At 43.0% G+C, this 288,358-nt stretch overlaps 3 protein-coding genes across 11 annotated transcripts; all 3 read left to right on the top strand.

Moving 5' to 3' along the window:
• Positions 1 to 65,898: 65,898 nt before the first annotated feature.
• LOC106590027 (neuropilin-1a) lies at positions 65,899 to 198,066 on the top strand. Of its 6 annotated transcripts, none has more exons than XM_014180515.2 (19): positions 65,899 to 66,183; positions 68,425 to 68,876; positions 71,120 to 71,294; positions 108,763 to 108,944; positions 122,937 to 123,164; positions 127,881 to 128,036; positions 131,851 to 132,017; positions 168,540 to 168,695; positions 171,680 to 171,824; positions 181,883 to 182,058; positions 182,374 to 182,529; positions 183,858 to 184,002; positions 190,892 to 190,999; positions 192,027 to 192,074; positions 193,561 to 193,704; positions 193,837 to 194,114; positions 194,336 to 194,432; positions 194,744 to 194,797; positions 195,103 to 198,066. In XM_014180515.2, exons 2-19 carry the CDS (start codon positions 68,810 to 68,812, stop codon positions 195,402 to 195,404), a joined length of 2,784 nt encoding a protein of 927 aa, XP_014035990.1. In that variant the 5' UTR covers positions 65,899 to 66,183; positions 68,425 to 68,809; the 3' UTR covers positions 195,405 to 198,066. The 6 variants fall into 6 exon arrangements, with proteins under 6 accessions (XP_014035990.1, XP_014035992.1, XP_014035991.1 ...); XM_014180517.2 differs by having other exon boundaries at positions 65,949 to 66,183; positions 68,464 to 68,876; XM_014180516.2 differs by lacking the exon at positions 65,899 to 66,183 and adding an exon at positions 66,468 to 67,054 and having other exon boundaries at positions 68,464 to 68,876.
• A 20,520-nt stretch (positions 198,067 to 218,586) lies between these two features.
• Positions 218,587 to 269,401, top strand: LOC106590025 (integrin beta-1). 4 transcript variants are annotated; one of them, XM_014180506.2, is made up of 17 exons: positions 218,587 to 218,942; positions 240,184 to 240,250; positions 240,727 to 240,812; positions 242,657 to 242,876; positions 243,329 to 243,499; positions 243,769 to 244,007; positions 248,730 to 248,885; positions 251,805 to 251,900; positions 257,300 to 257,389; positions 257,614 to 257,754; positions 257,965 to 258,167; positions 258,424 to 258,662; positions 258,997 to 259,219; positions 259,945 to 260,177; positions 260,472 to 260,638; positions 265,941 to 266,018; positions 268,268 to 269,401. In XM_014180506.2, exons 2-16 carry the CDS (start codon positions 240,184 to 240,186, stop codon positions 266,016 to 266,018), a joined length of 2,409 nt encoding a protein of 802 aa, XP_014035981.1. In that variant the 5' UTR covers positions 218,587 to 218,942; the 3' UTR covers positions 268,268 to 269,401. The 4 variants fall into 4 exon arrangements, with proteins under 4 accessions (XP_014035981.1, XP_014035984.1, XP_014035982.1 ...); XM_014180507.2 differs by having other exon boundaries at positions 218,644 to 218,664; XM_014180508.2 differs by lacking the exon at positions 218,587 to 218,942 and adding an exon at positions 219,197 to 219,473.
• A 251-nt stretch (positions 269,402 to 269,652) lies between these two features.
• On the top strand, positions 269,653 to 287,513 carry LOC106590026 (ras-related protein Rab-18). Its single transcript, XM_014180512.2, has 7 exons — positions 269,653 to 269,866; positions 273,165 to 273,220; positions 277,679 to 277,740; positions 278,168 to 278,240; positions 279,018 to 279,136; positions 283,802 to 283,868; positions 284,805 to 287,513. The coding sequence occupies exons 1-7, from the start codon at positions 269,799 to 269,801 to the stop codon at positions 284,975 to 284,977; spliced, it is 618 nt and encodes a 205-aa protein (XP_014035987.1). The 5' UTR covers positions 269,653 to 269,798; the 3' UTR covers positions 284,978 to 287,513.
• Positions 287,514 to 288,358: the final 845 nt, after the last annotated feature.

The raw sequence follows: 288,358 nt of genomic DNA, 5'->3' as shown, positions 1-288,358 counted from the left end.
TACAGACCAGTATCCCTTCTTTCCTTTCTCTCCAAAACTCTTGAACGTGCCGTCCTTGGCCAGCTCTCTTGCTATCTCTCCCAGAATGACCTTCTTGATCCTAATCAGTCAGGTTTCAAGACTGGGCATTCAACTGAGACTGCTCTTCTCTGTGTCACGGAGGCTCTCCGCACTGCTAAAACTAACTCTCTCTCCTCTGCTCTCATCCTTCTAGACCTATCTGCTGCCTTTGATACCGTGAACCATCAGATCCTCCTCTCCACCCTCTCCGAGCTGGGCATCTCCGGCGCCGCCCACGCTTGGATTGCGTCCTACCTGACAGGCCGCTCCTACCAGGTGGCGTGGCGAGAATCTGTCTCCGCACCACGTGCTCTCACCACTGGTGTCCCCCAGGGCTCTGTTCTTGGCCCACTCCTATTCTCGCTATACACCAAGTCACTTGGCTCTGTCATATCCTCACATGGTCTCTCATATCATTGCTATGCAGATGACACACAAGTAATCTTCTCCTTTCCCCCTTCTGACAACCAGGTGGCGAATCGCATCTCTGCATGTCTGGCAGACATATCAGTGTGGATGACGGATCACCACCTCAAGCTGAACCTCGGCAAGACGGAGCTGCTCTTCCTCCCGGGGAAGGACTGCCCGTTCCATGATCTCGCCATCACGGTTGACAACTCCCTTGTGTCCTCCTCCCAGAGTGCTAAGAGCCTTGGCGTGACCCTGGACAACACCCTGTCGTTCTCCACCAACATCAAGGCGGTGACCCGATCCTGTAGGTTCATGCTCTACAACATTCGCAGAGTACGACCCTGCCTCACACAGGAAGCGGCGCAGGTCCTAATCCAGGCACTTGTCATCTCCCGTCTGGATTATTGCAACTCGCTGTTGGCTGGGCTCCCTGCCTGTGCCATTAAACCCCTACAACTCATCCAGAACGCCGCAGCCCGTCTGGTGTTCAACCTTCCCAAGTTCTCTCACGTCACCCCGCTCCTCCGCTCTCTCCACTGGCTTCCAGTCGAAGCTCGCATCCGCTACAAGACCATGGTGCTTGCCTACGGAGCTGTGAGGGGAACGGCACCCCCGTACCTTCAGGCTCTGATCAGGCCCTACACCCAAACAAGGGCACTCCGTTCATCCACCTCTGGCCTGCTCGCCTCCCTACCTCTGAGGAAGCACAGTTCCCGCTCAGCCCAGTCAAAACTGTTCGCTGCTCTGGCACCCCAATGGTGGAACAAGCTCCCTCACGACGCCAGGACAGCGGAGTCAATCACCACCTTCCGGAGACACCTGAAACCCCACCTCTTTAAGGAATACCTGGGATAGGATAAAGTAATCCTTCTAACCCCCCCCTTAAAAGATTTAGATGCACTTTTGTAAAGTGGTTGTTCCACTGGATATTATAAGGTGAATGCACCAATTTGTAAGTCGCTCTGGATAAGAGCGTCTGCTAAATGACTTAAATGTAAATGAAAAAATGCTACTTCAATAACAAATGTTGGTTTGGTCCAAAATAATCCATCATTATATTCGAATAGCGGCGTTTTGTTTGTGCGTTCCAGACACTATCCGAATGGTAAATAAGAGTCGTGCGCATGGCGCAATTCGTGACAAAAAAAATCTAAATATTCCGTACTTCGAAGCATGTCAACCGCTGTTTAAAATCCATTTTCATGCAGCTCTTGGCTGTGCTTCCCTTTGTAGTCTGTAATAGTTTGCAAGCCCTGCCACATCCGACGAGCATCCGAGCCGGTGTAGTATGATTTGATCTTTGTCCTGTATTGAAGCTTTGCTTGTTTAATGGTTCGTCAGAGGGCGTAGTGGGATTTCTTATAAGCGTCCGGGTTAGAGTCCCGCTCCTTGAAAGCGGCAGCTCTACCCTTTAGCTTAGTGCTAATGTTGCCTGTAATTCATGGCTTCTGGTTGGGGTATGCACGTACAGTCACTGTGGGGATGATGTCCTCGATGCACTTATTGATAAAGTCAGTGACTGATGTGGTGTACTCCTCAATCCCATCAGAAGAATCCCGGAACATATTCCAGTCCGTGCTGGCAAAACAGTCCTGTAGTTTTGCATTTGCTTCATCTGACCACTGTTTTATAGACCGAGTCACTGGTGCTTCCTGCTTGAATTGTTGCTTGTATGGAGGAATCAGGAGGCTAGTTATGGTCAGATTTGCCAAATGGAGGGCGAGGGAGAGCTTACCTCTGGTTGCACATTTAACATGTTGATAGAAATTCGGTAAAACTGATATAAGTTTCCCTGCATTAAAGTCACCGGCCACTAGGAACGCTGCCTCTGGATGAGCGTTTTCCTGTTTGATTATGGCAGAATAAAGCTCATTTAGTGCAGTTTTAGTTTCAACCTCGCTCTGTGGTGGTATATAGACAGCTACGAAAAAAATAGATAAACTCTCTGGGTAAATAGTCAGATCTGCAGCTTATCATAAGATACTACACCTCAGACGAGCAGACGAGCAAAACTTTGAGACTTCCTTAGATATCATGCAGATATCATGCACCAACTGTTGTTTACATAAATGCATAGGCCCCGCCCAGTGTCTTACCAGAGGCTGCTGTTCTGTCTTGCCGATAGAGTGTATAAGCTGCCAGCTCTATGTTCTTAATGTCGTCATTCATTCACGACTCGGTATAGCATAAAATATTACAGTTTTTAATGTCCCATTGGTAGGACATACGTGCTTTCAGTCTGTCCCATTTATTTTCTAGCGATTGGACGTTCGCTTGCAGAACAGAGGGCAAGGGCAGATTAACCACTCGTCGCCTGGTCCTCACAAGGTACCCTGATCTTTTGCCTTGAAATCTACATTTCCTTCTCCAGCGAATCACAGGGGATCAGGGCCTGTTTGGGTGTCAACAGTATATCCCTCGCGTCCGACTTATTGAAGAAAGACTCTCAGTCCAGTTGAGGTGAGCAATCCCAGTTCTGATGTTTAGAAGCTTTTTCGGTCATAGGAGACAGTAACAGCAACATTATGTACAAAAGAAAGTTACAAACAAGGCAAAAAAAAAAAAATAGCATGATTGGTTGAGGGCTAATAAGACGGCAGCCCTATCCACCGGCGCGAACATGCAGTTTCGCCATCCGAATGGCAGAATGGCCAACGCTACCGATAATGTTGTGGACTTTGTTGAATAACCCCTTTCATTCTCTGGAGTACATGGAAAAGGTGTGAATTAAAACCAAGGGTCGGCCTCTGCCTGAGATTAGTTTTATGACGAAGGATGAAAAGGTGATGGTGTTCAATATCAATTGGTATCAAAAGTATAGCTGGTTAACAGGGATTCTTTCATCAACCCATCTGATTTGATGGCTTTGCCTGCTTTTTGTAAAGTCTGAATCTTGGGTAACCTGAAGAGCATCGATTGTTCAGCTAAACTATCAAACCTCAGGATAAAACCCAGATGCAGACAGTTCAAAGTAACAAAAGTTTTACAAAAACAAGGGGCAGGCAAACGACAGGTCAAGGGCGGGCAGAGGTCAGTAATCCAGGGCAGTGTCACAAGGTACAGAACGGCAGGCAGGCTCAGGGGCAGGGCAGGCAGAATGGTCAATCCCGGGAAAAGTAGAAAACAGGGACGAGAGAAAAAAATCAGGAGTACCGGAAAAGCGCTGGTAGGCTTGATGAGACAAGAGAACTGGCAACAGAAAACACAGGTATGAATACACAGAGGATGGGGAAAATGGGAAACACCTGAAGGGGGTGGAGACAAGCACTAGACAGGTGAAACAGATCAGGGTGTGACAGTACCCCCTCTAGGGACACCACCTGTCGTCCTACCCGGGCACATACCTGGTTGACCGGGGTGCCGGCGGTGGAACTCAGCGATGAGGGCTGGGGCCAGGATGTTCTTATCGGGGACCTAGCACCTCTCCTCTGGACCATAACCCTCCCAGTCAACCAGGTACTAGAAACCCCTGCCCCGAGGTCGATCACTCAGGAGACACCTCACCGTGTATGCCGGATGGCTGTCGATGAAACGGGGGGTTGGCCTGGAAAGAGGAGACAGAGGGCTGTGAGACAAACTAGCTCTGCTTAGTTTCATTGGCTCCGAAAAAGGCGAGTTGGCAGACCTTGGAGACTCATGGGGGAACTCAGGTAAGCTCGGATCCTCTCAGGGACGTAGACGCTGGGGACTTCCGGAGTTCCTCAGAGGCAAGGTGGGATCCTTGGTCAAGTGATTGGGACCGGAATCAGCCCTCCTTTCCCCCCAACGTTCCCATAGCCGCCCATTGATCCGGATGGTAAAGGCGATGAGCGAATCGAGATCCATAGGAAGCTCCCGGGCTGCAAGCTCATCCTTAAGCACCTCTGATAATCCATGAAGGAATGTATCGAACAGGGATTCCGGGTTCCAGGCACTCTCGGCAGCCAACGTGCGGAAATCAACCGCGTAGTCCGCCACGCTGCGGGAGTCTTGGCGAAGCTGAAGTAACTTCATGGCAGCCTCTCTCCAGGACAACGGACAATCAACAACCTTTTTCACCTCAGCCACAAACTCCTCCAGTCTGACACACACAGCAGATTGTTGTTGCCACAACGCAGTAGCCCAGGCCAGAGCCCTCCCGGACATTAGCATTATGAGATACGCTGTCTTCGAGCGGTCCGAGGGGGAAGGACGACAGCTGTAGCTCGAAGATGAGGGAAACTAGGAGAGAAACGCCTGACAGTTTCCTGAACCTCCAGCGAAGCGTTCCAGAGGTGGTAAGCGGGGTTCAAAGGAAGCCGGGGTGGCCTGGAGAGACACACTGCTGACAGTGGTGTTACTGGGGGGCTGGGAGGCTACTGTCGTGACCGGTCGCCTCACAAATAATCCACTGAATTTCTCCAGCAATGTATTCAATGCACAGTCATGGCATTCTGCCAAGGTCTGGAATCCGTCCATAAGACCTCGGAGTAACTCCTTGTGTCTTCCATTGGTGGCTCCTTGGGAGGAGATGGCGTTGCGGAGCTGGTCCGTGTCTGCTGGGTCAGTCATGGCCAGTTCGTACTATCAGACCTCAGGATAAGACCCAGATACAGACAGTTCAAAGTAACAGAAATGTATTGCAAAAACAATGGACAGGCAAACGGCAGGCAGAGGTCAGTAATCCAGAGCAAAGTCCGAAAGGTACAGAATGGCAGGCAAGCTCAAGGTCGGGGCAGGCAGAGCTCAGTAACCCAGGACAGCGTCACAAGGTACAGAATGGCAGGCAGGCTCAGAGCAGGCAGAATGATCAAAACTGGGAAAACTAGAAAACAGGGACTAGAGCGCAAAACAGGAGTACGGGAAAACTGCTGGTAGGCCTGACAAGACAAACTGGCAACAGACAAACAGAAAACACAGGTATAATTGCACAGGGGAAAATGGGTGATATCTGGAGGGGGGTGAAGACAAGCACAAGACAGGTGAAACAGATCAGGGTGTGACATAAACGGCATAACAAAAGCAGGGAGCATATAAATGCCCACATAATATTCAAACTTCTGGGAAAAAGCCATATTGATCATGTAATGGACGAAGGTCTGCGCATTCAAACTGCGAAGCACAACGAGAAGGTAAGAAGAAACATGGATATTCTGAAGCGGTTTATTGACACCGCTGCATGCAAGAATTGGCTTTTAAAGGACATGACGATGAGATGGAAAGTTCTTCAAACAAGGGCAGCTACAAGGAGCTTGCAGAAGTAACTGCACGTTATGATGCTTTACTTGCTGAACATATGGAACTTTCGACTTTTCTGGGCTGTCAGTCAGTTCCGAATTATTTGATAGCTTCCATCCCATTGCCCATTGCCACTTACAGCTTACCATGTAAAGTAGGCTAGAGTAAAAATATATTTCTCCACAGTGTCATAGAAATTACGATCTTGCGTTCGGGGCTTTCAGCAGTCTTCGTGGATTTTGTATGGGGGGAGCATAAATTGTACAATTGAAAACTAACAAAGGATGTACCATGTTTGTGCTGATATCATGTTGTGCTGCTGCCATGTGGTGTTGTCTTAGGTCTCTCCTTATGTAGTGTTGTGATGTGTGTTTTGTCCTTTAATTTTATGTTTAATCCAAGCCCCCGCAGGTGGCCTTTTACCTCTTGGTATGCCGTTAAGAACAAATTCTTATTTACAATAACTGACTTGCCTAGATAAATAAATGTTAAATACAAATACAAAATTAAAAAACCTGTATATTAGTTTATATACAGCACCAACTACATACATTTCTGTTAAGATCCATTATCTGCTTCCTGGACTTTAACTCAACTATTCATAATGAATGCGTAAAGTCCTATTACTCCAGATCTGAAGGTCGCATGTTCAATCCCAGTGGTAGACACCATGTTTTTAATATATTTTTTTTAACAATATCCCAAAATGCTTAAAGAGATACTTTGGGATTTTGGCAATAAATCCATTTCTTTATCTAATTGAACTCGTGGATACCATTTTCATGTCTTTGCAAACAGTTTGAAGGAAGTTGCTAATTAGTATTAGCACAGTTGCTGTAACGGCCGTCGTAGGAAGTCGACCAAGGCGCAGCGGGTTGAGTGCTCATTTGAACTTTATTTGAGACACGTAACAAAAACAAGAAAACGGAACAGACGACAAACAGTCTTGCAGGCTACACACACAGCTATGCAAAAACAACTTCCCACAAGGGACAGGTGAAAACAGGGCTACCTAAGTATGACTCTCAATCAGCAACAACAATGTACAGCGGTTCCTGATTGAGAGCCATACCAGGCCAACACAAAGAAATACACAACATAGATAGAGCATAGAAATACACAACATAGAACATAACCAAAACCCCGGAATACTCTAAACAAACACCCCTCTACATAAACACATATATCAACAAACCCCAAACCACATAAAACAAACAGCCCCCTGCCATGTCCTGACCAAACTACAATAACAAATAACCCCTTTACTGGTCAGGACGTGACAGTTGCTAACAAGCATTAGCATGCTATTAGATACCATAGACTTCCAGTCATTGCACTAACACTAGTTAGATTTGGCTCACGAAACTACCAATAACTTCCTTCATACTGGATGCAAAGATATAAAAATGGTATCCACGAGTTCATCTGACTTTGGGGAAGTAGATAAGGGACCTCCTTGCCAAAATCACAAAGTCTCCCCTTAACCTTGAAATTTGAAGTTGGGAGCAACTTTAACGTTTGATGTTTGGTGAAACGGAATGATGCAGAGAAGCAACCCAGGGTGTAAAACACACTTCAAAATGTAATGTTTGGAGCAACTTCGTCATTTGACGTTTGGAGAAACATGGATAAACATCAGAATCTGAAGCCAAATTGGTAAAACCGTGAGATTTTGTTACTATTCCCCCTGTTTGTGTGTGTGTGTGGGCGCAGGCACACGTGTGTGTGTGTGCGGAGTGCGTGCATGAGTGTGTGTGTGTCTATGACTAACAGATTAGCTGTATGGCTAGAAGGTGGCTGGGGGTAGGTCTGGTCATGAGGACTTTCTTATTGGAGGAGGGCCTTTTCCTCGACACATTCTGACATATTTTGGCCCAGTGTGGTGCAGGTCTCATGCTATTCTCCCAAATAATTGCTCTGCGCAAATATTTCAGCCCATTAAAAGGTATGACACCCCTCTCTCTGCCTCTCCACTTCCCTCTCACCCCCTCCACACCCCACCACCCTGTGACCAGATGGTGTGGCAAGCCATTAAGATGCTGTTTAGCTAATTACCAGGGCTTTCTCCATCCTGAACAGGGCATCATTGCCCCGCTCCTCCACCCCAGACACCCTCACCCCTATCTGGGCGCCTGAGGGTGAAAGGTGAGGGTGACGGGGCTGGATGCTGAGCCAAGGCAGGGAATACATAAAATATCAACAGGGCACCAAGGTCCATACAGAAACGGTTTGTCGAGATCGGTGCAGAAGAACTTGACTGGCCTCCACAGAGCCCTGCCCTCAACCCCATCGAACACCTTTGGGCTGAATTGGAACGCCGACTCCAAGCCAGGCCTAATCACCCAACCTCAGTGCCCGACCTCACCAATGCTCTTGTGGCTGAATGGAAGCAAGTCCCTGCAGCAATGTTCCGACATCTAGTGGAGGCTGTTATAGCAGCAAAGGGGGGACCATCTCCATATTAATGCCCATGATTTTGGATTGAGATGTCCACATACTTTTGGTCATGTAGTATAGATAATTCCCAGATCAGTGGAGAGACAAGCTGTGCTTAGAGTTGAAGAGACAGACACACACACACACACACACTCACTCTCTCGCACGCACACATGCACAAACGCACGCATGTACACACACACACACACATACACACCATCATGTGCTCAGTGATGGGGAACTCCACACAGGGCTGTCAAAATGATGATACTAGACACAGTGACGCCAACAATGCTGACATTTCGCACTGTAGTCAACAATAAAGTCACTGTTCATTAACTGTATTGAGCTCTGGCTGGTGGTGGAAACACACACACACACACACACACACAAGACACACACACACACACATATACATATACACATACACACAAAGACCCCCCCCACCCCCAACCCCACACACACACACACACACACACACACACATACTTGCTCCCAGCTATATTCACTGAGGACATGACCCCGTCTTGGGGACAGACACCCCCCCAACCCACCCCTCACCCTCATGAGAGACCTCTCTCATTTAAAACCAGGCCAAGAGGGTTGCACTGATTTGAAGCCAAAGTGAAAAAGGAGGAGAGGGGGTAACAAACCCAAATTTTTGCATGCCCTAATGAACGTGACATTTAGCTGATATTTACATGTTAGGCATGATGCTGAATTAGCATGCAGAACACTAAGTTTAGATTAAATTACACACAATCAATCATGTAAAGATATATTGCAGGTGACCTATGCAGCTTAGACAAGAAAAACCCTTATCTAGAATGCTCTCAACGTTCATTAAAACGTTACACACTCCTGTTATTTGCATACTGGTGGAGCAGAGCAGCGCACATCACTGTTGCAGTGTACATCACTATAGGTTATCTTTCTGTGAGAAACTTAAAAATGGGTCTGTGGTTTTAGTTCGAAATTTCTCGCTGGCAAGATGTTAAATATCTATCCGGGGCTATTTTCAATTTCCCATCTAACACTGTCAAAGGCAGCTCACCACGTTGACCTTCTGCCATAACATATTTGTTTATTGTACATCAGTCCGCGTTCGCCGTTGCTGCCTGAGATGGGGAAACACATAAAAGATCCACACACCTGTGTGTGTGTGCGTGTGTGTGTGTGTGTGTGTGTGTGTGTGTTTCATGTGCGTGCATGCATGTGTGTATGCGTACGTGGTGAGTGTATTCCCCCAAATTAATTCCCTGGAGAGCATGGTACTTGTAGACACCTGATGAGATTGTCAGCACCGCTAAGCCGATGCGATCATCATTACCAGCCCGAATGGAGACATCACCTGACTGAGTGACAGGCAGACAGGTGCAGGCCATAAAAACATGTACTTCTGCAGGTTACAATACAGACTGTGTGGCACAATACTGTCCTTTAAGAGGACTGCTCCACCTATCTGTCAAGCCCTTACTGATGGGAATCACTGGCTCAATAGCACTGAGTGACGTGAATCAGGATGAATCAGAATTACACAGCCTTATGTGAATAAACCAATGTTTATTCATGTAGACATGTATAGTAGCTATATAGAGTTTGTCTCAGGTTCATAAACAGTCAATAGACTATCCAGGTGCCATAGTTGATATGAGCTCCATTTAATTCACCGGAGTGGACTGTGTGAGTGAATTTGCATGTTGCTGCTACGATTGAAATGTCAGGTCACTAATTGCCAGTGTCTGGGCTGTTTTATGTGGTCATACCTGCAGCACAACGAGTCATGGTTAGACTTAATTGAATTTCTCCCCTAGCTCAGCTCAAAAAAGGAGAAAGATTACTGTTGGTTATAGGGCTCGTTGACGTCATTGACATTTTAAATGGAAAAATCAAACGTGGGTGTACTCTGTAACTCTAGAGTGTTGTAGTGTGTTGCTAAAACTCATGTTATTCAGCCAGGAGTTCCGTCTGGCATTAAAGATAATATGGAGTATGTAGTAAACAACTGCCAAGCTTTAATAAGACTTTTGTTAACAGTGAACAGTGGCAAAATACATCCAGCTATTACAAAACGCTTACACTACACGCATTCATTCAGCCATTCATCAATTAGTCAATACCAGATGAGGCAACAATTAGGGAAAGTGACAAATGGGGCTTCACTAATTTCCTACCAAAACCATGCTGCCCCCACCCACTCCATTCTCTCCTCATCTCTTTATTCTACTTTGCTCTCCTCCTGTATACACTCCCCCTTGTTAGCGCTCTTTGTATCCAGCACCCCAGCCCATGTCTCCCAGGTGTCTGGAGTGTGTGTGTGTGTGTGTGTGTGTGTGTGTGTGTGTGTGTGTGTGTGTGTGTGTGTGTGTGTGTGTGTGTGTGTGTGTGTGTATCCCTGTATAAGGTGGTGTGAAGCTGAGTTGAGGGCCCATCTGTAGCAGCCTCCTGAGCCTCTGGAGTGAGCCCACAAAGGCTTCTAATTATCCCTGACCTTCTGGCTCCTCTCTCTGCCTCTCACACTCAGGCCCCCGCTGCTCCACTACTCAGGTCCCCTTCCTTTGCCTGACTGTGCCTGGCTGTTTGTCCCCGATCACCTTGTAAAAATAACCCCACGCTTGGCTCCATCCCTTAATTGGTGACATTTCACAGAAACAAAGCCTCTATGTTTGGCACATGACGTTTCCTTCAAGGTCAGTCAAGGAGAAGGGCTGTTCTGGCTGGATGAATGCACCTGTATGGCAGACAGGGTGGGGTGTGGACCAGGAAGTCTGTGTCCCAAATGGTGTCCTATTCCCTATATAGTGCACTACTTTTGACCAGAACCCTATGGTCCCTGGTCAACCCTGGTTAAAAGTAGTGCACGGGAATAGGGTTTAATTTGGGATTCAGGAGGGGTGTTTTGTATCAAATTCTTTTGATGGCAGCTCATTGTTTCATCATGCTGTTTCTTTAGAGGACAAGGGTGAAGCTTAGCCTGTCATTAAGACCCAGCAGAGAGATAATTACTGTTGATTTATACACTTCTTTTTCTGGATTGTGAAGATGATTGAAATGGGTTTTGAAAAGCATGAGGGGGCCCCTACAGTGTTACTGTAGGATAATATATATATCAAACAACAATTCCATCAGTGATTGCTTTGAGAATGATTTTTCAATAAAATATATGAATATCTGAATTCAAATTTATTGAAATATGTATTTGTAAATTGCATATTAAAATGTTCACTGTTTCTCAGTTTAGTAATACTGTATAAAATATTAGCTTATCAAATACAATAGACCTACTGGGGAAACAGCTAATAACTCCACCTGTGTGGTGTTGTGTTGATGGTCTTAGCAGCTTCCTCCATGTCAAATGGTTACAGAGCCAGAAATGTGTCTTTGTTTTCTGGATCAGTTGGGAGAGAGTTAGACACACACACACACACACACACACACACACACACACACACACACACACACACACACACACACACACACACATGTACACGCAGCACACTAATTCTTCCATTGTTCTTTGTATCACATCACTCCACCTACAGTAAGTGAGCCAAAGTGTTAGGATACAAGTGAGTGCCGGGCCAAACATGGTTTTACCTGAATGGACGCTGGAGGTATTGATGCTGAATGAAGGTATTTTGTTATCTCAAGTGGAAACCATTATTCTCATGACAGATTTTAACACACCACAGCTGCTGCTGTTACATATTCAGCCAGCATATTCATCAAAGGATTTAAAGATCAGCTCTCACTTTTTTTACAGAAACAGACATCTCTTCAGATGGCGTAAGGCTTGGTTACATTAGTTACATGTTTGCTTATTACAGCAAACCTTTGAAAAATCGTGTTTGCCAACATTCCATGGAGCAATCACGTGCTTCCCACATATACAAACATATGCCATAAACAATATTACAGCTTGTTAATGATCTGAATAGCTCAAAAATGCATTATAATGATTATAAAATAATCTCGTTCTCTCTCTTCTTGTCAGTGAGTTGATTTATGGTCTTTATGGGAACCACAAGGTGAACCACATTCCTTCTCTACGCCCTACCGCTGCCATTTTCTCTGTGGGTGTTTTTGTTTTGTTTTGTGGTCACGGTTGAATGGGAACTGAACAGGAGTGGTGATTAAGATTCAGGCTTATTGAATTTCACACTTCTCAAATGTATATTTATTGCCCCTTAAGAGGTGGCCTGGCTGTCTGGCTGCTTTGTTTCTTTACTGAGGACGTTGAACCAACAAATAATGATTAGCAGGTATTATAACTCTCCTAATTATCCTTCAAAAGTACCCTAGGAAGTCATATAGGAGGAGAAGCTTGTAGGTTGCCTATATATTCACTGCCTTAGACCAGTGTATCCCAACCCTGGTACTCATGTACCCCTAACAGTACATATTTTTATTGTTACTCTGGACAAGCACCCCTGATTCATCTTGTCAACTAATCATCAAAACCTCAATTAGTTAAATGAGGTGTGTTTGTCAAGAGCTACAATGAAACTGTGTACTGTTGGGGGTACTCGGGGACCAGGGCTGGGATACACTGCTTAGACTATTTATTAGACCTGCTGCTGTCAGTGTGCTCAAGGAAGCAGGAGGGTCGAAGTCAGGCGCAGGAGACACAAGTCCGTGAACACACGTAATTTAATAAATAATCCACACGTTGCCAAGAAAACAGGTAAGACAGGGCAAAGCAACACAAATGCCCAAATAACAGCCTGCACGCATCGTAGGGACGCAGCCCAAAACACGCTGCCACAAAACCCACAGGCAGAGGGAAAAAACACCTGCACCTCAGAACAAACACATGACGAAAATGAATCACGCACAAAAAACAAACCTACACAGAACGACTAAATAACCCTCCCCCAGTAATGAACTAATACTAAACAGGTGCCAACTAAACTAGACCTGACCAACAGAAAATAAAAGAGGATCAGTGGCAGCTAGTAGGCCGGCAACAACGACCGCCGAGCGCCGCCCGGGCGAGGAGGGGCGCCACCTTCCGTCGATGTTGTGACAGCTGCAGCTATTTACTTTTCCTAAGCGGAAAATAACATCACCTACCACAGATGCACTGTGATTTGCTTGTGCCATGTGCAACAAACTATGAATTAGATAGGGGTGGGCAGTGTCTATCAATGATAATCATCCTATCTGTAATGAGGTCTGTGTGTAGCTTGTGTAGAGGAGTGTAGAGGAGGAGCAGGACAGCAGATATGAGTAAATAAACGTAATTTACTCAAAATAGGAAAAAACAATACAATAGAGGCAAGCCCACATAACGGACCGTAATACATACAAACAATCACTGACAAAAAACATGGTTTTGACGTGCGGCTCCAGCAGCGCGCCGACACCAACTTCGGGGATGACCCGGAGGACGAGGCGGAGGGCGATCCGGGTGGAGACGGTGGAACTCCCGCAGCAACGAAGGGTTCAGGACGTCCTCCACCGGCACAAAGCATCTCTCCATCGGACCGTACCCCTCCTACTCCACGAGGTACTGAAGACCCCTCGCCCGACGCCTCGAGTCCAGGATGGCTCGAACAAGTCGGTCCCTGTCCTTGTTCGGGCGGCGTTCGGCGGTCGACGTCACCGGCCTTCTAGCCATTGCCGATCCACTTTTCATTTTCCATTTGTTTTGTCTTTGTCTTACACACCTGGTTTCAATCCCCCAATTACTTGTTCATTATTTAACCCTCTGTTCCCCCATGTTTGTTTGTGAGTAATTGTTTGTCTTGTATATGGTCCGTTATTGTGGGCTAGGTATATTGTGTTGTATTTTGTGAATACTTGAGTAAATTTACGTTGATTACTCATATCTGCTGTCCTGCACCTGACTCTCTACACCAGCTACACACAGGCCGATTACACTTCAATGGCTGTGCAAAGTTACTGGATATTGACAGGAACTGAATCAAGCTATCGTAGACATCAATCCAAAGCATCCCAAACATGCTCAATAGGTGATATGTCTAGTGAGCATGCATGCCATAGAAGAACTGGGATATGTTCAGCTTCCAGGAATTTTGTACAGATCCTTACGACATGGGGTCGTGCATTATCATGCTGAAACATGAGGTGATGGCGGAAGATGAATGGCACAACAATGGGCATCAAGATCTCATCATGGCATTCCAATAGCTTTAGATAAAATGCATTGTTATCGTTGTCCGTAGCTTTTGACTGCCCATACCATAGCCCCACCGCCACCATTGCGCACGCTGTTCACAACGTCTATATCAGCAAACCACTCACCCACACGACGCCATCCACGCTGTCTGCCATCTGCCCGATAAAGTTGAAAACGGAATTCATCTGTGAAGATCACTCTTCTTCAGCGTGCCAGTAGCCAACGAAGGTGAGCAAATTTGCCCACTGAAGTCAGTTACGATGCCAAACTGCAGTTAGTTCAAGACCCTGGTCAGCTTCCCTGAGACAGATTCTGACCGTTTGTGCAGAAATTATTTGGTTGTGCAAACCCACAGTTTCATCAGCTGTCTGGGTGGCTGGTCTCAGACGATCCCGCAAGTGAAGAAGCTGGATGTGGAGGTCCTGGGCTAGTGTAGTTACACGTGGTCTGCGGTTGTGAGGCCGGTTGGACTTACTGCCAAATTCTCTAAAACGATGTTGTCATGGTAGAGAACCGCCCTTGCTGTCTCTGCCTGGCCGATTGATTCCCCTCTCTCCACTGGGATTCTCTGCTTCTAACCCTATTATGGGGGCTGAGTCACTAGCTTACTGTTGCTCTTCCATGCCGTCCCTAGGAGGGGTGCGTCACTTTGAGTTGGTTGAGTCACTGACGTGATCAACCTGTCCGGGTTGACGCCCCCCTCGGGTTCGTGCCGAGGGGGAGGTCTTTGTGGGCTATACTCTGCCTTGTCTCAGGGTAGTAGGTTGGTGGTTGAGGATATCCCTCTAGTGGTGTGGGGGTTGCGCTTTGGCAAAGTGGGTGGGGTTATATCCTACCTGTCTGGCCCTGTCCGTGGGTATTGTCGGACAGGGCCACAGTGTTTCCGACCCCTCCTGTCTCAGCCTCCAGTATTTATGCTGCAATAGTTTGTGTCGGGGGGCAAGAGTCTGTCTGTTATATCTGGAGAATTTCTCATGTCTTGTCCGGTGTCCTGTGTGAATTTAAGTATGCTCCCTCTAATTCTCTCTCTCTGTTCTCTCTCTTTCTCTCTCTTTCTCTTTCTTTCTCTTTCTCTTCTCTCGGAGGACCTGAGCCCTAGGACCATGCCTCAGGACTACCTGACCTGATGAGTCCTTGCTGTCCCCAGTCCACCTGGTCATGCTGCTGTTCCAGTTCCAATTGTTCTGCCTGCGGCTATGGATCCCTAACCTGTTCACTGGACGTGCTACCTTGTCCCGGACCTGCTGTTTTGGACTCTCTCTCTACCGCACCTGCTGTCTCTAACTCTGAATGATCGGCTATGAAAAGCCAACTGACATTTACTCCTGAGGTGCTGACCTGTTGCACCCTCTACAACCACTGTGATTATTATTATCTGACCCTGCTGGTCATCTATGAACGTTTGAACATCTTGGTCATGTTCTGTTATAATCTCCACCTGGCACAGCCAGAAGAGGACTGGCCACCCCTTAGAGCCTGGTTCCTCTCTAGGTTTCTTCCTAGGTTCTGGGCTTTCTAGGGAGTTTTTCCTAGCCACTGTGCTTCTACATCTGCATTGCTTGTTGTTTGGGGTTTTAGGATGGGTTTCTGTACAGCACTTTATGACATCGGCTGATGTAAAAAGGGCTTTATAAATTAATGTGATTGATTGATTGAACATTAAATTCTTTGGCAACAGCTCTGGTGGACATTCCTGCAGTCATCATGCCAATTGTACACTCCCTCAAAACTTGAGACATCTGTGGCTTTGTGTTGTGTGACAAAACTGCACATTTTAGAGTGTCCTTTTATTGTCCCCTGTGTAATTGTCATGCTGTTTAATCAGCTTCTTGACATGCCACACCTGTGGATCAATTATCATGTTATTTTTAATTATTTGTTTGGCCACCCCCCCATCTTTTGATGTTTCATGCACATTCCACACATATTTTACATACATGGCTCTTTTTTTTCACAGTAGTTACATAAAGTAATTTGACATACACCTGGATAGATAGCAATTATACATTGTGTTTTCAGTCATAAATATTATAGAATATGAGTTTTGAAACCCACCCCTCAGCTACTCTCAGTCCATCCCACCTATTTCCGTAAAATGCCCTCTTATGATTTCCATGTGCCATATATTTTTCAACTGTGCTGTGATGTTTCACATAAATTCTGAACATTTCTAATCACATGGTATCAACAGATTTTAAGTGAAAGACCATTGTTTTATTAAAGAATTATTATATTGTTGATAGATTGACTATGGCTTTCCAAATCTCCCAACAGTGCTATTGTTAGGGTTAATTTTAGATAAATGTTCTAGCAGATTCGTGCTCGACAACATCCATAGAGTATGACCCTACCTCCCACAGGAAGCAGCACAGGTCCTAATCCAGGCACTTGTCCTCTACCGTCTGGACTACTGCAACTCGCTGTTGGCTTGGTTCCACACGTGTGTCATCAAACCCCTGCAACTTATTCAAAAAGCTGAAGCCCGCCTGGTTTTCAACCTTCCCAAGTTCTCTCATGTCACCCCGCTCCTCTGCACACTCCACTGGCTTCCAATCGAAGCTCGCATCCACTACGAGACCATGGTGCTACCTACAGAACAGCAAGCGGAACTGCCCCTCCCTACATTCAGGCTATGCTCAAACCCTACATCCCAACCCAAGCACACCGTTCTGTCACCTCAGGTCTCTTGGCCCTCCCACCCCTATGGGAGGGCAGCTCCCGCTCAGCCCAGTCCATGCTCTTCTCTGTCCTGGCACCCCAATGGTGGAACCAGCTTTCCCCTGAAGCTAGGACAGCAGAGTCCTTGCCCATCTTCCCGAAAACATCTGAAACTCTACCTCTTCAAACAGTATCTTAAATAATCAACCTCCTCACTTCGACCCCCCTCCAAAAAAACCTGCAGTGTATGTGCTGCCATCTAGTGGGGCGGCAGGTACCCTAGTGGTTAGAGCATTGGGCCAATAACCGAACGGTTACTGGATCGAATCCCCGAGTTGACAAGGTAAAAATATGTCGCCCATGAACAAGGCAGTTAACCCACTCTCCCCCGGTAGGCTGACATTGTAAATAAGAATTTGTTCTTAACTGAATTGCCTAGTTAAATAAAGGTTAAAAAAAAAATCAAAAATAGACTGATTCAATGAACCATTGCACTTCTGTTCAAAATGTTGTATTAAGACTGCCCAAAGGCGCCTAATTGGTTTATTTATACATTTTCAAGTTCATAACTGTGCACTTTCCTCAAACAATAGCATGGTATTCTTTCACTGTAATTGCTACTGTGAATTGAACAGTGCATTTAGATTAACAAGAATTTAAGCTTTCTGCCCACATCAGATATGTCTATGTCCTGGGAAATTGTCATGTTACTTACAACCTCATGCTAATCACATTAGCCTACATTAGCTAAACCGTCCTGTGGGGGACACTGACTCCATAGAGATTCATTTTACACTATTATTAGGAAAAACATCTTGACAATTAGTGGAAATGGAGGAGACTGAAACAAGAATATGTGACTCACCACCTGGATTCGGTTTACATTGGATAAAAGTAGAGACTCAGAGCTACAAAATGGTATATCATACACTGCATTTGAGGAAACAATGGGAAAGTAATTCTGCTTTGAAAGTTGATCAACTTGTAAACTCACTTTTGAGAAAACCGTCTTTCAATGTTTTGGTACTACTATTGGAGCCCTTCTTTGTCTACACCCATTCTGCATTGTTCACACCCTCTTAAGCCTTAGCCCCACCCATCTCTTTAAGGGTTGAACCGAGAGTTCTGTACTAACTTGCCACCTACTTCCAGACATCTAAGAGAGAGAGAGAGAACAGTTCACTGAACATTACTCGCCCTAGCCGAGCTGGTTAGGCTGTTATGTTATCTAGAGTGTTGGTGCCTGCAACTGTCCTGTCAGATTGTCCGTTTGTAAATTCAGAGCGTTTCGTGTTCAGATCGCAACACTGGACGCTCTGGCCAATAAGTAGGGTTGTTTCGAAAGCTCTGACCTCACAATGACAGTCAAACACAAAAGCTAACTGGCTAACATTGGGTAGCTACTTCCAGACACATAATGAGAGAACACCCCACTCTGACCATTTTACTCCCCCTAGCAGAGCTGGTTAGGCAGTTTTCATGTTATCCATAGCATTGGTGACTGTAACTGTGCTGCTGGCAACAATTGAATTATGCTGACACCGGACATATTCAACGGGTGTTGAGCGTTCAAAAATTTGTTGAGCGTTCAGTTATTCTGCACTCTGGCACACTAAGACGAGAGTCTTTTGTTAAGAAATGTAGCTAGATAGCAAGCTATGTAATCAATGAATCCCAACACATGACGTAACATAAATTAGTGAGCCAGCCATCTAATGTTAGCTAGCTAGCTAACAGTACACTAACTTGAAATGAAATACTTTGTCAAAATTAAAGTGGAGTCTTGTTGAGATGTAGCTAGCTTAACAATGGACCATAATCACAACTCCACAATGACGTTACTACCCTGCATGAATCTGCAGGTAGATAACCAACCAAGTTCTATGGCTATAACTAGTCCAGCAAATGTGTCTGAGATGTGAAGAATAAGATCATACACATAACGTTAGCTAGCGACCCAGCCAGGTAATGTTAGCATGCTAACAGTATACTTGAAAGGAAACCACTTTCTGTCAAAATTAGAAACGTGTAACATCTGAAAATTTAGCTAGCTAGACTATCTTACCATCGTGGTTGAACACGTCTCCTGTCTGATGCCATGCATGGTTGCCCTTAGTTTGACGGTGTTTTCTCCATCTCCTTAGCTATCATACTCGGATTCCACTGATTTCAAAACTTGGTCCTCCAGAAAGTGGAGAGCATACACATAACGTTAGCTAGCGAGCCAGCCAGCTAACGTTAGCTAGCTAATAGAACATTGACATTAGGTTTATGCAGTTTTACTACGAGATACATTTTTTTAAATGTCGCGTTTGACACAATTACCTAGACAAACTGACCAGCTCCAATAGACTATATGTGCTATATGGCTGACGAATCCAAACTCATCTCTCATCATGTCATGCCCACTCATTATCTCAGCCAATCATGGCCTTTGGGAAGGTTGCTCACTTTTTCTGTGGCTAAACCAACTAGGCTCATAATTTAACAATTTTACTAATTTACAGATGGCTGTAGCGGCCGTCGTTAAAATGAGACCAAGGTGCAGCGGAGGATGTGTTCATCTTGTAAGGTTTTTAATGACCGAAAGAACACTATACAAAAAGGAACCAAAAAGATCGACCAGCAACAGTTCTGTCAGGATACAAACTCTAAACAGAAAACATTCACCCACAAACCCCAAAGGAAAAACAGGCTGCCTATGTATGACTCTCAATCAGCAACAACGATCTACACCTGTTCCTGATTGAGAGCCAAACACGGCCGAAACAAAGAAAACCACCAACATAGAAAAAGTAACCTAGAACGCCCACCCATGTCACACCCTGGCCTAACAAAAAATAGAGAACAAAAAACCCTCTCTATGGCCAGGGCGTTACAATGGCATACAAGTTTGATATTAAGGCACATGATAGTTCACATGTTCGAAAAGGCATTTCTGCCCAAAAAAAATGCATTTTGATAAAAAATATATTTTTACATTCAAACAGCTCTCTTGTGAAGACATGAATTATGCCTAGTTTCCTGAATCGGGTCAAATATACAGTTGAAGTCGGAAGTTTACAAACACCTTAGTCGATTACATTTAAACTCAGTTTTTCACAATTCCTGACATTTAATCCGAGAAACAATTCCCTGTTTTAGGTCAGTTAGGATCACCACTTTATTTTAAGAATGTGAAATGTCAGAATAATAGTGGCGAGAATGATTTACTTCAGCTTTTATTTCTTTTATCACATTCCCAGTGGATCAGAAGTTCACATACACTCAATTAGTATTTGGTAGCATTGCCTTTAAATTGTTTAACTTGGGTCAAACATTTCAGGTAGTCTTCCACAAGCTTCCCACAATAAGTTGGGTGAATTTTGGCCCATTCCTCCTGACAGAGCTGGTGTAACTGAATCAGGTTTGTAGGCCTCCTTGCTCGCAGATTGAACCTGAGTCTGTAGTGAGACCTCAAGCACTGCAATTCAGTGCCTTAGACTGCCGTGCCACTCGTGAGGACCTTCTGGAGAATACCCCTTTAGACCAAAAACAAAACTCAAAGAGAACACCTAAATTTGGCCTATTATCAGCTATGTTAAATTCCATCAAAATAAAAGAAATCACAGCAAAACTATACTGAACAAAAATATAAACGCAACATGCAACAATTTCAAATATTTTACTGAGTTACAGTTTATATAAGGAAGTCAGTCAATTCATTAGACCCAAATCGATGTATTTCACATCACTGGGCAGGGGTGCAGCGAGAGGCCCACCTACTTGGCAGCCAGGTCCACCCACTGGGAAGCCAGGCCCAGCCAATCAGAAGTAGTTTTTCCCTAAAAAAAGGGCTTTATTACAGACAGAAATACTCCTTAGCAACCCCCCAGAGACGATCCCGCAGTTGAGGAAGCCAGATGACCGTACGTACATACGTACATATCCCAACCATAAGCCATGGATTACATGCAACTTCGGCACAGAGCTAAAGGCTAGAGCTTGCACTTTCAAGTAGCGTGACACTAATGCATAAGTTTATAAGCAATCCCGCTATGCCCGCAGATGAACCATCAAACAAGGAAAGCATCAATACAGGACTAAGATTGAGTACTACTACTCTTGCTCTGACAGTCGTCGGATGTGGCAGGGCTTGCAAACTATTACGGAATACAAAGGGAAACCAAGCCGTGAGCTGCCCAGTGACGTGAGCCTACCAGATGGGCTAAATACCTTTTATGATCACTTTGAGGCAAGCAACACTGAAGCCTACATGAGAGCACCAGCTGTTCCAGACAATTGTGTGATTATGCTCTTCGTAGGCAATGTAAGCAACACCTTTAAACAGGTCAACATTCACAAGGTCACAGGGCCAGATGGATTAGCAGGACATGTGCGGACCAACTGGCAAGTGTCTTCACTGACATTTTCAACCTCACCCTGACCGAGTCTGTAATACCTACATGTTTCAAGCAGACACCATAGTCACTGTGCCCAAGACAGCGAAGGTAACCTTCCTAAATGACTACCGCCCCGTAGCACTCACGTCAGTAAGTGTTACATTCAACACCGCAGTGCATACGAAGCTCATCAATAACATAAGGACCCTGGGACTAAACACCTCCCTCTGCAACTGGACCTGGACTTCCTGACGGGTGGCCCCCAGGTGGTAAGTGTAGGCAACAACACATCTGCCATGCTGATCCTCAACACCGGGGCCCTTCAGGGGTGCGTGCTTAGTCCCCTCCTGTACTCCTTGTTCACTCACGACTGCGTGGCCATGCACAACTCCAACACCATCATTAAGTTTGCTGATGACACAACAGTAGTTGGCCTGATCACCGACAACAGTGAGACAGCCTATAGGGAAGAGGTCAGAGACGACAACAACCTCTCCCTCAATGTGAGCAAAACAATAGAGCAGATCGTGGACTACAGGAAAAGGAGGGCCCGAACACGCGCCCATTCACATCGATGGGGCTGTAGTGGAGCTGCTTGAGAGTTTCAAGTTCCTTTGTGTCCACATCAACAGCAAACTATCATGGTCCAAACACACCAAAACAGTGGTGAAGAGGGCATGACAAAGCCTTCTCCCCCTCAGGAGACTGAAAAGATTTGGTATGAGTCCCCAGATCCTCAAAAAGTTCTACATCTGCACCATCAAGAGCATCCTGGCCGGTTGCATAACCTCCTGGTATGGAACTGCTCGGCATCCGACCATAAGGCGCTACAGAGGGTAGTGTTTATTCCCCAGTACATCACTGGGGCCAAGCTTACTGCCTTCCAGGACCTGTATACTAGGCGGTGTCAGAGGAAGGCCGAAAAAATTGTCAAAGACTCCAGTCACCCAAGTCATAGACTGTTCTCTCTGCTACGGAGTGCCAAGTCTAAGTCCAAAAGGCTCCTTAACAGCTTTCAGCCCCAAGCCATAAGACTGCTGAACAATTAATTAAATGGCAACCTTTATTATATGCATTGACCCCCCCCCTTGTTTTTACACTGCTGCTACTCTCTGTTTATTATCTATGCATAGTCACTTTACCCCAACCTACTAATCTGTTCCACCACATATTGACTTGGTACCACCTGTATATAGCCTCGTTATTGTTATGTTATTGTGTTCCTTTTTTTTTTTTTTTTTACTTTAGTTTATTTAGTAAATGTTTTCTTAACTCTCTTTTCTTAAAACTGCATTGTTGGTTAAGGGCTTGTAAGTAAGCATTTCAGTTGTTGTTGGTGCATGTGAAAAATTATATTTTATTTAATTTTATTTGATGTGGTCTGCGGTCATGAGGCTGGTTGGACGTACTGTCAAATTCTCTAAAACGACATTGGAGGCAGCTTATGATAGAGAAATGAACATTAAATTCTCTGGCAACAGCTCTGGTGGACATGTCAATTACACGCTCCCTCAAAACTTGAGACATCTGTGGCATTGTCTTGTGACGCAAAACGGCACATTTTAAAATGGCCTTTTATCGTCCCCAACACAAGGTATACCTGTGTAATGATCATGCTGTTTAATCAGCTTCTTGATATGCCACACCTGTCAAAGGAGAAATGCTCACTAACAGGAATGTAAACAAATTTGTGCACAAATCCAAAACTTTAGAGTGGAAGAAGTAGTCTCTCTTTTTGAGTCAGACTTCACAACATGATCAAACATACCATTCCCTTCGTCCAGCCTTCAGCACAAAGGCACTTATAGTGGATCACATTTCTAATGTGTAAAGTGGTGTGGAGATGGGTGGGGAGTTATTTAATTCACACATAATTTCAAAGTCCACAGTTTAGCCAACATGTCTTGTGTAGTTGTTCTGCCTGCCATAACACTTTGAATGATCAGAGGCAAGCCCCTTCTCTTTTCACCTCTCTCTCTTTCTCTCTCTCTCTCTCTTCTCTCTTTCTAAAATAAAATACAGGGGACAACATCCATCAATATTTTCTAATTTCAGGAGAACAGAGGTGCGGCTTATCTTGCTGTGCCTCTAATGATGTTGATTTTGTGTGAAGGCCGTACCCAAAGATGAAAGAGAGAAAGAGCGAATGGAGGGAGAGAGGAGGCAGAACAGTACAGTGAATTATTATCTCAGATAATCTCAGTGTCTGTGTATGTTCGAGCCTGTGTTTGTGTGTTTGGATTACCAATTGATCTATAATGTATCAAGGCGAGCGCTGGTAAAACAACACCTCTCTGACCATCCCTCAAAGAAACTGCTAACCTGGCACTTGTCTTGGTGTTGGCTGGATCCAGAGAGGAACAGGGACCCTGTGACACCAATGGGGAACAACAGGCAACACGGCTGCACAAATATTGATCACCTGGCTGGCTGTCTTCGTGTTGGATATTCTACAGTTCTCTGGAAAGGCCACACGAGAGAGTGCGAGAGAGAGAGAGAGAGAGAGAGAGAGAGAGAGAGAGAGAGAGAGAGAGAGAGAAAGAGAAAGAGAGCAGTATCAGGATAAAGGTAAGACCCAGGCTTCCTGCTAGTAGCCTCTCGTCTCACATCCATCTCTAAGGATAGTGACCTGATTTGAAGGTTGATCATTGATCAGTAGGTTAACCATGACTCTGGCTTTGATATCATCCTGCCAGTGTAGGCTATGTAGCCTTCATACAAACAGCAGAGTATATCCTATTCTTGAAGGAAAACGGATAACACCTAATTTCAAAGTGTAGATGAGAAAGTAGTGTAGCAAAATGGTACAGTTCAATAGCAAAGTATGACTCATGTTCAGCAGAACTTCTGGAGATACCAGATTACTGTAACCCAGCCCTCACTACTTCCTTATTCGGGTTGGCATTATGCTAGCCAATTCTCTAACTAACCCCTGCCCATTCCCTCACATCCTATTTGAAGCGTTGCCAAAGACGTCCTACTGCCGCCAGCACAGCATCAGGTGCTTGACCGTAATGTTGATAGCAGCGACTCATCTGTTGCCCAAGATTGGTCCCCATGATGATGGGGAGGTTTTTGTGACAGCTAGACGTCTGGCCGACCATGCTGTCCCTGCCAGGGTTTAGACATGAGCTACAGACGCACACAGTAGCACAGTGACACAGGGTCACTCACCGTGACTGGTGTGGATCGACGCCTAGCCATCTGGTGATGGTGGCCCCGGAGCAGCTGCCAGTCACTTGGTCTCAGCCGCCTCAGATGCATGCCCTTCCTGCCATGGCCGCCTGCCTGCAAGACATGGTTCTCCACTGGGGCATTCAGACCAGCGGAGAGACTAACACACACACAGGCCTACGTACAGGCACCTGCACAAGCATGCATGCATGCACACACACACACAAACAAGTTATCTCGTGCCCAGGACCAGGCCCATGGGAGGCCACAAAGCCAACTCTCTCTGTGTTATTTTCACTCACTTCACATGTAGCTGGCCGGCTGGTCACTTTGCTGTTCACAAGATAAATGTTTGTTTGAAAGGATGAATAGATGTGTTGTTACTGCAGACAAGCCTGTGTACACAGCCTCATCAATCCTTTACCTGTCAATCAATCTTCCTCTGAAAGAAATCCCTGATTTGACTGATGACATTTCACTTTAGCTGCCTTTCGATAAACCACATCAACCTGCCTGCTGCCTTGCCTTCTTCATATGGACAGACAGAGAGCTAGCGCTTTAGCAGGCTATTTGTTTTGTCTTTCATTTTATTTAATTTTAAGTCAAACCTTAGTCACAGCAGAGAAGAGAGGCTTTTACATTACATTCAATCATCTAGCAGACACTCCCATCTAGAGCGACCCACAGGAGCAACCAGGGTCAAGCACCCCGCCCAAGGGCATGTCGACAGATCTCCCACCAAGTCAAATCGGGGACCCGAATCAGTGACCTATTGGCCACCGGCCCAAGCTCCCAACTGCCAGACACCCAACCATCCAAGATCCCTCCACAGTTCCCTGAGAGCTGCCCCTCATTCATCCGAGACCCCCCCCCCCCCCCCCCACAGTCCCCCGCCGAGGAAAAAAAGGAAAAACTAAGGAAAACAACAACAGAAAACGACAATGCAAAAACAAAAGACATCAAGGACAACAAAAATCTACACAGCAAGGCCAACTGTATATGTTTGAGTGCATGTGTGGTATTGTTTACGTGTGTGTGTGTGTGTGTGTGTGTGTGTGTGTGTGTGTGTGTGTGTGTGTGTGTGTGTGTGTGTGTGTGTGTAGTACACGTGTACAAGCACCTGTGCGGCATCAGCCTTTGGCAAACAAACAATTTCTATCTAATCAAATATAATCCACAGATATTAAGAGTATTAGTATATTAGTAATTGACTGACCAGGTCTCTCCAAATCTCCCAACAATGCTATTTCTAGGGTATATTTTAAATTAATGTTATGCTTTTTCATCCATTCCTGAACCTGAGACCAGAAATGGGCTACCTGAACAACACAAAAAATGGTCTATTGATTCTGTGTCTTTGGAACAAAATCTGCAATCCTGCAACAAGCTGCAATGATTGTATGCCACAAATATTCAAAGTTTTGAATCTTGCTTTGTTTTATATATCAACTCATATCCCGATGTCCAAGATGGTGAAGCAGTGCAGACGTTGTTTGTTTTTCTCCCGTGTACATTTTGTATTTTTTGTATTTTTTGTATATATTTCAATTTATTTTATTTTTCAATTTATCTCTTTTTCCATTTTTAAATATACCTTCCGGCCACCCGCCTCACCCAATGTGATACGGATCGGCTATTTTTAGACCTTATAGCCAAAACCTCCATTAGGAGCTAGCCATCAGAAGCTAACCAGCTACTAGCTAATTAGAGGCCTTTACCTTTTGCACAGACACCTGCCGCTATACCCTGAATAATACTTGCAGAGATAGCCTGCAAAGTTCTGCCATACTTTCCAGACCTATACCCAAACAGTTCGAGCTTCTAATTTTTAAATTAATCTCTCCAGAAATAAGTCTCTCAATGTTGCCGCCTGTTATAGACCCACCTCAGCTCCCAGCTGTGCCCTGGACACCATATGTGAATTGATTGCCCCCCATCTATCTTCAGAGTTTGTTCTGTTAGGTGACCTAAACTGGAATATGCTTAACACCCCGGCAGTCCTACAATCTAAGCTAGATAACCTCAATCTCACACAAATTATCAAGGAACCCACTAGGTACAACCCTAAATCCGTAAACATGGGCACCCTCATAGATATTATCCTGACCAACTTGCCCTCCAAATACACCTCTGCTGTTTTCAATCAGGATCTCAGCGATCACTGCCTCATTGCCTGCATCCGCTATGGGTCTGCGGTCAAACGACCACCCCTCATCACTGTCAAATGCTTCCTAAAACACTTCTGCAAGCAGGCCTTTCTAATCGACCTGGACCAGGTATCCTGGAAGGATATTGACCTCATCTCGTCAGTAGATGATGCCTGGTGATGCCTCATTCTTTAGAAGTAATTTCCTCACCATCTTAAATAAGCATGCCCCTTTCAAAAAAATGTAGAACTAAGAACAGATATAGCCCTTGGTTCACTCCAGACCTGACTGCCCTCGACCAGCACAAAAACATCCTGTGGCGGACTGCACTAGCATCGAATAGTCCCTGCGATATGCAACTTTTCAGGGAAGTCAGGAACCAATACAGGCAGTCAGTCAGGAAAGCAATGGCTAGCTTTTTCAAACAGAAATGTGCAATAAGCATATCTCTACGGCTGGCAATGCTATCCTCCTGGCTACCCCAACCCCGGCCATCAGCTCCACACCCCAACTTGCCAGCAACTTGCCCAAGCCTCCACAGCTTCTCCTTCACCAAAATCCAGATAGCAGATGTTCTGTTCTGATCTGTTCTACAGATCAGCAGGGCGAGACAATCTGGACCCTCTCTTTTTAAAATTGTCCACCGCCATTGTTGCAACCCCTATTACCAGTCTGTTCAACCTCTCTTTCTTATTGTCCGAGATCCCTAAAGATTGGAAAGCTGCCGCGGTCATCCCCCTCTTCAAAGGGGGTGACACTCTAGACCCAAACTGTTACAGACCTATATCCATCCTGCCCTGCCTTTCTAAAGTCTTCGAAAGCCAAGTTAACTTCTTTGGGATAGGGGGCGGTATTTTGTCATCCGGATGAAAAGCGTGCCCAGAGTAAACTGCCTGCCACTCAGGCACAGAAGCTAGGATATGCATATAATTGGTAGATTTGGATAAAAAACACTCTCTAAAGTTTCTAAACTGTTAAAATAATATCTGAAAGTATAACAGAACTGAAATGGCAGGCGAAACCCTGAGGACAAACCATCAACAACAAAAAATATTCAGCATACCACTGATTTCAATGGCTGGCACTTTTATAATAGGGCGAAATTGTCCCCGATTGCAGTTCCTAGGGCTTCCACTAGATGTCAACAGTCTTTAGAAAGAGTTTCAGGCTGGTGTTTGGGAAAATGAGGGAGAAGTTGTAGTTTTTCTAAGTGGCTCCCGTGATCGGGAGTCCTGTAATGCGGCGCACAATTGGCCCAGCGTTGTCCGGGTTTGGCCAGGTTTTTTTTACTTGGCTCTTCGCACTCTAGCGACTCCTTGTGGCAGGCCCTGGTACCTTCAGACTGACCTCTGTCGTCAGGTGAACGGTGTTTCCTCTGACACAATGGTGCGGCTGGCTTCTGGGTTAAGCATTGCGTTTGGCAGGTCAAGTTTCGGAGGACACATGACTCGACCTTTACCTCCCGAGCCCGTTGGGGAGTTCCAGTGATGAGACAAGGCCAAAATTGGGGAGAAAAATAAGATAAAGATACAAATAAAAAAATATTTAAAGTATCATTCAGAGAATCATGGATGACTCTGTCTTTAGTAACGAGTTTCTGCAAATTATTTTGGTAGCGTTCCTGTGCTGAAGATTTAGGAAGAATTTGGTAAATCTTTCTCCATATTCCATCCAGTTTGCTTTATTTTTGTAATATATTACATTAGATCCTTCTTGAATAAGTTCCTCCATTTCATTTTGTTTTTCCTCTAAGTTGTTTTGTAATTTTGTTGTACCGTTTTTATTGCTATCTACCTGTACTATTAGTTCCTGTATTTCCCTTGTTAGAATTCTCTTTAAACTGCTTCTTTTTTACTGATGAATATTGAATTGAATGACCTCTGAAGGTACATTTAAAGCTGTCCCAAACAATAAGGGGATACGGGAAAAATGCAGTTGTAAATAATTTTTTCTGAATTAAGAACAAATTGTCTTCCAGTAGACTGTGATACATTTTCCAATATCCTCATCCAAGAGGAAATTCTGTAAGAGCTTTTGTGAAGACCAATTAGATGATGGTCCGATCTCATTCTGTCTCCTTTCAATACTTTTTTAACCTTTGACGCAACACAGAAAGAGAAAAGAAAGTAGTCAAGACGACTAGCTTAATTAAGTCTCCTCCATGTACTGTATATCTCACTAAGTCAGGGTTTTTTAGTCTCTAAATATCCACTATTTCTAATGTGTCCATAGTATTTGTGATCTCCTTAAGGGCATGGTGATGATAGTTTGTAGATAGATTTTTTGAGGTACCTAACACTGTGTAATAGTCTCCAGAGCCAGGCGGCTCTATACACTCACTATGCAAGTTGCGTAGGGCTCAGCAAATTACGCAAGTGCCCCACCTCCCTCTCGTGTCAAAGCAGATATCAATGTTTACAACTTCAATGAGAGGATGAAGCGGATCTATCCTTCTGGTCATGAAAAGAGAAAAACTAAACACCATAACAGCGAATTGCGGGAACAGTAATCAGGTAAACTTGTGTTCTTTCCTCTCCAAGTTTGATGTCAGTAAATAACAGTAACGTTAAGTTGCAGTGCATCTCTCTCTAGTTTGTCTGTCTGTCTTGCTAACCTAGCTGGGCAGTGCATCTCTTGGTCTGTCTGTTTCTTGCTTGTTTGCCTGCCACTTCCAGGGCTGTGTTCTGTGATTTTGTACCTGACAAAAGTGAGAGTGAAATAGTTTGATAAACGCCAATGGGCAACGGTGTTAATAAACTGCAACTCGGAAAAGATAACCGCGTCGCGCATCAACATGCGTTCATATACGCGTGCACGAAATGAAACTCGCGCTTTCCAGCAGCAACCTCTGTGGGGACCAGTCCAGACAATATAAGGGCGTGATGGCACTCCTCATAGGCACACATAATTTTAAAACAAGACAATGTCTATCAGTCTATCAGTCAAGGCTAAGTTACAACTCTGGACTAATTCAAGATGGAAAGCAATGGATTGACATTGACTATTGATTCATATGTTGAATTTAAAATGTTGATTAGCTGGGCATACTGGGCAATATATCTGCACATCTCTCAGTAAATAATAATCCTCAAGTATTCAGCCAAGCCATTGTATAAATAGCATTTTATATTTGAAAATGTATAAAAGGAAATCTGGGGGAGCCAATTTGAATGGGCCTGATGCAGCTAATAAAATTTATAATAGTATTGTTATCTATAATTTACAGGTGCTATGCTTACAAACTCAGGTGAAGTACAGGCAGCCTCAGCCAGTACTAACACAACCAGAGGTGTACAGCCAGCATCAGATACAAGCAGCTCAGACCCTAGTAGAACAGTTGCTGCTCCACCAAATGACCCAGCAGATTGGCCCCCTTTCTTAACAGACTTTATGAGGACTGAGTTAGTGCGTATTCAAACCATTCAAACCAGGACTGGATTTTTCTTGCCCTAAAGACAAATCTAGAAGAAGTTTCCATTCAGGCTTATTACAGAGATAGCTGTCAAATAGGGAAAAGATTACCAGGAGCTGGCTTTCATACTCAATAAAAAAAAACGCTGTATATTGTTTTTGCTGTTAGCTCATTTCTACAAAAGACTACAAAATAATAAAGGAAGGTGTGAATGACTGGTTAAATACACTGCTCAAAAAAATAAAGGGAACACTAAAATAACACATCCTAGATCTGAATGAATGAAATAATCTTATTAAATACTTTTTTCTTTACATAGTTGAATGTGCTGATAACAAAATCACACAAAAATAATCAATGGAAATCCAATTTATCAACCCACGGAGGTCTGGAATTGGAGTCACACTCAAAATTAAAGTGGAAAACCACACTACAGGCTGATCCAACTTTGATGTAATGTCCTTAAAACAAGTCAAAATGAGGCTCAGTAGTGTGTGTGGCCTCCACGTGCCTGTATGACCTCCCTACAATACCTGGGCATGCTCCTGATGAGGTGGCGGATGGTCTCCTGAGGGATCTCCTCCCAGACCTGGACTAAAGCATCCGCCAACTCCTGGACAGTCTGTGGTGCAACGTGGCGTTGGTGGATGGAGCGAGACATGATGTCCCAGATGTGCTCAATTGGATTCAGGTCTGGGGAACGGGCGGGCCAGTCCATAGCATCAATGCCTTCCTCTTGCAGCAACTGCTGACACACTCCAGCCACATGAGGTCTAGCATTGTCTTGCATTAGGAGGAACCCAGGGCCAACTGCACCAGCATATGGTCTCACAAGGGGTCTGAGGATCTCATCTCGGTACCTAATGGCAGTCAGGCTACCTCTGGCGAGCACATGGAGGGCTGTGCAGCCCCCCAAAGAAATGCCACCCCACACCATGACTGACCCACCGCCAAACCGGTCATGCTGGAGGATGTTGCAGGCAGCAGAACGTTCTCCACGGCGTCTCCAGACTGTCACGTCTGTCACATGTGCTCAGTGTGAAGCTGCTTTCATCTGTGAAGAGCACAGGGCGCCAGTGGCGAATTTGCCAATCTTGGTGTTCTCTGGCAAATGCCAAACGTCCTGCACGGTGTTGGGCTGTAAGCACAACCCCCACCTGTGGACGTCGGGCCCTCATACCACCCTCATGGAGTCTGTTTCTGACCATTTGAGCAGACACATGCACATTTGTGGCCTGCTGGAGGTCATTTTGCAGGGCTCTGGCAGTGCTCCTCCTTGCACAAAGGCGGAGGTAGCGGTCCTGCTGCTGGGTTATTGCCTTCTTACGGCCTCCTCCACGTCTCCTGATGTACTGGCCTGTCTCCTGGTAGCGCCTCCATGCTCTGGACACTACGCTGACAGACACAGCAAACCTTCTTGCCACAGCTCGCATTGATATGCCATCCTGGAAGAGCTGCACTACCTGAGCCACTTGTGTGGGTTGTAGACTCCGTCTCATGCTACCACTAGAGTGAAAGCACCGCCAGCATTCAAAAGTGACCAAAACATCAGCCAGGAAGCATAGGAACTGAGAAGTGGTCTGTGGTTACCACCTGCAGAACCACTCCTTTATTGGGGGTGTCTTGCTAATTGCCTATAATTTCCACCTGTTGTCTATACCATTTGCACAACAGCATGTGAAATTTATTGTCAATCAGTGTTGCTTCCTAAGTGGACAGTTTGATTTCACAGAAGTGTGATTGACTTGAAGTTACATTGTGTTGTTTAAGTGTTCCCTTTATTTTTTTGAGCAGTATATTAACGCCATTCTGAAACACCATGAGGGTAGTCCTGAACACACAAACAATATGTTTAAGTGGAGAGAACTTTATCTGCGCCTAAGTCGGGGATAGACTCTTGACCAGATACAAATGACAATTTTGGAGGCTGAAAGAAAGCGATGGCGGGATGTCCTTACACGTTTAATAAGTATCACCCAGTCTCTGGCTGAAAGAAACCTAGCATTCAGGGGTTCATCAGACAAACTCTTCTAACCAGATAATGAAAACTTCCTAAAAGAGGTTGAATTACTGGCAAAATTTGACCCCGCAGTGGAAAATCATCTCAGCAAAATGAAAGATGGAGAGACACATGCTCATTACCTTGGGAAACGCGTACAAAATGAGCTGATACAGATTGTGAGTGACAGGATTCTGGAAGCAATAGTCACTCAAGTAAGATACTCAAAGTACTTCTCCATTATCTTGGACTGTACACATGACATTAGTCAGAGATCAAGGAGCACTTCCTCGGCTTTGTGAATGTTGAGGTTGCAACAGGCTTGAATCTGTCCACTGTCATTTTAGATAAGCTGAACGAGCTAAAGATTGCATTTGAAGATTGCAGAGGGAAAGCTTACGATGATGGGGCTAACGTGAAGGGCAAGCACCAAGGAGTACAAAAAAAATCCCAGAGCCGTGTTGGTCCCATGTGGAGAACATACTCTAAACCTTGTCATTGCAGATGCTGCCAAATCTTCAAAAGATGCAGTTGTTTTTTTTGGGCATGTGCAAAAGCTCTTCGCCTTCTTTTCAGCTGGCACACAAAGAAACACGTGAACATAACCGTGAAGTCATGGAATGACACAAGATGGGAGAGTAGGCTCCAAAGTGTTCATGCAAACAGGTATCAGGCTTCTGAGGTTCGGGGGGCATTACTGGATGCCAGACAGACGATCAACGATCCTGTGGCCAAAGTGGAGGCACGAGCACATGCAGAGGAAGTTGGGTTATACCGCTTCTTGATTTGCTGTGTCGTATGGTGTGAGATACTGACAATGACAATGAATTTAATCTGAAATGCAAAGGCCTCCCTCACCACATACCGGGAAACTGGATTCTCTGAGGCCCAGACAACAGCCAAAAGCATTTGTGAGAAATGCATATGGAGGCTGTTCTGAAAGAGAAGAGACTGAGAAACAACAAGAGGCATTTAAGCTATGAGGCTCCTGATGAACCAGTGACTGATGCACTGAAAAACCTTGAAGTAAACTACTTCTCAACATTGTGGTCAACTCTGCTGACATCCATGGATGAGAAATTTGAAACACTCAACCAGGTGAAAACCAAATATGAAGTGCTGCTGCTCTGGCCATCATGAGTATAAATCATGATGTGGGGAAACACATGTCCTAATGACGACATTATTGATGATTTTGCCTCAAGAAAGTGCAGAAGAGGAATATTTTGATGGCAAGATTTTAATTCAAACATTCACATGTTTACACACTTAGTAATATTTAAGATTGTATGGAAGAAGTGCATTTGTGTAATTGACTGCTTAACTAACTATATGACATACGAATCCAAGATGGCGTAGCAGTCAGACGTCTTTGTCTTTGTCCTGTCGTGTCCCTTGTATATATCTTTTTATATCTTTTTCTTCGCGTATCTTTTAAAAATATTTTCCTTAACTTCAACTTCTAAATACTCTCCTGCAACCCGCCTCACCCAATGTGGCGTGGATCTGTTTTTTTTCTAAAGTATTTCTATTTACTTCGGATCTGGAATCCCTCAACTGAAGCTAGCCTGTTGTGGACAGGCGTTCCGCGGAACCCCTAGCCAACAGCCAATGGAATCGCATGGCACGAAATACAAAAACAACTAAAATACCACAATTCAATTTTCTCAAACAATCAACTATTTTACACTATTTTAAAGATAAGACTCTGTTGGCTCTGACTTAGAATACGTGGACAACTACAAATACCTCGGTGTCTGGTTAGACTGTAAACTCTCCTTCCAGACTCACATTAAGCATCTCCAATCCAAAATTAAATCTAGAATTGGCTTCATATATCGCAACAAAGCATCCTTCACTCATGCTGCCAAACATACCCTCGTAAAACTGACCATCCTACCGATCCTCAACTTCGGTGATGACATCTATAAAATAGCCTCCAACACTCTACTCAACAAACTGGAGGCAGTCTATCACAGTGCCATCCTTTTTGTCACCAAAGCCCCATACACTACCCACCATTGTGACCTGTATGCTCTCGTTGGTTGGCCCTCGCTTCATACTCGTCGCCAAACCCACTGGCTGCAGGTTATCTACAAGTCTCTGCTAGGTAAAGCCCCGCCTTATCTCAGCTCACTGGTCACCATAGCAGCACCCACTCGTAGCACGTGCTCCAGCGGTATATCTCACTGGTCACCCCCAAAGCCAATTCCTCCTTCGGCCGCCTCTCCTTCCAGTTCTCTGCTGCCAATGACTGGAACGAACTGCAAAAATCTCTGAAGCTGGAGACTCATATCTCCCTCACTAGCTTTAAGCACCAGCTGTCAGAGCAGCTCACAGATCACTGCACCTGTACATAGCCCATCTGTAAACAGCCCATCTACTATATCTACCTACCTCATCCCCATACTGTATTTATTTATTTATCTTGCTCCTTTGCACCGCAGTATCTCTACTTGCACATTCATCTTCTGCACATCTACCATTCCAGTGTTTAATTGCTATATTGTAATTACTTCGCCACAATGGCCTATTTATTGCCTTAACTTACCTCATTTGCACTCACTGTATATAGACTTTTAGTTTTCTTTTGTTCTACTGTATTATTATGTTGTATGTGTCAAATTGCTATGCTTTATCTTGGCCAGGTCACAGTTGCAAATGAGAACTAGCTCTGAACTAGTCTACCTGATTAAATAAAGGTGAAATAAAAAAATTAAAAAATACTTTCTCCATTTCTTCCAGACAGTCCAGATAGACTGGTGCCCATGCTGATGCTGAAAATGCCCAGGCTGTAGAGGGAACCAAAGTTAATCACACAGCTATATAGGTTTTATTTTACTATTTTGAGACATATAGCTACAGCCATAGCCTATAGGCTTATGTTTACATTGTATAGCCAAAGCTAATCACACAGCTGCATAGGTTTTATTTTACTATTTTAAGACATATAGCTGCAGCCATAGCCTATAGGCTTATGTTTACATTGTATAGACAAAGCTAATTGTATAATATTTTGAGGACTGGACTAATTACCAGGCAGCAAAGCCAAAGCTTAGTGTTATATTTTATTATTTTCTACATTTTATATTTCTACAATTTCTTATTCATGTTAATGTTAATATTCACTTATCTTATTATTCTAGAAAAAATTATCTATTCAATAAATATTGTTTGTTTATACCTCATTCTGTTCTGTATAGGTCTACTTATTCTTAGACCGACAGATGGAGCAAACTGTTTTAAAGGAGGGAGGATTGTAGTGGGAGCACTAGGGTGTCAGGTGTGACTGTGTGGCAATGGCAAATGGTTTACATGGCTCACGGGTCGGGTAGGAGATCCCTTAGCATAATTTTTCTTAGGGCCCCAGGGGAGATCAGGGACGGCTCTGATAGTCTCCCACCGTAATGATTTGATCGTTTGTTGTCTGTAAGTTCAACAGATTGGTATGAATATGTGGGGATCATCCTGATTTGGGCCATATAGATTAATGAGCCAAATCAATTTTTCATCCACTTTCATATTCAAAAGGGTTTGTTAAATAATATAATCACACCTTTTGAGTTCCTTTGTCCATGACACCTTTTTCCACACAACTTCATATAAAGATGTAGAGTGAGTTTCCTGTAAACAGTATATGTTATATCAATCAAATTTCAATCAATCAATGTATTTATAAAGCGCTTTTTACATCAGCCGATGTCACCTGTCCCCATCTAAACGTCTTCTGATGACAGGAAACACACACAGCCTATACAGATTTAGCAGAAGTTGATCTGCAGATTGTAGGAAATTGTTGAGTATTAGATTGTAAAGTGTATATTAGAATGGCAGTAATACTTGCCATATCTTAGATTTGGGAAGAAGCAGTATTAAACAAGGATGCCCCATTGACACTAAAATTATTTTTCACTGTGAAGTTGCACCAAAATTGTTCATTATTGTCATTGCTCCATTAACTTGGAGTTACTGTCATCTTGAAGTTAGAACTTCAAACTTGAAGTTATAGTCATCATTACAGCAGACTATCTAAATTCTAATCTAAGTTCTGAGGGTGCATCCCAAATAGCACCTTCCCAAATAGCACCCTTTTCCCGACATAGACCCCTACCCTATGGGCCCTGGTCAAAAGTAGTGCACTATATTGGAAATAGGGTGCCATTTGGGACTGGAACTAAATCCCAGCCTCAGTACTACTCAGTAGTTGGTTTCGGGGGGTTTAGTGAGGTTGACATGGAGATGTTTTGACTGTATTCACAAAGTGTCTTAGAGTAAAAGTGCTGATCAAGGATCAGTTTTGCCTTAACATGGACAAGGGGGACCTGAAAAAGTACTAAATTGTCATACTTGAGTAAATGTAAAGATACCTTAATAGAAAAACTTAAAGTCACCAAGTAAAATACTACTTGAGTAAAAGTCTAAAAGTATTTGGTTTTAAAAATACTTAAGTATCAAAAGTAAAAGGATTTGCTAAAATGTACTTAGGTATCAAAAGTAAAAGTATAAATAATTTCAAATTCCTTACATTAAACCAGACGGACCCATTTTTATTTGTTAATTTTATAGACGGATAGCCAGGGGCACACTCCAACACTCAGACATAATTTACAAATGAAGCATTTGTGTTTAGTGAGTCTCCCAGATCAAATGCAGTAGGGATGACCAGGGATGTTCTCTTGATAAGTGTGTGAACTGGACAATTTTCCTGTCAAAATGTAACAAGTACATTTGATTTTCAGGGAAAATGTATGGAGTAAAAAGTACATTATTTTCGTTTGAAATGTAGTGAAGTTAATGTTGACAAAAATATAAATAGCAAAGTAATGTACAGATACCCCCCAAAATACTTAAGTAGTACTTTAAAGTATTTTTACTGAAGTACTTTACACCAGTGCCCAAATGCCTTCACACCAGGACATTAGCATACTTTATATACTGTTACACACGCACTTATCACATAGTATTCCATACATTAGTTAAGGCCATGCAACCTGAGTTGAAACCTGAGTGAGGTGCACATGCATGCGCCACATACAAATCATTAAAATCCAGACAGAAAATATTTACACAAGGAGCAACCTAATATCACACAGTCAACCTCTCATTTCATTTAGTAAGTTCACCATTCTGCCATTCTCACTGTTAAACATCGCACAGTGTTCAACACAACGGCTCTTTATCTCAATCATTTGATCTGATCAGTCAACACCAGTTTTTTTTCTAAAGTAATCTAGTATCATTTCATTTCAAATAAACAGATGCATGTGCCATATATTTATGTGGTGGACACTTGATACGATCACATGACATTGTTGTGGTATGTCACAACATCATGTTATGACCACACATGTCAATATTCATTTCATATATCAAGATCTGAAACTTGGCAAAATGGCAGAAAGAAATGTGTGAAATGACAAAGGGAGGAGAAGGCAGTTCCTAGCTGACCACTCATACACCGGAGAGAAACCGCCACCTGACTCCTCAGGAGAAGAAATTGAGGAATCTGGACACTCGGTTGGCATTAGAGAATGTTGAGTGTGCAAAGCTGTCATCAAGGCAAAGGGTAGCTACCTTGAAGAACCTAAATTATAAAATATATTTTGATTTGTTTGACAATTTTATGATTACTACATGATTCCATGTGTTATTTCATAGTGTTGATGTCTTCACTATTATTCTACAATGTAGAAAATAGTCTAAATAAAGAAATTAGTAGGTGTGTCCAAACTTTTAACTGGTACTGTACCTCTGTGTAAAGATCACCAAAAATCTTAAGGCTGAGAATGATCTTAATTTGAATCCTGTAACTGAATCTATCAAAATAAATTATCTTCATGGTGAAGGAGGGATTTAAGTCTTCAAGGGAGGGTGCTTTTATCCAAAGCTGAGGGGCATCTCGTGCATCCTATCTTTTTCATATATTGACATTCCCAAATCCAGTTGCTGTACCTTAGATAGGCTATTGTACAATTTCACAAGCCACATAAGATTTCAAAAAAGATGTTATCACCAACAGGGTTAATGATGGCAGTCTAAATGTCTTAGACGTCACTCTCTTTAATCAGACATCAAAAGTCAACTGGGTTAGAAGGTACTTAAAAAATCCTAATAGTTTCTAGAATATTATACCTCATTATATTTTCAGAAGCTCAGAGGGCTTAATTTTTTACAACAATGTCCTTATATTGTGAGTAAACTTCCTGTGAAATTGGCGGCTTTTCACAAGCATGCTTTTCACCTCATAAATGTTTTATTTGGAAAAATGGGTCGATATTACATAGAATCAAGATGTTATTTTACCGTAACTGGTTCTCGAAAAACATTGTTCTTGTCAGCCAATTAGTTAGTATTAGTGGGAATCTATTTATGCGTAGAGAATGTATGGAAAGATACAACTTTGAGCTTACAAGCAAGGAATATGACACAGTTACAAAAGCTATACCTAGTGGGATAAAATCTTTACTTCAGAATAATGCATATTTTGAAACATCTTCTATTGTAAGCAATATAAAGGTGAATGGCATAGGTTTACTAGATAAGAAATGTAACAATAGTTTATTAAGGCATATTTTCTACAGCAATTCTGTTCCTTTTGCTATATTTTGTTGTGCTTCATCATCATAAACTGGTGCCATGCTTGGCTCATTTAGAATCATTAAAACGTACACAAAGCAAAATGTCAAAAATAGGTATTTATTTCACTACATGTCTGTTTTTGGTTTGAAATAATGTGGATTTTTATTATAATAATTTTTTTCTTAACTTATTTCTTGCCACCCATTCTGAAAGTGATTTCACTTGCTGTGGTAGCTGATGTGTATCGTGTTGAGTCTTCAGCGTATATATGTAGACACCCAGGCTATACTGAGAGTTAGTGGTAGGCAGAGGTGTGGACTCGAGTCACAAATATGACGACTTTGACTTGGACTTGAGCCTTATGACTCGACCTGACTTGATACCCTCCCCAAGCCCAAATATACAAAATTATGCTAATAAATAAAAGTGTGCATTGCATCATCTCTACATTTAATGGATTACAGTTTGAATCGGACAGCAGCCAATCAAATTGTGCCAGCTGAGAAATAGTTGTGTGTGGCAGTGCAGAGGAATGTCGGCGAGTGAATTCAGATGGAGCCCTTGGAAAGATGATACCCAAAATTATTATTTTCGGATATAAAGACTATGCTGTATCAACAAAAAAATGGATTGCAACTTGCTAAATATGCGGAAAGAAAATTACAGATGGAGGCGAAACAATTTCCAACTATGTTCGACATTTGAAGCTGCACAAAGAACGGTAAGTCAAATTATTTTTTTTATTTATTTATTTTATTATTATTTTTTTATTTATTTTTTTATATAGCCCTTCGTACATCAGCTGATATTCTCAAAGTGCTGTACAGAAACCCAGCCTAAAACCCCAAACAGCAAGCAAAGCATGTGAAAGAAGCACGGTGGCTAGGAAAAACTCCCTAGGAAAAACTCCCTAGAAAGGCCAAAAACCTAGGAAGAAACCTAGAGAGGAACCAGGCTATGAGGGGTGGCCAGTCCTCTTCTGGCTGTGCAGGGTGGATATTATAACAGAACATGGTCAAAATGTTAAAATGTTAAAATGTTCATAAATGACCAGCATGGTCAAATAATAATAATCATAGTAGTTGTCGAGGGTGCAACAAGCACGTCCGGTGAACAGGTCAGGGTTCCATAGCCGCAGGCAGAACAGTTGAAACTGGAGCAGCAGCACGGCCAGGTGGACTGGGGACAGCAAGGAGTCATCATACCAGGTAGTCCTGAGGCATGGTCCTAGGGCTCAGGTCCTCCGAGAGAAAGACAGAAAGAGAGAAAGAGAGAATTAGAGAGAGCATATTTAAATACACACAGGACACCGGATAAGACAAGAGAAATACTCCAGATGTAACAGACTGACCCTAGCCCCCGACACATAAACTACTGCAGCATAAATACTGGAGGCTGAGACAGGAGGGATCAGAAGACACTGTGGCCCCATCCGATGATACCCCGGACAGGGCCAAACAGGCAGGATATAACCCCACCCACTTTGCCAAAGCACAGCCCCCACACCACTAGAGGGATGTCTCCAACCACCAACTTACCGTCCTAAGACAAGGCCGAGTATAGCCCACAACGATCTCCGCCACGGCACAACCCAAGGGGGGGGGCGCCAACCCAGACAGGAAGACCACGTCAGTGACTCAACCCACTCAAGTGACGCACCCCTCCCATGGACGGCATGGAAGAACACCAGTAGGCCAGTGACTCAGCCTCTGTAAAAGGGTTAGAGGCAGAGAATCCCAGTGGAAAGAGGGGAACCGGCAAGGCAGAGACAGCAAGGGCGGTTCGTTGCTCCAGCCTTTCCGTTCACCTTCACACTCCTGGGCCAGACTATACTTAATCATAGGACCTACTGAAGAGATAAGTCTTCAGTAAAGACTTAAAGGTTGAGACTGAGTCTGCGTCTCTCACATTGGTAGGCAGACCATTCCATAAAAATGGAGCTCTATAGGAGAAAGCCCTACCTCCAGCCGTTTGCTTAGAAATTCTAGGGACAATTAGGAGGCCTGCGTCTTGTGACCGTAGCGTACGTGTAGGTATGTACGGCAGGACCAAATCGGAAAGATAGGTAGGAGCAAGTCATGCCTAATATAGCCGACAGCTATATAATTTATAACTTTACTAGTGTAGCATGAAGGCTAATGTAACGTTAAATTAATGAGCCTCCACACAGTCAGTCAGTGCGGAAACGTGATCATTGCACCCAAGATTGAGCTACAACTGGCTAGGCAGTTGGTAGCCTAAATCCTGCCTGATGTTACTGCTGTTCCTAAAACCATTGACATACGTTAGCCTATGTAATCCAGTCCCAGCTGCTGATTGATTCTGTGTGTGTGTGTTTGTGTGTCAAGGTTGGGCGATTGTGTACAAGCCTACATCGCCTGATTGTGCCCCATAGCGATCCTCGATAGTTGATCACTATTGGGGGGGGGCGTCTTTATCATGGCTACCCATGTATTTCCATGGAAATATGTTTATTTGGAAAGTAATAAATATATAGATATTTTTAAAAGCATTCATGATTTGCGTAAATGTTATATACTAACTATTACTCTTGTTAAAAATATGAAATGGTATTACATTTGGTGAAGAGCACATTTTGACTTGTTTAGGTCTCGAAACTCAAAGTTTAGGACTTGAGACTTGACTTGATACTTGACGGTCTTGACATGAGACTTGACTCAGACTTGCCTGTCTTGACTTGGGACTTGACTTGGGACTGCTAAGACCTTTTATTACCACAATCTTTTTATTATCAATTTCCCTCAACCAATTATCAGTCATTTGTGTAAATGCTGTACATATTGAATGCCCTTCCCTAATAGTGTGCTGAAAATTTGTTATTCAAAATCAAATCAAACTTTATTTGCCACATGCACCGTATACAACAAGTGTAGACTTTACTGTGAAATGCTTACTTACAAGCCCTTAACCAACAGTGTAGTTCACGAAGGAGAAAATATTTACCAATTAGGCTAAAATAAAAAGTAATAATAAAAAGTAACACAATAAGAATAACAATAACGAGGCTATATACAGGGGCACCGGTACCGAGTCAGTGTGCAGGGGTACAGGCTAGTTGAGGTAATCTGTACATGTAGGTGGGGGCGAATGCCAAATCTTTTCAGTCTCTGAGGGGGAATATGTTTTGTCCTGCCCTCTTCACGACTGTTTTGATATGTTTGGACAATGATTGTTCGTTGGTGATGTGTAACTTGAAACTCTCGACCCACTCCAACCAGCCCCGTCGGTGTTAATAGGTGTGTGTTCGGCCCGCCTTTTCCTGTAGCACCACACTGCCAGTTCTCTGACCTCTCATCGTTGTCGGTGATCAGGCCAACCACTGTTGTGTCGTCAGCAAACTTAATGTTGGTGTTGGAGTCGTGTTTGGCCATGCAGTCGTGTGTGAACAGGGAATACAGGAGGGGACCAAGTACACACCCCTGAGGGGCCCGAGTGTTAAGGATCAGCGTGGCAGACGTGTGGTTGCCTACTCTTACCACCTGGGGGGCGGCCCGTCAGGAAGTCCAGGATCCAGTTGCAGGGGGAGGTGTTTAGTCCCAGAGTCCTTAGCTTAGTGATGAGCTTCGTGGGCACTATGGTGTTGAGCTGTAGTCGATGAACAGCATTCTCACATAGGTGTTCCTTTTGTCCAGGTGAGAAAGGGCAGGTTGGAGTGCGATTGAGATTGCGTCATTTGAGGATCTGTTGGGGCGGTATGCGAATTGGAGTTTGTCTATGGTGTCCGGGAGGATGCTGTTGATGTGAGCCATGACCAGCCTTTCAAAGCACTTCATGGCTACCGACGTGAGTGCCACAGGGCGGGAATCATTTAGGCAGGTTACCTTTGCTTCCTTGGGCACAGGGACTATGGTGGGCTGTTTGAAACATGTGGGAATTACAGACTCGGTCAGGGAGAAGTTGAAAATGTCAGTGAAGACACTTGACAGTTGGTCCGCGCATGCTATGAGTACACGTCCTGGTAATCCATCTGGCCCAGCGGCTTTGTGAATGTTGACCTGTTTAAAGGTTTTAAAGGTCATTGGCTACCAAGAGCGTTCATCCAGAACAGCTGGTGCTCTCGCGCATGCTTCAGTGTTGCTTGCCTCAAAGCAAGTATTAAAGGCCTGTAGCTCGTCTGGTAAGCTTGCGTCACTACGCAGCTAACGTCTGGGATTCCCTTTGTAGTCTGTAATAGTTTTCAGGCCCTGCCACATCCGACGATTGTCAGGATTCAATCTTAATCCTGTACTGACGCTTTGCTTGTTTGATGGTTCGTCTGAGGGCATAGCGGTATTTCTTCTACGCTTCCAGATTAGTCTCCCGCTCCTTGAAAGCGGCAGCTATAGCCTTTAGCTCGATGCGGATGATGCCTGTAATCTATGTCTTCTGGTTGGGATATGTACGTACAGTCACTGTGGGGACGAGGTCATCGATGCACTTATTGATGAAGCCGATGACTGAGGTGGTGTATTCCTCAATGCCGGAACATATTCCAGTCTGTGCTAGCAAAACAGTCCTGTAGTGTAGCATCCGCATCATCTGACCACTTCCGTATTGAGCGAGTCACTAGTACTTCCTGCTTTCGTTTTTGCTTGTAAGCAGGAATCAGGAGGATAGAATTGTGGTCAGATTTGCCAAAAGGAAGGCGAGGGAGATCTTTGTATGCATCTCTGTGTGTGGAGTAAAGGTGGTCTAGGATTTTTTTTCCCCTGGTTGCACATGTGACATGCTGGTAAAAATTTGGTAAAACTGATTTAAATTTTCCTGCATTAAAGTCCCTGGCCACTAGGAGCATCACTTCTGGGTGAGCATTTTCTTCTTTGCTTATGGCCTTACAGAGTTACATTTCAATCATTTAGCAGACGTTCTTATCCAGAGCGACTTACAGTAGTGAATGCATACATTTCATACATTCTTTTTTTTTTTGTGCTGGCCCCCCATGGGAATCAAACCCACAACCCTGGCGTTGCAAACACCATGCGTTGCAAACACCATGCGTTGCAAACACCATGCTCTACCAACTGAGCTACAGGGAATGCTGTTGGTAGAGCTGGTTGAGAGCAGTCTTAGTGCCAGCTTCGCTTGGTGGTGGTAAATAGACGGCTACGAATAATACAGATGAGAACTCTCTTGGTAGATAGTGTGGTCAACAGTTTATCATAAGGTACTCTACCTCAGGCGAGCAATACCTCGAGACTTCTTTAATATTAAACATTGTGCACCTAGCTGTTTTGACAAAAATACACACACCCCCACCCCTCTTCTTACCAGAGGTAGCATCTCTGTTCTGCCTGTGCATGGAAAATCCCGCCAGCTCTATATTTTCCATTTCTTCGTTCAGCCATGTCTCAGTGAAACATAAGATGTTACAGTTTTTAATGTTGGTAGGATAATCTTAATAGTAAGTCATCAATTTTATTTTCTAATGATTGCATGTTAGCAAGGAAAATGGAAGGCATTGGGAGTTTACTCGCTCGCCTCCGGCTTCTCAGAAGGATCCCCGATCTGCGTCCCCTTTTCCGGCATATTTTCTTCAGCAAAAGGCGTGGATCTGGGCCTGTTCCAGTGAAAGCAGGATATCCTTCTTGTCGGACTCGTCAAAGGAAAAAGTTTCTTCCAGTCCGCGGTGAGAAATTGCTTTCTGATGTCCAGAAGTTATTTTCGGTTAAAAGAGACGGTAGCAGCAACATTATGTACACAATAAGTTAAAAAATAAGTTACACACAACCCAAAAAAATTTACAAAATTGCACAATTGGTTAATTTGTTTACTGTGAAATTAAGACCCTACATCAGCAAATCTCTTCTTTCACCCATTAAACTTAACAGAACCTGAGACCATCTGCTATCTGGTGGATTTTTTACCTTTATTTAACTAGACAAGTCAGTTAATTAAGAAAAAAATCATATTTTCAATGACGGCCTATGAACAGTGCCTTGTTCAGGGGCAGAAAGAAATATTTGTATTTTGTCAGGTTGGGGATTTGATCTTGCAACCTTTCAGTTGCTAGTCTAACACTCTAACCACTAGACTACCTGCCATTTAATTTCTACATGTGAACCCGCTTTTAATTAAGACGTCCCCGCATTTAATGAGTTCACTAAGACACAAACACACATCCCTCCTGATAAGATTGCAGCTTGGCGGAACACACAAAACATTGCCCTTCTACGCAACACACACACTATGGGTGCGTCTCAAATGGCACCTTATTCCCTACAAAGACACTATGGGCCATGGTCAAAAGTATTGCTCTAGAGGGGGAATAGCCTACGTAATAGAACACTCCACCCCGTATAAACTAATATACATTTTAGGACGTTCTGAGGCAACAATTTTTTAAACAATGGTGATGGAAGGTTGCATTAAAATAACCGCAAGGAAATTCTGGGCCATTCCAGCACTTTCTGTTGGTTGCCTGCTGGTAAAATGTTCAATTATGTCATATATGTTTTTCATGCTGGAGGTAAAGCAGTAGTTTAGCAGCATTTTGTAGTTTCTTTCTCCTTGATTTTGGAAAAGTTTCTCTTTCAGTGATAAAAAAAAAGCTATAGCATTTTTGTCTCCCACTTACTTTCCTGAAGAATGAATTTACATCCAACATCTCCCACATCCCCTGCTCTGACTTCCATAGGAACTCCATAATAAAAGTCAAAGTCGGTAAATTACTTATCACTCATAGAGGAGTATCCACTCGAAAACACAAACATCCTCAAAAATGTATGACAGCTCCATTGCTGGAGAGATTGAGGGGCTCATGTAGAATAAGCGTCTCCCCAATAGTATTTTTATTTATTTTTTTCTCAACATTTTTAGGGGGTAGATCTTCACATCTTCACTCACCGCCATCTTCCTGGAACTTCCTTGCTTGATGTAGATGTTACAGTAGGTATGATAGATGTATTTTGCACATCTAGTTGTGGTTCATAGTTCACGTTCCTGTGTGCCGCAAATCAAAATTGACTAGTGGAGATGTTACAGTAAGAATGTTAGGAATGTGGGGTGAAAAGGTGAGATTCTTGCTAACTCTAACTGTATTTCATCAATGATGTATATTTCTCCAGCTCCCCTGTGTTGTGCTTCAGTATGTCTCCTGGTGATGTAGAAAGCTGTGAATTATTGCAAGGTGTTGACCAATGACCCAATACCTCATTGTCTTCATTATGGATAAGCCTTCTCCATTAACATATTTATCGCCACATACTGTACATACAGCATCTTAAATGTTTTGCTAAATATCATCCATATGTGCGACAGTAAATAGGGGGTACAGGCCACTGCCAAAATAAAGGTTCAGGTGGCTCGTAGTGGCCCAACGCATTATTGGTGTTTCCTTTATTTTGTCAGTACCCTGTAGTTTTACAGTATACAGTGTGAGCAGATAATGAACACTGAAGCAAGGTAGGATTTTGATCATGTACAGTATGTGGGTTACTCCCTGTATGGCAATAACTATGACAAGAAAATTGCCTGACATTTATGTTTTATACAATAGGTGGAAATGCATTGGATGAGCCACAGTGCTACTGTCGATCCAAACTAATGGAAACACAAAGAGACAATGAATGAATTGCAACTCGTTGATATTCAACCACCAGATGTGATACTTGCTCTTTGTCTCAGACTAAAAGTCAAGGCAAGTGCAAAGTGAAGCCAACCCTATTCTCATCCCCACGTGTTTAAAACAATACACACAAATATTATCTCAGAGTGAAAGCAAATCTACGCCACATTTGCTTGTCCCTCCTTGAGTGTGCCATTGTGGAAGCAAAGGTAATCAGCAACTAGAGAGTAGTCTGTAAAGTGCCGTCTCAAAATGTTCCTGAGTGGGTGCTGCTACAGAATCAGACCCAGTTTGATTCAGAGTTAGTCCCAAATGGCACCATATTGCCTATGTAGTGTACTACTTTTGACCAGGACCCTATGGGCCCTGATCAAAATTGGTGCACTACCTTGGGAATAAGGTGTCATTTAAGACGTAGCCTCAACCAGCACAATAACAAACAGAAAGTGAAGACACAGAATGAGTCCCAAATGGTACGCCATTCCTTATGTAGTGCACTTTTTTTGATCAGGTCCCATAGGGCTCTAATCAAAATCAGTGCATTATATATGGAATAGGGTACCATTTGGGAAGCAGACACACTCTGCAATCAGCCTAACATACGATGGCTTCTCAAGAGGCCAATTTCATCTTTGTTTTTGCCTGTTCACATTTCTAATCCCAACACCCGGTATTATGAAAATGTTGTTCCTCTAGAAACAGATAAATATGAATCAAGAACAGATGTAATTGTAGACCTACAGAATGAGGCAATTTTATTCATGATAGTAAGATATTAGAAATATTCAAAATAACTGTGTGAATATATACGTTTTTTACCTATTAAATCACAAAATCCTTTAGAATGATAAATAGTGGGACAATAAAACATTGTCAAGAGCAGCTATTGTATCAACATAATGATAGCGTGTTACAAAGACATTATTAATAATACCTGCTGAATATGGACAATGACTAATAAACTAAAGCATGCAGGGCCATTGTCGGCAAGCTCAGATGGGGAAAATAAATTACACTTATACTCATTGACGTAGAATAACCATTTTCCAGTTAGGCCTACATATTCACAGTTGTCAGACTAAACAAGGGAATCACAGCTTTCTTTAGGCCTGGATAAACATCCAAACAGTCTCAGTCTTATAGATAATTAGTACTGGCGAGCATATATTAGATGAGATGTTTTAAGATGTTTAATGAGACAAACACTACATTACCATTTCTTTCCCAAAAGGGATGAGTCTAACGAGAGGCCATCCACAGTGACCCTGGTTAATTACACACTCCAGAGAAGAGCTAGCTGAAACTTTCACCCCCTGGCCAGCACCTCTCACACCATGTCATTAAACAGATATGCAACACCCCTCACTGTTGTCCCTCTCCGAAATGTAGGGCTTCACGCTCAGGGTCAAAGTTTAATCTAGTGTGGTGTATTGCAAAGCCCTCAACCTCCCAACCATATGCTCCCCCTTTGCTTGCCCTCTGGTCAAACACACACGCACACTCACCCCCTTCAGTCCCAGAGCCCTGGGCTGGCAGCAGTGTGACATTCTTGCAGCGCGTGGTGGCTGTGCAGGGTTGTGGACCATTAGCATGGACCATTAGCCCAGTGGGGTAGAGGAAGAGTGGAAGAGGGGGATGTCGAGTGGAGCATAGGAGGGGTGGAGGAGGATGGTGGAGTGGAGGCAGATGCACTTTAATGACTCACTGTGTGTGTGCGTGTGCGGGTGCGTGTGCGGGTGTGTGTGCGTGGCCCCAACCAGAAAGCTGCCTGCCAGAGACTGGCACAGATGTAGAGACACTTGTTCATCCATTCATTTATTTATTTGTTACTTAGTTTGTTTGTTCGTTCAGTTTTTCATTTGTTTGTTTGTTTGCTAGTTAATTCATTAATTCACCCACTCACTCAAAGCTGTGGTAGTTATTCAGAATTTGTTTTAACTGGCATTGTAAATAAGTTGCACATTACCAAAAGATACCAGAGAATTTGAATTAGAAGCAATTGAGGGAGAGGGGATAAAGAATGTATAATCTGGAAAGGCATGATCAAAACTGAGAGAGAGATAGAGCAAGAGAGTGAGAGAGAGAGAAAATAATTTCAGACAGACAGTGAAGAGGGAAAGATAATGAGAAATAGAAATTAAAAAGAGAAAAATAAATTGAGGATGAGGGAAGAAGGTGGGAAAGAGAAATCATGCGCGCAAGAGAGAGATCAATAGGAATGAAACCTGTTTCCAGTAATTGTGTTAGTGTTTGTGTGTGCGCGTGTACAGGGGGATCACTGTGCTTTCTGCTCTACATGCAGGAGCGAAGCAGCAAAGACTACAATGGACGCCTTACTATTCCCATCTGTCTGATGGACACATGGTCACCGGCCCCAATTCACAGCACTGTGTGTGTGTGTGTGTGTGTGTGTGTGTGTGTGTGTGTGTGTGTGTGTGTGTGTGTGTGTGTGTGTGTGTGTGTGTGTGTGTGTGTGTGTGTGTGTGTGTGTGTGTGTGTGTGTGTGTGTGTGTGTGTGTGTGTGTGTGTGTGTAAGCACGTGCACTTGTGGGTGTGTGTGCATGCTTGTGTTTGGGCGAATGGGTGGCAGCAAAACAAATGGGACCAAATTGATGATTATTACTTTGCCTTTCGGGTGTAATTCTGTACGTATGGCTGGGGCACATGGGAGAGATGCTGGCAACACCTCTCTCTCTCTCTCTCTCTCTCTCTCTCTCTCTCTCTCTCTCTCTCTCTCTCTCTCTCTCTCTCTCTCTCTCTCTCTCTCTCTCTCTCTCTCTCTCTCTCTCTCTCTGTGGCAGGATGTTTCAGCATCAACAGTCATGGAGAGGGTAAGAGTGGTTTTCCAAACAAGGCTACACAACATCTACTGTATCTTTAATTGAGAAGGAAATTGGGGTTTATTGAATACAAATTTTATAAAGCAGCCCAACCAACTAAAGTAATGATGCCTATTGTCACATATTACTGTACAATTACAAGGGAACTAAGCACAAGGGGAACTACATGCAAGCTCTTCTCCAATCCTCTCCCCCTCTCCTCTCCTCCTATCGGGTGGTCAGTCAATGGTATGTTGTGCTGACGGGGCCAGTCTAATTGTGTTCTGGGGCCCTTCTCAACGCTGCTCTGTTAACCATTAACTAGCCCCTGCATGGCGTAGAACTTGTCAAAACTTGTTTAGATAGTATCCATCGCCTTGTCCACTCTCACACCAACCTGCTCAAACACACACACACACACACACACACACACACACACACACACACACACACACACACACACACACACACACACACACACACACACACACACACACACACACACACACACACATACATACATACATACACACCAGAGGAGGCTGGTGGGAGGAGCTAAAGGAGGATGGGCTCATTGTAATGGCTGAAATGACATAAATGGAACGGTATCAAACACATGAAACATATTGAAACCACACGTTTGACTCCGTTCCATAAATTCCATTACAGCCATTACAGTGAGTCTGTCGTCTTATAGCTCCTACCACCAGTGTCCTCTGATACACACACACAAAGACAAATACGCACACACTCCCACCCCTCCACACACAGAAGCCCTGTTTGGCCATGGTCATCAAGGCCAGGTGACTGATAAGCTGGGTGATGTTCATTTGGCGCTTAACGAACTGACCTTTGTAAACACTGATAGTCTGTTAGTCATTCTGTAATTCTGACAGGGTCCCAGGACCCCTCTGTTAGGGGTCATCTCCTGGCCTGCCAAAACTGGAGGCCTGGGTCTGAAATAGCACTCTATTCCCTATATAGTTTACTACTTTTGATAGGGCTCTGCTTAAAAGTAGTGCACTATGTAGGGAAGAGGGTATCCTTTGGGATGTAACCTTGGCCTCATCTGACTCAACCATGTGAAAAAACCTGTGTGACATCTGTCTTTCACCATTAAGGTCATATTAAACCAGCTTCTTTATCACAAAAAGTATTCATATTCTTTCAGAACAAAGTATTTTTGTGTTATTTAAAAAATAAAGTCATTAAAAAGGCTCATGGCCTCATAACGTTTGATGTTGTTGTGGGATGGTACATGGTTATTATGCCGAGGGTAGAGGGGTAGGGAAGATAGATACAGTATCTCTCTGGTCACCCCCAGAAACCACTACCCTCAGCCTCAAAAACAAATATAACATTTATAACATTAATAACAAAGTTTTTTAACAATATAACATTTACATCTGAACAGAGGCCTGAACTGAACTGACAGAGCCAACACAACTGTATCTCTGTCTGCTGGCCAGGATGATAACTATTAATGCATTTTCTTATCCTAACATATTTTGTTTATTTGGCCAATATATGCCTTCATATAATGAGTAATGGTGCTGTGATTCTATAAGGCATACTAGAATTTTATTCCATTGATGTTGTCTTTTAGGACGTGAGTGTAACATTGTGCCCTGAGAGTCGGGAAGCAAGTTCAGGGAGTGAGTGTTTTAATAAATAAACACAACCCAATACAAAACTTAGAAACACAAACAACGCACAGAACTGATACAGGAACAGAAACAATGACACCTTGGGAAGGAACCAAAAGGAGTGACATATATAGGGACGTGCAGGTGCGCGTAACGATAGTGACAGGTGTGCGCCATAACGAGCAGCCTGTTGACCTAGAGGCCGGAGAGGGAGCACACGTGACAGTGAGTTATTGGGTAGTGATACAGTGAGGGAAAAATGTATTTGATCCCATGCTGATTTTGTACGTTTGCCCACTGACAAAGACATTTTATATAATTTAATCTATAATCTATCATTTTAATGGTAGGTTTATTTGAACAGTGAGTGACAGAATAACAACAAAAAAATCCAGAAAAACGCATGTCAAAAATGTTATAAAATTATTTGCATTTTAATGAGGGAAATAAGTATTTGACCCCTCTGCAAAACATGACTTAGTACTTGGTGGCAAAACCCTTGTTGGCAATCACAGAGGTCAGACATTTCTTGTAGTTGGCCACCAGGTTTGCACACATCTCAGGAGGGATTTTGTCCCACTCCTCTTTGCAGATCTTCTCCAAGTCATTAAGGTTTCGAGGCTGACGTTTGGCAACTCGAACCTTTAGCTCCCTCCACAGATTTTATTTGGGATTAAGGTCTGGAGACTGGCTAGGCCACTTCAGACGGGCATGTATATGTACTTTCTTGAGCAGGGGGACATTGCGGGCGCTGCAGGATTTCAGTCCTTCACGGCGTAGTGTGTTACCAATTGTTTTCTTGGTGACTATGGTCCCAGCTGCCTTGAGATCATTGACAAGATCCTCCCGTGTAGTTCTGGGCTGATTCCTCACCGTTCTCATGATCATTGCAACTCCACGAGGTGAGATCTTGCATGGAGCCCCAGGCCGAGGGAGATTGACAGTTCTTTTGTGTTTCTTCCATTTGTGAATAATCGCACCAACTGTTGTCACCTTCTCACCAAGCTGCTTGGCGATGGTCTTGTAGCCCATTCCAGCCTTGTGTAGGTCTACAATCTTGTCCCTGACATCCTTGGAGAGCTCTTTGGTCTTGGCCATGGTGGATCAATCAATCTGATTGATTGATTGCTTCTGTGGACAGGTGTCTTTTATACAGGTAACAAACTGAGATTAGGAGCACTCCCTTTAAGAGCGTGCTCCTAATCTCAGCTCGTTACCTGTATAAAAGACACCTGGGAGCCAGAAATCTTTCTGATTGAGAGGGGGTCAAATACTTATTTTCCTCATTAAAATGCAAATCAATTTATTACATTTTTGACATGCGTTTTTCAGGATTTTTTGGTTGTTATTCTGTCTCTCACTGTTCAAATAAACCTACCATTAACATTATAGACTGATCATTTCTTTGTCAGTGGGCAAACGTACAAAATCAGCATGGGATAAAATACTTTTTTCCTTCACTGTATACACAAATAAAAATTGCTGCATTGTTTGGTTGACCCAACTGCCGGGTTGCAGGAGTTGGTTCACTTAGTTTGGTTGTTTTCTTTAAAAAGAGCATGGTTGGCTTGTTGATGCTGGGTTATTGGTGCTGGCTTATTGAGATATGACCCAACCGGGTCAGATCAGAAGACTGGAGGTGTGGTTTAGTAGGGGCGTGGCTATGTTCGGTTATTCATGCAACCCAACTAGCTGGGTCAAATTAATCCAGCGTTTGTTCTGTCCAATATTTACCCAGCGCTGGGTTACCAAATAACCCAAATTGGGTTGTTTTTAACCCTGCATTTCTTAGAGTGTAGACGTTGCTTCAGTTAGCTGTGTTAGCTTTATGCCATAGGAATATTTCTGTCAGGTTTGCACTACCTCCCCCAAGTACCTAAAATCCTCTCTGAATTCCAGAGAAATAATAAAGCAATATAGATAACATCTATTTGACTTTGTGCCGTATGTTCTAATATAACGCATAGCACATGAGGCTTTTTATTATAGCTCAGATAAAAGGCTTATTTCAAATCTGTTTGTAGTACCACATCATTATTGCTTGCTGGCATTTAAATTGAATAAGATATCAGCTTATTATGGCATTTTCTGAGCCTGGACGAGAATCCAATAAGAAAACAGGGTAGTGAAATGGAGGCTTTAATAAAGCGAGGTGATAACATGACTCAGTCCGCATAAACAGCACAACAGTAGATGTTTAGGAAATAGTAGTTTCCAAACCCATTGTTCTTTCTTTGACTGCCAACAAAGATTACCCAGTGCATTGCTTTCTTTAAAAGACTTGACTAAACTCTTGCTAACTTTTGAAAATGATTCAGGCCTTTTTGAAGAAGAGAGTGTCTTTAAGGTCATAAAAAGGCACACATTGCGAGACTTTGAGGGAAGTTGTCATAGAGCTGAAGTGAAATAAAGACACTGTGAAAGACACAAAGAAACATATTGGGCTTGATCTTTGAGAACACTGCTTTCACTAGAACCAGTGGAATGTGCACCAAACATCTCCAAGACAGTTCCATGCACAGTGGTCCTCAGTCTATCACAGGCCTACCAGCAAGCATTGCGTTTCTCTGTTCTTTATCTGCTTCCTGTCAGCGTTGTTGTGGGACACCAAGTTAGATTGTAAAGTAACACACAAACACACACACACACCTTATCACAGTACGGACATAATGTGAATTGAAGCAAGTGTTCAGGCTGCGTAGCTGCAGACGCTGCACCATGTTTTGTTGTGTGCTTGATGCTGTTTGGGTCATTAACCCATAGGAGAACTCAACAGTCTGACTCACACACCAGTCATGACCCATGTACAAACATTGACTCATATTCCACCTCTACCTCTACTGATAAACGTAATTGTACGGGAACGGACACCCACAACCGCAAATCAGACAGAGTCAAAGTTGCATCCCAAATGGCACCCTATTCTTTTTATAGTGTACTATAGTGTACTACTTTTGACCAGAGCCCATAGGGTATAAGGAATATACAGTATTTATATAAGGAAGGAATAGGGTGCCATTTGGGACGCACAAGACTCTTACCCAAATATCAGTTACATTTCTAAATGCCCCTATGAATGATCTGAAAGGTTGTTAAAAACGTTGTAATAACACGTTACAGCCTTATTCTAAAATGGATTAAATAATTTTTTCCCCCTCATCAATCTACACACAATACCGCATAATGACAAAGCAAAAACTGGTTTTTAGAAACTTTTTCAAATGCATAAAACAAATTGAACTGACATTTCACCGTTACGTAAGTATTCAGACCCTTTACTATGTTGAAGCACCTTTGGCAACAATTTAAGCCTTGAGTCTTCTTGGGTATAACGCCACAAGCTTGGCCACCTGTATTTTGGGAGTTTCTCTGATTCTTCTCTGCAGATCCTCTCAAGCTCTGTCAGGTTGGATAGGGAGGAACACTGCACAGCTATTTTCAGGTCTCACCAGAGATGTTGGATCGGGTTCAAGTCCAGGGGCCACTCAAGGATATTCAGAAACTTGTCCCAAAGCCAATCCTGCATTGTCTTGGCTATGCGCTCTTGAGCAGGTTTTCATAAAGAATCTCTCTGTACTTTGCTCTGTTCATCTTTCCCTCGATCCTGACTGGTCTCCCAGTCCCTGCTGCTGAAAAACTTCCCCAAAGCATGATGCTTCACCGTAGGGATGGTGCCAGGTTTCCTCCAGACGTGATGCTTGGCATTCAGGCCAAGGAGTTCAATCTTGGTTTCACCAGACCAGAGAATCTTCGCTACACCCGCAATAACATCTGCTAAACACATGTATGTGACCAATAACATTTGATTTGATTCTCATGGTCTGAGAGTCCTTTAGGTGCCTTTTGGCATACTCCAAGCGGGCTGTCATGTACCTTTTACTGAGGAGTGGCTTCCGTCTGGCCACTCCACCATAAAGGTGTTTTTGCTCTGACATGCACTGTCAACTGTGGGACCTTAAATAGACAGGTGTGTGCTTTTCCAAATCATGTCCACTCAATAGAATTTACCACAGGTGGACTCCAATCAAGTTGTAGAAACATCTCAAGGATGATCAATGGAAACAGGATGCACCTGAACTCAATTTCGAGTCTCATAGCAAAGGGTCAGAATACTTATGTAAATAAGGTATTTCTGTTTTACATTTTGTATAAATTTTCCAAAATTTCTAAAACCCTGTTTTTGCTTTGTCATTATGGGGTATTGTGTGTAGATTGATGAGGGGGAAAATGATTTAACACATTTTAGATTAAGGCCGTAATGTAACAAAATGTGGAAAAAGTCAAGGGGTCTGAATATTCTCAGAAGTATTAAATGTTCCCTAAAGCATCTTTAATCATTGGTATTTGTTTTGGCAGTCTGAATTAACACTGATACCAATGCCAGTTTGACCTTTTTGCAGTCATCTGTTGTTGAATTTTATTGTCTCTCTGTGTTTCATTTCACTGAGTCATCGAGATCATCTATGCCCTCCCCTGCATTTCTTTATGAAAAATGTTTGCAGCGCTTGTGCAATCTTCATTAAACTTGTACATCCAAGCAGTATTACTATTGTTCATTTCCCTGCTGCTAAGTATTCCTCTACAGTAGATGCCCTTCAGCAGCCTCATAACAGAATGATGAGAGGACACACCGTCTTCAAGGAGAGAACATCCTTTATATTCCTCTCAAAGGTTTCAGACAGAAAAGTAAAGAACAGACAGAGAGAGAGAGGAGGGGGGAGATTCCTAAGGACTCTTGCTTCTTCTTAAGTAAGGACTTTTGCAACAATAATCTCATGACCACCTTACCAGCCATCTTTTACTGAAATTACAATGTCAAAACATGGTAGAAAAGCAGGATGACCTTGATGTATCTAGCTCATGACTGTAGTTTGCCATAATGTATTATACAATCTGCGCTAGTATTTCACATCTTCAGGTTGTTGGACATTTTGTGTCCAAGCTCAAAGCACTGAAGCCACAGACAACATATAAAAGGCTTTCAGCCCAAGAAGGCCCACTACCTTCAGGTCTCATTGTCAACAATCTGCCAGTTGGATGTGCTTCATACAGTACACTACAATGTGATGTCCATTAGTTTTTACGAAAATGAGAGCAGCTCAGCTAGCTGCGAGTTGTGCATCACTGCCGTGGAGTGATGTGATGTTAAATCAATAAAGGAAATGTTTGCATGGCTCAGATGGTGGCCACTGAACTAATCACAAAAAAATACAAATTAAGTGTCCACTTAGCTGATCTGCTGAACTGCCTTGCCTGCCTCGGCCACGATCCGCTTCTCGCCTGCCTGACAGCATGATGGCCATGTTTAATGGGAAAACAGACTAGACAAGAAACCATAAGGCCTGAACACTTCATTTTACAGGGATAATTTTGAGAGTGTGTTTGCCACTCCTGACGTTGATTGTGATATGACATTGATTATGACTGGCGTGCCGGGGTGTGATAACCTGAGTGTAGGCCTTGAGGGTTGAGAGTAGGATCCTGAAGTAATGAACGGGCCTGGTTTGTGTGTGTGTGTGTGTGTGTGTGTGCGTGTGACAAATAGGGTCACCAGAGGTCAGCGACATCACAATGCCAGGCAATGTCTCTGGCTGTAGCTTATGATTGCAGGAGTGGTTATCTTTTATAACAAGAGAGAGAAAACACAATCACTTAATGAAAGATGTGATTTACACAATGTTAAATTTTTTTATGTCTCATTATTTTATTGTATTTTATTTCATCCTCTGACCTCATGAAGGATACTTCATCGGTTTGACCTTTGACCTCATTACATCTCTCTACCGTTGGAACACCGCTGTCTCTTTCTTTCACTCTCCCCCCTCCCCTCTCTGTCTCCCTCCCTCTCTTTCCTTTCGTAACCAACCTCATACTTAAACGTGCACACTTATATGTTATAATGTGAGGCAAACCAAAAGCCCCCCTTGTCTGTTTGTGACTAATATGCTTGTGTACAACTCCTCTGAATAGTAAGAAATGCAGTGTTGTTGTTACTGTGCTGATAGTGACCAAGTCTTCCACCTCCCTGATGAGCTTAGACTAATCAGAAAAGGTCTTATCTGTGTGAATGGAGACTCATCTTCTACTCCAAGTCCTGTCAGTCTCCTGTCTGTAAAGGATCCTACACTAAATCATTACAGACGTCCTATGACCCCAAGTCAGCACTTAATGCCAAAAGGAAGACAACACACACACACGGAAACACACATAAGCATACATAAGCACACACGCATACTACGTCCAGACCCATACTACGTCCACACACACACACACACACACACACACACACACACACACACACACACACACACACACACACACACTTCCGGCACAATTTCTGCCCCGGTCTCTTGTATAGGACTTTAACCTCCTGTAAGATGTAGGCTAGGCCAGGGAGTGATTGGCGTCTAGCCTTACCACCTGTTATGGTAATTATTGACTTAACAAAGAATGGAGGGAAGGTGGAGGGAGGGAAGGAAGGGTGGGAAGGGTGGATAAAGGTATCAATTTCACTGGTAATTTTTTCATCTTGTCAGGAAACTAATTATCTAATGACACAACACTTCTGTCTTAAAGTAAAATGCACTACAGTAACCCAGAGATATTGTCTGTTTCCCAAATGGCACCCTATTCCTTATATAGTGCACTAATAGGGTGTCCCCCGGGGAATGGAATCTGCAAGGTGTCGAAAGCATTCCACAGGGATCCTGGCCCATGTTGACTTCAATACTTCCCACAGCTGTGTCAAGTTGGCTGTATGTCCTTTGGGTGGTGGACCATTCTTGATACACACATGAACAACCCAGCAGCGTTGCAGTTCTTGGCACAAACTGGTGCGCCTGGCAACTTCTCCCGAGTGGCGCAGCGGTCTAAGGCACTGCATCTCAGTGCCAGACCCTGGTTCGATTCCAGGCTGTATCACAACCGGCCGTGATTGGGAGTCTCGTAGGGCGGCGCACAATTGGCCCTGTGTCGTCCGGGTTAGGGTTTGGCCGGGGTAGGCCGTCATTGGAAATAAGATTAACTGACTTGCCTAGTTAAATAAAGGTTCAATAAATTAAAAAATGAAATACTACCATACTCTGTTCAAAGGCACTTAAATATGTTGTCTTGCCCATTCACCCACTGAATTGGTCACATACACAATCCATGTCTCAATTGTCTCAAGGCTTAAAAATCATTATTTAATCTGTCTCCTCCCCTTCATCTATACTGATTGAAGTGGATTTAACAATTACATCGATAAGGGATTATAGCTTTCACTTGGAATCACCAGGTCAATCTATGTCATGGAAAGAGCAGATGTTCTTAATGTTCTGTACACTCAGTGTAATGATTCCTGTTCTGAGACAGTGAGTTTCCAAGGAAGATTTCCAGGGTGGTCACTGAGGTGATTTTTAATGGGATGAACGCTCATAATTCAAGTCAGACGGATTCATGGGGAAATCAAATCAGCCTCCCAGACAGAGTGAAGGCTGAGCTGATGCAGCAATATTATCCCCACCATGCAGCACAATTCTTCATTGACCTATATAACATTTCTCCTTTCTGACAGTTCCCCTCCCATTTACACTGCTCTCTTTTGGGTTGTTCTCTGGGGTTTCTCTCCTTTCTTTCTTTCTTTCTTTCTTTCTTTCTTTCTTTCTTTCTTTCTTTCTTTCTTTCTTTCTTTCTTTCTTTCTTTCTTTCTTTCTTTCTTTCTCTGTGCTCTTATGTCTCAATCTCTCTCCCTCCCTCTGTCTGTCTCTTTTTCTCTTTTGGGTTGTTCTCTGGGGTTTCTACCTCTCTCTCTCCCTCTGTCCTTCTCTCTGTCTTTCTCTCTCTGCAGTCAGGGATCCAATGTTCCTTTAAAAAAAATGAGGCATTGAGCAAATACCAGGTCTGCTGAGCGCAAACTTGAACATTGTGAAAATTCTCTGCAACTTCCGGTGCGAGTTTACATTGAACAATGAGGCTGTACCCACTTTAAATTACAGTTTTAACAGAGGCCAAGTAGACTACTGTGGCTATTTGATCATAATGTAGGCCTACCAGAGTGGTCTGCCATCAACAACAATGGAGAAAAAGGCATCCCATCACATTTTAACATGGAAATAGCTGTTCTATCATTCAGCCTACAGTAGCAGCAAATGTGTTCAATGGTGGTCTACATTCCATTAAACTTTTGAAAAAACCTGCAGGGCTTGACATTAACCTGTTTATCCACTTGTCTTTCAGACGAGGAGGTGATTGAACATTTTCTTGTGTTGTTTGATGCAAGAAACCACTTTACAAAAAAAATATATATTATTCCCATACCATTATTACAGAGAATCAGTCAAATTATGCTACCCTCTGCCTATTGGCTACTTAGCTTATTCAAGACCATCTCAAAATACAACACTGCCCCTTTAAGACATAAAAATGCTCTTTACCTGATTCACTTTTCAAAGATGGCTAAAAATTGACAGATTTTGTGCTCTTGTAGGAAGCAACCACTCCCCCATTGTTAATTCGTTTTGCATAATTTGTTTTGTTTCGGTATGTTACATTGAAAGTGGCTAATATTGCGTTGATTCAAGCACAATTCCCAAAGTAGAGCGAAACGTTAGTGTTAACTAACTAAAGTTGAGTTAACTTCAATCTCATGATTCTCTGTGTGGGATGATATTTCTTCTGCCAGGCAGACGAGGGGAGCTGCATGCCCGCGCAGCTTAGAGGGAACATTGATTACAATACTTTATCTTCTCATCCTAGAATCTGAACTGTCACGGAAAATTCAGTAAAAACAACTCCAGAAATGCACCAAAATCTGAATTCACCAGACTGTTGTCTCATTATGTCTTCAGAAATGTAATTAAGCAATGAAGACGGCTTTCAGTCTTCCGTGTCTCCAAAAAAAGGTTTGCTTGATTAGGCATCGAGCATTGGGACATTTCTGTCTGTGATGATATGAATTTGGGGTGCTGCTAGAGTGAGTTAAATGTGAAGGAAGTTAAGGCACGGACCCAATTACAGTGTGATGCTGTCACACACACACACATACGCATGCATTCACTCACACATACATGCACACATACATCCACACACATACATGCACACATACATCCACACACGCACAAACACACACGCACACACAGGGAGACTACCTCATCATTAAGAATCCATCATTCTCTCATCTTTCAACCCCTGAGAACCTCTTCAATATTCTTCTGGCAACATCATGCATATTTATACATACATCCTTTCCACTTCACTAAATGTCATTGTAAATGTTTCTTCTACTAATGAAGGCATTCTAGTCTTTTACTCTTATTTTCTCCATCTCTTCCTATTCTTAATGCTCCTCCTCCAAGTTCCTGCCTATGAGTTTTAGTCCTCTGCTAATTCCATTCACACTTAGTTTCACCTCGCACAATGAGCCTCTGAGGAGAATCCAATCAAATGTCATTTGTCACATGCTTCACAAATAACAGGTGTACACTAACAGTGAAATGCTTACTTAAAGGGCCCTTTCCAACCACGCAGAGAGAAAAATAGTAGCAGTAGCAGAAGAGTATGTGATGAGTCAAACTGAACAAATATATAAATGCAACATGTAAAGTGTTAGTTCCAAGTTTCATGAGCTGAAATAAAAGATCACAGAAATGTTCCATATGCACAAAAGCATATTTCAAATGTTGTGCACAAATCTGTTTACCTTCCTGTTAGTGAACATATCTCCTTTGCCAAGATAATCCATCCACCTGACAGATGTGGCATATCAAGAAGCTGATTAAAAAGCATGATCATTACACAGGTGCACCTTGTGCTGGGGGCAATAAAATGCCACTCTAAAATGTGCAGTTGTCTCAAACATAATGCTACAGATGTCTCAAGTTTTGAGGGAGCATGCAATTGGCATGCTGACTGCAGGAATGTCCACCAGAGCTGTTGCCATAGAATTGAACGTTCATTTCTCTACCATAATCCGCCTTCAACATAATTTTAGAGAATTTGGCAGTATATTCAACCGGTCTGACAACCCCAGACCAAGTGTAACGACACCAGCCTAGGACCTCCACATCTGGATTCTTCACCTGCAGGATTGTCTGAGACCAGCCACCCAGACAGCTAATGAAACAGAGTATTTCTGTCCGTGATTAAGCCCTTGTGTGTAAAAACTGATTGACTGTGCCCCTGCCCAGTCATGTGAAAAGGATTAGGGCATAATGAATTTATTTGAATTGACTGATTTCCTTATCAACTGTAACTCAGTAAAATAGTTGAAATTGTTGCATGTTGCATTTATTTTTTGTTCAGTACAGTAAGTACAAAAATGTACAAAAGCACAATACAGATAGTCCGATGGCTAACTATTTAGCAGTCTTATGGCTTGGGGGTAGAAGCTGTTCAGGGTCCTGTTGGTTATAGACTTGCATTGGTACGGCTTGCCGTGAGGTAGCAGAGAGAGAAGTCTATGACTTGGGTGGCTGGAGTCTTGGGCAATTTAGGCCCTTCCTCTGACACTGCCTGTAGGCAGAAAAGCTGTCTTTGCTTACAATTAATTCCAATCTTGATCTCATGGAGGCACTATGGGACTCAGTATAAAGGGGAAGTTCTCAGGGTCTCCCTTGTTCCCATGATACAACCAAAGTTGAGGTCACAGACTATGAAAGAGCCAACGCCATCTGAGAAAGCTTTGTCTGACCCAGACGGAAAATATAAAGTCAGAACATTTTCTAGAAGTTCAGCATTGAGTGATGCACAAAAAAAATCTATATGCTCTCACACACACAAAAACAGACAGCCTAGATCAAAACCATTGTTTCAGATATACAGTTGTGTGTGAATTGTTAGGGAAAGTCATTACCAACAGCTGCCAAAAGTGTAAATTAATCTAACCACCACATCAACTACTTCACAATAATGCTGAAAGAAGAGGTAAAGCTACAGTACAGAGGTGACTGTCTGATAATGATACATTCGAAAATATCACCCGTTTTCACAAAGGAAATAGATCTAATATGAATATTACCATACAAATTCATAAAGGTTTTCTATGGCATTGTCTATATTATCATAAGCCATGGTTCCGGCAGTTATTTGTTACGCGGAGTGGAACAGGGGAACCCAAGAGCAGAGTCAGACGAGGAAACTGGGATGAAGTAACCAAGGTATTTATTGAAACACAGGGGGAAGATGGAGTGCAGGCCAGGGGAAGCTCGGGTGGGTTGCAGGGAACCAGGTGCGGAGGCTGAGGCGAGAGGGGTTGGGACAGGGTAAGCAGGTCCAGAGGGGAATCCAAGGAAGTAGTAGAGTGGGGAATCCAAGACAGAGTAGCAGGATGACGAGATGTGGAACTGGAGACAGGGACCAGAGTCAGATCGGGCGGAACTGTAGCGGAGAGAAAAACAGAGTCAGGTCAGGAAAACAGGCACAACAGGATCTAACCGTAACAAACAGCTAGAAGCATAGACTGACTGAGCAGAGATTACAATCTGGCAGCGTGGAAGTGGCAGGGCTGAGTATTTGTAGACGTCTTGATTATGGAACAGGTTGCAGCTGCTCTGACTCCAGCACACCTGTCTCCGCCCACACAATCGCACACACACAGAGAGAGAGAGAGCGAGAGAGAGAGAGAGAGAGGGAGAGAGTACTGGGGGAGTGGCGGCAGGTCAAGGAGACACAGGATAAGCAAAGGAGGGCGTGGCAGAAGCAGATGTAACATTGCTGTTCATATAGCAGGATTAACCAGTGTGAATTTCTGGGCTCAGTGTGCCATACCATAGGCTTGATATGACATCAGGACTGGCACCACACACCCAGTAATTTGAGGCATAGCTGAAAATATTGCCTTTATTGTGCAGCTGTAATTGGAAAACTGAAATGGCGGCCCCTTGAAAGGGTGGCCATATTTTGTCTGAATTTCAAATGGCACCCTATTCCTTATAAAGTCCACTACTTTTGAAAAAAAAAGTAGTGCACTAAATAGGGAATATGGTGCCATTTTGGGGACGCAGCCTACATTAACCCTGACTGAGTATAGTCTATTTTCCATTGATTAGAAAATAAATATTGAAATCTTTCATCCTGAGTTTGTATGGAATAAATGAAAATGTGTTTTGTTCAATGGGGCAGTACTCTTCTGTTTCAGGGAAAGAAGAATAAGCAAGAAGAAGGCAAGGCTCCCCTAATGAAAACAGACCGTCAACTCAGCTCACGATGGAGCAAAAAATATAATGTCTGTCTTTGTGCTTTGGCTAATTATTCCAGGAATGTATTAAAGATTACTGTGGGATGTGAAGGAGCAAATCCTTTAAATGGCTCTCTCATTGTTCCCTCACAATCCCCCTCATTTCAGATATGGCAGTAGGCAGCCGCCCTTGTGAAATTACCCTGTCCCATTATTCCAAAGCCTTGTTATCCACAAGACACACAAGTCTAGTTAGTGGCGCTTTGATAGAGGGGCTCAATACCTCTCTAACGTAGAGTGTTATCTGAAAAAGGGGGAATTACCAGTGGTGAGTGGAATAAAGCAGCTCATTCCTTTCTCTCTAGGAAGACTACAGACAGATACCATTAGCCTGGCTAGTGCCATGATTGTCTTATCTTGCTCCATTTCTTTATAGGGCTATGGTATATAAACAAAAACACACAAACAACACTTCATTTAATATTAGCAATTTATTTGAAGAAGAGTGGAATCTATAAACTTCAGTATTTTTTATTTGTATTGGTGTTCATAATTTTTAGGCCTATACAGTCCTCATATAGGCTATAGGCCTATTATTATACATTCTTAAGCAGGCTGATGTGAAGACCAGCAATCCAAGTTGTAATGTTTTATGTAATGAATTCATCATATGCAGTATACAAATGAAACCCTTTTTGATTTTGATAACTTTCACTGTATCAGAGACTTTTCTTCTGCATTGCAAGTTTGATTGAATGAAGGCCCAAGACTCTATTTATAATTATAAACTGGGTGGTTCTAGCCCTGGATGCTGACTGGCTGAAAGCCTTGGTACCAAGGGTATGACAAAACATGTATTTTTACTGTTCTAATTACATTGGTAACCAGTTTACAATAGCAATAAGGCAACTTTGGTGTTTTTAGATTATGGCCAATATACCACGGCTAAGGGCTGTATCCAGGCATTCTGCATTGCGTAGTACACAGTAATGATGTATGGGTAAAATCACTGCGGAAGCCCCATATTCCAAGCTATGTGTTGTGATAATTCGCTGTTCGCTCTGTAACCTGTTCATTCATATGCCTTGCGACGTGAAATATACGTAGGCCTAAAGGCCGAGACAATAAGAAGACGGTGGCAGAATAAATTCAACCACACCTGTGTTTTATCACAAAACCGGATAGCAACCTCTGTCCAGTAAAGTCCACAAAGCATATTGCATGTACAGTAACAGACAGTTACATGACCTATAGCATAGTCAAGCAAATTAATGTTTCTGACATTTTCGGACCACTAAACAATTATTGATTTAGAACCACAGATAGTTACTGCAAGTGGCAAATAAAACAGGAGGTACCTCCACCATTTCAACATCATCAAATCATCTCTGCTTAGTCTAATACAGTGACAACTAAAAGATAGCAAAAACAATTTAGTCCAATCAACATAAGCTAAATATGATGTGGCCGTGTGTGTGTGTGTGTGTGTGTGTGTGTGTGTGTGTGTGTGTGTGTGTGTGTGTGTGTGTGTGTGTGTGTGTGTGTGTGTGTGTGTGTGTGTGTGTGTGTGTGTGTGCCATCCTTCTCTCTTTCATCTTGACAAAACGGTCTATCACTCTGTCATTGTAACGGTCGTCGTAGGAAGTGGACCAAAATGCAGCGGGTACGTGAATGCTCATATTTATTTTATTACGAACACCACACAAAAACAACAAAACGAAAAAACAAACAACAGCTAACAGTTCTGCAGGCTAAACATAGCAGTGCACAAATACAACTTCCCACAAAGGGACAGGTGAAAACAGGCTACCAAAGTATGACTCTCAATCAGCAACAACAATGTACAGCTGTTCCTGATTGAGAGCCATACCAGGCCAACACAAAGAAATACACAACATAGATAGAACCTAGAATACGACACATAGAACATAACCCAAAAACCCCGGAATACTCTAACCAAATACCCCTCTACATAAACACACACCCCGAACCACATAAAACAAATACCCCCCTGCCACGTCCTGACCAAACTACAATAACAAATGACCCCTTTACTGGTCAGAACGTGACAGTCATACAGTACACACTTTTATTTTTTGTTGTCCTAGGCTACCTGGCTAAAATGCTTGCTCGTTAGCCTAACTACCATTCATGGGCAATGTTAGCAAGTTAACATTACCCTTCTACATCTAGCTACTTATTGAACTTCCATCCTCTCAGGCCAAGGACACAACAATGTATGACTTAATGGTTGGATCAGAATTGCTGTTATAATCATTGGCCAGTATGGAGAATTAAGTAAAACCACAAGTCCAAATACCTATCTCCATCCATGGTTAATTTAGGAAAGGGACAGTTTTAGCTAGCTGGCTACCTAGCCACCAGAGGACAAAAACACAACGAGATGTATGCTCTCAATGGGATTTGATAGGAGTCACGCCAAATCCAAGCTGGCTTCCGTTGACAATGTTTTTTTAGCTCAACGCTGATTGACACACTTTTTATACTTTTTTTTATCAAGGGAGGCCAAATGCTCGCTGGCTTCCCTCGCATTCAATGCTACGGGCTGAAAAAACTTAAATGTACTATTTACATACGTTTTCAGACCCTTTACTCAGTACTTTGTTGAAGCACCTTTGGCTGCGATTATAGCCTTGAGTCTTCTTGGGTATGACGCTACAAGCTTGGCACACCTGTATTCCGGGAGTTTCTCCCATTTGCAAAAAAAAATCTAAAAAACTGTTTTAGCTTTGTCATTATGGGGTATTGTGTGTAGATTGATGAGGATTTTTTTTTTTATTGATTTTAGAATAAGGCTGTAAATATAACAAAATGTGGAAAAATTGAAGGGGTCTGAATGCTTTCCGAATGCACTGTACCATATACACTCAGGCCTTATTGCTTAAGTATACACTTCTTTGGAAATATAGAAGTCTTATAGGCATTAGGGAATTCCCCAAGATGCCTCCATACCACCTACTTTAACCTTATCGTGTGAACTCTCTGTCGGAGGCCGTCTCCAAGACACCTTTTCTGTCTCCCAGACCCTCCAACCTCGGTGCCACCCTGGTGTGTTGAGAATGCAGTCTGAGTCAATATTTTCAGCAACCCCCTAAATATCAGGGCCGGATATCTTTTTTATGTGTTTGAGGAGATTCATTTCAATAGGACAGCAATGGAGGTTACATCTTTATGTTAATGAATAGCAATCTCCAAAGGACTTTGGAACGTCGTGTGTTCAGCTTGTTTAAATTGTCATGTCAATCAATAACTCACATTTGTTTTATTTTCAAAAGACATTATTCAAATCATGACACAGGGTTTGTTTATCCTACTTCTTGGTCAATAGGAAGTTCCAAACACACAGCCCAGGTCTCAACAGTACTAGACACTTCAAGATGCCGGTCAGTATTACATTTGAATTTCAACACATTCAACGTGAGAGCTTCAGAAGACTAATATCTTTTTAATGTAGAGAATGAGTAAAATTATTGGCAGTTGTAATGTCAGTGCTAATGATGCGAGTGTGTTCAGATGTGTCCTACTCGAATCCACTTTGTGACATAGATCTATGTACTGCGACAGCAGTTTAATCTGCAACTCGATAGCCGATGCAACCCCCTGGTAAAGGCGCGTTTGACTGGCTAGCTGGGTCTCGAGACGCCGGATACTCCAAACCAGTCCTATGTTCTCAGCAGCGCTATAGTAGCGGAACACAGCAGTCAGAAACAAGAGTGGTGCGTGACGCGCAGTACAGATAGAGCAATAAGGAATCGGCCTACATTCAATTCAATGCATACAATCAATCAAGGATCTATACAGGAGATATCTTCTCTAATGCTGTGATTTCTTTTGACTGGCTGTCAAAAAAAGGGCTGTTCATTGTTAGCGCAAATCCCGTTTCCCTCACTTGTGACGGCGGAAAGGTGGCTGTCTATGCACTGAGTTGAGTGTCCGAGATATCGGCAGCGGCTGCGTGCCTTTGAGCGGAGAAGAGGAGTTGCACTATAGGGCTGCCCCAGACCGGTCCCAGCGTAAGGTTGCAAACATACAAGCTATTGATTGACTGGTTAAATACTTGGAAATTGACTTCCTCTCTCATCAGCTGTGGAGACCTGTCCTTTCCTGTGGTGATTTTGATGTTTACGGATTTTGGAAAGGAGTCCGCAGCGTTTGATAGAGAGAAAGAGAGAGGGGTTACTGTCAGCCTGCCGATAGCTGCTTCGCTTCGATATTGGATACATATGGGGTTGTGAGTGAGTCTACGAGACACAGGTGATTGCCGTTTGCTTGCTTTACGTGGCTGGGTTTAAATCAGGAGAGGCAGAACAATGTTGCCTTATGGAGAGCACTGAGTGAAGAATGCTTTTAGCTTTCATTCACATGGTTTTGAAAATACACTCAATTTAAGTATTATCTCTCTGAACAGCATAGGACGCAGGGAATGCAAGTTGTGTGGTGTCTATAAGAATATTGCTTTAAATGTTGAATTACTCTGTAATTCAGATTTCCACATGTAAGGAATGTTAGACGCCTTTGGATTCGTGTCAGAGAAGTTGCATACCATTTAATCATAGATGTGACCTGGTGAGCATAGCAGCTTGTCGAAAGCATTTCATATTGAATGTAATTCCTTCTTGTGTGCAATGCCATAAGAACAGACAGTTTGAAAAGCCAAATTGCTTGATGCTTTGCACTTCTATTGGTTTTCCCTAAGTTTCAATGTGGCGTTTTAATGAATGCTCTATCATGATTCATGCTTTAACTGTAGGTTGTCATTGTAAATAAAAATGTGTTCTTAACTGACTTGCCTAGTTAAATAAAGGTTAAATAAAATACAAAATAAAATACAAAATGTTTTTAGAAGTAGTATATCTAAGTAGCCCATTAATGGGTAAAAATAGATCAATGTTAAAATATATGAATATTTCAAATCAATATCTCTTCTTTAGAATGATAATTCGATATTGAATACAAAATAGAATTGAGGCTATTCTCTCCTAGGGAGCTCAATTTATTCCGAATTAGCATAGTAGCTTTGAGAGAAGTCGTTTGGCACATAAACATTCAAGTTTCGGAGGCAGACAGTGGTCTATGTTATTGTTCTCCAGTAGTGATGTTTGTTAGCATAGTTGATTAGGGAGTTTAGTGGCATCTTACACAGTGTGACAGTCCATCTATAGTGAAAGAGAGAGAGCGCCCGCGCCTATACGCGGACACTTTCAGGTCTGGCTGGTGATCTGCGAGTGAGAGCGAGTCTAGTGAGTCTCGGAGCAGGAGCCGAGACCTCCTCCACTAATAAAGAGAGAGGGGGCTTCCAAAGGTTGGGCTTTGCACATTTGTAATCAAACCAATCAGAGACCCCTCTGAGATTTCGGCTAGAGCAGCCACTCTGAGGCAGGCAGCACACTATTTCAAAAGAAGAAAAGCGTTCTCAAATTAGGGGGTGTATCCATCGCTTTAAGCCCCTTTTATGGCAATGCCTTTCGCCAGATGTTAGTATTACTAGTTCGTGTCCTGTCAGATTTGAGAATGAGCAGGGCGCGAAGGAGCACAACACGAGCTTGATTTGATGATCTGCCCACTTTTGAAACGAATATCATCACCACTGCTACTGCTTACTCTCAATATTTATTTCCATTTAGCACCGACGGTTTACCTCTTGCCTTGTCATCGTTTCCAAGGAGTTGAAACGGGAGTTGTTGGTGCTGGTGCCTGGGATTTTTACTTCTTCCTTTGCTAGCTCCGATTACTTGTGTGGAGGAAATGGCAACGCCAGCGTTTGAGAGAGGAACTCAACTGGAAGAGGAGAGAGGAAACTGGAGCTGAATGACAGGATGCAGCAGACAACCTGAGACATATCCAGACACATTTCAACTGCCTCAGTCAAGACACTTCTGCTTTATTTGTTTTCCTTCAGCCCCAAGCTTGAAAATAAGGAAGACTAACACGGCCTGAAAAACCTTTGGAGGAGTTTTATTTAGGTTCGTTTTTTGTTTTTCCTATGAATATTTTTCTAACAAAACAAGGATGCATTGTGGATTAGTGCTGTTCCTCTTAATGGAAATCTTCTTCGTTGCTAAAGCTTTCAAAAATGGTAAGTGACAACTAGTATATGCTGGGATACTTATCCTGGTGTTGTTAAAGGCCCAATGCAGCCACAAACATGATTTAGCTGTGTTTTATATATCCACACAATGAGGTTGGAATAATTCTCTGAAATTGTGAAAATTATGATAATACCATTTTAGTGTAGCCTAACAGCTGTTTGAAAAGACAGCCTGAAATTTCAGCCTGTTTTGGTGGGATGGAGTTTTGGCATGCCTGGTGACATCACAAGGCGGTAAATTAGTTATTAGACAAATAAAAAAGAGAGTTCCAAACCTCTCTGCCAATTACATCCTGTTTTCAGTTTTCCCCTCCTCATTCAGACCACTCCCAGACAGTCCTAGCAAAATTTGGCTTCTTTTTAATTGAAACAATCACTGTAACGTACTTAATTGTTATTTGATATTGAGACAAAAACTGCTGCATTTGACCTTTAAGGACACATGAGTCTCAAAACCTCCATTCACCTGTCAAGTCTTCCCCGCGGGTGAGTCCTGTCATTGCCACCGATTTATCATTTGAGTGTGCAGGTTCTTCTATTTTTGTAGAATATTATGAAAAGAGTCTGTCAAAGTTAGGGTACAGTAGTAGGCTGTTTCTTGCTGTAGCATATAGGCGACACTTAGCCTAATTGTTTCGTTTCTATGAGTAAACTTATTTACGAGAAAAACTAAAGAAAGACAAGGAAAGAACTTGCTATATTTCCCATTCTCTTGAACATCGCATTGTCACCTATCCTATTCAAAACTAATTTCAAGTAGCCTACTTTACATGGCAGATTGTAGTTATAATCCAAACGCATGACTGCGCACACATAAATAAAGATAAACTCATAAGGTAATTTGGGCTACTTGAAGTAGCTTGCCTCGAGACACAAGAAAGTCGCGTTATTCTCTGGCGCTTGGAGAAGTGGTCTGTATGAAAAGAAAAATACGTTTTATAAGGCGATAATAATTTCTTAATAAAGTTTAGTCCGCAAACGAAAATAGATGGCATAGATATTTGGTGATAGGCCTGTGTTTTCATACCCCCAATCCACAAATAAATGTAGCCTACATATGCTCGCCACATATAATCTTGGAAATACTCGGGTTTATAATACTTTCGAATTGTTTGGCGTTATTGCCATATGATATATTGTCTACAAGTCACATGGCACCATATCGGCCATTCCTATCGAAGCTCAGCCAAACCCCGCACAGCCACAGTGTAGTTAGTATCCGTTCCCAGTCCACTCTCAGTCCTCTACATTAATCAATGACTTCCTGCCAGGGCATATGTCCCTTAGTCATTACGAGTTGTTCTAGCGAATTACTGTTGGTGACATTTCACAGACTTAAACATTTTTCAAGCGTAAAAGTAAGAACATCTATAATTTTCACTTGGGCTATAAGTGACTAACATATTCATCCTAACCGTTATGCCCCAACATAAAACACCAATAGTGATCGATAATAACACTAAATAAGAATAATAACACTAATTACACTTTTGGTCATGTTTGTGAACAACTGTATAGTTAACGTCAAGCCTGTAAAAAGTCTAATCTGAGCAAATTGATACATTTAAAATAGATTTCGAGAGCTTGGGACTATAAGGTTCTATCAGAAATAATGTGATTCTGAGATAATTAGCTTGAATTAAATTAGACATCTTTATATTGTATTCTTTTTAACTTAACAACCTAAATTGGGGTACATAGAGTACTATATAGGTAGAGAACATTGAACAGAACAAGGCTATGTCAATAACATTTTTTTTTTACAAAAATGCAGATAGAACCACAGTCCCAAACTCTTGATTTCTCAGATTTGGCTCCCTAATTGTTAGCATTTTGATGGTCAGAAAGGATTTATCTTACCCGTGCGTCTTTACGCGTGTAACCTATTTAAAGTAGCCAAAAGCATATTCAATTGGTCTAGTTAAGCCATCTTTAGACAATGTAGGACAATATTTGTATGGCGTGGGTGGGCCTATAAATGATGATCCTGAATTTACTTTTATAATGATTGTTTTGACATTCAGATCAACTCAAATCCAGTTTGATTTTGAACAGATCCCCCTCATCTCCATCTCTACAATAATATAGCCTATAGTTTACAACATCTAGGCTATAATTGCTTATAGCACATACTCTTGCAAACATTATTGACTCATTTAATCTCTGTAGGCTATCTGCGTTGCTTTGGGCTGTTGTGCTAACTGTATTTTTTCCCACGTTCTTTCTTGCAGACAAGTGTGGGGACAACATCAGAATAACGAATGCAAATTACCTCACTTCACCTGGCTATCCGGCATCATATTTGCCATCTCAGAAATGCGTTTGGGTGATTACAGCGCCTGGACCTCACCAGAGAATTCTAATCAACTTTAACCCGCATTTTGATCTCGAGGACAGAGAGTGCAAGTAAGTTGGCTGCCCTCTACTCCACTCGTGCATATTGTACATGAAACCCCGCCATCTAGTGGTCGTGGAATTCTTGAGCGCGCAGTACTGGGCAACATGAGTGTTGAAAAAATCCTTGGTTTGGAGTTTCTTTGCTTGTCATTGTTTGAGAATAATTGTATTACTATGTTGTAATATTTTTACTGTTATCATGGTTTCACATCATTGAGGAAGTAAGCCCATTTAGTGGATGTCTAAACTCATTACCCTTCTTGCTGGGTTAGTTACAAATCCCTGTTTAACTTTTAAGCTGTAAGGTATTAAACCAGACTAGGGCTAAACGGTTAACCTGGCAGCTGCCTATGAAACCAGAGCTCCATAGTAATGTGATGAACCTGCTGCATCCCTGTGTCAGTGGTGCCCTGAGGTGAAGCAAGACATGCAATGCCTTTGCCTGGGCTGACTGGCTCTTGCCTCTGTCTTAGACTGCACCCCTACCCTCCACCCTGCTCTCTCTCTCTGTGTGTGTGTGTGTGTGTGTGTGTGTTTACGTGCATGTGTGTTCCTTCTGAGCCTTTGTTTATGCTGGAGGGGCAGCCAGAGAACACGCAGAGTGAATACGGCTGGATACTGTTACTGTATCCCCACTACGCACTACGCCCAAGCTCAGCTCTTTCTCTCGCTGCTACGCCCTTTGTGTTTTCGCTGAATACAGTGTAGGTCCAAAGATTGTGCTGTTTTATCATGATCTCTATCCACTGTGCACAGACGTCAGTTCAACAACTATAGTTTTGATTTACATTTGATTGAGTTGTCAACAAATTTGAATTCAAAGTGAAATCAACCGAAAAAGTTAGGTGAAAAAAGAAACTGTAGGTATATACCGCCTTAGTTGTGTCTTTAAAGGGGCAGTCTGCGATTTACTGCCTGGTTGACAGCTCCTGTCTTCCAGAGAAGGATCCTGATGGTCCTGACTTCTTCTGGCTCAGGTGTCACTACCCAGCATCTGTTAAAGTGTCCCCAGATCCAAGGTTGCGCAGAGGGACGGCTGTGTGTGCACGTGTGTGTGCGTGCGTGCAAGTGCGTGTGTGTTTGTTAATAAAATTAACCAGGAATGAGTTTCCGGTGTTTTTAAAAGCACACTCTAAAAGTCAAGGAATGTAACAAATCAAATGGCTTCCCTTTTTCAGTTAAAATAAATGTACTCAGTGAACTTCAAGTTTGATCCATTTTGGTATCGTTTTTCAAATTACTTCTGCCGTTCGTTTCAATCCAAGGTCGATTAAAGTTTTCTGTTTTCCAAGTTGGTACTGAACTGTCATGCCGTCAATTGCTTGTCTGTCTGTACATTTGTTAGTTGTAGATAAAGAGCAAGTTATTTTTCTTGTCCCTGCCATTGCCAAATGTGCTTGTTATGTTTGGAGCAGAGCCAGGGTGTAATGTGTATATTACTGTGTAATGCTGCCCATAGAGTGGTCACGGGTTATAAACCTCAGTGCTAGAGAGAAACACACTAACAACTGATTTGCAGAGACGTCTGTAAAACTTAATCAAGTCTAGTGACTCATGTGGTTCACACAGTTATATGCATACTAAATGGCACCCTATTCCCTACATAACGCACTACTTTTGACCAGAGCCCATAGGGTTTTCCATAGGGTTCTATTGAAAAGTAGTGTACCACATAGGGATAAGGGTGCCATTTGAGATACAGTGACATACAGTGGAGAAACAGGGTCAGCTTGATCTCAAGGCTCTTCTATTTTAACCACCTCTCCTCTGCTCAACTTGGTCTGCTACTGTTTCATATGTAATGTTTTAATGGAGCGGTTTTCATTGAACTTTAGTTCCACAAGTTCCACTTTACTATTTCACCTTGTAATGTGTTCACTTTAGACTGGCTGAGGAAGATTGTCAGTGACATTGTCTGGATGCCAAATGGAACCCTATTCCCTACATAGTGCATTACTTTTGACCAGAGCCCATAGGGTGCAGTTTATTAAGATGCAGTCATTCAATTACTCTCACTCAAAAAGTTTCAACTCAAGTAGCCTAGTGGTGCTTTGTAAAGTGAATGCCGCTGTTGTGTTGATAGCAAGAGGGACATGTCATATCTAAATCAATTCAGGCTTGAGAGGGAGAGGCATGTGCATGATGGCCATGGTGTCTTTGTTGGTAGATAGCGGTTCGGTTGGTTGATGTGATTTGTACAACAGCAGTAATCAGACTACCATGGGCTGTCTAGTCGCAGCTCGACTCACACAAACACCTCTTACATACTGGAAACTGATAATTGCCAGCACCAGAATGGCGACATTGCCTTCCTTATCTGATGGACCAGTGGGTAGGGGGGAAGCAGGCAGCTACAATGCATGCTTCAGTGCACTCCCCTGCAATCTAATTAGTGGTCCAAATGGAACACATATGCTATACATGTGCTCCTACATGACAGTTATCAACAAACCAAACAAGAAGCAAGCTGAAAGTGCTTGTAAAAACCGTCAGTGGCTGAGCCTACCTCTGTTGTAAACACGTGTGACTGCTGGCACTCCCTCCCTAACGGGTTTGTTTGGAAGGTTAGGGTTATGTCCCAAATAGCACCCAATTCCCTATGTACACTACCGGTCAAAAGTTTTAGAACACCTACTCATTCAAGGGTCTTTCTATATTTATACTATTTTCTACAATGTAGTGAAGACATCAAAACTATGAAATAACACATATGGAATCATGTAGTAAACAAAAAAGTGTTAAACAAATAAAAAATATTTTATATTTGAGATTCTTCAAATAGCCATCCTTTGCCTTGATCACAGCTTTGCACACTCTTGGCATTCTCTCATCCAGCTTCATGAGGCTGTCATTGTAAATAAGAATTTGTTCTTATCTGACTCGTCTAGTTAAATAAAGGTTAAATAAAAAATTCTAAATAAATAAGGTAGTCACCTGGAATGCATTTCAATTAATAGGTGTGCCTTCTTAAAAGTTAATTTGTGGAATTTAATTCCTTCTTAATGCGTTTGAGCCAATCAGTTGTGTTGTGACAAGGTAGGAGGTATACAGAAGATAGCCCTATTTGGTAAAAGAACAGCTCAAATAAGCAAAAATACATGAATGTTACATTTTAAGAACTTTGAAAGTTTCTTCAAGTGCAGTCACAAAAACCATCAAGCGCTATGATGAAACTGGCTCTCATGAAGTACGCCACAGGAATGGAAGACCCAGAGTTACCTCTGCTGCAGAGGATAAGTTCATTAGAGTTACCAGCCTCAGATATTGCAGCCCAAATAAATGCTTCACAGAGTTCAAGTAACAGACACATTTCAACATCAACTGTTCAGAGGAGACTGTGTGAATCAGGCCTTCATGGTCAAATTGCTGCAAAGAATCCATTACTGAAGGACACCAATAATAAGAAGAGACTTGCTTGGCCCAAGAAACACGAGCAATGGACATTAGACCGGTGGAAATTCGTCCTTTGGTCTGGAGTCCAAATTGGAGATTTTCGGTTCCAACTGCCGTGTCTTTGTGGGACATGGTGTGGGTGAACCGATGATCTTCGCATCTGTATTTCCCACCGTAAAGCATGGAGGAGGAGGTGTTATGGTGTGGGGGTGCTTTGCTGGTGACACTGTCTGTGATTTATTTAGAATTCAAGGCACACTTAACCAGCAGTCTACCACAGCATTCTGCAGCAATACGCCATCCAATCTGGTTTTGGCTTAGTGGGACTATCATTTGTTTTTCAACAGGACAATGACCCAACACACCTCCAGGCTGTGTAATGGCTATTTGACCAAGAAGGAGAGTGATGGAGTGCTGCATCAGTTGACCTGGCCTCCACAATTCCCCGACCTTAACCAAATTGAGATGGTTTGGTATGAGTCAGACCGCAGAGTGAAGGATAACCAGCCAACAAGTGCTCAGCATATGTGGGAACTCCTTCAAGACTGTTGGAAAAACATTCCGGGTGAAGCTGGTTGAGAGAATGCCAAGAGTGTGCAAAGCTGTCATCAAGGCGAAGAGTGGCTATTTGAAGAATCTCAAATATAAAAAATATTTGAATTTGTTTAACTCTTTTTTTGGTTACTACATTATTCCATATGTTTTATTTCTTAGTTTTGATGTCTTCACTGTTATTCTACAATGTAGAGTATAGTAAAAATAAAGAAAAACCCTTGAATGAGTAGGTGTTCTAAAACCTTTGACCGGTAGTGTATAGTGCACTACTTTTGACCAGAGGTGCGATTTGGGACTCAGACTAGGTATACAGCTCATATCCTGGCTGAGCAGAGAGTTGGAGGGGGAAAAAAAGGGTTATTCGGCTGTCCCCATAGGAGAACCCTTTAAAGAACCCCGTTTTGGTTCTAAGTAGAATCATTTTTGTTCCAGATAGAACCCTTTTTGGTTCCAGGTAGAACCCTTTCAGCAGAGGGTTCTACATGGAACCCAAAAGAGTTATACCTGGAACCAAATAGGGTTCTCCAATGGGGACAGCCAGAGGACCCTTTTGGAACCCTTTTTGTAAGAGTGTAGATAAGGACTAAGTGGGCATTGAGATGTAAATGTTGGTCATGTTTTTACCTTTCCACACACTGTTATATAAACTCTCATGGCACTAACGTGTATGCTCACAGAAAATTTAAGAAGTTTGAGGTAAAAGCCCGGTCCGTCAAGACAAATATTTGAAGTCAATTCGCTCTGATCTTCAGTGGAATGAACAGCTTTCTTGGCGAGAAGGCAAAATTGAGTAAATGTATATTCTTTGAGCTTGCCTTCTGGGTACTTAAATTCATTACAATCTGAATACGCTGTTAGACAGACATGTAGTTGTGGCAGTTATGCCGTCTCATGGAGAAATGGATGTTTGGCTGGATATGAAGTCATAAACAAGTGACATTTCCACTGCTCCAGAGTCCAATGACGGCGAGCTTTACACCCCTCCAGCCTATGCTTGGCATTGCGCATGGTGATCTTAGGCTTGTGAAGCTCCCGATGAACAGTTATTGTGCTGACGTTGCTTCCAGAGGCAGTTTGGAACTCGGTAGTGAGTGTTGCAACCGAGGACAGACGATTTTTACGTTCTACGCACTTCAGCACTAGGCGGTCCCATTCTGTGAGCTAGTGTGCCTCCCACTTTGCGGCTGAGCCATTGTTGCTCCTAAAAATGTTCTACTTCACAATAACAGCACTTACAGCTGACCGGGGCAGCTCTAGCAGAACAGAAATTAGAGGAACTGACTTGTTGGAAAGATAGCATCCTATGACTGTGCCACATTGAAAGTCACTGAGCTCTTCAGTAAGGCCATTCTAGTGCCAATGTTTGTCTATTGCATGGCTGTGTGCTCAACTTTATAGACCTGTCAGCAACGGGTGTGGCTGAAATAGCCAAATCCACTAATTTGAAGGGGTGTCCACATACTTTTGTGTATATAGTTTATTTCACATATAGGAAGTGGAATGATAATTTGGCCTAATTTGAACAGTCTTTTTCTGTTTTAATAAACATTTTAATTAGGAGATTGAGGTCGTATTCTGAAAAATTCAAACATACCCCATTCAATGGGAGACTTAAAAAGCCTTCGCTAAAAAACCTTGTTGACTGTTTGTTGTTGTTGCTTTCTGTGAAAGCTGCGTTGGCTGGAATCAACATGCCACCAATATTATATGCTTTTGACAGCACAATGAATCATTGATCTGCTTGGATCCACTGACCAAACAAAAAGACACAGATTTTTCTAGGCCTACACATTGAGAAATCCCCTTGAAGCTATGGTGCAGTAGAGTAGAGCTACCTTTTGAGGGGAAGAGGGGTTAAAATTGATTGATGAAGTAGAAAAGGAGAGGATGCTTTCTATATGAGAATTTCTCTCTTTCCTCTTTTCTACGTTTTTGAGAGAAAGATGGGTTAAAATGGAAAGATGAGAATAGGATACTTTTTATATGAGAGTGAGTCTCCCTATTCCCTTGTCCCTCTTTTCACTTTCTGCCTGGCCTGTGTGTGCGACAGCCTGTGCAGTCCTGAGATAGCGAGGAGGTATCCCAGCTAGCACATAACGTTCTGAGAACCATATGTTTATTAGAGCGTGGTGAGAGTGTGGTTATTCTATGGTTATTTTAATACAACCTTCCCACAACCTTATGAGAATGGTGCAGGATAGTTGCTTGGCTTTGGAACATTCTTAACACATTTAAGCAATTTGACAAAAAAACATTATCTTGATATTTCATTACTTTACCAGAATGTTTCCTAAAATGTCTAACAATTTCATTTACATTTTGGTAATGTTCTAGGAATGTTCTCCAACTGGTTTGACATTGGGAATGTTCTCAAATAGTTCAGGGAATGTTAAGAAACAATGTTCTTCTGTGGTAATTTCAGTACTTCAGCATAACGTCAACTAAACTCTCTCTTTCCGCTATCTTGTTAAGTGTGTTCAGGTGTGTTGGCCACACCCACTAATTGGCCACACCTGATCTTATTGAGTGCTTTTTTCCCTTTGAATTGGGATCTGTTTGAATAGACTAAAATGATCACATTTCCATGTGTCCTTTCTGTGCTTGGAGTTCAATACATTTAGTGTTATTATGCTAGCAGTGTTATTAAAATTATTATTGGAACATGTTCTTAGAACGTTATTTAATTACCTTCAAATAAGCTATACTGTTAATTATCAGAACGTTAATTAAACCTCCCAGAAAAACTTTCAGAGAACCATTGTAAAACGTTCTCAGAACCTCCCTGCAACCAAAAACAATGTACATTCCCAGAACAGGCAACCTTATTCAGTTCTGTTCTCAGAACGTTAAAAAAATGTTCAGTTTTATCAGTCAGAAAATGTATAGCTTCGTTCCCAGAACCAATGAGAAACCAAAAACGCACATTCCCTCAACTTCCAAAGAACCAAATATACTAGCTGGGGAGGGTGGGGAAAAATATATGGGGAATGCCTTCTGAAGAAGGTCTGCACTTTGTGGTGAGAGAGGAGTGGAGAGGGGGAGAGAGAGAAAGTCAGTCAATGAGTGAGTGAAAGCTTCAGCTTGCCTCACACACAATGGCTCTGAAGTGAGCTCCCCACTTGCTGAGCTCCCCACTCGCTCTCCTCTCTTCCCTGCACCTGACTGTGACTGCCCATAATTCTAGGCTTGAAAAAGCAGCCTTTCCCTCTCTCTAATTATGACCCCACTCCCCTCTCCTGTCTAGTAGCCCCCTCGGAGAGCGACATACCCTGCTGGGTAGACAAACACTCTCCTCTGTGGCCTGAGACAATGCACATCCTGCCTGCCCCGCTGCCCTCGACTCTCCGCCCTCCCTGCCAGGCATTCGTCCAGGTCAGGCCTGCTGGACTACAGGCCTGCGTCCAAATGGGACCCTATTCCATATAGTGCACTACTTTTGACCAGGTGCAATAGGGCTCTGGTCAAAAGTAGTGCACTATGTAAGGAATAGGGTGCCATTTGGGACGCAACCTACACAGACCTACACTGCAGACATGAGTTGCAGCAGGGAAAGCAGGGGAAAGGGGAAAGTAGTACTCAGCCCCCTGTTGGTTCTGGAGAGTTCTCTTTTCATACAGGTTATTTTGTTAAGCAGGAATCCTGACACCCTGACTGACTCATAGCTTCATAACACAACACTCATGTTTAACAATGAAGTCCACCTGTTCCACTGAGTTATTCAGAGTAGAGGAGGGGTACTGTGGGGAAGAAGAGGGTGTGTGCATGGGACTCACTGCTGTGACTGCTTTCACTGGTACTGCCACACAATGTCTATACAGCCTGGCTGGATCTGAGGCTACCTGATGGGGTTTGGGATCAGTGGGAGTTCTCTCTCCTCTCTGGAGAGGCTCCATTTCTTTGGGAAAGTGCTCTATTACTCTCCCAAAAAATCCCCTGAATAAAGTGTGCTTCACTTCCCTTATCACACCCTGGATGTGTCTCAAATGGCACCCTATTCCCTATACAGTGCACTACTTTTGAATAGACCCCTATGTGCCCTGGTCAAAAGTAGTGTACTATTAAGGGAATAAAGTGCCATTTGGGATTAAAGGCCCCTCTGACGCTCCACCACCGCACAAGCAAATTAGGAAAAATTGTGAGTGGGTTGAGTGATCGTCCATCAGCCGTTGTCATGGACAACAATAAATAAGGCAGGAGTGTATAACAAGGCTTTTTTATCCTCTATCAGCAAGGTCATGCCTTTTAAAATGGGCTGGACGGCTGTGACCTCTCAGGGCCAGGGGAAGAGGCTTGGGCTGACATGAATTGTTTGAGACACTTATAGTTGTTTATGGTTGTCTTTTATGTAAGAATGTACCAGTGAAGCATTTATGCTTTTCAAGATCAAAGCAGAGTTGAAATAACAGAGGAAGATCCGCACAATGAGACAAAACGCAGAGAGCAGCAGCACTGTTTCTTTTAGGACAATGGCAGCTGAAATGATGTACCTGGTAATTTTGCGTAACATCAGTCTCCAGTGTTGTACAGTAGGAAGTACATTGTATCTCAAACTACATTGTGACAGCACCACTGATAGCAATTTCCTTCAAGTGAAGTTGCTAGCAGTTGCTATGAATTATCCCAAATCATAACTTGCCATGATAGAAAACATGTTGTCAGAAATACATTTTCTTCTGCTATATTCACAGAATACAGAAGTACCTTTGACACATCCGGTGATCCATTATAACTAGTGTAATTAGCATTTCCGAGCAGATGAAAGCCCTGTCTAAACTATCTCCTCAGGGTCATGTTTAAAAGAGAGGTTCACCTCTGTCATGAGTTAGAGGACAAAAGGCTGAAAAAGAGAGTGGGGTAGGAATCCTCTCTCTCTCTCTCTCATCAATCTTCCATGTTACTCAAAGCGTTAATGGTTGTAAAGTCCTAGTGTGTGCGTGTATGTGGGCGCATCCGTGCGTGTACGTGTGTGTGTGTGTGTGTGTCTATCCCCGGCTGGGGCTAAAGTAGAGGAGAAGGGTTTACCGTTGTGCCGGTGGTGAAGTTTTCACCTTGGCCAGTGTTGGAAGGACAGCTTGATTGAAAAGCTTTCTCACTGTGACATCTGCCATCTTCCCTGCTGCTCTGTCACCACTTTGATTCATGCGCACCCAGCTCACGCACGCCGCGATTGGGAGGCGAGCCACTCCTCTAGAGGACTCCACTTCAGAGGAGGAGAAGAAGGGGGAGATGAAACAGTGGGATGAAGTGGAATGGAAGGATAAGAGGAGTAAGGGGCCACAGTCGTAAAAAAAACTTAACTGGAGACCTATAACTCTGCTACACAACGATATAAAGATATCATGTTTTAGGTTTTTATTTCATTTTTAATGTGGGGAGTAATACTCCCATGTTCACTGAGGATGGAGTATTGACTATCTTGAGTTTTTTTTGGCAGCAGCCTTTTTCGTTTTTCCCTCCAGAGCCGTACAAGCATCCCTATATGGACATTTTTGGTGGATGAAGTCGCAGCCCGCACAGCTGAGGGATTTCTTGTAGTATGCTTTTGCTTTTATCCGATAACCGACTCCCAGGAAAATAACTTTATGGTCAAGTCCATGTTTGCGTCCCAAATGGCATCCTATTCCCTAGTGCACTGTGGGGCCTGGTCAAAAGATAGGGCCCTGGTGCACTTTGTAGCGAATAGGGTGCCATTTGGGATGCAGACCTTGATTAGAGGACAGCATGGTAACATGGACACAGATCTTTGGACTGTAAGAAATTCATAAAATGTTTTCCTTCCAGCGTAATATGAAAAAGCATTAAACTCTCAGGCCGTAATTCAGTTAAGTGTACTGTTTCCAAAGACATACGAGCACTAAGTCTCAACTCAAGTTCTTTTTGGATATAGATAATATGATTAGCAACAGGTTTTCCCCTCCTCTCTCTCTCTTTCTCTCTGTTTCCAAAACAACGAAAGGGGAAATAAACGAGTGGTAATTATGGGATGTTGGTGGGAGTAGGGGGGGGATTAGTAGAAAACAGTACCTCACAATGTCATTCTTCTCCTTCCTCCATCCACCCTCCCAGTCCCTAGAGGAATGAGTGGAGTCCATGGAATCCTGTTTTAATTGATGAGGCCAGTTGGAGATTGTTGAGGCCTGTTGATGAGGCCAGATGGAGCTGTAAAGTCTGTGAAGTCTTTAATACACCATGTCCAGGCATGTCAGCCGTGTTTAGTTTAGTGGCGTATCCCTGAATGGCCCTCAAGGTTTGATTGATGTGGTCCTGGTCTTCAGCTCCTTCCATACCTGGTTGCCCTAAAGCCTCAGTGCTTTATGAGCTGCAAGGGGGCAAGGAATGGAGGACTCAAGGTATAATTATAAACAGCCGAGTTTGGCCCACGTCGGACCAATATAAATGCACCTTCAGAGACTGGGGGCTGTTCTTCCAGCTTCCAGCATCAACCAGGAGAGGCTCTGAAGCCAAGTGGGTTTGTTTTGCAGTATGTAGGACAGTTGTCCTATTTCAGGCCGGCACATTCCAACCGTCCGTGGTCCATCGTTCTCTGTCTGTCTGTCTGTCTGTCTGTCTGTCTGTCTGTCTGTCTGTCTGTCTGTCTGTCTGTCTGTCTGTCTGTCTGTCTGTCTGTCTGTCTGTCTGTCTGTCTGTCTGTCTGTCTGTCTGTCTGTCTGTCTGTCTGTCTGTCTGTGTGTGTGCACACCGTGGGGCGGTTTGCAAGCCCGTCCATCGATAGCTTGTGTGGTCTTTCCCCGGCCCTACCTCCACAGCTCTCTGTAGGTTGACAAGGGTATGTGTGTATGCCTGCGTGTTTGTGTGTGTGTGTGGGTTGGCTGCATGCAGCAGCAGCAGCAGCAAAGAAGACTTTGATGGATGCCTCTGGACCCCACTGCTCTCTGATTGACTTAGAGCCACCCCTCAAATACTCGCTTTGTTGGCTTTCCCACTTGATCTCTTCTCTGTAAACCAGAAAAGCTACCGCCTTTTTCTCACAGCATAATTATATTACCTAAATAGCCTCAATAGGCACATATATGGTGCATTTAGCCACTCTACACCTCAATATACTACGCTTTTAAGATCAAATTGTTTTGCAATGGGGTGCTGGTGGTCTCCCATTGCCATACTTTACCCCTGTACCCCAGGTGCCACCCCCTCCCATCGCACCACTCCTCAACAGGGTCCATGAGAGGGCCCCTCTCCTCTCCTTGCCACCCATCCATGGATCCTCCAGAGTCCAGAGGGGGACACAAACTGCTTCCATAATGGCACCCTTTTCACTATATAGCAGAGGTGGGACCAAGTCATTGTTTTACAAGTCACAAGTAAGTCTCAAGTCTTAGCACTCAAGTCCCAAGTCAAGACAGGCAAGTCCATGTCAAGTTTCAAGTCAAGACCGCCAAGTATCAAGTCAAGTCTCAAGTCTTTAACTTTGAGTTTCGAGTCCTAAACAAGTCATAATGTGCTCTTCATCGAATGTATTACTATTTCATATTTTTAACAAGAGTAATAGTTCGTATATTACATTTACGCAAATCATGAATGTTTTTAAAAATATCTATATATTTATTACTTTCCAAAAAACTTTCTATTTCCATGGAAATACATGGGTAGCCATGAGAAAGACCCCCCCCCCCCCAAGTAGTGATTGACTATCGAGGATCGCTATGGGGCGCAATCGGGCAATGTAGGCTTGTACACAATCACCCAACCACAGTCGCCCAACCTTGTTTTAGGAACATCAGGCAGAATTTAGCCTACCAACTGCCTAGCCAGTTGTAGCTCAATCTTGGATGCAATGATCACATTCCCGCACTGACTGACTGTGTGGAGCCTCATTGATTTAACGTTACGCTACCCTACATGATACACTAGTAAAGTAATAAAATATATAGCTGCCGGCTATATTAGCCATGTGCAGCTTCAAATGTCAAACAAAGTTGCATGTTTTGCAAGTTGCAATCTGTTTTTTGTTGATACAGCGTCGTCTTTATATCCGAAAATAATAATTTTGGGTATCATCTTTTCAAGGGCTCCATCTGAATTCACCCGCCAACGTCCCTCTGCACTGCCATGCACAACTTTTCCTCAGCTGGCACAATTTGATTGGCTGCTGTCCGATTCAAAATGTAACCCATTAAATTAAGAGTTGATGCGCTGCACACTTTTTATAATAGCATCATTTTTTATATTTGAGCTTGGGGAGGGTATCAAGTCAGGTCGAGTCATAAGGCTCAAGTCCAAGTCAAGTCACGAGTCATTGGTGTTAAAGTCAAAGTCGAGTTCCAAGTCATCATATTTGTGACTCAAGTCTGACTCGAGTCCAAGTCATGTGACTCGAGTCCACACCTCTGCTATATAGTGCACCACTTTTAACCAGGGCCCCTGGTCAAAAGTAGTGCACTATATAGGGAATAGGGTGCAGTTAAGCATGCAACCATGGTCAGAATGCAGAGGCAGCTAATTACTAGGTGGATGGGCTCCATGTTGGCTGACAGACCAGGGTTTGCATGGAAGGGCCAGTAAATGGAGAGGTCAGTTAATTCACCCTCCAAAAACTTGGCAGGATTTGCTAGGCTGGCCCATCAGAACGGCACTTTGATCAGCCTGGGCAGTGGGTAAAGAATGGGCAATGCCAACCCCTCCATACCCCCTATCCTCAGCTCTGCCCGGCCTACAGCCCACGGCCCACACATGTTGTTGTTGTTGTTATTGAAGAGATGCACTGCCTGGCATCTCACCCTCACAGCCTTCACAGCATGGCCTATTTGGCTTCCAAACAAACTTGTCATGAAAAAAATAAAGTATACTATAGCTAGTGTGGAAATGCGGATGGGAGGAGGGAGCTATGAGAGGTGAATGATCACTAGGGAGGATCAGCGTACCAGATAGAGGATGTGAGTGTCCTTGGCTATTTGACAATCAGTCAAATAACTGGTCACGCCAAAATACATTTGGCGCACACATTCTAAATCACTGCTGTTTGTTATCGTCATCCTCTTCCGCTTCCTGTCAAGAGTAGAAATAGCTGCCTGCCGGTCTTAAGTGTGTGTGTGCTTGTGTCTCTGTATGTGTTAGAGTAGAAAGGGCGCCCTGCCCAAAATCATTTGTCCTCCTGTCCTCCCTGCTCCTCTCTCCAGCCAGCCACTGTCTTATCCCAGGCTCTGTAGCCTCTCCCAGCTGGCTGTATATCTCTCTGACCTGGTTGAGGGGCAGCAGGGCCTGGCTTCCCCTAAACCCCTGCTGTTTCTCTGTTGCAGTCTTCTGGGAGCAGAGGAGAGGGTGGATGGGGAGGAAGAGAGAGACGGATGGACCTTTTAATTAAATAAGCAGTTATTGCTATTGCCCACCAGCTCTTTAGTCAGTGCGGAGCCAGATAAAATAATCAGGGGACAGCTGAGAGAGAGAGAGGAGAGAGGCCTAGTTTGGTCTACCCTGTCTGCTCTGCCTGGCAGGAATCCTTCACATGACACTGCTCCCCCAGGCCACCAGCATTTTTCATGTTGTCACCCATTAGCCTACTACTACTACCTCTCTCTCTTGCTCTCTCTGTCTCTTGTGCTACCTCTCCTCTGTCTCTCTCTCTCCTTAATCTCTCTCCCACTCCCTTTCTCTTTTCCTATCCTCTTCTTTCTCTCTCCTCATTGTGGAGAGGAAAGAGTCTTGAAACGGCACCTAGCCTTGAAGCAGTTTGAAAGGCTTTACCTCTGTTTGACCCCATTCCTCCCCCTTTTCTCCCCCACCCTTAGAATCCACTGTGCAGAATACACGCAGCTCATTACCCACGAGGGAGGGAGGGAGGGAGAATGCATCTTACAGTAGTCAATAAATGGGCATATAGTTTGTGTGTTTTTTGTTGTTGTTTTTTTTACATATGTTCTGCTCGCAGTGCTGGCTGTCACATAAATCATAAATCATACAGTATCTTCTCTGGTCACGAGCCCATTGTTTACAGTTAACCACTTTTTTGTCCTCTTCCTCCTCACCTTTTATTTTTTTCTCCTTGTTTTGTATGAGCTTCATCATAGTATTCATCATATCAGCTTCATATCAGCACATTGACTCTGTACCGGTACCCCCTGTCTATAGCCTCACTATTGTTATTTTACTGCTGCTCTTTAATTATTTGTTACTTTTATTTCTTATAATATTATTTTTTTTGTATTTTTCTTAAAACTGCATTGTTGGTTAAGGGCTTGTAAGTATGTGACAAATAACATTTACATTTTATTGATTTTAGCTTAATCATATGGATGAGTAGAATTATATAGAGACTCCTCTCTTCTCTCTTCTACTCTCTTCCCCTCCTCTCCTCTCCTTCTTTCCTCTGTAATCACAGGGCTCTCAGATGTCACAGTGCGACAAATGGGAGCTGTTCTCTCAGTAATGGCTCACTGACACAGACAATATGAGTACCTGCTACTCTGCTACTGTCTGTGTCTTCCTTATTGTCTTCCACACTTCTGTCTCTCTTTTCCAATTAGCGCTTTTCTCTCTCTCTTTTTTGATAAGGTTGCTAGTTACTCTGCTGTGTTAAATTATGAAATTGAACCAAGGTGTGTTTTGTACAGTAAAGGCCATGTTGCAAGACATGAGGCTAGACTTCAGTATCAAATCAAATCAAAATCAAATTTATTTTTATATAGCCCTTCGTACATCAGCTGATATTCTCAAAGTGCTGTACAGAAACCCAGCCTAAAACCCCAAACAGCAAGCAAAGCATGTGAAAGAAGCACGGTGGCTAGGAAAAACTCCCTAGGAAAAACTCCCTAGAAAGGCCAAAAACCTAGGAAGAAACCTAGAGAGGAACCAGGCTATGAGGGGTGGCCAGTCCTCTTCTGGCTGTGCAGGGTGGATATTAAAACAGAACATGGTCAAAATGTTAAAATGTTAAAATGTTCATAAATGACCAGCATGGTCAAATAATAATAATCATAGTAGTTGTCGAGGGTGCAACAAGCACGTCCGGTGAACAGGTCAGGGTTCCATAGCCGCAGGCAGAACAGTTGAAACTGGAGCAGCAGCACGGCCAGGTGGACTGGGGACAGCAAGGAGTCATCATACCAGGTAGTCCTGAGGCATGGTCCTAGGGCTCAGGTCCTCCGAGAGAAAGACAGAAAGAGAGAAAGAGAGAATTAGAGAGAGCATATTTAAATACACACAGGACACCGGATAAGACAAGAGAAATACTCCAGATGTAACAGACTGACCCTAGCCCCCGACACATAAACTACTGCAGCATAAATACTGGAGGCTGAGACAGGAGGGATCAGAAGACACTGTGGCCCCATCCGATGATACCCCGGACAGGGCCAAACAGGCAGGATATAACCCCACCCACTTTGCCAAAGCACAGCCCCCACACCACTAGAGGGATGTCTCCAACCACCAACTTACCGTCCTAAGACAAGGCCGAGTATAGCCCACAACGATCTCCGCCATGGCACAACCCAAGGGGGGGGGCCAACCCAGACAGGAAGACCACGTCAGTGACTCAACCCACTCAAGTGACGCACCCCTCCCATGGACGGCATGGAAGAACACCAGTAGGCCAGTGACTCAGCCTCTGTAAAAGGGTTAGAGGCAGAGAATCCCAGTGGAAAGAGGGGAACCGGCAAGGCAGAGACAGCAAGTGGGGAATGTTGAGTAATTTAGTCAGTTACTAATAATTTAGGTTATTCAATGTCACCCGACCCTGAGGTAATGTTATCATGCATTTCCTAGAAAACCAGCTGCTGGGGTATTCAGTGACAGCTCCGTGAGTACCTGAATATTCATAACAACGTTCTTCTACAAATATGCACAGAAACACTGCCGTATTGGAGCCTAGCTAAGTGATTTAATATCAGGCGCTGACTTGAAAAGGAAAAAGTGCTAAATGCATATTTCCATTCTGCCCTGGGCGATTCGCTAATTATTTGTAGTAATTCATTCCTGCTTTATTCATGATAACAAGATGTACTATGGAAAATGAATGGATTGTAATATGGGCAAAATACAAGCACTTCACCGCTTTCTCATCAAGCTGTACTACAAACACTGCTTCCATGAAATGTTTAACCCCATGAATAGAATAAACATTGAAAGGTGATGATTAAGGGTGGGAAGGAATTAAGGTGTTTGTTTGCGCTTTGAGCCTGTCCTTTACAAAGCATGTGCTCTATACATTTAGCGATTAGATCAAGTTTAAGGGTGTTTATCCAGAGTGGATTGATTTATGGCTTATGGAACAACTGGTCATAATGTCTCTTATATATTCTTAGAGTGTGTGTGTGTCGTCATGACATGAACTATTTATTTGACAGTGAATGTACCACTGTGTATCAGAATGTCATTCAGCACTTGAGGCAACAATCTTGAGTCACAGCTATCTCACATGCAATTCTCCAACAGTTTCAACTAGGCCATTCTAGCTTATCATTTACAACCATTTTACAGCAAACCATTATATTATACAACGTTCGAACTTTCTGTAATCATGTTTTCGTGACATAATGATCTTGCTAATTCTTTACTACTCTACCCGTTCCGTGCCGCTCGGCAGTCACAAATCATAATGACTCTATTAGGGTGTGTTTTTATTTCAGGATGGAGTCGGAGTCTGACGTTTAAATGTAGAGTCTGTTGCTGCCCACACCGTTCCCTCCCTGTTGTCAGACTCAGCGACTGACAGTTCATTACAAACCTGGATGGCACTGAGGAGGGGGGAGGAGGGAGGAGAGAGAGCAGGGTGAGACTATTACTATAGTTTTGGTTAATGAATATCACATGCTGGAGAAAGGCGGTAAGCGCAGTCCATCTGAATCGGTGAGGTATGTCCCCGCCAGGCTCGAAAAAAATATACTTTGTCTCAGCCGGCGGCCTCATTGTACAAACGGTAATGATGTTATGCTCCAGTCCTAAGTGACAGTTTGTTAGCCCTGATGTCTAGCTAGGACTTGAGCAGGATTTCAGATCTCCGAGACGGATTTCTTGACAGCCGACAACAGGCTTTTCCTGTAAACCCCATTTAGGCCTCTCTGGAGTTGCGTCTAAAATAGCATCCTATTTACTATGTAGTGCACTACTTTTGATCAGGGCCCACAGGGCTCTGGTCAAAAGTAGTTCACCACATATAAGGAATAGGGTGCCATTTGGGATGCAGACTAGGCCTCACTGAGCTGAGCTGTCCCTGATCTCTTTTGTTGTTTGGGCTTTACCAGTTTAGTTAGTTTAACCCTGAGAGTTGTTTTTAAATGTTTGGAGGTGACATGTTTTTGCTGTGATCATTAGCCCTTGAGACAGGTCTAGAAAGAGAAACACTAGAGAACAGACATGGTCTCTGTCCCAAATGGCACCCTTTTCACTATAGTGTACTACTATTGACCAGGCCACATGTAGTGCACTATATAGGGAATAGGCTGCCATTTGGAATGCTCTCTTTGACCGTTTGTTTTGACACAGTTCTACCAAAGGAGGGAATATAAAACAACATTGGTTTCATTGCTTTCCACTAGGTCATGGGCTTATGTTTATAAATTGACCTGATTAACAAACTGTAACGTCTTGTATCAAGCTTAACGGCACTTCATAACATTATTCCTTTACCTGGATCATATTCCATATATCACAACATATCGTTCTATGTTTTTAGATAGAGCTATAAAGAGACAATCATTTCTATAAGGAAAAGCTCAAGGCATTTAAAAACCTGTTATATTGTTAGACTGTGGTTCATCGCCTCCTCTTGGGCTGTGTGAGGTGGGCTAATGTTCCTATTTGTCACTGTAGGATTGCTTTCTCTCTCTCCCCGCAGTACGAAGGCAGGGTAATACATTTGGAGGCGCTGAAGCGAGAATTAGATTCATCCCTTTTTGCTTTTAATTTGCCCTCTGGATTGGCAGACCATTTTCACCATTAGCGCTGCGGGAGGGAGTGTGTGTGCTCCATTGGCACAGCACTGGCCTACCCGGGCTGGAGTGGAGCAGACAGATTAATGACTGTTATAGTCGGGGCATGGCTCAGCTGGATCCTATTGTCTATGAGGGAGAACAACAACAACAACACAAAACATAACAAATGATGATACTTTCTGTGTGGGGGGCATCCAAATGTAACTTGGTAGAGCCTGAGGAAAGAAATTATGAGTGGAGGGCAGCAGGAGGATTGTCCAAGCTGTGTTTTGATGAGAACGGTATCCCCCTCTATACTGTCTAATGGTGTCTGTCTGTCTGTCCTGGGCCTTTGGGTCCTCAACTCATAGGGCTCCCAAACAAAGAAACACACAGACACACAAACACACACACAGGGGTCAACATACAGTACGTAAGCCACAGGTGCATACAGACACGGATTAGTCCATAGGGCGTTTAATACAGCTGGCAAGAGAAAGTTTTTCTGAGGCATTGTGTTGGACAATCTAGCAAATGATCCCATAATGTCTCCCAGATGACAACAGCCTGGTCTGGGCAACTGTACCACTGTACTCGGATCAGATCATAACAAGACTAAACATTAGAGAAAAAGCCTAGGGCACACACAAACATGCATGCACGCGCAGACACACACACACACACACACAATGAGCCACTCATCCTTTAGTGACTTGGCCAATAAAGAAATGGTCAGATGATGCAGATGCTAAGCTACAGGACTGTTTAGCTAGCACAGACTGGAATATGTTCCGGGATTCTTCCAATGGCATTGAGGAGTACACTACATCAGTAACTGGCTTCATCGATGACGTTGTCCCCACAGTGACTGTACGTACATACCCCAACCAGAAACAATGGATTACAGGCAACATCCACACTGAGCTAAAGGGTAGAGCTGCCGCTTTCAAGGAGCGGGACTCTAACCCTTACGCTGATAAGAAATCCTGCTATGCCCTAAGACTCCTGAACATCTAATCAATGGCTACCCAGACTGACTATTTGCATTGCCCCCTATTTTACACTGCTGCTACTCTCTTATTATCTATGCATAGTCACTTTAATAACTCTACTTACATGTACATATTACCTCAATTACCTTGACTAACTAGTGCCCATGTACATTGATTCTGTACCGGTACCCCCTGTATGTAGCCTCGCTACTGTTATTTTCCTGCTGCTCTTTAATTATTTGTTTTTTTTATTTTTTACTTATCCATTTTTTACTTAACACCTATTTTTCTTAAAACTGCATTGTTTGTTAAGGGCCTGTGAGTAAGCATTTCACTGTAAGGTCTACACCTGTTGTATTCGGCGCATGTGACAAATAAAATTTGATTTGATATGATCCATATCTGTACACACACACACATCCGTATAGTCCTGCAGCTTTCCTCCCTCCTTCGACGTTGATGCATTTCCGCATCAATTTTTTAAACACCTGGCAAGTCTCCGGTTTGATCAGTGAGGGAGGAGGAGAGTGGGCTGCAGAGACCGAGGTAGAGGCACTGAGGTGAAACATATATAAGTTAGGAGAACAGAACAGTGCTGCAAAAGATTGATGCCCTCTCTGTGCTGTGAGCTGTGGAACAGACAGGGCCAATGCAGCCTGCCCAATATTACCTCACAGAAGATCTGTTACAGTAGATACTGAGAAAAACTGTAGAGCAATACACCACAAAAACATATGACTTACAGTAGATACGATCTCTTTCTGATATTATCTTCTGTTTTAACACATGATAAGCTGCATATAATACTTCTTGGAAGCTACATTATGCCAATTTAAGCTGTGTTATGCCACACAAGGTTCTCTCTTGGACAATAACCTGCTGTGTCTAAATGATCGTTATATAATGGCCCATAGGGCTCTGGTCAAAAGTAGTGCACTATGTCGGGAATATGGTGCCATTTGGGATGCATACAGTGAAATAAGAAAGGCAAGAAACCCAATCTGTCTTAAACTGGATAATGGGAGCCTTCATGGTCATTGTGTTGTAAAGCACAGGAAAAACACTGTAAACCGATGGATTCCTGCACAAATGTACCATGATAAACTCCTTATGTTGACACACAGCACGGGCACACAGTACCTTGTTTTTTACATGTCTCAAGCACACTGATAAAGTAGACTTGTGAAACAGGGTCTTATTTGTCCAAGTCAACCAATACATGGGCTGTTGCCACAGCTGATCCTAAAAGCTGAAAGGAAGGGTCAGCTCTTAAAAAACAAACAGAGGGAAAAGAAGCCAAACAGGCTCATGCAAACACAGAGTACTCATTACAACTGAAACATCGCAGTCAGACCACACCATTATCACAGCCAGGTGAAGGTATTGTAGCCATACCACACCAAGGTCCTAAAGTAAAGACCTATTGGTCAGACTGGTCTCTACAGCTGTAGGATCTTAATTTGAGTCTGTTTGCTACAACAGGAAATAATCCTACAGCAACAGGAAATGTGAATTATTATAATTAATGGAAATTGCGAAGTGGAAATTAAGAACTTCAGATGCTATTTTAAACTTCAAATACACTGCATTGCAGGAAAGTTATCCTGCAACAGGTTATAATTGTAATGGCTTAGCAGATAATATGAAAACACTAACAATATTTACCTGGCTTAAAGGGAAGAAATATAATATCTATTGTTTACAGGAAATTCATTCAACAATTTTAGATGAAGTTGTGTGGGAAAAGGACTGGGGGCTAAAATATACATCTCCCATGGGCTAAGAAACTGAAAAGGGGTGATGATATTAATTAACAGTAATTTTGATCCGAATGTGCAAATTGTCCAACTTTGTCCGCAAGGTAGATGTATGATTTTAAATATGTTATTGGACCATAAACAGATATGGCTCATTAACCTTTACAGACCAAATAATGATGATCAACGTTTCTTCGAAAATATGTATAATAAATGATCAACCCTACAAGCAATACAAGACTCTAATATTATAGTGGAAGATTATAATACTGTTTTAAATACCTCAATGAACCGTAAAGGAAATCACACTACAAACTATCACCCTCATGCTCTTAAGGAAATGACGAATGTCATGGATAATTGGAACTAGTGGATATATGGAGGCTTAAATATCCTGAACTAGTGAGATATACGTGGTGGAGGCTCAATCAAGCTAGTCGTCTTGACTACTTCCTCATGTCATTCTTGTTGGCACTAAAAGTTTAAAAAGTGTTGATAGGAGAGAGAATGCGGTCAGACCATCAGATAATTGGCATATACATTACTCTTTACTGAATTTCCATGTGGGCGAGGATATTGGAAATTTAATCAAAGCCTTTTGGATGATAACTTGTTTTTAGGAGGAGAGAGGAATTTATAATGACATTTTTCCTACATAACGTAGATACAGCAGATCCCCTTATTATATGGGACACTTTTCACACGTACCAACAAATGGATGTGATCATTCGAATCAAAGCAAATCAAATAAAATTGTATTAGTCACATGAGCCAAATAGAATAGGTGTAGACCTTAGAGTGAAAAGCTTACTTACGAGCCCCTAACCGACAGTGCAGTTTAAAAAAATACAGATAAAAATAAGAGATAAATGTAACAAGTAATTAAAGAGCAGCAGAAAAAAATAACAATATATACAGGGGGGTCCCAGTACAGAGTCAATGTGCGGGGGCACCGGTTTGTTGGGGTAGTATGTACATTTAGGTAGAGTTAATTAAAGTGACTATGCATAGATGACAACAGAGAGTGGCAGTGGTGTGGAGAGGGGGGGCAATGCGAATAGTCTGGGTAGCCATTTGACTAGATGTTCAGGGGTCTTATGGCTTGGGGTGAGACGCTGTTTAGAAGCCTCTTGGACCTAGACTTGGCGCTCTGGTACCGATTGCCGTGTGGTAGCAGGGAGAACAGTCTATGACTAGGGTGGCTGGAGTCTTTGACAATTTTTAGGGCCTTCCTCTGACACCGCCTGGTATAGAGGTCCTGGATGGCAGAAAGCTTGGCCCCAGTGATGTACTGGGCCGTACGCACTACCCTCTGTAGTGCTTTGCGGTCGGAGGTCGAGTAGTTGCCATACCAGGCAGTGATGCAACCAATCAGGATGCACTCGATGGTGCAGCTGTAGAAGTTTTTAAGGATCTGAGGACCCATGCCAAATCTTTTCAGTCTCCTGAGGGGGAATAGGTTTTGTCGTGCTCGCTTCACGACTGTCATGGTGTGCTTGGATCATGTTAGTTTGTTGGTGATGTGGACACCAAGGAACTTGAAGCTCTCAACCTGCTCCACTGCAGTCCCGTCGATGAGAATGGGAGCATGCTCAGTCCTCTTTTTCCTGTAGTCCACAATCATCTCCTTTGTCTACAGTGGTCCTTGGAGCATACGCTCAAACCGGTTTGATTAGAACGCTTATTTAGAACGTCCAGTTTCGATTGACACAACAGTCAGCATTTGAGCTAGCCACACTGAATTCTTCACAGAAACATTTTGCACAAACACAGTCCTTACAAAGTTATGTCCTGAATATGACAAGTTTATTTTTGGATGCAATGTTCAGACATGCATAGAAGTAGCAACAGCATACACAATCATCTGTACTGGAAAATGTAAGCAACATTAGTCCTTGTGCTAACTGAGGAAATATTGACATAACACAATCGGTCATATTTAGATAACTCTAGGCTGACAGAAATCACAATATGAGTTTGCTAATATCAATTGCTATATATAATTCATTACATCACAAGTGAGCTCAACATTTATCAAAATAATTGATTAAAACACTTTCTAGTAATCCGATAATGGGTAGTTTGTGCACGCCACCATGTTTGTTTTTTGCGTCAACCAAAGATAATAAGAGGAGACAAGATGAGTTTGGTCTGTTTGCAGTATGCATGTTGAAGGGGGTGATCATTCACTTCCCTTCATTCACTTCCGGAAGTTTACCCGAAAGATGAGTGAATCATTCCATCACCTCATTATAACATCTTTGGTCTTTACGTGACACCCAGAATGCATTGTATAATGTCAACAAACATGCAGCCACACATAGCTGGCAAACAGCTTAGCATTAGTTCATTATAATCAGTACAACCTTCAAAAAAGTATTTTACACACATCATAGTTGTCCATTTTTTTCATAGGTGGATCAGCTTTAATATTACGGCTAGATTATCACTTCCATCAATGTAAATGTCTGCATCCTTTCCAATCCCCCTTATATTTTTGGGGCAAATATATATATTTATATGTATACATACTTTACATGCACATACCCACATATATATATATATATATATATATATATATATATATATATATATATATATATATATATATATAACACACATAAACATAAACATGCATACATATACACATACTGTACATATACATACAAATGCACATACATATATACATGTATAAATATACATATCTTTAAAAAATATATTTTCCTTTATTATTCCCCGCAAACCCAACCACCCCTCCCTTAATTGGAGTAAACTAATAAACAATAACACTTAGGCTTCTACTTCCAGCTTATACATACTATATACATTTTACAGACACAATCTATTTTACAATAGTTATATTATCTTTGTTTTTAGTCCTGGCCTTCCTCTATTGCTGATGTCCATCCAGTTAGATTTCTATTTGCCACATATTTGTAATTGTGCTATTTCACAAAAGTTCTGAACCTATTAACATTTTACAGACCCCGTATGTTTACATTTGTTATCTTGTTGTTATTAGTCCCACCCTTCAGCTCCATTCAACCCCTCCCATCTATCTCTTAACACCATCCATATTGGATTTCTATTTGCCATATATTTTTCATCTGTGCTGTGATGCTTCACAAAAGTTCTGAACCTTTCTATTCTCATAGTTTCAACAGATTGTAAATTAAAGATGACACAGGGATTCTTTAGCAAAATAGGCCAGTACTGTACTGCTGACCATCACGTTGTATTTTCCATTCCATCCTAACAGAAACTCAGAAGGTTTTTCATTTTACATGGAATAGAAACACCATAAATTTAATCAAGTAAATTAAGCAAGTACTTGTCAAAAGTTTGGACACACCTACTCGTTCCAGGATTTTTCTTAATATTTTACTATTTACTACGTTGTAGAATAATAGTGAAGACATCACAACTATGAAATAACACATATGGAATCAGTTAAGAACAAATTCGTATTTACAAGGACAGCCTACTCCTTCCTCCCCATCGGGGAATCGATCCGGGGTCTCCCGGGGTCTCCCGCGTGCCTGCATTTTGTAGTACAGACATGGCCTGCTCTCACTTAGGTAAGGAATTAGGCACTTTCCCACGTTTACTACAGTATGTATTGTAGGCTATGTTTACTTGTCAGACTGCACAGTAGCCTAACAAACAAAAGCAAAATCTGCAGAGCTGATTCTATTGGTTGCAAGAATTTTGTATAGTCATTTAAATAGAAAAATTCTAAGTTTTGAATCCGGTGTCGTGTGTCAATTCATAAACCATGTGCCATGGAATCGGTACATCGAAAATCTCTTCCCAACTATTTTGCAATTTATATGGAACAGCTGTCAATTTTTTGGTCCGTAAATGAAACTGGAATATATTTTTATTTATAACCAATTTTGGTCTTTAATGCAGGGCCAACAGACAAGTTCCTTACTTTTTCCCCTTCCACTTGCCTCTTCCATTTTTGCAGTAAAGCTGCAATTAGTTGGTTGTAATTTTGGGTAGAGCAGACATTTCAATGTCTGTGTTAGCTGCATGTGTGACATAACTCCACCAGTCCTATGTATGATATCATTTACAAAGATTATACCTTTTTTAAACATTTTATCGAAATCGTTTTTTTTTATCAATTAGTATATTTGAGTTTAACCACAATATTTGTTGTGTTATTTGTTCTGTCTTTTCAGGTGAATACAACTGAAATTACAACCAACTTGTGTAGCGAAATGCTTGTTTTTCTAGTTCCGACAGTGCAACAATATCTAACATGTAATCAAACAATTCCAAAACAACTACCTAATATACACAAATCTAAGTAAAGGAATACAAATATATACATATAAATATAAGAATGAGCAACGACAGAGCAGCATAGGCAAGATACAATAGAATGTATAAAAAACAGTATATACTGTACATATGAGATGAGTAATGCAAGATATGTAAACATTATGAAAGTGGCATTATTAAAGTGACTAGTGATCCATTTATTAAAGTGGCCAATGATTTCAAGCCTGTATGTAGGCAGCAACCTCTCTGTATTAGGGATGGCCTTGAGATAGAAGTTGTTTTTCAGTCTCTCAGTCCCAGCTTTGATGCATCTGTACTGACCTCACCTTCTGGATGGTAGTGGGGTGAACAGGCAGTGGCTCGGGTGGTTGTTGTCCTTGATCTTTTTGGTCTTCCTGTGACATCGGGTGCTGTAGGTGTCCTGGTGGGCAGGTATTTTTCCCCTGGTGATTCATTATGCAGACCGCACCACCCTCTGGAGAGCCTTGCGGTTGTGGGCGGTGCTGAACATGCACCCTTGTGGGGCCTCGGTTTTGAGGATCAGTGAAGTGGAGATGTTATTTCCTACCTTCACTACCTGGGGGCGGCCCGTCAGGAAGTCCAGGATGCAGGCGGGGTTGAGACCCATGGCCTCAAGCTTAATGATGAGCTCGGAGGGTACTATGGTGTTGAAAGCTGAGCTATAGTCAATGAATAGCATTCTTACATAGGTATTGCACTTGTCCAGATGGAATAGGGCAGTGTGCAGTGTGTTGGCGATTGCATTGTCTGTGGACCTTGTGGAGCGGTAAGCAAATTTAAGTGGGTCTAGGGTGACAGGTAAGGTGGAGGTGGAGGTGATATGATCCTTGACTAGCCTTTCAAAGCACTTCATGATGACAGAAGTGAGTGCTACTGGGCGATAGTCATTTAGTTCAGTTACCTTTGCCTTCTTGGGTACAGGAATAATGGTGGTCATCTTGAAGCATGTGGTGACAGCAGACTGGGAGAGTGAGAGTTTGAATATGTCTGTAAACACACCAGCCAGCTGGTCTGCACATGCTCTGAGGACGTGGATAGGGTTAACACGTTTAAATGTCTTACTCACGTTGGCCACGGAGAAGGAGAGCCCACAGTCCCTGGTAGCGGGCCATGTCGGTGGTACTGTATTATCCTCAAAGCGGGAAAAGAAAGTGTTTCGTATGTCTGGAAGCAAGACCTCGGTGTCCATAATGTGGCTGGTTTTCCTTTTGTAGTCCGTGAATGTCTGTAGACCCTGTCGCATATGTCTCGTGTCTGAGCTGTTGAACTGCGACTCCATTTTGTCTCTATACTGACATTTCGCTTGTTTGATTGCCTTGCGGAGGCAAAAACGACACTGTTTATATTCGGCCATATTCCCAGTCGCCTTCCCAAGGTTAAATGCGGTGGTTCGCTCTTTCAGTTTTGCGTCAATGTCGCCATCTATCCACAGTTTCTGGTTAAGGTAGGTTTTTATAGTCACAGTAGGTACAACATCTCCTATGCACTTCCTGATAAACTCACTCACCGAATCATCGTATACGTCAATGTCTGATTAGGATGAATAATATCTGACAAAAACGTTTTTAATTCTATGCGCTAAGTATTTAGCTAGACGTTTTTTGATTTTTATTTGGATTTCATGTAATGGACATACACAAAATAGTCCAAATTGGTGAAGTGAAATTGAAAAATTACACGATTCAAAAAAGTATAAAAAATAAAAACCGGAAAAGTGGTGCATGCATAGGTATTCACCCCCTTTGCTATGAAGCCCCTAAATAAGATCTGGTGCAACCAATTACCTTCAGAAGTGACATAATTAGTTAAATAAAGTCCACCTGTCTGCAATCTAAGTGTCACATCATCTGTCACATGATCTCAGTATATATAGAGTCATGGCCAAAAGTTTTGAGAATAACACAAATATTAATTTTCACAAAGTCTGCTGCCTCAGTTTGTATGATGGCAATTTGCATATACTCCAGAATGTTATGAAGAGTGATCAGATGAATTGCAATTAATTGCAAAGTCCCTCTTTGCCATGCAAATGAACTGAATCCCCCAAAAACATTTCCACTGCATTTCAGCCCTGCCACAAAAGGACCAGCTGACATCAAGATTCTCTCGTTAACACAGGTGTGGGTGTTGAAGATTGATGATTGACAATCATGCTGATTGAGTTCGAATAACAGATTGGAAGCTTCAAAAGGAGGGTGGTGCTTGGAATCATTGTTCTTCCTCTGTCAACCATGGTTACCTGCAAGGAAACACGTGCCATCATCATTGCGTTGCACAAAAAGGGCTTTACAAGCAAGGATATTTCTGCCAGTAAGATTGCACCTAAATCAACCATTTATCGGATAATCAAGAACTTCAAGGAGAGTGGTTCAATTGTTGTGAAGAAGGCTTCAGGACGCCCAAGAAAGTCCAGCAAGCGCCAGTACTGTCTCCTAAAGTTGATTCAGCTGAGGGATCGGGGCAGCACCAGGCAGCACCAGCAAAAGGTACAGGGATTGGACTGCTGAGGACTGGGGTAAAGTCATTTTCTCTGATGAATCCCCTTTCCGATTGTTTGGGGCATCCGGAAAAAAGCTTGTCCGGAGAAGACAAGGTGAGTGCTACCATCAGTCCTGTGTCATGCCAACAGTAAAGCATCCTGAGACCATTCATGTGTGGGGTTGCTTCTCAGCCAAGGGAGTGGGCTCAATCACAATTTTGCCTAAGAACACAGCCATGAATAAAGAATGGTACCAACACATCCTCCGAGAGCAACTTCTCCCAACCATCCAGGAACAGTTTGCTGACGAACAATGCCTTTTCCGGCATGATGGAGCATCTTGCCATAAGGCAAAAGTGATAACTAAGTGGCTCGGGGAACAAAACATCGATATTTTAGGTCCATGGCCAGGAAACTCCCCAGACCTTAATCCCATTGAGAACTTGTGGTCAATCCTCAAGAGGCAGGTGGAAAAACAAAAACCCACCAATTCTGATAAACTCCAAGCATTGAATATGCAAGAATGGGCTGCCATCAGTCAGGATGTGGCCCAGAAGTTAATTGACAGCATGCCAGGGACGGATTGCAGAGGTCTTGAAAAAGAAGGGTCAACACAGCAAATATTGACTCTTTGCATCAACTTCAAGTAATTATCAATAAAAGCCTTTCACACTTATGAAATGCTTGTAATTATACTTCAGTATTCCATAGCAACATCTGAAATAAATATCTAAAGACATTGAAGCAGCAAACTTTGTGGAAATTATTTGTGTCATTCTCAAAACCTTTGGCCACGACTGTACACCTGTTCTGAAAGGCCCCAGAGTCTGCAACACCACTAAGCAAGGGGCACCACCAAGCAAGCAGCATCATGAAGACCAAGGAGCTCTCCAAACAGGTCAGAGACAAAGTTGTGGAGAAGTACAGATCAGGGTTGGGTTATAAAAATTATCAGAAACTTTGAACATCCCGCGGAGCACCATTAAATCCATTATTAAAAAATGGAAAGAATATGGCACCACAACAAACCTGCCAAGAGAGGGCCGCCCACCAAAACTCACAGACCAGGCAAGGAGGGCATTAATCAGAGAGGCAACAAAGAGACCAAAGATAACCCTGAAGGAGCTGCAAAGCTCCACAGCGGAGATTGGAGTATCTGTCCATAGGACCACTTTAAGCCATACACTACACAGAGCTGGGCTTTACGGAAGAGTGGCCAGAAAAAAAAACATTGCTTATAGAATAAAATAAGCAAACGTTTGGTGTTCCCCAAAAGGCATGTGGGAGACTCCCCAAACACATGGAAGAAGGTACTCTGGTCAGATGAGACTAAAATGTAGCTTTTTGGCCATCAAGGAAAACTATATGTCTGGTGCAAACCCAAAACCTGTCATCACCCAGAGAATATCATCCCCACAGTGAAGCATGGTGGTGGCAGCATCATGCTGTGGGGATGTTTTTCATCGGCAAGGACTGGGAAACTGGTCAGAATTGAAGGAATGATGGTGCTAAATACAGGGAAATTCTTCAGGGAAACCTGTTTCAGTCTTCTAGAGATTTGAGACTGGAACGTAGGTTTGGAATGGCCTAGTCGAAGGCCAGACTTCAATCCAATTGAGAATATGTGGTATGACTTAAGGATTGCTGTACACCAGCGGAACCCATCCAACTTGAAGGAGCTGGAGCAGTTTTGCCTTGAAGAATGTGCAAAAATCCCAGTGGCTAGATGTGCCAAGCTTATAGAGACATACCCCAAGAGACTTGCAGCTGTAATTGCTGCAAAAAGTGGCTCTACAAAGTATTGACTTTGTCTTATTTCTTGTTTGTTTCACAATAAAACATATTTTGCATCTTCAAAGTGGTAGGCATGTTGTGTAAATCAAATGATACAAACCCCCAAAACATCCATGTCAATTCCAGGTTGTAAGGCAACAAAATAGGAAAAATGCCAGGGGGGGTGAATACTTTCGCAAGCCAATGTAATTGCATTAAGAAGTTCCTCCTTTATAATTTGTCCTTCACATTAGTCTTTCTGTACAGATGTTAATTTTACATTATTAATAGGGAAAAAAATACATACATTTATCTTTTGTTAGTGGAGTTGGAGGAGACTGAAACGAAAACATATGCTTTACTTCCTCTTTCTAAATATTGATTGGTGAATCATGGGTGACTCCATCATTTGTAACAAGTGTCAGTAAATCATTTTTGGTAGAAAATTATTGAAGATTGAAAAAGAATGCATCGGTGCATTTTTCCCAATATTCCATCCAGTTCGCTTTATTTTTATAACATTGGATCTGGATCTTTATTGAATATGTTCCTCCATTTCTTTTTGTTTTCCTCTAACCTTACTCTGAGACTCCATGGTACAGTTCTTATTGCTATCTGTCTGTACTGTTAGTCCTTCCATTTCCTTTGTAAAAATGGACTCTTTTGACCTAAATTGCTTTTGTTTTATAGTTAAATACTGAATTGCATGGCCTCTAAAGGTACATTTAAAAATGTCCCATACAATAAGGGGATCTACTGTACCTATGTTATGTCAGAAAAGGTCAGTTAAAAATTATTCTGTTATCATCCAGTAGGCTTTGATTCAATTTCCAATATCCTCGCCCACGTGGAAATTCTGTAAGAGTAACATTTATGCTAATTATGTGATGGTCCGTCCGCATTCTGTCCCATATCAACACTTTTTTTTACTTGACATAAAAATTACATAAAAAATTAATCAAGACGACTAACTTGATTAAGCCTCCGCCATGTACAGTTGAAGTCGGAAGTTTAGATACACCTACGTTGGAGTCATTAAAACTCGTTTTTCAACCACTCCACAAATGTATTGTTAACAAACTATAGTTCTGGCAAGTCGGTTAGAACATCTACTTTGTGCATGACACAAGTAACTTTTCCAACATTTGTTTACAGACAGATTATTTCACTTATAATTCACTGCATCACAATTCCAGTGTGTCAGAAGTTTACATACACTAAGTTGACTGTGCCTTTAAACAGTTTGGGAAATTCCAGAAAAGATGTCATAGCTTTAGAAGCTTCTGATAGGCTAATTGATATCATTTGAGTCAATTGGAGGTGTAACTGTGGATGTATTTCAAGGCCTACCTTCAAACTCAGTGCCTCTTTGCTTTACATCATGGGAAAATCAAAAGAAATCAGCCAAGACCTCAGTAAAAAAATGTAGACCTCCACAAGTCTGGTTCATCCTTGGGAGCAATTTCCAAACACCTGAAGGTACCATGTTCATCTGTATAAACAATAGCATGCAAGTATAAACACCATGGGACCACGCAGCCATCATACCGCTCGGGAAGGAGACGTGTTCTGTCTCCTAGAGATGAACGTACTTTGGTGAGAAAAGTGTAAATCATTTCCAGAACAACAGCAAATGACCTTGTGAAGATGCTGGAGGAAACAGGTACAAAAGTATCTATATCCACAGTAAAACGAGTCCTATATCGACATAACCTGAAAGGCCGCTCAGCAAGGAAGAAGCCACTGCTCCAAAACCCCCATTAAAAAAAACAGACTATGGTTTGCAAATGCACATGGGACAAAGATCATACTTTTTGGAGAAATGTCCTCTGGTCTGATGAAACAAAAATAGAACTGTTTGGCCATAATGACCATTGTTATGTTTGGAGGAAAAAGGGGGAGGCTTGCAAGCCGAAGAACACCATCCCAACCGTGAAGCACTGGGGGTGGCAGCATCATGTTGTGGGGGTGCTTTGTTGCAGGAGGGACTGGTGCACTTCACAAAATAGATGGCATCATGAGAAAGGAAAATGATGTGGATATATTGAAGCAACATCTCAAGACATCAGTCAGGAAGTTAAAGCTTGGTCGCAAATTCGTCTTCTAAGTGGACAATGACCCCAAGCATACTTCCAAAGTTGTGGCAAAATGGCTTAAGGACAACAAAGTCAAGGTATTGGAGTGGCCATCACAAAGTCCTGACCTCAATCCTATAGAAAATGTGTGTGCAGAACTGAAAAAGCGTGTGCGAGCAAGGAGGCCTACAAACCTGACTCGGTTACACCGGATCTGTCAGGAGGAATGGGCCAAAATTCACCCAACCTATTGTGGGAAGCTTGTGGAAGGGTACCTAAAACGTTTAACCCAAGTTAAAGAATTTAAAGGCAATGCTACCAAATACTAATTGAGTGTATGTAAAGTTCTGACACACTGGGAGTGTGGTTGAAAGAAATAAAAGCTGACATAAATCATTCTCTACTATTATTCTGACATTTCACATTCTTAAAATGAAGTGGTGATCCTAACTGACCTAAAACAGTGCATTTTTACTAGGATTAAATGTCAGGAGTTGTGAAAAACTGAGTTTAAATGTATTTGGCTCAGGTGTATGTAAACTTCCAACTTCAACTGTATATCTCACTAGGTCAGGGTATTTAAGCCTTCATATATCCACAAATTCCAATGTATCCATGACATTCATTATTTCCTTAAGTGCATGAGGAGGATAGTTTGTAGTGTGATTTCCTTTATGGTCCATTGATGTATTTAAAACTGTATTATAATCTCCTACTGTAATAATAGTCTTGTGTTGCTTGTCGGGTTGATAAATTATTATATGTATTTTCAAGGAAGCATGGATAATCATTATTTGGACCGTAAAGGTTAATAACCCATATCTGTTTATGGTCCAATAACATATTTAAAATCATCCATCTACCTTGCGGATCTGTTTGGACAATTTGCACATTTGTATCAAAATGACTGTTAATTAATATCATCACCCTATTTGAATTTCTTTGCCCATGGGAGAAATATACTTCGCCCCCTAATCCTTTTCCCACAAAACTTCATCTAAAATTGTTAAATGAGTTTCCTGTAAGCAATACATATTACATTCCTTCTCTTTTAGCCAGGTAAATACTGATTGTCTTTTCTTATAATCTGCTAAGCCATTACAATTATAACTGGCTATACTTATTTCACCAATTACCATAATGCGACACAAGTTTTAATTATATTTATCACAATATATGTTTGTAAACGTACCATTAAAAAGTAACATGAGTATCCATATAGCTGTACCATGATATATGCATTGCTAAGTAAACCCCCAAATGGTCCCCACTATTCCACCCCCTAAAACCCCTTCTCATCCCGAGTTGGGTTGTCATCCCATTGACCGGCAGACCACCCCTGACCCCCCAGATCCCATGGGCCCCCGAGAGACCGGGACCCATCCTTCAAAAAGAGCACACAGTGCCACCCACAGAACAGAAGCAGATCAACCGCCAAAATCATTTCCATCGCCCTCACCTCAATTTGTATAATATAGATATTAAAATGTATATATATATACTGCTCAAAAAAATAAAGGGAACACTTAAACAACACATCCTAGATCTGAATGAAAGAAATAATCTTATTAAATACTTTTCTCTTTACATAGTTGAATGTGCTGACAACAAAAACACACAAAAATAATCAATAGAAATCCAATTTATCAACCCATGGAGGTCTGGATTTGGAGTCACACTCAAAATTAAAGTGGAAAACCACACTACAGGCTGATCCAACTTTGATGTAATGTCCTTAAAACAAGTCAAAATGAGGCTCAGTAGTGTGTGTGGCCTCCACGTGCCTGTATGACCTCCCTACAATGCCTGGGCATGCTCCTGATGAGGTGGCGGAGGGATCTCCTGAGGGATCTCCTCCCAGACCTGAACTAAAGCATCCGCCAACTCCTGGACAGTCTGTGGTGCAACGTGGCGTTGGTGGATGGAGCGAGACATGATGTCCCAGATGTGCTCAATTGGATTCAGGTCTGGGGAACGGGCGGGCCAGTCCATAGCATCAATGCCTTCCTCTTGCAGGAGCTGCTGACACACTCCAGCCACATGAGGTCTAGCATTGTCTTGCATTAGGAGGAACCCAGGGCCAACCGCACCAGTATATGGTCTCACAAGGGGTCTGAGGATCTCATCTCGGTACCTAATGGCAGTCAGGCTACCTCTGGCGAGCACATGGAGGGCTGTGCGGCCCCCCAAAGAAATGCCACCCCACACCATGACTGACCCACCGCCAAACCGGTCATGCAGGAGGATGTTGCAGGCAGCAGAACATTCTCCACGGCGTCTCCAGACTCTGTCACGTCTGTCACGTGCTCAGTGTGAACCTGCTTTCATCTGTGAAGAGCCCAGGGCGCCAGTGGCGAATTTGCCAATCTTGGTGTTCTCTGGCAAATGCCAAACGTCCTGCACGGTGTTGGGCTGTAAGCACAACCCCCACCTGTGGACGTCGGGCCCTCATACCACCCTCATGGAGTCTGTTTCTGACCGTTTGAGCAGACGCATGCACATTTGTGGCCTGCTGGAGGTCATTTTTCAGGGCTCTGGCAGTGCTTCTCCTGCTCCTCCTTGCACAAAGGCGGAGGTAGCGGTCCTGCTGCTGGGTTGTTGCCCTCCTACGGCCTCCTCCACGTCTCCTGATGTACTGGCCTGTCTCCTGGTAGCGCCTCCATGCTCTGGACACTACGCTGACAGACACAGCAAACCTTCTTGCCACAGCTCGCATTGATGTGCCATCCTGGATGAGCTGCACTACCTGAGCCACTTGTGTGGGTTGTAGACTCTGTTTCATGCTACCACTAGAGTGAAAGCACCGCCAGCATTCAAAAGTGACCAAAACATCAGCCAGGAAGCATAGGAACTGAGAAGTGGTCTGTGGTCCCCACCTGCAGAACCACTCCTTTATTGGGGGTGTCTTGCTAATTGCCTATAATTTCCACCTGTTGTCTATTCCATTTGCACAACAGCATGTGAAATGTATTGTCAATCAGTGTTACTTCCTAAGTGGACAGTTTGATTTCACAGAAGTGTGATTGACTTGGAGTTACATTGTGTTGTTTAAGTGTTCCCTTTATTTTTTTGAGCAGTGTATATATTTAAAAAATTATCCTTGTCTAATTTCCATATTTAGAAATGAATATTTCTAATAAGGTAGGTAGTTTATGCAAAGGAGTGTTACCTCCTACCAGTATTGCCATTACAAAAGATATGTTTTGGCAAGCAATTATTGTTTTTGCAAACAATTATTGTGATTAATCCTATATTGTCCCTAACATTTTTAATCCCTCACAACAGTTGTGAGATACACACACACACACACACACACACACACACACACACACACACACACACACACACACACACACACACACACACACACACACACACACACACACACACACACACACACACACACTCTCATACACACTCTCATACACACTCAACCCTTTTCCCCCACAAGCAACTATACATTCAAACGCTTAACTGTTGCGCCATCCCAGGGCCCGACTCAAGAAAGGCCTTGATTTACGAATGCATATACAGCTGCAGCTGTATGAGAAGGCATGCGAAATTGAGCAGAAATGGGGAGATTTGTTTAACCATTGTCACGTCCTAGGTGATGGAGATCAGATATACCCCTTTCCCCCTGTAAGCACCCACAAGCGGTCCCCCGTTGGACCAAAATTCCCAAGCATCTCTGTGCAGTCAGACCTTTAATGATTTTGTGCCACCAGGGCCACAATAATATGCCCCCTCTCTTAATGGCCGAGTGTGACCCCGTCCCCATGGGTTACTGCAGCTAGTGTTGCCAGCACTGCTACTGCCTGGGTGAGGGCACCCCACCGGAATCCCCACCGGCTAGGTACAAGGTCGTCAAGGTTCTTATTAGCAGGTTTGAGAATTTCCTTGTATATAATTCTCCCATCAGGGGGCTTTGGCTGTGTCGGACCAACCCTGCCAGGCAGGCTCAGAATCTTGAGGGGGTGGTACTGCTTTAGTAGGTCTCTGACCACATTCATCTTTCTGATTTGGCTGCGTATAGGCTACTTACAGTAGGCCTATAAAACAGATAAGGACTTCTCCTTTGTGTATAGGTCTCTCAGGTGGGTGTCTAGTGGTATATAGTTGGGGACCATTCCATCATGCTAGGACAGTATATAAATAAATATTAATAATTTATTTTAAAATGTCTATCCCATATCTGCACAAAATTGATGTCCATTACAATCTATACAATAATTGGAATGCATTATTTGTCACCAGTACCTGAAAACATGTGAATAAAACTGTAAATACATTATGCTCCATATATACAGTGCATACAGTACATACATACATGCATTCATACTGTATGCTACAGTAGAAACGACAACACAATATACAGAAAATAATGGCACTTACTTTGATAGAAACTCACACATGTCCAAAGTTATTATTTATAAAGAAAACAACAAGCAAGACAATGCTTGCGCCAGCCAGAAAATGTGCCACTTCATGCAAAACTGCGCAAATGTCTGCACATTGGTGAAGTGTGTGGGCTCTCCTCAAAGAGAGACGTTTGTCTGGGCTCACTTAAAGCCTCAAACATAAATTGTCCGCAACGCTGAAATGGGCTACTTTATGCGAATTAATGAGGAGGTGGAACGCACCTCAATTCAAACTGTCGTTAGAATTCTTTTTTAAATTGGCAAGTTGAAACATAGCCTATAGACAATTAACAGGCAGCGTGTGTTAACTGTCCTGTTGCGTAACAATCACGTTTTGGAACAGTGAGTGTATTCTAACATCACGTGTATAAAACAACTCATGCTAGGGCGACCGTTAGAGATATTCAGAAATCACGTATGAAATGGTTAAATGTGCTTTTAGAGGCCATGCAATTCAGTACTCAGCTCTTAAACAAAAAGCAATTTAAGTCAAAAGAGTCCATATTAACAAAGGAAATAGAAGGTCTAACAGAACAGATAGATAGCAATAAAAACTGTACCATAGAGGCTCAGAATAAGTTAGAGGAAAAACAAAAAGAAATGGAGGAACTTATTCAAGAAAGATCAAATGTAATATATTATCAATGCTGCTTGAACCCCTAATAATGAACAGGAACAAATACAATACGGTTTCACCAGTTTCGCTGCTTGAACCCCTAACAAAGCATGGATGATTAATTTCTCCTGCACTGCAGACACACACACGTACATGCAAAGGTATACACCGCATACTGACTTTTCAGCCCAGATCCCCATGGGCTGTGTTCGTTCAGGCCACCCTGGTTGGCCAACGGATCAGATTCACATTGCCCTCTTCACTCCATCTTATGTTACACACACGATGTGTAAGTGCATTGGCTCCCGTTGTTACCCGTGCACATTCTGAAGGCGATTTCCTCCCTTGGTCTTAAAGCTTCGTGCTGACTCAATTAGCCAGTTCCTCATGCCAATAGCCCTGGATCTGAAATTCCATTTGAGTTGTGTGTGTGTGTGTGTGTGTGTGTGTGTGTGTGTGTGTGTGTGTGTGTGTGTGTGTGTGTGTGTGTGTGTGTGTGTGTGTGTGTGTGTGTGTGTGTGTGTGTGTGTGTGTGAGTGTGTGCATGTGCATGAGCTGCAATCCCATAGCTGCCACCTGATTGCGTTAACACGTGCGTCTGGTGGTCTCCCTGTACCTGGAGTATAATACGATCACTGACATTAAATATACTCAGATACACACAGACACACACACAATGCCAGACGCCACAGAAACACATATAAACCCCACACACACTTCTCTCTTTAGGCATCGGCTCTTTTACAGGGAGAAGACAGCTATTCAGCTGCACTGACAGTCTCGACATAGCTCCAACACACACTCACAGCTCCTCTAGACCAGTTTTATGTAAACCTAGACTCCGTACAGCTGGGAGTCATTGTGATAGAATCTATGCAGTGTCCGCATTGTCTAGCTAACAACATGGAGCTGTGCCACGTGGAGGAAGTATGAGTAGGCTAACCAACCTGCCCACCTGATCTTGGATTTATCCTGTAGACCTCATTACCACCAGAGCATGTTTTTTCTGCATTATGGAGGATCACCTATCAAAACATGAACTTGGTTGTTGTTTCCAACTTATTGTGTGTGTGTGTGTGTGTGTGTGTGTGTGTGTGTGTGTGTGTGTGTGTGTGTGTGTGTGTGTGTGTGTGTGTGTGTGTGTGTGTGTGTGTGTGTGTGTGTGTGTGTGTGTGTGTGCATAAAATATCTAATACAACAACAGGTCCCTGACAGGTACTCACTCCCCCTCTCTGTCCAGGTATGACTATGTGGAGGTACGTGACGGCGTGGACGAGAGTGGGCAGCTGGTAGGGAAGTACTGTGGGAAGATAGCCCCATCACCCGTGGTGTCTTCTGGGTACCAGCTCTACATCAAGTTTGTGTCCGACTACGAGACCCATGGAGCAGGCTTCTCCATCCGCTATGAGGTCTTCAAAACAGGTGAGAGGAGAAAGAGTGAATGGCAGACACACACACAATCACAAAATATCATCACACACACAAGTACACACACAGCTCGTAAAGTAGCAACAATGTATTTATGGTACTTCTAAGACTTGCTGTAGTTATAGACATATGATGATATCTGTTCATCCAGACATAATAATGTCCCCTTTCTCTGTTTATGTGATGCTACATCATCACGGTTAAGTGGAGAAAGTGAGTCACCAACATGAATGAAGGAAGTGCTTTCTCCTCTTCCTGCTCTTGATAAGCTCAATTCATACTCATATATTCCGTTGCGGTAGCATAGTGCTTATTATGCAGACGATCAGATGAACCGATAATGTTGTCCAACCCTGAGAAGTATCCTCAACAATAAAATCTCACAAAAAAGACCACAGACGTGTCCCTGCTGAACTCACCAAGCAGCCTTATTTTCACAAATACACTCCGGGGATATTCTTATTTCTTATCTGAAGAAAATAAAATAAGAGGGAAAGCTTCCTGTTGTTGGCTTGACTTCCTGACTGTGTTTTGTGTTTATGGCTGCCATGGGACAGGGGAGTAGGACACAGACAGGTGCAACAGACAGCGGACTCCACTCTGATTAATTAACCCTCAGCTAGTCTATGGGACAACTCAGAGTGACCCACAGAGAAGACGGATGCCCTGACAGGGCCCTCTTTTTAATCTCAGAAGTGTGTGTGTGTGTGTGTGTGTGTGTGTGTGTGTGTGTGTGTGTGTGTGTGTGTGTGTGTGTGTGTGTGTGTGTGTGTGTGTGTGTGTGTTTGTGTGTAGAGGTAGTGTGTGTTTGTGTGTGTAGGGGTAGGGTGTATGTGTGTGTGTCTGAGGGGATGTCCCTTTGATCTGATGTATTTGCGTGACACACACATCTCCCCACACTTCAGTGAAGTGCAGCATTCCCTCTTGATGATGCGGTTAAATTGTGCACCCCACATTCATCTCCTGATGAGGTATTTCCCAGTCTCATCCATTAAAAGGGCTGATTATAAATTAGTTGTGTTCGGGCCCCTGGGCTATGAGGGATGGGTGAAAGAAGTGCTGAGTGCAGGGTGTTGAGATATGAAGAAATATGGATCCCCAGATGTGTTGTTAGTAAGAGGGGATGCACCAAGGGGTAGCCAGCTGGAGACACAGCCCAGTATGGTGCACCCTCTGTGGGTTGTTTTGCTCCAGGACCATCCCCTGTAGAGCTGGCACCATGGGTGTGTTGTGGGGCCGGGCCGGTTCTTCTGAAGCAGGCAGCAGAAGCTTGTTTAGCTTTGAAACAAGTGCTGTGTTTTGACTACAGCAGAGCCGGCCGCCGCCAAGGCGGTGGCTCTGAGATCTATTAAGCCTGTGTCCCAAATGGCACCCTATTGCCTATTTAGTGCAGTACTTTTGACCAGGACCCATAGTGCTCTGGTTAAAAGTAGTGCACTATATAGGGAATAGGGTACCATTTGGAACACATCCTAAGCCTCCCTCCTTTGGTTTAGAGAGCAGCTAGCTTGTTGATTAGGTAAGCTTATCAACACCAGGGTGGTTATTAGGCGGACAGTATCAGCAGATTTGTGTTGGCTAATACATGTAAACTTAATGATGGTACATGTTGAGATAGCACTGGAGAAGTAATGCAAGGAATGCAGTGCATCTTAATGAGTCTGGATGGAAGAATGCTGTGTGTAAAGTACTACAGATTCGGGTTCGAGGGCAGCTTCAGGGAATGGAGCTGGGTTCTTTCAGAGGTAAATGAGGGTTCAAGGTCAGATGGGAAACGGTATACACTCTATCTCTCTGTAATGAAACTGGAGAGCAGCTCTGGTTCTCATCAGCGGTGCCGTCAGTAGCGCAAAGGAATGTCTAATTGGGAGAAAACAGGTTGTTTGTGGTCGTCCATCGCCTTTCACAACTCACACACACACACACACACACACACACACACACACACACACACACACACACACACACACACACACACACACACACACATACACACACACACACGCACACACAGATACACACACAGACACACAGACACACATTGCTTTTTCAATCCAGGGATCTTAATTAGACTGGGCTATTTATTTTATGGGCAGCAAAATTGCTGGCCTTGCTCCACTGACCGAACAGTAGGAGGGAAGGAGGGAGGGAGGGAATGATGAAAACAGAGACAGAGGGGGGTGAGGAGAGGAATTAAAGAGAGCTGAGAAAGGGGATAAGGCCAGCTTATTTTTATGGATGCACTGAACTCAGCGGTAGATAGTCAGCTACAGGAAGAGAACACACTGTACCTGTGGTACTGCTGGTGTTGTCTAGTGCTGGAGTCCACTAAGGTCACTAATACAAATTGACCACTACCACCCCTTTAGCCCAAATGGTCCCTAATGTCCACCTCTCCGGATTTCAGAATACAAACAGGCCATTCTCTCTGACCAGAAACCTCTATATTTATCCTCTAATCTTCAGTCACTTAAAGTCTGTCACAACTGGGTCTCTTTCTCTCTGAAAAAAGTATTATGCTTCTGGTTAACAGCTCTGCAATTTGTTACTCTTAGAGTCACATCAAACATGGCATTGGGGGCAGAGAGAGAGAGAGAGAGAGAGAGATTCAGGGATCGTGCCCCTGCCCCATTCTTCCTCTCCTGTCTTCCGCTCTCTCCCTGATGCTGCTCAGTGGGATGGATCTTGAAGAGTGGAGAGAAGAGAACTGGGAAGGAAGGGAGAAAGGAGGTGAGAAGGGAGAGCCCTCTGCCCTGCCTTACCTATAAGTGAAAAGCTCCATCATCGGCATTTCACCCACCAGAGCTGTTCATCATGTCGCAGCTATACGGCACTTGTTACGAGGACACCTGTGTCAACACCCAGGAGGGGGGAACGAGGTGAAGAAGGGGGAGGGGGTTTGAGGAGAGGATGGAGGGGAGGGAAGGGGGGAGACAGATGCAGGGCAATTGGGCTTTCATCTGATGAGCGCTCTGATGGGCAAAGGTCACATCTGGCACAGCACTCACTGTCTGGCACCCAAGCGCACGCACGCAAGCGCACACACAAACAGACACACAGCCAGCCTCCATGGAAACTTAAGACCCAAACTCTCTAAAGGCCACATGCTCTCTCTCATACCTCACTGACAATACAGGGGGGAAATGATGTCATCGGCATGTTGGCATGCTAAATGCCTTGCCAGTGTGTCAGATTGTGTGTGTGTGTGTGTGTGTGTGTGTGTGTGTGTGTGTGTGTGTGTGTGTGTGTGTGTGTGTGTGTGTGTGTGTGTGTGTGTGTGTGTGTGTGTGTGTGTGTGCGTGTGTGCGTGTGTGCGTGTGTGCGTGTGTGCGTGCGTGCGTGCGTGCATGCGTTTGTATAACTGAATGACACACAACCCCAGCTGTGGCTTCAGGTTAATATTTGATTATGTGTCCAGAGTTACCGGAATTCTCCACTGCCCATTAACCCTTCTATCAGCCTAGCTACAGGGGAGGAAACGTCCATCCAGGAGTAGCTAGTTACTAGACAAACTGGGCTAACTATCAAATAGACTGATACATGGAATATAAACTATAGGTATTTGCTCAGCAGTCTTAGAACAACACCTCAGGTCATTAAGTCCCCAGTCCCTTATAACACTGACCACGGAGGGGGAAAGGAGGGTGAGGGATGGTGTGTGAGAGAGAGAGAGCGAGAGGGAGAGAGAGAGAGGGGGGGAGAGTCACTCAATGATTAACAACACAGTCTTAAAGCAGCAGTCTGCTTTCACCATCTAAAAAAAATGTTTTGAAATGTTAAATAGAAAAACCTAGCTTAAGGAAAAAGTAATCAGGGGAAAAGTATGTTGAAAGAAGCCCCAAGTCGGCTGTTAAACCATATTTATTTAAGATTTGGATACGAAGCATAACTCCTTAGCACTTTGAGATTTTGAGATTAGATTATGTAAAATATATATTTAACAAGCTGTGACTTTGTCCTGTTAAATAAACTCTCATAACTCTACACAAAAGAGGGAGTTACATTTGTTTACCCCCTCACCCATGGGAGATATGGCACAACATACACAAGTGTGAAAGATGCCAGCTAGAAGCCATTATGGAGGCTTGTAAATGTCAAAGAGAGCACTTAGAGCCTGTTTTGAAAAGACTCTGCTGTGTCCCAAATGGCACCCTATTCCCTACGCAGTGCACTACTGTTGACCAGAGCCCTATGGGTCCTGGTCAAAAGTAGTGCACTATATAGGGAGTAGGGTGCCAATTGGGGGCATACACCTGTGTTTTTAAGGCTGCAGCTTGTCTCAATCCCATCATACATTCTATAGCTTGAAGCTGCAATATGTAACTTTTTGGGCGACCAGATCAAAAGTTTAACAAGCGGTAGATCTATTCTATGTGTGCTATTTCTATGCTGCCCGTTCTTAAATTAGTTCACTTTCAGTTTTGTAAACTGGCTTCAAACAGCTGAAAATGCAATATTTTGGGTCATGGAAAATATATTTCACAGCAGTTTAAATGGTACAATGATTCTCTACACAATGACTGCTTGTTTTGGCACAAACTGAAATGTAAACTGAACGAAACGTGTGTGTGTGTGCGTGCGTGTGTGTGTGTGTGTGTGGTGGCAGTGGGCCATGGCGTGAGAGGAGTGGGTGGTGATAGGGTGCGCTTTGTTTCTCGGGGAGAAGCTCTGTCGTGTTTACAGGTCCTTTTCAACTTTACCATTTCAATTCTCTCCCTCTTGTCTGGTGAAAATACCTCTACGGCTCAGCTTTCGGTGGCGATGTGATTCACAAACGTAACAAAAATAACAGCAGTAGTAAAACTAGAAAGAGACAGACGGGGTTGTGAGTTAGCGTGTGGTTAGCAATGCCACATTATTTGCCTCTTGAAGCTGGTACAGTAAATAGTCAGATTGTAGCGCATAAATACCATGCACGCAACACAAAGCATCATGGGTAGAGAGGTAGCTAGCGACGAGGGCCTGAGGGGCTTCTTTGGACCAAAGCCCTTTGGAGATGGAGATAATAGAAGATTAAAAAAATTATCTATTGGCCGAATATCTCTTCAGGGGAGAGACTGGACCTTTTCCTTATTCTGTTCTGATCTCTTTTCTCTGTGCCCATTATCTTTTTAAAGACACCCACACAAAGGCACACAATGGCCGCCAGTTTGCCCTTGCCTGTCCCTTTTTTCTCTGTGGCTGAATGAAACTAGAAAAGGGAGGGAGCCGGGATGGAGGTTGGTGGTGATAACATGTAATTATGGTACACATAGGCGAGACAGACATGCTCTCTTGTTACCCACGAGGCTAGCACTTTATCTTTCCTACTCACTTTGACTAGATGTCGATCCTGCTCTGAGATAGCCCTGCAGTTCTAGCAAGCGGCTAGCGCTGTCCTCTCCTCACCTAGGCATTGGGAACAAAGTTATACAGTGTGAAAGGATTTAAAAATTATCTGAAATGATTTTCTTTTGGCCCAATTCTGCACTTGTCAAACACCATGTGCGATAACAGTGTCAGACAGCGGCAACCAAATAGAAAGCTCCTCTCAGACAGAGCTACAGTCTTTCTTTGACTTGTACACCCATTATGAACTCTGCAGCAGACTGTAGTCCAGGGCACTGAAGGGCTGTGGGAGTCTTCTTTCCATGGAATGGCCACTTGTTTAGGCCTCTCCACTTTACCACACACACACACACACACACACACACACACACACACACACACACACACACACACACACACACACACACACGGGTGTCTTATCAGACATCTTCAACTTGTCCCTGTCCCAGTCTGTAGTCCCCACCTGCTTCAAGGAGACCACCATCATCACAGTGCCCAAGAAAAACAAGGTGACATGCCCAAATGACTATTGCCCCGTCGCACTCTCACCGGTTATCATGATGTGCTTCGAGAGGCTGGTCATGGCCCACATCAAGGCCAGGTGCACTAGACCCACTCCAATTTGCCTACCACTCCAACAGATCCACGAAGATGCCATTTCTATCGGTATTCAAAAGACGAAAGGTGTGTCATCAGCCCTCTCCTCTACTCCCTATCCACCTATGACTGCGTGGCTTTGCACGAAACCAAATCCATCATCAAGTTTGCTGACGACACGGCGATTGTCGGCCTGATAACTAACAGCAACGAGTCAGCCTATAGGGAGGAGGTAAGTTAATTGGCATTGTGGTGCCAGGACAACAACCTCTCCCTCAACGTCAGAAAAACAAAGGAGTTGATTCTTGACTTCAACAGGTGGTGAAGACGGCCCACTACATCACTGGGACTGTGCTCCCACCCATCCAGAAATTCTAGTCAAAATGATGCCCGAGGAAGGCCCGCAGCAGCATCAAGGACCCCACACACCCCAGCCATGAGCTGTTCACTCCCTTACTGTTGGGCAGACGTATCGGAGCATGTGGTTTGATACCAATAGGCTCAGACTATTTATATCTTCAAATCAAAATGTATTGCTCACATACACATGGTTAGCAGATGTTATTGCGAGCGTAGCGAAATGCTTGTGCATCTAGTTCCGACAGTGCAGCAATATCTAACATGTAAGCTAACAATTCCACAGCAACTACCTAATACACACAAATCTAAGTAAAGGAATGAAATAAGAATATATACATATAAATATAAGGATGAGCAATGACAGAGCAGCACAGGCAAGATGCAATATATGCCATAAAATACAACATATACATATGAGATGAGTAATGCAAGATATGTAAACATTAATGTAAGTGGCATTATTAAAGTGACTAGTGATCCATTTATTAAAGTGGCCAATGATTCAAGTCTGTATGTATTGAGCAGCCTCTCTGTGTTAGTGATGGCTGTTTAACAGTCTGATGGCATTGAGATAGAAGCTGTTTTTCAGTCTCTCGGTCCAAGCTTTGCTGCACCTGTACTGACCTCGCCTTCTGGATGTTAGTAGGGTGAACAGGCAGTGGCTCGGGTGGTTGTTGTCCTTGATGATCTTTTTGGCCTTCCTGTGACATCGGGTGCTGTAGGTGTCCTGGAGGGCAGTTAGTTTGCCCCCGGTGATGCGTTATGCATCCTCTGGAGAGCCTTGCTGTTGTGGGCGGTGCAGTTGCCATACTAGGCGGTGATACAGCTTGACAGGAGGCTCTCAATTGTGCATCTGTAAAGTTTGTGAGGGTTTTAGGTGACAAGTCAAATTTCTTAAGCCTCCTGAGACTGTCTGTGTGGCTGGACCATTTCAGTTTGTCGGTGATTTGTACGCCGAGGAACTTAAAACCTTTCACCTCCACTGCTGTCCTGTTGATGTGGATAGGGGGGTGCTCCCTCTGCTGTTTCCTGAAGTCCACGATCATCTCCTTTGTTTTGTTGAAGTTGAGTGAGAGGTTGTTTTCCTGACACCACACTCCGAGTGCCCTCACCTTCTCCCTGTAGGCTGTCTCATCATTGTTGGTAATCAAGCCTACTACTGTTGTGTCGTCTGCAAACTTGATGATTGAGATGGAGGCGTGCATGGCCACGCAGTCATGGGTGAATAGGGAGTACAGGAGGGGGCTGAGCATGCACCCTTGTGGGGCCCCAGTGTTGAGGATCAGCGAAGTGGAGATGTTATTTCCTAAGTTCACCACCTGGGGGGCAGCCCGTCAGGAAGTCCAGGACCAATTTCACAGGGTGGGATTGAGACCCAGGGCTTCAAGCTTATTGATGAGCTTGGAGGGTACTATTGTGTCCAATGCTGAGCTATAGTCAATGAACAGCAATCTTACATAGGCATTCCTCTTGTCCAGATGGGATAGTGCAGTGTAATGGCGATTGCATCGTCTGTGAATATCAGACAAGCCATCAGACTGCTGAACACTTGAACTGGACTGACCACCTGCGCTGACTCTCTGCACCTTAGAACACATGCATTTACTCAACCACACACCCATACAGACATACAGTCATCCACACACACACACACACACACACACACACACACACACACACACACACACACACACACACACATACATACATACATACATACATACATACATACATACATACATACATACATATATATACACTGCTCAAAAAAATAAAGGGAACACTTAAACAACACATCCTAGATCTGAATGAAAGAAATAATCTTATTAAAAACTTTTTTCTTTAGATAGTTGAATGTGCTGACAACAAAATCACACAAAAATAATCAATGGAAATCCAATTTATCAACCCATGGAGGTCTGGATTTGGAGTCACACTCAAAATTAAAGTGGAAAACCACACTACAGGCTGATCCAACTTTGATGTAATGTCCTTAAAACAAGTCAAAATGAGGCTCAGTAGTGTGTGTGGCCTCCACGTGCCTGTATGACCTCCCTACAACGCCTGGGCATGCTCCTGATGAGGTGGCGTTGGTGGATGGAGCGAGACATGATGTCCCAGATGTGCTCAATTGGATTCAGGTCTGGGGAACGGGCGGGCCAGTCCATAACATCAATGCCTTCCTCTTGCAGGAACTGCTGACACACTCCAGCCACATGAGGTCTAGCATTGTCTTCCATTAGGAGGAACCTAGGGCCAACCGCACCAGCAAATGGTCTCACAAGGGGTCTGAGGATCTCATCTCGGTACCTAATGGCAGTCAGGCTACCTCTGGCGAGCACATGGAGGGCTGTGCGGCCCCCCAAAGAAATGCCACCCCACACCATGACTGACCCACCGCCAAACCGGTCATGCTGGAGGATGTTGCAGGCAGCAGAACGTTCTCCACGGCGTCTCCAGACTCTGTCACGTCTGTCACATGTGCTCAGTGTGAACCTGCTTCATCTGTGAAGAGCACATAGCGCCAGTGGCGAATTTGCCAATCTTGGTGTTCTCTGGCAAATGCCAAACGTCCTGCACGGTGTTGGGCTGTAAGCACAACCCCCACCTGTGGACGTCGGGCCCTCATACCACCCTCATGGAGTCTGTTTCTGACCGTTTGAGCAGACACATGCACATTTGTGGCCTGCTGGAGGTCATTTTGCAGGGCTCTGGCAGTGCTCCTCCTGCTCCTCCTTGCACAAAGGCGGAGGTAGTGGTCCTGCTGCTGGGTTGTTGCCCTCCTACGGCCTCCTCCACGTCTCCTGATGTACTGGCCTGTCTCCTGGTAGCGCCTCCATGCTCTGGACACTATGCTGACAGACACAGCAAACCTTCTTTCCACAGCTCGCATTGATGTGCCATCCTGGATGAGCTGCACTACCTGAGCCACTTGTGTGGGTTGTAGACTCCGTCTCATGCTACCACTAGAGTGAAAGCACCGCCAGCATTCAAAAGTGACCAAAACATCAGCCAGGAAGCATAAGAACTAAGTGGTCTGTGGTCACCACCTGCCGAACCACTCCTTTATTGGGGGTGTCTTGCTAATTGCCTAGAATTTCCACCTGTTGTCTATTCCATTTGCACAACAGCATGTGAAATTTATTGTCAATCAGTGTTACTTCTTAAGTGGACAGTTTGATTTCACAGAAGTGTGATTGACTTGGAGTTACATTGTGTTGTTTAAGTGTTCCCTTTATTTTTTTGAGCAGTATATATATATATATATATATATATATATATATATATATATATATATATATATATAGATGCTACACCACCACAACTGCTGCTACCAGACTCTTGTTATTATTACTAAATACTGTACAATTTAAACACTTGCCCCCGAATCCCCCCTTCCCCAAAACGTGCAAATATTGGACTATACATTTTGCCTTGCTATATAATATTATGCAAAAATATTTATTCAATTTTTCTCAGCCATTAACTTTATGTTCGCATTCTTATCTTTTTGTATTTATTTATTTTATTATTTCTTATCAGAACTTGAACTTGAAACATACACACGCACAGATATTCACAGACACACACACATACCTGTCTGCCCCTGAACCTCCCTCTTTTCCCAAACTCAGTCATCCCTGGGATCAGTCTGTGGAGGCCCACAGAGTTCTGGACGACCACATCCCTGGCCCTGATATTTTAGAAAAGTCTTTCTGGTCTACGGTTTTTCAAACAGGAAAAAGGAGGAAAACTGCAGAATGAATCGGTAGCTTTCAGAGCAGCACTAAATATCAACTTGCCTCACAGTCAAACTGAACTGATGTTCCTGCTTTTCCTTTCTCTCTCTCTCTCCCTCCCCCCTTACCCCTTCAAAAAAGAAAGAAAAGAAATAAGCCACTCTCATTTCCAAAGTGTGTCAGACATGCTGAAGTGGTCCTGAATTAGGGGCCCAGCGAGATGCCTGCAGATGACTAAATGACAGGGGAAAAAGAGTTAGCCACATTCACTCAAGCTGCATGGGCTGTTACACTGGTACACTAAGCTCTATGCCTCCATCAAGCTTGCCATGGATGGCTGGTTCATGGCTCTCCCACAATTTCTGCCTCAATTGGCCTCCGCCCATGGAAAGGATGGTTTTCTGAATAACGTGGACCTAACATTAACCGCTGCTCATTTCCACCCACGAATGGTCATAGTTCATCAGAAATAACTAAGATATATTCAATGGGACAATTTACTCTGAATTGAATGTCTGAGACTCACTGTTTTATGTTCTCTGTCTCTTGAGTTGCAGTATAGTACATCTTTGTTATGCATTTTTGGGTATTTTTTTGGCCACGGTTCACATATTGTTAAATCATACTCATCTGGCCATCATGCAGTGTAAAGTGATGAATGTGTGAAATCTGCTCAGTTCCCTAATCAGCTGAAAGCCTCTTCTCCAGGGAGCCATGAGTAAATGTTTTGACTTGCTGGTATAAAACATAAAACTGGTGTGAGTGTGTGCATGCTTGTGTGTATGTGTGTGTATGCAGCCCCCCTTACCTCAACTTTGAAGCTGTAATTTTCTCTAAGCACTTCTCATATGTCACACAGATGCGTAATGACATGGCTGGGGGGGGGCATGTTTATTCAGTCCTGTGCTGGTGATTGAGGTCTTTCACTGATGTTTACAATCACTCTGGCCAGATGTTACAGCAGCAGCAACAGATTCAACACACACACACACACAGAAGCATAAAGAAGTGCGAAGTCAAGGACTGACAAAGAATAAGACAGTCAGAGAGCGAGAGAGAGAGAGAGAAAGACGGTGTGTATTGTGTATCAGCCGCCCATTGAATGAATGACAGCAGATTCAAGGTGGTCTCCCTCTCAGGGCCATAAAGCAATGTCTTAAAGCGCCAGCTGGCTCACAGAGCTTCTCCATCACAAAGCACAAAGGAACAGGCAAACAAACAAATCATAAAACAAGACACTCAAAAGTATCAACTTCTTTTGTCTCTTTCTCTCTCTCCTCTTTCTTCTCTCTTCTTTCTTTCTTTCTTTCTTTCTTTATTTCTTTCTTTCTCTTCCTCTCTCTTTATTTCTCTCTACTCTTTCTTCCTCTCCCAACTGGGCACAGACGTCAATTCAACGTCTATTCAAATCATGCGCCGAACACTACATGTGTAGACCTTACAGTGAAATGCTTACCTACGAGCCCCTAACCGACAGTGCAGTTAAAAAAAATATGGATAAGAATAAGAGATACAAGTAACAAGTAATTAAAGAGCAGCAGTAAAAAAGAACAATATATACAGGGGGGTGCCGGTACAGAGTCAATGTGCGGGGGCACCGGTTAGTTGAGGTAGTATGTACATGTAGGTAGAGTTAATTAAAGTGACTATGCATAGATGACAACAGAGAGTGGCAGTGGTGTGTGGGGGGGGGGGGCAATGTGAATAGTCTGGGTTGCCATTTGACTAGATGTTCAGGAGTCTTATGGCTTGGGGATAGGGGCTGTTTAGAGGCCTCTTGGACCTAGACTTGGTGCTCCAGTACCACTTGCCGTGTGGTAGCAGGGAGAACAGTCTATGACTAGGGTGGCTGGAGTCTTTGATAATTTTTAGGGCCTTCCTCTGACACCGCCTGGTATAGAGGTCCTGGATGGCAGGAAGCTTGGCCCCAGTGATATACTGGGGAGTTCGCACTACACTCTGTAGTGCCTTGCGGTCGGATGCCGAGCAGTTGCCATACCAAGCAGTGATGCAACCAGTCAGGATGCTCTCAATGGTGCAGCTGTAGAACCTTTTGAGGATCTGAAGACCCATGCCAAATCTTTTCAGTCTCCTGAGGGTGAATAGGTTTTGTTGTGCCCGCTTCACGACTGTCTTGGTGTGCTTGGAACATGTTTGTTTTTTGGTGATGTAGACACCAAGGAACCTGAAGCTCTCAACCTGCTCCACTGCAGCCCTGTCGATGAGAATGGGGGCATGCTTGGTCCTCTTTTTCCTGTAGTCCACAAATATCTCCTTTGTCTTGATCACGTTGAGGGAGAGGTGTTTGTCCTGGCACCACATAGCCAGGTCTCTGACCTCCTCCCTGTAGGCTGTCTCATTGTTTTCGGTGATCAGGCCTACCACTGTTTTGTCATCAGCAAACTTAATGATGGTGTTGGAGTCGTGCCTGGCTGTACAGTCATGAGTGAACAGGGAGTACAGGAGGGGGCTGAGCACACACCCCTGAGGGGCCCCTGTGTTGAGGAAAAGTGTGGCGGATGTGTTGTTACCTACCCTTACCACCTGGTGGGCGGCCTGTCAGGAAGTCCAGGATCCAGTTGCAGAGGGAGGTGTTTAGTCCCAGGGTCCTTAGCTTATTGATGAGTTTTTAGGGAATATGGTGTTGAATGCTGAGCTGTAGTCAATGAATAGCATTCTCACATAGGTGTTCCTTTTTTCAGGTGGGAAAGGGCAGTGTGGAGTGTAATAGAGACTGCATCATCTGTTGATCTGTTGGGGCGGTATGCAAACTGGATTGGATCTAGAGCTTCTGGGATGATGGTGTTGATGTGAGCAATGTCCAGCCTTTCAAAGCACTTCATGGCTACAGACGTGAGTGCTACGGGTCGGTAGTCATTTAGGCAGGTTACCTTAGTGTTCTTGGGCACAGGCACTATGGTGGTCTGCTTAAAACATGATGGTATTACAGACTCAGACAGGTTAGAGGTTGAAAATGTCTGTGAAAACACTTGCTAGTTGGTCAACGCATGCTCGCAGTACACGTCCTGGTAATCCGTCTGGCCCTGTGGCCTTGTTGACCTGTCTAAAGGTCTTACTCACATCGGCTGCAAAGAGCGTGATCACACAGTCTTCCGGTACAGCTGGTGCACTCATGCCTGTTTCAGTGTTATTTGCCTCGAAGTGAGCATAGAACTAGTTTAGCTTGTCCGGTAGGCTCGTGTCACTGGGCAGCTCTCGGCTGTGCTTCCCTTTGTAGTCTATATTGGTTTGCAGGCCCTGCCACATCCGACGAGCGTCAGAGCCGGTGTAGTATGACTCGATCTTAGTCCTGAATTGACGCTTTGCTTGTTTGATGGTTCGTCGGAGGGCATATGGCGATTTCTTATAAGCTTCCTGGTTAGAGTCCCGCTCCTTGAAAGCGGCAGCTCTAGCCTTTAGCTCAGTGCAGATGCTGCCTGTAATCCATGGCTTCTGGTTGGGGTATGTACGTACAGTCACTGTGGGGACGACGTAATCGATGCACTTATTGTTACAGTTGTGGTGTACTCCTCAATGCCATTGGTAGGAATCCCAGAACATATTCCAGTCTGTGCTAGCAAATCAGTCCTGTAGCTTAGCATCTGCTTCCTCTGACCACTTTTTTATTGATCTAGTCACTGGTGCTTCCTGCTTTAAAAGCATGAATCAGGAGGATGGAATTATGGTCAAATTTTCCAAGTGGAGGGCGAGGGAGAGCTTTGTATGCATCTCTGTGTGTGGAGTATAGATGCTCCAGAGTGGTTGTACATTTAACATGCTGATAGAAATGTGGTAAATGTAATTTCATTGAAATGACATGGAAACAACATTGATTCAATCAGTGTGTTCCCTGTGGGTCTCCTCCTGTCTCACTTGCAGAAGAGATGTAAGTCTCAGTGCGACTTCCCTGATTTAATAAATAAATACATTAGAAATCTCTCTTTTCCCCTCCTCCTCTCAGGTCCGGAATGTTCCAGGAACTTCACATCTAACAATGGGGTAATAAAGTCACCTGGTTTTCCAGAGAAGTATCCTAACAACCTGGACTGCACTTTCATGATCTTTGCCCCCAAGATGTCCGAGATCATCCTGGAGTTTGAGAGCTTCGAGCTTGAGCCTGACACCACGCCTCCCACCGGGGTCTTCTGTCGATACGATAGGCTGGAGATCTGGGATGGCTTCCCTGGAGGTGAGTCACAGTCATACATCTAGTCAGATATAGCTAGTATCTTTGTTAGCATTCTCAGTATTATACAGTAGGGTAATATAAACATTTAAAAATATATTAATAGGGCGATGAATGTGGACAGGACACGTAGCTTAGTTGTCCTAACTCAATGCCAAACATGTCCTAATTCTGATCATCTACCATACTCCCTTTCTGTGTTGTGTTTGTGGAGTTGTTTATGTTTGTCAGTTGGGAGGAGGCCATGGTACGTATGTAGACAGGGGTGTTACTCCACCTTACTGTTGATTGATCGGTCAGGAGTGGACTTTTGTGTCCAGAAACAACCTAACCCTTTTGTATGGGTTTGGGTTTTAGCTGTTGTTTCTTCTAGAGCAGGTATTCCCGAACTGGGGTATGCAATGCCGTCGGGGGTACGGCAAATAAAAATGTGATTCAGAGGTTTTTTTCTAGCTTGAGAAGCCTCGTTTCACTGCCAAAAATACAATTAAACCATCTAGTGTTCAGCGAAATAACAGCACAATGTCAAATACAGGTAGCCTAGTCAAATAATTAACATCCAATTACATTAACCGTTACTCTCTCGCAGGAAATCTTCACTCTTGCGCAGACATTTAGAAACAAAACATGACAATTTGAAAAATAAGCCATGGGAGTTTTTGGAGCGAGAATAAAGACGACTTTCGAGTAGTATGACATGTATAAAAGCAACAGATACCATTAGTATGAAGGGGCTAGAAGCATCTTATATGGTGAGCTACCGAGTGGCTAGGACAGGCAAGCGCCATACTATTGTGAAGGACTTCATTCTTCCTGCTGCCGTGGATATGGCTGGGACAATGCTGGGGGAAAAGGCCAAAAAACTATACAGACAATTCCTTCATCAAACAACACTGTTTCACGATGCATCAGTGACATGGCAGGGGATGTTTTGAAACAATTACTGCAATTACAAGCCAGTGAATTATATGCTTTACAGCAGACATGGCGGGCCTGGCATAGCTCCTGGTATATGTCAGTTATGTTTATGGGGGGTCAATTAAGGAAGACATCCTCTTCTGCAGACCACTGGAAACCAGAACAACATGAGAGGATATTTTTTAAGTACTGGACAGCTTTGTGATATCAAATGGGCTTCGGTGGTCAAGATGTGTTGGTATTGTACTGATGGCGCAAAAGCCATGACAGGGAGACAGTGGAGTGGTGAGCAGTTGCTCCCGACACCACTTGAGTGCACTGCAGTGTCCACCGAGAGGCTCTTGCTGCCAAGGGAATGCCTGACAGCTTGAAAGACGTTTTGGACACTACAGTGAAAATGGTTAACTTTGTTAAAGCAAGGCCCCTGAACTCTTGTGTATTTTCTTCATTATGCAATGATATGGGCAGCGACCATGTAACACTTTAACAACATACTGGTTATCGTGCTGGTTATCAAGGGGCAAAGTATTGACACGTTTCTTTGAAATGAGAGACGAGCTTAAGTTTTCTTTACTGACCATAATTTTCACTTGTCTGACAGCTTGCATGATGACAAGTTTCTCACACGACTGCCTATCTGGGTGATGTTTTTTCTTGCCTGAATGATCTGAATCTTGGATTACAGGGACTCTCCACAACTATATTCAATGTGCGGGACAAAACTGAGGATATGATTAAGAAGTTGGAGCTCTTTTCTGTCTGCATTAACAAGGACAACACACAGGTCTTTCCATCATTGTATGATTTTTTTGGTGTGCAAATGAACTCAAGCTTACAGACAATGTTAAATGTGATATAGCGAAACACATGAGTGAGCTATGTGCGCAATTAAGCAGGTACTGTCCCGAAACGGATGACACAAATAACTGGATTCGTTATCCCTTTCATGCCCTGCCTCCAGTCTACCGATATTTGAACAAGAGAGCCTCATCGATATTGCAACAAGCGGTTCTGTGAAATTGAATTTAATCAGAAGCCACTGCCAGATTTCTAGATTGGGCTGCGCTCAGAGTATCCTGCCTTGGCAAATCGCGCTGTTAAGACACTGATGTCCTTTGCAACCATGTACCTATGTGAGAGTGGATTCTCGGCCCTCACTAGCATGAAAACTAAATACAGGCACGGACTGTGTGTGGAAAATGATTTAAGATTGAGACTCCCTCCAATACAACCCAACATTGCAGAGTTATGTGCATCCTTTCAAGCACACCCTTCTCATTAACCTTTGGTGAGTTATTCACCATTTTTGATGAACAAATAAGGTTTTATATGTAAGATGGCTAAATAAAGAGCAAAATTATTGATTATTATTATATTATTATTTGTGCCCTGGTCCTATAAGAGCTCTTTGTCACTTCCCATGAGCCAGGTTGTGACAAAATCTCACACTCATTCTTATGTTTAATAAATGTATCGTATAGTGTGTGTATGGCAGGCTTACAATGATGGCAACAAAAAACAAAATTTGAGAGTACGCTGATCCTGGTGCTAGAGGGGGTACGCAGCTGGAGGTTGAATGTTTGAAGGGGTATGGGACTATAAAAAGTTTGGGAAACACTGTTCTAGAGGTTAAACTGGCTTGTAACAGTGTCAGACTTGGCTCAGGTATTTCATATAAAAGTGTTGCAAGGTTTTCCATGTAGGTGGGAAGTTTATCATTTCTCTTAAACGAACAGTGTTGATTAAACAAGCTGTGAAGACCTTGAGGGCACAGTCTTTCACATTATTATCACCTTTATTTTCATCACTCGTGAAATGCATTCAGAAAACTGACATCTGTGATCAACAATGGAGACTTTTACCATGAGACTAATTCTCTTAGGAACACAAGTTTATTCTGTGTATGAAATTCTGAAACTTTTACTTTTCAACACTCTCAGACTAAGGGTTCATATTACAGTCTAAGAGCATATAATGTTTCCATTGAAAACAAAGAAAAGAAATAGCCACCAACAGCAATGTCTCCTCTATTATCTTTGGGGGGTCTAGAAAATAACAAAATAACACTCTTCTCACATCCAGAGTAATTGGGAGTGTGAGAGAGCGGACCTGGAACATGGGAAGGTCATGGGGGAGACAGGGAAGACATAGAGGGGAGGCTGGGGTGTGTCAGGCCCTGTCTGATGAGGGCTGGGCACAGTACCTGTGGTTCCTTTTGGATCGATAGTGCATTAGCACGGAAGGCTGGAGGTACGCTCACCACAGGGGGCGATGAGGGGGTGAGACAGGGTGAGGTGAGGATGAGGACTCCCATGTAGCGCCTGGGGAGTCGCGCCTTCTTCCCTACCTTTCTCCTTCTCCCTCCTTCGCTCCCTCCTCCCTTTCTCCCCCATCTCAGGCAGACTGAGATGGGCAGAGAGTGTGGCTGTGGCAACCTCCCCCTCTTCTCTCCTTCCCTTCCTCTCTCTTCCCCCTCCCTCCATCTACCCTCCTCTCGCCTCCCCCAGGACCATAGTAGAGACCTGCAGAGACACAGAGTTCACAGCAGAGCCGTTGAGTCATGCAGAAACTCTAGGAGATGGCTAACCCTAACCCTCCTGTGTTATGATGCTGAATCTGAGCCATCAGCCCCACACCCTAGCTAACCCCTCTCTCCCTTTCATCTGTGTTTCTGGTTGTAAGGCCAGGCTGTAAGAGGCATGTCAAAGTGAGGGGATGTGAGAGGTTTAGAGGGCAGCAGGCTGTCACTTGCCACTGATCACAGGCTTACTAATCATAGATAAGCACCAGGCCTCCAGACCTGCTTAACATCTAGACAGAGGAACACACACACAAGCAGGCAGACACACACACACACACACACACACTCATAGACACAATATGGCGTCAGCTCCTGGGTTCACTTTTATTGCCCTCTTTTCTTTTGACATTCCCTTGTATTTCCCCTTATCTCTGGTTGTTTGGTCTTAGTGGCCAGATCATACCCAGCTCCACACTAAACCATCACATAAAAAAAGGCCAAGGAATTTATGACTGGTGTAAAACAGACAGAAGCCTCGACTGCCTTGTCTTAAGCAGGAGTCCCTTCTTCTTCTTCTTCATCTCTCTACGTGTTTTGTGGACATGAGAGTGAGTTTTACCTTCATGAGGGTTGCTCATGAGGGGGTTGTGTTTACTCTGTATGAACAACAGAAAGGAAAACGCTGCCCACTTTAATATTATTATTTAACTAGGCAAATCAGTTAAGAACAAATTCTTATTTACAATGACGGCCTACCCCCCCCAAGCAAAACCCTCCCCTAACCCAATTGTTCGCCGCCCAATGGGACTCCCGATCACGGACAGTTGTGACACAGCCTGGGAACGAACCAGGGTCTGCAGTGATGCCTCTAGCAATGCAATGCAGTGCCTTAGACCGTTACGCAACTTGGGAGGCCAAAAACACTGCAGCTCATGCTCCCAGTATGCAGCGTTTTCCTTTCTGTTTTCCATGAGTTTGCCTACAACTCCAGCACCTGCGGAAAGTACCTGGATGTGCATATGTTCTTCAGCTTTTGTACTGTGTATGAACACCCATGTGACAGATCTACAGCAAGCAAATACTGACTTAACTCTTAACTCTACACACACTCCCATCTTCAGTTATTACCTTGGTAACTGATGATCTTTCTCTCTTGCCACCCCTCTCTCTCTCTTTCGTTCGCTCACTCTCCTTCCCTCTCTTACTTCCCACCGCCCTCTCTGTTCCTCTCCTCTCTCTATCTACCGCTCCATCTGTTTCTCTCCCTCCCCCCTCTGCAGTTGGTCCGTACATTGGGCGGTACTGTGGTCAGAACACCCCGGGTCGTATCATCTCCTACACGGGCATCTTGGCACTGACAATCAACACCGATAGTGCCATCGCCAAGGAGGGCTTCTCTGCCAACTTCACTGTGTTGGAGCGGACTGTGCCAGAGGGTGAGTGTTGTTTATCATTGATTGGCAAACTGGACCAGAGAAACAATCTAGAGGGAATTCATGCTACTGAGCCAAACCTGCAGTGTTGAATCTTAATTTGACGTGAATTGTCACAGCTAAATAATCCTGCAGCAAAAGGATTTAAATGTTTAGTCCATAGTGTTGCTTGATCAGCGTTTGGGCTATTAGCTTGCCAAAATTAGGCTATGTGAAAAATGCAATACTGTTAATATAACCATTTGTTAGTGTAGGTTTTCAGTGAATTTATGTAAATCATGAAAATTCTCAGCAACAAAAGAGTGATCAAATTAATTAAGATCCTACATCTGTAGCTAAACCAAAGCTGGATTTAGCTTGCCTGGTTATGCATCCACCACATTTGCTGGAACCATACTGAAAGAGACAATGTGAAAATAACATATTCGAACAAGCAGAGTTTGGTTCAGGTCAATACAATAGGGTGAAATGGTACCACACATGCCTTCATGCACACAAGGGGTGGTCCCTGTCTCACTGCTATACACATTTACTTTAATGTGGCACTAAAGGGAGTTATTAAATCAACAGCTCCCGGTCTTTTCATTAAGTGGACGTGTTACAAGGCACGCGCAATCTCCCCCAGTTTATGAGGCCTGACTTTAACACAGCAGTGGTAGAGACACTGTGGGGCAGACAGTGTCCCAGCCACTAACACAGCATGATCATCATCCTAGGGCCTGGCCCCCATGACCACAATTTTAGAAATGCTCCGACTAAACATTTAATTTGCGAAACACAACCACCTTGAAGACAGTAAATCTTTCCACAGGCTCACCCAGTCAACCCCTCCCCTCCACCGCACCCTGTCCCTGTCGGGTTATTATGGCGATAGCTGGTGTTAAATAAAACACTAATCATTCCAGATCACGCACAGAACGAGCAGTATGGCTGGTGGCATTGTCATGCTGGAGGGTCATGTCAGGATGAGACTGCAGGAAGGGTACCACATGAGGGAGGAGGATGTCTTCCCTGTAATGCACAGTGTTGAGATTGCCTGCAATGACAACAAGCTCAGTCCGATGATGCTGTGACACACCGTCCCAGACCACCTCCAAATCGATCCCACTCCAGAGTACAGGCTTCGGTGTAACGCTGATTCCTTCGACGATAAACGCGAATCTGACCATCACCCCGGTGAGACAAAACCGCGACTCGTCAGTGAAGAGCACTTTTTGCCAGTCCTTTCTGATCCAGTGAAGGTGTGTTTGTGCCCATAGGCGGCGTTGTTGCCGGTGATGTCTGGTGAGGACCTGCCTTACAACAGGCCTACATGCCCTCAGTCCAGCCTCTCTCAGCCTATTGCGGACAGTCTGAGCACTGATGGAGGGATTGTGCGTTCCTGGTGTAACTCGGGCAGTTGTTGTTGCAATTCTGTACCTGTCCTGCAGCTGTGATGTTCGGATATACTGATCCTGTGCAGGTCTGCCACTGCGAGGACGATCAGCTGTCCGTCCTGTCTCCCTGGCCACATCTGCAGTCCTCATGCCTCCTGGCAGCATGCCTAAGGCACGTTCACATAGATGAGCAGGGACCCTGGGCATCTTTCTTTTAGTGTTTTTCAAAGTCAGTAGAAAGGCCTCTTTAGTGTCCTAAGTTTTTCATAACTGTGACCTTAATTGCCTACCGTCTGTAAGCTGTTAGTGTCTTAACGACCGTTCCACAGGTGCATGTTGATTAATTGTTTATGAATCATTGACCAAGCAGGGGAAACATATTTAAACCCTTTACAACAAAGATCTGTAAAGTTATTTGGATTTTTACGAATTATCTTTGAAAGACAGGGTCCTGAAAAAGGGATGTTTCTTTTTTTTTACTGAGTTTACACTTCAGTTGAGAGGGGGTGATGTAGGGGTGATAAGGTGTTGCTTTGATGGGAATAAAGCAGGCTTGCCTTCTCTCTTCTCTCCCTGTATAACAGGGCGAGACACAGATGCAGACACGGGAGGCGGATGGTTTGAGTCTCTGATATTTATTATAAACAAGGGGCAGGCAAGAGATCATAAACCAGGTCAGAGTCCAGAGCTACAGAGTGGCAGGCAGGCTCGAGGTCAGGGCAGGCTGAATGGTCAGGCAGGCGGGCTCAGTGTCAGGGCAGGCAAAGATCAAGGCAGGCAAAAACCAGGAGGACTAGAAAAACAGAGATTAGGAAAAAGCAGGAGCACGGAAAAACACACTGGTTGACTTGACAAAACAAGACGAACTGGCAACAGACAAACAGAGAACACAGGTATAAATACACAGGAGTTAATTGTAAAGATGGGTGACAACTGGAGGGGGGTGGAGACAAGCACAAAGACAGGTGAAACAGATCAGGGTGTGACACCTTGACAGCCCTGCTAAGGTGTCCCACTTGGCACCCTATTCTCTTTATAGTACTTTTGAGAAGGGTCCATAGGGCACTGGTCAAAAGTAATGCACTATAAAGGAATAGGGTGCCATTTAGAGCATATCCCTACTATCTTCCTGATCACCCTCCGTCACATTTCATAGAGTGTGCTGCTTGAAACGCAGGCTAATAGTTGATAGCAACACACATGAGGCCATCTACACATCAGGCTGTGAACTAGAGACTCTTTGTTTACAATCAGAGGGAATATACATTAAATAATCTGGGTTTGGTTGATGTTTATGGAGATACTCAGATTCCTCCTTCCAGAGTTTGCGATGAAGAATAAGAAGTAGAAGTGGTATTTAAGAAAGGAGAAGATGAGAGTGAAGCTGTTGTCCCTTTTTTACATCTCTCTCTCTCTCTCTCTCTCTCTCTTCTCTCTCTCTCTCTCTTCTCTCTCTCTCTCCTGTAGTGTGTACAGTATAGGGTGTGCAGCAGTCAGGGACTGTCTATGAGCTAACACAGATGGTCTCTCCATCTGCTTGAAGCCTTTCAGACCTGAGTCTCTGGGACGCTGCACAGCGCTGGTATACACAATGTGCCTGCCTGAATGTGTGTGTGTGCTTGTGCGCCTGCCTTCGTGTGTGTGTGTGTGTGACAGGGTGGGTGACTAGAGACAGCAGGGTCAACCGGTGCCAGGGTCTGACCCCTGAGGTCATAGGGTCAGCGTCCAGACACCCCTGCTACACATAGGGCTCTGGGGAATGATGTAGTATGGAGAGAAGAGGAGCTCACCTCTTGACCTTGCCGGTAGTCGTACACTTACACACATTCACTCAGACACTCACACACACACTCACTCACTCAGGCTGACCCTGGCCGACTGCACCATGTCAACACAAACAAGGAGATACCCTCTATCCTGGGTGGTACAGGGCATTCTGGGAGAATTTACGACCCAGAACACTGACACTAAATCTGCCTTAAAATCCTGCAGGACAAAAATATTAGGATATTTGCACCATGTGCGAAACATAAACTGCCTACAGGGAGCTTTGATGGAGGAATGAACCAGCACCAGCTCCAATGAAAAACTACTGGCTCCACTTTAATGCACAATAGTGAACTTAGCCCTACACTGAATGTTTTATGAATAAAGCTTTATGTCTTGATGTAGCACCACAGTTCCACTGTGCTTGCCGTCCATTAAAGCCTATGTGTGTGGTGGGCAAGAGAGAGGGAGAGGAAGTGGGGATCTTCTGAGGCGGCGCTGATGTGGCATTTTATTCCTGCCACCAGAGTGCCAGCCCGGACCCTGCCAGTGAGTTTCCCTATCCTCAGGGAGCAGCTTTGTTTTGGGAGTTGATGTGTACTCTGGCCTGGATGGTGCTTTCAGCTAAAAATGTAGACTAAAGTGTCTCAACAATCTCTCTCTCTCTTTCTCAGATTTTGACTGTACAGACCCGTTAGGTATGGAATCGGGGGAGATAGCATCAGAGCAGATCATAGCTTCTTCTCAGTACAACCCCGGCTGGTCCCCTGAGCGAGCCAGACTCAACTACTACGAGAACGCATGGACACCAGGAGAGGACAACAATAAGGAGTGGATACAGGTATGGTCTGCACCGTAACCTCAAAGCAATATATTATATATGCCATTTCGCAGATGCTTTTATCCCAAGAGACATATTGTACATCAATGAGTGCATACATATTGGTATGGATGGCCCCAGCAGGATTCAAACCCACAATCTTAAAGTTGCTAGCGCCATGCCCTACCAATTGAACCACATGGGACTACCATGGATCCCCAACATGTCACAGACTGTCACAGAGATGGCTAATGAGAAGAATGTGTGTGTTTATGGCAAAAAAAGGCCATATACCTTATGAGCAATACTGTGAGCAATACTTCTCCAAAGTCAATTTACCCAAAGCTGTTTGGAGACAAAACAACAACAGGCTTTTTGACTGTGTTATTGAAGCTGAATCATCAAAATGGCACCTTATTCGTTACTTTTGAACATTTCCTACATAAAGCTCTGGTCAAATGTTGTGCATTACGTAGGGAATAGGTTAATAAGTAGTGGCGTGGGCCCTGGTCAGAGTTAGTGTACAATAGACAATAGGGTCTAAAGTAGTGCACCACATAGGGAATAGGTGCCATTTCAGACTCACAGTCTGATTCAGAGTGGTGACTACAGTAGAGGTGACTCCTTCCTACTTTCTAGTTCCTGGTCCAATTCCAGGAGTCTGTCTGCTGACTGTGTCCTCTGTGGACACCCCTGTGGCATGCTGGGTAAATCCTTTAAGGTGATCCAGAAATCTGACTACTTTCTGCTTCCTGTCTGATGGAACTCCAGGCTAGCTGTGGATTCCAGACACTCCACAAAGCTCTCTCTCTCTCTCTCTCTCTCTCTCTCTCTCTCTCTCTCTCTCTCTCTCTCTCTCTCTCTCTCTCTCTCTCTCTCTCTCTCTCTCTCTCTCTCTCTCTCTCTCTCTCCCTCTCCCTCCTACCTGATAATCGCTGGCATCCTGTCATCCGCTGTGGTGACTGCCCCAGGGGACATATCCACCACATCCACTCACACATACATAACTTTATCATTTGGTATTGCTATACTGTAGCCTAGAGTATGCATTTTAGAATATCTGGCATTATCATTCACAGAAAGGGATCTTTATATGAAAAGACTGGAGCTCTGAATTTCTGAGTCTCTGATCCCAAGGGCATGACTATGTCACATACACTGGAACCTGTTATTGTGTTGACATGACAACCCCACTTGACCCAACCATACACTAATACCTATACACAGTTCTGAGCATGTTTGATTTAGTAACCTAAAAGCCTCCAGGCCATGTAAATGCTCAGACTTATTTTTCCATATTTTAGTTTTTTTATTAGGCCTACAATCCATCCCCACGTCGCTTAAAAGTTAAAAGTTTGGCCAGACCATACGTATATAATCCTTGGGGGCCTTATAATAGATTCGACCTGCAGCCAAATATTTACATGAGGAGGTCCATAAGCAAGGTTTTCCTTATTGCTATGAAAATATTGTCCTAAGGGCCCCTGTTGCTCCTTGCAGACTAATTGAGTCAGTGGCAGGGGAGTGTGTATTTGTGTGTGTGTGTTTTGCATACGTGTGTGTGTGTGTGTGTGTGTGTACGCGTGTGTGTGTGTGTGTGTGTGTGTGTGTGTGTGTGTGTGTGTGTGTGTGTGTGTGTGTGTGTGTGTGTGTGTGGGCCTGGCGGGGGCCCATTCTACTGGAGAGGAACCCATGTTTGTGTGTCCCAAATAGCAGCCTATTCCCTATAAAGTAGTCTAAAGTAGTGCATTATATAGGGAATAGGTTGCAATTTGGGACGCAAGCACACAATGCCCTCCCGTCCCGTCCCAGACTATTTCCTCAAGCAGTTCCTGTATAGGAGATGGGACAGACAATTGTGTAATACTGGTAGCCTCTCAGAGGGGAAATTCCACACTTAAGCCCTAAGATGCAGTAGGAGGTCAATGGGACAGAGAGGAGGTTACTGATCGACAGAACACACGTTCATACTGTAAACAGGCATGTATACATTGTCATAGGTCTTATCATGTCTGGAATAACCTGTGAGTTTGACCAGAGAGTTAAGTTCGGAACAGCGTTCACGTATTATGACAATATTTTGTGATGTTTTTGTTTGTTTTGCTCTTTGGCAAGGGTTTTTTCGAGCTGTTCGTGCACACACAAAAAATTATTGAGGCAAGCCGAAGTTCGAGAGCCAAAGTCTATGCACCTTCATCGGTCATTGGTCAACAGTAGGGATTCTTCAATTAAGTGTTTGTTGTCATTCAACGAGAGATTTTTCCACTTGCAAGATACTGCACCAAACATCTTAGTTAGCAAAAACATCAAAATGAATGACAGATATCTTGAGTTATCTGACCATTTTGAGAAAGTGTATACTGTCTACGACATCTCAAGATGGACAAACAGTGCTATTGCTGCTATTTCTCATTTTTCAAGCAACCTTCTTTTAAGGGAGTATGCGAACACACTCGATCAAGAAGCAATAATAACTTGTAAATGGAAGGATAAGTAGTTTATAAGACATACTGTAGATACTATGGTCTTTTCCTTTTCCAGTGACGCTAGATGCAGTATAATGTGTCCCAAGAGACTTTAATTCTGTGTAAATCTGTTTAGAATGCCTCTTTTTGCTAATGAGGACTTATTTAAAAACCTCTTAAGGATCCGCCCCTTTTTTTAAAATTTTCGCCATAAATGACATACCCAAATCTAACTGTCTGGAGCTCAGGACCTGAAGCAAGGATATGCATATTCTTGATACCATTTGAAAGGAAACACTTTGTGGAAATGTGAAATGAATGTAGGAGAATTTAAACACATTAAATCTAGTAAAAGATAATACAAAGAAAACAACATCCGTTTTTTTTGTATTGTTTTTGTACCATCATCTTTTAAATGCAAGAGAAAGGCTTTAATGTGTTATTCCAGCCCAGGCACAATATAGATTTTGCCCACTAGATGGCAGCAGTGTATGTGCAAAGTGCTAGACTGATCCAATGAACCATTGCATTTCTGTTCAAAATGTTGTATCAAGACTACCCAAATGTGCCAAATTGGTTTATTAATACATTTTCAAATTCATAACTGTGCACACACATCAAACAATAGCGTGGTATAACTTCACTGTAATAGCTACTGTAAATTGGACAGTGCAGTTATTATTTATTAAGCTTTCTGCGAATATCAGATATGTCTATGTCCTGGGAAATGTTCTTGTTTCTTACAACCTCATGCTAATCACATTAGTCTACGTTAGCTCAACCGTCCCTCGGGGGACCCACAGATCCTGTAGAGGTTATTAAAACTAGCCCTTTAAAACCAAGTGGGCTGTTCTGTTCTGCTCTGTTCTGTTCTGCACTGCTTAACAGTTGCCACTTCATATACTACTCCCAATAATCAAGTAGACTTCATAGACTTTCTCTCCTAACTCTGCTAGTCATTTTAGATTGTAATTAAACTCTAAATGGTCTCTCTCACGCTGTGCTGATGCCAGAGCAGTAGAACAACGATTTTGGAACAGTTCAGAATGCTCAATATAGTATTGATTAGTCTGAGGTTTTCTTATTTATTTATGTCATTTTATTTAGCATTAAAATACAAACTGGATAAAAAGGGGATATGCTCTGTTGGGCGCTCCTATTCCCTCCTCAGCCAATCAAATGACAGATAAGTCAAAGCCTGGCACATCTGTTTCTAGGGTAACAAAGAGTGAATTCTGTGGTTGGTATAGTGTGTAATTTATAATTTCATGAAATCGTTGCTGCTTCACTTATGCCCTCAATGCACTCATGAAGAGAGAGAAGTTTAATTATAACAAGTGTTATTAAAAGACTGGAATTCTTCATTTCATTAAGCCTGTCGGGGGAAGGGAGGGAGCAGCAGGAGCAACAACAATCTCTCCCCATCATTAATGGCAGGCACCCTCACAGCAGCACGGCACAAATCATCATCTCACACGCCTGTTAGATGTATGTAATCAATTCATTATTTATTTCATTCATTATCTGAATGCAATTTTCAGCAGACGTTATATTAGCTATTCATGATGGGGGTGGGGTTTCACGGGTGTCACGACTTCCACCGAAGTCGGTTCCTCTCCTTGTTCAGGCGGCGTTCGGCAGTCGACGTCACCGGTCTTCTAGCCATCGCCGATCCACCTTTCATTTTCCATTTATTTTGTCTTGTTTTCCCACACACCTGGTTTGCATTTCCCTCATTACTTGTCGTGTATTTAGCCCTTTGTTCCCCCCCATGTCTGTGTGTGAAATTGTTTGTTGTAAGTGCTTGTGCACATTTTCACGGTGTGTGACGGGTTTTGTACCCGTATTTTGTATTTCTGGATGCCATTGGTTTTGATAATTAAACTGCTCCGGTTATTACCCAGTTCTGCTCTCCTGCGTCTGACTTCCCTGCCACCAGTTACGCACCCCTTACAGAATTTCACACCCACAATATGGTGTCAGCAGGAGCAGGTGACCCTAGTATAGGAGTCGAGGAGCGCATCCAGGAGCACGCGGCGATGCTCCACCACCTCGGCGTCGCCATGGACCGCGTTGTCCAAACCATGGACCACTGGGAGAGACAGAGAGTTCCTCCAGTGCCTCCACCAGCACCACCAGGGTCTCCACTACTTGCCCCCCCTTCACCCGGTCCTAGTGGGATTCGTCTCGCCCTTCCCCGAGAGTACGATGGGACGGCTGCACGCTGCCAGTGTTTCCTGTTGCAGCTGGATCTCTACCTGGCAACCGTCCACCCGGCTCCTTTGGGCCGTGAGAAGGTGTCCGCCCTCGTCTCGTGCCTCTCGGGGAAACCCCTGGAGTGGGCCAACGCCGTGTGGGGAGAAGGAGATGCGGCTTTGGACCATTTCGAGGATTTCACCCGCCGCTCAACCCTCGGGTGGGTGGTCGAAGACTGCCCGGAAGCGGTGGGTGAAATCCTCGAAATGGTCCTCGACCACTCGCCCGAGGGTAGAGCGGCGGGTAAACAGCTTTTCCATCTGAGGTAGGGGACGAGGAGCACCCAGGAGTTTGCAATGGACTTTCGGACCCTGGCCGCTGGCGCGGGATGGAAAGACAGGGCCCTGATCGACCACTATCGCTGCAGTTTGCGCAAGGACATCCGTCGAGAGTTGGCCTGCAGGGACACCACCCTCACCTTCGACCAGCTGGTGGACCTGTCCATTCGGCTGGATAACCTGCTGGCTACCCACAGACGTCCAGAGCGGGGTCTGTCAGTTCCATCCCCCAGCAGCACCGTTCCAATGCCCATGGAGCTGGGAGGTGCTGCGCTCAGGGAGACTGGAGGATTTTCCGTCTCGTGCACCATCTGTGGCCGCAGAGGTCACACTGCCGGTCAGTGCCGGGTTGGTCCCTCTGGGGGTCGAGGCAGCAGGCAGGGCACTGTGGCGTCACCCCAGGTGAGAAGGCACCATTCTCACCCAGAGCCTTCTGTTGCACTCATGTTTTTGTTTGTTACTTTTCCTGAGTTTTCCCCGCATTCCCAGCATAAGGAGCTCGTCGATTCAGGTGCGGCTGGGAATTTTATAGACAAATCATTTGCCCATAGTTTATGGATTCCCATCATTCCAGTGGCTATGCCCTTCCCAGTTCACGCCTTAGACAGTTGACCATTAGGGTCAGGGTTGATTAGGGAGACCACCACTCCTCTGGGCATGGTGACGCAGGGGGGTCACAAGGAGAGAATCAGTCTCTTCCTTATTGACACTCCTGTGTTTCCCGTGGTGGTAGGCCTACCCTGGTTAGCTTATCATGACCCCACTGTTTCATGGCAACAGAGGGCTTTCACGGGGTGATCGCGAGAGTGCTTGGGGAGGTGTTTAGGGGTTTCCGTTGGTGCTACTACGGTGGAAAGTCCAGACCAGGCCTCCACCGTGCGCATTCCCCCGAATATGCCGATTTGGCTCTCGCCTTCTCCAAAAAGAAGGCGACTCAATTACCACCCCACGGGGGATTGTGTGATAAATCTCCTGGTAGACGCCGCACTTCCCCGGAGTCACGTGTATCCCCTGTCACAGGCGGAGACATATGTCTCCGAATCCCCGCGTCAGGGGTACATTCAGTCCTCCACTTCACCCGCCTCGTCGAGTTTATTTTTTTGTGAAGAAGAAGGAGGGAGGTCTGCAGCCCATGTATTGACTATCGAGGTCTAAATCAAATCACGGTGAGGTACAGGTACCTGCTACCTCTCATCGCCACGGCGATTGAGTCAATGCACGGGGCGCGCTTCTTCACTAAACTGGATCTCAGGAGCGCTTATGTAACAGTGTAGGTTCCGTCCCTCTCTTCGCCCCAACCCGGGCTCGAACCAGGGACCCTTGCACACATCAACAACTGACACCCCACGAAGCATCGTAACCCATCGCGCCACAAAAGCCGCGGCCCTTGCAACGCAAGGGGCAACCCTACTTCAATTCTCAGAGCGAGTGACGTCACCGATTGAAACGCTATTAGCGCGCACCACCGCTAACTAACTAGCCATTTCACATCGGTTACACTTACAACCTGGTGCGTATCCGGGAGGGAGACGAGTGGAAGACGGCGTTCAGTACTACCTCAGGGCATTATGAGTACCTCGTCATGCCGTACGGGTTGAATGCTCCATCAGTCTTCCAAGCCTTTGTAGACAAGATTTTCAGGGACCTGCATGGGCAGGGTGTAGTGGTGTATATTGATGACATTCTGATATACTCCGCTACACGCGCCGAGCATGTGTCCCTGGTACGCAGGGTGCTTGGTCGACTGATGGAGCATGACCTGTACATCAAAGCTGAGAAATGCCTGTTCTTCCAACAGTCCGTCTCCTTCCTAGGGTACCACATTTCCACCTCAGGGGTGGAGATGAAGAGTGACCGCATTTCAGCCGTTTGTGATTGGCCGACTCCCACCACAGTAAAGGAGGTGCAGCGGTTTCTAGGGTTTGCCAATTACTACCGGAGGTTTATCCGGGGTTTTGGTCAGGTAGCGGCTCCCATTACCTCACTGCTGAAGGGGGGACCGGTACGTTTGCAGTGGTCAGCTGAGGCGGACAGGGCTTTTGGTCACCTGAGGGCTCTGTTTACCTCGGCTCCCGTGCTGGCCCATCCGGATCCCTCTTTGGCATTCATAGTGGAGGTGGATGCATCCGAGGCTGGGATAGGAGCCGTACTCTCTCAGCGCTCGGGTACGCCAACGAAGCTCCGCCCCTGTGCTTTCTTCTCGAGGAAGCTCAGCCCGGCAGAGCGAAACTATGACGTGGGGGACCGAGAGCTGTTGGCTGTCATCAAGGCTTTGAAGGCGTGGAGACATTGGCTTGAGAGGGCTAAACACACTTTTCTCATCTGGACTGACCACCGCAATCTGGAGTACATCCGGGCGGCGAGGAGACTGAACCCTCGCCAGGCAAGGTGGGCCATGTTTTTCACCCGTTTTGTTTTCACCCTCTCTTACAGACCAGGTTCCCAGAACGTGAAGGCAGACGCACTTTCCCGGCTGTATGACACAGAGGAGCGGCCCATGGATCCCACCCCCATACTCCCGGCTTCCTGCCTGGTGGCGCCGATAGTGTGGGAGCTGGACGCAGACATTGAGCAGGCGTTGCGTGCAGAGCCCGCTCCCCTCCAGTGTCCCGCTGGGCGTCTGTACGTTCCGTCTACTGTCCATGACCGGCTGATCTATTGGGCCCACACGTCCAGGCATCGGTCGGACGGTGAGCTGTCTGAGTGGGAAGTACTGGTGGCCCACTTTGGCTAAGGACGTGAGGGTTTATGTTTCCTCCTGCTCGAAGTGCACCCAGTGTAAGGCACCTGCCCAGAGGTAAGCTACACCCCTTACCCGTTCCACAACAGCCATGGTCGCACCTGTCGATCGATTTCCTGACCGATCTCCCCCATCACAGGGGAACACCACGATCCTGGTTGTTGTGGATCGTTACTCTAAGTCCTGCTGTCTCCTTCCTCTGCCCGGTCTCCCTACGGCCCTACAGACTGCGGAGGCCTTGTTATGCACGTCTTCCGGCACTACGGGGTACCTGAGGATATAGTGTCTGATCGGGGTCCCCAGTTCACGTCGAGGGTCTGGAGGGTATTCATGGAACGTTTGGGGGTCTCGATCAGCCTTACCTCGGGTTTCCACCTCAAGAGTAACGGGCAGGTGGAGAGAGTTAACCAGGATGTGGGTAGGTTTCTGAGGTCTTACTGCCAGGACCGGCCGGGGTTAACTCGTGCCCTGGGCAGAGATGGCCCAGAACTCGCTCCGCCACTCCTCCAGTAACCTCTCCCCCTTCCAGTGCGTACTAGGGTACCAGCCGGTTCTGGCGCCTAGGCATCAGAGTCAGATCGAGGCTCCTGCGGTGGACAACTGGTTCAGGCACGCGGAGGAGACATGGGACGAACACCGGGGGTCCGGGTCTGGTTCTCGACCCGAAACCTGCTCCTCCACCTGCCCTGCCGGAAGCTGGGGCCGCAGTTTGTGGGGGCATGTAAAGTCCTGAGGAGACTGAACGAGGTTAGTTACAGGTTACAACTTCCCCCCTGTTACCGAGTATTAACCTGTTAGGGCTAGGGGGCAGTATTGACACGGCCGGATAAAAAACGTACCCGATTTAATCTGGTTACTAATCCTGCCCAGTAACTAGAATATGCATATAATTATTGGCTTTGGATAGAAAACACCCTAAAGTTTCTAAAACTGTTTGAATGGTGTCTGTGAGTATAACAGAACTCAAATGGCAGGCCAAAACCTGAGAAGATTCCATGCAGGAAGTAGCCTGTCTGACAAGTTGTGTTTCATCTGGGCTCTTTTTATTGAAGACTGAGGATCTTTGCTCTAATGTGACACTTCCTACGGCTCCCATAGGCTCTCAGAGCCCGGGAAAAAGCTGAACGATATCGAGGCAGCCTCTGGCTGAAAGACATTATCGCTTTTGGCAAGTGGCCGATCAGAGTACTATGGGCTTAGGCGCGTGCCCGAGTCGACCGAATGCTTTATTTTCTTTTGTCTGTTTACCTAAACGCAGATTCCCGGTCGGAATATTATCGCTTTTTTATGAGAAAAATGGCATAAAAATTGATTTTAAACAGCGGTTGACATGCTTCGAAGTACGGTAATGGAATATTTAGAATTTTTTTGTCACGAATTGCGCCATGCTCGTCACCCTTATTTACCCTTTCGGATAGTGTCTTGAACGCACGAACAAAACTCCGCTGTTTGGATATAACTATGGATTATTTTGAACCAAACCAACATTTGTTATTGAAGTAGAAGTCCGGGGAGTGCATTCTGACGAAGAACACCAAAGGTAATAACATTTTTCTTATAGTAAAGCTGACTTTGGTGAGTGCTAAACTTGCTGGGTTTCTAAATAGCTAGCCCTGTGATGCCGGGCTATCTACTGAGAATATTGCAAAATGTGCTTTCACCGAAAAGCTATTTTAAAATCGGACATATCGAGTGCATAGAGGAGTTCTGTATCTATAATTCTTAAAATAATTGTTATGCTTTTTGTGAACGTTTATCGTGAGTAATTTTGTAAATTCACCGGCAGTGTTCGGTGGGAATGCTAGTCACATGCTAGTCACATGCTAATGTAAAAAGCTGGTTTTTGATATAAATATGAACTTGATTGAACAAAACATGCATGTATTGTATAACATAATGTCCTAGGGTTGTCATCTGATGAAGATCATCAAAGGTTAGTGCTGCATTTAGCTGTGGTTTGGGTTTATGCTAGCTTGAAAAATGGGTGTCTGATTATTTCTGGCTGGGTACTCTGCTGACATAATCTAATGTTTTGCTTTCGTTGTAAAGCCTTTTTGAAATCGGACAGTGTGGTTAGATTAACGAGAGTCTTGTCTTTAAAATGGTGTAAAATAGTCATATGTTTGAAAAATAGACGTTTTTGCATTTTTGAGGTTTTTGAATAACGCGCCACGGGATTACACTGGCTGTTACGTAGGTGGGACGATTTGGTGCCACCTACCCTAGAGAGGTTAACCTCTCGTTCCATGTGTCTCTCCTCAGGCCGGTGGTAGTTGGCCCACTCAAGGAGTCTGAGGTACGGGAGGTTCCTCCGGCCCTCTCTGGACATCGAGGGGGCCCCGGCGTATTCCGTCCGCTCCATACGGGATTCGAGGCGTCGGGCGAAGGGCCTTCAGTACCTCGTGGAGTGGGAGGGGTACGGTCCGGAGGAGAGATGCTGGGTTCCGGTGGAGGACGCGTTGGACCCTTCAATGCTGCGGGAGTTCCACCGTCTCCGTCCGGATCACCCTGCACCTCGACCTCTGGGTCGTCCCCGAGGCCAGTGTCGGCGCGCTGCTGGAGCCGCGCGTCAGGGGGGGTACTGTCACGACTTCCGCCAAAGTCAGTTCCTCTCCTTATTCGGGCGGCGTTCGGTGGTCGACGTCACCGGTCTTCTAGCCATCGCCGATCCACCTTTAATTTTCCATTTGTTTTGTCTTGTTTTCCCACACACCTGGTTTGCATTTCCCTCATTACTTGTCGTGTATTTAACCCTCTCTTTCCCCCATGTCTGTGTGTGAAATTGTTTGTTGTAAGTACTTTTGACTGGTGCGCGACGGGTTTTGTACCCAAATTTTGTACTTCTGGATGCCGTTGGTTTTGATAATTAAACTGCTCTGGTTATTACCCAGTTCTGTTCTCCTGCGTCTGACTTCCCTGCCACCAGTTACGCACCCCTTACAACGGGTTGATATCTCTGGCATATTTCTGCCTATTGTATATTCAGATAAAATATATCTACGATATCTAACGTTGGTTTGTCATCCATTTTAATGTTGCCTCTCTCAATCTATTGAGATAAGGAGCAGGGCAATATCCTGGAGATTCTCATTCTAGTAATAGAGCTTGCAGTCCTAAAAAAGTGAAATGAGTTACCTTTGGTTCGTTCAGCCATTCCTATGGGGGAAATTAATAGGGAAAGAATGGGGTTCAGAGATAAATGCCAAAAATAAGGTCTGAGGTTAACACAGACTTAGGATCTCTTATATGTTTTGTTCTATAACATCTATCAGTTAACATGACCTTCATGAATTATGAAGCCTTTATGTGCTTTATGTGCTTGTTTTGATTACAGAAATGCTTCAAAATTCACAAAAAGGACGTTAGCTGATGAAGATTATCTCATAGAACAAAATGTATAAGATCTCCTAAACCTGTATTTACCAGTGTTTGGTAACTTTGTCATTTTGTCTTTGATTGACATGCTTCAGCTACATTTCAGAATTTATTTTTTTTTTAATTTTCGGCATTTATCCAAAAACAATCACCCCCAAAAATATGTTTCCCCATAGGCTTTGGCAAACAGCCATGGCGGAGTTAGTGCCGCCAAAAAGATGCCATTACTATTGCTCTCTATAAGGCTAGTGTGTGTGTGTGTGTAGATAGAAGGACAGACATGCATCCTTTGAGCGTTCTTACGTTGACAAGGAAATAAGAGAATAATCCTCATATTCCCTATTCCCTATTCCCTTGCCATGTCAGACACATCAATAGGAGATATAGTGACTGTCTACCTCTGTGAATTCTCCATCTCTTTGAAGTCTCAGTCCCAGAAGGGGAATAGCAGCAGCAAGTTGCTGTGATGATGATTGAACACTGTGTGGACCAACTCCTGATCGCCCTTTAGCCAAATAGTATATTTATGGATTAGGCCTGGTTCCAATAGGAAGACCTGAATGGTGCGTGACATAGTAGGATGAAATACCTGCATCTGTACAACACATTTGGCCCTCTGACTGAGGGAGGATAGCTATATTTTTGGAGGAGGACAGTCTCCGGCCTGAAAACAAAGTGTCCTCTGGGACCCTCAGAGAGGAGTGAAGATTCCCCTGGGACACTGTCAACACACACACCCATACAGTGGTCGACAGATGTCTAAATTTGCTTTCAGTTATCCGTGGTCAGTGGGATAAAGGGCTAAAATGTCTAGCACTCTCTCTGTTTGCATCCCAAATGGGACGCTGTTCCCTACAGAGTGCACCAGAGCCCATAGGGGTCTGGCCGACAGTAGTTCACTTTATAGGGAATAGAGTTTCATTTGGAACGCAGTCTCTCTCTCCATTGTCTTTGACAATGAGAGCCCTTCAAGCTGCTACTGTCTATCCTCAGTACCAGGGGGCCTGTCCTGTTGTCATGCCAAGAGATGAATAATTAGAATATTGTTTGTAAGTAACATCAGCTTCTCTCTGTTGATTAAGTCTGAGAGGGTGGAGGGAGGGGGCATGGGATTTGGCTGCCCTGTGAGATATACTGTACAGTACAGTATCTAGGCCTAGACTACAGGGCTGATACAGGATTGATCAATTTTGTCTGATACATATGGAAAGTAGGTGTGAATACGGAGGGTACGGGGTAACAAAAGATGAACAGCAGTGGGGCTAATGACTCTAGAGATGAGGAACAGGCCGATGAAATGGGGGGAAAGTTTACGGAACTCCACCCGGAGGGGCAGGTCCCAGGTGTAGAGCCATACCCTCTGCCCGAGCCGATAGCGTGGACAGGGGTCCGGTGGCGTTCCACTTGTCGCCTATACCTGGAAGTGGTCTTCAACAGAGCGGCACGGGCTCTCTTCCAGGTACGGCGGATGAACATTTGGGCAGAGTGGTTGCTGACTTCCTCCTCTTGCTCAGGAAAGAGCAGCTGAAATCCCAAGGAACGCTCGAAGGGCGAGAGACCCGTAGCAGAGCAAGGAGGGGTGTTGGGGGCGTACTCAACCATACCAGTTGCTGACTCCAGGTGGTAGGGTTGGCGGAGACTAGGCAGCGAAGAGGCGTCTCTAAGTCCTGGTTGGCTCGCTCCGACTGGCTGTTTGACTGGGGATGGAATCTGGAGGACAGGCTGGCCGACGATCCAATGAGCATGCAGAACACCTTCCAGAACTGGAATGAGAACTGCGGACCCTGGTCGGAGACTATGTCCACTGGGAGTCCGTGGAGCTGGAAGACGTGCTGCACCATAAGTTGGGCCGTCTCCTTGGCTGAGGGTAGTTTGGGGAGAGGAATGAAGTGGGCGGCTTTGGAAAACCGATCGACCACAGTCAGGTTGGCAATGTTGCCCTCAGATGGGGGGAGACCCGTGACGAAATCCAGGGATATATGGGACCAGGGACGGTGAGGGACAGGCAGTGGTTGGAGAAGACCAGCCGGAGCTTGCCGAGGAGTTTTGTTCTGTGCACAAACCGTGCTGGCGGCGACAACCGCGGCAACATCCGGAACCCTAGTAGGCCACCGAAAGTGTTGTCGCACAAAGGCCAGGGTCCAACGAGAACCCGGGTGACAGGCAAGCCTGGAGGAATGGGCCCACTCCAGGACCATGGAGCGGACAGTCAGGCACAAATACCACCTCGAAGCCCGAGACATAGGGTTCGACTGGAACCGCTGCGCCTCCCGGACCTGTTTCTCTATAACCCAGCTGAGTGCCGTCGCCAGGCACGAGGTGGGGAGGATGTCTCGGGCTCCGAGGTGGTAACCGTGGGGTTATAGCGGCGAGACAGGGCATCCGGCTTGACGTTCTTGGACCCCGGCCGGTAAGAGAGGGAAAAGTTGAACCGGGTAAACAGCAGGGCCCATCTCGCTTGCCTGGAGTTGAGGCGCTTGGCGGTGCGGAGATACTCCAGGTTTTTGTGGTTGGTCCACACAATGAACGGATGTCCCGCCCATTCTAGTCAGTGCCTCCATTCCTCCAACGCCATCTTCACCGCGAGAAGCTCCCGATTCCCCACATCGTAATTCCTCTCCGTGGCATTGAGGTGGTGGGAGAAGAAGGCGCAGGGATGCAGCTTAACCTCTATGGGCTAGGTGGGACGCTAGCGTGCCACCCGTGGTGCACTCCATCAACAGCAGGTGCATTTCAAGAGCGGCAAATTTGAATCCAAATAAATGTCAAAATTCAAATTTTTCAAACATACAACTATTTTACACCCTTTGAAAGATAAACATCTCCTTTATCTAACCACGTTTTACGATTTCAAAAAGATTTTACGGCGAAAGCATAAATTTAGAGTATGTTAGGACAGTACATTTACAAGAGTTGTGTGTAATGTTTTGTCAATTCAAAGACAGGGTCACCAAAACCATAAAACCAGCTAAAATGATGCACTAACCTTTTACAATCTCCATCAGATGACACTCCTAGGACATTATGTTAGACAATGCATGCATTTTTAGTTCTATCAAGTTCATATTTATATCCAAAAACAGCGTTTTACTATGGCATTGATGTTGAGGAAATCGTTTCCCTCCAATAACCGGCAGTCAAGTCAGCGTCACAAATTAAATAATTAAAATTAGAAAACATTGGTAAAATATTATATTGTCATTTAAAGAATTATAGATTTACATCTCTTGAACGCAATCAACTTGCCAGATTTAAAAATAACCTTACTGGGAAATCACACTTTGCAATAATCTGAGCACTGCGCCCAGAAAAATACGCGTTGCGATACAGACTAGACGTCATGTTGGGGAGATCTAAAATCGAAAATACTATGTAAATAATCCATTACCTTTGATTCTCTTCATCAGATGTCACTTCCAGGTATCACAGGTCCATAACGAATGTAGTTTTGTTCAAAAAAGCTCATCATTTATGTCCAAAAATCTCCGTCTTGTTAGCACATGATCTAAGCCAGCCGGACTTCTCGTCATGAACGAGGGGAAAAAATATATTTACGTTCGTTCAAACATGTCAAACGTTGTATAGCATAAATCATTAGGGCCTTTTTTAACCAGAACATGAATAATATTCAAGGTGGACGAATGCATACTCTTTTATAACTTATTGGAACGAGGGTACCCAACATGAACACTCGCGCCAGGTGTCTAATGGGACATCATCGTTCCATGGCTCTTGTTCGGTCAGATCTCCCTCCAGAAGACTCAAAACACTTTGTAAAGGCTGGTGACATCTAGTGGAAGCAATAGGAAGTGCCAAAATATTCCTCAACCCCTGTGTTTTTCAATGGGATAGGTTTAAAGGTAATACAACACATCAGGTATCCACTTCCTGTCAGAAAATGTCTCAGGGTTTTGCCTGCCAAATGAGTTCTGTTATACTCACAGACACCATTCAAACAGTTTTAGAAACTTTAGAGTGTTTTCTATCCATATATAATAAGTATATGCATATTCTAGTTACTGGGTAGGATTAGTAACCAGATTAAATCGGGTACATTTTTTTTATCCAGACGTGCAAATGCTGCCCCCTAGCCCTAACAGGTTAAGGTCCAGGGCTGAACGTTGGGACAGGACAGCTGCTTTGTTTTCTCAACGCCAGTGTACCCAACCGTCCCAAATTCTCTATTTAGTGCACTACTTTTAACCATGGTTGCATCCTATTCAATATTTACTGCACTACTAGACCAGGGCCCACAAGGTCCATAGTTGTGCACTATATAGGGAATAAGGTGCCATTTAGGATGCATTCCAAAAGTTTACTACCTATTGAATCACCCAAAACCAGGGTTTCTCAAACTCAGTCCTGGGGCCCACCCTGGGTGCACATTTTGGTTTTTGCCCTAGCTCTACACAGCTGATGCAAATAACCAACTCGTCATCAAGCTTTGATTCAACAGGTAATAAACTACCTGCCCTGAAGCAAGGCTACTGTCTCAGACTGAAATCTGTAATCATGCAACGTCTGACACACACACGCACAAGTACACACACGCACACACATACTCATACCTGCGACACCCGTTAGACCCACCCACCTCACTCCTCTTTTTTAGGATAAAATAGATGATCAACTGCTTAGTAAAGACGTGCATAATTTAACGGCAGAAAGAGCTAAAAATACGCTCGTAATTCTGTCAGGTAAACCCTGTTATGAATGGAAGGTCTTCGAAGGAGCTCATAGGTTTTACAGCATTACAGCGTTGTCGTGGTCATAATATTTTCATGAAAGAGGATTTCATTATACTTTAGGCTAATGGGGATGGAATCTGGAGGACAGACCCAAATCTGGAGGACAAGCCCAAACCAATATAATAATATAACACCATCTAGCCAGAGTCTCTACATGGAATTAGAGGAAGTGGCAATAGTGATGAATCACTATCTATCACAATGTTCAGAAGTACTGTAGTCTGGTCCCAGATCTTTGTGCTGTCTTACCAACTCTAAACAGTGACAATGACCATAAGAGTTGAAAAGACAGCACAAACAGGTCTGGGACCAGGCTAGTTTAGAAATACTGTACCTGAACACGCAAGGTATCCGATTGTTTGTTTTGGATTGCCAAAGAGGATCACACAACCTCCCCATGCAGTCAGAGATCTACTGTAGCTGGGAGTCTGTGTTTGTCTGTCTGGTCTTCGACTACCAGCTGGTGTTTGACTTTGAAATACAGTAAGATAATACCCCGTCTCTGTGTGGTGATCAGCTTTTTCTGTGGTTGTTCTTTGTTTTTAGAGAGAGAGAGAGAGAGAGAGAGAGAAAGACAGAGAGAGAGAAAAGAAGAAGAGAAAATGTATTATTGTGTTCCCTGGAGTTTCTTGATTATTCATTCAGCCCACACACCAACAGATGGGGAATCTATTTTTCCCATCCACAGTCAGGGAGGCAAAGCAAAATAGGGCCCAAACTTGGTTAAAAACTAAACTATCCTTGAGAAATGATTGGACTAACTTCCACCAGCTCAATTATGAGGTAGTCAAACAGTAAGAATACGGCTATGGAAGTCATTGTTCTCTGAAATGAACTCTGTATTCCCCTCCACTTCTACCAACCACACCCCACCCCTCAGCTCTGCTATTCAGTTGGCAGCCACATAACAATGAGTTAACTGTAACCTCAGACAGTGATCCTGTTCCAGGGTCTGAGTCCCAAATTGCACCCTTGTTACTATATATAGAGAGCAATGGATGAGGATTATGCCCTTGTCCGACACTGTCTGTGGTGATTATAATAGATGATTCATGGAAGTAATCTCATCGAACTTGAGGAACACATAGGGCCAATGTTCCCTCAATTCTTTGGGGTATTGAGCAAATTTCAGGTCTGCTGAGCACAAACTTGAACATTGAAAATTCTGTGCAACTTCCGGCACGCATTTACTGTGAACTCTGAGGGTGTACCCACTTTAAGTTACAGTTTTATGTAATGCTCGGGCGTCGTGGGTGAGGAATCAAACGCAGGAAGCAGCGAGTACAAGGTAGTGGCTTTTAATGGGCCAAGAGGCGAACAAACACAAGCCACCCCAAACAGCGATAAGCGCACACACAAAACAAAGTGCCCCAAACACAGGGGAAAACACAGTCGGCGCAAAACCAACGCACAAGCGCAAACACAAGCATACAACAGAATAAACAATCCCGCACAAAGAGAAGGCGGGCCAGCTAATAATTATAGCCCCGCTAATCACTCCCACTACGAACAGGAGCAAACAATCACAAAAGGGGGAAAACAAAAAGGGAATCAGTGGCAGCTAGTAGGCCGGTGACGACGACCGCCGAGCTCCACCCGAGCTGGAGGGGGCGCCTCCTTCGGTGGGAATCGTGACATTTTAACAGTGGCCAGTCAGGCTGCTGTGGCTATTTGGTCATAATGTAGGACTATGAGAGTGGCCTACCATCAAAAGCAATGTAGAAAAATGCATTCCATAACATTTGAACATGGAAATAGCTGTTCTGTCAGTAGCAGCAAATGTGTGGTGTGCAATGTAGGCTTACATTCCATGAGACTCTTTCAGACAAGGAGGTGACTGAAAATGCTGTGTTGTTTGAATTAAGAAACCACTTTACAAAATAAAATTAATTATTATTTGCATCCCATTATTAGAGAGAAACAGACAAATTATGCTACCCTCTGCCTATTGGCTTCTTAGCTTTTTCAAGACCATCTCAAAATACAACACTGCCCCTTTAAGACATAAAAAAAGCTCTGTACCTGATTCACTTTTGAAAGATGGTTAGAAATGCATACATTTTGTGCTCTTGTAGGGAGCAACCACTCCACTATAACTTACTAACTAGCAAAGAATATGAACAAATGTGCACAGGTGGCAACATGCAGCTCTCACTTTGATATCAAAACAAGCGCATATACTCGCAACTGCTCATGCTATAAACACAGTCCAGTTCAAAGTGAATGGCACAGATCCACATATGACAATGGCTATTTGCATATAGGCCTACTGCAGCTCTGATTGGTTATGGTACCCCAGTCTGTGTAGGATACGGGCCTGAGTCGTGCCTGTCAATGCAATAGAATCCTGCTCCAAAGAGCTCTGCCTACAAGAAAATCTATCGCACAGTTAGTTTTTCATACTAAGTCTTGCATAGTTTGCTTTGTTTTGGTATGTTACATTGAAAGTGGCCAATATGGCATTGATTCGAGCACAATTCCCATAGTAGAGCGAAACGTTGATTGTGTTAACTAAAGGGGAAAACTCTAGAAAGTTGAGTGAAGTTCAATCTTGTGCTTCTCTGCGCACGGAATAGTAAGATGACACTGACAGATATGGCAGCTCTGCTTCTAGCTCCTAAACAGCTTAGAGGGAACATTGGTCATGACCACAGTCAAATTCCACATGACCGTTGAGTCATGGTAATCTCCTCTTATGCACTCTGGATATGTGTTTATAGTACCCAACTCGCTAATGACCATCAGGTCGCTAATAGCCTGGTACTCAGCGCTCTATTGTCCCTCTAACCACTATGACATCATTGCAAATGCAATCGAAGGTCACATCAAACACAGTATTATTCGTTTAAAACTCACCTCAATGTGATTGAACTATTTGAAGAAAGTAAGAGGTTGAAAGTGAGTAGAAAACATGGTCATTGTGGATGTTGTTTCAAAGTCAAACACAATGGAATGGACATCGCTTCCTAAGGCAGGGGTTCCCAAACTTTTTCTCTCGGTCCCCCCCTTTCATCATTGGGGAACATCCCACACCCCCCTCTCCTGTGCGCACGCACATGCCACGTCTATTTCTATTGGAACAAGCACTGTTAATGACACAAACTGTTCACACCCCTCTTGTTGGTGGAGAGAATTTTGTAGGTTTAAAGGTCATTTTCTTGCAAATCAATACAATTTGCAATTTCTAATGTGTATGCATTTTATATTTGAGTGACTCAATAGCAATATCTATGGTCAAAAAAATAATAATTAAAAAAAGTTAGCTGACATGGGCTAGTTGATCTGGACATTTCTGAGAACTTATAAATAGTATTCAATGACTAACATGACAAGATGATTCCCTACCCAAGTTCGAAATTGCACCTTCGAAATTGCATTCTACTATTACTTTCAAGAGAAAGTTAAAAGCCGGACTGAAAATGTTACCCTCGCCCTACAGTTTGGGAACCATTGTCCTAAGGTGATGATTAATTTGAAACACCCATACGCCTATTAGAGCTTATGCATACGCATAGGTCTATAAATGAGCACAAGCCCGAAAAAAAAACCTGTACATAGCCTTATAGCCTACCGAATATTAGGCACTGCAGAAAAACATAAAAAATACAATGATTTAAGATGTCTTAGGTACATAATTGTTCTAGCCTATACTCCAAAATTAAACAAATTCAAGTAGTTGCCTATGAGTGTGGCCTGTATTATTATACATACTGGGTGGACTGGTTACCTTATCCTATGCTCCAAACTTTATATCCATGAGTCTGGGAGAGAACATATTGGCCAATACGGTTGGTTGATTGATTGTGCAGGCCAGCTTATTGAGTTAGCCTAGTAATAGGGTATTTTTATATTTTCTTAATAGGCTGACACATTACCTTAAGCTACAGAATATCTCACCACCATGCATTTCCATCTCCTCCTCTCTCTTCTTTATTATATTCTAGACATTGCGCAGATGGGCTTCAACAGTTTAATGAAATACATTTAGTTGTGAAAACATGTTACTATCGATATTCCCGAACAGATTTGACTGACTTGATTTCCCAAATGAAGCACTGGGTAGCTGCAGGAACAGGGTTGGAGAGCCCATGGCATACAGAGTTTGGGTTGAATATCATCTGTCGCACAGCGAGAGGCTGCATGTTCCTCAAACAGTGGTTGATAGATGGAGTGAAATGTGTTCTTATAAGCCCAGACATTTCCATTTGCAATCCCATGTGAAAGCAAAGTTTTGATGGTTGCCACTAAAAACGGGAGGATCCCAGCCTTTACTGCTACTATATTTATTTCTCAGTTGCTAAAATTAAGCATTACACCACTATAAAACTGGGAAAACGGCCTCCATTCGGATACAGGCGACATGTATTTTTCCCCTACCCCTGTTCCTGCCCATTTGATAATGAGCCATTGTAAATCTAAACAAAAGACAATATTACATTGAGAATCATTTGATGGGTGAAAATATGATCACTTGGTGAGAGAACAGCATGTGCAGCCTGAGGCAAGGAACAGAGCGCAAGTTTTTTAAATAATCAATAGCCTATAGTCGCATCATGCCGCCCATATGCAGTGCATTTGGAAAGTATTCAGACCCCTTGATTTTTTCGACATTTTGTTATGTTACAGCCTTATTCTAAAATGGATGATATTACATTTTTCCCTCATCAATTTACACACAATACCCCATAATTACAAAGCGAAAACAGAGTTTTTGAAAATCTTGCACATTTATTCAAAATAAAAAACAGAAATATCTTATTTACATAAGTATTCAGACCTTTTGCTATGAGACTCGAAATTGAGCTCAGGTGCATCCTGTTTCCATTGATCATCCTTGAGATTTTTCTTCAACTTAATTGGAGTCCACCTGTGGTAAATTCAATTGATTGGACATGATTTGGAAAGGCACACACCTGTCTATGTACGGTCCCACAGTTGACAGTGCATGTCAGAGAAAAAAACAAGCCATGATATCGAAGGAATTGTCCGTAGAGCTCCGAGACAGGATTGTGTCGAGGCACAGATCTGGGGAAGGGTTCAAAACAAATTCTGCAGCAGTGTCCAAGAACACATTGGCCCCCATCATTCAACCCAATGGTCACTGACAGAGCTCCAGAGTTCCTCTGTGGAGATGGGAGAACCTTCTAGAAAGGGAAGGAGAAAGGGATACTTAGAAGGACAACCATCTCTGTAACACTCCAGACGGAAGTCACTTCTCAGTAAAAGGCACATGACAGCCTGCTTGTAGTTTGCCAAAGGGCACCTACAGGACTCTCAGACAATGAGAAACAAGATTCTCTGGTCTGATGAAACTCTTTGGCCTGAAGCATGGTGGTGGCAGCATCATGCTGTGGGGATGTTTTTCAGCGGCAGGGACTGGGAGACTAGTCAGGATCGAGGGAAAGATGAACGGAGCAAAGTAAAGAGAGATCCTTGATGAGAACTTGCTCCAGAGCGCTCAGGACCTCAGACTGGGGCGAAGGTTCACCTTCCAACAGGACAGCGACCCTAAGCACACAGCCAAGACAACGCAGGACTGGCTTCGGGACAAGTCTCTGAATGTCCTTGAGTGGCCCAGCCAGAGCCTGAACTTGAACCTGATTGAACATCTCTGGAGAGACCTGAAAATAGCTGTGCAACGACACTCCCCATCCAACATGATAGAGCTTGAGAGGATCTGCAGAGAAGAATTAGAGAAACTCCCCAAATACAGGTGTGCCAAGTTTTTTTTTACCTGTTTTTGCTTTGTCCTTATGGGGTATTTTTTGTAGATTGATGAGAGGGGAAAAAACGATTTAATCAATTTTAGAATAAGGCTAAAATGTGGAAAAAGTCAAGGGCTCTGAATACTTACCGAATGCACTGTATGTTTTGATTTGTAAGACATTCTCAGGTTTGTAACATTCACAACAAAAGTTGTCAAGTAACTCTAAATCTAGCATACATAACCTGTTTCAAATGATCGCTTTTACGCTCAACATAGCCACTTCATATGTACTCGCTTCGGAATGGGAAAAAGGCCCTTTCTATTGTATTCAGCTAAGTTCAACTATATTCTTCTTACTATAAAATCATATAATATAAGATAATGGCACGGGACTTATAAGCATATCTTGTCTGCTAAATTAACTAGCCTACAGCCTATAGCATGGCGCATAGCCAGATAACATACAGTAGGCTGACTGATATTCTATTCTTCTGAAATAAATGTTCTTCATATCATAATGTTTCTTTAGACCTGCCTAAAATAAATAATGGGTTTATTGTGATAATGTATATTAAATGGCCTGGAGATGCTAAAAGTGTTTGGTAATTAACGGTCAATTACTGTGAGACCAGCAGTCATTTGCATGACAATTACCAGCTGACAAAATGTGATAACCATCACAGCCTAGGAACACACACACACAACCTCTGATGTGGTGAAAACCTCTACGTTAATCTAATTGGACCAACAGGCTAAACTGTGGGCTTAAAAGCCTGTGCAACGACAATAATTCTGTTTCTGCTTTTCAGCGTAATGACTGGAGCCTGCTCTCTCTCTTTACATGTTGTTAAACACATGACTTAGAGGCAGCTTTCTCACACACACACACACACACACACACACACACACACACACACACACACACACACACACACACACACACACTAGTGGACCAGGTGAAAGAACCATTATTTTAGTAGGACAGGGAAAAACCCTGAGAGAAAGAGCAGGAAGAAGATAGAGAAAACAGAGGAAAAAGAGAAAGAGACATTATTTGGTCACTGCAATTTTTTTATGCGGCATTTCATGGGAACGGGTGTGTGCCCCTGTAGATGTGTGACTGGCCACCTGGATTTGGTCCTATGTAGCAAAATTTGAAATGTTTTTTACATTGGATAAAAGTATAGACTCAGAGCTAGAAAATGGTATATCATACACTGCAGTTGAGGAACAATGGTTAAGTAATCATGCTTTGAAAGTTTATAAATGACCCTTAAATGTTTTGGTACACCTAGATTTTATTTGTCTACACCTATTCAGCATTGTTCACAACTTCTTAGCCCCACCCATCTCTGTTAAGGATAGGGGGCAGTATTTTCACGTTCAGATGAAAAACGTTCCCAAATTAAACTGCCTCCTACTCAGACTCAGAAGGTAGGATATGCATATTATTAGTAGATTTGGATAGAAAACAACCGGAAGTTTCTAAAACTGTTTGAATGATGTCTGTGAGTATAACAGAACTCATATGTCAGGCAAAAACCTGAGAAAAATCCAACCAGGGAAATCTGAGAATTGTAGTTCTTCTTTTGAATCCCTATCGAAACTACAGTGTCTGTGGGGTCACATTGCACTTCCTAAGGCTTCCATTGGCTGTCAACAGCCTTTAGAAACTTGTTTCATCCTTCTCCTGTTACTGGGCAGAAAATAGGAGCTCTGTCAATCAATGGACTGCCTAAGGACAAAGGACTTGTTTATGCGCGAGCCCGCTAGTGCGCCGTTCCTTCTTTTTCTTCTTGAATGAATACGCTATTGTTTTATGTTAAAAAGACCCTAAGGATTGATTGTAAACAACGTTTGACATGTTTCAACGAACTGTAATGGAACATTTTGACGTTTCGTGTCTGGATTTATGCTTGCGCGATATGCCTTTGGATAGTGATCTGAACGCACGAACAAAACGGAGGTATTTGGACATAAATATGGAGTATTTCGAACAAAACGAACATTTCTTGTGGAAGTAGGAGTCCTGGGAGTGCATTCTGACGAAGATCAGCAAAGGTAAGTGAATATTTATAATACTTATTCTGAGTTTAGTTGACTCCAGAACTTTGCTGGTATCTGTATAGCTTGCTTTGATGGTGAGCTCTGTACTCAGAATATTGAAAAATGTGCTTTCGCCGAAAAGCTATTTTAAAATCTGACACAGCGGTTGCATTAAGGAGTAGTATATCTATAATTCTTTCAATAACTGTTGCAAAGTTTATCAACGTTTATGATGAGTATTTTTGTAAATTGATGTGCTCATTCACCGGAAGTTTTCGGTGGCAATACATTTTCTGAACATCACGCGCCAATGTAAAATGGGGTTTTTGGATATAAATATGAACTTTATCTAACAAAACATACATGTATTGTCTAACATTGAGTCCTGGGAGTGTCATCTGATGAAGATCGTCAAAGGTTAGTAATTCATTTTAGCTGTATTTGTGGTTTTTGTGACGCCTCTCCTTACTTGCAAAATGGCTGTTTGGTTTTTCTTGTTTAGGTGATGTGCTAACATAATCTAATGTTTTGCTTTCGCCGTAAAGCCTTTTTGAAATCGGACACTGTGGGTAGATTAACGAGAATCTTATCTTTAAAATTATGTATAATACTTGTATGTGTGAGAAATTTGAATGATGAGATTTTAGTTTTTTGAATTTGGCGCTGTGCTATTTCACTGGCTGTTGTCAAATCGATCCTGCTAATGGGATTCGCGTGTTAAGGGGTCACTAAGAGGTTAAGGATTCACGTGAGGCCATGTGCTAAACAGAGTGAGTAGTGTAGTAAACAACCAAAGATTTCAAGACTAAAGGCGGTAAAAGTAGTAGTCTACAATAAGGAAAAACTCCAAGAAAATATACACTTTATCTAGTCCTTGGCCTATATCCTAATCTGACTTTGGTGCAGTCCATGTTGTTCTTCACATTACCATCTCTGGTAAACACACACTGAATCAAATAAAATAGAACTTTATTTGTCACATGCACAGGATACAGAAGGTGTAAACGTTACAGTGAAATGTTTACTTGCATATTTGCATAGTAGCAATATAAAAAAAACAGAAAGTGTCCAGATAAAAATATTTCATAAATATTTTATCATTTGTAGATGACACTTACCCAGACACACTTGTCTAAATTTATGTGTCACGTGAAATAAATGCTAAAACCACACCCCATCCACATGTAGCTAAGTGGCAGTGGTATAAAGTTCTAAAGTAAAAAATACTTTATAGTACTACTTTACTTTACTATTTATATTTTTGCCAACCTGTACTTTTACTTCACCACATTCTTAAAGAAAATAATGTACCTTTTAGTCCATACATTTTTCCCTTACACCCAAAAGTACTCGTTACATTTTGGCAGGAAAATGGTCCAATTCACACACTTATCAAGAGAACATCTCTGGTCATCCCTACTGCTTCTGGTCTGGTGGACTCACTAAACACAAATGCTTCATTTGTAAATGGTGTCTGAGTATTGGAGTGTGCCCCTGGCTATCCGTAAATCTAAAAAACCACAAAACTGTTCCGTCTGGTTTGCTTAATATAAGGAATTTGAAGTGGTTTATACTTGTACAATAGATGGCCAATATCATCCCCAGACACACCTGGCTAACATGATGGGTCATGTAATCATCTGGCGAAGTGGAGTCTTTTGAATTAGACATGTAGCTTGCAAGATAACTAGCTAAATAATGAACCAGCATAATTCCAACTCATACTACTACTGTACCACCAATTCAAACTGATTGTCATAGCTGTAGTATGAATCTGGAAGTAGGTAAATCTAACTAACTAGGTTCAATGTTCGCTAGCTAACTAACAGTACGCTTTAACTTGAAATGAAAATTCCTTTCTGACTAAATTTGGTGGATGAACGCTTCACGGCAGACTGGAACCATTTAACAAAATGTTGTTTGTAGCTACATCTTGTTTGGCCAGCGTTGTGTCAAGTCACTCCGGTTCACACTGACTGTGGTGTGTGCAGAAAGTAGACCATCACAACTTTTTCCAACTGATCTGTTGATAGTGCCTGCTAAATTCAGGGCATCAATGTTGTTGAGAAAAGTAGCAAAACTTTTTTAGTTCTCAATGGCTCAAAAAAGCAGCGGTAGAAAGGACTATCAACACGTCTTCTTCTTCTTTGGGATTTGGTTGGCGGATCGCATCCAACTTAAAAGGTGCATACACCTCCACCTACTGTACTGAAGTGTGAGGCCAGTCACGGCCTGCCTAAATTAAATTATTGTCATTATTCCTGTTTCTAAAAGGAAAAAATAACACCACCAACTAACATCCACTGACATCCACTGTGTTCTTGATAAGAAGTTACATTGTGTGTCTGTCTTAATTGATATGTCGAAGGCTTTTGACACCGTGGACCATGCTGTGTTAGTGCAAATGTTGTGGAATTACTGGTCATGCTCTAGATAGGTTTATCAATTACCTATCAAATCGTACACAATGTGTAATGGCGGATGGTTGTAAATCTGTGTCCATAGAGGTGTGCTCAGGTGTTCCGCAAGGTTCTATTTTGGGCCCACTGTTGTTCATTTTGTATATCAACAACATTGGGGATCTTATTGAAACAGCGGATGTTCATTTTTAAGCAGATGATACTGTTTTTTATTCAAGTGGTAGTAGTTTATCTTTGGCTTTTGAAAATGCCCAAAGAGCATTTAACATCATACAACAGACTCTGTATGATTTAAAGCTGGCTCTAAATTCAGGTAAAACAAAATGTATGGTACTTTCAAATGCCAGGCATATTCCTAATCATGTCATTGCTACATTGGCTGGACATACTATAGAGCAAGTTAAAGTTTACAAATATTTGGGTGTGTGGGTTGATGATAAGCTGAGCATGTAGAGAACTTGATAAGGAAGCTCAAGCTGAAAATAGGTTTTTATTACCGGCATGAGGCTTGTTTTTCTTTTGAGGCCAGGAACGAGCTGGTATGATGTAAATTACTGGCGGTTTTAGATTTTAGTGATGTTATATATGTGCAGGCCTCAACCACTGCCCTGGGAGCACTTGATTCAGTGTATCATGCAGCCCTCAGGTTCATTACAAATCAAAAACGTCTAATACATCATCGTGATCTCTACAGCGCTGTTGGCTGGTCGTCATTGCCCTTGCGTAGGCTTAGACACTGGTATACACTGATTTATAAGGCCATATTGTGTAAAATGCCATTTAATCTCTGTTCTTTTTTAGTCAGGTCGGTAAATAAATATCAATTACTGTTCCATTCTCATTTGCTTCTAGCAGTACCAAAAATTAGAACAGGTCATGGTAGAAATAGTTTTAGTTACTTAGGTCCGTGGTACTGGAATTCTCTCCTGAACATTTTAAAATTTGATGATCTAGTTTCGTTGGTGGAGTTTAAACACTTGATCGATGTATATATCATAGAAGAGTGTAATTGTTTTAGGCCAGCTGTTTTTAGTCAAGACTTTTGTGTTTTTAACGTAAAATGTTTTGTTGTAATGTATGTGTGTTTATAGTTTTGTTTAATGTTGTGTTTGTGTATGTAAGTTGTTTTGTCTGAAACATTGTTCCCCCTGCTGCTATTGGACCAGGTCTCTCTTGGAAAAAATATGTTATCTCAATGAGAAAAAACGGTATAAATAAAGGTAAAATAAAAATTAAAACCCTATACCTATATACCACTCTTTCATAAAAACAAACAAAAAGTACACCTAGCTACTTCTCTGCCTCAGCATACGACACCTTCTGCACTACTCTGACTCTGGTCACTTCAACCTGCCTCTCTCGCACTGGACACTTCTGATCCACAGCAACATGAGCACCCCTACAGTAGACACACACAACTTTATCCACCGAAAATACACAATCCTCTGTCCCACGCCCTCTTGCACACTTCCCACATCTTAGAATCTCCTTCCTACACACTGCTGCAACATGACCACTGCACCTGAAACAGTGCAGTGGAGTCAGCACAAAAGCTCCAACAGGATAACTGATACTTCCTAACATGACTTTGTCTGGTAGAGACTCTAACTCAAAACTCAAAAGGACTGATAATGACTCCTATGTTTCACCACGCTCCCCACCGGGTCTAGGCGTCGCACCAAACACCAGGAATTTTCCATTTTCAACTCCACACTTAACGCTACCCCAGAAATCATTCCTTTGAATGATGCCATGTTCCTAAGAGCAAAGCAATTAACAGATCTTGACCCAAGTTGCATGACTCGGAGCGCCTGCTCTCTTTGACCAGAAAAAACAAACAAATATCACAAATCCACTACAGGTTACCTTCACTGATTCAACTGCACCCAACTCTTTTCTCACCCATCCTGAGGGGCGTTAAGGGGTTTGGGTGAGCTATGCCTTCCATGCCTCAGACACACACACACACACACACACACACACACACACACACACACACACACACACACACACACACACACACACACACACACTAGTGGACCAGGTGAAAGAACCATTATTTTAGTAGGACAGGGAAAAACCCTGAGAGAAAGAGCAGGAAGAAGATAGAGAAAACAGAGGAAAAAGAGAAAGAGACATTATTTGGTCACTGCAATTTTTTTATGCGGCATTTCATGGGAACGGGTGTGTGCCCCTGTAGATGTGTGACTGGCCACCTGGATTTGGTCCTATGTAGCAAAATTTGAAATGTTTTTTACATTGGATAAAAGTATAGACTCAGAGCTAGAAAATGGTATATCATACACTGCAGTTGAGGAACAATGGTTAAGTAATCATGCTTTGAAAGTTTATAAATGACCCTTAAATGTTTTGGTACACCTAGATTTTATTTGTCTACACCTATTCAGCATTGTTCACAACTTCTTAGCCCCACCCATCTCTGTTAAGGATAGGGGCAGTATTTTCACGTTCAGATGAAAAACGTTCCCAAATTAAACTGCCTCCTACTCAGACTCAGAAGGTAGGATATGCATATTATTAGTAGATTTGGATAGAAAACAACCGGAAGTTTCTAAAACTGTTTGAATGATGTCTGTGAGTATAACAGAACTCATATGTCAGGCAAAAACCTGAGAAAAATCCAACCAGGGAAATCTGAGAATTGTAGTTCTTCTTTTGAATCCCTATCGAAACTACAGTGTCTGTGGGGTCACATTGCACTTCCTAAGGCTTCCATTGGCTGTCAACAGCCTTTAGAAACTTGTTTCATCCTTCTCCTGTTACTGGGCAGAAAATAGGAGCTCTGTCAATCAATGGACTGCCTAAGGACAAAGGACTTGTTTATGCGCCGAGCCCGCTAGTGCGCCCGTTCCTTCTTTTTCTTCTTGAATGAATACGCTATTGTTTTATGTTAAAAAGACCCTAAGGATTGATTGTAAACAACGTTTGACATGTTTCAACGAACTGTAATGGAACATTTTGACGTTTCGTGTCTGGATTTATGCTTTGCGCGATATGCCTTTGGATAGTGATCTGAACGCATCGAACAAAACGGAGGTATTTGGACATAAATATGGAGTATTTCGAACAAAACGAACATTTCTTGTGGAAGTAGGAGTCCTGGGAGTGCATTCTGACGAAGATCAGCAAAGGTAAGTGAATATTTATAATACTTATTCTGAGTTTAGTTGACTCCAGAACTTTGCTGGTATCTGTATAGCTTGCTTTGATGGTGAGCTCTGTACTCAGAATATTGAAAAATGTGCTTTCGCCGAAAAGCTATTTTAAAATCTGACACAGCGGTTGCATTAAGGAGTAGTATATCTATAATTCTTTCAATAACTGTTGCAAAGTTTATCAACGTTTATGATGAGTATTTTTGTAAATTGATGTGCTCATTCACCGGAAGTTTTCGGTGGCAATACATTTTCTGAACATCACGCGCCAATGTAAAATGGGGTTTTTGGATATAAATATGAACTTTATCTAACAAAACATACATGTATTGTCTAACATTGAGTCCTGGGAGTGTCATCTGATGAAGATCGTCAAAGGTTAGTAATTCATTTTAGCTGTATTTGTGGTTTTTGTGACGCCTCTCCTTACTTGCAAAATGGCTGTTTGGTTTTTCTTGTTTAGGTGATGTGCTAACATAATCTAATGTTTTGCTTTCGCCGTAAAGCCTTTTTGAAATCGGACACTGTGGGTAGATTAACGAGAATCTTATCTTTAAAATTATGTATAATACTTGTATGTGTGAGAAATTTGAATGATGAGATTTTAGTTTTTTGAATTTGGCGCTGTGCTATTTCACTGGCTGTTGTCAAATCGATCCTGCTAATGGGATTCGCGTGTTAAGGGGTCACTAAGAGGTTAAGGATTCACGTGAGGCCATGTGCTAAACAGAGTGAGTAGTGTAGTAAACAACCAAAGATTTCAAGACTAAAGGCGGTAAAAGTAGTAGTCTACAATAAGGAAAAACTCCAAGAAAATATACACTTTATCTAGTCCTTGGCCTATATCCTAATCTGACTTTGGTGCAGTCCATGTTGTTCTTCACATTACCATCTCTGGTAAACACACACTGAATCAAATAAAATAGAACTTTATTTGTCACATGCACAGGATACAGAAGGTGTAAACGTTACAGTGAAATGTTTACTTGCATATTTGCATAGTAGCAATATAAAAAAAACAGAAAGTGTCCAGATAAAAATATTTCATAAATATTTTATCATTTGTAGATGACACTTACCCAGACACACTTGTCTAAATTTATGTGTCACGTGAAATAAATGCTAAAACCACACCCCATCCACATGTAGCTAAGTGGCAGTGGTATAAAGTTCTAAAGTAAAAAATACTTTATAGTACTACTTTACTTTACTATTTATATTTTTGCCAACCTGTACTTTTACTTCACCACATTCTTAAAGAAAATAATGTACCTTTTAGTCCATACATTTTTCCCTTACACCCAAAAGTACTCGTTACATTTTGGCAGGAAAATGGTCCAATTCACACACTTATCAAGAGAACATCTCTGGTCATCCCTACTGCTTCTGGTCTGGTGGACTCACTAAACACAAATGCTTCATTTGTAAATGGTGTCTGAGTATTGGAGTGTGCCCCTGGCTATCCGTAAATCTAAAAAACCACAAAACTGTTCCGTCTGGTTTGCTTAATATAAGGAATTTGAAGTGGTTTATACTTGTACAATAGATGGCCAATATCATCCCCAGACACACCTGGCTAACATGATGGGTCATGTAATCATCTGGCGAAGTGGAGTCTTTTGAATTAGACATGTAGCTTGCAAGATAACTAGCTAAATAATGAACCAGCATAATTCCAACTCATACTACTACTGTACCACCAATTCAAACTGATTGTCATAGCTGTAGTATGAATCTGGAAGTAGGTAAATCTAACTAACTAGGTTCAATGTTCGCTAGCTAACTAACAGTACGCTTTAACTTGAAATGAAAATTCCTTTCTGACTAAATTTGGTGGATGAACGCTTCACGGCAGACTGGAACCATTTAACAAAATGTTGTTTGTAGCTACATCTTGTTTGGCCAGCGTTGTGTCAAGTCACTCCGGTTCACACTGACTGTGGTGTGTGCAGAAAGTAGACCATCACAACTTTTTCCAACTGATCTGTTGATAGTGCCTGCTAAATTCAGGGCATCAATGTTGTTGAGAAAAGTAGCAAAACTTTTTTAGTTCTCAATGGCTCAAAAAAGCAGCGGTAGAAAGGACTATCAACACGTCTTCTTCTTCTTTGGGATTTGGTTGGCGGATCGCATCCAACTTAAAAGGTGCATACACCTCCACCTACTGTACTGAAGTGTGAGGCCAGTCACGGCCTGCCTAAATTAAATTATTGTCATTATTCCTGTTTCTAAAAGGAAAAAAATAACACCACCAACTAACATCCACTGACATCCACTGTGTTCTTGATAAGAAGTTACATTGTGTGTCTGTCTTAATTGATATGTCGAAGGCTTTTGACACCGTGGACCATGCTGTGTTAGTGCAAATGTTGTGGAATTACTGGTCATGCTCTAGATAGGTTTATCAATTACCTATCAAATCGTACACAATGTGTAATGGCGGATGGTTGTAAATCTGTGTCCATAGAGGTGTGCTCAGGTGTTCCGCAAGGTTCTATTTTGGGCCCACTGTTGTTCATTTTGTATATCAACAACATTGGGGATCTTATTGAAACAGCGGATGTTCATTTTTAAGCAGATGATACTGTTTTTTATTCAAGTGGTAGTAGTTTATCTTTGGCTTTTGAAAATGCCCAAAGAGCATTTAACATCATACAACAGACTCTGTATGATTTAAAGCTGGCTCTAAATTCAGGTAAAACAAAATGTATGGTACTTTCAAATGCCAGGCATATTCCTAATCATGTCATTGCTACATTGGCTGGACATACTATAGAGCAAGTTAAAGTTTACAAATATTTGGGTGTGTGGGTTGATGATAAGCTGAGCATGTAGAGAACTTGATAAGGAAGCTCAAGCTGAAAATAGGTTTTTATTACCGGCATGAGGCTTGTTTTTCTTTTGAGGCCAGGAACGAGCTGGTATGATGTAAATTACTGGCGGTTTTAGATTTTAGTGATGTTATATATGTGCAGGCCTCAACCACTGCCCTGGGAGCACTTGATTCAGTGTATCATGCAGCCCTCAGGTTCATTACAAATCAAAAACGTCTAATACATCATCGTGATCTCTACAGCGCTGTTGGCTGGTCGTCATTGCCCTTGCGTAGGCTTAGACACTGGTATACACTGATTTATAAGGCCATATTGTGTAAAATGCCATTTAATCTCTGTTCTTTTTTAGTCAGGTCGGTAAATAAATATCAATTACTGTTCCATTCTCATTTGCTTCTAGCAGTACCAAAAATTAGAACAGGTCATGGTAGAAATAGTTTTAGTTACTTAGGTCCGTGGTACTGGAATTCTCTCCTGAACATTTTAAAATTTGATGATCTAGTTTCGTTGGTGGAGTTTAAACACTTGATCGATGTATATATCATAGAAGAGTGTAATTGTTTTAGGCCAGCTGTTTTTAGTCAAGACTTTTGTGTTTTTAACGTAAAATGTTTTGTTGTAATGTATGTGTGTTTATAGTTTTGTTTAATGTTGTGTTTGTGTATGTAAGTTGTTTTGTCTGAAACATTGTTCCCCCTGCTGCTATTGGACCAGGTCTCTCTTGGAAAAAAATATGTTATCTCAATGAGAAAAAACGGTATAAATAAAGGTAAAATAAAAATTAAAACCCTATACCTATATACCACTCTTTCATAAAAACAAACAAAAAGTACACCTAGCTACTTCTCTGCCTCAGCATACGACACCTTCTGCACTACTCTGACTCTGGTCACTTCAACCTGCCTCTCTCGCACTGGACACTTCTGATCCACAGCAACATGAGCACCCCTACAGTAGACACACACAACTTTATCCACCGAAAATACACAATCCTCTGTCCCACGCCCTCTTGCACACTTCCCACATCTTAGAATCTCCTTCCTACACACTGCTGCAACATGACCACTGCACCTGAAACAGTGCAGTGGAGTCAGCACAAAAGCTCCAACAGGATAACTGATACTTCCTAACATGACTTTGTCTGGTAGAGACTCTAACTCAAAACTCAAAAGGACTGATAATGACTCCTATGTTTCACCACGCTCCCCACCGGGTCTGCGTCGCACCAAACACCAGGAATTTTCCATTTTCAACTCCACACTTAACGCTACCCCAGAAATCATTCCTTTGAATGATGCCATGTTCCTAAGAGCAAAGCAATTAACAGATCTTGACCCAAGTTGCATGACTCGGAGCGCCTGCTCTCTTTGACCAGAAAAAACAAACAAATATCACAAATCCACTACAGGTTACCTTCACTGATTCAACTGCACCCAACTCTTTTCTCACCCATCCTGAGGGGCGTTAAGGGGTTTGGGTGAGCTATGCCTTCCATGCCTCAGACACACACACACACACACACACACACACACACACACACACACACACACACACACACACACACATACACACTCCGAGTTAAAGAAGTGCCAGCAGATATGATTACCCTCTTTGTCCTATGCGTTTTGGACTGTGTACAGTATGTTCAGCCGTTGTTGTTTTAGCTTGTCTGTCCAGTATACCTGACCCTTGTAACACTGGTCTGTTAGCATTGCCGTGGTTCCCTTTTCTGCTCTGTTTTGGCTGAACAACGAGTCATAAATAAATCATGTCTCTCATTAGCACAGCCCTGTTATCAGGCTCATGTCTGTGAAATTGATCCAGTATGTCTGTTCTCTCCTTACAACAGAATAGCCTTACAAGGCTCTGTCGTTTAGATCCTCAGGTCCTCAGCAAAGCAGCCCGGCTTCTCCTCTCTTCAGTTTTATTTTCCTTATTTTTGTTCTTCTGTTCTCTCCTCTCTTCTCCTCTCTCTCTCTCTCTCTCTCTCTCTCTCTCCTTGTCTTGTCTTCTCTTATCTTTTGCTCTCCCTCTCTCCTTCTCCTCACCTCACCTCTCCTCATGGCCCTCACTGTACCCACCCTCAGAGTACTGCTCTTTATAGCCATGCATTTTTGAACATGCTCAGACTGGGCCTGATGGAGGAATCACAACTCTGTGTGTCTGAGTCCATGGTCTGGAGGTACAGAGCAGATCATTGTGATCAGGTGACTGCTCACTGACTCATAACTAAGAAGAGTGAAGGAGACACAGGCAGAGGGAACCATTTAGCCAGCCAATGACACAGCCTATCTGACTGACTATGAGTGTTCATGAGTTTTCTCAATTAGGGGTGGTCACTGACTGAGAGAGCTCCTAACTCTTGTAACTCTCGTAACGTTCTAATTCCATTATTCCATTATGGCTAATGAGGATCCAAGCAGAAGGATGATCCATGGCCAAGTCATCCCACTCGACCTTGTCTTCTCAGTAAGCCGATCTGTCATTGGTTCAGGTCAGCCGTGAAGCAGCATAGGAGGCAACTCTCATGACATGTCATCCCCTATAAAAGGAGATGATGAGGAGGAGGATGAGGAGGACTTGCCTTGCCTCGCCTCACTCTTCTCCTCTCCTCTCTCATTTTCTCCCCATCCAGACCGCTCTCCATCTGTACTGGCACATTCTTATTTTCTTCCCCTCTCCCTTCCAACCATGCGATGGGGATTGTGACTTGTCTGTTATTAAAAAGGAAGGCTCTGAAACAGGGGATTTGATTCTGTCTCTGTTTATGGGGCAAAACAAATCTGGGCCTTATTCTGTAAACCCAGTTAAGCTCCAAGGCAGGAACAAAAGTATTCTGTCTTTCTCTCTCTTTTTTTTCTTCATCCATCCATCGGCTCCCCCAAAAAAGTAAGTAATATATAGACTTTATTCATGGTCTCCCCATCTGGTTTTATCCTTTGTTTTTGGATCTGAATGCATTTAAAGTAGACAAATTACAATGTATTCAGGAATGACAATGTATACACAATGTATTCACTGTGATATGCAGATGTGAGTCTGAGTCTTAACTATGATATGTTAAGCATGTGCAGCGGAGCAAGGGAGAGAGAGGAGCACTCTTCACTGTTTAAGGGTGTATGGATGTCTTTAACCTGCACTGCCTGGGCTGCCTGTACTGACTGGCTAGCTGGCTAGTGGTCTAGTCAGCTGGTTTAAGCTAGTATTGAAAGGCTGATCTCCTCGGCTCTCTGTGGTTGCATACCAAATGGCTCCCGATTTAGTGCACTAGCCGTATGGACCCTGGTCAGATTAGTGCACTATAGGGAATAGGGAGCCATTTGAGATGCATCATTTACTCCTTATTAGCATCAGTGTGTCCTGTCAAATGAGAGAGTGAGGGAGAGAGCCAAACTGGAGGTTTCTCCCACGGGCCCTCCATCAGTCGTCCGCCAGTCTTTCCTCCCCTTCTCTTCTGTTTTGGATAGAGAGATGAGATGCAGGATTTAAGTGGCATCCATACGGGCAGACCAGAGGATGAAGACAAGCCAAAAGGACAAGTGTTGTTTTTCTTTCTCTGCGTGAGGGACCAGCGAGCCGATACAATGTCTTCTCTCTCTCTCAGAGTGGGGGCTACTGTAACTAACAGTCCACGTCTGAACTGTTTAATCAATCCAGACTCAAGCCCCTACTGTAACTTTAGCCCTGTTAGACAAGCTTGATGGGACATGGATCTGTCCATTTAAGGGGATCCATGGGGAGATGGGGTGGTTGAGGTCGAGATGTCCTGATTGTTCAGAGGAGTAGGAGTCAACACATGGAGAGGCAGTGCAGGAGTATGGGTTTGCTTCTTCCTGACAGAGACAGACAGAGACAGAGACTGTCCACAGTTCTGATAGAAAACAGTGTAAACGTTCTCAAACCCTGATGCAGGGAAACCTCCTTCACTTTAGTCTGTTCAGCATCACAGTCCTTTCAACCTTACTGACTCTGTTCTAACTCCCTTCTCTCCAATAACCTCTTGGCCCTATTCTCCCAGTCTGACAGTCGGCTCGTAAAAATATAATAACAAATCAGTAATGTTACAGCAGTTCATGATTATTTATGAAGCTACATTTTTTTTTACACAGCCTTATACTATTTGAAATTCAACCTAATATCGGCTTTTTTTCTGTTGAATATGAGGAGACTCCATTCCATTCAATATTCACTTTTATCAAATAAGCTCTTCCCATCACAGGAAATTAAGATTTCATCCAGTGTCCTTTTTTTATCAATAGAATATCATTCCGTACTTCTGCTGTTTATTACATTTCAGTCATAGTTTGATGAGGTGTGGGCTAAAGGTGCTTTTCAATAACTATTTTATATCGTCAGTATTTGGTACATGCAGTACAGTTTCTCTTTATACTGAAAGTACAGTATTTCTGTATGCTCTGTACTATTCCACACAAGAAGTTCCCTAATGAGAAAGATAAAGTTTGAATTGAACTTTACTGACCGTTCCCTCTCTCCTTAGGTGGACTTGGGTTTCCTTCGGTTTGTGTCGGCCATCGGAACACAGGGGGCCGTTTCCCAGGAGACCAGGAAAACCTACTGGATCAAGTCCTACAAGGTGGATGTCAGCTCTAACGGAGAAGACTGGATCACACTAAAGGAGGGGTCAAAACAGAAGGTAAGAGAGATTACTCCTCACCCACTCTACCCCACTGCCCACCTCTAAGATTGCATGGTGTCATAAGCGCATAGGCTTTTCTTATACTTCAGCACTGTGTGTGTTACTGCAGAAGTAGCAGTACTAATAGAATAGTATATCAAAAGCAGAAGACATGGCCAACCAGACCCAGTACTTCAAATAGTCAGTCATGTGTAAACTAACAGTCAGCCAGAGTTGAATTGTGGTCTCCTCCTTAATATTAGCTTGGATCTCTGTCTCAGCCACACCATACCTCAAAAAAGGGGAATGCCCCTGGCCTGGTCTGGTCTGTGTTCTGTTCTGTCTTTGTGTAACAAAAATGTTCCCACTATAATATTATGTGCTAAGCGTGGTATGCTAATACACACAACATTGTGTGAGAGAGACTGTATTTACAATGCCGTACTACTCTCTGTCTTTTAAAGAGACTACAGTCGTCAAATCAAATTAGATTTGTCACAAGAGCCAAATACAACAGGTGTAGACCTTACCGTGAAATGCTTACTTACAAGCCTTAACAAACAATGTAGTTCAAGAAATAGAGTTAAGAAAATATTTTCAAAATAAAATTAAATGTAACACAAAATAATAATAACGGGGATACAGGTTAGTCAAGGTAATTTTTACATGTAGGTAGGAGTAAAGTGACTATGCATAGATAATAAACAGCAAGTGTGGGGGGGGGGCAGCAATGTAAATAGTCCGGGTGGCCATTTGATTAATTGTTCAGCAGTCTTATAGCTTGGGGATAGAAGCTGTTAAGGAGCCTTTTGGACCTAGACTTGGCGCTCTGATACTGGTTGCCGTGTGGTAGCATAGAGAACAGTTTATGACTTGGGTGACTAGAGTCTTTGACAATTTTTTGGGCCTTCCTCTGACACCGCCTGGTATATAGGTCGTAGTCATTTAGTGAGGGCTGGATGAAGTCATTGTTTACTGTGGGTCAGGCTCTGGTATTTTTCTGAAAAAGGAAAGGAGTTATTAAAGGCTTTAATAAACCAGGAGTGAGATGGATGAATGAAATGGGGAGGAGGGAGAGAGAAAGAAAAAGATTAATGGATGGTAAGAGGAGAGGTTCCATGTTTGAGCAGCTGGTAGAGGTGGCTAATAGTGAAAGAGAGAGAGAGAATTAACCCGAGCGTTACTAACCGATCAGCGATCAGCCTGTGAAACAGACCAGCAGACTCTCTATCTGTAAACATCTCTCTCGGTGTTCACACTCCACAGGGCCATCAAAATGTTAGTTTGACCAGCCTAAGTTATCTGTGGAACCTGTAAACAGTCACCATTGTACATGTGTGTGTATGTGTCAAAATGTGTGTGTGTGTTTATGTCAAGGACAGCAACATTTTCCCCAAATAGCAACCAAAGTAGCACTTTTTGTGCTTGTGTGTGAGTGTGTGTACCCTACCCACCACCCCTCTCAGGCCCAATTTTTTTAAGACCTATCCTAAGTATACCGTTCTTTTTTTAAAGCACCGGGTGCTTAAATGTGATGTGGAAAACCATGTTTCTCTGTTCCGGCCTCTAAAGTGCTTTTGTGAGGAGTGGGTCCCATTTACTAGGTGCTGAGCCCGCAGTTTGGCGCTTTAGCGTGATGGTGATGGCGCTAGCTAGCTGGAAAAATCCAGGTAATGCGACAGAGAGAGAGAATCTCTGACCGGCCTGACATTTAAGAGAGTGGATAACTTTTTTTTTGCCATTCCTTACTTCCGTTACTCAGTTGATGACTATTATCTATAGGGAACCAGGAGTGGGAAGTAGGGACAGGGAAGTGAGGATAGGGACAGGGAAGTGAGGATAGGGACAGGGAAGTGAGGATAGGAACAGGAAAGTGAGGATAGGGACAGGGAAGTAAAGATAGGGACAGGGAAGTGAGGATAGGGACGGGGAGAGGAAGGCTCTTAGACGGACTTAAGGTTCCATTGGCCCTGCCTGCTGACATTTTATCTCATTTGTCTCATACACTTCAGCCAAGATTAGGTTTACTACCAAGCAACCCACTGCTACTGATTGGCTAGCACTATTCTCTCACGGGGTTAACACCACAGTACCACTGGTTTCTACAGAGTACAGAGTCACTCAGTCAGACAGGTCAGAGAGATCCCACCAAATGTTTGTGTGTGTGTGTGTATATGTGTGAGTGTGAGTGTGTGCGTGTACACGTTTTACTGTACTTGTGAGTACCAGAAGTCCACACAAGAATAGTAAACCAACCAAAATTCAGAAAATACTATTTTTGGGTTAGAACTAGAATTAGGATTAGGGGTTAGGTTTATGGGTTAGGAGTTAGGGTTAGGTTTAGGGCTTAAGGTTAGGGGTAGGAAAAATAGTATTTTCAATGGGAATCAATTGTTGGTCTCCAAAAAGTCCTCGCAAGAGTAGCAAGACATAGCTGTGTGTATGTATGTATGTATGTGTGTGTGTGTGTGTGTGTGTGTGTGTGTGTGTGTGTGTGTGTGTGTGTGTGTGTGTGTGTGTGTGTGTGTGTGTGTGTGTGTGTGTGTGTCCGTGCCTGCGTGTGTGCGTGCTTGTAATAAAGGTTGTTCAGATAACTGATGGAGTAGCGGAAAGATGTTCAGATCACTGATGGAGTAGCAGAAAGGGCACTGTGCTGTTCTATACACTCATCTGTGTCTGTCCTCTCTGGAAGACATGTATTATCTGTATGTATTAGTTTAGTTGACATTTCATTAACACTCAGTTTGGTGGTACCTCATTTTGGTGGTAAAACTGTAGGCTAAAAGATTGAATTCCTGTATTGCTTTTTGCAGCAGTGTTACAAGTGAAATATTTAATGTGGCCATTAAAATAAATTACAATATACTGTCCCTATGCTGTGTGGGAAACTGTGTGATGCGAGGCCCAGGCCTCAGTTGGCCAAGTAGGCCTCTTTCCTGGTGAATCTACATCACGTACTAAACAAACTGTGTATAATTAACAACTTCTTGTCTCCATCCCAGGTTTTCCAAGGGAACACCAACCCTACTGATGTTGCCAGGACGATGCTTCCCAAACCCACTCTCACCCGCTTCGTCCGGGTCCGGCCCATTGCCTGGGAAATGGGCATCGCTCTGCGCTTCGAGGTGTACGGCTGTAAGATATCAGGTCAGTACCATAGAAATCTCAGTGTTTCACACTGTCTGGCACTGGCAGACCAGACTCTACTTAGCGATGTTAGTTTGCCATGCAAATGGCAAAACAATATTCAAATGCATGCAAGTCACTGACTGCTGATGATATTTTATTTACCCGATTTTACTTTTTGGTAAAATGAGTACCGTAAATTCCGGACTATAAGCCGCAACTTTTTTCCCAGGCTTTGAACCTCGCGGCTTAAACAATGATGCGGCTAATATATGGATTTTTCCCGCTTTCAATTTTTTTTTCTCCAAATTAACACATTCTGTGACGTGCTCAGTTTTTTGGCGGCATGAAGCTTTCATTAGACCAATGAAATTGCCGAACGGTTAAGGTCAAACAACTTTTTTGTTTACTGTTTAGATTAAATCGAGCGCTCTCAAACTTCCCATCATTCTGATTACAGTAGTCATTTTGTCACCCTCATCATGGCAAAGACACGGAGAAATGCATATGATGCAGCTTGCAAGTTGAAGGCGATTGATCTGGCTGTTGGAAAAGGAAATAGAGCTGCTGCACGGGAGCTTGGTCTTAAGGAGTCGATGATAAGACGTTGGAAACAGCAGCGTGAGGAATTGGCTCAGTGCAAAAAGACAACTAAAGCTTACTGCAAATTTTTTATTTTTTGTTGCAAGCCATGTTTCGTTAAAGCCTAATTATTTTTGTTACAAGCCGTGTTTCGTTAAAGCCTGTGTAAAGTTAATTTGTTTCAATGTACCGGTAGGCACCTGCGGCTTATAGACATGTGCGGCTTATTTATGTTCAAAATAATATCTTTTTTAAATTCAGTGGGTGCGGCTTATATTCAGGTGCGCTTAATAGTCCGGAAATTACGGTAAGTGATATTTTTGCACAGGTCTCCATTGGAATTTGTTTAGGCCTTTCGTCTCTCATGTAACCTACCTGGTTGATGTTTTCCTCCTCGTCTTAGATGAAATGGTTTACTATCTCACAGTAGTGAGAGCCCAGTGAGAGAAGGTTTACTCTGAGGCAAGTGCTGCCTTCTGCATTATGAAGGAGAGACACATGAAGGTGATTACGTATTTATGTTACCTGATGTTTGAATGTACCTCATTCAATATGGATGACTTCAACAGCAAGCAGACAGGCAGAGCTCTTGGAGCGGGGGCCAGCAGAGCGCCTTCCCCTAGCTGAGTGCTGCTGCTTCTACCGCGTAGACACACACACACACACACACACACACACACACACACACACACACACACACACACACACACACACACACACACACACACACACACACACACACACACCACCTCCATGGCTCTGGTCCACCTTCCTGTCCCCCCCTCCCCAACCCACCTAGCCTCAGTCTCCTGCTGCAGTGATCCTCATCAGTGTGATGTTGGAACCTTTCCACCCACTGCAAGGCTTTGATTGTGGCTGGGTTCATATCATCACTTCCATTTTTGTCATGCATTTCTTGTATGAGTATGTGAAAGGATTTATGTGTGTGTGGGGTTCTTTTTCATGTGTGTGCTTTTGTTTGTCTGAAAGTCTGTCTATGTTCTCTTGCTTTTGAATGTTTATTAGTATTTGTGCTTGTTAGTGTGTGTGAGAGCCTGTGCCTTTTATGTGTGTGCGTCTCTATGCGTTTGAGTGTTTGTGCATGTGTGTGTGTGTGTGTGTGTGTGTGTATCTACATATATGTGTATCTGTGGCAGAGCAGAGGGCAGTGCGGTGCTGGCACATAGCTGGAGAGGGTTTGGGCTTGCGACCAGACCGCACTACAGACACACAGACACAAAGACCACACTGCAGACACATCACAGGAGCAGGGAGTGCCACAGGGCCCCTCTGTGCCGTCATCAGCCTGCGGCAGGCAGAACACCACTCTGATCATGCTGCCAGCTGGGATTTTCTGCAGGCACTCAGAGAGCGGGGGGAGGGAGGGAGGGGGGAGGGGGGCAGGGAATCTTGTAATGCTCAAGTCAGGTTTGAGAAGGTTCCAATTATATATTTTTATGCGTGTGATTTCAGAATTTGTTCGGAAGCTAGATTTCCTTCCAACTGGCAACAGATTTTCATGCAAATACTCTAGAATCCGCATAAAGAAAATATGTCAATTTTCCCACCAGTGGTGTGTTTTCACCAATTGCACTTTTTGTGGGTAAAAATCAGTGCGTGATGATATAGTGCACACAAAATAATTTTTTTGCGCTTACGTTTTCATGTTCGGAATAAAAATGTAAAGTTCAATATATTTCTATCCTACTTTCAACTCTACCGATATTTTTGTCACAAAAAACAGTTGCGTTAAATAGCAAATGTGCCTGCTCAGGTCTTGGCATGTGCGCTCTAGCCAACAGATTGCAGATACAGTGTGGGTAGGCTCTGCAGGTAGGCTAGTCTACATGATGAGATTATTATGGATGATTATTTGTCATACGGCAGTCCAGCATCAATCATCATGTCACTAGAATGATACCCTTGATATTTATTGGAAAGGCGAATCAAGATCACAGTGCACTTTCACCACCCTGTGAAATTCATCATAAGTTATTTCATCTGTAGCCTAATACACTGCTCGGTTTCCCGAGTCATAGTGGGAGGACCACACACCATATCATTGCTTGACTCCAAGTTTACTTCGATATGATGGTTATTATATAAATATTTGCCCATAAAGGCGTTTCCACCGCCTTTTCTCACATAATTAATTTTACAGACACAAAAAGATCCCACAATGTAGAACAAACAAATTATCTGTCGGCATTTATAAAATTGTACTGAAACTTCCTATTTCCACACAGCTGTCGTGACTTTTTTTTTTATACGGTATGACTTTACCTTACGCATGCTGTATATAGATTTTTTCTACAGTATTATTGATTGTATGTTTGTTTATTGTAACTCTGTGTTGTTGCATGTGTCAAACTGCTTTGCTTTATCTTGGCCACGTCGCAGTTGCAAATGAGAACTTGTTCTCAACTAGCCTACCTGGTTAAATAAAGGTGAAATAAAATAAAACTTGCATAAAAACTGTGGATGGAAACATGGTTATTGTTCCAAAATGGGATTCTTAGGCAACAGGACAGTTAACCCCCACTGCCAGTAAAAACCAAGGCACGTTGCCTGCTAATTATCTATAGGCTATCTTTCAACTTGTATATTTTTACAACAGTTTGAAATGAGGTGCGTTCCTCCTCCTCATTAATTCACATAGAAGTAGCCCATTTCACTGTGGCGGACAACTTACGTTTGAGGCATGCTATGCTGATGTAAGGCAAGGATTAGCTAGATGAGGCAGACAGACTTATCTTTTCGATGTGAGCCCAATGGCCCAAGCATTCCACCAGTGTTTCCCTAGGTCAAGTATGCAGACATTTGCACATTTCCAGTCAGAACAGAACCTGCCCAAACTTTTTCACCCTGGTGCATTTTCCAGATGGTGCTCATATTGCCTTTGTTGTTGTTTTCCTTACTAATAATTACTCTGTGTGTTCGTATCAAAGTAAGTGCCTTATTACTTTATCATAATGCAGTTTCTGTATACTGTGTTGTGTAATTTCTACTGTAGCACACCGTATTTATGTATGGAGCATAATGTATTCTGTGTGTATTCCTTTACAACCACGGACAAGCAAGGTACTGATTTCATAACCTTTATGGTGTTATACTCAATTGTGCTTATGTAGTTACATTTTTCTATTAGTTCTGTAAAACAATGCTGATGCTAATGGCGTCAAAGAAGTATTAGCAAAGATTTTTATAACTAACCCAAGATAGACCAGCGCCTGTCATTTCCAATGGGAGCAAATTAATCATATAGGGTATAATAAGCAAGGAGATGGGCAGAAAAAGTAAGGACGTGGGCAGAGCCAAGCATGAGCTAGTAAGATCCTATTGGCGCGTTCTAGCATTTATTTGCATATTTTCGTTAGGGAATGCCTACCCTGTGAAGTGCGCATGTGCAAAACTTCTGTTGTATCCTGAAGTTACCCAGGCTGGCCTTATCATAACCATTGAATTGGCCTGTATTTGGCCTGCATAGCTATGCCCTTCCCCCTTGTGGAGCTCTAAAGTTATTATGTTACTTGTAATAGTGTTTTATTGCTATATCCTGATATTGTATTGTAATTACTAATAATTCCTCTTTATTCTGTATTTCAGAAACTACACACACACATTATTGAACATAACTTGCCAACATCATAACTGGAACTGAACATCTTTTGTGCTAAAGATTGAGGACACCTTTGTATGCTAGCAACATACTGTTTGAAGAGGGAGTAGGGAGGATGAGGGAGTGGAGACGATGGTGAGAGAGTGGGGAGGTGGGTGAGATATTGTCAATACAATTGCATAATGGAACTATATTTGATTTGTATGTGAACTGTATGTCCAATTGCAAAAAAGGGGCTTTGCACTCAAGACTGGGTCTCATCAAAACCAAGAGCAGGGCCAGGAGGGGTGAAATGGCTGGAGGCCTTCCAGCTACTGCAGACCTACTGTACTTCACCCAAAAAATAATCATTGTTAAAATTTACAAAAATCTCCAGAAATTCTGCATTTGTTAGCTGTCTCTTTTTGAAAGACATGTCTAATGCTACAGCTTAGCCCACTAGCTACATAGGCTACATAAACAACAACAATGATCAGAGTGTCAGTTGACGTGATTGGCTGCTGGTGTGGTGATACTGATGATATGTCTCCACAGATTGTTTGTTTACATATCAGGTTAGGATAATTAACGTGGCAAGTTAGGAACTAATGCAGAAGGTTAGGTGAATTAACATAGGAGGTTAAGAGAATGAGGTTTAGCTTAGGAAAAGAGTTAGAGGCAAGGCTTAGCTACAATGCTAGTTGTCAACAACTGTTGTCCCTGACACGACCACTAGATAGAGCTGTTGTAGGCCTAGCTACTCCATCTAGCCACAACAGTAGAAATGTAAACAAACCATCTGTGGCGACAAATCATCAGCATCATAACAATGGCATGGGCCACTTGTATCAATAAATCACTATTAGAAAATGGTTTGTGTGGTAATCATTTCTTTATTTACTGTTTTATTCACATTTGCAAGTACTGGTGACAAATCATGCATTCCAATTCTTGCATAGATTGTAATGGACACGTGTGTTAAATACTTTTTTGAAGGTTGTAAGCTATTTTCCAGCTATATGTGGATCCATGTTTGTTGACATCACTCAAAGCATTTTGGGTATCATGTAAATGTCTGTCAGACCAAAGATGTTATAGCAAAACGAGGTAAAGGGATTGTTCACTCATCTTTCTGGAAGTAAATGATGGGAAGTGAATGATGGTAGATGACACACCCCCTTCGCCTTCAACATGCATACTGCAAACAAACCCAACTCAACTTGTCACCTCTTCTTATCTTTGGTTAACAAAGAAAAACATTCTTGTCACTTGCAACCTGCTAGCTAGCTAGCTAACTGCAGCAATTTCAGTCACGTCAAACATTGAACCTGGAATAACAGTACACTAGCTGCATTTCAATTGGCATTTACTTGGATATGTCCATGATAATGACATTTGTTGCATGATTTCGACTGGCTCAGAAAAAGTTGTCTCTTCTCGTCTGGGCACTGTTCACTCTGATAATACAGAGATCAAAATTCTAAAGGTTGGACAGGCAGACAGCGAGGCTTATAACTGTCATGGTCGTCGTAAGGAGTGGACCAAAATGCAGCGGGTATATTTATCATCTTCTTCTTTATTAAAGAAAAAACACTTAAACAAACCAAATGACGAAAACAGTCCAGTAAGGTGCACAGACTATACCGGAAACAACCACCCACAAAACACAAGTGAAACAAACCCCAACTAAATATGGTCTCCAATTAGAGGCAACAGAAACCAGCTGCCTTTAATTGTAGGTCCTACCAAAACCCTAACATAGAAATAGAAAAACTAGATAAACACATAGAAATAGAAAATGTAGAACATAAACCAAAAAACCCGAACCACACAAAACAAACACACCCTGCCACGCCCTGACCAAACTACAATAACAAATAACCCCTTTTACAGGTCAGGATGTGACAATAACCCCCAATGTACCAAACTAAATGCTAGGCTGGAAGCAAGGGGAAAATGATGTGCAAGTTGAGATAAATAAAAGAGATGATTCGGACAGCAACATGAACAATTTATTCTTATGGAGGCGCAGTGATAATTTTCAGATTAGCAGGCATACAGTAGGAGTGTCTGTAATGGCCATTACAGCACGGCATGGAACGTTGCTCGCCCAATCGTCATCCAGTATCCAAACAACCAATCTTATAATTAAGTGATAATGCCCGAGAAGCTGGTGTTTGGAAGATAAATTGGCACGGGTGTTGGTAGGCCCGAGACGAAGTCAAGACAAACCATGCCAATATATCCTCCAAACACCGGCTTCGAGGGCATTATCACTTTTATACAACGGATTACCAACATATTCAAATAATAATTGACATATTTTCATTATTTGTATTCATTTATTCATACTATTTCATCCTTCCACAAGATATAGTCTAGACACAAATCTAGGGTTGCTACCCAACCCGGCTGGTCGTTCGTTCTAGACCCAGTCGTTCAGTCTTTTTGTTCTGTATCTATGGACGCGACCCAGTTGTTCTGAGTGTTCCATTGCCATACAAAACTGACAACAAAAAAAAAAAAGTAAAATACTGGCTGGCAACGCTCTTATCCTTTGCTTGCTAGCTAGCCAAATACGGTCATGTCTAAAAGTGCAGCCAGAATAATAGCAAAGTAGCTGCATTTGCATTTGTTTAAGCTGTTTTCTAGAGACATTCATTTGGATGCATCCATAACAATAAGCTAATGAGGCACGATTTCGCCTGGCATAGAAAATGTGCTCACTCATCAGGACACTGTTGTTCAGAGGAGAGAGACAATAATACAGCTAACACAATCACTTCAAACTGAAGCTGGAAAGACGGCAAACTAGCTGCACTTCGTTTCGTTTGATCTTTTTTCAATTGACATTTCTTTGTATATGTCACGGTTGTCATCGGGAAAGGAGGACCAAAACGCAGCAGGGATGTGGATGCTCATCTTGATATTTATTGAAAACCAAGAAAACACCAAAATAACAAAACGACAAAGAACTCACGAACAACCAAACAGTCTTGTAAGGCTCACACACGCAAAACAAGAGACAATCTCCCACAAACACTAAACCAAACACCTACCCATATATAGGACTCTCAATCAGAGGCAACGAGAAAGCACCTGCCTCCAATTGAGAGTCCAACCCCCCATTAACCTAAACATAGAAATACAACTAACTAGACTAAACATAGAAATACATTAACAAGGAACAGTGCCCAAAAACCCCGGAATACATAAATCAAATACCCTTCTACAAAAACACCACCCCGAACCACATAAAACAAATACCCTCTGCCACGTCCTGACCAAACTACAATAACAAATAACCCTTATACTGGTCAGGACGTGACAGTATATATCCATAAAAATGATGCCTGCTGATTCATGACTTCAACTGGTTGAGAAACACTGCCTGCCTGTCTGTCTCATCCCGACACGTTCATTAATATGGGACAACTGGAGATCGAATTTGAATATCGAAACAATGCTTCAAATGTCGGAGAGACAGCATGATTTATACAACTCTCCGTTGTTGAAAACGAAATGTTAGTCTAAATGAAATGAGAGATAATGTCTAGATGCTTTTTATAGTGAAGAACAAGTTTTTGAATTGCTTGGCTGGGCTGATGAGACAGAGTATAATTACTATTAGCTGAGAGTTGGCTAAATATGACCGCTTGTGTTAGCTCACCCTTTACTCAGTTAGCGCTAAGACTAATGTAGCCTACATTTTCTGATTTGGATGACAAAAGTGTTATGCAGTTGCTACTTCTGTGACTGTCTGAACATTGCATCCAGAAATCAATCAATCAATCAATCAAATGTATTTATGAAGCCCTTCTTACATCAGCTGATGTCACAAAGTGCTGTACAGAAACCCAGCCTAAAACCCCAAACAGCAAGTAATGCAGGTGTAGAAGCACGGTGGCTAGGAAAAGCTCCCTAGAAAGGCCAGAACCTAGGAAGAAATAAACTGTTCACATTGAGGATATAACCTTGTAAAGAGTGTGTTTGTGCAAACTGTTTCTGTGAAAAAAAACTGTGGTTTGCTCAAACGCTGACTGTTGCGTCAATCGTAACTAGACGTTCCAATGAAGTGTTCTAATCACACTGGTTAGAGCGTATGCTGCAGGGACCACTGTAGAATGAATGATCACACCCACGTGTTCATACGGGTCAAAGGGGTTTTAACTGTTTTCAGCTTTCAGTCCAGTCCACTTTGCAATCCTATAATCACATACATTCAGAGAGAATCATAATTTAATGAGATTACTGACAGTATACAAATACTTTTCATGCGATACAAAAATGTGTCCCAATTTAAGCCCACAGAAAACCAGGGCCTTCAGGCTGTGTCTAATCACATCTGGTATTTGCACATGTGAGATGTGCCCTGCGTCAGAGATACACAGCTACTTATTAACCTCATCCCTGCTGACTGCTTAGTTTCTGCTGTTCTGTTGGTAAATAAGCCCATGTGTGTGTTTAGCCAGAGAATTCTCCATTCAAACCCTGGGTTACCCTGCTCCTTACAGTAGCATTCCACCACACACACACACACACACACACACACACACGCACACATATACACGGTCGGTGTGTCCGCCATGCGTGCCGTCCCAAACAATCTCCAACCAGACCGCTGAGATGCATTAACAGCTCATGACAACAGTTTGGATGGCTCTGATCACCCAAACTTCCCAGCCCCCTGGAACCCCCCCCCCCAACAACTCTGTTTTATCCATCTACTTCAAAGAGCGAGAGTGTGAGCCATTACAGTGGAGTGCCTTAGTGCCGTGTCAGAGGGAGGCTGTCAGAGATCACACTGGCAGGGCTCTTGGCAGTTGACGAAAGGGAACCCTCAAATGGATGACAAATCTCCCAGTGAGCGTTTGGACCTGTCCTGAGGAAACATGGAGTTCTCTCTAATTTCATTTGGACTAGTTAATTCTCTGATTCGAACAGGAACTACATCAGATAACTATAAAGACAGAGAGAGGACTGAAATGAATCCTTTTTCTGTTGAGTTGGCAGAGTTATTCTGAGTTTAATACAGATGCAGACGTTCCAAAATGTATCTGCTTTTATCCCGTTCCCTGGGAGCTGATTGTAAGGATGATATTGGTTACTACAGGTCACTGCAGACTCAGACGCTTTTGATGAAGTGGAAGGAAATGGAAGAGACGGCCAGCCAGGAGACAGACAAGACAGCCAGCCTGTATGTGTGTGGGTTCATTGACGGAAAATTTCTGCCAGCAAACGAAACGGTGCAGCTCAAAGTGAAATCGGTAGTACTGGTATTATGCAGTTAGGGCATATGAAACGTAGAATGAAAGGCAGAATGCACAAGGTTCTCAAGGGGGTGAAAATGAACTAACGCAGATTCAGGATGAAAGCTCTGAGAACACAGGGCTAAATGAGAGCAGAGGTATAGAAAGACAAAAGGAAAGGGGGAAAATGGGCATAGAGGGAGGGAGGGGGTTAGAGATGAAAGAAAATCCCAGAATGCATAGAGGTAGAAACGAACGCCGAAGGAGAGGATAGTTTTAATTGGCTGCCGGGAGACAATCGCTGCAGGCAGAGACATTAGTATGCAAGACATCAGCAGAGAGGTAGAGTGTGTGAGAGAGAGAGCGAGAGGGAGAGAGAGAGGGGGGAGATAAATGTCTAGAGAGGTGGATGCATCAGAGAAACTGTTTCTCACACCATCCCTATTCATCGCTATAACTCACTGTCTCAAACATTCACTTCATCCCTGTCTTTCCCCCTTAAACACGTAAACCATGAAGAACAACCTTCTCTGGCTGCTGATACAAATCATTTATTGCTATATTTATATCCCATCAGGTACTCTCTCAAATCACCTCTTGCTCAATGAAAGACTTCTGTTTACCCCTCTCTCTCCCTCTCACTCTCTCAGAGTACCCATGTTCGGGCATGCTGGGCATGGTATCAGGTCTGATCACAGATGCCCAGATCACAGCTTCATCCCACACTGACCGGAGCTGGGTTCCTGAGAATGCCCGCCTGCTGACCAGCCGCTCCGGGTGGACCCTGCTTCCCCAGCCCCAGCCCTTCACCTCAGAGTGGCTACAGGTTAGATCACCTACAGTAACAGACTTTTCTTATGTTTTTAATCGCTTTGTAATTGGAGAAAGGTTTGATGGTTACGAAATATTGGTTAATATACAGTAACATATCACAGTACATTTGGGTTTTCAGTATATATTCTGCATTCACGTACAAAGAATTTGGCAAAAATTATGATGACATTGCAAATAAACAGTTTGGTAATGCTTTACTTAAGGCATGCAGGTATAATGCATTATGATTCTGTCATAATGCGTTATAAGTCTTGTCATGCATATCTATGAACTGCTTATAAGGCGTTTCATCTCCATTCATCTGCAGGTGGATCTGGGGGAGGAGAAGCTGGTGAGAGGACTCATCATCCAGGGAGGGAAACACAGAGAGAACAAGGTGTTCATGAAGAAGTTCAGACTGGGATACAGTAACAATGAATCTGATTGGAAGATGGTCCAGGACGCTAACGGCAACAAGCCAAAGGTGAGAGAAAGGACGGTTTTGATTGGTTGTTTGTTTGTTGGTTGTGTTTACCGTGTTGAGGAGTTGACAAAAAATAGGGTTTGGTTGACTAACTAATGGAAAATGATCTTAATATTTTCAACTGAAAACCATCCACAGACATACAGTGACATTGATACAGGTAATAATCCCTGTCCTGTGGCCGAATCATTTACGGAGTCCATTTGGGTAGTACTCTATAGCACATTTGTATAACCACCTGTAATGCTTCTCCTAGTCCTACGCTGCCTAGCGTCTTTCCTCTTAATATTCTACTGGTGTTGCTCAAGCATTTCAGTGGAATTATGCTCTCCTCAAGAGAGAGGAGAGGTGAGAAGAGGCAGGAGAGCTGAGAGAGCATGTGACACACAGAAACCACCCCAGATGTATCTGCCGGCCTCGATATGCTTTGTGCGTGTCACACACACACATACCTCTCCAGGAAGCACCGCTACAGCCCATCCCCAATTACAACCTCCTTCGACAGGATACAAATGTGTTCCAGATGGCCTGATGGTTGATTTATGAAGGAGTGAGAGGCTCGATATTCTCCTGTCCTACGAATCACTCCTTTCTCTTCCTCTCTCTTTCCGTCTCTCCCTTTTTCCCTAAGAACCTCCGAGCATCAAAGACAGACAAGACTTGTTCCTGTGTTAAAGGCCATTAATCCACTGCACTCCATCACTCTCCTCTCCTATACTGTCCTCTACGTCTACCTCTGTTATCCCAAAGTGAATCCCCCTTTCAGAAGTCAACTTCAGAGGCTGAGCAGAGAGAGACAGCGTCAAACCTCTCCTTTCCTCTATTGTACCTCTTCTCTACGTTATTACCAAAGAAAGGGCCCCTAGCCTCTCTCTTTCTTAGAGCCTGAGCAGAGACAGAGAGAGCCGAGTCTGTCTTTGACCACTGTGTCCTGCTGGGCGGCTGGTGCTAGTTGTAGCCACCGGGCTCTTGGTTGCAGTCCCACTGACAGCACTTTAGATGTCAGCCAGAGAAATCTGGTCAATGTTCCATTGTTTTCTCCCCCCTCTCAGCCTTGCTGAAGCCCTGCTCCTTTTCAGAAGGAAGGAATAAGCCTGCTTTCGTGCCTCTGATAGGAGAGATATCAGACAGAGCCATGACATTATCAGACAGTAATATTGCGCTCTCTCTCTCTCTCTTTGTATCTCTCTCTGAATGTCTCTGTCTCGCTCTATATCTCTCTTGCTTTGTATGTCAGTAGCTAAATGGTGCCAATAAAGGATTTCTAAAAATAACAATAAATCTCACTACCTCTGTCTCTCTCTCTCTCTCTCTGTCTCTCTCCACAGATTTTCGAGGGGAATCAGAACTACGATACACCAGAGCTGAGGACTGTGGAGCCCTTGCTGACACACTACATCAGGGTCTACCCAGAGAGGTCCACCCCTGCTGGAATGGGCCTCCGACTCGAGCTCCTGGGCTGTGAGATTGAACGTAGGCCTCAAATGGAATCCCACACACACGCATTTTAATTGTAGACACACACACACACACAACACACAGACACATAGGCACACACATGGACACACACAGTCCATCTTCTATCATCTGTGTGATGACAGTTTTAGAGCTGAATGCATGGTGTTTGTCAAGGTGGTGTTTGAATGCATGGTGTTTGTCCTACTAGGCCCAAAAGGCAACATTATCTCCCTGAGAGGGACAGTTGTCTTGTCTCCATGCGTGCTGCATCAAAGCTATTCCTGAAGAAAGACCACTCATGCACATTGCACATGGGATCAAATGAAAACCCACCTGGCCTGAGGATTACTGCAAGCCCCTTCTAGTCCCTGTTCCATCCTTTCTCTGGGGCCTCTCTCCCACCCTACCCTCTCCCCCTCTGCCCCTCTCTCTCGCTTTCTACCTCTTTCTCTCTCTCCCCCTCTCTCTCCCTCCCCCCTCCTTCTCTCTTTCCCTCACCTCCTTTTCTTTATCTCTCTTCGCTTTCTCTATCCCTCTCCTCTCTACACCCCCACCACCGAAAGCTAATTTAGACTAGAACCAGCTCAGCTATAAGAACATGCTCTGCCAGGCCTAAGTGGATTTACATATTGGATTTTAGGGAGGCTGTAGCAAGTGCAGCCCTGTGTAAGACATGGAGTCCCACTGGGGGCTTTAGAAGGATGATAATGCTTGTTTTCACTATTAATGCTACCACACACTCAAACACCAACACATATGCTCTCTCCCTCTCTCTCTCACACACACAAACACTCACACACATACACTGTGATGCGCGGGTTGACTCATAAACCTCAGTCCCCGCGGTTATATCCGTGGGGCGGACGGGTTTAGGGTCATCAAATATTGTGTGGCTGAAGGGCGGGTGGGTGGCGGGCAGGTTGAATAAAGAGAAAACAATACCTTCAAAAAATCCATGTGGAATTTATTTAGGCTTCATTGAGGTTATTCTTTCATTATTTTAGGTTATCTTGTCATGCCCTGATTTGTTTCACCTGTCCTTGTGATTGTCTCCACCCCCCTCCAGGTGTCGCCCATCTTCCCCATTATCCCCTGTGTATTTATACCTGTGTTCTTTGTTCGTCTGTTGCCAGTTCGTCTTGTTTGTCAAGATTACCAGCGTTTGTCCTGTCAGCTCCTGTCTTTTCTCGCCCTCCTGGTTTTTTACCCTTGCCTGTCCTGACCCAGAACCCGCCCGCCTGTCCACTCTGCCTGCCCCTGACTCTGAGCCTGCCTGCCATCCTGTACCTTTGCTTCAGTTGCTGTAATATATAATTGTTACCTCGACGCGGTCTGCATCTGGGTCTTACCTTATCCTGATAGTTCAAACTGGCCTTGACTGACCCAGCAGACCTGGGCAAGCTGCGCGACTCCACCATCGGGAGGCACGAGGAACTGCTTTGTGGCCTTATGGAGGGGGTCCAAACATTGGCTGAACGCCATGACCGAACATTGGACGGTTTGCTGAAGCAATTCCGTGGGTTGTCTGGGAGGCAGCCTACCGTTTACAACCTGTCGGGTGTTTCTAGCTCAGCTTGTCCTCATTTCCGAGCTTCAGCCCTCTTTCCCCTCGGGTTTCAGGGAACCACAGCGAGGCTGTTCAGTTCCTGCTCATCAAGTCCCCTCTGATTCCTGTGGTATTGGGATTCTCCGGGCTCCAGGGACACAATCCCCTCATTAACTGGTCTACTGGTGCCATCATGGGCTGGAGCCAGTTCTGCCACGCCCATTGCCTGAAGTCAGCACAACCTGCCCTGGGACGTCTTCCTGGGTGCTCAGAAATTGCCCCGAACCTCTCCAACCATTCTTGCGGAGTACCAGGACCTCCGGGTTGGTGTTCAGCAAGGCCCGGGCCACTTCGCTTCCGCCGCGACGACCCTATGACTGCTGGATTGACCTTCTCCCTAGCATCACGCCGCCCCGGGGACGTCTGTACTCTCTGTCGGGACCGGAGACCAAGGATATGGATACCTACATTGGGGACTCCCTAGCTACTGGATTTATCTGTCCCTCTTCCTCTCCCGCTGGCGTAGGCTTCTTCTTCGTGGAGAAAAAGGACAAGACCCTGCTCCTGTGCATTGACTACTGGGGACTCAACGACATTATGCTTAAGAACTGTTACCCACTACCACTCATCTCCTCGGCCTCCGAGCCGCTCCAGGGGGCCACTGTGTTTTCCAAGCTGGATCTACGGAACGCCTACCACCTGGTGTGGATCCAAGAGGGGGATGAGTGGAAGACCGCCTTCAACACGGCCAGTGAGCACTACGAGTATCTGATCATGCCCTTTGGTCTCACCAGCGCCCCTGCTGTGTTCCAGGCTCTGGTGAATGATGTTCTCCGTGACATGTTGAACCAGTTCATCTTTGTCTACATTGATGACATCCTCATCTTCTCCCGCTCTCCTCAAGAACACGTGTTCTACATCTGGCAGGTCCTTCAAAGCCTTCTGGAGAATCCGCTGTTTGTGAAGGTGGAGAAGTGCAAGTTCCATCGTTCCACCAACCCCTTTCTGGGTTACATCATCTCTGCTTGGAGTGTCCAGATCGATCCCAGGAAGGTGAGAGTAGTGATGAATTGGCCTTAGCCTACGTCCAGGGTGAAGCTGCAACATTTCCTGGGGTTTGCCAAATTTCTTTCGCCGCTTTATGCGGGGTTACAGCACACTGGCTTCCCCAGCACTCACCTCGCCCAAGGTTCCGTTCACGTGGTCCCCAGCTGCTGACCGGGCATTCCGGGACCTCATACATCGCTTCACCACAGCTCCCATCCTGGTTCATCCGGACCCATCTCGTCAGTTCGTGGTGGAAGCCGAAGCTTCGGACGTCAGAGTGGGGGCTGTCCTGTCCCAGCGTTCTGCCCTTCACCTCAAGCTACATCCCTGTGCCTTCTTCTCCCATTGCCTCAACACCACAGAAAGGATCTACGATGTGGGGAATCGGGAGCTTCTTGCGGTGAAGATGGCGTTGGAGGAATGGAGGCACTGGCTGGAGGGTGTGGAACATCCGTTCATCGTGAGGACTGACCACAAGAACCTGCAGTATCTCCGCACCGCCAAGCGCCTCGACTCCAGGCAAGCCAGATGGGCCCTGCTGTTCACACGGTTCATCTTCTCTCTCTCATACCAGCTGGGATCCAAGAATGTCAAGCCGGATGCACTGTCCCACCGCTATAGCCCCACGACTACTACCCCGGAACCATCCTTCCCACCTCATGCCTGGCGACGGCCCTCAGCTGGAAATAGGGAAGCAGGTCCGTGAGGCACAGTGTTCCCAGCCAAACTCCAGGGGAGGCACTGATAATCAGATTTTCATTCCCAACATCGTCCGCTCTGCGGTCCTGGAGCCGCTCTGCGGCTCTGCGGTCCTGGGCCCACTCCTCCAGGCTTTCCTGCCACCCGGGCGCTCGTCGGACCCTGGCCTTTGTGCGACAGTGCTTTTGGTGGCCTACCATGGTCCTGGACGTGTCCTCATTCATCGCCGCTTGAACAGTTTGTACACAGAACATGACACTTTGGCAAGCTCTGGCTGATCTCCTCCAATCTCTGCCTGTCCCTCACTGTCCCTGGTCTCACATCTCCCGGGACTTTGTCACGGGTCTTCCCCCATCTGATGGCAACACCGTCATCCTGACCATGGTGGATCGGTTCTCCAAAGCCGCCCACTTCATTCCTCTTCCCAAACTACCCTCTGACAAAGAGACGGCCCAGCTCATGGTGCAGCACATCTTCCGATCCATGGACTGCCCGTGGACATGGTCTCCGACCGGGGTCCTCAGTTCTCATCACAGTTCTGGAAAGTGTTCTGCACCTTCATTGGGTCGTTGGCCAGCCTGTCCTCCAGGTTCCACCCCCAGTCCAACAGCCAATAGGAGCGAGCCAACCCCACCACCTGGAGCCAGCAACTTGTATGGGTCGAATATGCCCGCAACACCCTTCCCTGGTCTGCCACGGGCCTTCGAGTGTTCCCTGGGGTATCACCACCACTCTTGCCTGAGCAGGAAGAGGAGGTCGGCATACCTTCTGACCAGATGTTTGTCCACCGCTGTCGTCTTACCTGGAGGAGAGCCCGGTCGGCCCTCCTCAAGACCACCTCCAGGTGTCGATGACAAGCGGATTGGCATCGGACCCCGGCTCCCCGGTTTCGTCTTGGGCAGAAGATATTGCTCTCCATCCAGTATCTGCCCGTCCGGGTGGAGTCTCGCAAACTGTCCCCCCGGTTTATCGGCCCTTTCCCCATCTCCAAGGTATGGGTCTCCACCCGGGATCTGCCCCTCTGCTGTTCGTCTTCTGTTGCCCCGTACCCTTCGTATACATACCACCTTTCATGTGTCCCATATCAAGATCGTGTCTCATAGTCCCTTGTCTTCCATTTCCAGGCCCACCCCTCCTCCCTGTGTCGTCAATGGCCATTCGGCGTACACGGTGAGACGCCTCCTGAGGGTTCGACCACGGGGCAGGGGTTTCCAGTACCTGGTTGACTGGGAGGGTTATGGCCCGGAGGAGAGGTGCTGGGTCCCCGCTAGAGACATCCTGGACCCAGCCCTCATCGCCGACTTCCACCGCCAGCACCCCGGTCAACCAGGTATGCGCCCAGGAGGACGCCAGGTGGCGCCCCTAAAGGGGGGGTGGGGGTCTACTGTCACTACTGTCTTTTCCCAGCCTCTCATTTTCTCGCCCTCCTGGTTTTTGACCCTTGCCTGTCCTGACCCAGAACCCACCCGCCTGTCCACTCTGCCTGCCCCTGACCCTGACTGCCGTCCTGTACCTTTGCCCCATCTGGATTTCCGAACTCTGCCTGACCTGAGCCTGCCTGCCGTCCTGTACCTTTACCTCTGTTGCTGTAATCAACATGGTTACTTCGACACGGTCTGCATCTGGGTCTTACCTTATCCTGATATATCTGGTATTAGAAAAAGTTACCGTAAATCCAAGGAGGCAAAAAGGATATTGTCGAAGTTTAATTCAATACGAAAGAAGCTGTGAAAGAAGAGTTAAAAATAAATAGATGAGAAGGCCAGAAAAGTAATGTTTGGAAAAGATTTGGTGAAGTGGTAAAGACGATAATAGTAGTTATGTTATGTTATGTGTGATGATTGAGAGGCGTTTTACAAATTTGACATTTGCAAGACGGGACTATGGCATGTCAAGGGAACTGTAGCCTAATGTTTAGATGGGTTAAATGGAAACTGAAATCTGGACACTGACTGTGGTTCTATAACCTCTCACACAGCCTTAATTAATATTAACTCCTGCAGAATTAAGCATTTCTTCAGTAAAATGATAAGCAAAATTTGGACGTTGGAACATAAATATTATTTATTTATTTCTGCATCTTGAGAGAATGCAATGCTCAGTTAGATACCATCTGTAGAGGTCCTGTCTTCATCATAAAAGCTGATAGTGTTTCAACCACATAAAATATGCATCGAAGCCGAACTGAAATCTTGTTTTTTACCCTTACAACTGGTCAAACTGATGTCATTTGGACATTTTGCACAGAAAATCTTTCCCGTTTTTTTTTTCCGTTATTGTATTTTCTTCCCAGTCCCTAAACATCTTGGCTCTGTGACAGATGACAGAGAATTTTAATGATGTCAACTAGATTGAAGTATTACTTATATCGATCTATTACATTATTCTATTTAGCAAGGGTTTATTTAGTCTTCTAGGGCAACATATGATGACAGAAGAGAAGCTGTATGTATGTAATTATAGACAAGTTGACCAACAAATAGCCTACCAAAATGTCGGAAATTATAAGCAGAAACATATCTAAATCAGGCAAAATAAAATCTTGCACCCCTATCAAAAAATCGTTCTGCCGTCTTTGAATAGCCTATAGCGCATTTTCGATATTTGCAGATTAGGGTTGGGTGCAGGCCTCAGATTTTCACTTTATCTCATATAGTTGGGGAGTTGCGAACGGGTTATTATCTGACCTGTGCACCACTAGCACACACACACACACACACACACACACACACACACACACACACACACACACACACACACACACAGGTACTAATACCAGCTAGGAGACAATGAGTGGTGGTATGTAAGCTAAAAACCCAGTTAGTATAGCCAAATCTATATTTTTTTCTGGAAGTCTCCAACTAGAACACTGACCCTGTCAATGACCTCTTCACCCTGAGTCTGACAGAGGTTGATCTCACTCATATTTCATCTAGCAGAGGGCGAGGGAAATTCTAGATTACACATGCACCATTTCCTCTCCCTCTCTCTCCTTCGGCCTCTCTGCCTCTCGCTCTCTCTCACTTTCGCTCCCTCCCTCCAGGGGAAGCCCTCTCATTACTCCGTCAGGGTAAACACATCCAGGCTGTGTGTTAGCAGAGCGTGGAACAGAGCTGGGGCCGTGCCCACATCCAACAAGGCCAGCGGGCCCTAATGATAGGCCAGGGTGGGGCCCAGTCTTCAGCCCAATCCCAGGCCCTATGCATCTCATATCCAGCCTAAACCCAAACCTAAACTGTGTCCCAAATGGCACCCTATTCCCTACAAAGTTCACTACTTTTGATGAGAGGCCTATTGGCCCTGGTCAAAAGTATTGCAAAACATAGTGAATAGGGTACCATTTGGGGGACACACCTAAAGCCTAAGCATCCACCATGCACCATCCAAAATATATATTTATACCTCCCTCTGCATCCTTATAAAAGGAGGGCTGCTAATAGCTCAGTGATTGAATCCCAGTTTCGTGACACTGGCACGGCCTGCCTTGTATATGTTTGTATATGTGTGTGTATGTGCGTGTGGTACCGCAAACCATACAAAGCAGCAGCTGAATGCAAGTTTAACATGTGTCCTCTCTCACTCTCTTGCCCTCTCTCTCCCTCTGCTCCGCAGCTCCCACTCCCCTCCCTACCACACTGGCATCCACCACTCCGTCAGATGAGTGTGATGATGACCAGGCCAGCTGCCACAGTGGAACAGGTGATGACTACGATGTGACAGGTGCTAACATCACTCTCATGAGACTGCTATCTCCCCTAACCCTACTCTCGCTATATAATAACCCAGCGCACACAGACAGACAGACAGACAGACAGACAGACAGACAGACAGACAGACAGACAGACAGACAGACAGACAGACAGACAGACAGACAGACAGACAGACAGACAGACAGACAGACAGACAGACAGACAGACAGACTTGTTCTCTTTCTAGCCTGACCTCTTTCCCCACTAACCTAATTATAACCTGCCTTACTCCCCCTGCCTTCAACCTTGCTATACCTTGCTGTTCCTTATGGATACCTCCCAAATGGCACCCTGTTCCCTTCATAGTGCATTTAATTTGGCCAGGGCCCCTAGGGCTGTGGTCAGAAGTATGTCAACATACAGGGACTAGGGTGCCATTTGGGACTCAGGCATAGAGTTATCTTTATGGCTATTCCTCCCTCCCATTTTAAAGCAGCAGTCTCCAGCCATCAGTGATGTGCATGGCACTCTCAGTCACTCTGGTTCTCCCTCCTGGCCCTATATGTAGTGAAAGAGGGAGTGTGGAAGTGTTTGGTATTAGTTAGAGAGATAGGAGAGAGGGCATCTGTTTGAACCAGAATAAAGGAGGAGGATGCTAATGTGTTTGACCCTTATCCTTCTGTCAGCAAGGCTCCTTTTTAACTATAGCCTTAACACAAGACGAGTGTCAGCAAAAGAGGGAAGCTAGCTAGACTAACTGAGCTACATTGTGTTCTTAGCTTGAGGAAGCTAGACTAACTGTGCTACACTGTTATGCGTTACCACTAGGCTAACTGTACTTTGTAACTCAGTTTGTTGAGCATGGCGCTTGTAACATCAGGGTAGTGGGTGTGCTTCCCGGAACCACCTATATGTAGAATGTATGAACGCATGACTGTAAGTCGCTTTGGATAAAAGCATCTGCTAAATGGCATATATATATATATATATATATATATATCATTGTTATGTGTTACGGCTAGACTAACTGTCCTGCCACTGTGTTGTTGTTCTGACAGGTGGAACCACAGTGCCAGAGGGCAAGACAGAGGTGGATACCATCCCAGGTTAGGATCCATTGTATTATCAATGTACTGTATACAAGACTCTTGTGACTGTATGTGTTTGAGGGGCTTTGAATGCATGTGTGAGCATGTGAGGTTAATTCGTGTGTGGGTAGATATCGTTTTTTCCAGTTGACTATTTAAGAAAAATGTGTTCTCTAGTGTTCCTCAGAACTGTTGGGCTGCTCATTTTACGTGGAGCTTGTCAGTATCCCTGCTTCAGTCCTCCCTAGAATGGAAAAAACAAAAAGCCCTCTTAATTGGGAATGGAAAAATTTGTCTCTGTGCCTGAAATGTGGTTCCACATGAGAATTCCATACTTTGTGTTTAATGGGTAAATATATTCTGGTGCCTGCAGAAACTAGTTAAAACCCAGAGATTATTAAATGGAATATTGGCTCACATTTTTTATCCTTTGGTGAGCTGGGGCCTTAGTGCCCAACGTACACAGACACACAGGGTTTCTGAGGCATTGCTGACATCCTAAACATATCTCTGTTGTGTTGCTTCTTTGGAAGTCTCTTTCTTTATCCAATTTGATAACAAAACGAGGCTCCCCATCGCCCCGCTCTCACAAACGTGTGTGTGTGTGTGTGTGTGTGTGTGTGTGTGTGTGTGTGTGTGTGTGTGTGTGTGTGTGTGTGTGTGTGTGTGTGTGTGTGTGTGTGTGTGTGTGTGTGTGTGTGTGTGTGTCCATAGAGGGATTGTGTGTCAGGAATGCAAGTCCTTTCTATTAGCCATATCTGCCTTTAGAGTCCAACAGGGCTCTGCTCTGCTCATTATAAAGACCTCACGCTGGGCTAACACTAGTTGAGTCAATGTTGTTTCCACATCATCTCAATGGAATTACATTGAACCAACCTAGAATAGACATTGAATTGACGTCTGTGCCCAATGGGCTCTCTCTCAGCAGTCTGCTGTAAAGGAAAACACAAACTCTCTCTCTCCTCTCGCCTGCTATGTATCTCTTTACTGGCATTGTACACTTTTTTTATGAACCCATGTCACGTTCACAGGCCCTTTATTTAAAATAGATGATTAACTGGATTGATTCAATCTCCCTCCTTGCAAAGTCTGCATGGAGTCTCTTCACTCCTACCACCACCCTATTCTGTCAAGAATGTATCATCCTCTAATTCTCTCTCCCTTTCTCATAGTTTTTTGTATCTACCCTTTCCTCTGAAATTTGAGTTTCACAGTTCTCTGCTTCCCTCTAGTGGTTTACCTAAATAATCCACCTTCACAAGACTCACTGTATCTAGTCTAGTGGCCCCTCAGGTCAACACAAATACTCTTGGAGTATATCTCTCAGTACCATATTAAAACAATGGTCTATTTCAACCAGTCTGTGTTCTTACCCTGACCCCTGTCACACCACAGAATAACTTTTTTTTTTATTGTCCAGGACAAGGCTTTATCTGTGTCCAGGAAACTGCCCCTATTTATATGTATCTCTATGAGACACAACTGACCTGTGATCTGTCTGCAGCGTTCCTGTGGTTTGCGTGTGACTTTGGCTGGGCCAACGACCCCTCGTTCTGCGGCTGGACCTCAGAGGACAGCGACTTCAGATGGCAGATACAGTCCAGCGGCACGCCCACGCTCAACACCGGACCCAACATGGACCACACAGGTACAGACAAAACAACAACAACAGAAGCGAATGATAATAGTATACGTCATTTATGTCCCCACCACTACTTTAGATGTCATCACCTACCCCTTTTCTCATTAGCTATTCCAACTTTATAATTTCCCTCTTCAGGCGGATCCGGTAACTTCATCTACACCCTAGCGATGGGCTCCCAGGAAACGGAGGTTGCTAGGCTGGTCAGTCCGGTGGTGACAGTCGGTCAGTCTGACCTGTGCGTGTCATTCTGGTACCACATGTTCGGCTCTCACATTGGCACGTTGCACATCAAACAGAGGAAGGAGACGGTCGATGGCATGGCTGACATACTACTGTGGACCATCAGCGGTCACCAGGGCAACCGCTGGAGAGAGGGACGCGTGCTGGTACCGCACTCCAGTAAACCCTATCAGGTATGGTATGGAGAGAGTCTCCATACACTGAACTATAAGCTTGGACAGATCAATGTAGCATCATATACATTAAAACTATGTTTGATGTGTATAAATACAATATGTTAGAATTGCAGAGCCTGTTTTGTCTGTTTGATTAGTGCTACTTGGTGATTGGCGCAGGTTACTCAAGGGTTGTTAAATACAGGTAAAAAAAATACAATTTGTTCTTTCTCTCCCAGGTGGTGATTGAAGGGTTTGTGGAGAGGAAGAGTTGGGGTGACATTGCTGTGGATGATATCAAGATCCTGGATAATCTGAACATGGCTGACTGCAAGGGTGACTGTTACTTCGCTACATTGATCTTTTGAGCTGGATTTGAACCAGTGACCTAAGGACACCAGTGTGTACAGGCATGACCTTTAGCGCCAGTTTCCCAGACACAGATTAAGCGACGTTCTGGACAAAAAAATCTAACTCAATGGAGATTCGCTATTGAACATGCTTTTTTGGTCCATGGCTAGGCTTAATCTGTGTCTGGGAAACTGTCCCTCTATGTCATGTTCAATGTAAAGAGTGATGATGATTTTTCTACTATTGTGCTGGAGGGAAGTGCTTTTGTAACTGACTCGTCCTATCATTTTCAACAGATCCTGATGTTCCTACAGAGCCCATGCTGCCTGAAGACCGATTTAATGAAATTAGTATGTCACCATATTGCATATTAATACAAAATGTCTATGGGGTTGAGTGTTGTAAAACAGAGTAACATACTTATGATGACATGTATTAGCAATACAGTAGATTTCACTAATACGTCTGCTCACCCTCTACCTCTCTCTCTTTACTCTGTAACACAAAGTTTAGGGATTCAGTGTTGTAAAAATAATAACAAGCATTGTCCAAACATATGTAACAGCTATCTACAAAGCTGTAGATTTCCCTGAATACTGGGATGGTTGAAAATGAGATGAGGGTCTACTCACCCTCTTCTTCTTCTCTCCTGTAGTTGTGGATATCACAGACTTCCCTGACATGATGGAGGACAATGAGATCCTCAACGGTGTCAGTGGCGGGGCAGGCAACATGCTGCAGACATTGGACCCCATCCTCATCACCATCATCTCTATGAGTGCCCTGGGGGTCTTCCTGGGGGCAATCTGTGGAGTGGTCCTCTACTGTGCCTGCTCACATGGCCACATGTCAGACAGGAACTTATCCGCTCTGGAGAACTATAACTTTGAGCTTGTGGACGGAGTCAAGCTAAAGAAAGACAAACTCAACTCACATAACTCATACACAGAGGCGTGAGCGGGAAGGGGGATGTGAGATGTGTGTGTGGGGAGTGTAGTATGCCGTGAGTGTGCACAAGACTGTAGGCATAGCCAAGACTCAATGTGTGGCTGGGGCTAAAGGAAGTGCTGGAGGCCTCTCATTGGAGGAGGCCCAGGTTCAGGAACCAATGGGAGGTTGTGATTGAGCCATTGCTTTTCTCAGGAGCTGCAGTAATGGGAACCTACCAGTAGGAGACACTGTGTACAAAATTAAATACAGGAGGAAAAAATATGTACAGATGATTAGATTATTATTTAAATTGTTCTATTTGATTTTCATTCATTTTTACAATAGGATGCTGGTGTTGAGACCAATTTAATAATCACAATGTTTAAAGTATTTATCATATTCTGTGAGGAAGAAACATTTTTGTTATTCTAATTATTTTAAATCAAAGTCATTTTTGTGTTGAAGAAGAAGTATCAAAACCCTAAATTAACCATAACTGACAATATTGTTGGTCATACTGCACCATGGGGGAGTAGCAGCAGGGTGTCCCCCCCCCTGACCTCTGCCCCTGTCTACAGGTGTGGGTCAGAGGTTAAAGGTAAAGGTTGCACCCCTTGGCAGTAGATGGTTCTGAGTGCCTTTAATACATATTTGTTGGCTTCCTTGTTGATTTTGGAGTTTTGACATCTCTTACGTTCTGACAACGTTGTGACATCTGAAGCAGGGACTTTAAATTAGCTAATAATCAAGTCTGCAAAACAGGATCCAATCCCTCCATGGCGCTTTTCTCTCTCTGTCCCAGACCCACATATAATTGTATATACGTTTTAATATATTTTAATTATTTTAAAGAAAGAAATTGAAAAAAAGCTGCAGTATCCATTTTTCCAATGGGTTGTGTGTTGTAAATACAATCATCTGCCTGTTGTTGTGAAGAGTGAAGTGTTTTGGTTTTATTGTTTCATTTCGAGCAGGCTCTGTGTGCTGTGTAAAGATAGGCCAGTGCACATTCAAAGAAGACATGTTCTTGTTCTACATTTTCTAGATGCAATCCACTTCATGGCACCACGGGGAGGACGAAGAAGTTACTATAAACAGAAAAGAAAAAAAGAAAAACAGTTGTATTCATGTTACTAACTTCTATACACTAATTAACATATGGCAGCCACACATCCCATATCCTTCTGTGGTCACAGGGTCTATCATATCTCATATCAACTGCATTAGTGGAAGAAGATATGTATAATGTCTGCCAGCATACCAAAAAAATAACTATTGCTATAGCTACATGGAGTTGACCAGTGGCTAGTTATTTACAGCTACATACATCTGTGGTTTGTCATACAAAAAAGTGTTAACTTTTACGAACAAGCAATTCATTATCCAACACCTTAATCCTCACTAGTGAGATATACTGAAGGGAGGATGGATTACATATACTGGGGTATATCAATGGTGCTATCGCATTCACACTGCAGGCTAGATGCTCATAATCATAACTATAACACAGTTTGTATTGTATTGTCACATACTTTACCCTACTATGGCCTAGTCGTGCCGTAAGGTTTATGTGTAACGTGTAGCAGCCATACGCTGTGATGTCAGGGCTGATTTCATTAGGAAGGGACGCTGGTACAGAGCTAAGGGGTTGAGTGATGTCATCAAGCATGGCGAATCAGGCCACTTGCCCTGTTGTCATTACCAAAGGATGATTGGATACCTTTTCTACTGGGGGAGGGGTTTGTTATCAACACACTACTACTACTGGACTGCAGCATTTCAACCACAATCACCCCTTTTCAACAAATGTTCACAGTAAATGGACTGGACTCCTGGCAAAGTCACGAGGGGACGGTGGGTTGACTGTTGAAATTATAATGTTCGATGGTTCATATTTTTTCAGCTGAAGTTGCATCCATGTGAACTCTGAAATCTCGAGTCTTGGATTTCAGACTCACTTTACCAATCAATCTAGCTATCAATCCTCCTAGAGTGTTTGGGATGGAGAAGTAAGGGGATCTGTAGTAAGGACTTAGTAAGAGGCTCACAGTATCAGGTCTGAGGAGGACTTGACCATTGGAAATGTCCAGTGGATTTTCTACACCACTACCATCAGAGAGACATAATGATGTTGAACAAGAGGACATCTGCTACATCTGTGTGCTATGTCGTGTGCTGTGGTGAACACATTCTCAGCTTGGGTTTTGTTCATTTCAGGTTTGATTTCCCACTTTGCAATGCTTACTGTTTTATGCATTTAGCTTCGAGGACAGTAGCCTCAATCTGGTAACTAGAGAAAATGGATACTGTAGCGTGGAAACTAAAAATAAACAATGTTGCACTGATAAATATATTCAATAAGGTTGTCATTTGTAAACAAAAACAAAAACAGAAAAAACTGTGTTAATTTCCTTTCTTATTTTTATAGTTTCAGATTATGTGATATAATTCTGAAATGTACAAATTATTGAGAAGTTTTCATTATTGAAAAAGGTACACAAATTTCCTATAGTAATGTATCCATTTACCTGAATTATTATTGCTTCGTTTTGTACTGTCATTAACATTTTGTGCAACTTCTTTTTACAAAAAAATTTGTATTTTCAATACTGCTTCTACTATATAATTAATTCTGTAATTTGCTGTTGTAGGAAAAGATGAATAAACAGCAAGGCCTTAAAAAAACTGAGCAGAACGTTTGTGTTGGTATTGTAGGGTTGAGGTTTAAACGACTCTTATTTGAGTTGAACATGCTGGTGGTTTGGGTGTGGGCTACTGTGATGGTGTGTCGATAAGAACACAGGAGGAGGAGGTACAGTTCAAAGGGCTATCACCCGGTTTATTTGGAAGGAATGGAAGGGGTGATTTATTTTACAAGGTTCTAGATTGTTGCTCTACAAACAAGGGAAAGAACATACACTTTAGTCATAAACTAATAGAATACAAATAAACCCAAATGATATCATAAGGTGAATGCACCAATTTGTTAGTCGCTCTGGATAAGAGCGTCTGCTAAATGACTTAAATGTAAATGTATACTACGTTATTTACAGTTCCTTGCAAAAGTATTCATCCCCCTTGGCTTTTTCCTATTTTGTTGCATTACAACCTGTAATTAAATAGATTTTTATTTGGAGGTCATGTAATGGACATTACACAAAATAGTCTAAATTGGTGAAGTGAAATTTAAAAACAAACACCACTAAGCAAGGCGCACCACCAAGCAAGCAGCACCATGAAGACCAAGGAGCTCTCCAAACAGGTCAGGGACAAAGTTGTGGAGAAGTACAGATCAGGGTTGGTTTATAAAAAAATATCAGAAATGTTGAACATCCCACGGAGCACCATTAAATCCATTATTAAAATATGGAAAGAATATGGCACCACAACAAACCTTCCAAAAGAGGGCCGCCCACCAAAACTCACGGACCAGGCAAGGAGGGCATTAATCAGAGAGGCAACAAAGAGACCAAAGATAACCCTGAAGGAGCTGCAAAGCTCCACAGCGGAGATTGGAGTATCTGTCCATAGGACCACTTTTAGCCGTACACTCCACAGAGCTGGGCTTTATGGAAGAGTGGCAAGAAAAAAGCCATTGCTTAAAGAAAAAAATAAGCAAACACGTTTGGCATATGGGAGACACCCCAAACATATGGAAGAAGGTACTCTGGTTAGATGAGACTAAAATGTAGCTTTTTGGACATCAAAGAAAGCGCTATGTCTGGTGCAAACACAACACCTCCCATCACCCCGAGAACACTGTGGGGATTTTTTTCATCTAAATACAGGGAAATTCTTGAGGGAAACCTGTTTCAGTCTTCCAAAGATATGAGACTGGGACTGAGGTTCACCTTCCAGCAGGACAATGACCCTAAGCATACTGCTAAAGCAACACTCAAGTGGTTTAAGGGGAAACATTTAAATGTCTTGGAATGGCCTAGTCAAAGCCCAGACCACAATCCAATTGAGAATCTGTGGTATGACTTAACCAGCGGAACCCATCCAACTTGAAGGAGCTGAAGCAGTTTTGCCTTGAAGAATGGGCAAAATTCTCAGTGGCTAGAAGTGCCAAGCTTGTAGAGAAATACCCCAAGAGACTTGCAACTGTAATTGCTGCAAAAGGTGGCTCTACAAAGTATTGACTTCGGGGGGTGAATAGTTATGCAGGCTCAAGTTTTCTGTTTTTTTGTCTTATTTCTTGTTTGTTTTACAATACAAAAAATATTTTGCATCTTCAAAGTGGCATGTTGTGTAATCAAATGATACAAACCCCCCAAAAATCAATTTTAATTCCAGGTAAGGCAACAAAATAGGAAAAATGCCAAGTGGGGGGAATACTTTCGCAAGCCACTGTACACTCCCTCTACATATGCATTTGGATAGTGATTCTAAAATAAAAAATGTGTCTCTATACTCCAGCATTTTGGATTTGAGATCAAAATGTTTCGTATGACAGTACATAACATCACTTTTTATTTGAGTGTTGTAACAACTGTCTTCAAGAATGGACCAAGGCGCAGCGGGAATGTGGATACTCATAGTTTTTTAAATAAACACAAGTAAAGCATCCACAGGGAAAAACAATAAACAATACTCACGACGACAGGAACAGTTTTGCAGGCACACAACATGCAGTGCAAAAACAACTACCCACAACCCCAAAGAAAAACACACACTACTATATTGGACTCCCAATCAAAGGCAACTCAACACACCTGCCTTCAATTGGGAGTCCAATCACCAACACAACACTTAACACACAAAACCCTGCCACATCCTGACCAAAACTAATCCAATTGCTCCCTCTGCTGGTCAGGACGTGACAAGTGTTTTCTCATGCATACAGTGCATTTGGAAAGTATTCATACCCCTTGACTTTTTCCACATTTTGCTGTGTTACAATCTGAATTTAAAATGTATTAAATTTAGATTTGTTTTGTCACTGGCCTACACACAATATCCATAATGTCAAAGTGGAATTATGTTTTTCAAAATGTTTACAAATTAATTCAAAATGAAAAGCTAAAATGTTGTGAGTCAATAACTATTCAATCCCTTTGTAATGGCAAGCCTAAATTAATACAGGAGTAAAAATGCTGCTTAACAATTCACATAAGTTGCATTGACTCACTCTGTGTGCAATAATAGGGTGTTTATTAACATGATTTTTGAATGACTACCTCATCTTTGTACCCCACAAATACAATTATCTGTAATGTCCCTTAGTCGAGCAGCGAATTTCAAACACAGATTCAACCACAAAGGCCAGGGAGCATTTCCAATGCCTTGCAAAGAAGGGCACCTATTGGTAGGTGTCACGTCTACTCTGCCCTAACAAGCAAAAAGCCAATAACTGCTCATTTGGTCAAAAATTAGTTAATGTCATTTTTGCAACATTAAATACATGCTTAATCATGTGGACAAGTATCCTGCCTCTATTATATTGTGTTTTGGAGAAAATGGGGGTCATGTTAGCAGTAACTGCATAAAGTTACTGTGAAAGCAAGGTAAATAAAAGCAATTTTTCTCAGTTCCACACTATGAGCAGTTACTGTCTTTTTGCTTGGTAGGGCAAGCAAAAAGACAGCTCCTCCTTTCCGGCGTTCGACTTCGCCTGTTCACTAACCACCGGTCCTGGCATTCATTATTACTCGCACCTGGCATTCATCATTACGTGCACCTGCGCTTCATCAATAGGCACACCTGGACTCGCGATGGCCATCCGGTTGGATCAGGAACCATCACACACATCACCACACCACTCACTCTCACCGTGGTGTCCATTCATCAGGAAGACGTTCCCTTCATCATTATTGCACCAGCTCACAAGATCATCCTCGGCTTCCCGTGGCTCCAACGCCATAACCCCACCATCTCATGTCGAGGATGAAAATCACAGACTGGTCACCCGAATGCCGGAGGACCTGTTTTCCTGTTCCTCTCATGCATTAGCCCCTGTGGTCTGGGATGTAGACATGGATATTTGCCAGGCTCTGGAGAGGGAACCCGCTCCCACTACCTGTCCTACTGAGCGAATCTATGTTCCCACGGGGATAAAGGAGTGACTGTTGACCTGGGCACACACAGCTGTCGTCGCTGGACATCCTAGGATCACCCGTACTATACAATCACTCTCCGAAAAGTATTGGTGGCCCACCTTGGCGCAGGACGTTACTCGCTATGTCAACTCCTGTTCTGTGTGTACCCAAACTAAGTCTCCCTGGCACGCTCCAGCAGGGAAACTCCTTCCCCTTCCCGTGCCTCAGCGTCCCTTGTCTCATCTGTCCATTGACTTTGTTACCGATCTCCCCTCCTCTGACGGTTTCACCACCATTCTGGTGGTTGTGAACAGATTTTCTGTATCATGCCAGTCTCCCTACCTCTCTCCAGGTCGCTGAGGCACTGTTCCAGCAGGTCTTCCGGCACTATGCGCTTCCGGAGGACATCGTCTCGGACAGTGGCCCCCAATTCACGTTGCAGGTATGGATGGCTTTCATGGAGAAACTGGGGGTCATGGTCAGCCTCACTTCCAGGTACTGGCCTCAGTCCAATGGGCAGGTGGAGAGGATGAACCAGGAGCTGGGGAGGTTCATGAGGAGTCACTGCCAGGACCGGAAGGGGGAGTGTGCCCGATTCCTTCCCTGAGTGGAATATGCCCAGAATTCATTACATCACTCCTCCACCGGGATTACTCCCTTCCAGTGTGTCGTCCTGGGTTATCATATCTGTACGCCACTCGTGTATCTTGTATTGTTCCGTTTATTATTAAACTCACCACCTGCACTTACTTCCCAACTCCCAGTATCCGCATTACAGTAGGTGGGTAGAAAAAAAACAAAAATAGACATTGAATATCCCATTGAGCATGGTGAAGTTATTAATTACACTTTGGATGGTGTATCAATACACCCAGTCACTACAAAGATACAGGCATCCTTCCTAATTTAGGTGGAGAAAAAAAAACTAAAACAGACATTGAATATCCCACTGAGCATGGTGAAGTTATTAATTACACTTTGGATGATGTATCAATATACCCAGTCACTACAAAGATACAGGCGTCCTTCCTAATTTAGTTGCCGTAGAGTAAGGACACTGGTCAGGGATTTCACCATTAGGCCAATAGTGATTTCAAAACAGTTACAGAGATTAGTGGCTGTGATAGGAGAAAACTGATGGATCATCAACATTGTAGTTACTCCACATACTAACCTAATTGACAGAGGGAAAAGAAGGAAGCCCGTACAGAATAAAAATATTCCAAAACATCCTATTTGCAACAAGGCACTAAAGTAATAATGCAAACAATGTGGCAAAGCAATTCACTTTTTTACATGAATAAAAAGTGTTATGTTTTGGGCAAATCCGATACAACACATTACTGAGTACTAGTGTCAATATTTTCAAGTATAATGGGGGCTCCATCATGTTATGGGTATGCTTGTAATTGGTAAGTGCTGGGGAGTTTTTCACTATAAACAATTTTACGGAATAGAGGTAAGCACAGGCAAACTCCTGTAGGAAAATCTGGTTCAGTCTGCTTTCCACCAGACACTGGGAAATGAATTCACCTTTCAGCAGGACAATAACCTAAAACACAAGGCCAAATCTACCTTGGGTGTTGCTTAACAAGAACACAGTGTATGTTCCTGAGTGGCCGATTTACAGTTTTGACATGAATCTATTTGAAAATCTATGGCAAGACATGAAAATGGTTGCCTAGCAATGATAAACAACCAATTTGACAGAGCTTTAAGAATTTTGAAAAGAATAATTGGAAATTGTTGCACAACCCAGGTGTGGAAAGCTCTTAGAGACTTGCCCAGAAAGACAGTAATTGCTGCCAAAGGTGCTTGTACAAAGTATTGACTCAGGGGTGTGAATACTTAAAGTACCAGTCAAAAGTTTGAACACACCTACTCATTCAAGGGTTTCTCTTTATTTTCGACATTGTAGAATAATAGTGAAGACATCAGAACAATGAAATAACACATATCGAATCATGTAGTAAACAACAAAGGGTGGCTACTTTGAAGAATCTAAAATCTAAAATATATGTAGATTTTTTGGTTAATACATGATTCCATATGTGTTACTTCATAGTTTTGATGTCTTCACTATTATTCTACAATATAGAACATTTTAAAAAATAAAGAAAAACCCTGGAATGAGTACGTATGTCCAAACTTTTGACTGGTACTGTATGTAAATTAGATATTTCTGTATTTCATTTTCAATACATTTGGAAAGATTTCTAAAAACAAGTTTTCGCTTTGTCATTATGGGGTATTGTGTGTAGATGGGTGAGAAAGAAACTCAATTAAATTAATTTTGAATTCAGGCCATAACCAATCCCTCTAAACTGCGTTTGTGCACGGGCGCACAACTCCCCAGGGACAAGAAAGAAATATCAGCCCATAGAGAGAAGCACAAGATGTAATTCACTCAGCTCTATAGAGCAGTGGTCACCAACCGGTCGATTGCCAAGGCCTTCCTAGTCGATCGCCAAGCATTTCTGTAAAAAAGCCAACGATAAAGCGTTGTGCTCCTATTTTTTTTTATTTGTCTCGGGCTGTTGCCGGTAGGTGCATCCGATTCATCTTCCCTGCACCAGGGGCGTAGACAGAAATGTTGGGGGGATAGGCCTAGAAAAATTTGGGTAAGCATTTTTTCTACTTATTTAATTTATTTTGCGATGTGCACCATATATTACTTCGTAATACAATCGTTTTATACTAGTGCATAGTACTTGGAGCGACCTCGTTACGTATACAAATTACCTATCCCAGCATATTAAAATAAGACAGTAACTTTAGACCAGTTGCCAACTTGCCAACAACATAAAACTCATCTTCAGATGCACTTTAATCTCGATGGGCAAACAAGCCTATATTTGATGTTACAATTTATACCACGGCGGGCAGTAGTACTATAAAAGGGTACCTTACCTTTAGTAGATGTATCATACGGTGTGACCAACATCACAAGGCGCAGACGGCGAGGATGATCAGTTTTACGAGGGTATGTTTGGCAGCATGAGTGAAGGATGCTTTGTTGAGAAATAGGAAGACGATTCTAGATTTAATTTAGGATTGGAGATGCTTAATGTGAGTCTGGAAGGAGTGTTTACACTCTAACCAGACACCTAGGTATTTGTAGTTGTCCACATATTCTAAGTCAGAACCGTCCAGAGTAGTGATGCTGGACGGGCGGCAGGTGCGGGCAGCGACCGGTTGAAGAGCATGCATTTAGTTTTACTTGCATTTAAGAGCAGTTGGAGGCCACGGAAGAAGAGTTGTATGGCATTGATGCTCATCTGGAGGTTAGTTAACACAGTGTCTAAAGAAGGGCCAGAAGTATACAGAATGGTGTCGTCTGCGTAGAGGTGGATCAGAGAATCACCAGCTGCAAGAGCGACATCATTGATGTATACAGAGAAGAGAGTCGGCCCGAGAATTGGACCCTGTGGCACCCCCATAGAGACGGCCAGAGGTCCGGACAACAGGCCCTCTGATTTGACACACTGAACTCTATCAGAGAAGTAGTTGGTGAACCAGGCGAGGCAGTCATTTGAGAAACCAAGGCTGTTTAGTCTGCCGATAAGAATGTGGTGATTGACAGAGTCGAAAGCCTTGGCCAGGTCGATGAATACGGCTGCACAGTAATGTCTCTTATCAATGGCGGTTATGATATCGTTTAGGACCTTGAGCGTGGCTGAGGTGCACCCATGACCAGCTCTGAAACCAGATTGCATAGCGGAGAAGGTACTGTGGGATTCAAAATGGTCGGTAATCTGTTTGGTAACTTGGCTTTCGAAGACCTTAGAAAGGCAGGGTAGGATAAATATAGGTCTGCAGCAGTTTGGGTCTAGAGTGTCACCCCCTTTGAAGAGGGGGATGATCGCGGCAGCTTTCCAATCTTTGGGGATCTCAGACGATGCGAAAGAGAGGTTGAACAGGCTAGTAATAAGGGTTGCAACAATTTCGACAGATAATTTTAGAAAGAGAGGGTCCAGATTGTCTAGCCCGGCTGATTTGTATGGGTCCAGATTTTGCAGCACTTTCAGAACATCAGCTATCTGGATTTGGGGGAAGGAGAAATGGTGGGGGCTTTCGCGGGTTGCTGTGGAGGGTGCCGGGCAGTTGACCGGGGTAGGGGTAGCAAGGTGGAAAGCATGGCCAGCCGTAGTGAAATGCTTATTGAAATTCTCAATTATAGTGGATTTATCGGTGGTGACAGTGTTTCCTAGCTTCAGTGCATTGGGCAGCTGGGAGAAGGTGCTCCAGAACTTTTTTGAGTTTGTGCTACAGGATGAAAATTCCTGTTTGAAAAAGCTAGCCTTAGCTTTCCTAACTGCCTGTGTATATTGGTTCCTAACTTGCCTGAAAAGTTGCATATCACGTGGGCTATTCGATGCTAATGCAGTACGCCACCGGATGTTTTTGTGCTGGTCAAGGGCTGACAGGTCTGGAGTGAACCAAGGGCTATATCTGTTCCTGGTTCTACATTTTTTGAATGGAGCATGCTTATTTAAGATGGTGAGGAAGGCACTTTTAAAGAGTAACCAGGCATCCTCTACTGATGGGATGAGGTCAATATTATTCCAGGATACCCCAGCCAAGTCGATTAGAAAGGCCTGCTCGCCTTTCTGTTTTAGGGAGCGTTTGACAGTGATGAGGGGTGGTTGTTTGACCGCAGACCCATTACAGATGCAAGCAATGAGGCAGTGATCACTGAGATCTTGGTTGAAAACAGCAGAGGTGTATTTGGAGGGCGAGTTCGTTAGGAGGATATCTTTGAGGGTGCCCGTGTTTACGGATTTGGGGTTGTACCTGGTAGGTTCATTGATCATTTGTGTGAGATTGAGGTCATCAAGCTTAGATTGTAGGATGGCCAGGGTGTTAAGCATGTCCCAGTTTAGGTCACCTAGCAGCACGAGCTCTGAAGATAGATGGGGGGCAATCAATTCACATATGGTGTCCAGGGCACAGCTGGGGGCAGAGGGTGGTCTATATTAAGTGGCAATGGTGAGAGACTTGTTTTTTAAAAGTAGAAGCTTGAATTGTTTGGGTACAGACCTAGATAGTAAGACAGAACTCTGCAGGATATCTCTGCAGTAGATTGCAACACCGCCCCCTTTGGGAGTTCTATCTTGGCCAGAAAATGTTATAGTTAGGGATGGAAATTTCAGGGTTTTTGGTGGTCTTCCTAAACCAGGATTCAGACACGGCTAAGCCATCAGGGTTGGCAGAGGGTGCTAAAGCAGTGAATAAAACAAACTTAGGGAGGAGGCTTCTAATGTTAACATGCATGAAACCAAGGCTTTTACGGTTACAGAAGTCAACAAATGAGAGCACCTGGGGAATAGGAGTGGCGCTAGGCACTGCAGGTCCTGGATTAAACTCTACATCACCAGAGGAACAGAGGAGAAGTAGGATAAGGGTACGGCTAAAGGCTATAAGATCTGGTCATCTAGTAGGTTCGGAACAGAGAGTAAAAGGAGCAGGTTTCTGGGCGCAATAGAATAGATTCAAGGCATAACGTACAGACAAAGGTATGGTAGGATGTGAGGACATTGGAGGTAAACCTAGGCATTGAGTAATGATGAGAGATATTGTCTCTAGAGACGTTTAAAACCAGGTGATGTCACCGCATATGTGGGAGGTGGAACTAAATGGTTTGTTAAGGCATATTGAGCAGGGCTAGAGGCTCTACAGTGTAATAAGACAGTAATCACTAACCAGGACAGTAATGGACAAGGCATATTGATATTAGGGAGAGGCATGTGTAGCCGAGTGTTCATAGGGGTCCAGTGAGTGGTTGGGCTGGCTGGAGACACGGTGATTGACAGCTAGCGGGCCGGGGATAGCAAGCTAGCAGAAGGGCCTTAGAGGGACGTCGCGACTGAGGAAAGTCTGTTTCAGCCTCTTCGTGCAGTGACGTCGATAGACCAGTCGTGATGGATTAGTAGGGTTCCAATTAGCAGAGGGGTCCAAGTCCAATTGGCAAAATAGGTTTAGTGGCCCAAGAAATTGGCCAATGGATCTATTCAGCTAACAGTCCAATATGCTCTAGACAGCTAGCGTGCCGCGGCAAGCAGGCTAGCAGATGGGCATTCAGGGGACATCCCGACGGAGGGGCCTGTTGGAAAAAAAAAGCCCGGGCAGATTACGTCGGTAGTCCAGTCGTGATGGATAAGCAGGGCTTCGTTGAGTAAAAGGGGCCCAGGCAAATTGGCAAAATAGGTATAGTGGCCCAAGAAATTGGCCGATGGGCCTATTAGCCAACAGTCCGATAACCTCTAGACAGCTAGCGGGCCATGGCTAGCAGGCTAGCAGATGGGCATTCAGGGGACGTCGCGACGTAGGAGCCAGTTGAGTACCCCCTCGAGCAGGTTATGTCGGTAGTCCAGTCATGAGGGATCGGCGGGGTTCTGTGCCCCGTACCGGCAGTAGAAGGGGTTCAGGTATTGTAGCCCAGGAGTGGCTGATGGGCCTCTTCAGCTAGCCAGGAGATGGGCCTAGCATGGGCTAGCTCCAGGCTAATTGGTGCTTGCTTCGGAACAGAGACGTTAGCGAGGAGTAGTCACTCGGATTGCAGCTAGCTAGCTGCGATGATCCAGGTGAAAAGGTTCAGAGCTTGCTGTAGGAATCCGGAGAAATATTAGGGAAAATAGCATCAGGGCAGCTGTCAAGTACACTCATTATGGAGGAAAAGTCACTCTTCCCCATGTTCATTTTGCAACTCAACTGCTGAGTAAAAACAGTGATTCAGCATCCTCAATTGATATTGCATTATGATCGCATGTGGTCTTCAGCTGCTCTTTAAGGCCGCAGGTTTGGGATTCTTTGGAAAAGGAGACTGCCGCTTGCATGATCCCATATGTGTCTTGTTGAAATCTTGAGTTCAACTCAGTAATCTGTCTGTCTGTCTAGAATATTGTTCCAAAGTTGCCTTAGGTCACTGTCACTCTTGATGCTGGATGTTTTACCCAATGAAATTGTGACTACATTGTCTGCCAATTTTACAGGCAGTTTCCACTGCCGTGATGTGCTCACATCCCAATTACTAATATCATGCTTAATCATCTCTTCAGTTAGCTTGAGAACTTTATCAAAAGTCTCCTCCTGAGTTATCTCTGAACGTAGAAAAGCTGCTTTTGAGGATTTCAATTAAACCAATACAGTCGTCACAGATAACATAGAGCTTTGTAATCCCTTCATAGCAAAATTACTTGTCTCAAACTATTTTCTAAACATGACCAACAGGAATAAAAACGTATTGTTCTGGATTTGTTGAAAGAGGGCATCGGCTTCTAAATTGGTGTGTCCACAAGCTTTGTCCACAAGCCTCTGAAAACTCTGCAAGAACCTCTAAAATGACATCTAGCAGTAGCAGAACTTTACTCACAGACCCTGATTTTGAACTCCACTGTACATCTGTGGATCTTTCTAGCTCAATACATGGTCTATCGGGATGCAACTCTTTCTGTACTTCTATGAATCGAGCATGTCTGTGGGATGATGATCCACTCATAAATGTGTGTAGCTGGTTTACTGTGTCAAAAAAGTACTGACATGTCCCGACACTTTTGCAGCGGTCCACAGAAACAAATTCAGACGGTGGGAGTTGCAATGCACGTATACCGCTTGCTTAAATGTTTGCTTTAGTAGGACATGTACCCCTCCTCTGTTCCCTGACATGACTGAAACGTCTTTGAAACTAAAACCCACACACAGAGTGGAATCCAACTCCAGGCGTTGCAACACATCAAATATTTTCAGAGAAATTCCTTGTGCAGACAAATCAGCTTTTTCCATAAACCCAACAGCACTTTCTTTAAATCATTCCAGCATTAATGTATCGGATGCACTCAGCAATAAGTTCACGTTTAGATTGATCTTTATATTCATCTGCTAATATGGCAAAATACGTGGAAGTCGCAGAATGAACTTCATCTTTTATCCTCAACAGTAACGATGATGCTCCACACTCCAGCAACTCGTTCTGAATTTCAGGGCTCATAAGCGTGGCATTGCGTGGTAGCTCATTAAGCCTGTTTTGTGTTTCTGAGTCATACTTTGACATGAAATTTAAGATTTCTGAAGAGTTACCTTTGTTGATTGCCTCTTCAGTTTCTCTATGCCCTCTGAGTAGAATATCTTGCTTTGCACACATGAGCAGGGGCTGAAATCCCGGGGGGGGACGGGGGGGACACGACCCCCCCATCCTGGGAAAAATATGATTTGTCCCCCCCAATATACCACTGAAACATAACTATGTAATTTAAATAATATTAATGATACACAATGAAAGCAATTGTGCTGATTATAGACACTTAATAGCGCGCTTTTAAGTTTCAAAAGATTGCGACCCCCCCACCCTTTGCCTCACAATGGTTTGATCCACTGCCAGTTCCTTAGTTGGCGAGGTAACAGAGGGGTCGTATCCACTGTCTGAAAGGCACTCAATGAACGTAACTGACGTGAGGTTAATCCAGTCAATCGCGCACACACACTAGCTGAATATGCAGAGCTAGCGCGCAAATATTAACTATTAACATAGCTAGTACCTATTCCATTTATGTGGCCTCGTCAAAGATGGAATCTTTGCTATCGTCAATTTATTCCAAGATCAGCATGCAGATGATGTAAGTTAGTGCTTCAAAGTCCCTGTGATAAGGTTAGCGATAAACTGAAGTCCAAACTGAACAGAACTACACTCTCTTCTACCATTGTCTTAAATATATTTAATGGTCTCGTTGCAAAAGCTAAATTGTCGCAAGGGAACTTTTATTTATTTATTTTATTGCACCTTTATTTAACCCGGGTAGCAAAGATTATAGCAAACACCACTGAAACGGAATTGGTGCTCGCTAGCTTTGCAAATTCAGCTATTGTTGGAAGCCAGCCAATATGAAACAAACTATTAAAATTACAAAAGGTTGCAGCATATGTTGTGTAAATGGTGAACTCATACAGCTGTCAACTCTTGTCATTTTAATCCGTTCACATTTGCGAGCTACCTTTTAGATCGAAGCCCAAATAGAATGCTAAAAGATAAGATGATAGAAGCCCATCTCCTACTGTAAATAACCTACACACTGTGTGTGTGTGTGTGTGTAGCCAGCCAGCCAGCTAGAAAAATGGCAGAAAAATAAAAGACGGACATCAGAGTATTTTTCAGAACACCAAAACGCAAAGTAAGAACCCTAGTAGCCTAATATCTCAAAGACTAGTTGATAAAATGTTCATAATGAAATGAAATTCTAATGGAAATGTTTCACAATGATGTCATTATGCAGAGCAGGCAACAGATGGCACACAGACAGCAGAGTTGGGGACAGATATGCAGGGACAGACTGGCAGAGACAGGGAGTCTCAGGTAAGTTTGTTGAGTCTTTGTTTGGCAACATTATGAAAGGTTCTCAATTTTTTTTACTTGTAAAATAGGAACATAATTGGAAAATGCCATGGATACCCCCACTCTCAACTTAAACTGGTGACTGAACTAAGATTTGTTAAAGGCAATGGTATTGCTGTTGTGATTAGTTGTGTAGTTTTGGGTACCGGTAGTTAGGAGTACGGCAAACACCTTATTTCTTTGGTTCAATATACATTTACCATATTACAATGTAGGCTATGTGTTACAGTACTACTTTTGGTGTCCCCCTCAGGAATTGCTCTTGAGAAAATGTCATGTAATTGTCCCCTCCAAAGTTGATATCAGATTTTCGCCCCTGCACATGAGAACAATATCTATGACCACTTTAACACGTGCACGGTTTCTTTCTATAAAATCCATGTTTTGCATCACCATGTATTTGGTTCAACACAGTCCCACGACTTCTAGGCCCATGGGTCGCCTTGTAGGATTAACATTTTGCAAGGGCACTAGCATGTAATTTGCTATTCTCATGTTTGCAGCAAGCATTTCTTGTGAGTCTGCAATTTTTAAATCCATCTCGTATAAAATGTTACAATATATTGCATATTTTGCTTTACTATACTTTTTGCTTTGCTATACTCAATCCACACGAACTGGTCAAGCCACCTTGAAGAGAAGCAGCATGATTTGCCATTTAGCATACTTGAAGGGAACTTTGCTAGCTTTGGTTGACAGGCTGGTTCATCAACGGCAGACAAATCTGTCGGTGGACCTATTGCAGGTTCACCCCCGCCCGCAGCATCAAGAACGAGAGGAGACGGTGGGGTAGGCAAGCATGCCTGGCTCAACGCAGCGTTGGCGGTTGTGATGGCGATTGCGGTTGTTTCTATGCTAGCGCCGCCTGTTAATGTCTCATTCTGAAAGCTATCGGTAGATTGATCCAAATAATTTTCTGGCACACACACTCCTTTTCCTCCAGATTACATTTTTTAAATGTAATCAATAGTTGAAAGCCAACTTCATTGTTGCAGACTATTTCTTTGTTACATTATAATAAAATGACCCATAGAAAATAAATCGCACATGCATTTCTTTTAAAAATGTAATCAAATAAAACACCATTTATATTGAATAATTTCTGGGAATTTTTTGGGGTTGGCCTGAGATCAAACTGGCAAGCCTACCTAGGTCTACCCGGTGTGCAGGGCAGCGGCATTTGATCTCAGGTCTACCTAAAAAATGAACTGCGAACTGTTGCCATTTTGAACCATTTCATGTGTCTGAAGGTACAAACTTTGCCTTCCCGGCTGGCCCAGAGAGCATATCAAGTGCAATATAGGCCAATCGGATGGCTCAGATTACTGTGTCTGCAGTACTTTAGCAAGTATATAAGAAAGATAAGGCAAAACTGAGATTTCAAAACGTTTAAAACCATGACTAGATATAGACGAATACAGCAAAGAGCTCCTGTTTTTATGAGTGAGTTCATGTTTATGTTCTTACTCAGCACTGTCAACACATTGTATTCAACACTTTTATAAGGAATAAAAGGCGCGTTCTTTCCATTTCCACTCAGCGCTGTCTATATCAAGCACTGCAGCAGTTATGAATGAGTAGGAAAGTGTTGTTATTATTAGCGGCTTGGGTATTTTTTTATATCGAGGAATATTTCACTTTCTCTGTTCATCGGAGTAACAACATTTATTTGTGCATGAGAAAGAAATAATGCTGTGCAACTCTAGTTTCACCATCAGCTGAAAGACGGTGTCCTTTTTGGTCAGTGGAAGAAGCGGAGAGCAGAGGGATGTTGAGTGGCGAACCCTCAATCTGCTGCTCTCTGCCTCCGCTGTAAATGACCTTTAGATGCAGGCACCATAAACCCAGTAAAATAAAAATAAAAAGCGAATTATTTCAATGTATGCTCACTCAGCTGTGCCTCACAAGTAATACAACAAGGCTCGATTACCGGTGTGATTTTATAGCCCACCTCAACGTTCGAAATATAATTACAAAAAATGGAAGGGCAATTCAAGCAAAGCCAATATGTGGTGATAATGTACTGGTCCTATAGCTTACTGCACAAACCTCATTGCTAGAGTACTGTTTAATGCTACAGTACTGGTCAATGTTGCATAGGCTTACGTTTTTTAAGTGTTGTTAAAAAAAAATCTGAGTGGTAGATCTCGGCTTGCATTTTGAATCAGAAAGTGATCTTGACTCAAAGGTTGGTGGCCACTGTTCTAGAGTTTTCCCTGTTAACACTATCAACGTTTCCCTTTACTGTAGCAATTGTGATTGAACCAACGCAATATTAGCCACTTTCAATGCATCATACCGAAACAAAAATAACTATGCAAGAGATTTTGTTGCAGGCAGAACGCATAGCAGTAGGATTCCATTGCATTGACATGAATGACTCAGTCCGTACTCTACACAGACTAGTGCGGCATAACACATAAAAGCTGCAGTAGGCTTATATGCAAATAGAACATTGTCATATGGATCTGTGCTATTTACTTTGAAATGGACTGTGTTAGAGCATGAGTGGTAGTGAGAAGATGTGCTTGTTTTGACTAGAGCTTCATGTAACCATATGTGCACATTTTGTTTATATCCTTAGCTAGTTAGTTATTTATTAGCCCAATTATAGATCATTTGTAGTCAGCAATAGGGAAGTGATTGCTCCTTACAAGTTTACAAATCGTGTACATTTCTAGACATCTTTGAAAAGCAAGTCAGGTAAAGGGGGAGTGTTGTATTTTGAGACAGGCTTGAATAAACTAAGTAGCCAATAGTCAGAGGGTAGCATCATTTGTCTGATTCTCTGTAATAATGCTATGGAACTAGTAATGTTTTTTATTTTGTAAAGTGGTTTCTTGCATCAAACAACACAACAACATTTTCAGTCGCCTCCATGTCTGAAGGACAAGTGGATAAATCAAATCAAACTTTATTTGAATACAACAGGTGTAGACCTTACCGTGAAAAGCCCTTAACACAGTTCAAGAAAGAGTTAAGAAAATATTTACCAAATAAACTAAAGTAAAAAATAATAAAATGTAACACAAGTTCATGTCAAGCCCTCATGGAATGTAGGCGTACGTTAAACACCACACATTGGCTGCTACTGTAGGCTGAATGATAGCTATTTCTATGTTAAAATGTTATGGGATGCATCACCATTGTTTTTGATGGTAGACCACTCTCATAGTCCCACATTATGATCAAATAGCCACAGTAGCCTACTTAGCCACTGTTAAAATTGTAACTTAAAGCGGTACAGCCTGTATTCACAGTAAACGCGTGCTGGATGTTGCACAGAATTTTCACAATGTCCAAGTTTGCACTCAGCAGACTTTAAATTTGCTGAAAAAATTTGAGTGCACATTGGCTGTAACGCAATAAAATGTGTGTCATACTCTAGGTGTAGTCCAACACAGGAGATCGCTAAAGCACACAATACAGGCAGCGATAACCCAAACTCATGCTGAAGAGCAGTAAAATAACAGGTAGCGTATTAAGTTGTTGAGTGTGAGAAGTCCAAATATGAGAAAGAATGAATGCCCCTTTGATTCTTTACTGAATGAAGTTTTCTGTAAAGCCCAAACAGTGTCTTTGTGTCCCATTCAGACAGGCACAGCATCAAGGGAGCCTGTATGTGTACACCCTTACCAGACCAGACCCTAACAGCCACATGGAAACTGTTGTCACACCCTCAGTCAGTATACTCAGTAATGGGTGTTATAGTAGTTCTAGATGTCAACAATTTGTATACATGTTCATGTCAAGCCCTCATGGAATGTAGGCCTACATTAAACACCACACATTGGCTGCTACTGTAGGCTGAATGATAGCTATTTCTATGTTCAAATGTTATGGGATGCATCACCATTGTTTTTGATGGTAGACCACACTCGTAGTCCCACATTATGATCAAATAGCCACAGTAGCCTACTTAGCCACTGTTAAAACTGTAACTTAAAGCGGGTACAGCCTGTGTTTACAGTAAACGCGTGCTGGAAGTTGCACTGAATTTTCACAATGTTCAAGTTTGCGCTCAGCAGACCTTAAATTTGCTCAATTCTGAAAGAAATTGGGGGAACATTGGCTGTAACACAACAAAATGTGGAATAAGTTAAGGGGTATGAATACTTTCTGAAGGCACTGTATCTGATTTATAGATCTACATTTGAAGAGGTCATAAGTATTTCAGCCTGGCCTCAAACACTAGTACATAGTAAATGTAAATCTGTGACACTCAAATCAGTATGATATGTTACGATTGCTATGGTTACATAAGACAGAAGGTTACTTATGCCAAAAAAACTAAAAGAAGGAAGTTGGTCGAGCAGGATGGGTGGGCGTATAACATGAACATCTAACAATGAAAATGTTGCGTTTCTGAATCATATCAATGAACAACTATAGCATTTTAGCTCATTAGCAACAATGCAGCTACTTACTACTTTTTAGCTACTTTGCAACTACTTAGCATGTTAGCTAACCCTTCCACTAACCCTAACCTTAAACCTAACACCTAGCCAACTAGGTAATGTTAGCCACAACAGTGTGGAATTCATGCGTATTGTAAATTCATAACATATAATACGAATTGCAATTCGTAACACATCATACGAAATGGATGATGCATCCATACATTTTCATACATACCATACGAAACATAACATATCATACTAAATGGAGGGTTTACCGATTTACATTTACTATGTTACGTCTATCCCTGAGTCCAGGTTGAGTAACTGGACAAATTTCACTTATAGTGTACCACAGTAGTCAAAACTTTAGTATGACTACATCAAGCTTGTGACTCTACAAAGTTGTTGGAGGCATTTGCCATTTGTTTTGATTGTGGTTTGCCCAATAGGAACTGAATGGTGATTGATGACTGGAGTAATTTTCTTTCTAAGTGAGTAGATAATATGTTTCTGAACACTTCTAAGTCAATCCTGATAATGCCATGATTAAGAATAATCATGAATTAATCATGAATTAAATCATGAACGTTGATGAATGAGAAAGTTACAGAGGCTACAACAAAGCATGCCAATTTCTCAACATTACCTTTAATTGGGGAGAAAAGCATTTTTTTTTTTATCTTTGTAACTTTCTCAATCATCATCATTCACGATTTATTCATGATTATTCATAATCATGGTAGCAGCCACAATCATGTATAAGTGTTCACAAACATCTTATTTTCTTACTTACAATAAAAGTGACTCCAAAATGAAACAGTACATTGTTCACCATTCACTTCCTACTGGGCCAACATTTAAAAAAAAAAAAATATTTAACCTTTATTTAACTAGACAAGTCAGTTAAGAACAAATTCTTATTTTACAATGACGGCCAACCCGGCCAAACCCTCCCCTAACCCGGACGACACAGGGCCAATTGTGCACCACCCTATGAGACTAAAACATAATCCGAAACACAACCAAAACAAGCTGTAAATGCATCCAGCAAGTTTATAGAGTCCCAAGCTTAATGTTGTCATTGTGTGCAAGGAATATGGGAACAAATACTTAAATTTGACTACTTTATCATAAGTCCAAATACTTATGACATCTTCAAATGGGGGGGACTGGATAAATAAAAGCACTTTCATTTCTAAATGGTAAATCAGATGTGTATGAAAACACCCTCAAATAAAAGGCTAACCTTACAGTATGTACTGTCACTGTCTCATATGACACATTTGATCTCAAATCCAAAATGCTGGAGTTTAGAGCCAAATAAAAAAATGTAGCATCACTGTCCAAATACATACAGTAAGGGAGTGTATGAAACAGCATGTAAAGGAATTAATATACACAACATACTGTACATACCAATGTAAAATAGTTTCTTAGATAAGAGAAGATGGCAACAATCAATTAGGCAAACAATAATAAATGTGCTCAAATAAAACATTCAAGATTAATCAATACTAACTTGCTATGAATATAACTCATCCAAAAGGTAAAGGAACTTTGAACTTACTCTGAACTTTTAACTTACTCTGCCAGTTGTCTGGATGGTTGGTCCTTATGCAGTGGGCTTGAAGTTTAGGGTATAATTTGCTCCAGGCCTGACACTGCCTTTCAACTAATGTTCTAATCCTAATAGACTATGGGTCTATTCATTGTGCTTTTAAGACAACTGGGAACTCGGAAAAAAACAAGGTCAAATCGTGACATCAGTGATCTTCAGCTCGGAAAGTTGTAGCTCTATTTGTGTATGGACCCTAAAACGTTTTATATACATATTAGTTCAGAACCTAGCTATGAACCTCAGCTATCATAGCCAGTTGTATTAACTTCAAAACAGTCTGAATGACATTAATGAAGACTATAGATTGAGAAGAATGTATTATTACTTTGTGCCAAGGATGAAAGTCGTATATACATGTAGTTATTACCATGCATGAGATCCCCACATTGTAGCCTCTACATTTAATATAGTCACTGATCATGTACTTACTCTACCTTGGAAAATAAAGGTGCAGTTCAAGTATGAATGTCTGTGAGATTATCACTCTTAGTCTGAAACCTCTCGGTCAACATATCCGTCAGACGGCATAGCTCTTGGGATCTTTGGGACTCCTCCAGCACGGCAAGGTGGCAACCTACGGAAGATAAAAACACCTACACACAAACATAGTTCTGGATTGGGGTCTGCAGCCCCTGCAGAATTTGTGAAAGGTGTGTGAGTATGGTGGGGCAGTGAGTAAGAGAGAGAGAGAGAAAAAAAATGGCTTACAAAACAACAAACCATAGTGAAAAACAAAATGCACACATATTAAATTACACAGTATAAATATTCATAGCTACTGGTTTCAGGTAAACAATAAACAATCATGGGATAATAACGACAATCATGAAAAGAAATGAGGAAAATTATTTGAAACGGTACTTGTCATCTGGTTGAAGATTGACGTATTAGAATATAGACATAAACATTAGTTGCAAAGTGGAATGTCCATTTAATGTGATTATATTTGTAGTACCAATCAAACTGTACGATATCATTCACACACAAAAGCAGTTTGGTTTTACAAATACAGGACAAGCTGTAATCACATCCTGCAGTGATATGTGCCCTGGCCTGTCATAGGATTTGCCAGATTTGTGTCGCACTCTAGGTGTAGTCCAACACAGGAGGTCGCTAAAGCACACAATACAGGCAGCGATAACCCAAACCCATGCTGAAGAGCAATAAAATAACAGGTAGTGTATTAAGTTGTTGAGTGTGAGAGTGAGAAGTCCAAATATGAGAAAGAATGAATGCCCCTTTGATTCTTTACTGAATGAAGTTTTCTGTAAAGCCCAAACAGTGTCCCATTCTGACAGGCACAGCTTCAAGGGAGCCTGTATGTGTACACCCTTACCAGTCCAGTCCCTCACAACACATGAAAACTGTTGTCACACCCTCAGTCAGTCTACTTAGTAATGGGTGTTATAGTAGATCTAGATGTCAACAATTCCCCCAAGAACCTGTTGCAAAGTGTGTATATATATATATATATGTTATGTATATGTCCAAAACATAACATATATTAAACATACAATATCCATAAAAAATGAGGTACCTTATAAAGGAGAGAGACTGAACAGGCTATGTAATAGGCTACATAACAAAAACCCATCCATACACAACATTCAGAAAATTGATTTGACAAGAGGGGGCTATTCCAGGGTTAGTTTTGGGAGAACTTTCATTACGCTCATCATACATGTCACCAGTAGCCATGTCCATAATAACGGATAATAGCCTGTAATAGAATATGGGCGTGTCTTAAATTCATGACGTCAGCCGGCTTTTCCTGTGAAATTGGGGCTTCGTTCAGAGGAGGGCACTGCGGACTTGTCTCTTCATCTAATTTTGCGAAGAAAAAGAGGTTCGCGGCTACTGGAAAATACTAAATATATCAAATAAGTACACTTTTATACAACCAAATAGTATACAATATTTTTCCTTTCGCAATGGAGTAACTGTTTAAGGAATGACCCGTGGGGGAGTAAATCGACCGTGACTTTTTGCAGGAGGAGAAAGTAGCTCCCTTTGCCAACAAGGCAATTGTTGCTGTGTCTACGCTGGGTAGCGGTCACTACGGATATTTTAAAAAGGATAGATACATTTACGTATGTTGCCTCGGCAATAAATCACGAGGAGAAGGTAAATGTTATAATTTCATAATTGTATGAACCCTGTTTTTATCCGTTCGTTGATTACTCTCCAACCAAAGTCTATTCTTTTTCCACATGGATGAAGGACTTGGATGATGGATATCCTATCTAGAATTCAAGTTTTTTTACAGGCAGACAGTAGGATCTTGGCAGTCTTCCAATTTGGACCAGAATAAATATTTTGGGTGGAGAGAGAATATCTGTTCCAGATGGATCTCAAATCTTCTCTTTTTTTAGTTGAGGTTGAATCTTCACATGATCTGGTACAGATAAATATGTTTTGGACAATATGTTGTTTTTAAGTAGTGTTTCGAACAACATTTCATCTGACTATTTTTTCTTCCATGTTTTTTTTAATTCAACAACGAATATGTCATCCTCATGATAATCTTGCCGTTTTTGTAGGCGCGTTGGATAGGCTACTGTGCTTGATGCCTGCCCTACATTGTGGGCCACAGGTCTATAATAGATAATAAACTGGTTAGTTTGGCTCCTGGATGCTGATTGGCTGAAATCTGTGGTATGTTTTTACTGTTATATTTATGTTGGTAACCGGTTTATAATAGCAATAAGGAACCTCTGAGGTTTGCAGTATATGACCAATATGCCACTGCAAAGGTCTGCTTCCAGGCACTCTGCATTGTGTCTAAGAACAGCCCTGTGTGTGTGTGTGTGTGTGTGTGTGTGTGTGTGTGTGTGTGTGTGTGTGTGTGTGTGTGTGTGTGTGTGTGTGTGTGTGTGTGTGTGTGTGTGTGTGTGTGTGTGTGTGTGTGTGTGTTGAGATGTGTGTTCGGGTCATGACACGTAGATAACATCAGGGCTAGGTGTGTCCCAAAGAAGAACACAGCCAGTGGTTATGACTTCAAAACAAACAGGTCTACACACTCAGCCTCCTTTTAGTCTTATAGAGCGACATCTCTCTCTCTCCTGATACAGTCAATGTCATTTTCTTTGATCCACCACCAATCAGCTTACAAACGCAACAGCTTCAGACATTCAGTTGCCCTTTATAATGTAAGATGGTAAGTAAGGATGATATCACGTCCGCCTTACCCTACACCCACTTTAATTTGCATACTGCCCGATCCAGATCCACAGATCTATTGGGATTGCCAACACACTGCACACTGCCCTATCCCATCTGGACAAGAGGAATAGACCTATGTAAGAATGCTGTTTATTAACTACAGCTCAGCCTTCAACACCATAGTACCCTCCAAGCTCATCATTAAGCTCAGGGCCCTGGGTTTAAACCCCGCCCTGTGCAACTAGGTCCTGGACTTCCTGACAGTCCACCCCCAGGTGGTGAAGTTAGGAAGAAAAAACTCCACTACACTGGTCCTTAACATAGGGGCCCACAAGTGTGCGTGCTCAGCCCCCTCCTGTGCTCCCTGTTCACCCATGACTGCGTGGCCACGCACGCCTCCAACTCAATCATCAAGTATGCAGAGGACACAACTGTAGTAGGCGTGAGTACCAACAATGATGAGACATCCTACAGGGAGGAGGTGAGGGCCCTGGCAGAGGGGTTCCAGGAAAATAACTCAACATCAACAAAATTAAGGAGTTGATTGTGGACTTCAGGAGACACCAGTGGGTGTTCGCCCCCATCCATATCGGTGGGACCGCAGTGGATAAGGTGAAAAGCTTCAAGTTCCTCGGTGTAAACATCACTGACAATCTGATATGGTCCACCAACACAGATAGTGTAGTGAAGAAGGTGCAACAGCGCCTCTTCAACCTCAGGAGTCTGAAGAAATTCGTCTTGGCCCCTAAGACCCTCACAAACTCTTAGATGCATCACTGAGAGCATCTTGTCGGGCTGTATCACCGCCTAGTATGGCAACTGGACTTCCCGCAACCGCAGGGCTCTCCAGAGGGTGGTGCGGTCTGCCCAACACATCACTGGGGGCAAACTGCCTGCCCTCCAGGACACCTACAGCACCAGATGTCACAGGAAGGGCCAAAAAGATAATCAAGGACATCAACCACCCGAGCCACGGCCTGTTCACCCCACTATCATCCAGAAGGCGAGGTCAGTACAGGTGGATCAAAGCTGGGACCGAGAGACTGAAAAACAGCTTCTATCTCAAGGCCATCTGACTGTTAAATAGCCATCACAGGCAGGCCTCCACCCAGTATCCTGCCCTGAACTTAGTCACGGTCACTGGCCAGCTACCACACGGTTACTCAACCCTGCACCTTAGAGGCAGCTGCCCTATGTAGATAGACATGGAATCACTGGACACTTTAATAATGGAACACTGGGCACTTTAATAATGTTTACATACTGTTTTACTCATATCATATGTATATTATGTATTCTACTGTATTCTAGTCAATGTCACTCCGACATTGCTCATCCTAATGTTTATATATTTCTTAATTCCATTCTTTTACGTTTAGATTTGTGTGTATTGTTGTGAATTGTTAGATACTACTCCGCTGTTGGCGCTAGGAACACAAGCATTTTTCTACACCTCTAATAACATTGCTAAATATGTGTATGCAATCAATACAATTTTATTTTTGGAAGGAGGAGTGAGATGTTGTGCAATGTGCAGGCTGTCACATTAATTGGATCAAGCCGAAAAAGGCCCCCATTTAATCTCATGTATCATGTCTGTTGTGTTTGTGTGTGCACGAGCGTGTGGTTTTCTTTAACCTTGTAAATACAGCCGGCCGAGGCGAGCTGACTCTCTCTTTTTATTAAGGGAATGGAGTGGTGGGAAGGGATGGAATGAGGGAGGAAGGAAAGTAGAGGAAGGGAGGAGGCGAAGGAATTAGGGCTAATTGAGGGAGAAGAAGAGAGAATGGGTGTGTGTGTTTACACGTGGGACATTGTGTGTGTGTGAGTGGTGTGTGTGTGTTAGGAGAGATGGAGGGTGGAGGCAGTAGGTACTGTAGGAGATGCTAGGCTGGGGATCTACCAGCTGAATGGGTGTGACTTCCAACCCCAGATAACAGCTGCTGGAGGTCTGGCTTTTCATCTGATTTACAGATTCACTGACAGAAGACCCCGCCCTGCCGTTCTGGGGGTCATGTAATGTTTTGTGTGTGTGAGACATAGACCTCCTGTCCCTCTGAGATGGAAGTGATGAATGTGCACTATATCTGCTGCTACTCCAACACATGATTTGTGCTGAAAGGGGAGATTTGTTTAGAAAACAAGTAGTACAAGGCCTGCCTGTTACACCCATAACACACAACAAGGAGTAGTCTGACTCTATAACAAACATATGATAACAATGTGGTTATCATGTTTTGTTTGTCAGTAAATCACTGTCTGCTCTAACTAGCACATCATGGAATCACCTAAGGACTTTAACCGTGGGAGAGTGGACAAATTTAGAATTCATAATTAGTTCTCAACTTGATTTTTAGTCATATTTCAGTCTAATTTTGAAATCATCTCATGCTGATGTTAGAAATAAACTGTGCTCTATTGCGATGTATCTGAATGCGATAAAGGTATAAGAATAGTCATTATTTACTGTGTTTAGCCATTGGATTACATATAGAACCATGAATTATAGGATTTCTATGGTCAAGCCTATATCGGATTGATTTCCACTCTTATAAAAGTATGTGTGTTGTCTGGGTTATAATTGCCATTTTGTGTGTGGAAATTGTGGGTTAGGGCTTTGAGTTTAGGTTTGACCTCCTCAGTAGTTTATATAAAGTGTAGCCCTAATGCCCTCCCACTCCCCTCTGACAGAGCCATTTTGTGATTTTCACGTCCAGGTCTAAAAACGGCATCAAAACCACTCAGAGAAAGGGTGTGGTTAAGGTTGTGCAAGTGGAACCCTATTCCCTATGTAGTGCACTACTTTTGACCAGGGTCCATAGGGGAATGGGATGCCATTTGGGATAGAGCCTTGGTTTAGTCAACCTGGCAAGGCTACAGGAGGTCTGTGTTGAAAATGGGCCAAACTCCTTATATTGTTAGTAAATAATAGAGTGGGATGATCTCAGGCTCTGTGTAGCCATATTATCTCAGCCTGTGTGTAGTCAGATGTTGTTTATTGTTATGACAGTTTGAACATTTGAGAGCTTTAAGTGGAATTGAGGCCTTGCACATTTTGGGGGTTTACAGTGCTTTGCTACGTGGACGTTCTATTTTGGAGGAGTTTAAATTTGTTTTAATTTAAAGTTACACCATACAGTATATCTTTGTTTAGAATAACGGATTACTGAACATTTACCAGACCGTCATTGCCATGGTATTCTTATCTATACTCTATGCACGAGTATACTGAAATGAACAAAGTGCCTGTGTTCAAGCTTCATGAATGATATTTGTTAAATGTTGATCTTTAAAGGACATTGAAGGGACAGAACAAATCCTTAATTCAACCCATGATAGCCTTCAATTTCATGACAGCCTTATCTCGGCATGGTCCTCGCTTAGAAGATTCTGTTCCTACAGAACTCTGAGACCTCAAGGGTCATGCATGGTCACTCAGTTGCATATTTTCCTTTAGCCTATAGCCCAGAAATGTAAACGTTTGTAGGCTATAGGATTCAATGCAGTTCTGTTCAAAATAGCTTTTCCCCCTGTTACAAATGCTAGATTTTCATTTGCTTTAGTAAGACATAACATGGATGAAGAATCAATGCTTTGTGCCATTTCAGGTGAGTAGAAGAATGCAAAACCCAACACAACATTCAATTGCAGCTTCTGAAAAAAATTACATATTGTCTTGCAATGAAAGTAGAAAAAAAAATTCTCCAATGATTCCAGGAGGAAGTAGTGAGTGCTTACTGTTCTAGGCCTGCAGAGATTTCATTCCTAGTCTAATACAGTGAGTTTTCACACAGGCTATGGTCTGTGTTCTATAGTCCTAACACTTGTGGTATGTTAGCTTCTGTTGGACAGCCTGTGTGTTCTTCTCTGCTCAGTTGTTATCGTGTTAAGTTTTGATTTAGTGTGTGTGTCTGCGTGCACATTAGTGGTGCGCGGGTCAGCTGTTTGTTTACCCTCATTCGCCTGAAATTGCTAATAACCCATCCGCAATTGCCAGACTACATGTGAAAATCTGAAGCCCGCACCGCACCCTAACCCACTAAAAGAAAATGCGCTGTAGGCTACAGATTTTTTGACTGGGAGTGCAGATTTATTTTGCCTGATTCAGTTATGTTTCTGCTGATAATTTATAACATTTTGGTAGGCTATTTGTTGGTCAACTTGTCTATAATTAGATACATGCAGCTTCTCTTCTGTCATTACATGTTGCCCTATGAGACTAAATAAAACCTTGCTCACCAGAATGTCATAAATACACTGAAACAAATATAAACACTAAATTTAAAGTGTTGGACCCATGTTTCATAAGCTGATCCCCGAATTTTCCCATACTCATGAAAAGCTTCTGTCAATCAAATTTGTTTACATCCCTGTTAGTGAGCATTTCTCCTTTGTAAAGATAATCCATCCACCTGACAGGTGTGGCATATCGAGAAGCTGATTAAACAACATGATCAATACACAGGTGCACCTTGTGCTGGGGACAATAAAAGGCCACTCTAAAATGTGACGTTATGTCACACAACACAATGCCACAGATGTCTCAAGTTTTGAGGGAGCGTGCAATTGGCAAGGACTGTTGTTCATGTTCATTTCTCTACCATAAGCCGCCTCCAACGTTGTTTTAAATTTGGCAGTACACCCACTTGAACTCACAAGCGCAGACCGCATGTAACCACTCCAGCCCAGGACCTCCACATCCAGCTTCTTCACCTGCGGGACCGTCTGAGACCAGTCACCCGAACAGCTGATGAAACTGTGGGTTTGCACAACCCGAAGGATTTCTGCACAAACTGTCAGAAACCGTCTCAGGGAAGCTCATCTGCATGCATGACATCCTCACCACTGGCACGCTGGAGAATTGTGCTCTTCACGGATGAATCCTGGTTTCAACTGTACCTGGCAGACGGTGTGTATGGGGTCTTGTTGGCGAGCGGTTGGCTGATGTTAACGTTGTGAACAGTGTGCCCCATGGTGAGGTGGAGTTATGGTATCGGCAGGCACTGCTATCATCCTCTTTTACCACTTCACTAAATCTTTCCCAAACATTACTTTTCTTGCCCTCCCTTCTCTTCATTTTGAACTCTTCATTTCAAAGATTTTTTCTTATTGAATTATTGAACTCCGCCATTGTCCTTTTTGCCTCCGTGGATCGAAGTTCACTTGTTCTGCCCGTTCTCAAAAGCATTTTCCGATTGGTGTATAGGCTATTTGGCAAGCGTACAGTTAGGCCCTAAAGCTTCCGCGCTAATGCCTGATAGCCTAAAATAATGATAGGCTACATTGAGGTTTTTCTATCAATATAAATTGCACAAGAATGATCCATTTAATGGGTTTTATAAGGTACTCTTTATTCAAGTTCTATTATTACTGGCTTATTATTAACAACTTTAACAACTTTAGTAAATTAGTCCTTAGCTCAACTGGGAACACAGTAGCAGGCAGCAAGCAGGATTTCCTACGGTAGACTGAGGGACTTTACTAATCCCCGATATGAGCATCTGTGTTGATCCTGCTCCAACATCAAGGCTTTGAGAAACTGATCAATCACTTCTCATAGTAAATATTTACTCCTTTAATGGTCATCTGTCTTCTGCCATGATGTTTCGAATAGCTACCCAAACCATCCTTTATTGGTAAAATTAATTTATTCTTTGTGCGAGACCTTCTCTTACATTCATTTCTGCAACTATTATCCATTAAAGATAAGCTCTGGGTGGTTGTGCTAGCAGTTAATGGTCTTGTTGCTGTGCTGTGTTGCTGTGTTGCTGTGTTTTCCAGAACTTAAATCACTGTGGATGGATAGATTTAAAGATGTGGCCTATTGCCAGGCAGCATGCCGGCTGTCTTCCTCTGTGATTGGGATGAGCTTCCTGTGTCCCAGCAAAGGAAGGGCCAATTCAGCAAACCAATGCAGAGAGAGATGTCTCACTGTACTCCTGTCAGACCTGGGTTCAAATACTATTTTGAAATCATTTCAAATATGCTTGATCAACTCATCCTTGACCGCTGGCTACGTCCCTTCCGTCTTCAAGAGAGCGAGAGTTGCACCCCTTCTCAAAAAACCTACACTCGATCCCTCCGATGTCAACAACTACAGACCAGTATCCCTTTCTTTCCTCTCCAAAACTCTTGAGCGTGCCGTCCTTGGCCAGCTCTCTTGCTATCTCTCTCAGAATGACCTTCTTGATCCAAATCAGTCAGGTTTCAAGACTGGTCATTCAACTGAGACTGCTCTTCTCTGTGTCACGGAGGCTCTCCGCACTGCTAAAGCTAACTCTCTCTCCTCTGCTCTCATCCTTCTAGACCTATCTGCTGCCTTTGATACTGTGAACCATCAGATCCTCCTCTCCACCCTCTCCGAGTTGGGCATCTCCGGGGCGGCTCACTCTTGGATTGCGTCCTACCTGACAGGTCGCTCCTACCAGGTGGCATGGCGAGAATCCGTCTCCGCACCACGTGCTCTCGCCACTGGTGTCCCCCAGGGCTCAGTTCTAGGCCCTCTCCTATTCTCGCTATACACCAAGTCACTTGGCTCTGTCATATCCTCACATGGTCTCTCCTATCATTGCTACGCAGACGACACACAATTCATCTTCTCCTTTCCCCCTTCTGATAACCAGGTGGTGAATCGCATCTCTGCATGTCTGGCAGACATATCAGTGTGGATGACGGATCACCACCTCAAGCTGAACCTCGGCAAGACGGAGCTGCTCTTCCTCCCGGGGAAGGACTGCCCGTTCCATGATCTCGCCATCACATTTGACAACTCCATTGTGTCCACCTCCCAGAGTGCTAAGAGCCTTGGCGTGACCCTGGACAACACCCTGTCGTTCTCTGCTAACATCAAGGCGGTGACCCGATCCTGTAGGTTCACGCTCTACAACATTCGCAGAGTACGACCCTGCCTCACACAGGAAGCGGCGCAGGTCCTAATCCAGGCATTTGTCATCTCCCGTCTGGATTACTGCAACTCGCTGTTGGCGGGGCTCCCTGCCTGTGCCATCAAACCCCTACAACTCATCCAGAACGCCGCAGCCCGTCTGGTGTTCAACCTTCCCAAGTTCTCTCACGTCACCCCGCTCCTCCGCACACACCACTGGCTTCCAGTTGAAGCTCGCATCTGCTACAAGACCATGGTGCTTGCCTACGGAGCTGTGAGGGGAACGGCACCTCCGTACCTTCAGGCTCTGATCAGTCCCTACACCCAAAGAAGGGCACTGCGTTCATCCACCTCTGGCCTGCTCGCCTCCCTACCTCTGCGGAAGCACAGTTCCCGGTCAGACCAGTCAAAACTGTTCGCTGCTCTGGCACCCCAATGGTGGAACAAGCTCCCTCACGACGCCAGGACAGCGGAGTCAATCACCACCTTCCGGAGACACCTGAAACCCCACCTCTTTAAGGAATACCTGGGATAGGATTAAGTAATCCTTCTAACCCCCCCCCCCCCCAAAAAGATATAGATGTACTATTGTAAAGTGGTTGTTCCACTGGATATCATAAGGTGAATGCACCAATTTGTAAGTCGCTCTGGATAAGAGCATCTGCTAAATGACGTAAATGTAAATGTTGATTGAGCTTGCCAGGCTTAATGGACCAATAGTATAGTCTGTAAATGGAAAACACCACCCATCTGACACTCCAGGCATTCTAGAGCAAAGGTTCAAAGTATTTCATTGATTTCAAATAGTATTTGAACCCAGGTCTGACTAAAACTGCTGCTGCAACTGCTGCTGGTCTGAACTCCAGCCCAGAGCGCAAGCCCCCAGGATCATAGTATTCATCTCCCTTATTTTATCTCTGTACAGGTGGACTCATTATCATAGCTTAGCTGTTCGTTGGGGGAATCTGGGGCCATGGGTGTGCAACAGGAAAGGAACTCAAGTACTATGAGTACCACAGAAATAGGTTGTGTATAGAAGGGATTGGTATCTGTTAGCTAAGATTCAGATTAAATGAAATGTCTCTATTTCCCCTTGCCGGAATGATTTTATGGATTTATTATTTGAGATGGTATGGCAAATAGATACTTTTTTGGGGGGTTTTGTGCTTCTTACACTAAGCATAATGCTCATAGGCCTAGTCTGTGAGATGGTTGAATATTATCTGAGTGTGAAAACCACGTGGGTGAGTCAGAAATAGTTAGTAGTGTGAACTTGGCCATGCTCCAGATATTTTGGGTTGTTCTTTTTTTTGGCCTAGTAGTCCTTGTTATAGGCCTAATGATAATTTCAACTGGGGAATTGTATTATTAGGATAATTATTAGTTTTGCAAGACTAGAGGCAGATGTATTTTTGAAGAGGGGGAGACAAAAATAGGCTTAATTGAAAACGCACTAGAAAGGCGTAAATGCTATAGATTTTTTGAAGGACTGCAGGGACCTAAAGTACCTTCCGGTCAATATTCTTCTAAAAGTTTTATTTTTAAAACATCTGTTGTTATTGCTACTGGAATCAGCTTTCAAACATTGAGTGAATTTTCTGTGGATATTCCAGTGGAATTGTATTTGTATAGGCTATATATTTTAATATGGCGGATTTCTATTCTGTTCCATTCTTTATTATATTCTGTGACTGAAGAGCTCTCATTAGTAGGATCTACAGGGGCTCTCAAAGCATGCTGGGAATTTGGGACAGTGAGGACCTTATCGGGATTGTCTCGGCTCAGCCTCTCCTACTCAGAGAATAGGTCCCCTCCCCTCTGACCTTCTCTTCCAATGGGTTGAGAAGGAGGCAAGGACAGAGGACGTGAGAAATCAAGGAAATGCATAGGAGATTCTCCCATTGCTTTTGTCTGTCATAACAGGGTCTGTCAAGATGGGGGATGAGCATAAAGGGGAGGGAGAAGGAGGGAGGGACCAGAGTGGCGCAGTCACTGTAAAAGTTATTTTCTCTGGACTTAAGGCAGCCCTTTCCCTGTTACAAAACCTTCTTTTCCTGTTTTTCCTTTTCCATTCCTTCTTTTCATGGCTGGAGAAGGAGAAATCCCAATGCAAGCTCTCTCTGGAGCATTGTCACAGTGGAGTACTGCCAAGTTCTCCCTTTGCTTTACCCAAAAAAGCAGCTAGCTTGGTATTTGTGATTCTACCATTATTGCTGCTGCTGCTAGGAAGCATTTGCTGATGTGTAGATATTTCTAAAGCAAAGGAGCTGACAAATAAAGCCACTCAATCAGTCGTGACTAAGGGCTGCGAGTGACTCAATCTGATGCTTAGAGTCACACAGCTTTCAACAATCTAGACATGCAGAGATTGTTTTTAACCCTCTCCCATCCAGCTTTATACACGATTGGTCAGCTTTTTTTTTTTAAATGTGTCTTTATTTATCCAGGAAGCTCCATTGAGGTCCTAGAAAACCTATTTTACAAGGGAGACCTGGCCAAGAGGCCAGCTAAATAAAAAAAACAGGGAGAGTGCTCCGAGTGGGCTGTATGTTTTTTGAAGGGAAAGGGTGGTTATCATGGGGAAAATACCAGGTAGAGGGAACATTGCGGTCGGAGAGATGGGACATGACAACTGGTGCCTGTCCAAATATGGAAGCTCTACTCGGCTCAGGAACATGGATGTGAGTGATCTGGTTTCCCCAATGAAGTGCAGGCACCAGGCAGGCAGCTACTATCCTGGTCTGACTGCTGAGAGTATCCTATCCCAGAGAATTGCCTGTGAGCTCAGGTCGTGTCCTTTTTAGTCATGGTACTCTCCACAGACAGACCACCATCATGTATCACCTCTCCTCTCTTGAACACCGCAATGAGTTGATGAGAGGGTTTGTGTGTGTGTGCGTGTGCGTGTGTGTGTATCACCTGGATGATGATGTTTGAGGGAGCTGCCCCACTACCACGCTGTCTAAGCACCAGTGATCTATGTCTGGTTTTGGACATGGTTGAGTTTAACTGGAGATCTGTCTGTTTTTGTTCCACTCCCAGAGGAGGCAAATACTTTGAGCAATTTGGTTGTTAAGTCAAGTTCCCATAATAGTTTCAATCCCCCCCTCCATCCTGTTGGCCCCTGTGTTGTATATCTGCCCAGTGAAAGATCTTTCCAGGAGGTACTGATTCTTAAGTTAAGTTACCCTCATGAGCTTAAGATGCAACCCCTCAAAAGCAGTATTGTGTAGGGTTATCATCTTCGGGGGGTAGTACCATTGTGTTGGTCTAAATGTTATCTTATGTTTTGCTGCCATGTCCCTAGTCCCTCTGAAAACTTGAAGAACATTCCTTTCTCCAGCTGCTAAGCTTCATAGAATAGAAGTAGCCTTGTTGTTTTTCTAACTTGACACCTCGCTGGCATTTTACAGGCATATTTTCTCATTCAAACGTTTCCTTGGAACTATGTGCTGGACTAAAAGTCAAACCAACAAGAATGTTGGAGAAAATAACAGGGGCTAGGGATTTGTTTCTGACCAAAAACATATAAATGATCTTTATTTACACTGTCCAGAGATCTCATATGATTATTTGATCTGGTACAAAGTAGGTGCACATTTTGGGCTCAAATCGGTGTTGCGTGAACTTCAACTTTTGCTGAAGCACTCAGCTAAAGTAGCAACATTTACAACATTTAGTCTCTAACACAAAGACATCAACAACTGAATCACATTATAGATTATTAGCTTAGACTTATTAGGTCTAGGATACATTCCTTTAGAATTTGGAGCCGTAGGCTGTTGGCCTTAACCTGACTGAAGGACCTTTGGTCAGTTGCATTAGTGTAACACAGAAGTTGGGTAATGTCATGGCAGAAGAACTAATTGTGGCTTCAGCTCTTCTAAGATCAGTCAGCCAGTTAGCCAGCCAGTCAGTCTATCAGTCAGCCAGTCCAACAATCAGTCAGTCTGTCAGCAAGTCAGCTATTCAGTCTAATCTGGGGGTCGCAGACAGGCTGTCTGTGCAGTTAGGCTCTGTATAGAACATGATGGAGTACACACACACACACACACACACACACACACACACACACACACACACACACACACACACACACACACACACACACACACAGAGGCGCTAAGGAATGCGTCACTCAACACCATACAGTACTGACTGCCAGAACTCCCTCCTCACCATGTAAAGCACTGAAAATACAGCAGCACTCTTAAGGCAGTAACTCTGCCTAGCGATTGGTGTCATTGACAGGTCAGGGGTATACTGTATATTTATGACAGGTCCCTACCACACATTTCGATGGTGTGTAAAATGGGGAGGAATCCGAATTCATAACTAGCTTCTGTATCTCTGGCCGGCTGGTCATACAAGCGTTATTGTAAACCATGTGCATTACTGTACACAAGTTCAGCATGCTGATGATTATCAGTTCTATGTTGGACGGATGTCCTCAGTAGATAGGCATTTGCAGAGGATTGTCCTGAAGTGTAATCCCTAGGGTTGGTGTGTTGAACTGAGACAGGAAGTTGGACATAAATTCTTCTAAATTCTCTATATTGGTGCACTCTCAACCCCCTCTTCTACTCTCAACTCCCTCTTCCACCCTAGGGGATTCTGTGATGTATGCTGTGCTTATCCCTTTTCCCGTAGCATTGCCCACTTAGCAGATTCTTCAAACTGTTAAAGGGTGACTGCACTTCCTGATTTGGCCTTGTTTTTCTTTAATGTTCATAACCTCTCACATCTAGACGTTCCGCTAGCGGAACACCACTCCAATATCCAATGATAGGGCGTGGCGCGGAATACAAACTCCTCGAAAATCCGAAAACTTCCATTTTTCAAACATATGACTATTTTACACCATTTTAAAGACAAGACTCTCCTTTATCTAACCACGCTGTCCGATTTCAAAAAAGCTTTACAACGAAAGCAAAACATTAGATTATGTCAGCAGTGTACCCCGCCAGAAATAATCAGACACCCATTTTTCAAGCTAGCATATAATGTCACAAAAACCAAAACCACAGCTAAATGCAGCACTAACCTTTGATGATCATCATCAGATGACACTCCTAGGACATTATGTTATCCTCTTGACGTTACCCTAGGATAGGGGGGCGCCACAGCGCATTTTGGAAAAAATTCGTGCCCATTTTCAACGGCCTACTAATCAAACTCAGAAGCTAGGATATGCATATAATTAATACTTGTGGATAGAAAACACCCTAAAGTTTCTAAAACTGTTTGAATGGTGTCTGTGAGTATAACAGAACTCATATGGCAGTCAAAACCCCGAGACCGATTGAAACAGGAAGTGGAATTCTGAATTGTGGACTCAACTTCACGTCGTTGCCTATTATTCACACCGTGAGCTATCATTCATTGAGCACTTCCTATTGTTTCCACAAGATGTCCCCAGTCTTTACAAAGTGTTTTGAGCCTTCTACTGTCGAAACTCAGTGAATGAGACGCGTTGGAAATTGGTCACAGGGGGAGGGCCATCACCATTATGACGCCGGCGGCCCTGTCTACCCCCACCTTTCGAAACGTTTTGAAACACAATACAATCGTCCCCCTCGAATCTTATTGGCTCTCTTGTTGAAACAGGCCCTGAAGATTTATGTTATAGAACGTTTGACATGTTTGAACGAACCTAAATGGGAAAAAAATGTTTTATTTCGAAACGGCTGTCCCGCGCCCGGCAGAGCATTTGGATACAGCATTCAGACGCGCTAACAACAGCAAGCTAACGGAACATAAAGGATGGACTTTTTCGACCGAAAATACATCTGTTGTGGACCTGGGATTCCTGGAAGTGCTTTCTGATGAAGACAACTAAAGGTAAGCGATTATTGACAATATTATACAAGATTAGATGTGATATGCGATTGTTCCAAGATGGTGCCGAGCTAGGTTTACTAGCTCATTTTCTGAGTATCGCATCCCCTTTTATCGCTAAGTGTGATTATCCAGTAAAGTTATTTTTAAATCTGGTATGACAGGTGCTTTCAAGAGATATTCATCTATAAATCTTAGAATGACAATATTACATTTTAAAAATGTTTTCGAATAGTAATTCAGTAAATTGTAGCACTGTTTCCCGGGATGCATTTGACGGGAAAATAGTTAGTCAACGTCAGACGCCGATGTAAAATGCTGTTTTCATATATAAATATGAACTTTATTGAACAAAAGAATGCATGCATTGTGTAACATGATGTCCTAGGTGTGTCATCTGATGAAGTTTGTAAAAGGTTAGTGCTGCATTTAGCTGTTTTTTGGTTATTTGTGATGCATGTGGTTGCTCGGAAAATGGCTATGTTGCTGCTTTTACGATGGACTCCTCTAACATAATCTAATGATTTGCTTTTCCTGTAAAACCTTTTTGAAATCGGACGACGTGGGTCGATTCAGGAGAGGTGTATCTATAAAACGATATGAGACAGTCCTATATTTGAAAAAAAAAATATATAAAATTTTGTTATGCTAATGTCGCTAGGAGTTTTCGCTGGATTTTGATCCCGCATACGGGACGAGACGCTGGAGAGGTTATACAATACATGCATGTTTTGTTCAATCAAGTAAATATTTATATCAAAAACCAGCTTTTTACATTAGCATGTGACGTTCAGAACTAGCATTCCCACCGAACACTTCCGGTGAATTTACTAAATTACTCACGATAAACGTTCACAAAAAACATAACAATTATTTGAAGAATTATAGATACAGAACTCCTTTATGCAATCGCGGTGTCCGATTTTAAAATAGCTTTTCGGTGAAAGCACATTTTGCAATATTCTGAGTAGATAGCTCGCCATCACGGGCTAGCTAATTTGACACCCACCAAGTTTGGTACTCACCAAACTCAGATTTACTATAAGAAAAATTGGATTACCTTTGCTGTTCTTCGTCAGAATGCACTCCCAGGACTTCTACTTCAACAACAAATGTTGGTTTGGTTCCAAATAATCCATAGTTATATCCAAATAGCGGCGTTTTGTTCATGCGTTCAAGACACTATCCAAAGGGTAACGAAGGGTGACGCGCGGACGCGTATCGTGACAAAAAATTTCAAAATATTCCATTACCGTACTTCGAAGCATGTCAAACGCTGTTTAAAATCTATTTTAATGCGATTTTTCTCATAAAATAGCAATAATATTCCGACTGGGAGTTGTTTTTTTCATTCAAAGACTGAAAAAGTAAAATGGACTCTTCATGTGCACGCGTGCGCCCGTTTCATTGTTCTCAGATCGACCACTTACCAAATGCGCTACTGTTTTTCAGCCAGGGACTGCAGAGTCATCATTCAACGTTCTGGCGCCTTCTGAGAGCCTATGGGAGCCTTAGAAAGTGTCACGTTACAGCAGAGATCCTTTGTTTTGGATAGAGATGACAAAGAAGGCCAAGAAATGGTCAGACAGGGTACTTCCTGTACAGAATCTTCTCAGGTTTTGGCCTGCCATTTGAGTTCTGTTATACACACAGACACCATTCAAACAGTTTTAGAAACTTTGGAGTGTTTTCTATCCAAAGCTACTAATTATATGCATATTCTAGTTTCTGGGCAGGAGTAATGACCAGATTAAATCGGGTACGTTTTTTATCCGGCCGTGAAAATACTGCCCCCTATCCATAACAAGTTAAGAAATGCTAGCAGCCATGACTGAAGGTAAACAAGAGTTGTCTTGGAGGTGTGGTTTAATGTGGGTGTGTCTTTGCCCAAGAATTACAACAAACAAGGACAGTAGCTATCCAGTTCAAGTTGAAACATTATTGAAAGCAAGCTGGCAACATGCATCAAACATGTTGTCAGGTTTGCTTGATTATGAGCTAACTAGCTTGCTAACGTTAGCTAGCAGGGAATAAACCTGTGTACAGGCGCAACGTTAGCTCAGCAAATCTTCCTCTAATATTACATGTTACAGAGAGGCTATGTATTTTGTTAGTTACATCACAGTATAATAGCCTAGTACTATTACAGAAGATGGCGTTGATAGACATGGCAGCTCTTTATCTAGCTCCTAAGTACACGAGCTCGTCTACAATTAAGTAGACAAACTCAGGGTGAGGTTCTCCTTTCAAAGACACATCAGGGACTTTAACATACTGTGTTTCACAGAATCATGGCTCTCTCCGGATATACTGTCCCTGTTCATACAGCGAGCTGGGTTCTCAGTACATCACACAGACAGGAATAAAGAACTCTCTGGGAAGAAGAAAGGCAGAGGTATATGTTTCATGATTAACTACTCATGGTGTGATTGTGATAATGTACAGGAACTCAAGTCCTTTTGTTCACCTGACCTAGAATACCTCATAATCAAATGCCGACCATATGACCTCCCAAGAAAAATCTCTTCGGTTATAGTCACAGCCGTGTATATTCCCCCTCAAGCCGATACCACGACAGCCCTGAAGGAACTATACTGGACTTTGTGCAAACTGGAAACCACATATCCTGAGGCTGCATTTATTGTAGCCGGGGACTTTAACAAAGAAAATTTGAGGAAAACGCTACCGGAGTTCTATCAACACATTGCCTATAGGACTCGCACGTCAAAAACTCAAGACCATTGTTACTTTCCCTTCCCGGATGGCTACAAGGCCCTCCCCCACCCTCCCTTCGGCAAATCAGATCACGACTCCATCCTGCTTCTCCCTTCCTATAGGCAGAAACTGAAACAGGAAGTACCTGTGCTAATGTCTATTCAATGCTTGTCTGACCAATCAGAATCCAAGTTTCTATATTGTTTTGATCAAGCAGACTGCAATATGTTCCTGGGTTGCCTCTGAGAATAACATTGACGTATACACTGACACAGTGACTGAGTTCATCAAGATGTGTATAGGGCATGTTGTTCTCACTGTAACTATTAAAACCTACACAAACCAAAAACCGCGGATAGATGCATCGAGCAAAACTGAAAGCGCAAACCACCACATTAACCATGGCAAAGTGACTGGGAATATGGTTGAATACAAACAGTGCAGTTATACCCTCCGTAAGGCAATCAAACAGGCAAACATCAGTACAGTGACAAAGTGGAATCGCAATTCAATGGCTCAGACACAAGATGTACGTGGCAGGGACTCCAGATAATCACAGATTACAAAGGGAAAACCAGCCACGTAGCGGACACTGACGTCTTGCTCCCGGACAAGCTAAAATCCTTCTTCGCCCGTTTACAATTTCACTCCAATTTGCATACCTCCCTAATAGATCCACAGTCAATGCAATCGCCATCACACTGCACACTGCCCTATCCCATCTGGACAAGAGGAATACATATAAGAATGCTGTTCATTGACTTCAGCTCAGCCTTCAACACCATAGTACCCTCCAAGCTCATCATTAAGCTCAGGGCCCTGGGTCTGAACCCCGCCCTGTGCAACTGGTTCCTGGACTTCCTGACAGGCCACCCCAAGGTGGTGAAGGTAGGAAACAACACCTTCACTTCGCTGATCCTCAACGCAGGGGCTCAGCCCCCTCTGTACTCCCTGTTCACCCATGACTGCGTGGCCACGTACGCCTACAACTCAATCCTCAAGTTTGCAGACGACACAACAGCAGTAGGCCTGCTTACCAACAATGACGAGAAAGCCTAGAGGGAGGAGGTGAAGGCCCTTGTGAAGTGGTGCCAAGAAAATAACCTCTCCCTCAACATCAACAAAATTAAGGAGCTGATCGAGGACTTCAGGAGACAGCCGAGAGAGCACGTCCATATCAACGGGGCCACAGTGGAGGTTTAATGTTCAAGTTCCTCGGTGTATACTTCTCTGACAACCTGAAGTGGTCCACTAACACAGACAGTGTGGTGAAAAATGTGCAACAGCGCCTCTTTAACCACAGGAGGCTGAAGAAATTTGTATTGGCCCGTAAAACCATCACAAACTTTACAGATGCACCATTGAGAGCATCCTGTAAGGCTGTATCACCATCTGGTATGGCAAATGCATCGCCCGCAACCACAGGGCTCTCCAGAGGGTGGTGCGGTCTGCCCAACGTATCACCGGTGGCACACTGCCTGCCCTCCAGGACACCTACAGCACCAGATGTCACAGGAAGGCCAACAAAAATCATCAAGGACATCAACCACCCAAGCCACGGCCTGTTCACCTTGCTATCATCCAGAAAGTGAGGTCAGTACAGGTGGATCAAAGCTGAGACTGAGAGACTGAACAACAGCTTCCATCTCAACGCCATCAGACTGTTAAATAGCCATCACTAGCCGGCCTCCACCCTAGAGTATGCTACTCACAAGAAGCATTGCCTGATGTGAACCATGCCTCGAACAAAAGAGATCGCAGAAGACCTAAGATTAAGAATTGTTGCCTTGCATGAAGCTGGAAAGGGTTACAAAAGTATCTATAAAATCCTTGAAGCTTCTTCCGTGGTGTCCTTCCATGAACACCATTCTTGTTTAGTGTTTTATGTATGTAAGCTATGTAAGCACTGCTGTCAAAAAAAAACAATTTTGCAAGAGAATGTTAGGCTATCTGTCCGCCAATTGAAGCTCAACAGAAGTTGGGTGATCCAACAGGAAACGACCCAAAACACAGAAGTAAATCAACAACAGAATGGCTTCAACAGAAGAAAATACGCCTTCTGGAGTGGCATGACCTCCGAGAGCAGTTCACACCAGACATCCCAAAAATATTGCTGAACTGAAACAGTTTTGTGAAGAGCAATGGTCCAAAATTCACCCTGACCGTTGTGCAGGTCTGATTCACAACTACAGAGAACGTTTGGTTGAGGTTATTGTTGCCAAAGGAGGGTCTACCAGTTATTAAACCCAAGGGTTCACATACTTTTCCACCCTGCACTGTGAATGTTAACACAGTGTGTTCAATAAAGACATGAAAACATATAATTGTTTGTGTGTCATTAGTTTAAGCAGACAGTGTTTGTCTCTTGTTGTGACCTAGATGAAGTTCAGATCAAATTTTATGACCAATTTATGCAGAAATCCAGGTATTTCCAAAGGGTTCACATACTTTTTCTTGTCACTGTAAATAGACATGGAATCACTGGTCACTAATGTTTACAGTACATACTGTTTTGCTCATTTCATATGAATATATTGTATTCTAGTCAATGCCATCCTATTCAACTTTTGCTGTATATATATACTATTCTATCCTTCGTATCCTACAGAAATACTAAATATTCTATCCACATAATGTCTATACATCCCATCACATATACATCTACAGTGCATTCGGAAAGCATTCAGACACCTTGACTTTTTCCACAATTTGTTACGTTACAGCCTTATTCTAAAATGTATTAAATTGTCCCCCCCCCCTCAATCAACACACAATAACCCATAATGACAAAGCAAAAACAGGTTTAGACATTTTAGCAAACTTGTAATTTTGATAAAATACTAATATTACATTTACATAAGTATTCAGACCCTTACTCAGTACTTTGCTGAAGCACCTTTGGCAGCTATCACAGCCTCGAGTCTGATTTGGTATGACGCTACAAGCTTGGCACACCTGTATTTGGGGAGTTTCTCCCAGTCTTCTCTGCAGATCCTCTCAAGCTCTGTCAGGTTTGATGGGGAGCGTCGCTGCACAGCTATTTTCAGGTCTCTCCAGAGATGTTCTATCAGGTTCAAGTCCGGGCTCTGGCTGGGCCACTCAAGAACATTCAGAGACTTGTCCCGAAACCACTCCTGCGTTGTCTTAGCTGTGTGCTTAGGGTTGTTGTCCTGTTGGAAGGTGAACCTGAGGTCCTGAGTGCTCTGGAGCAGGTTTTCATTGGAGCAGGATTTCGCTGTACTTTGCTCCGTTCATCTTCATCTGCCTTCCCTGTGGCTCAGTTGGTAGAGCATGGTGTTTGCAACGTCAGGGTTGTGGGTTTGATTCCCACGGGGGGCCAGTACAAAAAAAAAAAGAAATGCATGAAATGGAATGTATGCATTCACTACTGTAAGTCGCTCTGGATAAGAGCGTCTGCAAAATGACTAAAATGTAAAATGTAAATCTTTGCCTCGATCCTGACTAGTCTCCCAGTCCCTGCCGTGAAAATCATCCCCACAGCATAATGCTGCCACCACCGTGCTTCACCGTAGGGACGGTGCCAGATTTCTTCCAGACGTGACACTTGGCATTCAGGCCAAAGAGTTTAATCTTGGTCTCATGGTCTGAGAATCCTTTAGGTGCCTTTTGGCAAACTCCAAGCGGGCTGTCATGTGCCTTTTACTGAGGAGTGGCTTCCGTCTGGCCAATCTACCATAAAGGCCTAATTTGGTGGAATGCTGCAGAGTTGGTTGTCCTTCTGGAAGGCTTTCTCATCTCCACAGAGGAACTCTGGAGCTCAGTCAGAGTGACCATCGGGATCTTGGTCACCTACCTGACCAAGGCCCTTCTCCCCCAGTTGCTCAGTTTGGCCGGGCGGCCAGCTCTAGGAAGAGTCTTGGTGGTTCGAATCTTCTTCCATTTAAGAATGATTGAGGCCACTGTGTTCTTGTGGACCTACTATGCAGCAGAAATGTTTTTGTACCCTTCCCCTCTACACAATCCTATCTCAGAGCTCTACAGACAATTCCTTCAACCTCATAACTTGGGTTTTGCTCTGACATGCACTGTCAACTGTGGGACCTTATATAGACAGGTGTGTGTGCCTTTCCAAATCATGTCCAATCAATTTGTAGAAACATCTCAAGGATGATCAATGGAAACAAGATGCACTTGAGCTCAATTTCTGGTGTTTTGCGGGTACTATTTAATGAAGCTACCATTTGAGGACTTGTGAGGCATCTGTTTGGGGGTACAGAGATGAGGTAGTCATTCAAAAATCATGTTAAACACTATTTCTGCACACAGAGTGAGTCCATACAACTTATTATGTGACTTGTTAAGCAAATGTTGACTCTTGTTCTTATTTAGGCTTGCCATAACAAAGGGGTTGAATAATATTTGGCTCAAGACATTTAAGCTTTTCATTTTTTATTAAGTTGTAGACATTTCTAAAAACATAATTCCACTTTGACATTATGGGGTATTGTGTGTAGGCCTGTGACTCAAAATCTCAATTTAATCAATTTTAAATCCAGTCTGTAACACAACAAAATGTGGAAAAATAAAAGGGTGTGAATAGTTTCTGAAGGCACTGTTTAGGGCTCCAGACCATGTGACCACCTGACCATCAAGACCTCTGGGCCCTAAGGTTATATCAATTAACTGGTATCCAGCCTAATGTCTTCTATTTGTAGTACAAATGTAAACAGAAACACAGTATTCACTGCTAGATTTTACTGTATCCTCACACTAACCTCATGATGTTGTATCCGTTTTATTTTTCAGATGGACCTGAAACTACTTCTGGTATCAACATTGTTAGCAGTCATTTGTTACAGCAGTGCGCAGCAAGGTAAAGTTATTCTCTCTCATATCTCAAGTTTCTGTCCTACTTACTTTAACTTCCACCTTGTTAGACAAAATCAATCCTCAACAGTAACATCAGTATTCTGTTTCTGTACACTGACTACACAGTACATCATCTAATGATATTATGTCATAAACGATGTAGGCCTACATAAAATACAGAATGGTGACTAATAGCCTGATTTTCCATGGGTGAGTCGAAGCAAAGCGAGCATGCTGCTGTAATGTAATGATATCATTCGTCAGAAGAAGAAGCAGCTCCACCTAGGCTTTTTGGAGCTTAGTAGTGAGGACATTATAGAACTATGGAACAGCGGAATATTCCGTTCTGGCTCCAATTACTGTTCTCTCTGAGCCGCACAGTTTTCCTAATTCTAAATTAAACAATGTGTAAACACTGAGGCTTTTTGCCTGCTTAGTCTTTAGGAGTCTATAATGAGTTTGCTTCTCTTCAACCTTCAGAAGGGAACGAGTGCATCAAGGCCAATGCCAAATCCTGTGGGGAGTGTATTCAAGTGGGAGCGAAATGTGGATGGTGCACAGACCCAGTATGTGGATTTGAATTTGTCAATAACTTTGTTACTGCATTGTTACTGTAACTGACTCAGCATTAGAACTCGTATGCAATCAAGGAGAGAAGTATGTCATCTAAACTGTCCCTTCTAATTACAACAGTAGTGTGTCAGGCAATATTGTTTATAACCTTTATAACCTGCTTTGGAGTGTAGGAAATATACTGCTCAAAAAGGGAACACTTAAACAACACATCCTAGATCTGAATGAAAGAAATAATCTTATTAAATACTTTTTTCTTTACATAGTTGAATGTGCTGACAACAAAATCACACAAAAATAATAAATGGAAATCCAATTTATCAACCCATGGAGGTCTGGATTTGGAGTCACACTCAAAATTAAAGTGGAAAACCACACTACAGGCTGATCCAACTTTGATGTAATGTCCTTAAAACAAATCAAAATGAGGCTCAGTAGTGTGTGTGGCCTCCACGTGCCTGTATGACCTCCCTACAATGCCTGGGCATGCTCCTGATGAGGTGGCGGAGGGATCTCTTGAGGGATCTCCTCCCAGACCTGGACTAAAGCATCCGCCAACTCCTGGACAGTCTGTGGTGCAACGTGGCATTGGTGGATGGAGTGAGACATGATGTCCCAGATGTGCTCAATTGGATTCAGGTCTGGGGAACGGGCGGGCCAGTCCATAGCATCAATTCCTTCCTCTTGCAGGAACTGCTGACACACTCCAGCCACATGAGGTCTAGCATTGTCTTGCATTAGGAGGAACCCAGGGCCAACCGCACCAGCATATGGTCTCACAAGGGTCTGAGGATCTCATCTCGGTACCTAATGGCAGTCAGGCTACCTCTGGCGAGCACATGGAGGGCTGTGCGGCCCCCCAGAGAAATTCCACCCAACACCATGACTGACCCACCGCCAAACCGGTCATGCTGGAGGATGTTGCAGGCAGCAGAACGTTCTCCACGGCGTCTCCAGACTCTGTCACGTCTGTCACGTGCTCAGTGTAAACCTGCTTTCATCTGTGAAGGGCACAGGGCGCCAGTGGTGAATTTGCCAATCTTGGTGTTCTCTGGCAAATGCCAAACGTCCTGCACGGTGTTGGGCTGTAAGCACAACCCCCACCTGTGGATGTCGGGCCCTCATGGAGTCTGTTTCTGACCGTTTGAGCAGACACATGCACATTTGTGGCCTGCTGGAGGTCATTTTGCAGGGCTCTGGCAGTGCTCCTCCTGCTCCTCCTTGCACAAAGGCGGAGGTAGCGGTCCTGCTGCTGGGTTGTTGCCCTCCTACGGCCTCCTCCACGTCTCTTGATGTACTGTCTCCTGGTAGCGCCTCCATGCTCTGGACACTACGCTGACAGACACAGCAAACCTTCTTGCCACAGCTCGCATTGATGTGCCATCCTGGATGAGCTGCACTACCTGAGCCACTTGTGTGGGTTGTAGACTCCGTCTCATGCTACCACTAGAGTGAAAGCACCGCCAGCATTCAAAAGTGACCAAAACATCAGCCAGGAAGCATAGGAACTGAGAAGTGGTCTGTGGTCCCCACTTGCAGAACCACTCCTTTATTGGGGGTGTCTTGCTAATTGCCTATAATTTCCACCTGTTGTCTATTCCATTTGCACAACAGCATGTGAAATTTATTGTCAATCAGTGTTGCTTCCTAAGTGGACAGTTTGATTTCACAGAAGTGTGATTGACTTGGAGTTACATTGTGTTGTTTAAGTGTTCCCTCTATTTTTTTGAGCAGTGTATATTTTCAGAAAATAAGGACCTTACATTTTGGGTGGATTCCCTCTGAGTGCATAATGCAATTTGTCATGATACTGATTAACCTCCTCCCTCTCCCCCAGGAGTTTCTTAAGCAGGGTGAGGCCACGTCGACCCGCTGTGACGAGCTGGAATCCCTGAGGAAGAGAGGTTGCGGCGGCGCCAAGGTAGAGAACCCCCGAGGCAGCCAGTGGGTCCTGAAGAACAAGGCTGTGACCAACCGCAACAAGGGAGCAAAGAAACTCAGACCAGAGGATATCACACAGATCCAGCCCCAGAAACTCACCCTTAGCCTCAGATCTGGTAGGACCTTTGATAAGGGTGCATCCCAAATGGCAACCTTTTCCCTATTTAGTTCTACTACTTTTCGTTCTGGTCAAAAGTAGTGCCTCATATTGGGAATAGGGTGGCATTTGGGACGCAGTCTTAGTTAACTTTGTTTTAGCCATAACTTCCCATTTGATCATTGCTGAAGCAATTTTGCTGAGGGTTGCTGTTTCACTGTTATGTTGATTAGTTACAGTATCCTCTATTTTCTTTGAGAGTTTAAGCTATCAACTGTACAGCTGTTATTATGATGTGGAAGGAAGGAGTGCTCCTTGCACTCTTCCGTGCCAGAGGCTTATTTGACAGGGACAATGGACCTTAATCAACATTTCAGTGTTAACATCAATATAAATATGCCAGAGTTAGCAAAAGTGCAAATTTTCATCCATAGTCCCTGGTTTAACCTTGCCTCTGTTTGTATACTGTAGGTGAACCCCAGTCTTTTAATCTGAAGTTCAAACGAGCTGAGGATTACCCCATCGACCTCTACTACCTGATGGACCTCTCCTACTCAATGAAGGATGATCTGGAAAATGTAAAGAACCTGGGAACACAGCTGATGCTGGAGATGTCAAAGATCACATCTGATTTCAGAATTGGTAAGATTATGAATCTGCCCCGGTATGAGGAATGGGGATGTCCATATTTCTTATAACTTTTCCTCCACAATAACTTGATCTCTTCTGCTTTCAGTGCTGTTTGGGTGCATATTGCATAATTATACATTTTCTACAATACCCATAATGTTATGTGTAACATATCCAGTTTTATCTTAGTAAAGATGTTCTGAAGCTAACAAATTGGTGTCCTGTCTCCTTACCAATACAGTTTATATGTGAGCTGGATATCTTCTCTTCTTCTTTTCTAGGTTTTGGTTCCTTTGTTGAGAAAACTGTGATGCCTTACATAAGCACCACCCCAGCCAAGCTGCTGAACCCCTGTACTGGGGACCAGAACTGCACCAGTCCATTCAGCTATAAGAACGTCCTGAAGCTGACCAGCAATGGACAGGAGTTCAACACCCTGGTGGGACAACAGCAGATCTCTGGAAACCTGGACTCACCAGAGGGAGGCTTTGATGCCATCATGCAAGTGGCTGTCTGTGGTGTAAGTATTATGTTTTTATTATAATATACAGTACCAGTCAAAAGTTTGGACACATCTACTCATTTCAGGGTTTTTCTTTATTTTCACTATTTTCTACATTGTAGAATAATAGTGAAGACATCAAAACGATGACATAACCCCATATGGAATAAAAAAACAAGTGTCAAACTAATCAAAATATATTCTTCAAAGTAGCCACCCTTTGCCTTGATGACACGCTTGGCATTCTCTCAACCAGCTTCATGAAATAGTCACCTGGAATGCATTTCAGTTAACATGTGTGCCTTGTTAATTTGTGGAATTTCCTTTGAAACAATCAGTTGTGTTGTGACAAGGTATGGGGTTGTATAGAACAGCTCAAATAAACAAAGAGAAACGACAATCCATCATTACTTTGTTGGGTTCTGAGAATATGAAATATACTTATTAATGTCACTGAGTGAGAGAGGGTAATGTATAATGTTTACATTATGTCAGGATATGTTATTGTTAGCCATCAGGGATCCTATGGGAGGGATCCTCTGGGAGGAGAAGAGACACAGTCTGGTACCAGTCACCATGACAGACATGAGTTGGGGAGGAGTGAGCACATTGGGGCACAGGTCAGGTCAGATGAAGTGAGGAAGAACAGGTATCACTAAGGTTCTGTCTAGCAACAGAGATGCATTGGCTGTTCAGATCTGGAGGAGACTCAGCATAGGAGAAAGGGTTAAATATCAGTGCTTGTATGAAATGTCGTCTATTCAGCTGTTCGATCCTTTGGGAAGAATAAACTTGATTTGAGCTTTCAGTGTCCATTGAGTTCTTACTCTGATAATTACAACCTAACAACTTTAAGACATGAAAGTCAATCAAACTTTGAAAGTTTCTCCAAGTGCAGTCGCAAAAACCATCAAGCGCTATGATGAAACTGGTTCTCATAAGGACCGCAACAGGAAAGGAAGACCCAGAGTTACCTCTGCTGCAGAGGATAAGTTCATTAGAGTTAGCTGCACCTCAGGTTGTAGCCCAAATAAATGCTTCACAGATTTCAAGTAACAGACAAATCTCAACATCAACTGTTCAGATGAGACTGTGTGAATCAGGCCTTCATGGTCAAATTGCTGCAAAGAATCCACTACTAAAAGACACCAATAAGAAGAAGAGACTTGCCTGGGCCAAGAAACACGAGCAGTGGACATTAGACCGGAGGAAATCTGTCCTTTGGTCTGATGAGTCCAACCTCCGTGTCTTTGTGAGATGCAGAGTAGGTGAACGGATGATCTCCGCATGTGTAGTACCCACTGTGAAGCATAGAGGTGTTTGTGTGGGGGTGCTTTGCTGGTGACACTGTCAGTGATTCATTTAGAATTCAAGACACACTTAACTAGCATGGCTACCACAGCATTCTGCAGCGATACGCCATCCCATCTGGTTTGCTCTTAGTGGGACTATCATTTGTTTTTCAACAGGACAATGACCCAACACATCTCCAGGCCGTGTAAGGGCTATTTGAACAAGAAGGAGAGTAAATGAGTGCTGCTTCAGATGACCTGGCCCCCACAATCACCGACCTCAACCCAATTGAGATGTTTTGGGATGAATTGGACCACGGAGTGAAGGCTGTTGAAGGCTGTCAAGGCTGTTGGAAAAGCATTCCAGGTGAAGCTGGTTGAGAGAATGCCAAAAGTGTGCAAAGCTGTCATCAAGGCAAAGGGTGGCTACTTTGAAGAATCTAAAATATATTTGTTTAACACTTTTTGGGTTACTACATGATTCCATATGTGTTACTTCATAGTTTTGATGTCTTCACTATTATTCTACAATGTAGAAAATAGTAAATATAAAGAAAAACCCTTGAATGAGTAAGTGTACTGTAAATTATTCAAATAATCATTTTATCAGGGTTTTAAACTCAGTAAATATAGAAACGTCCTCTCACTGTCAACTGTTTATTTTCAGCAAACTTAACATGTGTAAATATTTGTATGAACATAAGATTCAACAAACTGAACAAGTTCCACAGACATGTGACTAATAGAAATTGAATAATGTGTCGTTGAACAAAGGGGGGTCAAAATCAAAAGTAACAGTCGGTATCTGGTGTGGCCACCAGCTGCATTAGCCCTTTGAAATAGCAGTTTAGCACCCTAGAGTGAATGAACTCTCAACATTGAGGTTTTATAAAACGTCTTTCTCTTAGATTCCAGTTAGCCTCCACTCCAGCCATTCTCAAATGAGAATAGGGTGTTGGGGTCTGGTACCACAAGATCAATTCACAGTGACAATAAACATACTTACTTACTCCTCTTTGTCTTGAGTCAATATAAACTCAGCAAAAAAAGAAACATTCCTTTTTCAGGGCCCTGTTTTTCAAAGATAATTCATAAAAATCCAAATAAATTCAGATCTTCATTGTAAAGGGTTTAAACATGTTTCCCATGCTTGTTCAATGAACCATAAACAATTAATGAACGTGCACCTGTGGAACGATCGTTAAGACACTAACAGCTAACAGACGGTAGGCAATTAAGGTCACAGTTATGAAAACCTAGGACACTAAAGAGGCCTTTATACTGACTCTGAAAAAAACACCAAAAGAAAGTAGCCCAGGGTCCCTGCTCATCTGCGTGAACGTGCCTTAGGCATGCTGCAAGGAGGCTTGAGGACTGCAGATGTGGCCAGGGCAATAAATTGCAATGTCCGTACTGTTAGACGCCTAAGACAGCGCTACAGGGAAACAGGGCGGTCAGCTGATCGTCCTTGCAGTGGCAGACCACGTGTAACAACACCTGCACAGGATTGGTACATCCGAACATCACACCTGCGGGACAGGTACAGGATGGCAACAATAACTGCCCGAGTTACACCAGGAACGCACAATCCCTCCATCAGTGCTCAGACTGTCCGTAATAGGCTGAGAGAGGCTGGACTGAGGGCTTGTAGGCCTGTTTGTAAAGCAGGTCCTCACCAGACATCACTGGCAACAAACAACGTCGGCTATGGGCACAAACACACCATCGCTGGACCAGACAGGACTGGCAAAAAGTGCTCTTCACTGATGAGTCGCTGTTTTGTCTCACCAGGGGTGATGATCAGATTCGCGTTACACCGAGGCCTGTACTCTGGAGCGGGATCGATTTGGAGGTGGAGGGTCCATCATGGTCTGGGGCGGTGTGTCACAGCATCATAGAACTGAGCTTGTTGTCATTGCAGGCAATCTCAACACTGTGCGTTACGTGGAAGACATCCTCCTCCCTCATGTGGTACCCTTCCTGCAGGCTCATCCTGACATGACCCTCCAGCATGACAATGCCACCAGCCATACTGCTCGTTCCGTGCCTGATTTCCTGCAAGACAGGAATGTCAGTGCTCTGCCATGGCCAGCAAAGAGCCCGGATCTCAATCACATTGAACACATCTGGGACCTGTTGGATCAGAGGGTGAGGGCTAGGGCCATTCCTCTAAGAAATGTCTGGGAACTTGCAGGTGCCTTGGTGGAAGAGTGGGGTAACATCTCACAGCAAGAACTGGCAAATCTGGTGCAGTCCATGAGGAGGAGATGCACTGCAGTACTTAACTAGGCCCCTTTTTTCTCAATTACCGCCTGACTGACGTGCCCAAAGTAAACTGCCTGTTGGTCAGGTCCTGAAGCCAGGATATGCATATAATTGGTGCCATTGGAAATAAAACACTTTGTCATTTGTAGAAATGTTAAAATTATGTAGGAGAATATAACACAATAGATATTGTAGGAGAAAATCCAAAGAAAAACCAACCAGAATTTCTTTTTTGAGAGACCATGCTCTTACAATGGAAAGTATAGGGGCATACTGAATTCTACCTCCCAGGATGCAATTCCTATGGTTTCCACAGGGTGTCAGCAGTCTATGTTCAAGTTTTTAGGCTTGTATCTTCCAAAACGAATAAGAAATATGAGTTTTAGTTCAGGAACACAGTCTTGGAAATTGGTGTTTGGGCGCGCCATGAAGACAAGACGCACCTGCTAAAATCGATTTCTTATTGAACATACTTCTTTCCGTAAGAAAAATTATAGTTTGATTACATTTTAGGGTATCTGAGGAGTAAATAGAAACCTATTTTGATTTGTTGAAACAAAGTTTAGGGGTAGATTTTCGGATTCCTTTCTCTGCATGTTGAACGAGTGGATTACTCAAATCGATGGCGCCAACTAAACAGACTTTTTGGAATATAAAGAAGGATTTTATTTAACAAAACGACACTACATGTTATAGCTGGGACCCTTTGGATGACAAATCAGAGGAAGATTTAAAAAAAGGGAATATTTAATCACCATTTGTGAATTTATGAAACCTGTGCCGGTGGAAAAATATTTTGATGTGGGGCGCCGTCCTCAAACAATCGCATGGCATGCTTTCGTTGTAATAGCTACTGTAAATCGGACAGTGCAGTTAGATTAACAAGAATTTAAGCTTTCAACCGATATAAGACACTTGTATGTACCTAAATGTTAAATATCCATAATTTCTATGATTATTTATTTGAATTGCACCGGAATTTGTCTCGCTAGCTGGACGCCTAGCCCTAAGAAGTTTTAACCTCTTACATAGCTGTTCCTAGTTTTTTGAATATATTTCCTGAATCTTTCCTATGTGTTGTAGTTTTGTTCTCTGGTATTTCTGTAAGCTGTGTCCTTTTTCTGTATGTGGTTTTATTTCACAATGAGTTTGTATGGGCCCCTCTCTCTCTCCCTCCTCCCAGGAGCACATTGGCTGGAGGAACGTCACCCGTCTGCTGGTGTTTTCCACTGATGCTGGCTTCCACTTTGCTGGAGATGGGAAACTGGGAGGGATTGTTCTGCCCAACGATGGGAAATGCCACCTGGAGAACAACATGTACACCATGAGCCACTACTATGTATGTATAATAATACATAATGTAGTGTATTATACAACGGGTGATTCTAATCCTGAATGATGATGGGTTAAAACTGCTTTCCAGCCGGTGTCTATGCCTTGAAATGCCTGTTTACTCTGTTCAATCTCACTGCGCCAGCTTTGCAAAATACATTTCGAAATCTATATTATTCAATTATTGAGTCTGCGTTGCCAAGGGCTAAAATAGAAGTCAGTTCTATTTGTGACGCAGATCGCGCTACAAGTCCTGCCTCTCCCATCTCCTCATTGGTTTATAGAAGCAGGTACCCACGTGCCATCTCATTGGTTATACCCATGTGGGTGACTGAAAGACGAATGAGGTCAGAAGCGGTAATGCACCTAATTTATGAAAGTAGACAATCACAATATAAAGTCAAGAGAAGAAAAAGCCTAGAAGGAGGAGAGATGACTAGAAACGATTCGGTTGACCATTTTATGTGTGGATTATTTGTCTGAGTAGAGGACCTTGTGCATTTCAGGTAAAATAACAACTCAATGTTTATATCCCAGGACAAATTAGCTAGCAAGTGCAAGCTATCTAAATTGCCATAAATGTTTCATGCTTTTTGACCAATCCCCAAATTAATGTAATTGGTTCAGAGTTTCTTTTGATATTTTAACCTACCGTGTCGTGATCGCGTTTGGTGTGGGGGGACAAAATAAATGTATGCACGATGGCGCACGCGCGTAGCCGGTTTGGGTTCGGTGTTAGGTAAGCACTGACTGTCACCACCAGCGCCAGGAGAATGGACTCATGTGCCATCAACGGAAACATTACTATTAACATCACCAGCTTGGTTAGCTCGGACTCGCCAACCATAATAGTTCTTGCCTATGTAGGCCAATTGGATGTTTACAGTATTGTCATTATTTATTGAAGTTCTTGTCTCTTATCATCATTGAATCTATGCTACCTAGCTACAGTTGAAGTCGGAAGTTTACATACACTTTGGTTGGAGTTATTAAAACTCGTGTTTTTCAACCACTCCACATATTTCTTGTTAACGAACTATAGTTTTGGCAAGTCGGTTAGGACATCTACTTTGTGCATGACACAAGTATTTTTTTCCAACAATTGTTTACAGACAGATTATTTCACTTATAATTAATTCACTGTATCACAATTCCAGTGGGTCAGAAGTTTACATACACTAAGTTGACTGTGCCTTTAAACAGCTTGGAAAATTCCAGAAAATGTAATGGCTTTAGAAGCTTCTGATTGACTCAAATGATGTCAATTAGCCTATTGGAGGTGTACCTGTGGATGTATTTCAAAGCCTACCTTCAAACTCAGTGCCTCTTTGCTTGACATCATGGGAAAATCAAAAGAAATCAGCCAAGACCTCAGAAAAGAAATTGTAGACCTCCACAAGTCTGGTTCATCCTTGGGAGCAATTTCCAAATGCCTGAAGGTACCACGTTCATCTGTACAAACAATAGTACGCAAGTATAAACACCATGGGACAACGCAGCCGTCATACCACTCAGGAAGGAGACGCGTTCGGTCTCCTTGAGATGAAAGTACTTTGGTGCGAAAAGTGCAAATCAATCCCAGAACAACAGCAAAGGACATTGTGAAGATGCTGGAGGAAACCGGTACAAAAGTATCTATAAAACGAGTCCTATATCGACATAACCTGAAAGGCCGCTCAGCAAGGAAGAAGCCACTGCTCCAAAGCCGCCATAAAAAAGCCAGACTACGGGTTGCAACTGCACATGGGGACAAAGATCGTACTTTTTGGAGAAATGTCCTCTGGTCTGATGAAACAAAAATACAACTGTTTGGCCATAATGACCATCGTTATGTTTGGAGGGAAAAGGGGGAGGCTTGCAAGCCGAAGAACCCTAACCCAACCGTGAAGCACTGGGGTGGTAGCATCATGTTGTAGGGGTGCTTTGCTGCAGGAGGGACTGGTGCACTTCACAAAATAGATGGCGTCATGAGGATGGAAAATGATGTGGATATATTGAAGCAACATCTCAAGACATCAGTCAGGAAGTTAAAGCTTGGTTGCAAATGGCTCTTCCAAATGGACAATGACCCCAAACATACTTCCAATGTTGTGGAAAAATGGCTTAAGGACAACAAAGTCAAGGTATTGGAGTGGCCATCACAAAGCCCTGACCTCAATCCTATAGAAGATTTGTGGGCAGACCAGAAAAAGAGTGTGCTAGCAAGAAGGTCTACAAACCTGACTCAGTTACACCAGCTCTGTCAGGAGGAATGGGCCAAAATTAACCCAACTTATTGTGGGAAGCTTGTGGAAGGTTACCCGAAACGTTTGACCCACGTTAAACAATTGAAAGGCAATGCTACCAAATACTAATTGAGTGTATGTAAATTTCTGACCCACTGGGAATGTGAACGAAATAAATAAAAGCTGAAATAAATAATTCTCTACTATTATCTGACATTTTACATTCTTAAAATAAGGTGGTGATCTAAGACAAGGACTTTTTACTAGGATTAAATGTCAGTAATTGTGAAAAACTGAGTTTAAATGTATTTGGTTAAGGTGTATGTAAACTTCCGACTTCAACTGTACATGCCAATGATTTGTTTAGCATAGCAATGTCGAATGAATAGAATTAAGACTGGGTCAAAAGATGAGGAAATAACTAAAACAATAATGCCCTGGAACCCAGGAATTATGGCTTCACTCCGGGCCTTAGAACAGCCCTTGTCGGGAGTTGTCACACTGTAATGCCCGGATTCTTAGGCATTATTTCTTAAATAATACACTGCTATTTACTGTATGTATTGTGGCTTTTTCTTTGTCTTCTGTGTGGTCTGTATTTTGAATATGACAAGATTTGAAGGTTATGGGCTACTTGCCTTAGTGATGTCATCAAAGGGCTAACCTGGTACCTGTACTTACTAATTGTCTCCCTGTAACAGGACTACCCCTCCATCGCCCATCTGGTTCAGAAACTAAGTGACAACAACATCCAGACAATCTTTGCCATCACAGAGGAGTTCCAGCCTGTTTACAAGGTCAGTCAGTTGTTCCTGTGTGTGTGGAAAACATTTATTTTCGAGTTTCTGTGCTTCTCTGTTGGAGGTTGGAGGAAGCCCAACCCTTTGAAGAGCAGAGAAACATTTACCTTTGCTCTGCAGCATCTGCTCCTTTTTACGGGTAACATGTTTTTGGACATCTGGTTGTGTCCCAAATGGCAACAATTTCCCTATATATTGCACTACTACTTTTGTAGTGTACTTTATAGGGTGCCATTTGGGACACAAGCCTCTGAATGTTCCCTTTTGCCCTCTACTGCTTTTCAAGCCATTTAGATGTCTGCCTGGAGTTCGACAATATTCCTTTATCATATCCACATCAGTCCCAATGCTTGGACAATGTTTGTCAACCTCGGCAGAGGTTAGGTTACAGCCGTATTCTCTTCATCAATCTTCACACAATACCCCATAATGACAAAGCAAAAACAGGTTTACACATTTTTGCTAATTTATATAAAAAATAAAAAAAATACATAAGAATTTCAGATACTTTACTCTGTACTTTGTTGAAGCACCTTTGGCAGCAATTACAGCCTTGAGTCTTCTTGAGTATGACGCTACAAGGCTGGCGGACCCATATTTGGGGAGTTTCTCCCGTTCTTCTCTGCAGATCCTCTCAAGCTCTGTCAGGTTGGATGGGGAGCATTGCTGCACAGCTATTTTCAGGTCTCTCCAGAGATGTTTGATCGAGTTCAAGTCCAAACTCTGGCTGGGCCACTCAAGGACATTTAGAGACTTATCCCAAAGCCACTGTCTTGGCTGTGTGCTTAGGGTCGTTGTCCTGTTAGATCTCTCTGTACTTTGCTACGCTCATATTTGCCTCAATCCTGACTAGTTTCCCAGTCCCTGCGGCTGAAGAACACCCCCACAGCTTGATGCTGCCACCACCATGCTTCACCATAGGGAGGGTGCCAGGTTTCCTTCAGACGTGACGCTTGGCCTTCAGGCCAAAGAGTTCAATCTTGGTTTCATCAGACCAGAGAATCTTGAGGTTGAGTGACCATCGGGTTCTTGGTCACCTCCGTGACTAAGGCCCTTCTCCCGTGCGGCCAGCTCTAGGAAGAGTCTTTTTTGGTAGCCTTCCCAAGATCTGTGCCTTGACACAGTCCTGTCTTGAAGCTCTACAGACAATTCCTTTGACCTCAGGTCTTGGTTTTTACTCTGACATGCACGGTCAACTGTGGGACCTTTTATATAGACAGGTGTGTGCCTTTCCAAACTATGTCCAATCAATTGAATTTACCACAAGTGGACTCCAATCAAGTTGTAGTAACATCAGGATGCAACTGAGCTCAATTTTGAGTCTCATAGCAAAGGGTCTGAATACTTATGTAAATAAGGTTTTTGTTTATTTTTAATAAATTTGCAAAAATGTCTAAACCTGTTTTGGCTTTATCATAATGGGGTATTGTGTGTTGAATGCTGAGGATATATATTTTATCCATTTTAGAATAAGGCTGTAACGTAACAAAATGTGGAAAAAGTCAAGGGGTCTGAATACTTTCCGAAGGCAATGTATATAGTGCACTAGATAGTGCATTGTTTAAGGAATATGGTGCCATTTTAATACAGACTTTGACTTGGATCTTTGTCGAAATGTAGAATGTCACAACACTAAATAGTTTTAACTTTAGATTCAGACCTTACAACTACGTGTTTGCAGACCACAATCAAACTACTCTCCAATCTAAATGGTCAGGCAAAACATAATAGCTTTGCTCTGAGCAACTTTTCTGGTGCAGTGATTATGTAGAGATCTACAGTCGTGGCCAAAAGCTTTGAGAATGACACAAATATTAATTTTCACAAAGTCTGCTGCCTCAGTTTGTATGATGGCAATTTGCATATACTCCAGAATGTTGTGAAGAGTGATCACATTTTACATGTTTTTTTTTTTTTACATTTTAGTCATTTAGCAGACGCTCTTATCCAGAGCGACTTACAGTAGTGAATGCATACATTTCATACAATTTCATACATTTTTTTTCTGTGCTGGCCCCCCGTGGGAATCGAACCCACAACCCTGGTGTTGCAAACACCATGCTGTACCAACTGAGCTACAGGGAAGGCTGATCAGATGAATTGCAATTAATTGCAAAGTCCTTCTTTGCCATGCAAATGAACTGAATCCTCAAAAAACATTTCCACTGCATTTCAGCCCTGCCACAAAAGGACCAGCTGACATCATGTCAGTGATTCACTCGTTAACACAGGTGTGAGTGTTGACGAGGACAAGGCTGGAGATCACTCTGTCATGCTGATTGAGTTCGAATAACAGACTGGAAGCTTCAAAAGGAGGGTGGTGCTTGGAATCATTGTTCTTCCTCTGTCAACCATGGTTACCTGCAAGGAAACACGTGCCGTCATCATTGCTTTGCACAAAAAGGGCTGCCAGTAAGATTGCACCTAAATCAACCATTTATCGGATCATCAAGAACTTCAAGGAGAGCGGTTCAATTGTTGTGAAGAAGGCTTCAGGGTTCCCAAGAAAGTCCAGCAAGTGCCAGGACCGTCTCCTAAAGTTGATTCAGCTGCGGGATCGGGGCACCACCAGTACAGAGCTTGCTCAGGAATGGCAACAGACAGGTGTGAGTGCATCTGCACGCACAGTGAGGCGAAGACCTTTGGAGGATGGCCTGGTGTCAAGAAGGGCAGCAAAGAAGCCACTTCTCTCCAGGAAAAACATCAAATCAAATGTATTTGTCGCATACACATGGTTAGCAGGTGTTAATGCAAGTGTAGCGAAATGCTTGTGCTTCTAGTTCCGACCATGCAGTAATATCTAACAAGTAATCTACCAATTCCACAACTACCTTGTACACACAAGTGTAAAGGAATGAATACGAATATGTACATAAAAATATATAAATGAGTGATGGCCGAACGGCGTAGGCAAGATGTAATAGCTGGTTTGGAGTACAGTATATACATATGAAATGAGTATTGTAGGGTATGAAAACATATAAAGCGGCATTGTTTAAGGTGGCTAGTGATACATTACATCAGGATGGCATAGAGTACAGTATATACATATGAGATGAGTAATGTAGGTTATGAAAACATTAAAGTGGCATTGTTTAAAGTGGCTAGTGATACATCTAATACATCAAGATGGCAAGATGCAGTAGATGGTATAGCGTACAGTATATACATATGAGATGAATAATGTAGGTTGTGTAAACATTATCTAATATAAATAATATAAAGTGGCTAGTGATAAATTGATTACATCAATTTTCCCATTATTAAAGTGGCTTGAGTTGAGTCAGTATGTTGGCAGCAGCCACTCAATGTTAGTGATGGCTGTTGAACAGTCTGATGGCCTTGAGAAGAAGCTGTTTTTCAGTCTCTCGGTTCCAGCTTTGATGCACCTGTACTGACCTCGCCTTCTTCACCACGCTGTCTGTGTGGGTGGACCATTTCAGTTTGTCCGTGATGTGTACGCCGAGGAACTTAAACGTCTCCACCCTCTCCACTACTGTCCCGTCAATGTAGATAGGGGGCTGCTCCCTCTGCTGTTTCCTGAAGTCCACGATCATCTCTTTTGTTTTGTTGACATTGAGTGCAAGGTTATTTTCCTGACACCACACTCAGAGGGCCCCCACCTCCTCCCTGTAGGCCGTCTCATCGTTGTTGGTAATCAAGCATACCACTGTTGTGTCGTCTGCAAACTTGATGATTGAGTTGGATGTGTGCATGGCCACGCAGTCGTGGGTGAACAGGGGAGGGCTGAGAACGCACCCTTGTGGGGACCCATTGTTGAGGATCAGCGGGGTGGAGATGTTGTTACCTACCCTCACCACCTGGGGGCGGCCCGTCAGGAAGTCCAGGACCCAGTTGCACAGGGCGGGGTCGAGACCCAGGGTCTCGAGCTTAATGACAAGTTGGGAGGGTACTATGGTGTTAAATGCTGAGTTGTAATCGATGAACAGCATTCTTACATAGGTATTCCTCTTGTCCAGATGGGTTAGGGCAGTGTGCAGTGTGATGGCGATTGCGTCATCTGTGGACCTATTGTGTCGGTAAGCAAATTGGAGTGGGTCTAGGGTGTCAGGTAGGGTGGAGGTGATATGATCCTTGACTAGTCTCTCAAAGCACTTCATGATGACGGAAGTGAGTGCTACAGGGCGGTAGTCATTTAGCTCAGTTACCTTATCTTTCTTGGGAACAGGAACAATGATGGCCCTCTTGAAGCATGTGGGGACAACAGACTGAGATAAGGATTGATTGAATATGTCTGTAAACACACCAGCCAGCTGGTCTGCGCATGCTCTGAGGACGCGGCCGGGGATGCCGTCTGGGCCTGCAGCCTTGCGAGGGTTAACACGTTTAAATGTTTTACTCACGTTGGCTGCAGTGAAGGAGAGCCCGCAGGTTTTGGTAGCGGGCCGTGTTAGTGGCACTGTATTGTCCTCAAAGCGAGCAAAAAAGTTGTTTAGTCTGTCTGGGAGCAAGGCATCGTGATCCGCGATGGGGCTGATTTTTCTTTAGTTATCAGGAACAGACTGATATTCTGCAAAAGGTACAGGGATTGGACTGCTGAGGACTGGGGTAAAGTCATTTTCTCTAATGAATCCCCTTTTCCGATTGTTTGGGGCATCCGGAAAAAAGCTTGTCCGGAGAAGACAAGGTGAGCGCTACCACCAGTCCTGTGTTATGCCAACAGTAAAGCATCCTGAGACCATTCATGTGTGGGGTTGCTTCTCAGACAAGGGAGTGGGCTCACTCACAATTTTGCCTAAGAACACAGCCATGAATAAAGAATGGTACCAACACATCCTCCGAGAGCAACTTCTCCCAACCATCCAGGAACAGTTTGGTGATGAACAATGCCTTTTCCGGCATGATGGAGCACCTTGCCATAAGGCAAAAGTCATAACTAAGTGGCTCTGGGAACAAAATATCGATATTTTGGATCCATGGCCAGGAAACTCCCCAGACCTTAATCCCACTGAGAACTTGTGGTCAATCCTCAAGAGGCGGACGGACAAACAAAATCCCACAAATTCTGACAAACTCCAAGCATTGATTATGCAAGAATGGGTTGCCGTCAGTCAGGATGTGGCCCAGAAATTAATTGACAGCATGCCAGGGGCCGATTGCAGAGGTCTTGAAAAAGAAGGGTCAACACTGCAAATATTGACTCTTTGCATCAACTTCATGTAATTGTCAATTAAAGCCTTTGACACTTATGAAATGCGTGTAATTATACTTCAGTATTCCATAGTAACATCTGACAAAAATATCTAAAGACACTGAAGCAGCAAACTTTGTGGAAGTTAATATTTGTGTCATTCTCAAAACTTTTGGCCACAATTGTACATGATTCATATTGACATACTAGATAATTTACTCTACGGTGTTCTCTCTCTACTCAGGAGTTGAAGAATCTCATTCCTAAGTCTGCAGTGGGGACACTCTCTGCAAACTCCAGCAACGTTATCAACCTTATTATTGATGCCTACAATGTAAGTATAAATTGAATTGGATTGTTTACTAGACAATATGCACCTGCTGCACACAATCTCACTAATCCTTTCAATATCAAAATAGTTGGCAAAAACCGTGCTGCTGTTGTTACTTTAAAGTCATCACGTCTCTGTCTGAAATGTTCTTTGTATGGGAAGATTTGTATGGGAAAATAGTATATTTTCAATTTGCAGTGGGCTAACTCTTGTTTTTTGTGTGGTAGTCTCTTTCCTCAGAGGTGATTCTGGAGAACAGTAAGCTAGCAGAGGGAGTTACCATCACGTACCAGTCACGCTGCAAGAATGGAGTGACTGGTGAGGGAGAGATGGGAAGAAAATGTTCTAACATCTCCATTGGAGACGAGGTGGGTAACCAAAACATCCTCCATTGTTTTCTATTCTAAATATAGATCTATTTTTTCATCTTTCGGGTTCAGTTATTTCAGTTTTCTGACCAAGTGCATTGGATTTGTCCATTATTAGATGTCCGACTTGTCAAATCCATCGTTTTTTTATTATGAAATGTAATTAGTATGCCCTTAGTGTGAATGCATTCCTTCATCACTTATCTGTAGGTGTCTTTCAACATAAGCATCACAGCTAAGCAGTGTCCTAAGATGGGCAAACCAGAGACCATCAAGATCAAACCCCTTGGGTTCACAGAGGAGGTGGAGATCGCTCTGAACTTCATCTGTGAATGTGACTGTCACAAAAACGGCACTGAGAACAGTGAAATCTGCCACAACGGCAACGGGACATATGAATGTGGAGCCTGCAGGTAAGGCACTTATGTTTCACAGGCAGAAGATCTTAACCCTTATTTACCTTTCATATTGTAATACTGTCCATGGCATAGAGAAAGTGTACAGTATGATGTTTGATACTGTATGTATAATGCATTGTAAATCTATTTCTATAGTCCATTGATATGTAACTGATTTCCGGTGTATTGCATCGGTTTGTCTGAATATTCTACAATATTGGCATGTTGTTGTAAAAAAGGATTATATTTTATTTTCTTTATTGTCGCTCAGGTGCAACGAGGGCCGTATAGGTAGACATTGTGAGTGCAGCACCAACGAAGTGACCAGTGAAGACCTGGATAAGAACTGTCGTAAAGACAATGGTACAGACATCTGCAGCAACAATGGAGACTGTGTGTGTGGATCCTGCGAGTGTAAGAAGAGGGAGAACCCAGAGGAACGCTACAGTGGAAAGTTCTGCGATTGTGACAACTTTAACTGTGACCGCTCCAACAACAAACTCTGTGGAGGTAAGTCATCAGTTGAGCTGCAGTGGTGTGCAATATGCATGTGTCGAAGAAGATAAATGCATTAAATGATATCATTACAGATTATGCTTACTGTGAAATGATGGCCAAGCTCTACCATCTGAAGACAAGTGTGACATCCTGCTCTGCACACAAATGAGTGACCTTGTGATCGTTTGTGGTTATAATGAGCCCATTTCCAATGAAATTACAGATCATTGCCCGTTATGAAATTAGATTTACCCTCGTTAATGTCAGCCTTTTTTATCTGTGATTGTATTTGATCTTTGCAGGGTAATCTCTCATCTCTGACCCTGTGTGTGTTGTGTTGTGGCAGGACATGGTCGTTGTGAGTGCAGGGTGTGTATCTGTGATGCCAACTGGACGGGCAGTGCCTGTGACTGTTCTCTGGACACCACAACCTGCCTGGCCTCTAACAAGCAGATCTGTAATGGCCGGGGCACCTGTGAGTGTGGCACCTGCAAGTGCACTGACCCCAAGTTCCAGGGGCCTACCTGTGAGATCTGTCCCACCTGTCCAGGAGTCTGCGCAGAACACAAGTGAGTTGAATAAAGGAATTAATTAATTGTATTTGATCATTATATTGTTTTAACAATGAAAAAAACAACTATTTGCTGTATTTCCTTGTGGGAATGTTATATGTGGATTACATAAAGGTTTATTGTAATGGTTGAAAATAATTCAGCTTTTTTTTCCCCCGTTCTTTTTTTTAAGGGACTGATTCCTTCTCTCTTTCCTCGGCCTTAAGTTTGCCTCATAACCTTTTTAAATAGGCATCTAGCTTTCTTCATTTAAACCGACTTAACCTCCATTATTTTTGTGACCACTGTTTCCTTTCTTCCAATCATTCCAAAAAAAAGTGCGAGTTACACTCTTAGATAAAAGGGTTATTCGGCTGTCCCCATAGAATAACCCTTTTTGCTTCCAGAGAAAACCCTTTTTGATTCAACGTAGAACCCTTTTGGGTTCCCAAAACCCAGTCCCTCTCACAAGAAGGAGACCTGGAACCAAACAGGGTTCTTCAAAGGGTCCTCCAATGGGGACAGCTGAAGAACCCTTTTAGGTTCTAGATAGAAAAAATATGCTAAGAGTGTAGGGTACAGCATTGCCCACTATAGACGCTTGCATAAACCTCAATATTTAGCTTTCTTGCATTCCAATAGACAAGTGAATATGTTACAAGTCTAGGAATCCCAATGTGAGACTACCTGCATGTGTTACTCCATCTGTACAGAGTTTAATGTCAATGTCCTGTCTTCCACAGGGAGTGTGTTCAGTGCAGGGCCTTTGGGACGGGGGAAAAGAAGGAGACGTGTGAGAGGGACTGTAGCTACTTCAACCTGATTAAGGTGAAGGACCGAGACAAGCTGCCCCAGCCAGGACAGGCCTTCCCCCTGATGCACTGTAAGGAGAGGGATGCCAATGACTGCTGGTTCTACTACACCTACGCTGTCAACAACAACACAGAGAAGGAGGTCCATGTGGTGGAAACACTAGGTGAGAGAATATGCAGTCTATGGCATGGCATTGTGACTGAGGATATAACAGAGTGAAAAATAGGTTTATTTGTTTTATCCATTGAGTAGTGTTGTGATTAGAGCAAGGAGTTCTTGCCCTGACTGTGAAGAACTGACCAGAAGTTCCTTGTCCTAGATGCAGTATAATGCAAATCAGGACGTAATTGTGTATATGAATTTGATTTTACATCAGCTGACTTGCCTGGTTAAATACCCTCAAAAATATTGGGCTAACTTAATTTTCTTGCTGTGGGTTTCCCTGTCTGTGTTCCAGACTGCCCTGCGGGCCCGGACATCATCCCCATCGTGGCTGGCGTTGTAGCGGGCATTGTGCTGATCGGCCTGGCTTTGCTGCTCATTTGGAAGCTGCTCATGATCATCCACGACAGGAGGGAGTTCGCCAAGTTTGAAAAGGAGAAGATGAATGCTAAATGGGACACGGTAAGAGTGAATAGTAGACACAGTACCAGGCAGCCATCTTTGAGAAGTTTGTAATGGCGATTATGTATTTTTGCCGGTCTTAGTTTATATTCTCCCTGACTAATTTCAGTAGGTTGATTGAGACATGGAAAACAGGTGTTATAGATATGACCACCGTGTGAATCTCTTAAACAGAGAATGGACTCCTAGAGAAATATAGAGTTGGAAACAGTGTTGTACTCTCTCTCAACCTTTGATGACTGTAACAGACCTGTTGATGATGATGATTTTATAAGACTCAGACAGTCCTACTCAATTTCAAAATAAATATCTTAGAAGTTTGAAGTAATCTCTGTGCAAAATAGAGAAACCAAAAAACAGAAGCCTTTTTGGAATGTGAAGGTCCCTGAATACAGATACAGTACCAGTCAAAAGTTTGGACAAACCTACTCATTCAATGGGTTTTTCTTAATTTTTACTATTTTCTACATTGTAGAATAATAGTGAAGATATCAAAACTATGAAAGAACACATATGGAATCATGTAGTAAGCAAACAAGTGTTAAACAAATGAAAATATATTAGTTATGAGATTATTCCAAGTAGCCACCCTTTGCCTTGATGACAGCTTTGCATACTGTTGGTATTCTCTCACCCAGCTTCATGAGGAATGCATTTCAACAGTCTTGAAGAAGTTCCCATACATGCAGAGCACTTGTTGGCTGCTTTTCCTTCACTCTGCGGTCCAACTCATCCCAAATCATCTCAATTGGGTTGAGGTCGGGTGATTGTGGGGGCCAGGTCACATGATGCAGTACTCCATCACTCTCCTTATTGGTCAAATAACCCTTACACAGCCTGGAGGTGTGTTGGGTAATTGTCCTGTTGAAAAACAAATGATAGTCCCACTAAGCGCAAACCAGATGGCGTATCGCTGCAGAATGCTGTGGTAGCCATGCTGGTTAATTGTATCTTGAATTCTAAATAAATCACTGACAGTGTCACCAGCAAAGCACAATCACACCACCTCCTCCATGCTTCAGTGGGATCCACACATTCAGAGATCATCCATTCACCTACTCTGCGTCTCACAAAGACACGGCGGTTGGATCCAAAAATCTCAAATTTGGACTCGTCAGACTAAAGGACAGATTTCCACCGGTCTAATGTCCATTGGTTGTGTTTCTTGGCCCAAGCAAGTCTCTTCTTCTTATTGGTGTCCTTCAGTAGTGGTTTCTTTGCAGCAAATTGTCCATGTAGGCCTGATTCACGCAGTCTCCTCTGAACAGTTGATGTTGAGATGTCTGTTACTTGAACTCTATTAAGCATATAAGCTGCAATCTGAGGTGCAGTTAACTAATGAACTTATCTTCTGCAGCAGAGGTAACTCTGGGTCTTCCTTTGCTGTGGCGGTCCTCATGAGAGCCAGTTTCATCATAGCGCTTGATGGTTTTTGCGACTGCGCTTGAAGAAACTTTCAAAGTTCTTGAATTGTTCTGAATTGACGGACCTTCATGTCTTAAAGTAATGATGGACTGTCGTTTCTCTTTCCTTATTTGAGCTCTTCTTGCCATAATAGGGACTTGGTATTTTACCAAATAGGGCTATCTACTGTATACCACCCCTACCTTGTCACAACACAGCTGATTGGCCCAAACGCATTAAGAAGGAAAGAAATTCCACAAATTAACTTTTAACAAGGCACACCTGTTAATTGAAACGCATTCCAGGTGACTACCTCATGAAGCTGGTTGAGAGAATGCCAAGAGTGTGCAAAGCTGTCATTAAGGCAAAGGGTGGCTACTTTTAAAAAATCTCATATGTTTTGATTTGTTTTACAATGTTTTTGGTTACTACACGTTTCCATGTGTTATTTTATAGTATTTATGAGTTCTTCACTATTATTCTACAATGTAGAAAATAGTAAACATAAAGAAAAATCTTTCAATGAGTAGGTGTGTTCAAACTTTTGACTGGTACTGTTCATCTGTCTTTTCCTGGGAGTTGCTACAGAAGCCTAGTTTGGTTGGTGGTGTTCTTCTGCCATCTAGTGTCGTGTTAACCACACAGCGGGCAGAGGTTAAATTCTGGACAGCAGGGTGGTATTCATTAGGCACTGTTAGATTCTGGGATAAACTTGGAACATTGTTATACTCGGAAATATAGTATTTGAGGAGTGAAAGAGACTGGTTTTTACATCAGAAGTTAATGGTTATCTGTAGGAGCCAGATGGCTTTGGAATGTGTTGGGTGGATGTGAGGAAGTCACAGGATTGCTATAGGGGATACGGATGGACATCTGTGGATGAGGCAAATGAGGGGTTGAGGTCAGATCCCCTTAAGGGAGAAATTATGGTTTATTACCCTATTACTTCATCTTCCTGTCGAACCATAATAGATGTAAGGATTGGAGAGAAGGAGGAGTGCCTAAAATTGGAGTGTATAAATACTTGTGGTGGTGGAAACATGTTTTGTCTAAAGAGGCTGTATTGATCCTCTGGGAAGAATTACATTTGGTTAAGCTTTCATAGTGTCCGTTGAGTTATTTACTCTGAGAATTAGAACCTAACAGCACCAAATGTAAGAAAACAGACAGAGTACTACATGGAATTGTCTGTAAGAAACACTCATATCCCTTTTCCATTGCAAAGCATTTTGCTACGATATGCCCTAATGAATGTGACCCAGGATTTCCAAAATGCTTGATGATTCAGCACGTCCTAATTACTCTTTCAGACCAGCCACATGTGAGAGCTTCTCTGGTGAAATGGGCAGGGCGCTGAGGCTTCTAGACCCTCTCATTATGGTACATGGAGAAGACCTCAGACATCAATGACTGTATGAGAGAGCAGTCTGACCTGACTTGTACCCATATACAGTTGAAGTCGGAAGTTTACATACACCTTAGCCAAATACATTTAAACTCAGTTTCACAATTCCTGACATTTAATCCTTGTAAAAAGTCCCTCTCTTAGGTCAGTTAGGAACACCACTTTATTTTAAGAATGTGAAATGTCCAAATAATAGTAGAGAATTTATTTATTTCAGCTTTTATTTATTTCGTTCACATTCCCAGTGGGTCAGAAATGTTCATACACTCAATTAGTATTTGGTAGCATTGCCTTTCAATTGTTTAACTTGGGTCAAACGTTTCAGGTAGCCTTCCACAAGCTTCCCACAATAGGTTGGGTGAATTTTGGCCCATGCCTCTTGACAGAGCTGGTGTAACTGAGTCAGGCTTGTAGGCCTCCTTGCTCGCACATGTTTTTTCAGTTCTGCCCACAAATGTTATATAGGATTGAGGTCAGGGCTTTGTGATGGCCACTCCAATACCTTGACTTTGTTGTCCTTAAGCCATTTTGCCACAATTTTGGAAGTATGTTTGGGGTCATTGTTCATTTGGAAGACCCAATTGCAACCAAGCTTTAACTTCCTGACTGATGTCTTGAGATGTTGCTTCAATATATCCACATAATTTTCCATCCTCATGATGCCATCTATTTTGTGAAGTGCACCAGTCCCTCCTGCAGCAAAGCACCTCCACAATATGATGCTGCCACCCCAGTGCTTCACGGTTGGGATGGTGTTCTTCGGCTTGCAAGCCTCCCCCTTTTTCCTCCAAACTCAACGATGGTCATTATGGCCAAACAGTTCTATTTTTGTTTCATCAGACCAGAGGACATTTCTCCAAAAAGTACAATCTTTGTCCCCATGTGCAGTTGCAAACCGTAGTCTGGCTTTTTTATGCCGGTTTTGGAGCAGTGGCTTCTTCCTTGCTGAGCGGCCTTTCAGGTTATTTGATTTATTTCACCTTTATTTAACCAGGTAGGCAAGTTGAGAACAAGTTCTCATTTACAATTGCGAACTGGCCAAGATAAAGCAAGCAGTTTGACACATACAACAACACAGAGTTACACATGGAGTAAAACAAACATACAGTCAATAATATAGTAGAAAAATAAGTCTATATACAAAGTGAGCAAATGAGGTGAAATAAAGGAGGTAAAGGCAAAAAAGGCCATGGTGGCGAAGTAAATACAATATAGCAAGTAAAACACTGGAATGGTAGATTTGCAGTGGAAGAAAGTGCAAAGTAGAAATAATGGGGTGCAAAGGAGCAAAATAAATAAATACAGTAGGGGAAGATGTAGTTGTTTGGGCTAAATTATAGATGGGCTATGTACAGGTGCAGTAATCTGTGAGCTGCTCTGACAGCTGGTGCTTAAAGCTAGTGAGGGAGATATGTGTTTCCAGTTTCAGAGATTTTTGTAGTTCGTTCCAGTCATTGGCAGCAGAAAACTGGAAGGAGAGGCGGCGGAAGGAGGAATTGGCTTTGGGGGTGACCAGAGAGATATACCTGCTGGAGCGCGTGCTACAGGTGGGTGCTGCTATGGTGACCAGCGAGCTGAGATAAGGGGGAACTTTACCTAGCAGGGTCTTGTAGATGACCTGGAGCCAGTGGGTTTGGCGACGAGTATGAAGCGAGGGCCAGCCAACGAGAGCAACAAAGTACGTTCATCTCTAGGAGACAGAACGCGTCTCCTTTCTGAGCGGTATGACGGCTGCGTTGTCCCATGGTGTTTATACTTGCTTACTATTGTTTGTACAGATGAACGTTGTACCTTCAGGTGTTTGGAAATTGCTCCCACAGATGAACCAGACTTGTGGAGGTCTACATTTTTTTACTGAGGTCTTGGCTGATTTCTTTTGATTTTCCCATGATGTGAAGCAAAGAGCACTAAGTTTGAAGGTAGGCCTTGAAATACATCCACAGGTACACCTCCAATTGACTCAAATGATGTCAATTAGCCTATCAGAAGTTTCTAAAGCCATGACATCATTTTCGGGAATTTTCCAAGCTGTTTAAAGGCACAGTCAAATTAATGTTTGTAAACTTCTGACCCACAGTGAAATAATCTCTCTGTAAGCAATTGTTGGAAAAATGACTTGTGTCATGCACAAAGTAGATGTCCTAACTACTTGCCAAAACTATAGTTTGTTAACAAGGAATTTGTGGAGTTGTTGAAAAATTTGTTTTAATGACTCCAACCTAAGTGTATGTAAACTTCCGACTTCAACTGTAGAAAGGGAATCTTCCCAGCACTCTTAGATGATTCTCAACTTCTGAGCCTCTGATGCTGATGTAGAAATACTCCTTTCTCTAGGGATTCTTATTTTTATTTATTTTTTACCTCTTTTCCGTATATCATTGTTTCATTCCTTCTCATTTGTCTTTACCCATGATTTCATTTCATTCTGTCTCTGTTTCTCTTCTGTTGTTTTTTCCTGTTCTGAATTGTCTGTCCCACTCTCTCTACCCATAGCAAGAGAATCCTATATATAAGAGCCCTATTAATAAGTTCCAGAATCCAATCTATGGACGTAAAGCTGCGGTTCTATAAGTTTGTATTTACTTTCTTGTCTGTTTTCATGCATGGGTTTCCCGTTTGTTTTATTTGTGTGTTTCTTTGTTTTTGTCAATGTACTGTAAGCTGTCACTATTTCATCAATCTCAATATTTCTGGCTTTCATTTGGTCACTCTTTGGGCCAAGTAAGTCAGTTGAGGAAACTGTACAGAAAGATCCACGATGGTATATTAAAACCAACAATAAACCCATATACTGTAAACTGTCCCCTCTGTTAATAGTTTGACTAGAGGTAAGTACTGTAACAGGTCATCACATATAAGCCTATTACACTTCAGTTTAACCACAGTATGTACATTGTGTCATATTTGAAGCTATGATTGAAATGGCATGTGTCTGAGACGATTGTTGATATTTCTTCTAACAGTGTTACCTGGATGACAACACATGAATGCTTACTCAAAATGACACCAAGATATCCATATGATGGCATGATCTTTCCAAAGAATGCTTGATAATCATTTGATATTCTAAATGGGCTCGGATTTTCCTGTGGGTTTTTTTCCTCATAAATTGCAACTTTTGTCTTATGACTGACATGTTACAGTGAGGGAAAAAAGTATTTGATCCCCTGCTGATTTTGTACATTTGCCCACTGACAAAGAAATGATCGGTCTATATTTTAATGGTAGGTTTATTTGAACAGTGAGAGACAGATTAACAACAAAAAAATCCAGAAAAGCGCATGTCAAAAATGTTATAAAATTATTTGTATTTTAATGAGGGAAATAAGTATTTGACCCCTCTGAAAAACATGACTTAGTACTTGGTGACAAAACCCTTGTTGGCAATCACAGAGGTCAGATGTTTCTTGTAGTTGGCCACCAGGTTTGCACACATCTCAGGAGGGATTTTGTCCCACTCCTCTTTGCAGATCTTCTCCAAGTCATTAAGGTTTCAAGGCTGACATTTGGCAACTCGAACCTTCAGCTCCCTCCACAGATTTTCTATGGGATTAAGGTCTGGAGACTGGCTAGGCCACTCCAGGACCTTAATGTGCTTCTTCTTGAGCCACTCCTTTGTTGCCTTGAACGTGTGTTTTGGGTCATTGTCATGCTGGAATACCCATCCACGACCCATTTTCAATGCCCTGGCTGAGGGAAGAAGGTTCTCAACCAAGATTTGACGGTACATGGCCCCGTCCATCGTTCCTTTGATGTGGTGAAGTTGGCCTGTCCCTTTAGCAGAAAAACAGCCCCAAAGCATAATGTTTCCACCTCCATGTTTGACGGTGGGGATGGTGTTCTTGGGGTCATAGGCAGCATTCCTCCTCCTCCAAACACGGCGAGTTGAGTTGATGCCAAAGAGCTCCATTTTGGTCTCATCTGACCACAACACTTTCACCAGTTGTCCTCTGAGTCATTCAGATGTTCATTGGCAAACTTCAGACAGGCATGTATATGTGCTTTCTTGAGCAGGGGGACCTTGCGGGCGCTGCAGGATTTCAGTCCTTCACGGCGTAGTGTGTTACCAATTGTTTTCTTGGTGACTATGGTCCCAGCTGCCTTGAGATCATTGATAAGATCCTCCCGTGTTGTACTGGGCTGATTCCTCGCTGTTCTCATGATCATTGCAACTCCACGAGGTGAGATCTTGCATGGAGCACCAGGCCGAGGGAGATTGACAGTTCTTTCGTGTTTCTTCCATTTGCGAATAATCGCACGAACTGTTGTCACCTTCTCACCAAGCTGCTTGGCGATGGTCTTGTAGCCCATTCCAGCCTTGTAGGTCTACAATCTTGTCCCTGACATCCTTGGAGAGCTCTTTGGTCTTGGCCATGGTGGAGAGTTTGGAATCTGATTGATTGATTGATTGATTGATTGCTTCTGTGGACAGGTGTCTTTTATACAGGTAACAAACTGAGATTAGGAGCACTCCCTTTAAGAGTGTGCTCCTAATCTCAGCTCATTGCCTGTATAAAAGACACCTGGGAGACAGAAATCTTTCTGAGTGAGAGGGGGTCAAATACTTATTTCCCTCATAAAAATGCAAATCAATTTATAAAATTTGACACGCGTTTTTCTGGATTTTGTTGTTGTTATTCTGTCTCTCACTGTTCAAATAAACCTACCATTATAATTATAGACGGATCATTTCTTTGTCAGTGGGCAAACGTACAAAATCAGCAGGGGATCAAATACTCTTTTTTTCCCTCACTGTACATATATAATGACTGTAAATTACAATTCTAACGTTTTCTTCTTGTTTCTCTTGTGCCTTCCAGGGAGAAAATCCCATCTACAAGAGTGCTGTTACGACAGTGGTTAACCCCAAATATGAAGGCAAATGATGGAGTTTCAGTTCTCCCAGAACAACACTGTATGCAAATATAGTTCTAGGGCATGAGAGGTATGAGGGGGGTGTAATTTTTGTCTTTGGTAATTTCTTCTTCTTGTCGCTTCAGTATTATAACGTTACATTTGGCCACTACATTTGGTCTTCTTACTAACAATTTATTTTCTATGCAATCATTGTCTTTTAAAATGTACAGTTAGTTATGTGTATATACTTTAAGGTGCTTTTTTTTCTTGAAGAATTGGTTAGAAATAAGGTTTTTGCCACAGGACTGTTATGGGCCATGGGTTGTGCCTTTCAGAGACCATACCCATATGGGCGCAGACAGTGCTCTCTTTCTCTTCATGGACTTGTTATTATTGTGCCATTGAGTGTCAGACAGCACCTGAGACTAAAGCATACCAATATTTTGCATTATGGCTGTGAAGTATTTTTTCAACCATAGGGTACATATGTAGTAAACATTGATTTTGCCTTGCGATAGACTAGCATCCATGAAAAATGAATGATTTCATAAAACTGTCATAAACAGGCTATTTTAAAGGGATTAAAACCACTTGTATTAATGGGATAAAGAAATGTAAATCACTTAATTACATAATCAATTGAGATGCATTTGTGACAAAATTAGAAGTTCCATTTATTTTTAGTATAATTTAGTTTTATTCTATAAGATTTCAGTATTCAACCTCAGGTCCTTTTCTGTACTCATTACTAGCTAAGCCAAATCTCTGCCTTCTTTGCAAAGCCTTATTCCATGTGTTTCATGTTGATCAATGTTTAACAAATTGTAAACTTTGTTCTTAAAACATACTGATTGATACAAGTTAGCTTGTTTTAATCTGTTGTTTCCCCCTTTTGAAATCATTGGGCTGGGGTAACCCCTCATCTGCAGTGCTTGTGTAAGATCAGTATTAAGTGAAAGGCCTCTTGGAATTGTTTTAAAATACAAAAACTCCTCAAAATACCACATCTTGTTTTTAAAGTGCCTTTTATTTCAATATTATGTTCACTTTTCCCAGTGCTGTTTCTGAATTTATTTATTAAATAAGTACCTAAATGACATGGAATGCTTATTTTATTTTAGCTTTGCTACGTTGCTTCTAGAAAGAGGAGGCATGGTTTGATCAAAGAAACTTGTAACTAGCTCCTTCCTCTCTGTGGTTTTATTATGGAAAGCCATAGTTTGATGGAAAATGTATTTTAAAAAAAAACAAGAAATACATCACATTTTGCCTGTTAATCAACTATATTATTATGAAATGCAGTTTGCAAAGTTAGATGTGTAACTTTCAAAAGAAGAGAACTCGCTCAACATTGTACCGGAAGTCTACCAAGGAAACCGGAAGTGCGAGAAAGTGTTGGTTGTCTTATCATTCAGCTCCCCGGCTGACAAACAACACTTCTGGGGTTGTATTTTACAGCTACCCGTTGAATTGAACCTATAATAGGACAGGAAGATGGAAGACGACGTTTTGACAACACTGAAAATATTAATAATTGGAGAAAGTGGCGTTGGGAAGTCCAGGTAAGAAGGTTACAGTAACCAACTGACGTTAGCTGAGTGAAGTTGTTGTAGAGCTAACTGTTAGCTGGGACGATTAGCTAGGAGCTATTGTTGTCTCGTTTAAAAACATGCCCAATAATTAAATGTCAATATTTTGTCAGTTAAGAAGAACTTGTCAACAAAGCAAAAACTAATGTATATTAGTGGACCACAGCGAACAGGCTAATGTAACACAGTTGTTTGCTATGCCACATCAGCTAGCTAACAACATTTGCTAGCTTGCTGCGTGGAACGTTGTGTTTAAGTGGAGAACAACTAGGGTGGCTGTAATTACATGTTCACACAGTTTGATAAAGCACATGTATTGATCTACCTTCAGTAGTCACATCAGTAAGTGATTTCACTTATTAGGAAAAGTGTCAGCGAAGTGATAAACCCTGCCTCACATGACAGCAGAGTTTAGCTATGTGTCCTGAGTGATACAAATGCTTATGTGAAGACCAATGCCTTAGCATAGCTAAATAGTTTGGCCAATGCTTAGCTAAAGAGTTTGGCAAACTCAACTGAGAATATAATGTTAATGGATGCTATGTTGGCACCATATGTTTAAAAAAAATAAAAAATCTAAGTAGAATGTTATTGTTATGCAATGGTTGGTGCCAACATGGAGTATATTGTAGTTACCAAGCTGTGTATATCTCTGGCTCTTAGACTGCTAGAAAGAATTCTGGTATGTCTGAATAATGTTAGTTCTTGAAAACTCTCCCTACAGCTCTCAGCCATTAGCTTCGCCCACGACTGCCTCATTTGAACTACAATCCCGATATTGTTTTTTTTAATGTTTAGAAACCTCATTAATCTTAGCTTGCGATATGGCTCAGCGAGAAAGAATCCTTACAATTAAAAGGATACATTTACTGTAGCAGTTTTGCACAGATCCATACATCTCTGGTTGCCTCCATCCACTGAAACTACACTTCTGCTACACTTCTGCTACACTTATGCGTACACACAGGTGTTAAGAGCATGCAAGATAGCTAATTAGCACAGGTGGTCTTCCGTCTGTTTTCCATAAACAAGCATTGTAACATGGAGATATTGCCATGTGTGACTAAAATGGTGTGTATCAATTTAACCCTTTTTTCCATCTTGCTATAATGAAAGATGAGGATCTTATCAAAACTCCCCCCTACAGAAGATGCCTTCATCCAATGACTAACATGCTGACCAGACTGCACGCGCATGTTGATTTTGTCCACCCACACCAGATGCAATCAGGACACACACAGGTTGAAATATCAAAACAAACTCTGAACCAAATATAATATTTTTGGGGACAGGTTGAAAAGCATGAAACATGTATGGCAATTTAGCTAGCTAGCTTGCTGTTGCTAGCTAATTTGTCCAGGGATATAAACATTAGGTTATTTTACCTGAATGCACAAGGTCCTCTACTCTGACTATTAATCCACAGATAAAAGGATAAACTGAGTTCATTTCTAGTAATCTCTCCTCCTTCAGGCTTCTTCTTTGGACTTTATATGGAGGTTGGCAACCAACTTTAAGGTGCACTACCAACTGGACTGGGGTGTGGACCTCAGTTCATTTTTCAATCACCCACATGGGTATATGCTCCTAAAAACCAAGATGGCACGTGTCCTATGCTTTATTACTACAGCATGGGGACTACATTTTACATTTACGTCATTTAGCAGACGCTCTTATCCAGAGCGACTTACAAATTGGTGCATTCACCTTATGATATCCAGTGGAACAACCACTTTACAATAGTACATCTATATGTTTTTTAGGGGGGGGGTGTCTCCGGAAGGTGGTGATTGACTCCGCTGTCCTGGCGTCGTGAGGGAGCTTGTTCCACCATTGGGTGCCAGAGCAGCGACCAGTTTTGACTGGGCTGAGCGGGAACTGTGCTTCCGCAGAGGTAGGGAGGCGAGCAGGCCAGAGGTGGATGAACGCAGTGCCCTTCTTTGGGTGTAGGGACTGATCAGAGCCTGAAGGTACGGAGGTGCCGCTCCATAGGCAAGCACCATGGTCTTGTAGCAGATGTCATTTTCATGCAATGCCTTTGGTCCAGACCAGACAGCCTTAATTTTCTCGAAATAATCAAATAAATGAGTTTAATTAAAGAAACGACCCAACGGTAGAGTGAAACTAGATATTCCTTCCACCTGACTGGTGAGGGAGGGTTTACTGCCTATCAGACAATGAAATTCTATGATTTCAGTAAACAGTAACTTTTTTTTTTGTAAAAAAATGTTTAGTTAACTATAGACTCATAAAAATCAATGCAATTTCTTGATGAGGATACAGTAAGTGTAACTATTGGTATGAGCAATGTAGGCCAAGGCTAGTGTTTCAACTGGCTGTTTTGGTTATCTTCCTCTACCTTGTATTTTTAACTTGTTTGAATTTAATAGACTCCGTGCTCATATCTGACATTGTGTGTGTGTATATATATATTTATTTATTTATTTATTTATTTATTATTTTGATTAAATAAATAAATGCATGATCTCATTCTCTAATTTCTACCCTCTGCCTAGGTCTTCAAATCATTAGAAATATCCCTAGCAGAGAAGAGGTTCCATTCTACCAGACAAATTGGCCTGTTGCACTGCTATTGTGCTATTATTTAGCCTAACCGCATTGCTACTGAGGTATCAGGCTACTGAGACATAAAACAATGATCAGTCATTGTTCTGACATTCTATCTGATGAAGCAATTTCTTATGAATATGGATGAAGGAAATTAGAGTATGGTTGAAAAAGAATATTTGAGCATTAGGCTATTATCTGTGTTTGGGTTGACTGGAAATAAGAAGGATTAGCTACATCATTAGCCCTGTGATTCAGTTCCTAGCACTTGATTAGTGACTCACAACTGAACACTGACCCTCTGACCATGCAGCAAGTAATGATGTAATCTGATGTCTGGTTGTTGTTGTGTTGAATATGTAGACCTTTGTTCTCATGTCCAATCATTTTGCAATAAATAGACCTGAGGGGGGGGCGACGACTCCATTTAGCTCCCCAGGGCAGGGCTGATTTTCATTTACCGATATCTAGGCTAATTGGAAACCAAACACAGACTCTGTACAATACCAGTAAAAGTTCCCTTGTCTATTTGACTTTGTGGAGTTTGCCCTCATTTCAAATGTGTTATGTAGGCCTACTCTAAAAACTCTGTAAGTGTTGACTCACATGTCAAATGAAATGTTTTCTAAGTATCGGCCATAGAAGAGACATGGTAAGGTTTCATCAAGTTCCCTGTTAATGTCTTTTGTTTCTTTTTTTGCAGTCTTCTCTTGAGATTCACAGATGACACATTTGACCCGGAATTAGCAGCAACAATAGGTAAGTAATTTCTTACTGTATGAAGAAAAAATAAGTTTGGTTGCCTAAAAGTTACATAAAAAATTTATAACTTGTACTCACTAACTAGTATTCAACAAAATGAATTTCAGATACGACCCGGTTTACAGTGAATGAGTAATTCATCTGATGGTGAAATACATGGTTTGGGAAAAGGATAATTCTTTCTTTCCTTCACGTATCTGGAAATTATATCAGAATAGCAAAATGTATTAAACATTAGACTCTTCAAAGACACCCCTATTATTATTTTCAGGTAGCCTTGAGACGGTTAACAGCCAGGAGTGACTTAGTGGAAGAAGTGCAAGACAGGCAAAACATCCATAGTGCTATTGATTACTACTGGGGTGGGGTGACATAAAACCAACTTTTTTTTTCCTTTTTTTACTATAATGTGATTTCTCTGAAGTTATTCTGACTGCACAATGTAGTCTTTGTTGAAACAACCATACATGCCTGTGGATTCCCAGAGAGGTAGGCATGCCTCACTCCTATTTTACTTGGCCAACTTAATATATTTGCCAAACAGATGTCCCCATAGAAGTCTAGCTACGCTACTCCCCACATTGATACAAGTCCCTTGTGATTTGTTGCTGAAAACCACTCAATTCCTGCTTATTCCTTCCTCTCTTTTTATAAAGTAGGGGTGTCAAACTCATTTCATGGAGAGCCTAGTGTCTGCAGGTTTTTGTTTTTCCTTTCAATTAAGCCCTAGACAACCAGGTGTGGGGAGTTCCTTGCTAATTAGTGACCTTAATTCATCAATCAAGTACAAGGGAGGATTGAAAACCTGTAGACACTCTGCCGTCCGTAGAATGAGTTTGACAGCTGTGGTATAAAGAAACGGTCGTTCCATGTCATTTCATCAAGCATGACACCTACCATCTGATTGTTCTGAAATCATTTCTGTAGTTTAGATAAGATTAGCATTCCTGCAACATTATTTTGATGAAATATAATTTGATCTCTGAGAATTTAAGCTAATTGATTTCACTCAAATTGGCCATTTTAATTTAGAAGATTCATATAATATCCAATAAATATAGTACCTAACATCCGATTTGGACCAAGAGTTAGGCATGAGGAATCCAAATAAATTGTCAAAAGCCACCAACGATCTCCCCACACCAATCCCACCCCAACAACAAGTATATGGTATCACTTCTCTATGTCTGACAAGTAGTATGGAGCTTCGGCTCACAGTATTGTTTCTTCCTCCTATGTAATGTATAACCAGTGAATTTGGTGATGTTTTTTTCCCCTGTTCAGAGAAATTAGTTATTGAAGTTGAAAGGTTTATCTCTGTCTACGTCATTACCAGTTTCTGACCACTAGATGGTGCTGTTCCAGGCTGTTTTTTTACCCCCCCCCAACGTAAAAGGGATCGTTCACCCAAATAAAAAAATGACACTGGACAAGGTATGACAGTAATCCATGCTTTGGTTTAGTTTTCCACTGTTTCAAATGCAAATCATCCTAAAGTATCTAAAAATGTATCTAAAAAAAAAACAGGTGCTTTTATCAGGTTTTTGAGAGAAAAAATATCTAAAATAAAAACACCAGTTATTTTATTTTTGGAAATCTGTTCCCAAGTATTCCCACGAATAATAGAGAGACACGTGATCGTCTACAAATGTAAGGTTTGAAATTATCATGTTTTTGAGAATTATTATTATATCTGTTTGTGATTCTTGCTGTGAAATTGCAGTCTATAAATGATTTGTAATTATGTTCCGGCCCCCAGGAACATGTATGAATTCTATAAATTAAAATTGACAATTTGAGTGCAATCAATTAGCTTAATTTCTCAGATCAAATTCTATTTAATCAAAAAAATGTTGCAGGAATGCTAATCATATCTAACAAAAGAAACAATTTCAGAACAATCAGAGATGGTGGGTGTCGAAACACAACAGTTCACTATAAACTTGTCATATTGGCATAAACATTCCGAGGTCTCTGTAGACATCTTATTTGAGAGTTGCTCTAATTTTGTAGCAGCATGTTAAATAAATCTGTATTGGAACACATGGTTTGTATTGCCCCTTTGACATTAAATAGAGCCAACCAAATACAAATACCTCCCTATTATTCAACAACTACTATGGTGATGAGAGATTCAGATGAATATCTCATAAATAGCCTAAAAGCAGAACCTCAGACACTGTTTGTCTGTAATCTATTAACCTGGGGAAAATACTTGACACTGCTACTGACTTGGTGCCTTTGGCTGTTGTTCACTATGTTTAGGGCCCTATAAAATGTGCATTGCGGACAGAATCCAGACATTAAAATGGAATTCAACAATATAAAAAAATGTATTGAACTTACTTGAAAATCAACTAAATCTATTAGAATTTATTAGAAATGCATTAATTTGTCAAGTTAATCATAAGACAAGAACAAAATACATCAGTGACTTGTATTTTCTTGCAACTTTCTGAAACGGCACAGGAATGCCCCTATCTATGTATGTGTGCAGTGCTAATGATATCCTTCTGGTAGAGATGGAAAGGCTTTCCCATTAACCTTCTCAATTAAACGTTAACTTCAAAGTAGCCAATGCCTACCTGTCAGAATGATGATATGATTATTGGCATCAATCCAGTGGGCATTTGTTTTGCAAACCAATTACATGAGCGCTACAGAAACATTGTTGTGAACTTGCCTAGAAGGCCAGCATCCCGGAGTCGCCTCTTCACCTTTGACATTGAGACTGGTGTTTTGCGGGTACTATATAATGAAGCTGCCAGTTGAGGACTTGTGAGGCGTCTGTTTCTCCAACTAGGCATTCTAAAGTACTTGTCCTCTTGCTCAGTTGTGCACCGTGGCCTCCCACTCCTCTTTCTATTCTGGTTAGAGCCAGTTTGCGCTGTTCTGTGAAGGGAGTAGTACACAGCGTTGTATGAGATCTTCAGTTTCTCCCATGGAGTAGCCTTCATTTCTCAGAACAAGAATAGACTGACGAGTTTCAGAAGAAAGTTCCTTGTTTCTGGCCATTTTGAGCCTGTAATCGAACCCATAAATGCTGATGCTCCAGATACTCAACTAGTCTAAAGAGGGACAGTTTTATTGCTTCTTTAATCAGCATGACAGTTTTCAGCTGTGCTAACATAATTGCAAAAGGGTTTTCTAATGATCAATTAGCCTTTTAAAATTATAAACTTGGATTAGCTAACACAACGTGCCATTGGAACACAGTAGTGATGGTTGCTGATATAATGGGCCTCTGGACGCCTATGTAGATATTCCATTAAAAATCAGTTGTTTCCAGCTAAAATGGTAATTTAGAACATTAACAATGTCTAAACTGTATTTCTGATAAATTTTATGTTTTAATGGACAAAAGCATATTTTTTTCTTTCAAAAACAAGAACATTTCTGTGTGTGTGTGTGTGTGTGTGTGTTGTGTGTGTGTGTGTGTGTGTGTATATTTATTTTATTATTTTAACCCTCCCCTAATTGGAGTAAACTAATGGACAACAACACTTAGGCATCTACTTCCAGCTTATACGCTACATACTATATACATTTTACGGACACAGTATATTTTACAATATGCTGTGTGAGTAAAATGTATATAGTATGGTGAGTTATTGTTGGGTTGACGATATATCAATCGGATGCTGCATCATGGCACTTGGTGAACTGCTGTAGTGTGTGCTAAACACCACGGCCTGTAGGCCAGCAGGACTGTTTAGTGTAAATTGTCACTTGCTCGGCGCGCTACGTGACTGGCGACAGAAGTGGAGCAACCCTGCTGGGCTCGGAGAAGAACGAGGGGCCATGATTGACAACCTCCTGGGTCGTGTGGTGTAGGAAAATGGGAGTCTGATGTCCTTCACCACCCCCCACTCTGTTTTGGATCTTGTCTGGGTCCTGGTCCAGACAGAAACAACTCCATCCCAATGATATGTTTTTCTTGATAAATCTTTCAGTGTGTGCTAAAACGATGGGCAATACGTCCAGCCAAACGCTTCATGCTATGTGAGCTGAAAAAAGTCATAGAAGAGATTTACTCATTGAGTGTGACGAGCACAGCGCTGTTATTTTATGTAAATGTATTTCTCGTGCCGAACGGAGGGGATTTTAAAGAATGAATCATTACACTTCTGAGCGATGTCATGTGGAGTTTTTTTTTTTATTGAAAGCTGCTGTATTTGTTTGATCTTTACATATTAAACCACATATTCCCTGTGTAGTTTTAAATCAGGACTCGCATCATAATTTAAGTGCACAAGGCTGAGACCCTGTCTTGACTAGTGGAAGGGTCAGTTTTAGTTCAGACACATATTGTGTGGTATGTAGGCCTATGAATGTTTTTGACCATTCAGTTTAAATGAATCACATAATATCATCATACTTCTTCTTGATTCATATTCTTGGCGTATATGACTTGTGTGATGAATCATCTGTGATATTTTGTGTGTGTTCGTGCAGGCGTTGATTTCAAAGTGAAGACCATTTCAGTGGATGGGAACAAGGCAAAGTTGGCAATATGGGTATGTATTCTTCTGAACTTAGAAATTCAGACTGGTAAGGAGCTGGTTTGGGCTGCACATTCAATTGTATTGTTGTTGACAGTTCTACCTCCTAGGTATGTGTGTTTTTTATTAAGGTTTAGTGAAAAAATGATCACATTGCTGAATTCCCATTCCTTCCGCTTAAAATGTTGTTCACTAAATGTCCACAAGATAGCGATCATGTACAGCATGCTGAGCACCAACCATCAATGATAAATGGCAGTTAAATGTATCTTTATGCTTTAGTCCTGGTCCTGCATCACTTATGCTTCTGTCTTAGTCACACCACCATATCTTCCTCCCCATGTGTCCAGAGCATGATAGCTGAGAGGGTTATGGTTGTGTTTTGATGTGTCCAGAGCTGTTATGGTCCAGACTCCAGAACTGTAATGGTTGTGTTTTGCAGGACACGGCTGGCCAGGAGCGTTTCCGAACCCTGACGCCTAGTTACTACCGGGGCGCTCAGGGAGTCATCCTGGGTGAGCAAACAACTTCATAATTCAGATGCTTTAGATGCAGTCAGCCACCGTTGGTCCGTACAGCCACCATAAAGACAGTGATGGATTTTCATCCTGTCCTGTCCTCTTCCTTACTCTCTGGAACAGACTTTACTACTCTTAACGCTAAAGCAGACATCCTCCAAAGCACACGATGTGTGGAGGCTATGATATAGTGGTTAACACCACGGATGAAGTAGAGCTCCCACTCGAAATGAAAGTAGGTATCTTTTTCCTCATCTTAGAGTTGCACAATTCCCAGGTTTTCCAGAAATCATGTTTGAAAATTCCCAGTATCAGGAGGGCAAGTTAGCAGGAAATCTAGGAATCCTCCAACCAGGATTTCTGAAAAACTGGAATTTGTGTAAAGTTACTGGGATTTTGCAACCCTACCTCATCATTTCAGTTCCTATTAAGACCAGGACCAGTGTTGTAACTCACTATGTTGATACACAGGTCAGGTAGGGCTGTGACGGTCATGAAATTAGGGGGAACGGTAATTGGATGACAGTAATTGGCCAGCCCGTCTTCAGTCAGCTGTTCGTTCCCCAACAGTTATGGCGGTGCCAGCCCTAAGCTTAGGCCTATTCAATTATAAAAACACCAGAATCTGTACGTTTTACATATGTCGGGTTATCGTGGAACATGGTTTGAAAGGTCAAATGGCCCCCCTCAGTGACAGTATGTCCTGCAGCCTTCTGGTGACAGAAGAAATCAAATGTTTCTGACCGAGCATCTCGTCTCTTATCTCTCCCTCAGTGTATGACGTAACACGACGGGATACTTTCACCAAGCTGGACAACTGGCTCAATGAGCTGGAGACGTACTCTACAAGGAATGACCTCATCAAGATGCTGGTCGGGAACAAAATTGATAAGGTGTGTGTGTGTGTGTGTACACAGTGCCTTGCCAAAGTATTCACCCCCTTGGCGTTTTTCCTATTTTGTTGCATTACAACCTGTATTTTAAATTGATTTATATTTGGATTTCATGTAATGGACATAAACAAAATAGTTCAAATTGGTGAAATTACATTTTTTAAATGGTCTGTGCATATGTATTCACACCCTTTGCTATAAAGCGCCTAATAAGATCTGGTACAACCAATTACCTTCAGAAGTCACATAATTAGTTAAATGAAGTCCACGTGTGTGCAGTCTAAGTGTCACATGATCTGTCACATGATTTCAGTGTATATATACACCTGTTCCAGAGTCAGCAACACCACTAAGCAAGGGGCACCACCAAGCAAGCGGCACCATGAAGACCAAGGAGCTCTCCAAACAGGTCAGGGACAAAGTTGTGGAGAAGTACAGATCAGGGTTGGGTTACAAAAAAATATCCGAAACTGAACATCCCACGGAGCATCATTAAATCGGTTATTACATTTTTTTAAGAATGTAGCACCACAACAAACCTGCCAAGAGAGGGCCACCCACCGAAACTCACAGACCAGGCAAGGAGGGCATTAATCAGAGAGGCAAAAAAAGAGACCAAAGATAACCCTGAAGGAACTGCAAAGCTCCACAGTGGAGATCGGAGTATCTGCCAATAGGACCACTTTAAGCCGTATGCTCCACAGAGCTGGGCTTTACGGAAGAGTGGCTAGAAAAAAAGTTGTTGCTTAAAGAAGAAAATAAGGAAACACGTTTGGTGTTCGCCAAAAGGTGTGTGGGAGACTCCCCAGACATATGGAAGAAGGTACTCTGGTCAGATGAGACTAAAATTGAGCTTTTTGGCCATCAAGGAAAACGCTATGTCTGGCACAAACCCAGCACCCACACCTCTCATCACCCCAAGAACAACATCCCCACAGTGAAGCATGGTGGTGGCAGCATCATGCTGTGGGGATGTTTTTCATCGGCAGGGACTGGGAAACTGGTCAGAATTGAAGGAATGATGGATGGTGCTAAATACCGGGAGATTCTTGAGGGAAACCTGTTTCCGTGTTCCAGAGATTTGAGACTGGGACGGAGGTTCACCTTCTAGCAGGACAATGACATACTGCTAAAGGACAAAGCATACTGCTAAAGCAACACTCGAGTGGTTTAAGGGGAAACATTTAAATGTCTTGGAATGGCCTAGTTAAAGCCCAGCCCTCAATCCAATTGAGTATCTGTGGTATGACTTAAAGATTGCTGTACACCAGAAGGAACCCATCCAACTTGAAGGAGCTGAAGCAGTTTTGCCTTGAAGAATGGGCAAAAATCCCAGTGGCTAGATGTGCCAAGCTTATAGAGACGTGTCCCAAGAGATTTGCAGCTGTAATTGCTGCAAAAGGTGGCTCTACAAAGTATTGTCTATGGGGGGGTGGACAGTTATGCACGCTCAAGTTTTCCGTTTTTTTGTCTTATTTCTTGTTTGTTTCACAAAAATATTGTTCATCTTCAAAGTGGTAGGCATGTTGTGTAAATCAAATGATCCAAACCCCCCAAAAATGTATTTTAATTCCAGGTTGTAAGGCAACAAAATAGGAAAAATGCCAAGGGGGGTGAATACTTTCGCATGGCTGTGTGTGTGGATATAAACGCAACAATTTCAAATATTTTACTGAGTTACACTTCATAGAAGGAAATCAGTCAATTGAAATAAATAAATTAGGCCCTCATCTATGGATTTCACATGACTGGGCAGGCCATGGATCGGCCTGCAAGGGCGTAGGCCCACTCACTGGGGAGCCAGGCCGAGCCAATCAGAATTAGTTTTTCCCCACAAAAGGGCTTTATTACAGACAGAAATATTCCTCAACACCCCTGGCTAGGATACACGTACAATTCTCTAAAACTACATTGGATTCGGTTTATGGTAGAGAAATTAACATTAAATTCTCTGGCATTACCTCTGTTTGACATTACTGCAGTCAGCATGCCAATTGCACACTCCCTCAACTTGAGGCATCTGTGGCATTGTGTTGTGTGGCGAAACTGCACATTTTAGAGCGGCCTTTGTCCCCAGCACAAGGTGCACCTGTGTTATGATCATGCTGTTTAATCAATTTTGATTATCTTGGCAAAGGAGAAATGCTCATAAACAGGGATGTAAATGAATTTGTGTACAGAATTTGAGCAAAATAAGCTTTTTGTGCATATGGAACATTTCTGGAAGCTTTTATTTCAGCTCATGGAAAATAGGAACAACACATTACATGCGTTTTTATATTTTTGTTAAGTATACAGTTTGTCAGATCAGAGTGGTCTGTAATCAGGGAGAAATGTGTTCGTTTATAGTTTACAGTTAACAAGGGATTCCGTCTTCAGAATGACAACACATACTTTATTGCGTACGTTATACAATTTGTGGATTGCTTTCTATTTAAGTATGAGGGTAACACTTTACATTAAGTTTTTATTTTATACCTGTGTAGTAATCCAGTAAATACTACAATAACAACTAGGGATGCACGATATATCGGTGAACATATCGGAATCGGCCAATATTAGCTAAAAATGCAAAAATCGGTATCGGCCCGATGTTAAAAGCCGATGTCAACGCTACCGTGCATACCTATATAACGTTGGTACATGACGTAATGACGCCACGTAAAATGTTGTGCTACACGTGCAACACAGTATTCTTAACCTAGCCCAGAATGTCTGCTGTGTGGATCAAGCAGTCATTTGAAAGAGTAAGAAAATTTCAGCGAGACCACTCATAGGTGAAATCCATTAAAGCCAAGGTAATGGAATTCCTTGCCCTTGACAACCGTTATCTGTCATGGGTAATGTTGGCTTCCGCTGACTGGTCAAGCAACAGTACACACTACCAAGTGTGTTATTTTTCAGATGTTGCCCTACCGGAGTTACACAGTAATAGCGTCACTGCTATTAGCTTCACGACATGCATACTACGGAACACCGTTTGGGTCTTTGCGTGTCAAAAAAGATACAGTCGCACTGTCAAAGCTGTACAAAAAAAGTCTGCCAACACCGGCCAGAAACAATGTGTTTACAATACCGCGTTGGTAATAAAGCATCATTTGTTCGACCGCAACTTCTTGGGCAGCTAGCGTTAGCTTAGTCCATAGCTATCACCAATACAACCAGCCTGAAAACAATGACCAGTAGAAACTGCAGTCATTTTCATAATTCTTATCAATGATTTAGGAATCCTTTGTGACTAAGTATTAGCTAGGTTGCCACTTGTTGTTCGCCTATTGAAATTGAACTTCAGTTCATGAAAATAAATAGCTAGCCAGCTACTTAACCCTGGTGCCCAAAGCTAAGGTTATAAGCTGCCAGCTAGCTTCATCTGGCTAGTGAGGCTCGGCCGGACCGGGTTATGTGTTGTGAAGCTAGCCACAAGGATTAGGCCCAATAGTGGAGTTTTGCGGATTGCCTTCAAAATAAAAGTATGCCATTGACAGTAATACAAATAGTAGAATTATGCCATACTTTTATTTTAAAGGCTAACCGCAAAGTCCACTATTGTGGCTAATCCTTATTGTGGCTAGCTTCACATAGATGGGTCCGACCACCATTAATCAAATAAGAACTGTCTTATAAATTAGGGTTATTTTAGATGACACCTACATGTATAGTTAGCTAGCTAACTATAGCTACTGAAACAGATTATGTCGTGTTGCTATGTTTTTGGGGAGGAACTACATTGTTTGCATTTTTTTTTTTTTATGACCAGCACTGTTGGTGCGCGCGAGAACTTTAACAGCATTATAGAATATGTATCGATGAATCGTTGTGCCATATGAAATAGAAGTAATCATTGTTTATTTATTTTATTTCACCTTTATTTAACTAGGTAAGTCCGTTAAGAACAAATTCTTATTTACAATGACAGCCCGAATGACGCTGGGCCAATTGTGCGTCGCCTTATGGGACTCCCAATCACGAGCCGATGTGATACAGCCTGGATTCAAACCAGGGACTGTAGTGACGCCTCTTGCACTGAGATGCAGTGCCTTAGACCGCTGCATCCATGTGTGTGTGTGTTAACTATTTAACTGTACTAGAATGCTTAGAAAGCCGCAAAAAAAGTATCTATTTTTTTGGGGCAAGGAAAATATCGGCTATCGGTATCGGCCAAAAATGTCACATAGGTGCATCACTAATAACATTGTTACTACATGGGTGTGTTACCAATTTGAGCTGGAATGTATTGTTAATAATATTACCTCCCCCATCCAGTTGTGTCCCACTGAACTGAGAGAAGAGGTCTTAGTGTGTATGTCCTCATATTTTAACACAGCTCGAGCCCATGTGGCCCACAGCAGTTTTAAAAAATGTTCACATGTTCCACCAACTGTTTTCTCTGGGTTTAGTTCCATAAGTTTGTTCTTTTAAACATGTAATTACATATCATGTATTCATGTCATGCTCATCTTCCACCATTATATGTCCTTGGTTGTTGTTGTTGACCCTATAGTAATAACTTGAGTAGACATCATTTACAGTACTGTGTAGTACTAGCCTTTGTCTGTGGGACTGACTGGACTACTATGTTTCCTGTATTCCCAGCCCAGTCATATTCCCCATAGCTGACAGGTATGCCGGACAGACCTCATAAAAGATGACTATTCTTTCTTTTAGGAAAACCGCGAACTGGACAGGAACGAAGGCCTGAAGTTTGCAAGAAAACATTCCATGCTGTTTATAGGTAAGCCAGGAGCTGAGAAGATTCCCCTCTCTTCTCCCCTCTCGGACTGACCCGGGGCATGAGTTATCGTAGACCGTTATGCAGGGGAATCTGCTTTTTGGATATCTCTCATACTTGGATTGAAATGTTTGCCTAGTTCTATTTTTAACTCTTTTTTTTTTTGTCCTCTGTCTAACATTTTTTCACATTGATTCATGGCCAAACCCTTGGCTCTTGTGGACAAATTTTACAGGATTTATTTGAATAAAGCAATTTTAATGACTTTTGAAATTAGTGTACATTTACCATGCTTTTGCATGACATGTTTTAGATCATTTTCATATGATAACCACACACGCTATGTGTTATAGAGCAGTGAGACCAACATTGGAATAAATAATGAATCAGAACAGAGATACCTTCTACCAATCCGGAGATACGGCTGTTTTAGTAACCGCGTCAACTACTTTTTTTTTCTCTCCACTTTAAGAAACAATAATGTTGACCACTTTCCCAACAAGTAAGACAACAAACTAGTGTATGAACTACTTGTCCATGTCTTCGCTATTCCATTAAGCAATCAGAACAGAAATGAACTTCTACCAATCAAGAGTTTACGGCTATCTGAGTAACCGCAAACTTTTAATTTTTATTTTAGCTAAAATAACTTCCTGATGTTGAAATTATCCAATTATAGCACAGGGGAGCACATTCTAATTAAACAATAAGAGTCTGTGCTCTGTCATGAATATAGTCACGGGTAAATGGCGTTGTTGGGCCCTATGCACAGGGGAGGCACACAAGGAATCTTCAGGAAAATTACACATTCTGGTTTCAGTATATTTTCAGCAGCTAGATGAGATGATGAAGCAGCCAGTCACTGGCAGTTGTCTGTATCCTTTCTTTCTCCTCTCTCACACCCTCTTTTTCTGTCTCTATCTCTCTCATGTGGGCCAGAGGCCAGTGCGAAGACGCGAGATGGGGTGCAGTGTGCGTTTGAGGAGCTGGTTGAGAAGATCATCCAGACCCCGGGACTGTGGGAGAGCGAGACGCAGGGCCGAGGAGTCCAGCTGGGCAGGCAGGACCAGGCTGCAGGGGGTAGCTGTGGGGGCTACTGCTCCCTGGTGTAGACAACACATACTCACATACATATACAAAAATCACATACACGCACACTTGAAAGACACCCTACCAAACACTAATGGCTGATGTCCTTTGAAGAGGACTATGAAGGCTATGGTATTCAGACTATTTCCCCCATCAGCCCCTGAGGTGTGGTGTGAAGCAGGGCTGCTCCTGACCAGCACCCTAAGCTTCCTGGCTGTGATCATTCATAGGGACATTGCTGTTTGCACACTTCCTTGTATCATGGCTATAATGCTATTTATAAGTCCTCTACCCTGTCTTTCATTCTGCCTGTCTCTTTGTCCAATGACCGGAATGGAGAAAATTAATGAGTGTATGACTTGGTAATGAATAGTGAGGAAAAACACAATACCATCAATAGCACATGGGGGTATTATGCTTATTTAGCAAGGATCTTTTTTTTTTTATCACCTGTTCTCAATCACGTTTTTTACAAATGTTCTTTGCCCTCCCCTCTTTGTAGATTCCCCCTATTTTCTCTCCCTTAGCACTTTGTTCCTCTTAGCAAGGCAAGCACAACTAGTGTGTGTTGGCTGCAGAGCTGATTCTCCAGTGTATCTGCCCTGTGTGATCATGCAACCTTTGTCATCCTCCAGTGCTCACTCTCCTAACACCTCTGTGTTTTATAGTCTTATCAGCCCAAGTCGTCTTGTATTCCCTTTCACCACTCAGTCCCACAACATGATTCTCTCTTTTGTCCACAAACCTATTTTGTTCAAAAGTAATAGTTACCAAGTTTCTGGAATGAAGTTTTACTATGTTTATTGACTTGGACTCCAAACTTTCAGCGTGTTTTTGAAAGGTTTAAAAATCAAACAGATTGGCAGGCACCGGGGGGTGGCTTTCCATTGTGTGTGTTATGAAAAAGGAACTAAACGATCAAACGCTGCTGTTTCTAGTTGTTCTAATAGCCTGTTTGGTCACAGCCCATCTGCCACTCAGACAGATGATATTAGTAAATATCAACACTATAGCCTAGCTTCAGCTTTTCATAATTCATCCCTATGTGGGGGGGAAAAAATACAAAAGGAAAAGTGTTTTATATTAAAGAATACAATGAGTCATATGGGTGTTTCCATTGAAATCTGAAATTAAAGAGGCTTAAACCCTGTACAAATGTTTTTTGCAGAGTTCTCTTTCTCCGTTTATATTGTTCAATCCAACTCCCCCCCCAAAAAAAAAACATTTTCAGCATTTTGATTAATTTCTATGTTTCCTGCACTTTTATTATAATTTCTACACTGTGCCACGCAGGATGATATGGGGAAAAAATATAGGCCCAGTTAACTGGTGAACTGTTGGAGTGATGGAAATGTAATAATTATTCTAATTCTATAGTTGGAATATAGTGGGCAGCACCTTGAATACATTGTTTGACATGACAAATGAATAAATCAGAGGAATTATTGACAGGCTAGGAACCCAAGTGTTTGTCAGTGTTTCCAGGTGACCCTAATTAAATGTTACATTACATGTTTTCTAACTTAATCTAGCTAGCCAACAAATTCATGCTTCGCCTATTCTGCGCCGATAAGATACCGTTAGCAACTAACACAAATTATTTTAGCAACACCTTGCTAAGAAAAGACAAACTAGTAGGTAGTAGTTTGCAGACAGTAAGATACACAAACTAATAGTGTATAGAACGCTTGTGGAAAGCAGCATGTTGAGCAACTGCTCTCTTAAGTGATGGGGGCTTGGCTTAGTGTGGTTAGCGGCATGCAGCAGATGGAGAGACAACTCAAGTTGAAAATGGAGTAAACTATAAAAATGATACGAGCCGGAGTTAACAAACCAAACAGAAATACCGTTATAGAAGGTAAAGTAAAAACTCAAACTGGTAAGTGCATCAATACCGGTATTAGGTAAAATACGGTATACCGCCCAGCCCTACTTGAGTGCCAGAATGTGTTTGGGAAATGTAGTTTTGGGTGGCCATACCTATGACCTATATTTGTGCCAGGAGTGACACAGATGCCTTTACAGTATATCTAATCAGAATATAATTATTCATCCTTAATTGCATGAGAATTCTTATTTTATTCATGTTTAGTCTGGGAATTACTTGCAGAGACATTTGTGTTGTGTCCCAAATGGCTCCCTATTGCCTATATAGTGCACTACCTTTGACCATGCTGGTCTAAAGTAGCGCTCTATATAGGGAATAGGGTTCTATTTCAGACACAATCTTGGACTGTGTGAACCACACTTAACACTAGTTAGATTTACCTGCATCCAGAACCTTCCAAACAGATTTATAGAGTATACTACATTGGGATATTATATGGTCTATTTGTCCTGAACTAATCTCTGCTTTATGATTGAAACAGACTAACTCTTGAACTCTGTTCTGTTATTTTTTTGCTTATGTGACAACATATAAACACATTGTAAATGAATGTGTGTATTTAGGAATTCTATGAAAAATAGTTCCTGTATGAATTGTACAATTTTAATGTATCCATATTACAATTATAAAACCACCCTATGTATTAAGTGAATAAAATGCTTTTTAAAGGATTCTGAAGTTAATGCTTATTCCTGCCCGAGCTAAGGAGCCTTCGCCTATTGTAAAACAAAGCGCCAGATCCTATAAACTTAATATAAATCTTCACACAGTAATTGTACTTCACCTCATCCAAGAAGTCTCGTGGAAAACGACCTAGACTACTTACCATGTCGGACTTGGAAATGTCATCATTTGGTGAGAGGAAGTTATTTTTTTCTTGCCCATTTCATTTTTTCAGTTTTATAGATACAGAATGGAGACGTAGATACGTAGACGTGTGTTTGTTTTAAAAACAGTCCAAGGACTCTTCCGTTGGCTCCCAGGCCTGTGATGTATCTAAATCATCTTTTGGGCAGAGGTTCAGGAAACGGCACTATGGCAATAACTCTTTTACCCTGGTGCGGTGGGTTTGACTGGGATGTGCATCATTCCTGTGTGATTATGAAAGGGCTGGCAGAGCTGACCGCTACCCGCTAACCTCCGTTCTCCTCACCGCTCAGCAAAGGCAGTTAGTCTCAAAATATGTCTCAGTCAAACACCAACACAGACCTACGACATAACGGAATGTCTCTAGCATAAACAGAGACCTAGCTCGTACATAATGTAGCATTCATCTTATTCTCAACCTAAATATCTGCTTTATTACACAGAATAGTTGCCAAGGCAGACACTGCTAACTTCCAAATAGAAGGCACATTTGTCCCAGAGGGTGCTCACCCACCACAACCTCAAAACCCAGACCTGAGTTCAAATAGTATCCGTTTCCAAAAACGCAAACCCTGTCCATCTTGCACTCTCCAGGCAGACCTCAATCAATTGCTCAAAGTATCTAAAACAAAAATATATTTGAGCGCCA

The sequence above is a fragment of the Salmo salar genome, chromosome ssa29, assembly GCF_905237065.1.
Source record: "Salmo salar chromosome ssa29, Ssal_v3.1, whole genome shotgun sequence".
NCBI classification, from domain to species: Eukaryota; Metazoa; Chordata; class Actinopteri; order Salmoniformes; family Salmonidae; genus Salmo; species Salmo salar.
The sequence above is the reverse complement of the archived record's forward strand: the minus strand, read 5'-3'. Positions and strand labels throughout refer to the sequence as shown.

What these genes read in the sequence shown, in the direction of transcription:
- LOC106590027 (XM_014180515.2), top strand. Translation starts at nt 68,810, where the DNA reads ATGCATTGTGGATTAGTGCTGTTCCTCTTAATGGAAATCTTCTTCGTT. An exon ending in CTATGAGGTCTTCAAAACAG is followed by an intron (nt 108,945 to 122,936) that starts GTGAGAGGAGAA and finishes TCCTCCTCTCAG; the next exon opens with GTCCGGAATGTTCCAGGAAC. An exon ending in AGGAGGGGTCAAAACAGAAG is followed by an intron (nt 168,696 to 171,679) that starts GTAAGAGAGATT and finishes TCTCCATCCCAG; the next exon opens with GTTTTCCAAGGGAACACCAA.
- LOC106590025 (XM_014180506.2), top strand. Translation starts at nt 240,184, where the DNA reads ATGGACCTGAAACTACTTCTGGTATCAACATTGTTAGCAGTCATTTGT. An exon ending in AGTTCCAGCCTGTTTACAAG is followed by an intron (nt 251,901 to 257,299) that starts GTCAGTCAGTTG and finishes CTCTCTACTCAG; the next exon opens with GAGTTGAAGAATCTCATTCC. An exon ending in TGAATGCTAAATGGGACACG is followed by an intron (nt 260,639 to 265,940) that starts GTAAGAGTGAAT and finishes CTCTACCCATAG; the next exon opens with CAAGAGAATCCTATATATAA.
- LOC106590026 (XM_014180512.2), top strand. Translation starts at nt 269,799, where the DNA reads ATGGAAGACGACGTTTTGACAACACTGAAAATATTAATAATTGGAGAA. An exon ending in CGCTCAGGGAGTCATCCTGG is followed by an intron (nt 278,241 to 279,017) that starts GTGAGCAAACAA and finishes TCTCTCCCTCAG; the next exon opens with TGTATGACGTAACACGACGG. An exon ending in TCGGGAACAAAATTGATAAG is followed by an intron (nt 279,137 to 283,801) that starts GTGTGTGTGTGT and finishes TCTTTCTTTTAG; the next exon opens with GAAAACCGCGAACTGGACAG.